The sequence below is a fragment of the Trachurus japonicus genome, chromosome 15 (genome assembly GCF_045865225.1).
Source record: "Trachurus japonicus isolate A0001 chromosome 15, Traja_1.0".
NCBI classification, from domain to species: Eukaryota; Metazoa; Chordata; class Actinopteri; order Carangiformes; family Carangidae; genus Trachurus; species Trachurus japonicus.
Genome location: NC_140921.1, coordinates 1,799,324 through 2,087,681, shown reverse-complemented (window position 1 = coordinate 2,087,681; position 288,358 = coordinate 1,799,324). Strand labels below are relative to the sequence as shown.

General features: G+C 42.0%; 4 protein-coding genes across 6 annotated transcripts; 3 read left to right on the top strand and 1 right to left on the bottom strand.

The window, feature by feature from the left end:
- Positions 1–25,613: 25,613 nt before the first annotated feature.
- Positions 25,614–49,576, bottom strand: pcgf5a (polycomb group ring finger 5a). 3 transcript variants are annotated; one of them, XM_085799199.1, is made up of 8 exons: positions 48,917–49,576; positions 47,040–47,136; positions 46,846–46,901; positions 40,040–40,099; positions 39,265–39,443; positions 39,005–39,103; positions 36,712–36,801; positions 25,614–25,996 (listed from the first exon to the last, which is right to left on the bottom strand). In XM_085799199.1, the coding sequence occupies exons 1-8, from the start codon at positions 49,035–49,037 to the stop codon at positions 25,949–25,951; spliced, it is 750 nt and encodes a 249-aa protein (XP_085655325.1). In that variant the 5' UTR covers positions 49,038–49,576; the 3' UTR covers positions 25,614–25,948. The 3 variants fall into 3 exon arrangements, with proteins under 3 accessions (XP_085655325.1, XP_085655326.1, XP_085655327.1); XM_085799200.1 differs by having other exon boundaries at positions 39,265–39,440; XM_085799201.1 differs by having other exon boundaries at positions 47,040–47,071; positions 48,917–49,025.
- Positions 49,577–93,326: 43,750 nt separating this feature from the next.
- Positions 93,327–100,980, top strand: ankrd1a (ankyrin repeat domain 1a (cardiac muscle)). The gene is made up of 9 exons (XM_085799197.1): positions 93,327–93,459; positions 95,146–95,292; positions 96,745–96,873; positions 97,282–97,389; positions 97,476–97,574; positions 98,441–98,539; positions 99,204–99,302; positions 99,932–100,030; positions 100,735–100,980. The coding sequence occupies exons 1-9, from the start codon at positions 93,433–93,435 to the stop codon at positions 100,825–100,827; spliced, it is 900 nt and encodes a 299-aa protein (XP_085655323.1). The 5' UTR covers positions 93,327–93,432; the 3' UTR covers positions 100,828–100,980.
- A 5,015-nt stretch (positions 100,981–105,995) lies between these two features.
- Positions 105,996–124,421, top strand: LOC146972983 (scavenger receptor cysteine-rich type 1 protein M130-like). Its single transcript, XM_085799116.1, has 12 exons — positions 105,996–106,091; positions 114,522–114,554; positions 117,934–118,224; positions 118,908–119,126; positions 119,215–119,325; positions 120,400–120,720; positions 120,809–121,096; positions 122,106–122,420; positions 122,509–122,796; positions 123,378–123,707; positions 124,013–124,098; positions 124,206–124,421. The coding sequence occupies exons 1-12, from the start codon at positions 106,019–106,021 to the stop codon at positions 124,419–124,421; spliced, it is 2,571 nt and encodes an 856-aa protein (XP_085655242.1). The 5' UTR covers positions 105,996–106,018.
- A 10,797-nt stretch (positions 124,422–135,218) lies between these two features.
- Positions 135,219–240,281, top strand: kif20ba (kinesin family member 20Ba). The gene is made up of 35 exons (XM_085799196.1): positions 135,219–135,361; positions 137,861–138,008; positions 138,973–139,062; positions 140,060–140,182; positions 140,926–141,064; positions 142,947–143,131; positions 143,979–144,246; positions 145,054–145,165; positions 145,599–145,670; positions 147,154–147,300; positions 149,512–149,677; positions 149,782–149,943; positions 153,028–153,150; positions 154,292–154,431; positions 155,482–155,599; positions 156,272–156,470; positions 157,548–157,684; positions 158,461–158,850; positions 165,464–165,925; positions 167,612–168,108; positions 169,692–169,830; positions 173,218–173,340; positions 173,440–173,500; positions 174,193–174,318; positions 175,549–175,679; positions 178,594–178,749; positions 179,655–179,843; positions 184,821–184,931; positions 187,681–187,791; positions 198,687–198,896; positions 224,340–224,381; positions 232,659–232,733; positions 235,236–235,353; positions 239,151–239,314; positions 240,017–240,281. Exons 2-35 carry the CDS (start codon positions 137,862–137,864, stop codon positions 240,095–240,097), a joined length of 5,514 nt encoding a protein of 1,837 aa, XP_085655322.1. The 5' UTR covers positions 135,219–135,361; position 137,861; the 3' UTR covers positions 240,098–240,281.
- The last annotated feature ends 48,077 nt before the right edge of the window (positions 240,282–288,358 follow it).

Genomic DNA, 288,358 nt, shown 5'->3' with positions numbered 1-288,358 from the left:
ATTAACAATCATTATTATGTATTACTTAGGAAACACATTCATTAATGTAGCCTAGTAAGCAGTTAATTAATGTTTACTACTCAAAGTTAGTTAATAAATTAAAAGTTTAATAATGTAATTAGTTATCATTATGTAGGCTATGCATTACTCAGTATTAATTAACATATTAGTTAATATATTAATGCTTCATAATGTACTAACTAACGTTAATTAAGGGACCTTTATTGTAAAGTGTTACCAAAAAACCCTCTTTATATCCTCATCTCTGTTTCTGTGATTTTGGGGGCTTTTGTTTTGACAGTCCAGACAGGAAGTGACGTCGTGCTGCGTGGCCCCGCCCACCTTGACCGAGCTGCAGACTCAGCGTCACCGCCACAATTTAACTTCTGTCCATAATTAGTGAGAAACAGGACCCGGGCTGGAGGCCAAGAGGCTCTGTGAACATAAAGAACATACAGAGGAGAGAGAGTGTGTGTGTGTGTGTGTGTGTGTGTGTGTGTGTGTGTGTGTGTGTGGTTTCTCGGTGCAGCTGAGATCATCTGGTTTCCTAAAAACAGCCTGAGTCCTGAAGCCTTGAAGACACTTTTAGATTTTTATTATTGGTTCAAGTTTGAAGCTGAAACTCAACAGGGTCAGTGAACGCATCACATAAGCTGTTAAAGGGATAGTTCAACATTTAGTCAAATTGGCCCATTGCCATAATCCCTATAGTCATAGCAGTAGGTTCGTTACCTTTAATTGTCGGTGCAAGCTATTTTTAGAACGGCGGAGCAGAGCCGTGAGCTGCTCAGAGCTACGCTACGGAGGCTCATTATGGGATTTCTTTGGTTTTCCTCATCAAACTCATCAAATACACAATCCAACAACTCCACAACTTCTTTTAGGGGTAAATTCATGCAAAACCGCTGATGCACGTTGCCTTCAGGGACAGTTTTTCATCAACAGTCTCTGCATTTCCCTCTAAAACAACTCTGTGTGGTAACGTTGTGTTATTATCTCATAGCGTGGTGAATGTGCAGCTCACAACTTGTCCACCAGAGCGTTGTGGAGTTGTTGGATTGTGTATTTGATGAGTTTGATGATGAGGGAAACCAAGAAATCCCATGAGCCAATTAAATGTAACGAACCTACTGCTATGACTATAGGGATTATGGCAATGGGCCAATTTGCCAAAATGTTGAACTATCCCTTTAAAGGTGACCTACAGTACAGAAGACTTTGAATCATATTTGATAGCCTATTTCTGATTCCAGATGCACAAACATCCTCAGGCTCAGCAGCCAATCAGAGCGAGCGAGCTCCTCACCAACATGGCCGCCGACTGAACCAGGTGGAAAATAGTTCTACAATGGTTGTAATGTAATTAAACTGTTGTCTTCTTGTTTCTTTCCCGTGAGTCCAGATCGTCCCGTTCTCTCCGGGTGTTGAAGGCGGCAGACTGAGCATGAGGCACCACCATGAGGCCCTGTTGCATTCTGGGAGTTGTTATGTAAGAGCAGATGGGCTGCGGTGACTCATGGATTTATGGGCTGTGGACTTCTTCTCCAAACACGTCCAGGATGCAGCTCCAGAGTCTGAAGGAGGAGGAGGATGAATAACAGAGCTGCTGAGCCAGTGAATGAATGAATGAATGAACCAACCAGTGTTTGACTCCTCACACACAGACGTGGAGGTGTGAAGCGTCTGGAAAACACTCAGTCAGCAGCCAATCAGAGCGCAGACGGCTACAAACCGACTTCTCCACCAGATGAAGGAAGTTTTCCACAAATAATGAAAAACCATCGACTAAATATTTACTGCAGAGCTAAAAATACCTCAACATCCACTTCCACTGTCTCAACATTCATTCAACCACAACACTGATGTTCACTGACTCCGCCCACTAGATTAAACATCAACCAATCACTGGTGCGTTTAAACACTCAACAACAAGGATGAATGGAACAATAATTAACAGCTAGAACATGTCTGGATAATAAACAGTGGTAGCTTACTGCATTTTACTGACTACAATACAAAAAAATCATGAAATAAATGCAGATTTACAGTTCAACAGTCCAAAACATTTACACTATAAAGAATAATTTCTAATTTCTACTGAAGAATCCACCAAGTTGTGCATTTTTATAACTCAATAGAGAAAAAGAAAGAGGAAGATTATTCATTTGTCTTGTTGAGCTTTTGTGAATTATTCACCAAATAAACAAAAAATGAACCAAACTATCCAATAGCCTACCTCTTACAATTGATTCATTGTGTACTTAATTTGTGCTGTTTCATTCATTTTTGTTCTATTCTGTTGTCAGTAAAGTCATGGAAACATGCCTGAATATGTCTGGCTCATAAACTGTGGCGCTGCATGTAATGTCCAAAAACCAGCAGCTAAAAAGCTAGCCTGTAAACTTCCATGTAGTTAAATCTGAATGACACCGTTAGCTTCATAAATCAGTTTCTAATCTGCATGTTTGAGTTTGCCATCAAATTAATTAGGACAAATTAAGGACAGGTAAACAGTATAATGTCAACTTCAGGCCTATAACTCTCAGCTAATGCTAGTAGCATAAGGCCCAACCTTTATAACTTTAGCAGCCGATGTTAGCAGTTACAATGTCCAATCTTTAGGCCTATAACCTCAGCTAATGCTAACAAAATAATGTCGACCTTTAGGCTACAACTTTAGCAGCCAATGTTAGCAGTTATGCCCAACCTTTATGCCTTTAGCAGCTAACGCTAGTCTTATGTCTCATAAGTCTTAATTGCACTGCCTTAGCTTCATGCTAGCCTTTTTTTCCATAACTTAGCAGCTGATGCTTTCATTTTATCTTTCCATAAAAACTTTACACGTTTCACTTTAACCACTAATGTTTCTGTGTAAAGTAGCTACCTAGCTCTGTGATGCTCAAAGGTTAGTAGCCAATGCTTGTTTAATGTCCAAACTTTAGGACTTAATAGTTAATCCTGATATCTGGAGGCACTGTGACAGGTTTGTTTGTGGTTAGCTTTGTGTTTTGCTGCTGTTAGCATAGATATTTCCTATTTTTGTCAAACATGAACACAGGTGAGTTTTGATTACAGTAATACCTTAGTTCAACCTGAACCTCCACACTCACCATGACCTCCAGAGCTGGTAAAGGAGGTGGCAGCCAAACACTTCCTTGTTTTATGCTCTTGCTGATGTCATCAGTGATGTCACAGGTTCCTGCACCGTGGGGAAAGTCAGGAGTTTATTCTTATGATACTTTTTCTCTCTCTCTGTCGCTCTCTTTATGTGATTCCTGCACTATTATGCATTTTATGCATTACCTCGAGCATTCCTTGTTTGTATTGACAGTTGCCTCCTACACTACTTTGTGTAAATAAAGTTTCTCCACCTGACCTGGAACAACCGTACAAAAATTCCTATGTGTGTATGCACAAATGGCAAATAAAGATTTTGACTTTGACTTGACTTTGACTAATAATACAAAAAAAAAAAAGTCAGGAGCCTCTATGCTATTAAGCTTTTTGCAGGCAACACATATAGTTACTGTCACTGTTTCATTTAGCATTTAGCAGCTAATAAATATGTGATATCTAACTAGATATTAAACTAAATGGAGGCTTTAACAGCTGACATCACTGACAGTTTGATTTCACATCAGTGTCAAATCTCAAATTACATCACTGTCACTTTATTTTGGTTTCCTTGACTTTTGTTCAGCAGCTGATGTGATTTGCACTATAACATGATGTTTAATGGATAAACTGAGTTTTTACAACAACGTCTCATTATTAGGTTGATTAACAGTTAATCTTAATGCTAATAAAGGATCTAGTTGTGGAGCGTTGTGTTTCTCTCCAGGTGGATGAGTCACAGGTTGGTGTGAGTCACTTAGACCAGCCACCGCAGCTGGAGGCTGATTGGTTGTTGGCTCAGCAGCCTTTTTCTTCCTTCTCCTTCTTTTCAATGTGAACACATCAGGTGAGTTTTGAAGACGGAGTAGATGTTGAGCAGATGAAGATGAAGCTGCTTCTTCATCGTCAGACTGAGACTGTGGGGTTTGAGCAGCAGCAGCAGCAGCAGCAGCAGCAGCAGACTGGCTTCAGTTGGCAAAGAGGAAACTGTCGTATTTTTAACCCACATAAGCATCAAAGCTGCTGAGCCACGCAACTTTTTAAAGTCTGGGCACTCCTGGAGAAAATTACCAAACACACACACACACACACAGAGAGAAGCAGCCTCCGGGTTTTCCAGCCGGGAGAAGATTTGATCCTCGTTACTGAGACGTTCGTTGGGAGCAGGAAACAGAGTTCTCTGCTCCAGTTAAAGTGTTGGACGAAGAAAGAAAGAAAGAAAAAGAAGAAGATCGTTCCCTTCTCAAAAGAGTCAAAGAAAAATGTTTTCAGTCATAATTCATCTGTTATTTAAACAAACTAGAATCTCCAGCGTCAACAACAAACATTCAACTGTTAAATATTGATGTAAATGAATGTAGCTACAGTTTATGGAAAAGAGGTTTTAGGATTAAAACAACCTGAACCAGATCTGGACCGAGGAAAACAGTTAAAGGAGCCTGTTGGGTTCTGTGATTTGATTTGATTCAGTTTTTATTCCAAACTCAGAGGAACAAAAATAAAAAAAAGTGCATGTGATGATGTGGAAGAAGATAATGTTCAGAAGTCTAAAACTAAAACTAGAATCACTGATGTAGGGCTGCATAAGTCACTCATGAAGTATTTACAGTTAAATAACAATAAAAATACATTTTATTTCACAGGTGCCGGTCTGTCACTCAATGATACATTAACAATGAATAGAAGAAAGTGCAAAATAAACAATAAAAACCATAAGAAGCAGTCTTTTTTATTGTGAATTATTCCAAACTATCCGACACCTCTCGCAATTTATTCATTTTTGTTTTATTAATACTGAAACTGTGTTGTTTGTTTCATTATTTTATGATTATCTGTTTCCATACATACAACATGGTGGAAAATATCACATCAATACAAAGTTGTGTGACTTTTTTCTATTTAAAAGAATATAGTACTGAGGAATGAAAACCAGTTTAATCAGCAGAAGTTCTCCTGAAGCTCCTCCCTCCCTCCGCTCATCACAGCTTCAGACCAAGGAGCTGCTGCTGTCTGTTGCATAACCGAGGATCTCTCTGGTCCACCTTAAAGGGATAGTTCAACATTTTGTCAAACTGGCCCATTGCCATAATCCCTATAGTCATAGCAGTAGGTTCATTACCTTTAATTGTCGGTGCAAGCTATTTTAAAATACAGAGACTGATGATGAAAAACTGTCCCTGAAGGCAACGTGCATCAGCGGTTTTGCATGAATTTCCCTCTAAAACAACTCTGTGTGGTAACGTTGTGTTATTATCTCATAGCGTGGTGAATGTGCAGCTCACAACTTGTCCACCAGAGCGTTGTGGAGTTGTTGGATTGTGTATTTGATGAGTTTGATGATGAGGGAAACCAAGAAATCCCATAATGAGCCTCCGTAGCGTAGCTCTGAGCAGCTCACGGCTCTGCTCCGCCGTTCTAAAAACAGCTTGCACCGACAATTAAAGGTAACAAACCTACTGCTATGACTATAGGGATTATGGCAATGGGCCAATTTGACAAAAATGTTGAACTATCCCTTTAATAGATTTAAGGGTTTGGATGGATATAGATATATATGTGCAGATAAATGTGTGTGTGAGGACAAGTGTGTGTTTGTTCTGATGTGAGAACAGAGGAGGAGGAGGAGGAGGAGGAGGAGAGGCATCTGTTGTCAGGAGGAATTATTGGTTTGAGTCATAGCAACGCCTCAAAGTGTGTGTGTGTGTGTGTGTGTGTGTGTGTGTGTGTGTGTGAGAGAGAGAGAGAGAGAGAGAGAGAGAGAGTGAGTCCTCTCTTTAAGACCTCTTGGCAGCGACACACACACACGCCTTTCCTCAAAAACCAGAGAGAAGAGAAGAGAAGAGAAGAGAGGAGAGGAGAGGAGAGGAGAGGTTACTCTAGTTCAACTCACATCCAGAGAGAGGGAGGGAGGGAGGGAGGGAGGGAGGGAGAGGGGGATGAAGAGGAGGATGAAGAGGAGGAGGAGGGAGGACTGGTGCACACGTTTCCTGCACATGAGGGTGTGTTTCTGTTTCCGGTCTCGAATATTTCGGTACACAAGAGTCTGAAGTTAACGGACAGAAGGGAGAGATGAAAGAAGAAGAGAGGGAAGAGGAGGGAAGAGAAGAAGGAAAACATTAAGTATGTGCATGAAAAGAAAAGGAAAAGAAAAAGAAAAAGAAAGAGAGAGTGTTCACAGTCAGAAGAGAAAAGAAACGAGACGACATGAGGACAAAATGTCTCCACAGCTGGACCAGACCAGCGTCCAACTCACCTTTTATTGCAACACGAAGCAGCTGCTGTTCCTGATCTGGACACAAGGGGGCGCCGCTTACCCAGAATTCACTGCTCTGAATTCTCTATAACTCAAATAACACAACATTTACATCAGTTTACAGTTTTTTACGATGGCTATGACCCGTTTTTCAACACTTTTCAGGGTTCCTACAGCTTAAGCCAAGTTAAATTTAAGACTTTTTAAGACTTTTTTAAAGCCACTTGAAATGAAATTTAAGACTGACTTCACATTAAACACAAATGCAGAAGAAAAAAAAAACCACCACATCAATTACATAGGGTTAGGGAGAATTTGACCCACTTTCCTATGTGATCCAAGGTAAAGTGACTGCTACATGAACATTGGATTGTGTCTCTTTCCAGCTGTCCTTTCAAAATAAATGCATAAAAAGTCCAGAAAAAAAAAAAAAACACTGACTCGGGAGCTGGAGGCGGTGAGAGATTTAGTGTTGACGGCCGCCACTAACTTCTGTTAACATTTTTAAGACTTTTGAAAAATTGATTTTAGACATTTTAATGCCAATTAAGGCCTTGTTTTTAGATGAATGAATTCAATGCCTTTTAAGACTTTTTAAGGATCCGTAAGAACCCTTCTTTTAACCCTTTTTCAAAACTCTTCACACAGTTACCACAACATCAGCCTGTGTGGGCTACACAATTAACACATTTCTTGTCCTTTTGACACAAATACAAACATTTAACACATTTAAAATTAGTTTTATCTTCTTTTACACACAAGCTCAACTAAGACAGAAACAGTAGATGTTAACTGGTACATTTTCAACTGCTTTCACACTGTCAAAACAGAAAACCTCATGTTCAAAGCTGAACCATACAGTAAAGGCCAAAGTGAGCAGCAGTTCACATTGTAGACAGAAACTAATTCATGACCTGTATTTGGTTTCATTGCTTTTGAAAAACAGTTGATTGAGCTGATGTAAATATCCATCATCACAGCTGATTCTTTCTCTTTTTACAATTTCTTCTGCTCCTTTTTATTTTTGTATGACAGCTACTGTGCTGTACAGCTTAGGCTACTCTAAGTCATTTTCATTTGCAAATACTGTAATACAGTTAAGTTTACTGCAAATCCTGTCAGTTACTGTCTTCTTCTTTCATAAACTTTACATTCTGCAAAGCTGCTCTGAGATGCGTCATTCACAAAAAAAGGAACAAAATTCATGGCCAACAAATGAAAAATGAAGAGGGGTTTGAAATAAACTACAGCACGAAGATCAATTTATGATCAATACAATAATCTGTCTATTATAAACCAGTAGATCTGACACATGTGAAGTGATTCAGGTTATTCAATCAGTTGTCAGTGTTTTTTATGACATTGTGTATTATTGTATTTTGTAAATGTGTGTCTGTGTTTAGTTACACCTGTGATTTTGAGTATGAAATTAACTGTTTTGGGAATTGTGTGTTTTAGGTGTGATGTGTGTGTAGAGTTTTGAAAAAGTGTGTTCATACTGTGGCTCTATTGTTATTATTATTATGTGCAGCAGCTGTTTGACTGATATTGATTCATTAACAATAAATCTTTAAGCTTTGACAGAGATAAGTGAGACATTTGATAATATGACTTTATCATATTTAGTATTAAATTAAAACAATAACGTTCATGATTCCTTCTGTACAAACTAGAAACTTTATCCTTACAGCACATTAACACACTGAGGTCTCAGACTGTGTCAGTTGAGCATCAATCACAGTCAGTCAACCTTCCATAATACAATCCTTAGCTCAACTAGTTCATAAATAGATTTAAAAGGTGCAGGTTGAAGCTATCCAGCTTATAAATGCCTACTACCCTTTAATTCATTATTTCAGTAAATCCATTAGAGCTCTTCATGGTTTCAGAGTCATAGAAAGTATCTAATATTTAACAAATGAAGCCAAAAAATAAAATAATGAAACACCCAATTAATCAATCCTGTTTATAGTTTTCTATCATACTATGTTTTATCTATTTCTAAATTGTGTTATGTGTTTGTATGGTTTGAGATCCTCTGTCAAGTTATTCCACAGTTTCAGAGAGATACACATGCTTTCTAATGTAGTATTTATTTATTCTTGGTTGTTTTAAGTGAAGTTTCCCTCTTAGCTCATATCTCTCCTCTCTTTCCATCCCATAAGAACAGTAAAGTAAGAAAACATAATAAAAACACGTTGCTAAATATCAACAACACAACTTTAACACAACAGGATATAAAATGTTTTTACAGTAAAATGCCAAACAAAGACAATGATAATTGGTCATGTGACCATGAGTATAGTGTTTATCACACCTGTGGTTGCTACGGCTACAGTACCTTAGCTTCAAAGTGTCTCCAGTGGATAGTTAATATAATACATCCAGGGCCGGCCCCTGGCATAAACCCTCTATGCGGTTGTTTAGGGCCACAGCCGTTAGGTGGGGGGCCACATGATCAGAAAGGTACCGGGGTTCATCAAGTCATTTAAACATCCTGAGGTCTGCACGTGCAGCTATGAGCTTTATATGTAATGTGAAGTCAATATTCAGCTTCTTTTATCTCACATTTGAGACATTTGGTGAAAATAGAACGGCAGAATGACAACATTTGTGCTCAAAAAGCAATCTTACTGTATTCATATCCTATTTCAAGCACCAAAACAGTTCATTCTCATGACTGAAGGTGTGTTTTGTTTTCACAAGGGATTTGATTTTTTTTCAAAAAGCAGACCTCACATTTCCAGCATTTGTCCTAAATTATTTCTTTCTACAGTGTTCTAGGACAAACTGGCCTCAGTGTGCTTACAGCGGAGGTTCTAATATTTAGACATAAAACACTTGAGTATCGTTACATCTGCAAGTATCTTAAAAAGATACATTTAAGAAAATATGTAAAAGTCTAGAAAATGGCCTCAAACCTCAGAGGGATAAACACGTCTGTATTCAGTTTTAACCAGTGATTTGGTGTTTGTGCTTAGAGTGCAGGGCCACAAACAAAAACCTTGTTTAGGGGGCCACCAAAATCCTAGGGCCGGCCCTGGATACATCCATGGATAGAAGCAGTGCAGCAGTGCATCATGGGAGAAGCCGACCTGCAGCCTGATGGTTAAAACAGAATGTGACATTAAAACTCTATCACTATATATAGTTATTAATTACAGACGGTAATAGACGGTTGTGACAGACAGCTGCTGCTGACTGATACAACACCACAGGATTATTTTTATATGAGTCACAGAAACATGATTTAATTATATTTATATAATAAATAAAACACAGTCTAAACGTTTATTTAACGACCAGAGGAGCAGAAGTAGAAACTCTGGAGCAGCAGCAGCTCCAGGGATCCAACAAGTGTCTTTACAGCTACACAAAGACCTGTGTGTGTGTGTGTGTGTGTGTGTGTGTGTGTGTGTGTGTGTGTGTGTGTGTGTGTGTGTGTGTGTGTGTGTGAGACATTTACTGCCTCACATTACCACCTATTTACAGCCTCCTGCTCCTGGAGAAACATGATCTCATTAATCACACACACATCAAACTGTTCACTCACTGTGTGTCCAAGTGTGTGTGTGTGTGTTTGTCCGTGTGCGTGTGTGTGTGTGTGTGTGTGTGTGTGTGTGTGTGTGTGTGTGTCCATGTGTGTGTGTGTGTGTGTGTGTGTGTGTGTGTGTGTGTGTGTGTGGCACCTGCTTGGCCATCTGTGGGATCAGGCTTTAAACACTGATCCCTGTTTGATTCAGACTGACACTAGCTGTGATTAGACACATATACATATTACCAATGTGTTTACATTATTAGCACATTATATGAATGTGTTAAAGGGATACCTCACCCAAAATCGATAATCCACCAATTATCTCCTCACCGTCCGGAAAGTACAGTAATGGCGGCGGATAGAGTTCACTTTTGAATGGTCCAAAACACACACTATGAAACATCCAGATACCTCCATACTGCTGGTCTGTACTGACCCAAGTGTCCTGAAGCCAAGACATGGAAAAGTTGTTGGGAAAAATTCATGAAATCTCTGTTTTTATTCTTGTTGTAGCAGCAGCTCCCTGTGGCACCTCAACAACAACATAGACTTGTAGTCAAGACCGCCTGAAACGAGACCAAGACACTACCAAGACCAGAGAGTATCAAAACCAAGACCAAGACAGACCAAGTCAAGACTAAGACCAGTTGAGCTCAAGACCGAGACCGAGAACGAGACCAAAAAAAACCAACTAGTTACACCATATTTTGCTCTTCTGCATGAGTAGAGGACGAGTGCCAACGCGTCTGTGTCACAAAATGCATGTGATTGGTCCCACTTGAAGGGGGCGAATAAATAATGATACCCAAAAAAAAAAAAGCATGCCTGCCTGGATGTTGCAGGCTACAAATCCCTTCGAGACCGTTCTGCCAGTCCGAGACATTGCGAGACCGAGAGACCCGAGACTGAGACAAGACCGAGACCAAACACTGTCGAGACCGAGACAAGACCAAGACCACAAAACAACAAGGCTAAAAACAGAGATCAACTTTTCCATGTTTGGGTTTCAGGACACTTGGATCAGTAGAGAGGAGCAGTATGGAGGTATCTGGATGTTTCATAGTGTGTGTTTTGGACCAATCAGAAGTGAACTCTATCCACCGCCATTATATGAAAACCCGTCACCAGTCGGACCCCCCCTGGATCTCCTAAAGAGTTTTGATTGATGACTCTGAAAGTTCTCCAAACCCTTCCTTGGCATGACGGTGAGGAGAAGATTGGTGAATTATTGATTTTGGGTGAAGTATCCCTTTCATATATAGGTTATACTTTATTCCAGTTCCTCACAGGCTCCATGTCTTGTTTTATTGTATTTCTTGTCATAAATAGAAACATGTGTAGGTCTATATGATAATATATAGGCTACTGTGTGACACGTGTGACTGAAGCTTCATGACATTTCCCTGTGTGTTTGACACTTTATTTATAGTTTGACATGAACAGTGTTTATGGACGTCTCATGTCTGAGTGTCATCCACATCCACATGTCTGTGTCCACATGTCTTCATCGTTAACGTCTAAAACGTTCACGTGTCAGAGATCAGACTGAACTGTAACTGAACCAAACACCAGAGATCAAACCTGCTCCACTGACTTTGAACTTTGGTTTTCGTCTCTTGATGAAATCTAACAATTGTGGCAGTGGTATTTAGTTTGTTTGAATGAAAAGTGAAGCTTCACACAGAGCAGCAGCAGCTTTGCCCCGGGGCTCTGTAGCCTACGTACAGAAATCACCACATTTGCATCAATAAATGCATGTTTTACAATGAACCGATACAATTTTGTTTTATTTTATGAAGTTATAACATGGTAACGGTACACGACAGAGCAGCATAGTATGCGGTTTCCAATACAGCCTGCATGTAGCCCACTGGGCCAGCCACCATTCTGGCTCTGTCCTCCCTGCGTCCAATCAATGCGCGCCTCATTACATATTAATACAATGAACATCCGCACCAGTCAAAACCTCGCGCCTACTCTCACGAGAGAAAGTTGCCATATGACAAAGTGTCAGAACAAGCTCTATGTTTGAATTTAAAAAAAAATGTTTCCAATAAGTTTTAAGAACTGATTCAAAGCAATTTAAGGGGGATTGGATACATAAAAAACCAGGTGATGACTCCTTTAAACATATATATTCGGTACTTTCTGGACTATAAGCCGCTACTTTTTCCCGCCCCGGTGTCTCAGCTCTCGTCTCTGCAGCACCGCAACACAAACACTCTCCGTAACCCGTAATCTTTTGTTCATGACGGTTAAAACTACACAAACACACACGCCGTAACATGGTATATGTCATGTAACGTTTTCCACCGCTCCATTTATTGACTTATCACCGGCTTTGTTGTAAACAGATGCACATGGAGGAGAGGAGCGTCACCAGAACAGACTGTCACAGTTCCTACTGTCTTTCTGTGGAAATATCTTATATGTTACAACATGAAAACCTGCAGCTTAGATTCAATTGCGGCCTAGATATGTATTTTCTTTCAAAATTTCGCTGGTGCGGCTTATACTCAGGTGCTCTATAGTCCGGAAAGTACGGTAAAAGTAAATTAAAAGAATAAACTCTGCAAAAACTCAATATTTTACCAAGAATATTTGTCTTATTTCTAGTCAAAACTAATCTCATTCTACTTAAAATAAGACTCATCACATTAAAAGTAGCTTGTTTTTAGACACTTTTTACTTCTTTCAAGCAGATTTTCACTTGAAATAAGTAGAAAAATCTGATAGTGGAGCAAGTTTTTCTTTCTTATTACAAACACAAAAAACTTGTTTCACTGGCAGATTTTTCTACTTATTTCAAGTGAAAATTAGTTTGAAACAAGTGAAAATGATCTAAAAACAAGTTAATTTTTAGGTGATGAGTCTTATTTTAAGTGGAAAGAGATTAGTTTTGACTAGAAATGAGACATTTTGACAAGAAATAAGACAAATATTCTTGGAAAGATTTTGAGTTTTTGCAGTGAAGAAAGTACAGGAAAAAAAGAATATATGATATATACATATATATAATAAAATAAAAACATAGAGCATAGAATATGAGTTTTCAGCATGAAATATTGATCTGTATTTAAAAAAAATTAAAAGGACTTACGGTGCAGATCCAAGATTATGATTTAAAGTTCTTTAAAAGAGCTCAGCTATAAACACATGGGAAGAGAAATGTGAGAAAAGTGCTTAGAGTTGGTTTGTTCCAGAAGATGTGATGAAATAATAATGAAACAGTGACAGAAATAAGAATGACACACACACACACACACACAATGGCATGCACTCAGACAAAGTTACATGGGCGTTGAAGTAACAGCATAGTTCACATATGTACTACAGGCTGTCACACACCTGCTGCCATAAAACACAGTCACACCCCTACACACACACACACACACACACACACATATATACAAACGCACACACACACACACACACACACTCCCTACACACACATACAGTATACTGACACACACACACACACGGAGACTTAAAGCATCCTATATAGACACATAAACACACACTTTGTAACCCGCCCTCTTCTCACGCTTTCCCATTATTCTCCCTCTCTCCTTCCTCAGTCACGATAAAGATAAATCTGTTATATTCACACTCACACACACACACACACACACACACACACACACACACGCTCCTCTGCTGTCATCACGCTGCCTGTCACAGCATTATGTCATCTTTCTATTCCAGAAAAGCACCTGTGGCTCAGCGAGACACACACACACACACACACACACACACACACACACATTCCACTGAATATTTTAGCATGCAACCTGTTATAGACTTTTATTTTGAAATGCCATGTTATTTATACCTATATATATATATATATGTGTGTGTGGCGGCTGCATCAGAGCGAGTGACAGACACACTGAGCTCATCGTTCATCTTCATCCTCCTCCTCCTCTTCGTCGCTTCAGAAAAGAAAAAGAAGCTGGATAAACAGAGAATGATAATTAGCTGGGATTAAAGGTGAAATCCGCCACGCTGCGTTGGTTTGTCCACTGCTGCATCACATCAGCAGGATTCACAGGCTGCAACTCATTTACATTTTGCAAGGACAGCTCCTTATTGGACCTGCCACAAGGTCCTTCATTCAGAGAGAAGGAGAGAGAGAAGGAGAGATGGAGGGAGAGAGAGCAGCTCTGTCGGTGTAAATCATCCTGCAGTCGCCTCCATTAACTTCAGCCTGAATATATTTTGCATAATTTATCTGTCGGCCTGACAGGAACTCCTCTGAGACTGTAAACACAACACAACACAACACAACTCTTTTCTCTTTACACAAACAGAGAGGGAGCAGCTCCACAGAGACACGGTTACATCATCATCATCATCATCATTATACAAAATATGTAACTTATGTACATATACATATTACAAAAGCCTCCTAATATCAATATTTTATATATTTAATGGTAATTTTTAGTATTGATTTAAGTATATACTCATGTTGAATTGTTTTAAAGGGATAGTTCATTTTGTCAAATTAACCAATTGCCATAACCCCTACAGTCATAGCAATAGGTTTGTTACCTTTAATTGTCGGTGCAAGCTGTTTTTAGAACGGCGGAGCAGAGCCGTGAGCTGCTCAGAAGGAAGGAAGGCAGGAAGGAAGGAAGGAAGGAAGGAAGGAAGGAAGGAAGGAAGGGAGGGAGGGAGGGAGGGAGGAAGGAAGGAAGGAAGGAAGGAAGGAAGGAAGGAAGGAAGGAAGGAAGGAAGGAAGGAAGGAAGGAAGGAAGGAAGGAAGGAAGGAAGGAAGGAAGGGAGGAGGGGGGGAAGGAAGGAAGGAAGGAAGGATGAAGGGAAAGAAGGAAGGATGAAGGGAAGGATCCTTCCTTCCCTTCAGGAGGGACAAAGGGAAAGATGGGGGGAAAGAAGGAAGGGGGAAAGGAAGGAAAGATAAATGGAGGGAGGAAACAGATTGGGTCAAAAAAGAAGGAAGAAGTAAGGAGGAAGGAAGAAAGGAAGGAAGGATGAAGGGAGGGAAGGAAGGACAAAGGGAATGATGGGAGGAAGGAAGGAAGGACAAAGGGAAAGATGGGGGAAAGAAGGAAGGGGGAAAGGAAGGAAAGATAAATGGAGGGAGGAAACAGATTGGGTCAAAAAAAAGGAAGAAGGAAGGATGAAGGGAAGGAAGGAAGGAAGGAAGGAAGGAAGGAAGGAAGGAAGGAAGGCAAAAAGGATTGTGGAAAGAAGGAAGGGAAAAGGGAAGGAAAGAAAGAAAGATGGAGGGAGAGATTCATTCAAGGAAGGAAGAAGGGAAAGAAAGATGGAAGGAGGGAACAGACCAGGTCAATTGGATCAAAAGAGGAAGGAAGAAGAAGGAAGGACGAAGGGAAGGAAGGAAGGAAAGAAGGATGGGGAAAAGGATTGTGGAAGGAGGAAGGATGGGGGAAGGGAACAGAAGAGCAACAGGAGGGTTGAGGGTAAAAATTTAGCAGACTTATTCTTTAAAAATAAAGTTGAAATAAGAATAAAGTCATTTCCTCTTCACTTTCTATTTCTTTTGTCTATTGGCTAATCAATAACCCTACTTACATATTTCCAACCAATCAGAGAGCTTGTTAGTTACCAAACTAAATGGTTTTGTCATAGAGAAGCGAAGGCGGTTTCTTATTGTGCTGATCATCGATGAACCTGTTTGGTCTCATTAGATGATCGAGTGTTTTCTATATTTATGATCGGTGGTGGTGACCTTTAACACGATCTTCCTGTCGCTATGGTTCCTCAGCTGTTTCCTCATCAATCTGATCGACCGGTTCATCTTAAATGGAGCGAGAAGGAGAGAAGAGACACGGTGAATAAATAAAGTATAAATAGTTTTTAATGGAGGAAAAGAAGAAGAGAAAAACGCTGAGTCATCATCAGATCGGCGACAGATCGTCTTTCAGCCTCCAATGCTGAGCCGTCAGCCACACGTCCAGACGCCATTCATCCTCCGTACTGACAGGCCGGGGTGTGTGTGTGTGTGTGTGTGTGTGTGTGTGTGTGTGTGTGTGTGTGTGTGTGTGTAGGTGTGTGTGTGTGTGTGTGTGTGTGATGACGGTGAACAGGTGCATCTCGTCCTCTGATCTCTGCTCCATCAGTCACTCTGTGGAGCTGCTGCTGGTTTATTACTGTAAATGTGATGATGATGGTGATGATGATGTCATACTCTAAGCCCCGCCCCCCCACCCCTCACACACTGTTAAAGGGAGAGTTCAACATTTTGTCAAACTGGCCCATTGCCATATTAATCCCTATAGTCATAGCAGTAGGTTCGTTACCTTTATTAATTGTCGGTGCAAGCTGTTTTTAGAACGGCGGAGCAGAGCCGTGAGCTGCTCAGAGCTACGCTACGGAGGCTCATTATGGGATTTCTCAGTTGGTTTCCCTCATCAAACTCATCAAATACACAATCCAACAACTCCACAACGCTCTGGTGGACAAGTTGTGAGCTGCACATTCACCACGCTATGAGATAATAACACAACGTTACCACACAGAGTTGTTTTAGAGGGAAATACAGACACTGTTGATGAAAAACTGTCCCTGAAGGCAACGCGCATCAGCTGGTTTTGCATGTATTTCCCTCTAAAACAACTCTGTGTGGTAACGTTGTGTTATTATCTCATAGCGTGGTGAATGTGCAGCTCACAACTTGGTGGAAAATATCACATCAATACAAAGTTGTGTGACTTTTTTTCTAATTAAAACAATATACTAAAGAATGAAAACCAGTTCTCCAAGTTCCAAGTTCTCCTGAAGCTTGTTTTAGAGGGAAATTCATGCAAAACCGCTGATGCGCGTTGCCTTCAGGGACAGTTTTTCATCATCAGTCTCTGTATTTCCCTCTAAAACAACTCTGTGTGGTAACGTTGTGTTATTATCTCATAGCGTGGTGAATGTGCAGGTCACAACTTGTCCACCAGAGCGTTGTGGAGTTGTTGGATTGTGTATTTGATGAGTTTGATGAGGGAAACCAATTAAGAAATCCCATAATGAGCCTCCGTAGCGTAGCTCTGAGCAGCTCACGGCTCTGCTCCGCCGTTCTAAAAATAGCTTGCACCGACAATTAAAGTTAACAAACCTACTGCTGTGTGACTGTAGGGATTATGGCAATGGGCCAGTTTGCCAAAAATATTGAACTATCCCTTTAAATAAATCTGAACGACCTCTTCACCCTCAGTCACTCACTCCTCTGGCATCTTCATTTGTCACCAGGTCTGAGTCCACAAATGGCCACTGACGCCGCCGCTGCTGCTGCTGCTGCTGCTGAGTCGACACCACGACGACGACGACGACATCATCGCTCCGGCGCTCCGGGAATGTCCCTGCATGCTTCCCGTACACAGGAAGAGACAGGATGAGATGATAGGAGGGGTTGAGTGATTGTGATTGACTGTTAACGGCAGATATCTCAGCTGCTGACCGGGACCAGTTTCTGGCAAAAGGAGGCGGAGCCAGATTTAGCTGCTGGTCGTATATTCAGATTAATTACAGCATCAGATGAATGAATGAGATGGTTCAGACCAAGTCCAAATGTGGACAAAGAACTGGACAAAAACATCTACCTTTATACTGTATGGAGCTTTAACACAAACATCTACCTTTATTTTGAAGGAGCTTTAACACAAACATCTACCTTTATTTTGAAGGAGCTTTAACACAAACATCTACCTTTATTCTGAAGGAGCTTTAACACAAACATCTACCTTTATACTGAAGGAGCTTTAACACAAACACCTACCTTTATTTTGAAGGAGCTTTAACACAAACACCTACCTTTATACTGAAGGAGCTTTAACACAAACACCTACCTTTATTTTGAAGGAGCTTTAATACAATCATATAACCTTTATTTTGAAGGAGCTTTAACACAAACATCTACCTTTATTTTGAAGGAGCTTTAACACAAACATCTACCTTTATTTTGAAGGAGCTTTAACACAAACATCTACCTTTATTCTGAAGGAGCTTTAATACAAACATCTACCTTTATTCTGAAGGAGCTTTAACACAAACATCTACCTTTATTTTGAAGGAGCGTTAACACAAACATCTACCTTTATTTTGAAGGAGCTTTAACACAAACATCTACCTTTATACTGAAGGAGTTTTAACACAAACATCTACCTTTATTTTGAAGGAGCTTTAACACAAACGTCTACCTTTATTTTGAAGGAGCTTTAACACAAACATCTACCTTTATTCTGAAGGAGCTTTAACACAAACATCTACCTTTATTTTGAAGGAGCTTTAACACAAACATCTACCTTTATTTTGAAGGAGCTTTAACACAAACATCTACCTTTATTTTGAAGGAGCTTTAACACAAACATCTACCTTTAGTTTTTGCCTTCTTAGGGCAGCAAAGAGCGACATGTGACCAAGAAGGAGGTGACGACATCTGCAGGTGGAGCTGCTGCTGTAAATATCACCACACACACACACACACACACACACACACACACACACACACACACACACACACACACACACACACACTCACACACACACACACATACACACACACACACACACACACACTGACACGTACATGTCTCACAGATAAAGTCACACACACACTGAGGAGGTGCAAAGTCAGATGCTATTATGCGCAAGTCACACACACTCATGCATTTTACACCAGCATGTCACACAGAATCATATGTGAACACACACACACACACACACACACACACACACACACACACACACACACACACACAAAGACACACACACATCATCTGCAATGTCACTTATAAAAATAACTGACATACTCCTCTTATAAATAACATATACATCACCTCTGCAGTGCGAGTGCGTGCATGTGTGTGTGTGTGTGTGTGTGTCTGTGTGTGTGTGTGTGTGCATTGTCAGAGTTGTAAAAAGTAGAAATATTCAGATATAAAAATACAACTTTTTAAAAGATCTATTGATCATTAAAGGTACATTGTGTAGGAATTCCTCCCATCTAGCGTTGTGGTTGTATATCACAGGGAACTCAATCGTATTTTTCATGCTGCATTCACCTGAAATTGGGCAGACAGCAGACGGACGACAGCCGCTGCACGTAACGGCATAAACAATATACGTGACGATATGTTGTCATGGCGATGTGGTATTGTTTTACTGTCTTTCTCTGGACTTCTGTGACTAAAACAACATCTGGTTTGTTAGCGACGGCCGTCTGCCCGACTGCAGGTGAATGCAGCATCAGTGTAACGCTCCATTCCTCCTCACTGCGTTACCGCGGTGACTTTTCTTACTGTACTTGAGTAAGAGTACAAATACTACTAGTCAAAATGTATTCCGTTACAAATAAAAGTATCTCAGTCGACATGTTACTCGAGTAAGAGTAAAAAAGTACTTGCTTTTAAAGGTACTTAACTATCCAAAAGTACATGCTTTTAAATGTACTTTAAGTAAAAGTAAGAGTCAGAGTAAATGTCTTATTGTTCACATCAATGAATGACTCTAATAGTTTGTAAATGAATGTAAGGAGCTTTTAACTCTTGTTAGTGAGAATGAACTCTTTGCTGCTCAGCTGCACTGATGTGCTGCTTTTAGGGGTTAGGGTTTCCTTCTCTGACTAACACAGCTTGTGTCCAATAGGATTTTAGAAAAAGACCTGAAAGTAACCAGTACTTTTCAGCCTTCCTACAAATTAACTCCAGTAAAAGTAAAAAATATTTGTCTTGGAAATGTATTCAAGTAAGAGTAATAAGTAGCAAAGAAATCTAATACTCAAGTAAAGTACAAATCCTCTGGATATGTAGGCTACTTAAGTACAGTACTCAAGTAAATTTACTCCATTACTGTCCACCACTGGAAATAATCGATTCTCATGAATAGTGAACAGGAGAAGTTACACAATGTCCCTTTAACATCTCATCAACTCTTTCTGTTTTACGTGGGGCCCTGAACGCAGCACTGATCCAACAAACACAGTGTGAACATGCACTTAAGATTCCTCCTCCTCCTCCTCCTCCTCCTCCTCCTCCTCCTCCTCCTCCTCCTCCTCCTCCCATCATGCAGTGGGGCATCCCTACCATCTGCTGTGTAACTCGTCTCGACCTTTGACCCCTGGTATCTGTGTGGGGTGCGGTTGGGTGGCGGCGTTGGGCCGGCGGCGTCGGGGCGAGGTCGTCGTCGTCGTCGGTCCGGCTGCATTCTGCTGATACGACAGAGTCACGTTTCTGATACAGTATGGGATGTATTTATAGAGACCAGCTGCAGCTTCAGCGCAGGGAGGAACGAGGCCTTGACCAGGTCCCTGAAGGCACCACGCCTCATCCTCAGGGCCCAGTTCAATCCTGGAAAAATCAAAAAGTTAACTTTATTTACTTATCACTGTTATGGTTTATAATAAATAAATATATATCATACACTACAGTGTAAATGTTGTGTTTTTGACCAGTTTGAATTTAATTTAAATCACATTTTGTTCCTGAATCCACCAAACTGCTGGGATCAGAATAATCCTGATGTTCTGGATCAAAGTTTTCCTGGATCTGAAACATCACCTGGCTGCTGCTTTTTCTGTATTCTGTATCTTTATCTTTATTCTATTCTATTTTATTATTTTTATATAAATGTGTGTGTTTTTTTTTTTTTGCACTAGAATATTTGGTAACCCTTTAATTTACAGGCCGCTAATTACGTGATAATGTTAAGAAACAGCCAAGAAATAATAAGTAATTGCATCATAATGTCTAGAAATACCCTAGAAATAACCATCAATTTCATAGTAATATCAACAAATATCGCCACGAAATAACGATTTATTGCATAGAAACAGCTCAGAAATTAATTTTCTTACTTCAGTTATTTCATTTAACAATGTCAGGTGCTGTATGCCCATTTTGTATGTAGGTTTTTTTTAATTTTTTGTAACAATAAATAAAAAAATTAACTAATTAATTAAAAAGTGAAAATAAAATATATATATATATAAAAAAAATAGCCCAGATATAATTGATTGTAATTGACAATTACAAGGACTTGGTAGGGAAAAAATTCTGGCCTTCCCCAAAAAATTCAAAGCATGAAAAGCATGAATCGACCGTTGTTTCTTGACATTATCATGTAATTAGCAGCCTGTAAATTAAAGGGTTACCAAATATTTTAATTCATTCTATTTTATATTATCTTATTTTATTAAAAATGTTTATTTTATCACTATGTTTTACTATTTTTTGTACCTTTGTGTTGCTCCTGACACCAGATCAAGTTCCTTGTGCTGTAAACTGACCTTTACTTTCTGCTCTGGGCAATTAAAACCTTTCTGTTCAACTAAAACCAGCAGAAAGCTTCAGCTTAACGTTTAGGGTTATGAAACCGTTAGCTTATCGTTAACATGAACCTCTGTGCTGCTCACTCCAGATGTGAGTCCAGATGTTTCAGAGGAGGATCATCTGAAGGTTAAAGGTTCAGTTCAGTTCTTCAACATGTTGTTGTTTCTGTTGTTTTCCTCTTTGATCCACCTTTAATCATCCGTCTCATCTCTGATCAGAGTTTTTACATATTTTATTTTATTGCAGACAGATGTTTTGGTGTCATGTCCACTCCAGATGTTTTTCTTCTGCATTCTTCTCATGCAAAGCTCTTAGAAACGTGTTGAATAAATACATTTCTGTTATAATCAAACAGTTTGTCACGTTTGTCCTGAGCTGGAACTTTGACCTTTTGACCTTTTTAAAGCAGCAAAAACTCCTGAGTCCGACTCAGTTCATCACTTTTATTCATTTATCTGTTTGAAACCAGAGTTTAAAACCTTAAAACGTCTAAACATGTGATGAGAGAAAAGTCTGTTACAGTTTGTCACGCGAGCTGAACCACAGGAAGTGACTGAAGCTCCGTCGTCTGCTGCTGAACCAACTAAACCTGCTGCTTTAACTGTCCTACACACACACACACACTGAGAAACTGAATTTAGACAAAATAATAAAAACCAAATAAAGAATTCATTTGATAAACTGAATAAATATTGGATTAAAACAGTTTCCAGCTCTGAGTCATTCAACTCGCGCGGTTTTAACCACAACTTCTGGTTTTCAATGTGCGACTAAGTGAAAGTAAAAATAGCAGAATGTATAGAGCTATAAGTATATCACACATGTTCTTTATCAGCTCTTCTTTAAAGTTTTATTTCGTGTTTTAAATATTATTGTAAAGATCTCTATCTCGTTTGTTCGTTTGTGTCGACGCTGACATTTTAAATAAAGATCTGATCGGTTGATCTGATCACAGGAAGCTGCGACCTACAAAACTCTGAGCTGGAAAAACAACGACAAGGCAAGGCAAGGCAAGGCAATTTTATTTGTATAGCCCGTTTTTACAAACAGTTTGTCTCAAAGGGCTTCACATGGCATCGTAACAACATCCTCTGTCCTTAGACCCTCACATCCACTGAGGAAAAACTCCATGGAAAACCCTTTTAACAGGGAAAAGTCGGAGAAACCTCAGGGTGAGCAACAGAGGAGGGATCCCTCACCCAGGACGGACAGACGTGCAATAGATGTTGTTACAGACAAGAAAACAGGGGCGAAGACGAGCAGCTGGAAGGACGAGAGAGTGTGTGTGTGTGTGTGTGTGTGTGTGTGTGTGTAGACATGTTGGCTGAGCGTTAGTGAGAGATGAAGCTGCAGTGCACCTGCTTCACCACAGTGTTGTCTATTTATAGGTTGTTATTAGGTGTGTGTGTCTTAAATATTTATCATAAACATATACAAATTTATTTTATATTTTACCATCTTTAGTTGAAAGTAGTTGTGTAATTGTTGCTGATGAGATCATTGTTTGTTACCTGGTTGCAGCTGCATCATCATCGCCTATATTGGCGATTTGCTTTCTTTTTATACTCCAATAAGAACGCTCAGGTCCTCCACTGCGTTGTCTTTTAACCGCTCCTACGGTGTCCAAGAAAACTGGCGAAGCAGCTTTCTGTTGTAACGGTCCCAGACTCTGAAACACTCTACTACTCGTTGGCCATTTTTAAAAAGAAACTGAAAACGTATCTTTTTCATTTGGCTTTTAATAGGGGTTGATTTTATTACTGCTTGGCTTTGTTTGTTGATGACGTGTTGTGTTTTAAACTGTTGTTGTTTATTATTGTTTCTGCTTTGTTCAAGCACTTTGGGCTGCTTCGATGCATGAAAAGTGCTCTATAAATAAAGATTATTATTATCATCATCATCATCAGAGCTGGTCCAGTGGTGTGTCCCAAATCGCACACTTCTGCACTTACACTTAAAGGGACAACGAGGAGTTTTGTTAAAGCGAAGTGTTTTCACTCTACATTTATGAGCCTCCGCACCGTGAAATTCTTTGACCGGTGCAAGACAGACTCATGTTTTCATTCATCAAGAATTAAAGTCAGAGGTTGGAAGACGATCACATACCGTCGTAGTTCCCACCATAAACGGAGATTCGGCGGCGTTATTCTCATGACTCGCCACGAAACCGAAAGTAAAGAAACGCTGGTCGGCTCGCCCAGCATTTCCACCACCACTAATAATAACAAAATAACCATAGAGACAAAACCATAGATTTATCTAAAATGGACCATTAACAAGTGGTAACGTAGATTCATCCACATTAATATGAGACTTTTTTATTGTCGCGGAATTTTTCGTTCTGCCGCTGGAGAAACTCCTCGTTGTCCCTTTAAAGTTTTGAGTACATAAGTGCGTTCACACTGAGCAGTGTGTGAAAATGTAGTGCGCTACACCAGCGTAAATGTCTTTAAAAAAAACACTCAAAACAGCACAACAACAATAATAACACAACACAATAAAACACAACTTAACAGCTCGTTTTAAACGGCAAAAAGCGCTGTCAAGTGTCGGCGATATAGAGCTCCAACAGACGGTTGCAATCAGCCTTTAAAAAGTAGAAGAAGCTGTGGAGTCATGTCCAGTCAGTGTGCAGCGGCAGTGTTTGATTTGAGACGGTAGCTAGTAGCTACACTGTTGATAAGTGCACTTCTTTATAGTGAACTGTAAAGAAGTGCACTAAGAGAAGTAAAGACCAGAGCGGCATCTGAGAATGACTGATGCATCCTGGGTAATTTAGGGGCAGCGCCCGGCATTTTTAAATTGCACTCAGTGGCTTTTTGTGTTTTGATGAAGCGTAGACTAACTAACAATCAATTTGAATGTTTTATTTTGTGTTTCTTTTGTAGCACTATGTCTCATAATTATTTTGACACCCTCTTTGAAACCCACCGTTCACGATCTTGAAAAATTACAATGAATGAATCTAGTGGTATGCTCCTTTAGCCTCCCACAGTGATCAATGACTCCACACAGTGGCCAGAAATGTCTGAATGAATCTACGGTATGCTCCTTTAGCCTCCCACAGTGATCAGTGACTCCACACAGTGGCCAGAAATGTCTGACCCAGACATCTACACGTATTTGGTGGAATCACCGGGAGGTTTTGGCTCAGTGTTGTCTGGAAACAGCCTGTTAATAGACAACTTTTTGTTAGTTAGTTTGTTAAGCCAGTTAGGCTGAACTTTTCAAGGGAGGGATGCCGGGCGCTGCCCCTAAATTACCCAGGATGCATCAGTCATTCTCAGATGCCGCTCTGGTCTATGCGATTCGAGACACACTACAGGTGTTTACCTGAAGAGGGGCGGAGCCTCACTGCTTCCTGTCTGGTCTCATTCAGCAGAGAAAACACAGGAGAAGCTCTGAAGGCTCAGTTCTCTCTGTTAGCGCTCTTTGACTGTTATCTCAGTTGTTCCTTTAGCTCTGTGAGCTCTGATGTAGAGGTGGGAAAATTCGATTCATGTCAGAATTTCCTCTGTGATTCTGGATGGAGCTCTGGCTCAGCTGATTGTTGCTCAGATGGAGGTCAGATCTTCACATTTTGAACTCTTTTATAGCCTGACCATCCAGACTATATCACTAAAATGTCTAGTCTGGCAACGAGCGGTAGACCTCGGCTCAATCCAGGGGGCGGATGAAGGCTGTCTTTCAAACTGCCTCTGCACCAATAGGGTAGCGCTACGACCAATCAGAGCAAAGAGCAGGATGACGTTAGCCTGACAAGCCAATTAAAATGTATGTCGTCATGGCGTTAAGCCGCCCAACGACTCTCTAAACAGATAGAGCGCTGTGATTGGTCAACACAAACGGTGTTCGAGACTCCAAAAGTTCCTATGGCTCGTTTCTAGACCTACGGAGCAAAGAGATTTGCTGCCGCTAGGGGGCAGAGAGATTTATAGGCTAGCTTTTTCTACAAAGTGCAGCCAAACAGCAGCTGAAGAGGCTCTCAGGCTCCTCTGACAGCTCGTCTGTGCAGCTGCAGGTCAACTGGCTGGAGAGTTTCCAACAGCACCGTTGTTACAGGTGATGCACATTTAACGAGCATCTGCATATGAGAATCGATTTGGAATCGAATCATGAGACACCCAAAGATTCACATCCCTCCTCTGATGGCTCCATAAACTCATGAGCTCACTTCAATTCAGGGCTCCAGACTTTTGCCCCTAAAATTTGAGACGGTGCAAACACATTTTTCATCAACCAGTTAATTTGCCGTTTGTGTTTTTTTTTTAACACTGGTGAAACGTGGAAGAGTCGACTCCAAGAATCTGGACTCTGTCATCACAGGTGTCAGGTGAATGTGTGTGAGGATCAGGAATAAAAGTTGATTTAGAGTGTAGGAATGTGACAAACACGACGAAGCTGCATCAACGGTAGAAAATCAACATTTAATCTACAGAGTTAAACAGGCAAAGTGAAGATATGGTCGTACTTCAGTTCTGATCGACAGGTTTTTAGGCACAGGGACGTACATTTAAAAATATCATATATTATAGCATATATTATTCTATAGCATAAAACCTCTTCACCATAACAACGTGTCACTTCATCATCGGCTGTACAAAAATACATTTAAATCTTTCTCTCTCTGCACATTGTGGGCATCTGATCTGATCTGTGTGTGTGTGTGTGTGTGTGTGTGTGTGTGAACGTGAAAATGTGTGTGTCAGTGTGTGTGTATGGTCCTCTTCTTATAGCCGTACTTCAGCCGAAGTCGATGCGTGGCCGGTACTCCAGAACCATGGGATACGTCTGAGAGAGAGAGAGACACAGAGAAAATTAAAGTTTGAAAATAGGACGACGACGCTGCTGCAAAGTTTTAAGGTTGTTACATCATCACACACACACACACACACACACACACACACACACACACACACACACACACACCGAGTGAAGCTGCTGCTGCTCTGCAAAAAATTAAAACGTCCAGGAAGTCGTAGCTGAACGACGACGTCACCGTCCAAAAGTTCAGTTTTTGTTCTCGTGAAGAGGAAAACTCAGGGAAATCTCACTAATTACTGATTAATTAAGATTAATGATTAATTACTGATAATGATTAATAATTAATGACTAATTAATTACTCACTTCAACCTTTCCCACATAATTACTGATTATGACAAACAGGAAGTTAAGTGGAACTAGAGTGAGCGGCGGAGGGATACGACCACGATTAAAACACACATCCAGTCAAGATTTTTTTTTTACTTTCTCTTTTTATTCTAAATTAGTTTTATTTATTATTATATTGACCTTTATGAACTATATTGTATTATTTCTAACTGGTCGGCTGAGCTGGTTTTTAAATGGGCTTTTTTATAATTAAACTGTGACTTGGCTCGACCTGTCGTCTCACAATTCACTTCAATTAGAGAAATGAAAAACTTGTTTCCTTTGGTGACAGTGGCAGTGGGACTAAAGCAGCAGATGAGCCAGTACAATAGATTATTATCTATTTATGTATTGATCGGTTGGTAGAGAATAAATAAAATAAAACGTCTCGGCCTCTGAGAGATATTTCTGGACCATAAAGCTCATTTAAAGGGGAAATATCATGGAAATATCACGTTCAAGTGCCGACAAACAAAAAGAGCAGCTTTTTCATCAGCTTCACATCTGACACGGCCCAGACATCAACAACATCTGGAACTTCAGTTTGTGTCTTTTCATTAGTGATGTCACTTTACAGTAGAAGAACACTGCAAAAACTCAAAATCTTTCCAAGAATATTTGTCTCATTTCTAGTCAAAACTAATCTCTTTCCCCTTAAAATAAGACTCATCACCTAAAAATGAACTTGTTTTTAGACCATTTTCACTTGTTCAAAACTAATTTTCATTTGAAATAAGTAGAAAAATCTGCCAGTGAAAGCAAAGTTTTTTGTGCTTGTAATAAGGAAGAAAAACTTGCTCCACTGTCAGATTTTTCTACTTATTTCAAGTGAAAATCTGCTCTAAAGAAGTAAAAAGTGTCTAAAAACAAGCTGCTTTTAATGTGATGAGTCTTATTTTAAGTAGAATGAGATTTGTTTTGACTAGAAATAAGACAAATATTCTTGGTGAGATATTTGAGTTTTTGCAGTGGAGAAGACGAGTGCGTCCTCTGAGGATGATGTCATCGTCCGTCCTGTGACATCATCACAGTGTGACGTTAGAGTCCAGACCAACAGAGACGTCAGTGGTTCCTTCAGCCTGTTAGAAGCTGTTTGGATCCGTCGTCGTCGCTGTTTTCATGCAAAATTCAGGAAGTGAGAGGTCGAGTGTGTGTGTGTGTGTGTGTGTGTGTGTGTGTGTGTGTGTGTGTGTGTGTGTGTGTGTGTGTGTGTGTGTGTCTGTGTGTGTGTGTGTGTGTGTGTGTGTGTGTGTGTGTGTGTGTGTGAGCAGCTGCAGCAGAGAAACAGCTGCTGTCGTCTCCTCCTGCTTTCTGCTGCATCACGGCTCAGAACAACAGAGTCCCATCTCACTCAGCACTTCTGTCTACACACTTTAATTATAATACACACACACACACACACACACACACACACACACACACACACCCTCTCTGTGCAGCTGCGTGAAGGGATTTAGATTTTGTTCTGGTGTCAAATAAACTGAAACGGAGAATCGTCTCAACGTGAAACATCATGAACTCTGGAAATTCTTCAGCTCGTTCGCTTCACGTTCACACAACAACAACACACACCGCTGGCAGAGCATCATGTTTCCATGACGACTGACATGCGGTAGGTCGTATTTGTTGCGTATTTGTTGTGCACTTTGATTCCGCACACAAAGTTTTTTTTCCTTCTTCATGCGTCGTGGTTCAGCTGAGCTGCTGAAGCATCAGATCTCCTTTGGACTCAGTTTGTTTCCTGGTTTCTGGTCGTTTCCATTGTTGATGTGAAATATTCGCGGCCCACGATCCCAGAATGCATTGCACTGCCCAAAAACAACTACAGGAGCCTTTTTAGCCCAAACTGGTGGCATAGCCGACACCAGGCAGTTGGTGCGGCCGCTTTCACACAACAAACGTTCGACTGAAGCTGCATCAAGACCGACCAGCAACCACCGGGCCGCAGAGACAGAATGAAAAAATCTCTAATTGTTTTGTCTAATTTACACTTCCAGTCGTTTTATTTTGTAAATTTTGCCACTTCCGTCTACTCTGCACCTCTTCCCAGCGGTGCTCAGCAGGCAGGTTCGCAAACGTTAAAGAGTAGAAAACATAAAGACTCAATGAGACGACAGAAGACCCGACGACCGCCAACAAGAAGAATGCTGCATTTAAAAGACAAACCAATAGTTCTGTTTAAACTACAGGTTGACTGCAGCAGGTGATTCACATGCTTTATTACACCTTGTGTAATAAACGTGTGGACTGACCGGCTCTCCACCTTCATCACTTCACAGGAAACTTCAATTTACATTCTGGATTAAAGCAGAAGATCCTGAACATTAGACGTTTTGTTTTAGAGGGAAATTCATGTAAAACCACTGATGCACGTTGCCTTCAGGGACAGTTTTTCATCATCAGTCTCTGTATTTCCCTCTAAAACAACTCTGTCTGGTAACGTTGTGTTATTATCTCATAGCGTGGTGAATGTGCAGCTCACAACTTGTCCACCAGAGCGTTGTGGAGTTGTTGGATTGTGTATTTGATGAGTTTGATAAGGGAAACCAAGAAATCCCATAATGAGTCTCCGTAGCGTAGCTCTGAGCAGCTCACGGCTCTGCTCCGCCGTTCTAAAAATAGCTTGCACCGACAATTAAAAAAAGGTAACAACCTACTGCTATGACTATAGGGATTATTATGGTGATGGGCCAATTTGACTAAATGTTGAACTGTCCCTTTAAGGTTCACATGCCCCCCCCCCCCCCCCTCCAGCTGTCTGTGCTGCTCTGTCGTCTCCTCGGTGGACCAGACCTTTCACCAGCTCATCCTTCATGTGAAGACGCACGTGCAGGAAAAACAGACCGACATTCAGCCGCCGAGCGCAGGAATGTGTTCACACACACACAGACACACACACACTCACACACACATACACACACACACAGACACACACACACACACACACACACACACACACACACACACTGTGGCCCACTGAACCACAGGAAGACGACCCCGACGCCTGAAGCCGTCGGTGGCGACACTTCAGACTAAACCAGGACAAGAACTCCTGCTGAGTGTGTTGTTGTTGTGTTTCCACGTGTGTGTGTGTGTGTGTGTGTGTGTGTGTGTGAGGTCCAGTTCATCTTTCACACATTTAGTCGAGTCCTGGTTTTTAACAGTTTGACCTGTTTCTGTTTTGATGAACATGAAATATTTATTAAAGGGATAGTATCATTTTTTTTAAAGTGTGGTTGTATGATCTACAAATAGCCCCTAAGTACTTTAATTGCAGTAGAAGACTCTCTGCACTCCTCCCGTTAGCAACGCCAGCCCATAATAGCCCTGCCCAGAGATTTACAACATACAGTGTTGTGAACAGACCCAAAGAAACGGCCTATTTTCACGGCCTAAAAGAGGTTTTACCTAAAAAAAAATACACAGTTCCATTGTTCACTATAATATAATTTTTTCCAGCCCTTCAAAGTGCAGGAAAAACACAGTTTTTATTTGGACCTAACCAACTCACGTATCCCTCCGCCCAGGGTTAGCGCCCGCCGATCAGCAGTTGGTTCGGTCCAAATAAAAACTGTGTTTTTCCTGCACTTTGAAGGGCTGGAAAAAATTATATTATAGTGAACAATGGAACTGTGTATTTTTTTTTCAGGTAAAACCTCTTTTAGGCCGTGAAAATAGGCCGTTTCTTTGGGTCTGTTCACAACACTGTAGCCTATGTTGTAAATCTCTGGGCAGGGCTATTATGGGCTGGCGTTGCTAACGGGAGGAGTGCAGAGAGTCTGCTACTGCAATTAAAGTACTTAGGGGGTATTTGTAGATCATACAACCCCACTTTAAAAAAATGATACTATCCCTTTAATTCTTTAGTAATCTAAATGATTGAAACTAAATATTTCTACATCTCTTTGTAAAGTTGTTCATTTCATTCTGTATAGATATATTTTTATATTTTAATGAATCGTGTTAATCGCAGCTGTATAGATTATATATATATATTTTTTTTACAATTCAAAGAATCATGTCCAACCCTGTAACTATGTAAATGTACTTCTTCTGTTATCTACCGGTCCTCCGTCTTTATGGACTTTTTATGTTAATTGTTGTATTGTTTTGGGGACTACGAATGTAATTTAGCATTAGTGCTAAATCCCGTGTATTTACTGTGGGTACTCTTGTTAGATTCTATAACAAATTATTTGTAAAGTACTGGTATGTTTAATTGTAACTAGGGATGTCACGATTACTCAATTACACAATTAATTGCGATATTAAGCGAGAAATAAAAGAAACCTTTAGGCCTACATGGAGTGTTCATGTGATTTTACACATTAACAGTGTTGTGAAATCAACAACGCGTAATAATCGTGATTATCGTAATATCGTGATAAATTCTCTGACAATAATCACACCAAGGAAATCTGTAATCGTGACATCCCTAATTGTAACTCATGTATTTGTCGTTGTATCTAGTGCGTATATTTATGAAAATGTTTCCTCAGATTGAAACCTTATGTAATTATTACAATTAGTATTTTTTTGTTGCTTTTTTCTATCTAATTATTTATTGTATTATCATTATTATTATCATAATGTCTGATTACTTTATTATGTTTTTCCTTGTCTGTCTGTTAATTAAAATAAAAAGATAATTAAAAAAGGAAAGAAATTCTGAACTGTAGTGGCTCAAAAACAAAACAAAAAACAAAAAGTAATCTGAATGATTAAAACTAAATATTTCTATATTTCTTTGTCAAGTTTTTCATTTCACTCTGAAGCAGGACAAAGAGTTTCATGTGTTTGTGTTGTTAGATTCTTATTCTTCAAACCTGAGTCTCATAGATTTTGTCTTTTATACGTGGACGATGGCTGAAATATAAAACCACTAATTTGTTTTACAATATCATTTAGTTGTAGTTTATAATCATTCTCTTGTATCTTATCAGTTCTGTTCTGGTCGAGTCAGGAGTTATTATTCATTTCATCAGTCAAACCATCTTCATCATCATCAGTCCTGATAATTATTCATGTCGGTTATGATTCAACGGGAACTTCATGTGAGTTGTTCAAAATCCCCCAAAAAACTTTTGTGCGACGGTTGAGAGGAAACGTGAAAAGTTTCAGACGAAATTCTGGAAAAAAAAAAAAACGAAGATGAAGCTGCAGATTCCTGTTAGAGGAGGAAGAGGAGGAGGTTCAGATCAAGGTTGTTATAGTTTTAAAATGTTCATCAGTTTCTATTTTTATTTAGTTTTTCAGTTTGCTTTTTTATTTCAGTTTAGTTTCAGTGAGTTCAACAAGTGATGAATCAGTTTTAGTTTAGTTTTTATTTTAGAGGAATTGACTAGTTTTTATTTAGTTTTTATTTAGTCTTAGTCTAAAGCCGGACATACACTGTGCGGTTTGCCACTCGTACGACTATTTTTTGGACCGGTGAGCTTCTTGTTTAAACTTGTTGAAACTTTTGTAGGAAAACAAAATAAAAATTCCAAGGCACTCTCTTAACTACCAGGGAGTCATTTGACTGATGAAGGCTAGACGCCGAAACGCGTCTGAGTTTTTAATTGTCATTTCGACCATGCCATAATTCAATAAAGGCATTTTATTGTTAAAGGGATAGTTCACCCTAGAATGATATTTCGCTCATTATCTATTCACCCTCATGTTGACTAAGGGCTGGAAGAAGTTTCAGAGTCCTCCGTCCCTTCTCTGAGTTACAGGGGGTCTTGGCGTAGCAGTGCATTTCAATGCCACGGTAGCAAAGGGACACCAGAGCTCTTCGTAAAAAAACACACACAAAAAAACATCCAAATACCTCCATGATGCTCGTATGTAATGTCCGTCTTGTGCTGAAGCCCCAAATTGCGTAATTGTCCCGAAAAAACTTAAATAAGTCCACATTCCAAGCATGTTTGTAGCATTAGCTCCTAGTGTCTGTTGTCCGGTCTTCCGCTGCCAGCGTGCATGCGCAAGGTTCTGGCTCGTACAAATACGGCTCAGCAAAGAAATGCAGCTCGTCCTCGACATCAAAATCTTCAGCCATGGCTAAAATATGTTTTAAGAGGCCAAAATTGCACGAAAAAGTGTTGTCCCGGTGCAAGGCAGGCTATTACGGACTGCTTCTACTCCTTCGCCGGGGTAAACAAGGAAGCGAGTCGGTCTCAGTGCGAACCTTGCGCATGCGCGCTGGCAGCGGAAGAGCGACAACAGACACTAGGAGCTAATGCTACAAACATGCTTGGAATGTGGACTTATTTAATTTTTTTCGGGACAATTACGCAATTTGGGGCTTCAGCACAAGACGGACATTACATACGAGCAGCATGGAGGTATTTGGATGTTTTTTTGTGTGTGTTTTTTTGCGAAGAGCTCTGGTGTCCCTTTGCAACCGTTGCATTGAAATGCACTGCTACGCCAAGACCCCCTGTAACTCAGAGAAGGGACGGAGGACTCTGAAACTTCTTCCAGCCCTTAGTCAACATCAGGGTGAGTAGATAATGAGCGAAATATCATTCTAGGGTGAACTATCCCTTTAAGAGAGTGCCTTGGAATTTTTCTTTTGTTTTCCTACATCCTCGATCCCTTTCCAAAGAGCACCTCTATTTTAAACAACGAGTCCACGAAGCGCTTCCTTTTTTTGAACATTTTTCGATTGTTGAAACTTTTGTTGAAACTTGTTTGAAATCCTGGTCGCTCCTTGTGAAGGTACCGCACAGTAGAAGCAGCGCCACGAGCCGATCTGCCACGGCTGTGCATTTGTTTTTATTGAGCATCTTCGGCGTGCTTCTTTCTGACGTTGCAGTTCCGGATACAAAAGTCCGACGTGTGGTTATATGGACGTACAGTGTGAGAACATGATTCATGGGCTGTGAACTTTTGAACTCAGAGATCTACTTGGTCGTGCAGTTAGAGATGGAGCTGAATCAAACGATTTAAAATATTGCACAGTGTATGCCCAGCTTTAGGGGCTATGACAAGTTTCCCAGAATGCATCTCGTGGCAACCGGCAGCTGTTTTATTTCCCGCTCTAGCACTGTTATTACGTCACTTTATTAAGTTTTAATATGTTTTCATGCGATAAAGTAGCTGTTTAGATCCCCAATGTGCGGTCGGTTTATCCACATGAGGCTGTTCAGACGTTTGCTCCGATGTTTTTGGGAGAAGTGAAGCTCCACCTGTCACAGAGACACCACCCGTCCAGAGAGCTGCTCGGCCGGCCAACCTCCGTCGTCATCCCGGGGGAAAAGACGATTGCTAATTAACTTACCTGCAGGTTTTTAGAGGTTTACCGCTGGGTAGTTACATTCTTTTTAGGAGATAAATGTTGGTCTCATTGATGAAATCTAACAATTGTGGCAGTCGCATTAGTTTGTTTGAATTAAAAGTGAAGCTTCATGTGTGTTTTGGACAGAGGAGCAGTGCTGCCTCGGGGCTCTATAGCCTAACGTTACATACATACATCAATAAATAAATGTTTTACAATACACCGGTCAGTCTGCATTACATTTTATTTTATTTTATTTTATTAAGTTAACATGGTTTTGAATGCAGCATTTGTGGCAAAAGCTCGTCACGTCTGCTTATTTGAAAGCCAGCAGAGACGACTGATGATGTAGCTCCGTTTCAAGGGGCGAGGGTTAAAGGGCTAGGTATGAAAATTACAATTGGAATTGGGCATTAGTCTTAGTTGTTCTCAGTTCTAGTTTTAGTTTTAGTGAACTATAATACTCCTGGTCCATATACAAACAGGTCTGAGGTAGGCTTGGGCGGTATCCAAATTTTGATACCGTCAAACTTCCTCCACATTTTACCACGGTATACGGTATTACCGTGACTAATTAAAAATGATGACGTAAGTGGCATTACCAAACATTGGCTTGTGTCTTCACCAATCAGAAACTGAATACTAGGGCTAAACATTAGCAGACCAAAATCTCATTGGTCGATTGGTCGCAGGAAAAAAACAAAACATTTGGAGCCCTGTCTTGTCAAAATCAATATGACCGAACTGTATATGTGACCCGATCCAATCAAAATGAGTCACAGTGACCCAAATTTCAAAGTTGAGATTTTGGTATCAATGGAAAGATTAGAAAATAAGCTTTAAAATGATTCCCTAGTCAAAGTCATACATTTGATGGTTTTCGAGATGTGGCCATTTGAATTACGATCTTTCACTCTCTTTATTCCGTTCTAAAACCTGAGAAAATTGCAGTTAAAGTTTTTGCCAGTGACTCTGGCATCTGTTCCTGTACCACGTGATTACACGCACCCTATACGGTCCCTTGTTGTCATAGATGCACCATTCGATGACCCTCGGAAAGCAGGGAATCTCACAATTCAGATGCTTTTTACAGCTCGTCTCTATCATAAACGGTTCAGAAGTTGTCATGTTTTGTTGACATTTTGTAAAACATGTGCAAGCGTGTACGTTCGGTTTAGCATCGATGCTACGCTCTGTTAGCGTCGATGCTATGCTCTGTTAGCGTCGATGCTATGCTCTGTTAGCGTCGATGCTACTCGGTTTAGCATCTGTTTCTGTATCCGTCCCTTCTCGTCATAGAGGCACCATTCAATGGCCGTCGGAAAGCGGAGAATCCCGCGATTCAGATGCAGTTTACAGCTCGTCTCTATCATGAACGGTTCAGGAGATATTTCATGTTTTGCACCGAAGCAACGCTCATTTTCAGAGGGTTTAAGTTGCAGGTCGACTTTAATCATCATTTTTGTGCCTTTTCTCAATTATCTGGACTGTGAAACTTTGGGAGATTGTTTTTGAATGTCATTGCTTTGAAATTAGGGTAAAAAAAATTTTTGATTTTCTATGGGTTTTCCATGTTATCAGCTGATTATCTAAAAATAGAACGTTGCGACTTCCGACTCATTTTGATGGAACGGGTCACATATGAAAGGCTATAGGGCTTTTATTTTGAAGGGCCAGCCCACCCGCAGCCTCAGCTCAGTCACTCACGCTCATCTACTGTGTTTATTGGTGATAAACAAGCATAACGGTAAAACCTGACTGACTTGTTGAAACTAATCAAGTTCATAAACTGTGTGCAGAGCGATCTGGCTGTGTGATGTGTGTGTGAGTGAGAGTGACTATGGTGGAACCAAGGGGGCAGTTGTCGGTCTGAGAAGTGAAGCTCACTTCCGCGTTCAAAAAACTGCAATCCCCTCTTCTTCCTCTGGGGGCTGGTGTCAGAAGGGAGCATTCCCCATAGACCCCCGTGTTAAAATCGCCGACTTTACATCCTCAGTAAACATGTTAAAAGCCTGGTGTCAGAACGTTTTTTCGTCTCAATCGATAGTTTCTACCCCCGCACACACTCTGAGGGGGGTGAATTTTTTTTTAACTCTACAGTTTTACTGTTATTAGGTTAAAACTCTGGCCAATTAGGGCGCGGAAACGTTGAGTGACAGGTCCGAGCAGCTCCGTGGACAGCTGCTTAGAGGCCAGTGGGCGGGTTCTCGGCCGGCCAATCCAACATGGCGCTGTCCAGGCCGCCATATTGGAGTCACAAAAACGACTCCCCAAAACCAATGGGTGACGTCACGGACGCTACGTCCATTCTTTTTACAGTCTATGGGTGGAACGTGTCCGACGGGGGAGCGGGGGGGGGGGTAAAAGTAGGCTAAAACATATTAAACTAACTGAAAATTCAACCACACATAAGTGCTACTGGACATATAATTAATTTTAGACATTAAATGACTTTTATTTAATATTTAATCCTTATCTCCTATATAAGTGCATTGCATTTTTTCATGACGGTATTGAAACTGATACCGTTGCTATTTTTAAACACCTGCAGTTTATGGCATTACCGTAATACCGCCCAAGCCTAGTCTGAGGTGAACAACAACAATAACAACACCTGAATAAAAACTCCCGAGGGAGAAGTTTCCTGTCAGAGTCTGACGTCTCGTTCTGCCTCGACTGAGTCATCAGGTTGAAGCTGAATAGAGAAGTCATTCACACACACACACACACACACACACACACACACACACACACACACACACACACACACACACACACACACACACACACACACACACACTAATCTAATTCTGGGAACATTTTGTTTATTTACTTTCATTCTCACTCTGATGTGTCATAGTGAAACTCCCCCGACCCCAAAATAAAAAAAGGTTTCAGCTCAGACGACGCGAGCGAACCCCCACACTGTGACTACACAACACACACACACACACACACACACACATGCATACACACACACACACACACACACATGCATATACACACACACATGCATATACACAGCAGCATAATTTCCTGTAGCAGCTGAATGCATGAATGCAGGCGTCAACAGGAAGTGAGTGTGTGTCTTACGTTCTCTCCGTGAAGCCGCCAGCGCGTCATGTAGATGAACTCCAGCGTGTGGTCCCGGCCCATGATCTCCCCGTTACACAGCACGTCCAGCTGCAGCACATATAACACCTCTATTACACCTCTATTACACCTCTATAACACAGTTACAACACCTCTATTACACCTTTATTATGTTGTTATAAATGTGACATTAACATTTATCATGTTTCATATCAGAGTCGTAACGAGGCTGTGATGCAGGAACATTAACAAGAAGAACTGAGTCCTGGTGTTTGATGTGATGTGAGAGGAAGTCATGTGAGGCTTTTTTTTTTTGCTTTTTTTACTTTTTTTAAAAGCAATTTTATCATTTTTTTCTAGATTTTTTTAAAAACTTTTTTTTGAGAAATTTTACCTTTTTTTTCTAGATTTTTTTAAGAGAAATTTTACCATTTTTTTCTAGATTTTTTTTTTTTTTTAACCTTTTTTGGAGAAATCTTGTAATTTTTTTCTAGATTTTTTTTGAGAAATTTTACCATTTTTTCTAGATTTTTTTTTTAAAAGAAATTTTATAAATCTTTTCAAAAAAAATTTTTTCCTTTTTTTGGAAAAATCTTATAATTTTTTTTTTTTTTGAAAAACTTTTTTGGAAAAATTTTACCATTTTTTTAAAACGTTTTTTTGAAAAGTTTGAACATTTTTTTTCTAGATTTTTTTTTTTTTTGTAACTTTTTTTATTTTGAGAAATTTCACTTTTAATTGTGTGTCCCGTTACATCTCCCCGTCACACAGCACATCCAGCTGCAGCACAGTAATAACACCTCTATTACACCTTTATCATGTTGTTATAATGTGACATTGACATTTATCATGTTTCATATCAGAGTCATAACGAGTCTGTGATGCAGGAACAAGAAGAAGAAGAAGAACTGAGTCCTGGTGTTTGATGTGAGAGGAAGTCGACAGTGAGTGGGTGTGAGGCTGCACTGAGCTGTGTGTGTGTGTGTGTGTGTGTGTGTGTGTGTGTGTGTTACAGCTTTACACTCTGATGAAGCTGCTGCTGATCAGCATCATTAAGAAACGATTATTAATGAGCTTCTGGTTTCACACACAGTTTTAACTTCCTCCTCTCTGTTTCATTTCAAGAATAAAAGTTATTTCAGTTCAAACTGTGAATCTGGACTTTGACCTGCGATCATTTACAGGACGTTGCTGCTCAGATCAGACAGACTCTGCTCACCAGTAATAAAGTCTCAGCACATTTTAAAGCTGCAGTTTCTTTGAAAGAGGTCAAATGTGTCAGAACTGATGGTGTGTTTTTAAAATATTACTTGTTGTTTTTCTAATTCTTGACACTTTCTGGAAGCGCAACGCTGAAAGTTTCTGTTTCTAGCGTCTTAAAACCTTTAAACTGATCCAAACTCAGAGCTACGTTGTTCTGCTAAATTCTGTTCAATTTCAGTTCAATTCAATTTATCATCACTTTCATGAAAAACCTTGTTTAACACGGGAGTGAGAAGCCATTCTCCCTGTTGTTGCTTGCTGGACAAATAAAAAAGAAGACGCATTTAAAACAAGACAATAATTCTTTAAAAAAAAAAGACTTATTTTTTCTAGATTTTTTGTTTTTTTTTTACTTGTTTTTTTTAAATAGATTTTTTAAAACTTTTTTTAAAAAGAAATTTTATCATTTTTTCTAGATTTTTTAAACTTTTTTTGAGAAATTTTATCATTTTTTTCTAGATTTATTTTTTTTACTTGTTTTTTAAAATAGATTTTTTTAAAGAAGTGTTATCATTTTTTCTAAATTTTTTAACCTTTTTTTGAGAAATTTTATTTTTTTCTAGATTTTTTGTTTTTTTAACTGTTTTTTTTTTTAATAGATTTTATTTTAAAGAAATTTTATCATTTTTTCTAGATTTTTTTAAACTATTTTTTGAGAAATTTTATCATTTTTTCTAGATTTTTTAAAAAACTTTTTTTGGAGAAATTTTACCTTTTTTTTTTTTTACTTTTCTTTATTTTGAGAAATGTTATAATTTTTTTCTAGAAATTTCTCTACAATATTTCAAAAAAATTCACACCATTGGCCCTAATTTGAACGACATTGACTAAAACAGTAACGTTCTTCAGTCTCAGAACAAATATTTGTGTATTTCTGGTGTTTGCTTCAAAATTTTGTCCAGTGGTCTAATTTGTGTCAATTTAGGGTCCTTGATGTAAAAAACTTTTGGACAAATGAGGATTTGCACCTGTAGACATGAGATTAGCCACATAACAGACAGAGGCCCTGTGGCGTGGATGAGCTCTTTACCTCGTAGGAGCTGGGCAGCTTCAGTTTAAGACTGAGAAACTTCTTAATTGTTCCCACGGTGACTCGACTGGAGCAGCGGATGAACCTCTTCATCAGATCCTGATTGGACCAGAGACAAACTCCATTAGAGGCTGATTTAAGCAGCGAGGCAGGAAAATGCATTTTTTTTCCAAGACGAGATAATCAACACAGAAAATAACTCTTATTTTAATTAATTATAATGATATTTATAACGTTAATAAGTTGATAAAGACCCAGACCGTGACCGTGCTCTCTCCTGACTGCCCCGTGTTGCGTAGACAGTCCAGACAGATGGCGATCTGAGGGTCGCTCCGGTGGTAGTCGTCATCGCCGCCGCCTTCGCCGTCGTCACCGCCGCCGTCACCGCCGTCGCCCCCGACGTCCGGCGGCCCGAACCTCTGACACCTCAGGCTTTCTGCTGCAAAGTTGGAGGAGAAAACGCCATTAAAACCTTAAAGGGATAGTATCATTTTTTTTTAAGTGGGGTTGTATGATCTACAAAGGGCTGGAAAAAATTATATTATAGTGAACAATGGAACTGTGTATTTTTTTTCAGGTAAAACCTCTTTTAGGCCGTGAAAATAGGCCGTTTCTTTGGGTCCATTCACAACAATGTATGTTGTAAATCTCTGGGCAGGGCTATTATGGGCTGGCGTTGCTAACGGGAGGAGTGCAGAGAGTCTGCTACTGCAATTAAAGTACTTAGGGGCTATTTGTAGATCATACAACCCCACTTTAAAAAAAATGCTACTATCCCTTTAAAGAGTTTATCAATGAATCAGATCTTAAACTGGGGTTCGGCTGGTTTTGACGTAAGAAGAGGAAATTCCCCAGATTTAGATGAATGAGCTCAAAATATGATGAATCATCAGAAACTCCCTGTCGCCTCTAAAAGTGAGAGTTCGACGGAAACTGTGAATCAGAAGCAAAACAAGAAAAAAACACAAAGAAAGAAAGAAAGAAAGAAAGAAATCTCAAAGCGGGGAGATTCCTCACAGACGGTCGGTACTCCACCTTGTCCGTTCTCTTTGGGCTGGTTCTTCTTCCAGAACTCCAGTTCCTGCTGTTCTTCTCCTGGTTCACAGAGAAAAGAAAAGAAAAGAAAATAAAAGAAAAGGAAAACATTCAGGAACAGCTCAGAGACACAAACACACTGAAATCTGTGACTGAAATCTCAGAAAACTAATTTCCTCTTTATTGAATTTTGTCCGAAACCTAAACGTCTTTGGAGAACAGACGGGGAATTTGATGCTAAATTGATAAATGGAAGCTGCTTCTTTTTTTTTCCTTCTCTTTTCCTCCAGGCGCCATGACGACAGAGACCTGAGACCTGTCAATCACACTGAACAGAACAGTGTGATTTTTTTTTTACATTTTACCACATTTCCACATTTGGCTGGATGTTAATGTCATATTACTTAGAAATATTATAACAACAAAAATGCCACATGTTTTTTTTTATATAGAAAATCATCTTTTAGTTCAGACATACATACTTACTCACTTTCTCAACGTACAGTAGCTATTATATAGAGCAATGAAGGAGCGTAAAGCCCTAACTACAAAGAAACATGGTTCGTTTTAAAATGAAACTAAGAGATTATTATTTGGATCATATAATTTTGACCATTAGCGTAAATCTGTAAATTGGGTCATGGCATCTTTGTGTGACAGGATAGATAGTAAATGTTGTGTAATGATTCAATGTATACTGTAATGTTTATGTTTGCTGTTGGTTTTGGATGTTTTGTTTGTATGTGTATGTATTAAGTCTGTGTCTTCTGTATGTATTTTTGTTGTGTCGTTTGCAGATGGTTTTTATTGTCACTTATGAAACTGAAAAGACCCCAGGGAGAATAGCTGCTGCCTTGCAAAAGCTAATGGGGATCTTAAAGGGATAGTAGCATTTTTTTTAAAGTGGGGTTGTATGATCTACAAATAGCCCCTAAGTACTTTAATTGATAAAATCTCTTTTAGGCCGTGAAAATAGGCCGTTTCTTTGGGTCTGTTCACAACACTGTATGTTGTAAATCTCTGGGCAGGGCTATTATGGGCTGGCGTTGCTAACGGGAGGAGTGCAGAGAGTCTTCTACTGCAATTAAAGTACTTAGGGGCTATTTGGAGATCATACAACCCCACTTTAAAAAAAAATGATACTATCCCTTTAATAAACCAAACCACGGCAACAACAGATAAAACACTTAAGTGTGAGGATGAGGATGATGCTTCGTCCCAGAAACTGTAGAAGTTCACTGTGTAGATGTTTTTTAATTGTACTTTTATCTATCTGTTCATATGTGTCCTCCTATCCTTCTCTGAATAATAACATCACATATCGTCTCCTAGTTACCATCCTTATCCAAACAAAGGAGGAAACTTCACCATTTGTTTCTGTGGATGGAAACTGTGCATGGACGTTTGTTAAATTAGAATAAAAAAAGTAAAAAACAAAACACTAATAGTCAGATGTCGTGTCGGCGCTGCTGAATCTGTAAAACCAGAATTCCTACACTGCAAAAACTCAAAATCTTACCAAGAATATTTGTCTTATTTCTAGTCAAAACAAATCTAATTCTACTTAAAATAAGACTCATCACATTAAAAAGTAGCTTGTTTTTAGACACTTTTTACTTCTTTCAAGCAGATTTTAACTTGAAATCATAGTAGATAGTGGAGCAAGTTTTTCTTCCTTATTACAAACACAAAAAATCTTGCTTTCACTGGCAGATTTTTCTACTTATTTCAAGTGAAAATTTGTTTGAAACAAGTGAAAATTGTCTAAAAACAAGTAAATTTTTAGGCGATGAGTCTTATTTTAAGTGGAAAGAGATTAGTTTTGACCAGAAATGAGACATTTTCACAAGAAATAAGACAAATATTCTTGGAAAGATTTTGAGTTTTTGCAGTGTATGACCCGGTTGAGCTGAGCTGAGCTGATCAGCCATAAATATCGGCTGTTTTGCCGGGCGTTGGGGCCGGAGCAGAGCGCTCTGTCAGCGCAGGTGAAGTTATGGAGCCATAAAGCGATAGCGGCATCACAGCTTTAGTTAGACGACGTGTTGACCCGGAGAAGGTCGTACATCTTCATCTCGTTTTAAAACCCACTCCTCTAAAAATAAAAATACCGCCACGCTGACAGACAGATACTCTCCGTCCACCTGACGACATGATCTGTTACGATGCTGCAGCTCAGCATACTACACGGCAGGAATTTTGTTTTGATCGCAAGAACTTCAATAGGGTGTCAGGGCAGGGGGGGGGCGGGGGGGGGTAGGGGAGTTGTTTTTCAGCCACGTGAAATGAAGATGAAGAGCACAGACACTAAAGCTGAGCTGACAGTTAGAACTTGGCCTGGATGTGTGTCACTGTTTGGACATGAAGCTGTCGTTCACTTTTATCTGTTGGGGGCCGAGCTGCTTCCAGCAAGAGCTAAAAAAAAGGACAAATATCAGCCGGAGTCATGAGGAAGATTCATAAACACTGGGGTGTCGCTCACCCTATAAAAGTGTAGTTTTTGTTGGTGTGTTCAAAAACACTGTACAACAGCTGCAGCTCACTTCTCCTCACTCATTCTGTTTTTTTTTCAGGATTTTTCCAAGATGTTCTCAGTCAAAACTAGGGTGTTTATCTTGTGGGTCAGAAAAACACTAGTCTGTCTGCTAGGGTGGCCATACGTCCGGATTTAGGCCGGACAGTCCGGAATTTAAATGCCAAGCCGGACGCTTATTTGTCCTCCTTTTTGGAGTTGCACCTAAATGCAACGCTGCATATCGTCCAGTGGTGTAAGACTTTTGGTTAAAAAAAAAAGATTGGTTAAGTTTAAAATGATTGGCTAAAAGCGGTGTCACTCAATTCTCTGATTTCTCAGATCAGATATTTGATTGTTTTTTGAGTGTTTGTTGTGGTAGAAAGAATTGCCCCCATGGGTTAGCGTTGTGGCTATCCCTAGCGCCGGGTAGCCATGGTAATTCCATATTTAGTTAGTTGTTTTTTTTTAATTTTAGTCGCGTTTTTTTGCTCCCTCCAACACTGTGTGACCATCAGGACAACGATTTAGGGGTCAAAAATGGCCGGAATTCTCCTTTAAGCCTGAGTGGTGTGGGCATGGAGTTGGTCCGTGTTCTTGTGTGTTGTTTGTGGGTTAAACACGCCTTAGTTTGTTTGTGTTTTTATACAACAGCTGAAAACAAAACCCTGGGGTCACGTTGCACTGAGCCTGGTTTCCAGGGTGTTGCCATGGAGGTGAGATGCTGTTGTTGGTGAGAACTATGGTGTTCTGCTCAGTGGTGGTTAACTACACCCCAGTTTATCTGTGTTTTTACCAACATCACACAGACTGAGCTCACCTCTTAATGAACCTGTTGTTAATAAGATGTTTTGATGTTCTTGGTGACCACTGGGGTGTCGCTCAGTGGTTAGCAACACCCTGAAAGTAGGACTACAGTGTTTTTGTTGGTGTGTTTAAAAACACTGTAGGCTACAACAGCTACAAACAAAACCCTCAACTCTACTCAGCTCTACTTGGAAATAGGTATGGGCCGGTATGAGATTCTGACGGTATGATAACCTTGAGCAAAAATATCACGGTTTCACGGTATTACGGTATTGCAGTTCCAGCTCTAGAAATGTTTTGTTTTGAAATGAAAGAAAAAGTTTTAACTGAACTTTTATTTTATTTTATTTTTTACAACAAATTGAACATTTGGATCATTAGTAAATGTGTATAAAGTTCAAATAAATAATAAAATATTTATTCTCAATAAAATTAAAATGCAGTCATTCTAACCCTTATACAGTCCTGAGGCATTTTTTTTTAAAAAACAGGCCTCAAAACGTATTGTAGTGTTCTGGTTATAATGTTGAAGAGTTCTGTGATTTATGACATTTAGTACTGATGACATGCAAAGATATATCAAATAGCCTATGTAGAAAGGTTGCTCCTTTCCTGCTGCGTGTTTCTTGCTATAGTGCTAATAATTACTTTTTGCCATTGGGTATCAGAATATATTCCAATATGTTCAATAATGTCATGTTATCAGAGGCTGTGTAAGATTGCCTAACTTAATTTGTGTATAACATTTTTTTTTTTTAAGTACATCTTATTGAACATTATTTTTCAAACCAAAATATTATAGTAGACCAGCTTTCTCAAGCAGTTTGTGGTGCATTTTCATTATTAAGATAGGAATGTCTTTGGCAAAATTCAAATCTAGCATTTTAATCTAGATTAACTACAGGCAGTGCTTAATTTGTCCATGTGTAGGTCCCGGAACACTGAGAGGGTGCTGTTCCGGGGGGGGGGGGGGGGGGGGGGAGGGGGGGAGGGGAGGAGCGCACAGGAGGCGAGACGTGCGGCGTGCGTAACGGCGCTTAAATGACTTTTAACACACCTGAAAAATGACCCCGATGCGGTGAAATTCAGAGGTATAAGAGCTCACGTCGCTATGGCTTTTATCTGAGTTCATCATCTTCCTCATGCTGTTCCCCTGGCTGCGCTGTCCAACCTGGGTCTCTGTGTCCGTTGCGCCATAGCGCTTCAGCACCATTCAAGTCATCCCGAACGGGTTCCGGACACGGAGACCCAGATCCGACAGTGCAATTTGTCCCACCGGCAGGCAGAGGATGAGGTCGGCTTCACTCCCGTCAGTCTTCACAGACAGTCCACAAAGTTGGAAGAGTTTTGTTTGTTTGTTTGTTTGTTTTGACCCGGCCGGCTTTTAATTGTTCGTATAGATAACTGAATACCGGCTATTAGGCTATTTAAGGAAAAATAACTTATTTTTTGAAGAAGTTGAAATGAGCAACCATGTTTTTGTTAAAATGCATTTAATCTTCAGTGTGAACTATTGAATAAAACAAAAAGACAATAGACTAAAAAGGCAATACTGTGCTTATATAAAGACAAAAGGCAATAGACCCTCCTTCTGACCTACATTGAACAAAGATTATAAAAATGCAATAAACTGTTGCTTATATAGAATAAAGACGTGAACAAAGATTATAAAAATGCAAGGTAACACTTTATTTTAAGGGGTCCTTGTTCCTGTGTATCTACCTAATTAATTATTACCTATGTAACCGTATGTAATAACATGTACTTACATTGTAAATACATAGTGTATTTTGGTGTACTTACAGGTCCTTGTTACACTTGTAATAAGAAATGCCAAAGTGGCCTCTCTCTTTGCACACTAATCGCTCCTAATTAATAATACGGCAGGAAATATCAATAACAACGTAGCTTACCTTTGAAAACGGCCCGCAAACTATCAATAGACCCTCGTTTTCCTTCTCCCAGTATTATTCCTTTTCTCTTAGTGTTTGTTTTTTCCTGCTTTCCTCCTGACGTGCGCCCAGTTGCGTAACCTGATGATTGACGTCTGTCAATCACTTTCCTCCTCTTTTCTTTTTTTCCTCGGGGTTAAAATGCCTCCAAGGCGATCTATGAGTACGTCCTAACTTAACAGAGAAATAAAACACAGCGAGAGCACAACTAAAATGTGATATTATTGGCAGCTTATTTACAGATTGTAATAATGGAGGAGACAGCTGTCTGTCTGCTGCTCCAGCACCGCAGCACCGACAGGATCAGCACCTGTAGACGTCTGTCTGTCCGCATGTCTCGTCCTTTCCTTGTCCGTGGTGCTGAAATAACGCGGAGCACTTTGCTCTCATTACTTTTGTTGCCAATTTAAATTCAGAATATTGTTAAAGCCTGTAGTTTGTCTGAAAATGTAGGCTACATAATGATTTTGCTTTTTGATGAAAACCAACTTCAGTCCTCGTTTTTTCTGCTAAGTCCTGGTTTCTTGCCCTGATAGTGATTTTAACACTTAATGTGTTGTGCGTACCTGGGATGCATGGATAGTGCGTTTACTGCGTCCTTTCAGGGTTTAAAGCATCAGCGACACATGGGCACATAGCTGGCAAATAATTTTATGTTTAACAGGGCAGGGCCTCATATGAAATATTGAAACGGGCCCCCAGATGTCTAAGGCCGCCACTGCACGTATTTGACAGAGGAGGTCCCGGATCCACTCGGCGAGGTGCCGGATCTTGTTCCGGCAGGATCCGGCACAAATTAAGCCCTGACTACAGGATTGCAGTGAGATGAAAAAAAAATTACCAACATCACACAACCTGAGCCTGGGTTGTGTTGTCAAAGAGATCTTATGATGTTTTTGGTGAAAAATAGGGTGTTGCTCAGTGGTTAGCAACATGCTAATTGTGCTGCCGTTGTACAACAGCTGCAAACAAAACAAACATCAGCTCACTAATCCTCACTCAGTCTGGTTTGTTCAGGGTTTTTCCAAGAAGATGTTCTGATGTTCTTGGGTGTAGTTTGTGGGTCAGCAAAACACTAGTCAGTCTGTGTTTTCAGAAATATTATACAACAGCTAACGGCTAAACCCCCAAGCTAACTTCTACCCACTAAGCCTGAACTGTGCTGCCAAGAAGCTGGTCCATGGTCTTGGGTGTTGCTTAGTTTGTGAGTTAACCACGCCTTAGTTTGTTTGTGTTTTTATTCAACAGATGAAAACAACAACCTGAGGTCACGTTGGACTGGTTTTCAGGGTGTTGGTGAGGAGGTGAGATGCTGTTGTTGGAGAAAACTAGGGTGTAGCTCAGTGGTTAGCATCGCCCTAGCAGTCCAGATGTTTTTATAATCATTACACAAGAGCTAAAGAATAGAAATATGCCACAGTGATCCATTATTTGGATGTTGTTTGGGTAATGTTGTGATTTGATTTTCACATATGATTTGTCACATGGAAACTGAAGAAACAGATGAACGCGGCCGTCCATCTGGCAAAACTCACTTTCTCTGAGTCCCGGCACGAGCTTGAAAATGATCTCCTCCAGGGTGTTGTCCAACCTGTAAAAGAGCAGGAGGAGGATGTGAGAAGAGAAAGAGAAAGGCGATAAAGAGGTTAAGAGGAAGTTAAACGGAGGATAGAAAAACAACCAAAGAAGGCAGCAGGTCATGACGGAGGAAGCAGGAAGTAGATCCTACCTGAGCATCTCCAGTGGGTTGGTCTCGTGGACCTGAATCCCACATTTGGGACAGTCATTACTCTCCTCAAAGTGCTGCACGATGCAGCTCTTACAGACTGCAAAGGAACAACAGCAACACGTTAAATCAGTCTCTAATGCTACAGCGGCAGATCACAAAGTAAAAGAGCTTCCTAGTTCCCTCAGAAAGGTTAGCTCCCTTTAGCACGTTAGCTTCCTCTGTATGTAATGGTGCGTTCCAGGCAGGCCTTTTAACCCGTAAGTCACGACTTCAAGTCACCAGTTACGAGTTTGTAGCGTTCCAGGCAAGTTACGAGTTACGAACTGGGAACTGGGAGCAGATCGATCTAGTACGAGTTCACAGGTGGGAAGTTACGAGTTTGACTGTACGTTCTAACGGGTAACCATAGGAACAGGTCGGAAAAATACGAGTTACGGGTTGCCTGGAACGCACCATAAGCTCCCTTTAGCATGTTAGCTTCCTCTGTATGTAAGCTCCTTTTAGCACGTTAGCTGCCTTCCTCTGTATGTTAGCTCCCTTTAACACGTTAGCTTCCTCTGTATGTAAGCTCCTTTAGCATGTTAGCTTCCTCTGTATGTTAGCTCCCTTTAGCACGTTAGCTTCCTCTATGTTAGCTCCCTTTAGCACGTTAGCTTCCTCTGTATATTAGATCCCTTCTTTAGCACGTTAGCTTCCTCTGTATGTTAGCTGTTAGTTGTCTGATGTGTGTTGTACTGATTATCTATTTATTGTCTATTTATTGTGGGCCATGTAGGCCATACAAACCATGACAACCTGCTGCTCAAAATTTCCCCTTGTGGGATTAATAAAGTTGTTTTGAATTTGAATTGAATTTGAATTAGCTCCCTTTAGCAGCTTCCTCTGTATGTTAGCTCCCTTTAGCACGTTAGCTTCCTTCTCTGTATGTTATCTCCCTTTAGCACGTTAGCTTCCTCTAGCTCCATGGATGTATTATATCATCGGTTAGCTCCCTTTAGCACGATAGCTTCCTCTGTATGTTAGCTCCCTTTAGCACGTAGCTTCCTCTTTATGTTAGCTCCCTTTATCACGTTAGCTTCCTCTGTATGTTAGCTCCTTTTAGCACATTAGCTGCCTTCCTCTGTATGTTAGCTCCCTTTAGCACGTTAGCTTCCTCTGTATGTTAGCTCCCTTCAGCACGTTAGCTGCCTTCCTCTGTATGTTAGCTCCCTTTAGCACGTTAGCTTCCTCTGTATGTTAGCTCCGTTTAGTACGTTAGCTGCCTTCCTCGGTGTGTTAGCTCCCTTTATCACGTTAGCTTCCTCTGTATGTTAGCTCCTCGTGGCAGAGTTAGTTCACTGAAGTTAACTCCCTTTAGCATGTTAGCTTCCTCTGTATGTTAGCTCCACATGGCAGAGTTAGTTCACTGAAGTTAGTTAACTCCCTTTAGCATGTTAGCTTCCTCTGTATGTTAAGCTCCTCGTAGAGTTAGTTCACTTAAGTTTGTTAACTCCCTTCAGGGCTGCTAGCCACTAGCTGTCTCTGATGCTAACAAGTGCTAGCACGTCTCTCTCTCTCTCTCAGCAGCAGTCAGAACCGCAAAGAAAAAGAAATACAGTCTGAGTGAAGCGCTGGAGCCGCGGATCGATTCCTGACCGTCACTGACAACTAAAGCTTCAACTGGTAACAAGCATGAGGACCGTTGTAGGGAGCTAGCTCGAGGCTGCTAACACCGTCTTCCCAGCTCACCACAACGGCATAACAACATAACAGTTTTAATGTTTTTGCAACAACGAACAAAACTCCAGACTCTACCTTTAAAGTCAAAACATTTGGTGAAACAGAACAGGACATGTGTGTGTGTGTGTGTGTGTTTGAGTGTGTGTTGTTTGACTCACAGGTGTGCAGGCACTCGGTGACCGTGGTCGGTTTAATCAGGTAACCTCGACACAGGTAACAGGTGATGAAATGGTTAAAGTCTCTCACCAGGTGCTTCCTTCCTGTAGCTGTGGCGGCCATGTTTGGAGTCTTTTTGTTTTTGTTTTTTTTAGCTACGCTGCAGCAGGAAACTGACCTGGAGTCAGAGTTACAGTTTGACACAGTCCATCCACAGCAGCGCGTGGAGGAAGGAAGGGGTTAATGAAGGTCCAGTCGGAGCGGTTGGTCCTACTGTGTGAAATCCTGCTCCATCGTCCACGCAAACGCTGTTCTCTGATCAGTTTCTAGTGGAGGAGCATCTCTCTCTTCCTCTCTCTCCTCACTCCATCCTCACGCCTCCATCTTTGTCCCATTGACGTGAAACAAACACACAATCACACGCACACCAGACCGGTCCAGTCTGACTCAACCACACACGTTCCTTAAATTCCCAGAATTCCCGGAGAGTGAGGCGTCTGACTTCCCTCCCCGTCTCTGCCCGAGTGCCATGTTAAATCCATGAAGGGTTGAAGGTCGGCTGATGACTCGTGTCGTCACCACGGAGACGTCCAGGTGGTCCCGGTGGTCTTCATGGTCCCGCTGCAGCTCGGCCTCGGCCTTCACACTCACTGAGGACAAACCTGAGGAAGAGAAACACACTTAGTTTAGTGTTTAGTGTTTAGTCCGGTTGAACCGACCAACCAACCGCTCTCAGGTCTCGGTCAGATATCAAGAGAACTCTAGAGCGGTTTATTTCTGCACCGATAACAGGAAGCCTTTTACACATCATTTCATTCGTTCACTAAAGTAGATGCATGGACTCTGCTGTTATGATGAGACAACTACTTTATTTTTACATGTTTGCGATTGTGAACTTAATAATTAATTAAAGCAGAAGTAAGCGATCCGGTGGTTGTGGCTAACTTCCTGTCAGCAGATGGAGTTAGCAGTCCCCGCCCTCGTCCCTACGTCACTACATTCACGCGCATCCCTTGGCTGCACACACAGAGAGGACTGCCCCTTTATGCCGTTCTCTCTCCTCATTGGATAAAACTTGTAGGATACAAGGAAAGTTTTCTCCTGGGCTCAGAGCAGAGCAGAGTGACTGACAGACCCGTGTTTCAGACCAAACACTCTATAGAAGTGATTGCTGTCGGGAGATACAACTATTTAAGACTTAGATTAACACAAACATTCACCTTACTTCTGCTTTAATTAATTTGCTCGTATGGCAAAAGAAAAAAAAAAGTTGTGTTAGGCTCATTACTGCCTGTCGTCTTCTGTGATATGACCAACCTTATTAGGTATTATTAAATCAGCCGTTCATATGCGCGGTGCATTAAAGTCTGCTGATGTAGCTACGGTCTGGATCGGCAACATAAAAACAAGCCAGGACGTCGTCTACTCACCTAAACTGTCTGACCAATAACCCAAAGACATGTGACGTTTATTTACAGTTTTTGGACGTTTGAGTTCGGCCTTTGTGAACGCAAACGGGACCAATCGAAAAATTGCAACAGTCAGTACGTTTACATGACACTTGAAAAAACAAATTATTGCCTCAATCCGACTATAACTGGACAACTGAAGTTCATGTAGCCTAACTTAGGCTACAAGAACTCTTAGGCTGCCTAAGAGTTCTCCAACTCCGATTAAAACACCCAGATGATGCGATTGGAAATACATTTTCTTCTGCACGTATTCGCCTTAATCGGACTGAAACTGGACGATGCATGTGCTCAGACGGCACAAAGTGGAGCAGAGAAGCGAACCCGGCAAAGTAAAGAATAAAAAAATAAATGCTTCAGCACCGATTCGGTGCATTTCACACAGTACGACCAGCGAGAGGTTGTGTTTTATTAAACAAAAAAAAGAGGGAAAGGAAGCCTGAACCCAGCTCAGACCGGCGTCTGGTCGGGGACTGTAGTTGAGAATTTATTAAGTTTATGAAGTTGTTTATATTCAGTTTTTTACTCAGGGACAGAAAAGTCAACAGGACAGGACAGGGGGCCGCATATCACCACCTGAGGAGGAGGACGACGTCTGTTATTCCATTTTCTCTGTTGCATGTAAACAGACGTCCGATTAGACGCCAAAATCTAATTCTGAGCCTAGCTGGATTAAATTGCGTTCAACAAAATGTCCAGTAGAACGTCTGATATCCAGAAGGTTTGAGGCAACTTCACTGGGACTTTTTTACACACTTTTTACCTCTCTCTCCATGGACTTCACTCTCTCTGTGGCTGAAGCTTTTATCGTTTTAGCTCCTTCAACCTCCAGACAAAACCAGAATCTGGTGTCCTGTGCTCTGGTCCGATCCAGTCGATCAATAATCTGATCAGAGTCTCTGTCGTCTGAGTCGTCTCAGTCTCAGTGATGTAAAGACTGGTTTTCTGTGTCTTCAAACTCTGCATATGAACTACAACTACAACTGAGAAACTGATACAAAGTGTTTCTCAGTGAGATGAATTGATTCCTCCTCCCTGATATCGGCCCCAAACATCCCATAATACTCAGTCACAGTCAGTGATGTGGAGAAGAGGATGATTCCTAGACAGTTTTCTGATCTGTTGTCGTCTGTTTGTTAAGAATCTGCTGATGTTTACAGACAAATACAGCTGCTGCAGAGACTAAAACATCTGGATCTCAGAAATAAAGTTTGTGTGGTGACAGAGAAGGAGGCTTCACTCCATCCTGACACCTCCTCCTCCTCTTCTTCCTCTGCTTCTTCCTCCTCTTCTTCCCCTTTTTCCTCCTCATCCTCCTTCCTAAACCTGCTCCTCAACTTCCATTTCCTCCTCTACCTCCCCTTTTTCCTCCTGCTCCTCCTCTTCCTTCACCTCCTCCTCTTCCTCCTCCTTCTTCCTTCTCCTCTTCTTCCTCCACCTGCTCCTCTTCCTCAATCTCCCCTTTTTCCTCCTCTTCATCCTTCCTCCTACTCCTCCTTCCTCCTCTTTTTTCTCTCTTCCTCCTCCTCCTCTTCCTTCACCTCCTCCTCTACCTCTTCCTCCTCCTCTACCTCCTCCTCCCCTCTTCCTCCTCCTCCTTCACCTCCACCTCTCCTTTTTCCTCTTCATCCTTCCTCCTCTTCCTTCACCTAATCCTCCTCTACCTCCTCCTCCCTTCTTTCTCCTCCTCCTCTTCATCTTCTTTACCTCCTCCATCATCTTTTTCCTCTTCCTCCTCCTCTATCTTCTCCTCCTCCTCCTCCTCTCAGCTCCAGGTTATAAAAGTAACTTATAACCCTATGTGTGATCTCCTCCTCTACTTCCTCCTCTTCCTCCTCTTTTTCCTCCTCCTCATGCTCCTCTTCCTCTACCTCCCCTTTTTTCTCCTCTTCCTCTTCTTCTCCTCCTCCTCCTCCTCCTCCTTTCTTCCTCCTCTATCTTCTCCTCCTTCTCTTCTCAGCTCCAGGTTGTAACAGTAACTTATATCCCTATGTGTGATCTCCTCCTCCTCCTCCTCCTCCTCCTCCTCCTCCTCTTCCTCCTCCTCCCTCCTCCTCCTCCTCCTCCTCCTCCTCCTCCCAGTGAGCGTGGTGAACCAGCAGTGACTCCTCTAGCTCTGGTCCAGCAGGTCTGACCTACATGCATCTGTCTCTGGATTTTACCGTTTTCTATGAATAGCTGTGAAACTCTCTCAGTCCCACTCGTCCCCATTCAATCCCCCCAGTGATGGATCTGAACCACTGCTGCTGCTGCTTCCCCGGCATCGAACTCACGATCAGACAGGAGGCCGGGAACCTCTGCTCTGCTGCTACAACTCTGAAACATCTACAGTACTGACTGGAGGAGAGATGATCTACTTTATTAAGTTTTAATATGTTTTCATGTGAGAAAGTAGCTGTTTAGATCCCAAATATACGGCCAGTTTATCCAAACGACGGCTGTTTAGACGTTTGCTCCGATGTTTTTCAGAGAAGTGAAGTTCCGCAGCGACTGGGACATCACAGAGGCAGCAGCCGGTCTGCAGAGCTGCTCGGCCGGCCAACCTCCGTCGTCATCCCGGGGGGAGAAAACCATCGCTAATTAACTTACCCGCAGGTTTTTAGAGGTTTACCACCGGCTGGTTAAATTATTTTTAGGAGATAAATGTTGGTCTCAGTGATGAAATCTAACAGCTGTATCAGTAGCATTAGTTAGTTTGAATGTAAAGCAGGGGTGTCAAAGTCATTATAGTTCAGGGGCCGCATTCGGCCTAATTTGATCTCAAGAGGGCCGGAACAGTAAAATGATCGCATTTGCATATTAACCTGTAAATAACAAGAACTCCACATTTTTCCCTTTGTACTTTGTGCAAAGTACATTATTAAGATGTGTACAGTTTATGAGCTATCCTTTTTACAAAAAAATATGAACATTCTGAAATTTAGGGCTGGGCAATATGAACCAAAAGTAATATTGTAATATTTTTTTTAACTGAATGGCAATATAGGATATACAATAGCCTATTTATACTATTTCCATGATGTAATTATGAGTTTCCACCAATTAGCAGCCAGTAGTGGCTTAATATTTTTGTCAGAGGCAAATCCTTAAAAAGGCTGTCAGTTCTAGGTCAAAACCACATGTGGCAAATGACACAGACAATTGTAGGTATTGGGCTGATATTAAATTGTAGCTATAGGAAAAATACATCTCCCTCTCTCTCTCTCGCTCTCTCTCTCTCTCACACACACACGCACGCACGCACGCACACACACACACACACACACACACACCTGTAGCTGCGCTGTCCCTCTCCTCTCTCTCTGTTCCCCTCCTCTGTTGCTTTGAGCTCCCAGCTGTGCGTGGATACGTAACTACAGGTTATATCTGGCTTATCACCGGGCCAGTTCTGCCCCCAGGCCGGTTCTGCCCCACCAACCCGACCGGACACGCCGGTTCGGATCGAGAATTTGCGCTAATGAGTCCGGCCACGTCGCGCCGGGGCTTCATCAGCAGGTCGGACCGTGTTGGGTTTTAACTTTCAGGCCCAGTGAGAACTCGAGCCGAGCTGGACCAAGAGCAGGACTTTAGCGGTGAATGTCGGTGCTGTCCTTACACTACGCAACGAGCCGCTGTTGTTGTGTTGTAGTAGTCAATACGTGAGAGTCGGCGGCTCTGTGTCTCTGTTGTCCGCTGCAATTTGAGGGAGGGAGGGAGGGGCGGGGGGGAGAGGAGAAGTGGCGCTCACTCAATCTGTGAGGGAGGGGCGGGGGAGTGAGCTCAGCAGACTGCTGAGAGAGGGCCGAAAGAAACGGAACTCCAACATTTGTCCCGCGGGCCGGATTGGACCGCCTGGCGGGCCGGTCCCGGCCCGCGGGCCTTGACTTTGACACCTATGATGTAAAGTGAAGCTTCCTGTGTGTATTGGACAGAGGAGCAGCGCTGCCTCGGGGCTCTGGAGCCTACGGACACAAACCACCACATTTACATCAAGAAATAAATGTTTTACAATCAGTCTGCATTAATTATTTTTACTAAGCTACTGTATATAACATGGTTACGGTTTCCTGCTCATTCTCCTTCCTGCTTTCCTGCTCATCTTAAGTGACTCGCCCACTGATGATTTCACAGTTCGCAAGGAAAAACCAACTATTTTTTGGTTCCGCTGCAAACCGACTTTTCAGGTTCTGAACAAATTATTTTTTCAGTCTGAACGTGCCGGCCGGTTCACAGTTGCGTTCGGGAACCAGAACCGTGCCGGAGCCCTGCCAGTGTGAAACCGCTATGAGAGAAACCAAATCCTGCAAAGTTGTTGTTGGATGGTGGGTCCAGGTGGTGAGGGGGCGGGGCTTAGTTGTGACATCACAAAGTGACAGGAAGTCCTGACGGCTGGTTTTAAGGCTCAGTTTCTGAATACAGGCTGTGTGCATTTCTCTGTGGACTGAGGCTTTGATACTTTCACAGTATTAATATAGAACCTAGAGCTGCTTTATAATCACACTACACATGGACATCTACCTTTATACTGTATGGAGCTTTAATACAAACATCTACCTTTATACTGTATGGAGCTTTAACACAAACATCTACCTTTATACTGTATGGAGCTTTAACACAAACATCTACCTTTATACTGTATGGAGCTTTAATACAAACATCTACCTTTATACTGTATGGAGCTTTAATACAAACATCTACCTTTATACTGTATGGAGCTTTAATACAAACATCTACCTTTATACTGTATGGAGCTTTAACACAAACATCTACCTTTATACTGTATGGAGCTTTAATACAAACATCTACCTTTATACCGTATGGAGCTTTAATACAAACATCTACCTTTATACTGTATGGAGCTTTAACACAAACATGTGAATATAAACTAAAGCCACAACAGCTGTGACACAGTAACTATAGCTACAGTTACTGAGCTACAGAGTAAAACATCCTGTGTATTATTCATAATGGAAACAGGCTAATTATGACACACTGTTTCAGAATCAGTTCTTAACTTGTATTGATTATTGATCAGCTCCTGACCTACATCCGGGCTACACTAGGATCATACACCTGTCTGTTTTTCCTTTTCCTTCTTTTCCTGCACTTTCCTCTCCCTCATTTCCTGATGACGTCACACATGCCCCGGGTGCGTGCACTACTAGGCTACGTTACGTCAGACTCAGGTGTGTGGACGGTGGTTGAACGCATGCATAGTCTGTGTTGTGTATAGCCTATGTGTTGTGTAGTGTGTCTGTGTGTGTGGTTGTTTTTACTCACTGCATAAAAACAAACTGGTGTTGAGCGGAGATCCTCCAAAACATGTCGCAGCTCAGAAATCCCAGAGTCACACACACACACACACAGAGAGACACACACACAGGCGTGTTATTTACCCACACAGCCTATGTGCTTATCTCATCGTTAAGGCGCGTCACGGCTACGTCACCAGTGTCAAAACAACATCAATGGACGACGACGTGCGCGCACATTATTACACCGACACACGGCGACATAAGACGTGTTCAAAACGCGATACTATACTATAGCCTACACACACACACACACACACACACACACTGTACACACACACATACACACGTATACGCACATGCACGTATCGACAGTAAAAGTTGCACAGCTTTACGTCACGGAGCGGAGAGAGAGAGGAGGTCCAGGCGGCGGCGTCAAAGTTTGGCTGAAACGTAAAAACGCGGCGACGTCGGCGGCGGATGAATCTTCCTCCGCAGAAATAACAGCCTAAGAAATACAAAAAATAAAAAATAAAATAAAAAACACACATTCCTCCTCCTCACCTCCTCCTCTCTTCTCTCCTCGACCTCCCCCGGGACTTATTATGGACGCCGCGGCCGGGGAGGAAGGTCCACCATGACACCGCTGGTTCGGTTTGGTTCCTCCTTCCTCCTTCGGTCTGAGTCTCAGTCTGAGTCTGAGTCGCTGCTCCGCGCACTAGTCTGGTCTCTGGAACACGGAACTGGTCTGATCGGATCTAGATCTGCCCCAGTCAGTCAGTCAGTCAGCCAGTCAGTCAGTCCCTCAGTCCGCCCAGCAGCAGCAGCAGCAGCAGCAGCAGCAGCGGTGGGAGGGGATCGAGCCACCAGGCAGCAGAGCAGCAGCAGCAGCCAGGCTCAGGCTCAGGCTGCTGGGCGAGGAGGAAAACTGAAAGCAGTTGTGTAACTGAGTGACTATTGGCCTCTACAACACACACACACACACAGAGTCAGACAGAGCGCAGTGTCTGTTGTGTGTGTGTGGTGATGTGATGACACAGCAGCAGACATCTACACACATCACATGTATCCTGCCCTACAAAAAAAAGGCAAAGTGCAGTAAAAAAAAAAAAATTCCAGAGTTATTGGGCTTTTTATTTTGGTGTTCATCCAAGGAAAAAAAAGCACAGTGAAACCAAGGCAAAGTGCAGTCTATCTGCATTCTTTCAATTCTTTTTTTTTGACCAATCAAAAGTGTGGCATATTCTCTTCAATCTGGTAAGGCAAGGCAAGGCAATTTTATTAGTAGGCTATAGCCCGTTTTTACCACCAGTTTGTCTCAAAGGGCTTTACATCCCATCATAACAACATCCTCTGTCCTTAGACCCTCACATCCACTGAGGAAAAACTCCATGGAAAACCCTTTCAACAGGGAAAACCAGGAGAAAGCTCAGGGTGAGCAGCAGAGGAGGGATCATCACCCAGGACGGACAGACGGGACAGAGATGTTGTTATAGACAAGAAAACTGTTTATACAGTAGTTTATGACACAGAATGTGGGAAACATGGAAATGTTAACAAGAGTTGATGAAGGCAGGTAGAATTTGATATTGGTACTGCTAAAATTTCCAGAGTTATTGGGCTTTTTATTTTGCTGTTCATCCAAAAAAAAAAGCACTGTGAAACCATGGCAAAGTGCAGTCTCTGCATTCTTTCTTTCTTTTTTTTTGGACCAATCAAAAGTGTGGCATATTCTGGTAGAATTTGATATTGGTACTGCTACTTTCCAGAGTTATTGGGCTTTTTATTTTGCTGTTCATCCAAAAAAAAAAGCACTGTGAAACCAAGGCAAAGTGCAGTCTATCTGCATTTTTTCTTTTTTTTTTGAACAATCAAAAGTGTGGCATATTCTCTTCAATCTGGTAGAATTTGATATTGATAGGTCTACTGCTAAAATTTCCAGAGTTATTGGGCTTTTTATTTTACTGTCCATCCAAAAAAGCACTGTGAAACCAAGGCAAAGTGCAGTCTATCTGCATTTTTTCATTTTTTTCAATTTTTTTTTTTTTGATTTCAAAGCGCTGGCTTTTATTATCCCAGGAAGATAGACTCAACCACAGAACAATGTTGCCTTTCTTTGGTTATTAAAGTTAAACCAACCTTGAAAAAGTTTCCATTTAGAAGTAGCAACCAACTGCAATAACAGAGTGTTTCATTTTCTGCATTATGTAGACATGTTTACAACAAAACATCCAATAATTAATTACTGACCCAAACATCTGCTCTCATTCAGAGTGCTGCATTATAAAAAATATAATGCAAGGCTGAGTTTGGGCTTTTCCAAATTTTTTTTTTGACCAATCAAAAGTGTGGCATATTCTCTTCAATCTGGTAGAATTTGATATTGGTAGCTACTGCTAAAATTTCCAGAGTTATTGGGCTTTTTATTTTGCTGTTCATCCAAAAAAGCACTGTGAAACCAAGGCAAAGTGCAGTATCTGCAAAGAGTAACTGTACTCCCTACATTATGCCACCCATTTCATACATCCTCCATCTTCTACATTTACTCTTCAGATATTGTTTCATCTATATTAGTAAGGGTTCAAAAATATTTTCAAACTGTCAGTTTTAAATATATTAATATACTTTCAATTTCTTCATACTAATCTTCAACAATTCAAGTAATTTCCAACCATTTCATACAGTTTCAAGATTGCTTCAGCAATTTCTTCACTTAATTCACCATTGTTTCAACAATTTATTCAGATCATTCAGCTTCCAGCTTTCAGCATTCACCCGTAATGCATTCTCTAGTTTACTCTATGATTCCATTGGAGTAAAACCAAGGCAAAGTGCCGTATCTGCAGCTAATACCAACCCAAAGTGCAGTATCTGCACCAAAACCAAGGCAAAGTGCAGTATCTGCCATAAAACTGTCAAAACTGGTCACAAAATATGCCATACAACGGTCAAAATTGGTCAGAAAGACAAACTACAAAATACATTTAATTCAGTTCACCTTTATCTAATCCAGTGTTTTTCAACCTTGGGGTCGGGACCCCACGTGGGGTTGCCTGGAATTCAAATAGGGTTGCCTGAAATGTCTAGTAATTGATAAAAAAAATTTACTGATAAAAATATTCTGTTAACTAATTATTAGTCTTTGTAAATTTATGATTAAAAACACCACACACAATCTTAAACCACTGTATTCTATACTTTAACTTTCTCAACATTAAATCAAGTTGAAAATAAAATGCAGCATATAAAACTAGAAAATTTCCTCTGGGAAATTTTGAGAGGGCCACGGGAGCTACGGCCGGGTCTTACCATCTCTGTCAACATGGGAATCAAACCCACGATCTTAAGGTCAAGACAGAGCTGATCAGACACATGATCATCTTTCACTGAGCACTGATATGGAGGAGCTGTAACCACCTTAAGTGACTTGTGTGTTTATAAACATGTTAACGAGCTCCAAGTGGATTGTTTATGAACCTTAACAAGCTCTGGCCTGAGGCTCAGAGGTTACCACGGCAACTTGAGGTGGTTGCCAATGACGATAGGGGCCCTCCAGGCTGAGGCAGACAGAAACGTGGAGAAAAGGAGCGATTTTCTGCCTCTGCACTGGTCTCACATTTGGACTTGTTCTGACAAAACGGTAACTCCTATCAGAAAAAAACACAGACCATCATCACTGTAAGGACTTCCTGAACGATTTGGTGTGATTTTGGTGTTTCTACAGTAAATATTTTGGAGACATTTGCGAGTTTAAAACGTTCTGCTTCTCTCAGAAAATCTTTGTATTGTAGTCAATGAGGAGCAGAGACAGACGTGGCCGCACTTAGAGGCTGATAATTCAAATTCTGTAAGTCTGTCTGATATTTTGAGCGCATTGTGAGAGACAGAACAAGTTTGTCTACAAATGTGGAAAAAAATCATGTGTGTAGAGTGTAAATTGTGTCCAGGAGGAGCGTGGAAAGAGAAAAAATCTGGAATTTTTCTGGGCTTTCTCCCACTCTAACCGATGATGTTACACGCTCTGACACGAACATTCCGTGCAATACACACCCATTATAATCTCATAATTTCTCCAAAAATGATCATGGTCATTGATCAGGGATTGATCAAAAACTATATGACCTATCAAAACGTGGAGTAATACAACAAAACACAAGACTTGTGTCTACTGTTTCAAGTTAAAATGGGGTCTCTAGGTGAAAGTATGCCTGGGCAGTAGACAGTACGACCTCCTCCAATGGGAGCGCTGCATGTTCCTCTGGCACAATATTCAGTTGTGTCTCATTCTCCAGCTGTGAGACAGAAACTATTTCAAGACACTGAATCATATTCATGATCAGCTTCTTCCCATGACTCAGTAACACACACACACACACACACACACACACACACACACACAGATCTGATGCATATTTGTGTTTATTTGTCAGGTTGCTGGTTCTTCTGTTGGAAGACTTTTAGTGTTTTTAAACATATTTTTTATTAGTTTTTTTCTGTTTAGTTTACTTGTGATTATTTATTACAGAGTCAGGTTTAGTTTATTCTTCTCACACTTTACTCAGTAAATTACAAATGTTTATGTCTGACTTAGTGGTTAAACAGAGGGATGTCTCACTCCTCTGCAGCTCTAGGACACACCTGTCGCTGTGGGCGGGCTTTCAGCCCACAATCACTCTGGCATCCAGGTCCAGATACTGTTTGAAATATATATATATTGTTTTAGGTATATTTTTGGGGCTTTTTCTGCCTTTAATCGATTGTATAGCCGAGAGAGACAGGACATGGGGAGGCATAGAGAGGGGGAATGTTTGAAATATTTTAATATATATTAATTATTAATTTGTAGTGTAGTTCTGTCGTTGCACTACACATTATAATCAGAAGATTCTGGTTTAAGAAATGAGGCCTAATGTATCAGGACATATTAACATCTGTGATCAATAGCTACAGTATGTAACCTCAGTCAAAATGTTTCAGTGGTGCAAGAATTCAGTAATATCAGAGAGATGGAGCCTGATGTGTCTGAGGTCTGTTGACCTGCTCCTGGGAAACTTTTAGGGTCGAATAAAATGAAACAAATAAAAACATTTTAATCTCAGTGTCATATCTTTTTTTATTATTATTATTCATTTCATTTTATATTATTGTCTGTGTCAGACCTGTAGCTCCGGCACTGACTCTGGTCCGGGGCCGGTCGAGGGAGGACAGAGTCTTTGTGACCTCACCCTGTGGGATACGACCTCTTGTTTTGGGAAGTGGAATGCATTACCATGGCAACGACTTTCCCAGTCTTTCTCTCTCTCACACACACACACACAATTGAGAGTGAAAACTCCAGAAATGAGGATTTTTGTCCTGCAACAGTTGAATGGAGTTGAAGTTGTCGTCCCCAGAGGTCAAATGTCATCTCCTGACTGTTTTTACTACTGTAGATGACATCATAGAAACACAGTGATGTGTATTTTGATGCTCCGTAAACACAAAGAAACAAACAACAGGAGGTCAATCTATAAAGGAGGGGAAGATGAATGTGGAAAAGAAATAAAATCAAAACATAACAACAAATATTGACTTATAAAATGAAGAAAAAAATGAAGGAGTAAAACATGTTTTTCTTCCTTAGCAAATAATAATATAAGAGATAAACACAACATACAAAAAGATGAGTTTGAGAGAACAGTGATTTAATCCACTAAATCACTGTTTAGTTTCTGAAAATGTTCAGATTTAATGACGGGTCGTTTTATGGCTCTCATTAGACCAATTAGTGAAGAGGAGGAGGATTAGTGTCACTCTGGATTCAGATGAGAGAGGGTCGAGAGACCAGACTTTAACACAGAGAGAGAGAGAAGAAACTGTCTCAGTGTTTCTGAAACTGAAGCAACAACAAGAAGATTTATGTTCAAATCCTAAATGTAACCTGGTTCTTCATTCAACTCATGATCTTTATGATGAACCAGTCACTGGAACTGGTTGGTAACTGGCTGGTTGGTTGGTTGGTTGGTTGGTTGGTTGGTTGGTTTGTTGGTTGGTTGGTTGGTTGGTTGGTTGGTTGGTTGGTTGGTTGGTTGGTTGGTTGGTTGGTTGGTTGGTTGGTTGGTTGGTTGGTTGGTTGGTTGGTTGGTGGGTTGGTTGGTTGGTTGGTTGGTTGGTTGGTTGTGGTTGGTTGGTTGGTTGGTTGGTTGGTTGGTTGGTTGGTTGGTTGGTTGGTTGGTTGGTTGGTTGGTGACTGGTTGGTTGGTTGGTTGATAACTGGTTGGTTGGTTGGTTAGGTGGTTGGTTGGTTGGTGACTGGTTGGTTGGTTGGTTGGTGACTGGTTGGTTGGTTGGTTGGTGACTGGTTGGTTGGTTGGTTGGTTGGTTGGTTGGTTGGTTGGTTGGTTGGTTGGTTGGTTGGAGGCTGGTTAATGACTGATTGGTTGATGATTGACTAGTAACTGAGGGCTGCAACAAGTGGCATATTTTACATTTTTTCTGAATGTTTTGGCTCACTACTCGACACTAGTACTCGTTTGTCGACGGGGTGGGATGGAGGGTTGGTGGACAGACTGGTACTTGCTGTTTTTCTGTCTGTCAGTGTATTTTCAAACCCAAGTGGTGAAATGGCATCGGATGCCGCCCAAGCCGAGCAAGCGAGTAATATATAACTGACTGGTTGGTGACCGGTTGGAGCTTGTCTCCATCGGGTGAAGCCTGAACAGCAGATGATACCAAAAAAGAAGAACAAGGAGAGGGGGGGGGGTCATTTATCACAGCAACAGTTTCATCTCTTTTTATTTTTGTCTGTTTATTTCAGTCTCTGTTGTTGTGACCCAGAAACAGCAGCTAAATGTGTGTAACTGTGACACTGTGTGTGTGTGTGTTTCTCTGTGTTTTTTGATTATTGTGTATTATTTGGATTCATCTTTAAAAGTTTAATATCTAACTAATAATCAACAGTCAATTAGCAGTCAAAACAAAGTACTCTGAGGACACGATAAATGATAAAAAAAAACCATTCTAAACATGTACATGGACGTCCATGTTTCATGAAGCTCTGTACGACACATGGTCAGACAAATATATTTGTGTGGAACATGATCACACACAGAAGTAACGCACAAGAAAAGTTAAAAAATGAAAATAAAGACACAATAAAACCAGACGATGACACTGACCAACAACAGTAAAAGACCATCTGTCCTGATGAGGAGTTTTAGAGTGAGGACAACTGAAGAAAACGTGGTTGCACTTGAACACAACACTGATGTCAACATGTGAACAGACGTTCACCACAGCTTCATGTCCTCACTCTGCAGGAATGTGGATCCACATCTGAACCCAACAATTACCCACCACCGCTCCATCCCTCCCTCCCTCCCTCTTTCTCTCCTCCTCCTCCTCCTCCTCTCTGCTGTCATCTGTTCCTCTGCTTTTTCGTTCTTCATCATCATCATTATTTCTCATCTCGCTGCTTTTCAACTCTGAACCTCTGATTAGACCAGTTTCTATCTCTCTTTCTCTGTCTCTTCATCCTCCACTCGTCTTCCTCTCATCTTCACTTCCTGTCTCTCGGCAGCTTCTCAAGTGACTCATCATTTCTCCTCCAGTGACTCATCAGTTCCTGCTTCATTCACACTTTACAAGCTGCAGCACAGATAAACCTTGAAAACGCATTCACATTTCACTGTAGAGAAATAAACACAAGCATCAGATTGAATAACTGTGATCATTGGAAGTAGAAGTAGAGCCCCGGCCCAGTGCATGCTGGGATTGATTCTTCCTCCTATGGACAGGATCAGCTAAAATACATTTATTGATAATTATCTGTTGGTAAATATTCTCTTAGCTCGGAAAATACCTGTTTTGATGACATCATGAAAGAGTGTAGAGAGTGGGATCATGGGAATTGTAGTTTTCATCATCACATCCGATGAAAATCGATCCAACATGTTCAAAGTTTATTCCCATTAAAGGTCCAGTGTGTAATAATTGTCAAGGTTTATTGTTAAAATCTGAATCTACTACCCATGAATATATTAGTATCAGTGTATAATCACTATAAAATAAAATGTGGGTAACACTTTACAATAAGGGTCCCTTAATTAATGTTAGTTAGTACATTATTAAGCATTAATTAAATGTTTACAGATATATTAACAATCATTATTGTGTATTACTTAGGATTAGGAAACACATTAATTAATGTACAGTAGCCTATTAGTAAGCAGTTAATTAATGTTTACTACTCAAAGTTAGTTAATGAATTATTAAGTAATAATTAAAGTTGAATAAACATTATGTATGCATTACTCAGCATTAATTAACACATTAGTTTATATATTAATGCTTAATAATGTACTAACTAAAGGGACCCTTGTTGTAAAGTGTTACCAAAATGTGTTTGGTTTCCATAACCTTATAATTATTCTTATATATATACACTGGACCTTTAAGTTTTGCCCCAAATTTCACCAGATGAAGTTTTAATGAAAGAGCGGTTTGTAATATTAGTTTGACTCATCTGTCATTAAACTCATTTTCTGAGCTTCTACAAAACAAACCAACGTCTCCAAACAAACAGTTTTCAGTCTCTAAATGAAACTCCTCTCTGACCTTGAAGTGGCTCCTCCTCCCTCCTTCTAGGCCACGCCCCCCCACGTTTTTAAAAAAAAATTTAAGAACCTTATTCTTGTCTTCGGTGTCGACCGCCAAATGTTTCAGGGCCGAGCCTCAGACCGGAGCGAGTGGCAGCTGAACGGCAGCTGAGTCGAAAAATGAAATACCAGAGCAGGATAGTGTTCAGGGTGTGATGGAGGTTCTGCATCTCTGCAGCTTCACCGGGGTGGGGGTCAGAGGGCCGTCTGGAGGAAAAACAAGATTCTTTATCTCATTTTTCTGTTTTTATACAGTGAAAAAGAATTTAAAATCATATAGAAACACACAGCAGTTAAATGGGTTTTTAGAGACTAAGGGCTTGAGACTAGGGATGTCACCATTACTTGTTTTCATAATTAATCGTGGTATTAAACACCACAATTATTCCTAAATTCAAAAAAGATGATGTTAGAACCATATTGGCAGATGTGCGCCAAAATAAAGCTATGTAACATTGAATTGGTAGGAATTTAAATGTTAGCTTGTCATTTGTAATTAAAAATAATAATAAAACTAAACTAAAAGCGATTAAAATAAATGTAAACATTTGGTATAAATAACAATTTATGACCTGAATATTTCAAATACTTCCCCTGGGGGAATTAATAATTGGTCATATATTATATGACATAATAAATACTTGAAATATTTTGTATAAACAATGAGTAATGTAATTATATTTTGACTGTATTTGATTTTACACATTCATAGTGTTGAATGTGAAATTAATAAATGCATAATAATCGTGACACTGTGATTATTTCTCTGACAATATTCGCACCAAGAAAATCTATATTTATTTATTTATTTAAAAAGGACAGTGTGCAGTGACATTAATTAATTGAGACAATAAAAAGAGGGCTGCACCAGATTTAGCGGAGCCGCTAATTTCCATCTGGAGTCCTGTAATCGTGGCATCTGTACTTGAGACAATTCAGTTTGTGTTTTAAGGAGAAAACTTTTGATTTTGAAGGAAACTTTTAGGGAAATCTTAACTTAAAGGTTTTTTGTGCAGAGTTAAGTGGAAATAAATCAGAATAATGATCCTTCATCTCCTGCTGGGCCGTGTTGCTTCATTATTCTGGTCACTTTAACCCACACACACACACACACACACACACACACACACCTCCTCTTTAACCTTGAACCGGGGGATCAGCTCTGATCCATGTGAAGCTGCTGTTTGTTGCTGTGAAGCTGCTCCACCTGTTCATGGTGAGAGGCTGGCATTCTGCACACACCACATCCGTGAAAACACACACATTCCACACACACACGCACACAAACACACACACACACATGCACACACACAGAGGATTGTTGTATGTGTATGTGTGTGTGTTTGTGTGAATGTCATTCAGCGTTTGGCATCAGAAAACGATTTAGACCCACATTGTTATCAGGTCTTTGAACACAACACCTCGGGTCCCTGAAGGCAGCATGTCAGTGTGTGGTTTCCGTGACGACCTCCTGTAAAACCTGACCCTCAGGTCGGTCGACATCGTCATGTGACCCAGCGGCTCGTTTCCTGTTTCACACCCGATCGTCAATCATCAATAACCTCGATCAGCAGCTGATCAGGTTTTAGTTTTAACCCTTCAACCTTCACTCAGCCTGTCCACGCTGCAGCTGATTGGACGGCTCAGCGGTCAGCGGGGGGGAGGGGGAGGGGCTTCCTGCAGAGGACAGAGGACAGAGGACAGAGGACAGAGGACAGAGGACAGAGGACAGAGGACAGAGGACAGAGGACAGAGGACAGAGGACAGAGTCCTTCAGCTCCATGAAGACCCGACATGTCCAACGTGTCTGCAAACATCTGAGTTGGTGTCTGACCCAAGATGCACTGCAAAAACTCAAAATCTGTCTGTATTTGTCTTATTTCTTGTCAAAACGTCTAATTTCTCTTTCCACTTACACAACATTTCATTTCATTTCATTTTGATTTATTCCATTCATGGTTTACATTCTCACATAGTTGCACATATTTACATAATGTACACATTGGCACCATGAATGAAAAGGAGCAGGATGAAGAAAACTTATACCTGTCCCTCTCTGTTGTTACATTGGCTTCTAAATAGCAGTGGACACCACTCATCTATCTATCTTTTCTTTTTCCCCCTCTTTTTTCTCTTTCTCATTCTTCTTTTTTGTAGATGCTTATCTTTTCTTTTTTAAACATTTTCTTAAACTGAGACATACTTGTACAAGTTTTCAATTCCTTGCCTTGTGAATGCCATACTTTTACACCTGCAACAGAAATACACATTTGTTTGAAGCTTAGCCTTGCAAATGTTTAAAATCAAGCTTCAGTCTGTTGTAAAATAAGACTCATCACCTAAAAATTAACTTGTTTTTAGATCATTTTCATTTGTTTCAAACTAATTTTCACTTGAAATAAATAGAAAAATCTGCCAGTGAAAGCAAGTTTTTTGTGTTTGTAATAAGAAAGAAAAACTTGCTCCACTGTCAGATTTTTCTACTTATTTCAAGTGAAAATCTGCTTGAAAGAAGTAAAAAGTGTCTAAAAACAAGCTGCTTTTTAATTATTATAGGTAGGCTATAATGAGATTTGTTTTGAGTAGTAATGAATGATTTTGACTAGAAATAAGACAAATGTTCTTGTTAAAATATTTGAGTTTTTGCAGTGTGGTTGTGAGAAACACCATCCCAGAGTTTTCATGTAAACGCCTCAGATGAAACTTTAGAGAAACGATGAGGTCACGGCCTCGACTCTCTGACCTGTAACCTGAACACACCGCCAGACGACAACAACAACAACAACAACAACAACAACAGACTTCTGTCAGCTCCATCAGATTCTGCAGATTCATCATCGATCGTCTTGTTTGTTCTGACTCATTTAGTCATAAAGTTTTGCAGTTTGAATCCAGCTGCAGCTTCCACCTCTTTTTCTTCTGTATTGTTGTTGTTGTTAGTGTGTTTGTGTGTTTTAGTCGACGTTGCAGCTGCACACAACCTGACACCTGAGGGGTTCTGACCTGAACTTTCTCAACCGTGGTGGTTGCACGCTCTTGCATCTTTTCTCTGCTCTCTTATTTTTTCTGCATCAACTAAAAGAAGACCAGTTAATGTCGACCAATCAGATGACCCCAGCTTAGAGCCTCACAAACAGGCGGGCACTCTTTAAACCGGCCCTCCAGACCAGGACTCTATTAAATGTGGTTCCCTTGTGAAAATATCAGTTTATTAAAACATGACATCTGCACCAGCAGCAACATAACTGAGTGCAGCAGTGTGAGCACCAGCAGAGCAGATTTAAGAGCAGGGCAGAGTTTTAAGAGACTATTGCTACAACATTTGAATGTGAAATCAATAAATAACCCTCGCAAATCGATGTTATACACTCTTGAATTCAGATTTTAAAGAAACCCAGGTGACTGTTTCCATTCTGATGAATCTTATGTCCCCCTACCTGCACTGCAAAAACGCAAAATCTTACCAAGAGTATTTGTCTTATTTCTAATCAAAACAGATCTCATTCTACTTAAAATAAGACTCATCACATTAAAAGTAGCTTGTTTTTAGACACTTTTTACTTCTTTCAAGCAGATTTTCACTTAAAATAAGTAAAAAAAAATCTGATAGTGGAGCAAGTTTTTCTTTCTTATTACAAACACAAAAAAACTTGCTTTCACTGGCAGATTTTTCTACTTATTTCAAGTGAAAATTTGTTTGAAACAAGTGAAAATGATCTAAAAACAAGTTCATTTTTAGGTGATGAGTCTTATTTTAAGTGGAAAGAGATTAGTTTTGACTAGAAATGAGACATTTTGACAAGAAATACGACAAATATTAATTGACAGATTTTGAGTTTTTGCAATGTGTGGAATGTGTTTGTCAATATGTTCTTCATTGTCATAGTTGCCTTTTTGTCTTTTTGTGTTGTGTAATGTTGTGTACTATCATAGAACTGTTTTTATGTTTATGGAACTCCGGATGGAAAATAGCATCTTGCTATAATCCAGAAAATTTACATGTTTTGTCCATTAATGTCACTGTCCCATTCAAATCAACTAATAAAGTAAAGTAGAAACAATCAGAGTCTTGTTTTTGTGTGTGTTTGTGTCACGTAGCAGTCAACAGTTACTCCTGCGTGTGTGTGTGTGTGTGTGTGTGTGTGTGTGTGTGTGTGTGTGTGTGTGTGTGTGTGTGTGTGTGTGTGTGTGTGTGTGTGTGTGTGTGTTGCTTCCTTCCTGTCGTTGTTGCACAGTTGTCTGAGGTGTGAAGTGGATCAGAGTTTGTTCATCATCAGAGGTGTGAGACAGGAAGAAGAACTCTGTGTGTGTGTGTGTGTGTGTGTGTGTGTGTGTGTGTGTGTGTGTGTGTGTGTGTGTGTGTGTGTGTCTGTGTGTGTGTGTGTGTGTGTGTGTGTGGTTGCAGCAGGTGTCGGTTCGCTGCACTTGACCTCTGACCTGTGTTTTATGATGATGATCACATGAGCTCCTGTTGCTCTGTGACCTTGAGCCGTCAATCTCTCAGTCAGGAACCTCATGTATGTCTGTATGCTGATGTACGCATGTGTGTGTGTTTCTGTGTGTGTCTGTGTGTGATTCTGTGTATGTATGCATGTGTGTGTGTTTCTGTGTGTGCATGAACGTGTGTGTGTTGCACCTGTGGTTAATCTCTCTGTGTCTTCTACAGCCTCATTATTGTCATTAAGCTCTTTGTGTCTATTAATACTCAGCAGGACGTTCGACTCTTAAGCTCCGTCTGAACCTGAACCAGGCCTCGAGGCCTCACACTGTGTTGATATGAGCTGGGGGGTAAGAGGGGTAAGATGGGGGGTAAAGGAGGGGGATAAGAGGGGTGGGGGGGCAGTAGCTGGTGTCCCATCACCCTCGTGCCACAACATCCAGAGTGACCTCATTCTCACAGAGTCAGAAAGAGTCACACTGACACAGAGGAGGATTCACAGGGTAGAGGAGATATATATATACGGTATAATATACTGTGTAATATATAGTATACAGTATATATACAGTATTATATATATATACAGTATAATATACAGTAATATACAGTATACAGTATAATATAGAGTATACAGTACAGATAGAGATTAGTAGAGTTAGTAGGGAAATGTAAAGACCAAACCTGAGACACACGGGCTGAAATAATATCATTCATTATTAATGTGATTTATGGAGAAAACAGAATAAAGTTTAGTTTAGTTTAGTTTAGTTTGGTTTAGTGTAGTTTAGTTTAGTGTGTTTGGTTTAGTTTAGTGTGTTTGGTTTAGTTTGGCTTAGTTTAGTTTAGTTTAGTTTGTTTGGTTTAGTTTAGTTTAGTTTAGTTTAGTTTAGTTTAGTTTAGTTTAGTTTAGTTTAGTTTGTTTGGTTTAGTTTAGTCTAGTTTAGTTTGTCTAGTTTAGTTTAGTTTGTTTAGTTTTGTTTAGTTTGTTTGGTTTAGTTTAGTCTAGTTTAGTTTGTCTAGTTTAGTTTAGTTTATTCTAGTTTAGTTTGTCTAGTTTAGTTTATTCTAGGTTAGTTTAGTTTATTCTAGTTTAGTTTGTCTAGTTTAGTTTAGTTTAGTTTAGTTTATTCTAGTTTAGTTTGTCTAGTTTAGTTTAGTTTAGTTTGTTTAGTTTGTCTAGTTTAGTTTAGTTTATTCTAGTTTAGTTTGTCTAGTTTAGTTTAGTTTAGTTTAGTTTATTCTTGGTTAGTTTAGTTTATTCTAGTTTAGTTTAGTTTAGTCTAGTTTAGTTTAGTTTAGTCTAGTCTAGTCTAGTTTAGTTTGTCTAGTTTAGTTTAGTCTAGTTTAGTCTAGTCTAGTTTAGTTTAGTTTAGTTTGTTTAGTTTAGTTTGGTTCAGTTTAGTTGGGTTCAGTTTAGTTTAGTCTAGTTCAGTTTAGTTTGTCTAGTGTGGTTTGGTTTGGTTTGGTTTGGTTTGGTTGAGTTGAGTTGAGTTGGGTTGGGTTGATTTGGGTTGGGTTGGGTTTAGTTTATGTAACCCTGGTTAGAATTACAACACTCAGAAATACCAGTTTCCCTGAATGCATCATAGGTTTCCTGTATTGTAGTTGTTTTTCGTCAGATAGTAGAATTTCCGAGCTTACCTGAACGCATCACCTGCAGGCCTCGGTGTGTGAGAGAAGGTGAGGGACAGAGAAAAAGAGAAAAAAAGAAAGGAGAAACCTCATGCAGCCGCAGAGCAAAGTGTCCCCGTTCGGCGGCCAAACATGATGATATTTCGTGGAAGTTGTGATAAAACTGTCGTTAGAAAGTGAGTGTGAAAAGAAACTTACCTGGTGGAAGTGAAACCGATCTCGGGAGCGACTCGGACGAGTGTTTCCACGGACTTTTCTGAACTATTTTGGTGAGTTAGCTGCACCGATAGCTCGTTAGCTCAATTAGCAGTATCATTCTGGTTTAGTACACAAAGAAAGAAAGCCAGTCAGAATAGTCAAATGTTTAATGGTACTGAGAAATGTTTTTTTGTGATGCTGTGACGATATGTTGTTATTGTGTGTTACCGTGACGAACGTGTAGCAATTTACCGAGCTGTTAGCTCAGCTGCGGCCTGTTAACGAGGCCGAGCACGGCTCCACAGCCGTCGCCGTAGCTCAGATGCTAAAATGATGCAGCATTTAATGTATTTCATATTTCCTGTAGTTGAGTTGCTTATATTTCATTTAATGAAGCTGTATTGTGTAATGTGCACTGAGAAAAAGTAAACAGACAGTAAATTAAGCTGATGAATAATTACGCTGCATGTTATGCAGGCTGGTTTTTTTTGAGGGACGAGTTCTTCTGTTCAACTGTGATCCACACCACCGCCGTTGCCGCGCGGAGGCTCTTGGTTCAACTGCAACCTGTATCACCGCCATGCTGCATGGAGACTCTTGGTTCATCGGGACCAGTGTGGCACCAGTGTGGTAGGACAGGACTCAGTCCTGAAGAGTAACACATTTTATTTGCACTTTCTTTTCTGAGATCTCAGTATTTTTGACTTTTTCCTATTTTTTACATTTTTTTGCTAAAAACAAACTAACAAAGGAACTTAAAGAACTGTTTTCTCCTTGGAGGACCCTGAAAGACAATAAATAAACTGAAACAAACAGTGGAAAACAGGGAATAAAAAGGACAATTCAACCCATTAAAGGGGAAAGAGACATTTTATTTTATTTTATCTTTATTATTTTCTATACCGGTACTTACCTGGTCAGCTAATTTTATTTCATTCTGTGAATTTAATTTATGTGAAAGAGAACTGCATTTCATTTAATGTGTGCAAAGCTGAACAATTTAAGTTGAGAAACAAAACTGAATACTTGAACATAAACATTCATACCATATTTTGTGTTGTGTGTTATGTGGGTTGGAGATCAATTGCTCTCATGCTTCAGTGCTACTGCCAGTCTCCTTATCCGAACCTAGTTGATCAGACAGAACCCGAGAAGACTAAGAAGAAGGTTACATAAAAGTGGCGAGCCAGCCAGGAGATTGGTCAAATAGTAGCTTTTTGATCTTCCACCCCACAATACGCACCTTTGACATTTGAGTTCACTGAGTCAGATATGGATATTTGCAACCGTTTTGAGGTTAATGGTCAGAACTCCCTATATGTAACAGGTATAGGATCAGGATACACAAATGAAGAAATAAATACTGTGTTCAGAGTTAATGGAGACATTTCTAAAATAGTCAGGATCCCTGATGAATCAGAACAACCAGAGGGTAGAGCCCTGATCCAGTATTTATTTTTATTTTATTTTAATGTTTATTTAACAGGGACGATACATACAACATTGCCACAAAGAATGAAAAATGCGATGCATACAAGACGTCTAGCTTCAGCTAATTTGCAGTCTTTGTCCCTGGTCAGGCTAAAGAAGGATAAAAGATACTGAATACCGTTACAATAAGTGCAATAATACAAATACAGTGAATAATACAGTGAATAGTTATCATGAATAAATAAACACAGCTACAAAATTTACATTAAGAAATTGCACAAATTAAATACATTAAACATTAGTAGAATGCTGTATTGACAGTGACTTGAGAGAAGTTAATGTTCACATTTCTGCTGCTGCTTAAGCCAATGTTTAGCTTTAGCACTAAACATCTTTAATTCTGTTTGGGATTTGATATCTGGTGGTAAAGAATTCCATAGGTGTGTACCCAGCACTGAAAGGGATGATTGACCGAATGTTGTCCTGCATCTTCGAATTTTACAGTTTTGCTTGCTCATGCTCCTTGTCGTTGTCCCACAGTTGTCTGACTTAGTAAAAATCTGTGACATCGCTTGTGGGGCTAGTCCACTGACACACTTAAAAACAACTTTCAGAAAAGAGAATTTTATAAAATTTGAAAAAGATAACAAATTATACTTCTCAATGATTTTACAATGGTGCCACTTTTGTGGCTTCTGATCTAAAATTTTTAAAGCTTGTTTGTGGAGTGAGAATAAAGGTCTAGTTGCTGTGTCAGTGGCTTGGCCCCAAGCAGTGATGCAGTAGGACAAATGTGAAAGGACCATAGCATGCAGGTATAAATGAGCTGCCCTGAAAGAGAGACAGGACCTGATGAGTCTGAAACAATTCAGACTAGTTTTTACAGTTTTAGACAGCTTCTTTATATGTGCTTCAAACTTAAGTTGAGGATCTAGAGTTACACCTAAATATTTAAACTCATTTACCACTTCAATTTCTTTATTATCAATAGTGATGTGAAATTTCTCTAAGGCTTTCTTTCTTATTGAGAAGCACATTGATACAGTTTTTTTGTGATTAAGTGTTAAGTGATTCCTTTGTAGCCATTCTGAAACAGTAACCATCTGTCTGTTTAAGATATCTGAGGCTTGACAGGGATTCTTTGCTGAGACATAAAACACTGTGTCATCAGCATACATCTGACATTCAGTGTCTGTGCAAATGGTAGGTAAATCATTTATGTATAAGCAAAAAAGAATAGGACCTAAAACTGATCCCTGTGGCAGACCAGTCTTACTGTTCAGAGGAGATGTTTTCACATTCTGTAAACGAACACACTGTTGTCGATAAGTCAAATATGAGCTAAGCCAACTAACAGCAAGAGCAGAAAAGTTAAATTCATGTCTTAATTTACTGATAAGTATCTCATGACTTACAGTGTCAAAGGCTTTCTTTAAGTCCAAAAACACTGCTCCAACCACATTTCCATTGTCAAGGGAACATTTTATTCTCTCACTGAAATGGCACAATGCCATCTCAGTTGAACATTTTTTGCGAAATCCAAACTGTTTAGAATGGTAAAACCGATTGTTTTCAAGATAGGTCATTAATTGATTACCGATAACCTTTTCAAGTACTTTTGACATTGCTGGAAGAATTGATATCGGTCTATAATTGCTGGCCTCAGTTAATGCACCAGATTTATAAATTGGGGTAATAATAGCCATTTTAAAACTTTGTGGAAATTTCCCTTCTTTAATGGACAAATTTATCAAATGGAGTAATGGGTTTATCAAAATAGCACTATGTTTTTTCAAAAATAACACATCGATCCCAAATGTATCTTTTGCCTTTGAGTTGTTTAGTTGCATTATAATTTTTTGAATTTTGGTACGGTCAGTTTCTTCGATGTTAAAGCAAGAAGCCCGACCATTGTTGTTAAAAATTTGAAATTGTTGAGAATTTAAGTTAAGTTCATCTCTGTTGGGAGTTTTTTGAAAATTCGATGTAAGTTCATCTACAGATTGTATGAAGTATGTATTTAATTCATTAGCTATTTCCTTGATATTAGTGGAAATCGTTCCTTTAATACTAAGTTCCTTTATTTCTCTATGATGCTTTGGTTTATGGTTTAGGAGTGTATTAATATGTCTCCAAAGATATGAGCTATTCCCACCCGAGTCATTTATTAGTTGCATGAAATAATTCGTTTTTGCCTTACGCATCTGACAGGTCTATCTATAGAATCGACCCCATTACCTTGGGTACCTTACCAAGTCCAAAGGACCCTGCTGTGTCGTGGTTTGCGAGAACCATTAGAGATGTTTGTCAGGAAGAGATGGGGAGGGAGATAGCTCGCAGATACCTGGATGAGCTAGAGTCTGTTGCAGGTAGTGGCAGGGCAGGTTTCTTGAGTGTGCTTCAGGAGGAGCTGCAGGGAAACCAGAGCACATCACAGAATGTACACAGTAGTGCTACACCGCCACATGCAACTCAAAATGATAACACGCCTGATAATGATCAAAATGAACCTGCAGAGCCCACACATGTTCATAGTGCACCTGCTAGTGTACCAATGAGCCCAGCCCACGTCAATGAGAATGTTTTTAACCCCCCCCAGATCCAGAAAATGATTGTGGAGCATGTCATCCGAAGTGAGTCCACCACTTCATCATCCCCACAAATAAGGATGCGCACCTTCTCTGGACGAATGCCAAGACCAAATGGTGAGGTGGATTATGAAACGTGGCGCACCCAAGCTGATCTTCTCCTTAACGATTCTTCTTTGAACGATGCTCACAAGGTGAGAAGGATTCTTGAGAGCTTGCTGAGTCCAGCAGCTGATGTTGTGAAGCCTCTTGGCATCTCTTCACCACCAAGCGTTTATGTCACTCAACTTGATTCTGCTTTTGGTGTCGTGGAGGATGGAGAGGAGTTATTCGCTGCATTTCTCAGCTCTAACCAAAATAATGGAGAGAAGCCATCAGCATACTTGAACAGGCTCCATAGCCTCCTCACAAGGGCAATTTCTAGAGGGGGAGTCTCAGCTGAAAATTCCAACGACCACTTGCTCAGACAATTCTGTAGGGGCTGTTGGGATCAGAGCATCATCATAGGCCTACAGTTAGAGTGCAAAAGGAGCAATCCGCCAACATTCCCCGAATTCCTCTTGATGTTGAGAACTGAGGAAGACCGTCGTTCAGCAAAGTTAGATAGGATGAAAAAACATTTAGGTGCTTCAAAAGCTAACATGTATGCCCACCATGTTTTTGATATGCCCTCTTATGACTGTGAACCTGTCCCATTGCCTAACACAAAACAAAATGAGGCATCAAAGCTTGAAAAGAAAGTGAATGAGCTAACTAAACAGCTAGAAAAGCTAAGCAAAAAGCCACAGAACCTCACTCATGATAGTAACCCTCCCCCCGTGGTAAAACCAAAGCAAGATGAAACCTCTAGCATTGAGAACAAGATAGCTGAACTGACAAAACAAGTTGAAAAACTAGCACAAAATCAGAGAGAGAGTGAGGGTACTCAAAGGAAAGACTGCTTCGCAATCAGTAGTAATAACATGAGGAGACCCTTTAAGGTGCCTGGGATGCCCAGGCCGTGGTTTTGTTTTAAGTGTGGGGAAGACAACCACATTGCTGCTCATTGCTCAAACGAACCCAACCCCACACTAGTTCGCAAGAAAAATGCAGAACTTAGGGAGAGGCAGGATAAGTTTTTAGCTCAGCAGGCTGCTTCCCCATTTGCTTTAAACTAGCAGCAGCTTCTGCCAAGGGACATCCAGGAGCTGTAGTTGAGGATAACCCCTGTCCCGACAGATCAGTTAATGGTGCTGAAACACAAAAGAAAGTTATAACACACACAATGACTGAAACCTACCGTGGCACAGAGCGATCCATACCCCCAGGACTTATAGGTCCTCGTTGTGTAGCTTCTGTCTTCCTTGAGGGTGTACCGTGTGAGTCCATCATGGACACCGGGTCACAAGTTACAACAGTGTCCGAGTGTTTTCATAAGAACCATCTATCTCACTTACCTGTACATCCAATTCATGCTCTTCTTGAAATCGAGGGAGCTGGTGGACAGCAGGTCCCCTACCTTGGCTACATAGAAGCTTGTGTCACTTTCCCTCTGTCTGTTCCTGGCAGGGAAGAGGAACTAGTTGTGTTAGCACTTGTGGTACCAGAGTGTCAGTTCAACAGCAGGACGCCCCTGTTGATTGGTACTAATGTGTTATTACGACTCTATGAACAAGTACTTGAACGAGATGGTCCAGAGTTCATTCGCAAACTCACCTCTGGAGACCTTGCAGTGATCTTCCAGCACATTGCCCGGATCCATGACCTCGACAACCATGCACATCCTGTCAGGTTGCATGGTGGAAATCCCATCACCATCCCAGCAAAACAAAAGTGCTGCGTCACAGGTGATGTCAGGCTGAAAAAGAACAGTCAAACTACATTTGTGCTTGAACCCAACGAACGTCATGGGTTGCCAGGTGGCATGTTCCTTGAAGCTGCGCTAATGGACATTCCCTTTAAGTCCAGCAGCAAGGTCCCTGTCGTCCTGCATAACCTTAGTGACCACGATGTTACGCTGCAGCCGAAATGCATCATTGCTCAAATATGTGCAACTCAGCAGATCACACCGCTTGGACCAGAGCAAGGTGACTCTCGTCACAACAAACCTGACATTGACAACCTCAAGTTCAATCTCGATGATTCGCCAATATCTGAACAGTGGAAAGACCGTATCGCCACCAAGCTTAGATCCATTTCAGAAGTCTTTGCTGTGGATGACCTGTCACATGGTCACACCACTGCTGTGAGACATCACATCAGGCTTCATGACGACACTCCTTTTAAGGAGAGGCCAAGGCCTATTCATCCCAGCGACAGGGAAGCGGTCAAGCAACATCTCAAAGAACTGCTTGACGCAGGAATCATTAAAGAGTCACAGAGCCCTTTCGCGTCGCCAGTGGTCTTAGTGCAAAAAAAGAATGGCTCAATCAGACTATGCATCGACTACAGGAAGCTAAATGCTCGAACCATCAGAGACGCATATGCTCTTCCGAACATTGAGGAGACCTTTGCGGCCCTAAGCGGCGCTAAATGGTTCTCAGTCATGGACCTTAAATCTGGTTATTACCAGGTTGAGATGGCTGAAGAAGATAAGCCTAAAACCGCTTTCACTTGTCCCCTCGGCTTCTTCGAATTCAATCGCATGCCGCAGGGTGTCACAAACGCGCCAAGCACCTTTCAGCGCCTTATGGAGAGGTGTGTCGGCGACTTGCACCTCAATGAGGTATTGGTGTTTCTGGACGACTTGATTGTCTTTTCGGACACATTGGAAGAACACGAAGCACGGCTCATGAAGGTGCTGAACCGTCTTAAGGACTACGGTCTAAAGCTTTCTCCAGAAAAATGTCACTTCTTTAAGACGTCAGTCAAGTATCTTGGCCATGTGGTCGATGCGCGGGGAGTTCATACAGACCCTGACAAGGTATCCGCCCTGAGAGATTGGCCTCGTCCTTTAAACAGGAAAGAGCTAAAATGTTTTTTAGGCTTCGCTGGTTACTATCGGCGGTTCGTCGATGGGTATTCCCAGATAGCCAAACCTCTTAATAGCCTGACAGCGGGCTACTACCCACCGAAGAAGAGAGGCAAGGTGTACAAGAGGGAGCGCACCGCGCCTCTTGTGAGCCCTAATGCACCACTTGGTGAGGAGTGGACTCCCGAGTGTGAGAATGCATTCAGAACTCTGATCGAGAAATTGACGTCTGCGCCCATCCTTGCCTTTGCAAATCCACAACTGCCGTATGTTGTACATACTGACGCTTGTTGCGACGGATTGGGCGCTGCGCTCTACCAAGAGCAGGAGGGGAAGCTCAGAGTTGTCGCGTACGCCAGTCGAGGTCTTTCCAAGAGCGAGAGAAACTATCCCACTCACAAGCTCGAATTCTTGGCCTTAAAGTGGGCGGTTTGTGAGAAGTTCAATGATTACCTTTATGGATCAAGTTTCACTATACTTACCGACAACAACCCCCTCACATACATATTGACATCTGCAAAGTTAGACGCTGCTGGACACCGCTGGTTAGCCGCTCTTTCTACTTACCAGTTCACCATCAAGTACAGAGCAGGGCAGGCCAACCGTGATGCAGACGGGTTGTCCCGGCGACCTCAAGGTCCGCCTTTTGAGGATGAAGCTTTCACTAAAGAAAGAGAGAGAATAGATGACATGAAAAAACGGCTCATGGAGACAAGAGATGACATGGGTCATGAAGTGTTCTCTGCATTATGTCAACGTCATCTTGTGACATTTAGAGGTGAACACCACCATCATTCAGAGCAACCAGTCGTTGCAGAGTCTCTTGTTGTTGATCCTTCTATTGTGCCTGATGTTTTTGGCGAGGACACTTTACCATCCATGACTAACTCTGACTGGTGTAATGCTCAAAATAATGATCCATCTATCTCACGTGTCATCACCTTTGTGAGGAGAGCTGTAAAACCCAGTTTCAGAGAGACAAACCTTGAACATCCTGATGTCAAACTCCTTCTCAGGGAATGGAAAAAACTCGAACTCAGGGACGATGTCCTGTACAGGAAGTGGTCTGAGCGAGGCGATCTTGTCTACCAGTTGGTCTTACCTGAGCAGTTCAGAGAGAGAGCACTGCAGGGAGTGCATAATGATGTTGGCCATCTTGGTTCTGAGCGCGCACTCCATCTTGCTCGTGCCAGGTTCTACTGGCCAAAGATGGCCAGAGACATTGAGGAAAAATGCAAAAAGTGCGAACGCTGTTTCAGGAGGAAGGCTGTGCCTCAAAAGGCTGCGCCTTTGGAGAACATTTCCGCTACTTACCCGCTCGAGCTTCTTTGTATGGATTATTTATCCCTTGAGCCGGATAACAGAGACACAAGAAACATTTTAGTCATCACTGACCACTTTACAAAATTCGCTGTGGCAGTGCCGACTAGAGATCAGAAAGCCAAAACTGTCGCAAAGGCTTTATGGGAAAACTTTATTGTTCACTACGGGTTCCCCAGTCGTCTGCTCAGCGACCAAGGCAGAGACTTTGAATCTAAAACAATCAGAGAACTCTGCACACTGATAGGAGCAGACAAAGTCCGTACCACCCCGTACCATCCCCGGGGAAACCCGGTAGAACGGTTTAACCGAACTCTCCTTGGTATGCTAGGGACCCTGGAAGAGAGAGACAAATACCATTGGAGAGATTTTGTCAAACCATTAGTCCACGCATACAATTGCACGAGAAACGATACAACAGGCTTTTCGCCTTATGAACTAATGTTTGGTAGGCAGCCCAGACTGCCAATTGATCTAGTCCTGGGAATCCACCCTGATATGGGGAACCACAAGACCCACTCAGAGTATGTCAAGGGCCTTCGTCAGCGCTTACAAGAGAGCTACTCTTTAGCTGCTAAAAACTTCCAGAAGATGGGAGGGAAGAACAAGGCTAGATTTGACAAGAAGGTCAGGGCAGCTGAACTCTTAGAGGGGGACAGGGTCTTAGTGAGAAACGTGAATATCAGGGGAAAACACAAACTAGCCGATCGGTGGGAACAGAAAATCCATGTTGTTGTCAGACGGATTAGAGACAGTCCTGTTTATGTAGTCAAACCTGAAACAGGGGAGGGTCCGCACCGCACGTTGCATAGAGATCTTCTTCTGCCATGCGGGTTCCTACCTGTGACAGAGATCAGAGAGCACAGTTATCCCACCGACACGCCAAAGAAAATGAGACTGCGGGACAAAACAACAAAAGACGCACAAGAGGATGTCGACTGTCAGGAGGACGAGTCGTACAGTGATGAGGATGAACTGTATCCTAGCCCATGGGTGCCAGAAATCATCACTAGGGGTCCTTTCCAACAGAGGGAAGGTGGCTTCAGTGAGCCTCAACCAGCTTCCAGGGTATTAAACCCTGACACCCCTTCCTTTGTGCCCCAAAGCTCCACACACTTACCTGAGAGACCTACTCACGAGCTTCAACCAGAAACTCCTCTTGTTAGCTCTGAGAGTAGTAGTTCAGTTACACATCCTACTTCACACTGTAGGCCCCCAGACCATGTTGTTATTGACATTCCAGAACCTGATATGACACACATCTCACCTGTTAGAGAGGACACAGATCTCATCACCACAGACCCTGTAGTTGCAGACACTGACAATGTAACATCTGAGAGTCTAGAGTCTGAGAACACAAGTGTCAGGCGTTCTGTTAGGGAGAGACGTCCGCCTCGGAAACTCACTTATGATGAGCTGGGGGAGCCTTTAACTTTGGCCATCAGTTCGTTCTTTCAGGCTTTAGGAACTGCCATTTCACACGTATCTGTACCTGTCGGGGCAGGTATGCATGCAGGGACTCATGCAGTCTAGAGGGGGAGAGTGTAACCCTGGTTAGAATTACAACACTCAGAAATACCAGTTTCCCTGAATGCATCATAGGTTTCCTGTATTGTAGTTGTTTTTCGTCAGATAGTAGAATTTCCGAGCTTACCTGAACGCATCACCTGCAGGCCTCGGTGTGTGTGAGAAGGTGAGGGACAGAGAAAAAAGGAAAAAAGAAAGGAGAAACCTCATGCAGCCGCAGAGCAAAGTGTCCCCGTTCGGCGGCCAAACATGATGATATTTCGTGGAAGTTGTGATAAAACTGTCGTTAGAAAGTGAGTGTGAAAAGAAACTTACCTGGTGGAAGTGAAACCGATCTCGGGAGCGACTCGGACGAGTGTTTCCACGGACTTTTCTGAACTATTTTGGTGAGTTAGCTGCACCGATAGCTCGTTAGCTCAATTAGCAGTATCATTCTGGTTTAGTACACAAAGAAAGAAAGCCAGTCAGAATAGTCAAATGTTTAATGGTACTGAGAAATGTTTTTTTGTGATGCTGTGACGATATGTTGTTATTGTGTGTTACCGTGACGAACGTGTAGCAATTTACCGAGCTGTTAGCTCAGCTGCGGCCTGTTAACGAGGCCGAGCACGGCTCCACAGCCGTCGCCGTAGCTCAGATGCTAAAATGATGCAGCATTTAATGTATTTCATATTTCCTGTAGTTGAGTTGCTTATATTTCATTTAATGAAGCTGTATTGTGTAATGTGCACTGAGAAAAAGTAAACAGACAGTAAATTAAGCTGATGAATAATTACGCTGCATGTTATGCAGGCTGGTTTTTTTGAGGGACGAGTTCTTCTGTTCAACTGTGATCCACACCACCGCCGTTGCCGCGCGGAGGCTCTTGGTTCAACTGCAACCTGTATCACCGCCATGCTGCATGGAGACTCTTGGTTCATCGGGACCAGTGTGGCACCAGTGTGGTAGGACAGGACTCAGTCCTGAAGAGTAACACATTTTATTTGCACTTTCTTTTCTGAGATCTCAGTATTTTTGACTTTTTCCTATTTTTTACATTTTTTTGCTAAAAACAAACTAACAAAGGAACTTAAAGAACTGTTTTCTCCTTGGAGGACCCTGAAAGACAATAAATAAACTGAAACAAACAGTGGAAAACAGGGAATAAAAAGGACAATTCAACCCATTAAAGGGGAAAGAGACATTTTATTTTATTTTATCTTTATTATTTTCTATACCGGTACTTACCTGGTCAGCTAATTTTATTTCATTCTGTGAATTTAATTTATGTGAAAGAGAACTGCATTTCATTTAATGTGTGCAAAGCTGAACAATTTAAGTTGAGAAACAAAACTGAATACTTGAACATAAACATTCATACCATATTTTGTGTTGTGTGTTATGTGGGTTGGAGATCAATTGCTCTCATGCTTCAGTGCTACTGCCAGTCTCCTTATCCGAACCTAGTTGATCAGACAGAACCCGAGAAGACTAAGAAGAAGGTTACATTTAGTTTAGTTTAGTTTAGCTCAGTTTGTCTAGTTTAGTTTAGTTTAGTTTAGTTTAGTCTAGTTTAGTCTAGTTTAGTTTAGTTTAGTTTAGTTTAGTTCAGCTCAGTTTGTCTAGTCTAGTCTGGTTTGGTTTGGTTTAGTTTAGTTTAGTCTAGTTTAGTTTAGTCTAGTTTAGTTTAGTTTAGTCTAGTTTAGTTTAGTCTAGTTTAGTTTAGTCTAGTTTAGTTTAGTCTAGTTTAGTTTAGTTTGGTCGTTGGTTTGACACAGCACGTTACTGTGCAACAGAAATTTCAACTCACAATATAAATACAACATCAGGTCCAAGAAAAGATGACAAAACTAAAACAAGCAAATGAAAGTAAAGAAATAAACAGTGCAATATTTCATTTTACAGTAAACAGAGTGTTTCTACTTCAGGCTGCAGCGTCAGCACCGTGATGTCATCACTTGTTTCAGCTGCTGATTGGCTCCTTCTGGCTGTGACACCTCCACCTTCGTTAAGATCTAACGAGTTCCTCCTCATCATCATCATTATCATCATCCTCTTCACCTCTCTCCTCTCTGCAGCTCGGTCTCTGATGAACGTGTTAATGAGTCCCAGTGTTTCTTAGCTCGGCCAATGAGAGGCGGTTGCCTGGCAACAAATGAGTTATTTTCCCCACTAAACCAGGTTTGGGCCATCGCTGCTTAGCAACAAACTCCATTTTCCATCATTACTTATCTCCAGGAGTAAAAACACCTGAGCTGACGGAGGATTCACAGCCTCTAAAGGACAATTCCGGGCAAATTCAACTCTGGGCTGTATGTTCCTAACATTTTAGGTCTAAAAGAAGGAATCTGAAGGTTTTCAGATTTTTCTCCTGTTTTGCGGTAGTTGTGTCTGTCCCCGCATCGCCACGGCAGCGATGAATGGGAGCGGATTGAAGTTCAAAAACACCTAATTACTGGGAAAAAAGAAGATTAAAAAGAACGAGACTGTCTTTTGCATGCAGAGGGCCGCAGATCTGGAACGAGCTAGATGAGAGCTTGAAGGTGGAGACGTCCATCTCCATTTTCAAGAAAAAGCTAAAAATTAAATTACTTAGTTTATATATATAAGCTGCAACCATTGAACATCTGAACTATAGTAAATTGAATGTAAATTTTATAATCATCTGCTTTTTTATCTACATGCTATGAAAAGCTTCTGTTGGTACTCTGGGCTTGGGGTCCACGTTGTCTAATGTCTGTTAATGTTTCATGTACAGTAGCCTACTGTATTGTTAGTTTTGTACGTGCTTTATTGTCGTGTGTGTGTGTGTGTGTGTATTCATACTGTTAATGTTTCGTGTGTATTGCAGTCTTGTATATGCTGTATTGTTTTGTGTTATATGTATCCAGGGTCCCGCAATAAGCTTTTGGTAGCTTCAATTCACACAAAATGTGTGTTGTGTGTGTGTGTGTGTGTGAATAAACCAAACCAATGAGAAAAAAGTTCTGCTGTTTAGACTGTTTCCATCCCTCAAAGCCACAGACAGCGTCAGATGGAGACTCAAACATGCAGCCAGAAGTTTATTTACTTCAACAAGCCGACATGTTTATAAAACTAGATCTAATTCAAAGTCTGGCGGAGTCGAGACCCAAGTTGAGGCTCGGTGTGTTCAGGTGCAGTGGGAAGCTCCCGTTTGTGTCATAAACACAGGAATATCAACTCTGGACTTGACTTGAAGTAAATAAACTTCTGGCTGCATGTTTGAGTCTCCATCTGACGCTGTCTGTGGCTTTGAGGGATGGAAACAGCCTAAGCAGCAGAACTTCAATCCGCTCCCATTCATCGCTGCCGTGGCGACGTGGGGACCGACACAACTAGGGATGTCACGATTACTTGTTTTCACGATTATTCGCGGTATTAAACGCCACAATTAATTGATCGTAAAGATTCCTAAATACTGTCACTTTCCGAAAAAGATTATGTTGGAACCATATCGACAGGTTTGCGCCAAAGTAAAGGTAAATGCAAAGATACTGGTCCATTTATCTTTGTCATTTAAATGTAAAAAAAATCTTGACTATATTTGATTTTACACATTCATAGTGTTGTGAAATGTATTGATGCATAATAATCGTGATAATAGTAGTACCGTGATTATTTCTCTGACAATAATCGTACCAAGAAAATCTATTATCGTGACATCCATAGACACAACTACCGCAAAACAAGAGAAATTAAACTGAACATCTTCAGATTCCTTCTTTTAGACCTAAAATGTTAGGAACATACAGCCCTGAGTTGAATTTGCCCGGAATTGTCCTTTAACTTCCCTCCCTGTCATGGTTATAGCTCTGTCAGATGGCGGTAGCGGCGGCGGTAGCGGCAGCGGTAGCGGCAGCGAGGAGCTGCTGGCTGGCGCTCCGTCAGGCAGCAAACGGCGGTGAGTTACGAGCGGACGGTTTGTCTCTGTGACTGAAGGATTATCTTCATACGATGACACAGTCGTAAACAGTGTGGAGGAGATGCAATCGATCTCACACACACACACATACACACACACGCACACATGCACGCGCACACACACACACGCACACACACACACGCTCCGCTCCAACGAGGATGGCGGGTGAGCGGAGGATTTACGCTGCTAATAATAGAGTAAAGTAGATGTATTTCCAGAGAAGGAATTCTGCACGGAGACTATTTATACTGACTGATCCTGTGATGTGTCCCACAGGGTTAACACACACACACACACACACACACGCACACACACACACACACACACGCACACACACATACACATGCACACACACACATGCACAGGAGCTGAACACACACACACACTGATAAAGATAGTGTCATCTTCACACCTTCCCCCTTTAGGCTGATGACAGATGTGAGAGAAGGAATGACTGTGTGTGTGTGTGTGTGTGTGTGTGTGTGTGTGTGTGTGTGTGTGTGTGTGTGTGTGTGTGTGTGTGTGTGTGTGTGTGTGTGTGTGTGTGTGTGTGGACTTTATTTTGGGTGAGCTACACCTTTATATTTGTCCTGCATGCGGCTCGGTGCCGGTGTGTGTGACCAACATCTTCCTGGTTGTCAGTGAGTCGACCACACACACTTCATCACCGCTCTGAAATAACTGATGAAAACACGTGTGTGTGTGTGTGTGTGTGTGTGTGTGTAGGTGTGTGTGTGTGTGTGACTTCAGGTCAGTGACACAGTGAACAGGACGTGAAGAGATCATGATGATGATGATGATGATGAAACTCACTTGTTTACATCAAGGAAGGAAGGAAGGACGAAGGGAAAGAAGGAAGGGAAGAAGGAAGGGAATATAGATGGAGAGAGGGAACAGATTTGGTCAAAAAGGAAGGAAGGAAGCAAGGGAGGGAGGGAGGGAGCGAGAGAGAGAAAAAGGATTGTGAAAAGAAGGAAGGAAAGAAAGATGGAGGGAGGGAACAGATTTGTTCAAGGAAGGAAGAAGGAAGAAGGGAGGAAAGAAGTAAGGGAAAAGGGAAGGAAAGAAAGATGGAGGGTCAATTGGATCAAGAGGAAGGAAGAAGAGGAAAGGAAGGAAGGGGAAAGGGATTGTGGAAAGAAGGAAGGTAGAAAGGAAGGAAGGAATGAGGGAAGGAAGGAAGGAAGGAAGGAAGGAAGGAAGGAAGGAAGGAAGGAAGGAAGGAAGGAAGGAAGGAAGGGAAAAGGATTGTGGAAAGAAGGAAGGGAAAAGGGAAGGAAAGAAAGATGGAGGGTCAACTGGATCAAGAGGAAGGAAGAAGAGGAAAGGAAGGAAGGGGAAAGGGATTGTGGAAAGAAGGAAGGTAGGAAGGAAGGAAGGAAGGAAGGAAGGAAGGAAGGAAGGAAGGAAGGAAGGAAGGAAGGAAGGGAACAGATTCGTTCAAGGAAGGAAGGAAGGAAGGGAAAAAGGATTGTGGAAAGAAGGAAGGGTAAAAGGAAGGAAAGAAAGTTGGAGGGAGGGAACAGATTCGTTCAAGGAAGGAAGAAGGGAAAGAAGGGAGGGAAAAGGGATTGTGGAAAGAAGGAAGGGAGAAAGGAAGGAAGGAAAGAAGGAAGGATGGAGGAAGGGAACAGATTGGGTCAACTGACCCAGAAGGACGACAGGAGGTTTGAACACTACAGGTGTGCTCTTTATTCATGGTTTTAATGTTCATATTTATCTATGTTAAATATTGCTTCCATTGAACTGTAGTTACACTGCAAAAACTCAAAGTCTTTCCAAGAATATTTGTCTTATTTCTTGTCAAAATGTCTGAATTTTAGTCAAAACTAATCTCTTTCCACTTAAAATAAGACTCATCACCTAAAAATTAACTTGTTTTTAGATATTTTTTACTTGTTTCAAACTAATTTTCACTTGAAATAAGTAGAAAAATCTGCCAGTGAAAGCAGTTTTTTGTGCTTGTAATAAGAAAGAAAAACTTGATCCACTATCAGATTTTTCTACTTATTTCAAGTGAAAATCTGCTTGAAAAAAGTCAAAAGTGTCTAAAAACAAGCTGCTTTTTAATGTGATGAGTCTTATTTTAAGTAGAATCAGATTTGTTTTGACTAGAAATGAGACATTTTGACTAGAAATAAGACAAATATTCTTGCTAAGATTTTGAGTTTTTGCAGTGTATGCATATTATTTTCATTCCCTTAGTGTTTTTATTTCTTTTTAACTTTTGATCTTTTATTATATGTAGGCTACATAACCTTCTCTGAACAAAGAGTTCAGGATCGTTCCCTGACAAACCAGAAAATAAAAGTTGTGAGACTGTTTGGATTTTATTTTCCAGGACTGTGATTGGTTCACATGGAAGAAGACGCAGGAAGAACTGATGATGTTCAGACTCTGAGTTGTCACCTTGGTTCTATAGAGACAGTTCAGGTTCATCTCTTCTGAAAGAATAAACATTATTACATTATTAAACTCCAACCACCTGTGACTCCTTCTTCTAATTCTTCAAGTTTGCTCCACCATGAAGAAAAGGACGGTCTATAGGTTTTATGGTAAGTTGATTTTAACAGAGACAGAGACAGAATATCAACAAAACATCCAGAATAATATCAATATCAATATATATTATCATCATATCATCATATAAAAGTAATACATTGATCAAGCAAAAAATCAGCAGGGGATCAAACACTATAGTTGCACTGGCTGCTGTTTTCCTATCTTTATATTTATTGGCTGCTATCTCTCTATCTTTTTATGAATATTTATTGTTATCTTTCTTTTACACTGTTTTTATGCACTTTATGCACCGTGTGAGATATGAAAATGGATTTCCTACAGGATCAATAAAGTATTTATGTATCTGTCTGTCTATCTACTTATTTTTCCAACGGTACATTGCACAATAATTGTTTTAAATTGTCCTTTCACCCATAAACCTCCTCCTCCTCCTCCTCCTCCTCCTCCTCCTCCTCTTCACTCTGCACCGACTCTCCATTCAAAACACTTTCTGTCTTTTAGCTTCTATTTCAGTCACAAGGTTGCTTTCAAAAATAACTCGGACTGAGCCATGAATTCATTGAGGAAGAGGACGACTGGACGTTTCCACCTTCACCTCTTCACACCTTCACTCTGACCTCGACGCTTCGTGACAGGAAGTCGTGTCGTCGTCGCCGTCCTCGGCCTCTTCAATGAGTTATTAATGAAACACCGATAAATAAATAAACACAGTGGATGGAGAGTGTGTGAAATGAGAAGAGGAAATGTTCTTGTTGCTGAGTTGGACTATAATACACTTAAAGCAACATTTCAAATTAAAACTTTATGAGTTTTTTGGTCTTTATGAGCTTCACACAGAGGAAGTCGTTGGTCTTCCTCAGATCTAGAAACCACAAATTAAAAAGCAATGACTAAAATCACACAAAGCTAACACAAAATGAAACTTCACTGAAATTACAGACAGTGAGTTTTTCTTATTATGTTTAAGAGTAGGCCTAAGTATTATGAACTAAAAGTGAAAATCATGATATTGAATTTAAAAAAAATTAGATTATTGAATGAAAATCTGCTCTTGTAGCCTATAAACTATTTTATTCCATAGGCTACAGCATTTCACATGAATAACATGTGATGTGTGAGAAGAAATTAAAGTATAAGTAAAATAAAAGTAAATTGACTGACTGTCAGAGAAACACAGACTGAGACTGACGGTTTAAAAGTTTTAAAAGTTGAAACGAGAGGTGTCAAACTCTTTTAAGTTCAGGGGTCTTAGCATACAGTTAGCTGTTAGCCGACTGTTAGTTAGCTACTTTTAGTTATTAGCTTGTTAGCTTTGGTCCAGACAACGTCTTGGTGAACTTGACTTTTTCCTCCAACTCCTCCTTAAACTACACAACTGTGATAAATTAGTGAAACTTCATCAACAACAGATGTTTTACTGCTGATTCAAAATGTTAGCATGCTAACACTGAGATAGACAACTCTAGATGCACCACGCCAGAATAACCAAAAACATGGCGGACTGTGCAACAAACTTTGCGTTCAAAGTGTTTCACGTAGCTACAACATTACAAAGGACACAAAAACATTGTTAAGAACCATTTTTAAACAGATCATTTAAAATTAAAGAGAATTTACTGTGTTCCACAACATCAGTCTAAGTAAATAGCCCATTGTATATTTCATAACGTTTTCAATGTATTTTGTCATTAAAAACACATTTTAATCGATGCAGATTGTTGTGTGACGTCAGACAACTGATTCTGGGTAGCTTTTTTTCTCCATCTTTCACAACTGGGCGGAGCTCCGACATGAGGTGGCGTTCAATTGCACTTTTTCAAGTAGGAAGTCAGAAAAACCCAAGTTCTGAGTTGTCTCAACTCGAACGCAACATAAATACTCATGACACTGATAATGAAACAAAAAAAGGCGGGAAATGTTTCCTGAGGAACTAAGGCCTAGACCACACAAACGCAGGTATTTTTGAATGTGTTTCTCTGCACGGTTTGTTCTTTCATCCACACGTAACCGCTGTCATGGGCTCCTGAAAGCGGAGTTTTTTGTAACCGGAGTCCAGGGTGAACTTTTTAGAAAAGTCCAGTTTCGGCTTCATGTGTGGACGGGAAATAAAACGGGAATTTCTTGACGACATTGTTTGACGTCACACTGTGCGAGGGTACACAGTAAGTTGTATCCATGGAGACTTGTGGAGCTCTAGACGTGACCAGCTGACAGAGCTGCTGTTACTGGTGCTATTTAGCATTTAGCATAGCCATTGTTGTTTTTGGGTCCATGGCACTGGTCCGACCTCCCATTAGTCCGAACTCCCATTGGTCCGACAATCGGAGTAATGAGAGTTGGAACTAATGGGAGGTCCTCATTAGTTCGAACTGGACTAGTTATTAGTCAAACTCTCCATTCTTACCGTTCACTATGCATTTATATCATTATTCATATAGGCTCCACCTGTCAATAAGACACAAGTGGAAGAAGAGGTGCAGTTTATTGTGTTTCACCAACGAGGAGCTGTCATTACGCACGACTTTTACGCACTGCTGCGCGCTCATTAGTGTCCGTAATTAAACCTTGACACTCATATCAAATCAAACTTACATTACAGACAGGTGGATTGGGTTCTCTGTCTCTCTCTCCCACTCCGAACAGACAGACGGACGCAATCAGAAAGGAAACAGAGGCTGCGCATTGATCCTTTTTTCCTTTCTGGGATCAAACGGATCATGTGCATAATTAACTGCAAAACAAGCACTTCATATTAATAACATATAACGCTCATTATGCTTCCAGCCTGTCTAGCCTCTACCTGCTGTTTTTACTAAACTTAACCAACTCCTTTCTTCATTGCCTGAACCTAACCAAAGCCAACTTTACTTTTTTCCCTCTCTCTCTCAGTCTGCTGTCAGCAGCAGCGGCGGCTGCAGCAGCCTCGCGCCCGTGAAGTGAGCTCAAGCCGGCCAGGTTCAGCCGTGCTCGAGCGGAGGGGGGGGGGAAGTGTATTTCTTTGATTATCAGTTTACACATCTTGATCAGCATTTATGATGGTTGTGCGCGATCTGACATGATCTGGCTCTCTGACTGAATGTGGTTCTGGGCCGCGCGTGTATGTGTGTGATGTGCGTAGAGAGAGAGAGAGAGAGAAAGCTGCATGCTCCTATCAATGGAAGAGCTTGTCACAAAGTAGCGATGACAGTTCGAACTAACGGGACCACCCGTTGGTTCGACCTCCTATTGGTCCGACTTGTGGTTGATTTTGTCGGAGTAACGGGAGGTCGAACCAATGGGAGGTCGGACCAATGGGCAGTTCCCGTTGTTTTTCCGGTATGATTTTTCCCAGCCTTGTGATTGTGGCCTTCCTGTTAGGAGTGCTGTCGCCACCTACTGCTTTGGCATGTGCATGACATTGTTTGAGGCGGATTTTGCGGTTTCATGTGGACGGAGATATTTTTTATCACACCGGTCGTGTGGACGCAAAAAAATTTTTAACCGGGGGCCATAAAAGTTTGGTTTCAAAAATACCCGTGTTCGTGTGGACTAGGCCTAAAAGAAAAGTCACATTTTGTGAAGGTTGCTAGGCAAAATGCGCATAATACATTAGGGCTCTATGCACTTTTGCCCAAGACAAATTTCCTCTTTTGGGGACAATAAAGTTTATCTAATAAAAGTTTTCTAAAGACTTGTAGCTAGTTAGCATGAGCTAAAGTTTTTTTTTTTTCCCTCCTCCACCTGTCATGTTCACTCTCTGGCTTCTGATTGGTCGACAGTGAGCTCATGGCATGCAGCAGCGTGTGATGTCATTTACCATCAGGTGTGGTGGCCGTTAGAGCATGTACGGAACGACAAGCAGCTCTGACATCACGTCACCGCCAGCTGCCAATCACAGCAGCGTCAGGCATCTGGCCGACCTTTGACCTCCATCTGTGACTGGTACTATTTATTCCTGAGTGAACCTGGCTGCTCACTCGCTCGCGCTGATATCACTGCATGTCTGTGGCCACATGCCCGCCGCCATGACGACACGCTGCCTGCCAGAGACCGTCTGTGACCGACAGGATGAGTCACTCTGTGGGAAACCGGCCGACCGGCATCCCAGAATAGAACAGGACGTTTCCTCCGGTATCACACATAAACATTTATGTGACTTCTCATCAATCATTCACTTGACTCAGCGTTTACTAGAAATAAGAACATGTTTCACAAGATCACATGATCTAATTACTGACTATAGTTAAAACTAAACAAACAACTAGACATTAGGTTTGTCCTTTAATGTCTGAAATTTTTAATATTTGATCTCATTACACTGCAAAAACTCAAAATCTTACCAAGAATATTTGTCTTATTTCTAGTCAAAATGTCATTTCTAGTCAAAACAATATCTAAAATAAGACTCATCACATTAAAAAGCAGCTTGTTTTTAGACACTTTTTACTTCTTTCAAGCAGATTTTCACTTGAAATAAGTAGAAAAATCTGATAGTGGAGCAATCATTCACTTGACTCAGCGTTTACTAGAAATAAGAACACGTTTCAATTACTCACTACAAACTAGACATTCGGTTTGTCCTTTAATGTCTGAATTTTTCTATTCATTAAATTCTCATTCATTAAAGTTTCTTATCTGAGCCCTTCAGATCAACACTTTTTTTGTATCTTTATTTGCTCTTTGCAGGTGAAACAGGAGAAACATAACGTCAGTGTTGTGTTCATGCTCCACACAATGCTGTAGGAAAACACAGTTTATTCAACAATTATTCATGAGAGGATTTTTCTTTCTTTTTTTACCTGTTACTGATTCACATTGATTTGAATCAGAGTTGACTGCAGAGCTGCACTGAAGACATGATCAATAACCACCGTTATTGATTGTTAAACAGTAGAAAGAAGTCTTTTTTCTTTACTCTTCTGTTGTTGCTGCTTCTGCTGCATCAGCCTGATCAGTGGAAACTGATAAATAACAACTGTGGTTTGCCTGATACACACTGAAGAAGGGTTTCTCCAAATAAATCCTTTAAATTGAAATTCTGTCCTCTACTTTTTGTACATTTCCTATGTGGACTTTTGCTTTGAGGATTCAGCACCAATTTATACTTTTGGAGGGTTGAGTGTGTTGTTTTTGGATTTTTTGGAAACGTTGAAGCTCTGATACAGATTAGTCACAACTAGTGTTTAAAACCATATTTGCAGGATCAATGGTAGGATTGAAAAAAATCTTTGGTAACCCTTTAATTTACATGGGCTGTTAATTACGTCATAATGTCTAAATAACCTAGAAATAACGGTCAGTTTCATAGTAATGTTGAGAAATATAGCCAAGAAATAAGGATTGATTGCGTAGAAATAGTCCAGATATATCAGTAAGTAAAAGGACTTGGTGGAGAAAGCATGAAAAGCATGTGTAATCTTTTACCTTTATGAAAAACATGACATTAGCCTACTATGATATTAAACCTTATTTCTAGGCTATTTTTTGACATTTTTCGGAAAGGCCAGAATTTTTCTCCACCAAGTCCTTGCAACTGACCGTTATTGAGCCGTGTTTTAAATCAGCTGTAAAACACACTAAAACTATTATTTATCATCCCATTTGTTTCTCATCTCTTGGTTACATTGTTAGACTTCCTTATCCATGAAAAAGTTGGTTTTGCACTTTATTATTCTTATCGTTATAACCGGGTCAAAATTGACCCTATCACCACAAATGTCATAATTTTGACCATAGCATTTTAGAATTTAGTGGGATTTTTTTGTTTTTTTTTGTGTAAGTTTTGTTTTTTTGTTTAAATAGTGGAAGTCAAAAAGCCTTGATGCTATAGGCAAGGCAAGGCAAGGCATCTTTATTTATATAGCGCATTTCATACCAAGGCAACTCAATGTGCTTTACATAAAGACAAAACATTAAAAAAAAAGGCAAGGCAAGGCAATTTTATTTGTATAGCCCGTTTTTACAAACAGTTTGTCTCAAAGGGCTTTACATGGCATCGTAACAACATCCTCTGTCCTTAGACCCTCACATCCACTGAGGAAAAAAGAAGCATAAGACAGAATAAAAACAAACAAAACACTAAAAACAGAGTTAAAAGCAAGAGCAAATAAAAGTAAAATAAAATAAAATAGATAGAGTTTTAAGTTCTCAGCTATAAGCACGGGAAAAGAGAAATGTTTTTAACCTGGATTTAAAAGTGCTGACAGTTGGGGCTGATAATATATGATATGATATGATATGATATAAACAAATGTATGTGGTACTTTTATGCATTTAAAACCTGAAAACGGGTCAGTGGTGACCCAAACACAAGAGAAAGGTTAACGTACCAGAAATCTTTCAGCAGTGACGCCTCTCAACCTCACGTCAATCTTTGTACAGTGACACACTGAGATCCCAGCAAAGGGCCAAACTGGGCAGCAGCAGCAGCTTGTTGGCACTGAAGGAGCCAAATGAGCACATGAGGACAGTAATGTGATCTGATCTGAGTTGACTGACAGTCGCTGCTCTCCCCCCTCTGCAGAGGTTTGACAGGACTATAAAAGAGGAGGAGGCTCCGGCTGCAGCCAGAAGAGACGGACAGAGACACCGAGGACAGACGACCAGGACGTTGGACTAACTCTATCTACTTCCTGTCTTTTATCAACTCACTTCCACTCAACACAGACTGAAGGATGGGACTGCACAGCGTCGAGGAGCTGGTGAGAACCACACTGATGATGATGATGAGGATGATGCACTGCAAAAACTCTATATCTTACCAAGAATATTTGTCTTATTTCTAGTTAAAATGTCATTTCTAGTCAAAACAAATCAAATTATACTAAAAATAAGACTCAACACATAAAAAGCAGCTTGTTTTTAGACACTTTTTACTTCTTTCAAGCAGATTTTCACTTGAAATAAGTAGAAAAAATCTGATAGTGGAGCAAGTTTTTCTTTCTTATTACAAGCACAAAAATCTTGCTTTCACTGGAACATTTTTCTACTTATTTCAAGTGAAAATTAGTTTGAAACAAGTGAAAATGATCTAAAAACAAGTTAATTTTTAGGTGATGAGTCTAAGTCTAAGTGGAAAGAGATTAGTTTTGACTAGAAATGAGACATTTTGACAAGAAACAAGACAAATATTCTTGGAAAGATTTTGAGTTTTACAGTGTGATGCAGCTGTAGGATCAGACAGAGCAGCATGTGGTTCAGTGGGACAGTGGGACAGTGGGTCGTCCAGCCGTGGTTCGATTCCCCGGCTCCTTCAGCTCAGTTCAAAAGTGTCTGAACCCAGAAAACTGATCCTGATGCTGCAGTGAGTCTGTGAACGGAGGGAAAAGTTCATGAATGTATTTGGTTTCTACTTTAAATACGCAGCAGATGATCTGAACTGAGGGAGATTTTACATATTTACTTCACAAGAAGCTGAAGATTTAATCTAAAATGTAAAAATCTCATTCATATTTTTCTCATTTTGATTAGAAAAAGATTTTGTCAGTAGGACAAACAAACCAGACACACCAGGTTCTGTTTGTAGCCTACCTTTATGTCGCCTTCAGGCCACCGTCTTGTGTTGGCTGCAGCTTGAGTCTGATTTATGCTCATTTAATAATGTGAATCATTTAGATTAATATGAACATAAAAACAGAAAGTCAGCCTAAGATATTAAACATTTACACTAGAAAAAAAGATTTATTTCAGCCTACCTATAGGGAGATTCATACCACAGTATAGAAGCAGAGCAGGAAAAATAATAATTCATTCATAAAAAATAAGAACAAACAAAGAAATATACAAAACTAATTATCTCTTAATAGATTAATCCTCCTTCACTCTGCCTGACGACGGTTTGAAGTAACTTTATTAAACGTATCAATATGCTCGTGTGTCGTTTCTCTGGTTTTTGTTGTTGCAGCTCATTTCATTGTTTTTATTTGACCCCTTCCTCCTGGTTAAAATGATTCACTCACTTTAATCAAAGAAACACTTGTGACTCATTGCACAGTTGGAGTGTGTGTGGTGTGTTTAAGTTCCTCCGTAAACGGCAGCACTCGCCTTTCTTTCCTGCACAGAATAATAAAATGAAGATAATAATAGGCAAGGCAAGGCAAGGCATCTTTATTTATATAGCGCATTTCATACCAAGGCAACTCATTGTGCTTTACATAAAGACAAAACATTAAAAAAAAGAAGACAGAATAAAAACAGACAAAACACTAAAAACAGAGTTACAGTAAAAGCAAGAGCAAATAAAAGAAAATAGATAAAGTTTTAAGTTCTCAGCTATAAGCATGTGAAAAGAGAAATGTTTTTAACCTGGATTTAAAAGTGCTTAATAATAATGATGATGATGAACAATAATAATAAAAAGTTTCTGTGTTTCCCGTTCCCTCCTCCAGGTGACCGGCAAGAGGCCAGAGGGAAAAGAGTCGGAGGACTTCAAAGGGGGCGTGTACGAGGCGGCCGTCAGTCAGGAGAAGCGCGATGACATCACGGGAGTGGGCGGAGCTCTGGTGGAGGAGGAAGTCAGCGTGGCCGCGCTCAACGTAAGAGATTAAAACCAACCGTTTACTTTTCACAATACACTGCAAAAACTCAAAATCTTCCCAAGAATATTTGTCTTATTTCTTGTAAAAATGTCTCATTTCTATTCAAACTAATCTCTTTCCACTTAAAATCAGACTCACCACCTAAAAATGAACTTGTTTTTAGATCATTTTCATTTGTTTCAAACACATTTTCACTTGAAATAAGTAGAAAAATCTGCCAGTAAAAGCAAGTTTTTTGTGCTTGTAATAAGGAAGAAAAACTTGCTCCACTATCAGATTTTTCTACTTATTTCAAGTGAAAATCTGCTTGAAAGAAGTAAAAAGTGTCTAAAAACAAGCTACTTTTAATGTGATGAGTCTGATTTTAAGTAGAATTAGATTTGTTTTGACTAGAAATAAGACAAATATTCTTGGTAAGATAATGAGTTTTTGCAGTGTAAAAGCTGCTCGGTGCTTCATGAGGAAATAAAAACGAAACATTTAATAAGAAGCTTTAAAGTTGAGAAGAACTAACACAGATAGAGCAGAGACCTCGGTGTGTTAGCGCCCCCTGGTGGCCGGAGGGGGGGGGGAGGGGGCTGCAAGACGCTCCACAGAGCATCTGTAGTTCAGTTTAGGTGATGAGATGAAGATATAAATATATCGTGCACAATAAAAAACTGTGAGATTAAAATAGAGATCAGGTTGATAAAAGGAAGAAGATGATGAAACAGATCATGATGAAATAGATAAAAACAAGATGCAGTAAGAATGTTTAATTTGTCCTCCACTGGACTAAACTCAGAAACTAAAGTCTGACACAGTTTAAAATCACATGAATTAGCAATTAATTATTCATTGTATTGTATTTGTAACAATATAATGTAGGCTACTCATCAGTGTGAGTGCATGTTAATAAATCACATCTGTGTAGGATCAAAAAGGAGAGCAGGTTAACAAAGGGAAGAATACAAATTTGATTCAAGAAAACAGCAAAATTACGAAAATATAATTAAAAAAATGAAAAAAGATGCAGAAAGAATGAATAATTTGCTGTTATGGGGTCAGATTCAGGTTAGAACAGGTTGGAACCACCGGGATTTACTCAAAAACTAGAATTAGAGACTTAGACTCAGAGATACTTTATTGATCCCAAAGGAAATTCAAGTTTCCAGTACTGAGCATAATATAATATAATACATTATAATATAATATAATATAATATAATATAATATAATATAATATAATACATTATAATATAATAAAGTCCATAATATGTAGCTGTAGTTCTCATCACTGACAGTAAAACGTCAGTAGATGAACCGGTAGCACTGATTGGTCCACGCTGCCACCTGGAGGCGATGAGGAGAACTACACCTGTCAGAGTCTCTGCTCTTATTATTATTATTTATTCAGAATGTTTTGTTATTATTATTATTATATTATTATTATTATTATTATTGTTTCCAGACTGATAAGAGCGGGCGGCTGAAGCTGGAGACGGTCGACGACCTGTTCAACATCCTGCAGCTGAAGAAGAGGAGGAGAGAGAGGAAGAGTCCCGTCCACAAGAAGCAGCAGCAGCAGCCGGAGCCCCTGGTCAGAATACACACACACACACACTACACACTCTACACACTCTACACACACTACACACACTCTACACACACACACTCGCACACATACACACACACACACACACACTCTATACACACACACACACACTCTACACACACTACACACACTCTACACACACCGGACACACACTATACACACTCTACACACACATTTACATCCTGAACGCCTCACAAACAGCTGATTCTTCCCATCATGCACCAGAAACTTCAGCTGTGACAGAAGAATAAGTTGGAAAAACACACAGTACAGTGATAGTGGAGCAGCATTACCCAGCATGCACTGCTGCTGCTGCCTCACCTACAGTACAGTACATCTCATGTGTGTGTGTGTGTGTGTGTGTGTGTGTGTGTGTGTGTGTGTTTGCTGCAGCCGGAGACGGTGGACGAGCAGTCGTTCCTGACGGCCGCCATGGAGAACAAACTCCCCGTGGTGGAGAAATACCTGAGAGACGGAGGGAAGGCCGACACGGCCGATCACGTAAGAGACACAGAGAGAGGATTGTAAAACAAAAGAAAAAACAGTTTTTGATGCATGAAATCTGAAGCGTAGTTGCTCCTCTCCAGTTCCAGAGAACAGCTCTGCACAAAGCCTCGTTCAGAGGTCACCTGGAGGTCATGAGGAGGCTGCTAGAGGCCGGGGCCGCCATCGACAAGAAGGACAAGGTGAGGAACGCACACACACACATACACACACACACAGTTTAGTTTTAGTGAGTTCAACAAGTGATGAATCAGTTTTAATTCAGTTTTTATTTCAAAGGAATTGACTAGTTTTTATTTAGAAGCACTTCTTACATTAGACCGGTCATTATTTGAACCATCTGACCCACTGCAACATCATCTGGAGTGACACAGTTCCCAGTTATCTGGGGAAGTTGCTGATTCTGCAAAAGAAAATTATACGTATTATATCTTGGTCCTAATTCGATGCCTCCTCTGATCCACTCTTTCATCGCTCTGGCCTTCTAAAAGTTACTGAACTCAACAGTTTTCATAATGTCTGCACCATGTATTCTGTTGTCAATCTGCTTAACCACAGACTTTGTGACCTTATTCCAATCTCCTCTCCATCCCATCACATGCCTATCAGACTAGGAAAAAGCATCATATTAAGGGAAAAAAGCGGAAACTCAAATGTACCAGTTTCAGTATAGTTTCCTATGTCTTCAGCTGCTCTTGTTTTTAAAAAGAAATTTAAGAGGCAGCTGCTGCTGAAATACTACTGCTATGCTTTATGTGCTGCAACTTTTTCATGTTTACAACTTTGACTTGTGACTGTTGCTGATGACCAGAATCACTCTTATCTCCCTGTGGGTCGTACTCCAAGTCGTTTTCTTCCTGCAGCTTCAGACATCGACCAGAAAACTACAACTAAGCTGCTGATGAAACTTTACTTTACTGCAGTTTAGCATCGCTCACTTTTTAGTTTTATTCCAGTTTACTAGATTATTTTTTCACTTCTAGTTGTTAGTTTTAGTGAACTATACTAACCCTGCTGTGTGTGTGTGTGTGTGTGTGTGTGTGTGCAGCTGGAGGCCACAGCGGTGCACTGGGCCTGTAGAGGAGGAAGTCTGCCGGCGCTGCAGCTGCTGCTGGACCAGGGAGCCAAGTTCACCTCCAGAGACAAGGTGAGAGTCTCACTGTCTCAGTGTCTGTCCACCTGTAGCTGTAGCTGTCCACCTGTAGCTGTCCTAGGTTTAGCGAACTAAGTCAATATTGCACTAAAAATGTACATTTACAGTGGTAAAATGAAAAGTACACTAAAGCAATATTGCACTAAAATGTAAATCCAACAACAAAGTTACAATATGCATGTCTTAAATGTTGCACAAAAGTGACAATGGTAATGTTGATGTGTTTTTGATATGTCAAAGAGCCACACTAACATGTGATAAAGCACACAAGCATCTGTTATGTATGCTGGCACTGGTAACAGTATAAAAAAGTTTTAAAAAGTTCTGTAGTTAAAATTGGGCTGGAATATAAGAAATTTGATAGCTATGATGGATATGTAAAATTACTATCCATATTATCCCACCGGTCACAATTGTGGCCGACTATAAAACTCACCTTTTTCCCTATTTTTCCATGAAAATGTAAAAAAGTAATGATTGATTATTTCAAAGCGTTGCTACTGGCACATGATTTGGATATTTTCAAGTTTATGGGTTAACTCAAAGACTAAAATCTGACAAAGTTAGAGACTTTTCGACTCAGAGAGACTTTATTGATCCCAGAGGAAAGTGAGTGTCTCCCCCTGGTGGTGACGTCTGTCTCTGTCTCCCCCTGCAGCTGCTCAGCTCTCCGCTGCACGTGGCCGTCAGGACGGGACACTGTGAATGTGCCGAACACCTGATCCACTGTGGAGCCGACGTCAACGCCAAAGACAGAGTGAGAGCTCACACACACATTACGCACTCTTTACACACACATTACACACACTTTACACACTCGTTACACTGCAAAAACTCAAATATCTTACCAAGAATATTTATCTCATTTCTAGTCAAAACAATCTCATTCTACTTAAAATAAGACTCATCACATAAAAAGCAGCTTGTTTTTAGACACTTTTTACTTCTTTCAAGCAGATTTCACTTGAAATAAGTAGAAAAATCTGATAGTGGAGCAAGTTTTTCTTTCTTATTACAAGCACAGAAAAACTTGCTTTCACTGGCAGATTTTTCTACTTATTTCAAGTGAAAATTAGTTTGAAACAAGTGAAAATGATCTAAAAACAAGTTCATTTTTAGGGGATGAGTCTTATTTTAAGTGGAAAGAGATTAGTTTTGACTAGAAATGAGACATTTTGACAAGAAACAGGACAGATATTTTGAGTTTTTGCAGTGTATAAAGTCATTAGCTGTAATGTAACACAGTTTCAGCTCAGATTAAAGCCGTGGCTCCGTAGCAGCGAGAATCTGACCGGTTTAATTTTTTTGTTTATGTCATAATGCTGCTTTGGAGAAAAACTTTATAATACATCTTCCTCCTCCTCCTCCTCCTCCTCTCTCCTGCAGGACGGAGACACGCCCATGCACGACGCCGTCAGAATAAACAGATTCAAGATGATCAAGCTGCTGATGATGTACGGAGCCAGTCTGACCACCAAGAACTCTGTGAGTCCAAGTCCACATCCACTCAGATCAGAGAGAGATAAGAGAATATTCAATAACCTATGTCACCATTTGTATCAAATTTCATACATGAAAATACAGAGTTTTTCAGACCTCTACTTTTTTTTTTTTCCTGAAAAACCTAATGTATAGAATCAGATACATGCAATGATCAGATAATCCACCAGGGTGCAGTTAGTTATTGATGCACCAGCAGCCTTCACTTGGGACATCCAATATGGCCGCTGTCAGTCAGGGACCCAAATGTGTTTTCACATCGATATTTTTGCCACTTTTGAAAAAGATAACGTAAGAAAAACTTAATTTTTTTTTACTGAAACTTCAATAGGAATAATTACTGCATTGATGCAAAGTAAAACTACTTAATATTTCATAACTTATTTTATAGTAGAACCGTGTTGAAAATGTGTGTATCAAATTAGATACAGCAGGTATGTAAGGTCATTTTCTATGCAAATCTCCTATTTAAAAAAAAAACATTTTATGTCAGAAGGTCCAATAAAGGGTCGAATGTCAAAAAAAATTTGAATTTTTATTATTATTATTATTTCATTGTTCAGGCTTTACAGGGAAAATATCAGATATTGTAGTGACAGTTTCTTTCAACAACCGACCAACCAGAACCAACATGTTGCTTCATGTTATTTATAATGTTGTAACAATGTGTTTCTGTTTCTGATCCTCAGGATGGAAAAACTCCTCTGGAGACTCTGAACTCGTGGCAGAACGGAGCCAAGAGCCTCCTGTGCAACTTCAGCGAGGAGAAGACCAACCAGTAGAGACCAGTATAGACCAGTTTAGACCAGTTTAGACCAGTATAGACCAGTATAGACCAGTAGAGTCTAATATAGACCAGTAGATACCAGTATAGACCAGTAGAGTCCAATTTAGACCAGTAGAGACCAGTAGAGACCAGTTTAGACCAGTATAGACCAGTATAGAGACCAGCAGAGTCCAGTAGAGTCCGGTAGAAGCTCCTCTAGACGCCAGAGAAGTGAAGGAGCCTTCGATCAACAATGTGAAATCTGATCATTGATAATTAATGTGATTATTGCCACCGATAGATAGATTGATTGATCGTCAAATATTGCTGGACAATGTCTCGTGATGAAGATGTTTCTGTTCTTAATTTTTAACTTTAAGCTGAGTTCAAGTCAGCAAAGATGATCTATTTATTGATTATTGATTAACCACTGGAAACGTGCCAGAGTTGCATTTATTGGGTTTGATTGATTGATTGATTGATTGGTTTCAACACTGATCGTCTGTAGTTCTACCAGTGAGTTCTGTCCTTGAGGAGCTGGTAGACGACGTGTGTTGAAGCTTAAACATTCAGACCAGTTGAACCAAAGTGTTTTGGTCTCATGAGTTTTCAGATCGATGAAGGACGAAGGAAGTTTTTCTGATCAGATCGATTGATTCTCTCACAAACTGATTCCTCAGACGAGGTTTTTTGATTTCTTTTCCTTTTAATGTTTGATTTTCCTCCAGACTCAGATTCTGTTTCTGCTTCAGCTTCAGGCTACACACACACACACACACACACACACAAACACACACATAGATAAGTGTGAGAGAGAAGGATGTAAAAAGTCGCTGTTGGTTCAGAGAACGTTTGAAAAGTGTTTATATGGATTAAAGTCGTGATGATGATCTGATTTATTTTTTATTGTGACAGATGTTTGTATATTTTCTGCTTGTGTTGTATTTATGGACTGATTCAATAAAATAAAGCATTTTGAATTTATCTGTTTCTTATTGACTTTTCTTCATATATCTTGCATTTAAATTATTACAAGTTTAATAATACAAATGTTATTTCACTGGAACAAAAATGTGAAAAAGGGAAAAGGTTTTAAACAGCTACATTTTTTCTTTGAAGAGTTTTTTTCTTCTTCCTTTTTTTCCCTTTCAAAATAAAAGACTGAACATTGATTATCGAACTGATTTTGCGGTGGACTTGATTATTGAATTGCTGCATTGCAAAGATTGTTTTTGTTGTTTATGTTGATCAAGTGCTGCATGGTTTTTGGTTGATTAATTGAGCTGTACACTAGGGGTGTGACGATACACTCATCTCACGAGACGAGACACGAGATTGGGTTCACGAGAACGAGACGAGAAGAGATTTTAAGAAAACTACAATGACAAAATATATGACTGGACCAACAGACTTTTATTTAACCGAGTTGCACAAGCATTTTGAAATGTTTTATTGTAACTATTTCCATGCATGATGTAAGCATGAGCTTTAAATAAATTTCTTCTTCCACAAATTGAAACTAAAACTAAAATTTATAAAAGTTAAAATAAATTAAATTAAAAATTAAATATTTATTTCTTTTTTTCAAGTGCAAACACTATTATGTGCAGTGTTTCCTCTAGGATTTTTTAAAGAAGTGGCAGCTGCTGGTGAGCAACTGATAAAAGAAAAGAAACATTTCCGTGTAAAGTTGTTTTTCAGCAGCAGATGTTATCAGGTTGTCACGGTGACAGAAACCACAGGGATCTGATGTCGGGGCAGCAGCTCAACCTCTGAGAGGAGGAGGGGGGGGAGAGAAAGAGAAGACTGTCACTGTGCTTTTTCGTCCCTACTACGCTCACACTAACTCTTTAATTAACAGAGTGGGAGTGCAAATACCTCTACAAAGTAATCCTACACTTTTAGTAACACAAATGCTAAATTAAACAACACATAACAGACTAAAAGTTGAAAAGAAAGTGACTGTTTAGGCAAGGCAACGTTTTTCCACGTATTTCCAACCTACTCGGGATGCTTGGATCCTTCCCGAATTCCAATCCAATTCCAACGGCCGTTCTTGGCTCAGCAGCAGGTAAAAGGTAAAGGTTTTAGTGGATCAGGTGAAAGTGGTTTCTGCAGCAATCAGCCCCAGACTTTAAGATAAAAGACCCATCACATCCAGGAAACCACCACTTCACACTCTTGCCATCTAGTCTAGTACGAAGAGGGGGGTATCATGCACCCCCCGGAAATATACTTCTAACCAGTGTTTCTAGATTGGAAAAAATGTGTAGAAAATGATGAGCTATGTTAAAAAGTTGTCAGAATGTCCCATGTATCATTTTTATGCAAATTAGTGCCGCCATTATCGAAAAAACCTAATTTCACTATATCTCAGCCAATACTGCAGATGCCTGAAGAGTCGCACATCAAGACTCCAGAACAGTTTTTTTTTATCCCTGTGCCATTAAAGAGCTGAATAGCAGCCTAAAGAACACATAGGCAACAATGGGTTGTGCAATCTCCAGCGGGCAATATGCAATATCCTGTTTGTAGACTAATGTTTTTATATGCTTTTATACTTATTTTTTATGTGATGTTTCTATAGGTCTTATGTTTTGTATTGATTCTGTCTTGTGTGTTGTGTGGTACCACAGCGGAGAAGCAACATGAATTTTGTTGAATTCTTTTTCAATGACAATAAAGGCAATCTAATCTAAAGGCAATCTAAACTTTGGCTCAGCAGCAGGTAGATCCAGGTGTGTGTGTGTGTGTGTGTGTGTGTGTGTGTGTGTACCTGCTGTAAAAGATAGGCTAATTCTATAATCATAGAAGGCTGAAAATCTCAGGACATGTCTGCTCCAACTATTCAGCAGTGTAAAGCTAAAGCATGTGTGGGCCTTCTGTCATATAGATATCTGACAGTAGCTGCAGCATCAAGATAGAGATGAGAACAGGGCAGAAGTGGTGGAAGAAGACAGTGTGGCCTGAAAGAGGAACATGGTGCAGCAGAGGAAAGGCTCATCACTGGCCGGACCAGGCAAAAGATTTATAAAATGAGTTTTGTTTTTGCTCTCCAGCCACAGCTCCACACTAGACCAGTTCTGAGTTCGGTTTCATACACTTGAGTAAGTGAATGGGGGGGGGTTCCACAATAATCCATATTAATGGGGATTCATAATAATAAACTAAACTAAACTACATTAGACAGTAAATACCGTATTGACCCGAATATAAGACGACCCTGAATATAAGACGACCCCCCTTTTTTCAAGACCTGTCTTTGGAAAAATACCTTTTTCAGACAAAATCAAAGAAAAAATGTATCTTTTTAAAATCATGTTTTCAGTATCTGTGAAATAACATTCTGATAGATTGTAGCGCCCACTGATCTCTGAATGTGTGTAGGTGTGTGTCCATCTCTCTTGCGCTCTGTTTACACAAAAAGGCACACGCATCAATTGCGGTGTTTTATTTTGAAAATTGTTTTGATTTTGAAAGTTGAGCGGATTCTCTCGTGTTTCTTTGTTTGACCTGCCCGGCTTGACGCCATCGCTCGCAGCTCGCGCACAAAATAGACCAGACACCGAAACGATCACTGCAGGACGTCTGGTGTGAACGACACAATCGTTTAACATGAGCCCCGAAAGGAAACTGGCTCAGCTTCTCGGCGCTTCGCAGGTCACTGGTGTGTGTGAGTGTGAGAGGAAGAAAAGCCCTGACTTGCTTGGACAGACGTTGTTTGATGTCACCCGCTGATTTGCATATAAATATCTAGACCCCGAATATAAGACGACCCGTCTTTTTCAGACTTTTTTTGACGGAAAAAATATCGTCTTATATTCGGGTCAATACGGTAGTTTGAAAAAGTGCGCCCCCCTGAAAAAATGTAATGCCCCCCCTTGAATTTGTTTCTGCAGCTGGGTCTGATCAGGGCCACCGTGGAAAAAAAAGTGAGTTCTGACTTAAAAAAAAAAAAATCTCCATAGCTCCAAGGCACCGTCTGTACCCGCAACGGCACCGGTAACATCACCGGTTCCAGCAGCGGTGACGGACGGCACCGGTAACATCACGTCACGGTTCCCGGTACCGGCAGTGACGTGGCCGTCCAGCGCTCGTCTGCGGAGCTCGCTGCAGCTCTCCGTGGGTAAGATGAGCAGGGACACTCGGCTTGAGCTCGGTCTGACTTTAAACTCAGAATTCTGGGTTTCGAGTCAGAACTCCCTTTGTTCTTTGTTCCTAGATTCTCTAAAGAGGGTGGTAAAAGGTCATTCCAATATAAAGCCCCATTTGATTGGAATAATCTCCCTCCTTCTTTGCGTTCTAGTACCTCTTTTCATTGTTTCAGGAGGTCACTATATTTACATCTTAAAACAAATTGCTCATGTTTTTAGTTAATTACTTAATTGATTCTTCCATTGTTATTCTTTCTTTCTCCATTTTGTTATTTCGTTATTCCTACTATGTTATTTAATATTTCAATTCTGTTAAATTCATGGGGGTAGGGGTGGTATGTGGGAGTGTGTGAGCAAGATGTCTGTATTTGTTGTATTGTCATGTTATGTCTACAATGTAATGTAGTGTATTGTTGATGTTGTGTGTTCTATTGTATATGCTTGTTCAGGGACCCCCTTGAAAATGAGATGCTACATCTCAAGGGGCTATCCTTTAATAAATTCAAATTCAAATTCATAGTGGTGCTAATACTCTTCCACAAAGAAACTCCAACAGCAGCAGCTCCATGTTTTCCCCCCAACAAACCAGCAGCAGGTTGTGTGGAAGTCTCTTTGATTTGATTTGATTTTTTATTTGTCTCAAACAAGCACATCAAAAGACAAACTGTATATGTAGAAAGAAACAAAACAATAATGATACTGTGCAAGTTTGAGAAGGGGCTGAAGGAAGCAAAGCTTATCAAGTTCAGCCCCCCCTTACTGTATTGTCTCTCTGGGTTTTTACTTCCATTTACATTTGGATTTCTTTGAGTCTAAATCCTCATTAAAGGGTCTGATCTGTGACTCAATATGCAGCAGGGGAACTATATGCGTGGATTGAGTTGAGTTGATGTCCTGATAAAGCAGCCGATGTGTTTCTGTGAAACCGTCTTTCAGGAAATAACAAGTCATGCCATGTTAAATAAGATGTAGTGACATGAGATGGTGAGGAGATAAAAGCTGAGGTTAACAGAGCAGCGGAGGACGAGTCCAGCAGTCAGAGAGGAGACAGAGATGAAGACAGACGTCTACATGGACATGGATCACCTGCTGCTGCTGCTGCTGCTGCTGCTGCTGTGGAGCTCAGGTAGGACTGAGGGACAGTGTTGAATTACAGGGGAGTTAAGGGCAGGGCAAGGGAAGGCATCTTTATTTATATAGCGCATTTCATACCAAGGCAACTCAATGTGCTTTACATAAAGACAAAACATTAAAAAAAAAAAGAACAGCATATAACAGCATAAACAAAAGAAAACACTTGGTTACGCAATGATGCAACAAGTGAGTTTTTGATTAAAATATTGAAAAAGAGTGTTTCATGTTTAACTTGGGGAGCATACATCAGTCCGACTGCCCAAAAGTCCGACGGCTCATTTCTCCGACTACCCATTCTACAGTGTTAAGGTTATAGGCCAGGAGCCAGGTCCACCCCTCAGGATGTTTTTTGCTACCTTTTTTTCACTATTATTTCTTGTTATCCCATACATTGGGCCATCACAAGTTGATAACCTCCACCCCCAGCAAGGGGCCGTTTGGCCCCAGGGGCCAAAAAACCCCCTTTTTGGGAAAAGCTTCTGGCGAAATTATGTAATGCCATATATTAGGGTACAGCAACTGCATACATGGTCAGATAACTCTGAAATTTTGCATAGTGTATCCTGACACATAGGGGAAACTATCAGAATAATATTCTGGGGCTTACTGCCTTTCTATTTTCAAATATCACCCTCAGTTTATCCCAAAAGACAAAAAAATGTGTTTCCGCCTGACAAATTGTCATCAAATGTGATCATTTTCAAGCATTTTATTACACATATCACTGCCTTAGATGGATATGAAAAACTTCCCACATTTGTAAGCCTCAATTTAAGCCCAAGATGACCTTTCTATCTCGAAGATTACACCTGCTATGACCAAAGTCTTCCAGTGTCCTACCTCAAATCAGAGAAAACGGAACTTTCAGCATTACCATTCCAAATGGGATTAAGCATGATTTCTTGCACATAAACTGTATCTTAAACAAGATTGGAGACTTAAGTTGTAGGCTACTACTATGCCATCTGAAGTTAATTACATGAAAAGTGAATAATGTTACACCCCCAGGTGGAACAGGGTATCAGGGTACAATATAAAAGTAAATGCTAACCGATTTACACACACCAACACACTAACCAACCGACACACTTTAACCAACCAACTAGTCTATGGGCCAGACCAGATTTTGGTACCACTCAGGGTGGCAAAATCTAGTAACATTTTTTGAAAAGGTACATGTCCATAGATTATATTTTGGTATGATAACCCATCCTAAGTGGTAGCTTTATGACAGTTATCAGCTCATAAAGTTATCAACCCCCTGCAATAAATAGGACTCTGAACGCAGGGGGCATATCTTGTTTTGTGCTCATTTTCAGACCGTTACTCATGTGTTATGAGGGCATGTTTGGTAGCATTTTAAGGTGTACAATCCTAGCTTTCATTTAGACCACGTTTTGGGCCTATCTAAAAAAAAAAATAAGGTTCACATGGTCAAAGGTCAATCTATCTCAACAACTATTTTTCCACTATTTTCGCCTAAACAGTCTTTTTTATAGCACTGTGAAATGTAGGAACAGCACTGACACAAATAACAAAAACTGAAATACTCACAGGACTGTAACAATTCAGGAAATGTATAATCTTCCCATAATTTCCTACTATGAGGGATGATTATGGGTCTTAAAGTGGAACATGGGCCCAGGCGAGAATTGTCAATAACTGCTTATTCCTCTGTATTTCTCAAAGAGTTTTTAAGTTTTCTATATATCTTTGCCCTAATTATCATCGTCATCATGATTATAGTCCAGAGTTAAGGCAACTTCTTCATCCTCCTCCATCCTCTGATTTGTGCATGTTTGCAGTTTGCACATTTTTGTGCACTCTCTTTACATCTTTACCCTAATCATCATCATCATCATCAGTCCAAAGTATGTAGCTTTGTAGGTTTGAGCATCCTAGCTCTTTAAATAATAATTGATAAATGAGTTATAAATAGCCTTTTCTAGACATAGGCTATATCTGTTTTCAATACATATTGGGATTGTCTCCATCAGATACAGTATAATGTAATTTATTTGCTTAGCTAATTTTGTTCATTCCTTCTAGGTGGCTCAATTAACCTTATAGTGGGACAACATAGCTTGACAATTGTTGTTATTATGTTATTTCTGTCAATTATTTCACATACAGCTGGTGTTGTATTTTATATTGGGATGACAGTGGCTAAGGAGGTAGAGTGGGTCGTCCAATAACCAGAGGTTCGAATTCCGCCCCGTCCCAGTCGCTGTTGTAGACGTAGATATCTTATCCACCTTGCCTTGTGTGATGTGTATGCATGTTTGGTGGTGGTCAGGGGGGCTGTTTGGTGCACATTGGCAGCCACACATCTGTCAGTCTGCCCCAGGACAGCTGTGGCTACAATTGTAGCTTACAGTGTACCGCCACCGTTACTGTGTAAAAGTGCTTTGAGTGCCAAAAAGCGATAAATAAATCTAAGCAATTATTGTTGGAAAGTCTGATAAGTCACCTTTATGACAAGGTTGGACTGGGATTGAGCATTACAGCTAAATAATAATAATACATTTTATTTTAAAGCGCTTCAAAGACTTTGATAAGGGTCTTAAAGGTGGACAGGTTGGTGCAGTTGCAGATGGATTTGGGGAGAGAGTTCCAGTTCATGGGGCGTAGTACAGGAGGTTGGCATCGAAGGAGTGGAGGCAGCGGTTAGGAGAGTGGGGGTCGAGGAGCGGAGGTCAGTGATGTAGGAGGAAGTCAGGCTATGGAGTGCTTTAAAGGTGTACAGAAAAGAAAATTGAATTTGAGCCCACTCTGGGTCATAAAATTGGTGTAATAACTCATCTATCAGACGATGTAGGCCAAACTTTGTGCAAAATTCTATTTTTGAGTAAATCCGTGATGAAAGTGTGTATTTTAGTGTAGTTTTTTTTTTCGTATTGGATAATGCAGGCGCACGGATTATACGTCAGCCTGTACACGATTCACTAGCCACTGATATTGGATCCGTAATCCGTCATTCAAACGTCTGAGACACGCACACACACACGGAGCTCGGGCTCGCCCCAAACTTTGAATATCCCGCCCGCTCGATAACGACCAATCAAATTCATTTTCCTTACTCGGGTAAACTCGTGTTGCAGCTCGTGACAACTCGGCGCGACAAACGGGACAAACGGCCATTTCTGTACACCTTTAAATGTGAGAAGAAGGATTTTAAACTGTATACGGTAAGAAACAGGAAGCCAGTGAAGGTTTTGGAGGACGGGGGTGATGTGGTCATGGGGACAAGTATGAGTGAGCAGGTAGGCAGCAGAATTCTGGATATACTGGAGTTTATTGAGGGTTCTGGATGAGAGGCCATAAAAGAGGCTGTTGCAGTAATCAAGTCTGGTGGTGACAGGTTTCAGCAGCAGAGACGGTTAGGACGAAGGGAGGGATGAAATCAGGCAATGTTTTTTAAGTGAAAGAAGGCAGTCCGGGCTATCTGGGTGATGTAACGATCATAGGAGAGGGTGCTGTCAAAGGAAATTCCAACGTTGGACAACAATGGATGTGGGAGGAAGGGAGTTAGGGAGATGTTGTCAATGGAAAGGGTGAAGTTGTCCGTAGATTTAGTGAGAGATTTGGGATCAATGAAGAATATCTGATTTGTCATAGTTAAGTTTCAGAAAGTAGTGTTGCATCCATGATTTAATATTGTTGAGGCAGGAGATGAGAGTGGTGTGGCTGGTAGTAGTGATGGATTTTGTAGAAATGTAAAGCTGGATGTCATTGGCGCAACAGTGAAACTAGAGACCTTGACGATGGATGATGCTAGCAAGTACAGGATGAAGAGGAGGGGACCAAACCCTGAACTCTGGGGGACACCTTGGGACACCTGTAGAGGAGGAGATATGACTGAATTCAAGAGAGTGCAGTTCCAGTGATGTTTAGGGTGGAGGAAAGATTGGAGAGGAGGATGGAGTGACTGTCGAAGGCTGCGGTGAGGTCGAGAAGGATGAGGATGGTGAGTTGGTCGGAGTCTGAGGCGAGGAGGATGTCATTGGTGATTTTAAAGAGCTGCCTGTATGTTGTCTATGGAATCCAAATTGAAATGGTTCAAATAGGTTGTTAGCTGAGATGGGCTTTCAGTTGGGCATAAATGACACGTTCAAGTATTTTAGAGAAAAATGGAAGGTTTGAGATTGAAATTGTTCATGATGTTGGGACTGAGGCCAGGTTTCATCAGGATGGGGGTGACAACAGCTTCATTGAGGGAGGGACAAAGCCTGAGGTGAGGGAGGTGTTGATAATTGAAGTGATGAGAGGAGTGATGATAAAGAGACAGTTATTCATGAAGCTAGATGGGATGGGATCAAGCACGCAGGTTGAGGTTAATTCTTTAAGAAGAGTTGGGATGTCAGGATGAGTGGGTAGCGCCCCCCAAAAACGCCAAAATCCACTGCAATATCCTCCTGTGGGTATTCACTCTTGTACTGAGCTCCAAGTGCTGCCATGTGTGTTTCAGTCACAGGTGTATGACTGGTACCTGATTGGCGTCCAGACCTCAACCCAATTGAACTCTTGTGGGATCAGCTTGGGAGTTGCTGTACATGCTACAGTGACCAACACAACCACACTGGTTGACCTTCAACAACTCCTGGTTGATAGATAGATAGATAGATAGATACTGTAGATATACTTTACTGTCCCCTGGGGGTAAATTTGGCCTGGACTCAGCGCCATCAGACCCTTCAACCACATACAACGACCTGTAGGCTTCCAGACTTCTCCTGCCTCACCCAGGGGCGGGTCTGCCATGGTGGCATGGAGGGGCACCTGTCCCCCCACAAAATCTGATTGGCCACCCTGTGTGCCCCCCCAGTGGTCAATGACTTGTGGTCAGTCACTTTGAAAAGCTCTTAACCACTCTTATGTTCAGTGTACAGAGCTACTGTATAAGCACTAACTTCTGACTATGGGCCGGATCTACTAAAGGTTTGTGTGTATTAAAACGTGTTTGTGCGTGCAAACTTGATTGCACGCGCAAACAGATGCTGAAGCTGATCTACTAACCGGGCGCACTGAGGATTGCATCTCTCAAACGGTCAAAATTGCACGTGCAATCCATTTAGCGTGTTTGCCTTAATGAATATGCAAATATGGGCGTTTCTGCCAGAACGTGCAAAATATTGGGAGGAGTAGATGCAGAAATATGCAAACATGCACAAATCAGAGGGTGGAGGAGGATAAAGAGTTGCCTTTAAGCAGAAGTGAGCAATCCGGTCGCTTTGGCTAACTTCTTGTCAGCCGATGGAGTTAGCAGCCCCCGCCCTCGTCATGGATCTATTGGTCCTCGTCCCTACGTCACCACATTCACGCGCATCCTTTGGCTGCACACACAGCCCTTCATGCCGTTCTCTCTCCTCATTGGATAAAGGTTGTAGGATACAGGGAAGTATACAAGAAGTTTTCTCCTCGGCTTACAGCAGAGCAGAGTGACTGACAGACCCGTGTTTCAGACCAAACACTCTATATAAGTGATTCCCGTCGGAAGATATAACAATTTAAGACTTATATTAACACAAATATTCCGCTTACTTCTGCTTTAACTCTGGACTATAATCATGATGACGATGATAATTAGGGCAAAGATATATAGAAAACTTAAAAACTCTTTGAGAAATACAGAGGAATAAGCAGTTATTGACAATTCTCGCCTGGGCCCATGTTCCACTTTAAGACCCATAATCATCCCTCATAGTAGGAAATTATGGGAAGATTATACATTTCCTGAATTGTTACAGTCCTGTGAGTATTTCAGTTTTTGTTATTTGTGTCAGTGCTGTTCCTACATTTCACAGTGCTATAAAAAAGACTGTTTAGGCGAAAATAGTGGAAAAATAGTTGTTGAGATAGATTGACCTTTGACCATGTGAACCTTATTTTTTTTTTAGATAGGCCCAAAACGTGGTCTAAATGAAAGCTAGGATTGTACACCTTAAAATGCTACCAAACATGCCCTCATAACACATGAGTAACGGTCTGAAAATGAGCACAAAACAAGATATGCCCCCTGCGTTCAGAGTCCTATTTATTGCAGGGGGTTGATAACTTTATGAGCTGATAACTGTCATAAAGCTACCACTTAGGATGGGTTATCATACCAAAATATAATCTATGGACATGTACCTTTTCAAAAAATGTTACTAGATTTTGCCACCCTGAGTGGTACCAAAATCTGGTCTGGCCCATAGACTAGTTGGTTGGTTAAAGTGTGTCGGTTGGTTAGTGTGTTGGTGTGTGTAAATCGGTTAGCATTTACTTTTATATTGTACCCTGATACCCTGTTCCACCTGGGGGTGTAACATTATTCACTTTTCATGTAATTAACTTCAGATGGCATAGTAGTAGCCTACAACTTAAGTCTCCAATCTTGTTTAAGATACAGTTTATGTGCAAGAAATCATGCTTAATCCCATTTGGAATGGTAATGCTGAAAGTTCCGTTTTCTCTGATTTGAGGTAGGACACTGGAAGACTTTGGTCATAGCAGGTGTAATCTTCGAGATAGAAAGGTCATCTTGGGCTTAAATTGAGGCTTACAAATGTGGGAAGTTTTTCATATCCATCTAAGGCAGTGATATGTGTAATAAAATGCTTGAAAATGATCACATTTGATGACAATTTGTCAGGCGGAAACACATTTTTTTGTCTTTTGGGATAAACTGAGGGTGATATTTGAAAATAGAAAGGCAGTAAGCCCCAGAATATTATTCTGATAGTTTCCCCTATGTGTCAGGATACACTATGCAAAATTTCAGAGTTATCTGACCATGTATGCAGTTGCTGTACCCTAATATATGGCATTACATAATTTCGCCAGAAGCTTTTCCCAAAAAGGGGGTTTTTTGGCCCCTGGGGCCAAACGGCCCCTTGCTGGGGGTGGAGGTTATCAACTTGTGATGGCCCAATGTATGGGATAACAAGAAATAATAGTGAAAAAAAGGTAGCAAAAAACATCCTGAGGGGTGGACCTGGCTCCCGGCCTATTAGGTTTAGGGTAAGGTTAAGGGTTAGGGCTTATGGACGCAAAATAAAGGACGCAAAATAAAGAAATGTATGGTCGGAGAAATGGGTAGTCGGACAGATGTCATGCGCCCGTTTAACTTTATGTCTTTTGGAAATCATGAACTGTTTAACACATTAACAGACATTTTGGTCAGGAGAGCACAAACTTTTGCATGCACAATTGAGAGCTGATACTTGTGCAAAATAATTGATTATTATGTTTTCTTCTGTTCTAAATGTGTATAATGGTATATAATTTGAATTAGAACAATTTTCTTATCATTTATAATGTTTTTTAAGAATTATTTTAATGATTTTATGAGCATTAACACTACTAAAGGAGCTATAGGCTATGTAAGAATTAAGCCACCCAATACTATGTCACCAGAGACCATGCACATGCACACATAGGGCCCAATGTCTCATATTGAAAAGTGGCCTTTTTATGTGTTTTTAATAAATAAATAAATTCCTGTTGTGCATGGGGATGTAAAAATCCCCATGCTAAATCAGTCTGGCCGCGATCCGACGGCTTTAGGACCCGGGGGGGGGGGGCCTGTACGAGCACACAACCCCACGTTGGCCTGCACATGGATTCTGCTGATTCTGATTGGCTCATGGCTGGCTTATGGCTGCCAGTGCGGCCAATCACATCAACGTGGGCCTAGCTTCATTCTTTTGGCTCTAACGGTTCGAATGAGCCGTCAATCACTCAAATCGACCAATCCGCTGCAGAGATAAAGGCTGATAGCCAAACCCACCCAAATAAGCTGCTCTCAGTGCAGCTTTACGCAGACAGACACAGGAATTCAATTCTTATTTAGTCCTGGTTGATTCATTTTCAGTTAGTTTATGCAAATTGTGTGAAAATAAGATGAAACAATGCTTTATAGTGGCAGGTGGTTCCAAGCTGGGCCAAAAATGGACATTTTGGAAAGTTCGCCTGAATATTTTGTAGTAAAATCTCAATAATTTTGTCCTGCTTCACTTTATCAGAATCAATAAAATATATATTGTATATATATAAAATGAATATATATATATATAAAAATATGATTTTTTTTAGGTGAATATTAATTTTATTAATTTTTTTCTGTGTGTCATCTTCATTTACTCTTCACCAGTAACAGATATACTGAAATTTACACATCTCAGCAATTCCTCAATTTTTTCCCTTTACTATGACACCAAAAGTATTCAAATAGACCTTGTGGTTGCAGAGATATACTCATTTTATTATGGATATGCAATTTTCGAGAAAAGGCCTAAATAATAGGCTTGGTTTTTTAAAAGGGAACAACTTCAGAATGACTTGTTCCTGACCTGTGTGATGGTGCGACTGTTTCTGCTTCTTAGTGACGTGGCTGTCTTCACAGACCTCACTGATGTTTCCTTTCTGGTTTTCTCCTCAGGACTCTGGGCTGAAGGAAGCCACAGCTCCACAGGTAAACAGAGAGGATGAGGACACATGAAGGTGCTGGTGGATGGATGAGTGTGGTGTCTACGTCTCAACACTGAAATGATTTCACTGTCAACACTGATCACCAGCTGACAGTCCTTCACCTTCCTGGTCACAGATCGTCTCCTTTACATTTAAAATGAGTTCCTAGAGTGAAAAAGTAAAGAAGTAGATGTATTTCAATAAGGATAGTTTACAAGGGTTACTGACGGTCCTGATATAGAGTGAATACCAGAGTAGGATCATCTCAACCAACTTACTGACTTACTGAGCCTCCAGATCATCTGAGTCTGTCACAGAGGTTTAAGTCGCTCCACTGTCACGTCTCATCTACGTATGTGCGGCACACAGAGTTATCGATGAGGTTGTACTTCTCTCTCTCTCTCTCTGGACGTGCATGTGAGGGAGCGCGCACCGCGAGGCTGCTTCCCAATCAGCTCAGTGTCAGAGGTTGTGACTTAAATGTACATTGTAATAGCAACTCTCTTGTTGTCTTCCTACTGTGCCTCTTGTTGTCATTGTTTTATATCAGTGTCGTTCTTCATGCTACCACAAGATAGAGCCAAAGTAATGAATCTGATGCTGATAGACTCAGATCTGACCTTCAACAGCCATATCATATCAGTCACCAAATCAGCCTTTTATCAACTTAAGAACATATCCAGAATTAAGGGTTTTATGTCCCAAACTGATCAGGAGAAGCTGATTCATGCTTTTATCTCCAGTAGACTAGACTACTGTAACGGTCTTCTGACTGGTCTCAAACAGCTGCAGCTCATTCAGAACGCTGCAGCTCCAGTTTTAACCAGAACAAAGAGATCAGATCACATCACCCCGGTTCTTAAGACCTTACACTGGCTCCCAGTCAGCTACAGAATAGATTTTAAAGTTCTGCTACTGGTTTACAAATCACTGAATGGTTTAGGTCCAGAATACATGAATGGCATGTTAGTAGATTATAAACCCAGTAGAGCTCTGAGATCTACTGACTCAGGTCAGATAGTGGAGCTCAGAGTTCAGACCAGACATGGTGAAGCAGCATTTAGCTGTGATGCTGCTCACAACTGGAACAAACTACCAGCAGAACTGAGATCAGCCCCAACTGTCAGCACCTTTAAATCCAGGTTAAAAACATTTCTCTTTTCACGTGCTTATAGCTGAGAACTTAAAACTTTATCTATTTTCTTTTCTTTTACTTTTATTTGCTCTTGCTTTTAACTCTGTTTTTAGTGTTTTGTTTGTTTTTATTCTGTCTTATGCTTCTTTTTTTAATGTTTTGTCTTTATGTAAAGCACATTGAGTTGCCTTGGTATGAAATGCGCTATATAAATAAAGATGCCTTGCCTTGCCTCGCCTCGCCTCGCCCCGCCTCGCCTTCACCTGCTCAGGTACAAGTGGAGCTACAGTTTGGATTTGCTTCATTTCTCTTTGAATCAAACTCACTTCTTTTCCTCTTCACTCTCTTCTCTGTGTTCAGAGCCTGTCAGGTTGGTGGGAGGAGCCAGTCGCTGTGCAGGTGAACTGCAGCTGAAACAAGGAGAGTGGAGACCAGTGGACAACATGTACCCCTCCTGGAACCTGAAGGCATCATCTGTAGTCTGTAGAGATCTGGACTGTGGCTCTGCTGTTTTAATGACAAGAAGAAGAGAGGAGTCCTCAGAGAGGCCTGTGTGGGAGATCGACACTGACTGTGTTCAGTCTGGATTTACCCTGAAGGAGTGTTCATTATCAGGTTACTCTGCCTTCACCGTGGAGATCACCTGTTCAGGTGAGTCCATCAGTGACATCATCAGTGACAGTGAGGTTCAGTGTCTGCCTTCCTTTGTTGTGGAGGCAGAAATGTTCAGTAACTTGTTCTTTTTGTATTTAAGTGAGTGAAGGTCTGATAACAAGACATTTAATATCTCAACATGTTACATCATCGTCTTTAGTCAAGAAGTCAACTTCCACTTTCCACTTACATTTAGACAGTTTGGAGATGTAGGAAAACATTTTCAACAAATCAACTTTCATAAAATCTTCAAACAAAGGAGCGCTTTGTGGACTCGTTGTTTAAAAAGAGGTGCTCTTTGGAAAGGGATCAATGATGTGAGAAAACAAAAGAAAAATTCCAAGGCACTCTCTTACCTATAAAATGCCTTTATTAAATTATGGCATGGTCAACATGACAATTAAAAACTCTGACGCGTTTCGGCGTCTAGCCTTCATCAGGGAGTCATGTTGACCATGCCATAATTTAATAAAGGCATTTTATAGGTAAGAGAGTGCCTTGGAATTTTTCTTTTGTTTTCTCAAATCAACTTTCATACTTTGATGCAGTTCAGCTGATCTAAAAGTACTATAAAGCCCCCTCCCCCCATGGGCTTCCTGCATGTACAGGTGTAGGCAGCCCTCTGGTCAGTGCTGGAGAGGAACAGACCTCATGTATAGCAAATAATGAAGAAAGCTCTATGTCCTATAGGAAGCCTTCACTGTAGTGAGTCGTCTTCCTCTCATTCCTCTGCATCATTATTTTCTTTAACATCAACAGTTTTAACTCTTCAGTCTCTTTGAGCTCATCATCTCTGACAGATCTCATTCTTCAGAGTTTGACAGATTTCTCTCTGGTTTATTTCTGCTGTAAAGACGTCAGAGACGCTGTGAATCCTTTTCACTCCTCGTGAATTTATTTAATCTGTGGCAGCAAATCACATCACATGACTCTTCAGAAACTCCTGTAGGTTAAAGTGGACTAACGAGGTGGTTGACTGATGATGGTAAAGTTGTTTCTGTGAAGATGTTGAAGTCCAGACCGTTGGTTGACTTGAGTCTTTGACTCATGAGCTGGACTGTGAGTTTCTTTAATGGTTGTGTTGGGGACAGAAGGAACTCATTTCTGGACACATGCTGATGACTTTAAAGTTGATATGACAGTAAATAAAGGTCAGGATCAAAGTTTAAATGTTGTGTCTCTCTCTGCAGACTCTGTCAGGCTGGTGAATGGGACCAGTGTGTGTTCAGGTAGACTGGAGGTCAAGTCCAACCAGTCTGACCAGTGGTGGTCCTCAGTGTGTGAAGATGACTTTGACCAGCAGGATGCAGAGGTGGTCTGTAGGGAGCTTGGCTGTGGGGCTCCTTCAGTCCTCCAGGGGGCGCTCTATGGAGCAGTGGAGGCTCCAATGTGGACCAAAGAGTTCCAGTGTGGAGGCAACGAGTCAGCTCTCCTGGACTGTAGAAGCTCAGGCTCAACTAGAACCAGCTGCTCACCTGGCAAAGCTGTTGGACTCACCTGCTCAGGTACAAGTGGAGCTACAGTTTGGATTTGTTTCGTTTCTGTTTTAATTAAACTCACTTCTTTTACTCTTCACTCTCTTCTCTGTGTTCAGAGCCTGTCAGGTTGGTGGGAGGAGCCAGTCGCTGTGCAGGTCAACTGCAGATGAAACTAGGAGAGTGGAGACCAGTGGACAACATCTACCCCTCCTGGGACCTGAAGGCATCATCTGTAGTCTGTAGAGATCTGGACTGTGGCTCTGCTGTTTCAACAAGAAGAGGAAGAGATGAGTCCTCACGGAGGTCTGTGTGGTTGATGGACCCTGACTGTGTTCAGTCTGGATCTACCCTGAGGGAGTGTTCATCACCAGGTTCCTCTGCCTTCACCGTAGAGATCACCTGTTCAGGTGAGTCCATCAGTGACATCATCAGTGACAGTCAGGTTCAGTGTCTTCCTTCCTTTGTTGTGGAGACAGAAATGTTCCGTAACTTGTTCTTTTTGTATTTAAGTGAGTGAAGGTCTGATAACAAGACATTTAATATCTCAACATGTTACATCATCGTCTTTAGTCAAGAAGTCAACTTCCACTTTCCACTTACATTTAGACAGTTTGGAGATGTAGGAAAACATTTTCAACAAATCAACTTTCATACTTTGATGCATTCAGCTGATCTAAAAGTACTATAAAGCCCCCCCCATGGGCTTCCTGCATGTACAGGTGTAGGCAGCCCTCTGGTCAGTGCTGGAGAGGAACAGACCTCATGTATGGTAAATAATGAAGAAAGCTCTATGTCCTATAGAAGCCTTCACTGTAGTGAGTCGTCTTCCTCTCATTCCTCTGCTTTGACTCATGAGCTGGACTGTGAGTTTCTTTAATGGTTGTGTTGGGGACAGAAGGAACTCATTTCTGGACACATGCTGATGACTTTAAAGTTGATATGACAGTAAATAAAGGTCAGGATCAAAGTTTAAATGTTGTGTCTCTCTCTGCAGACTCTGTCAGGCTGGTGAATGGGACCAGTGTGTGTTCAGGCAGACTGGAGGTCAAGTCCAACCAGTCTGACCAGTGGTGGTGCTCAGTGTGTGAAGATGACTTTGACCAGCAGGATGCAGAGGTGGTCTGTAGGGAGCTTAGCTGTGGGGCTCCTTCAGTCCTCCAGGGGGCGCTCTATGGAGCAGTGGAGGCTCCAATGTGGACCAAAGAGTTCCAGTGTGGAGGCCATGAGTCAGTTCTCCTGGACTGTAGAAGCTCAGGCTCAACTAGAACCAGCTGCTCACCTGGCAAAGCTGTTGGACTCACCTGCTCAGGTACAAGTGGAGCTACAGGTTGGATTTGTTCATTTCTGTTTGAATCAAACTCACTTCTTTTACTCTTCACTCTCTTCTCTGTGTTCAGAGCCTGTCAGGTTGGTGGGAGGAGCCAGTCGCTGTGCAGGTGACCTGCAGGTGAAACTAGGAGAGTGGAGACCAGTGGAGAGCAGGCACAGCAACTGGAACCTGAAGGCAGCATCTGTAGCCTGTAGAGATCTGGACTGTGGCTCTGCTGTTTCAACAAGAGAAAGAGAGGAGTCCTCATGGAGCGATGTGTGGGAGATCAACACTGACTGTGTTCAGTCTGGATCTACCCTGAAGGAGTGTTCATCATCAGGTTACTCTGACTCCACCGTGGAGATCACCTGTTCAGGTGAGTCCATCAGTGACATCATCAGTGACAGTCAGGTTCAGTGTCTTCCTTCCTTTGTTGTGGAGACAGAAATGTTCAGTAACTTGTTCTTTTTGTATTTAAGTGAGTGAAGGTCTGATAACAAGACATTTAATATCTCAACATGTTACATCATCGTCTTTAGTCAAGAAGTCAACTTCCACTTTCCACTTCCATTTAGACAGTTTGGAGATGTAGGAAAACATCTTCAACAAATCAACTTTCATACTTTGATGCATTCAGCTGATCTAAAAGTACTATAAACCCCCCCCCCCCCCCCCCCATGGGCTTCCTGCATGTACAGGTGTAGGCAGCCCTCTGGTCAGTGCTGGAGAGGAACAGACCTCACGTATGGTAAATGAAGAAAGCTTTATGTCCTATAGGAAGCCTTCACTGTAGTGAGTCGTCTTCCTCTCATTCCTCTGCATCATTATTTTCTTTAACATCAACAGTTTTAACCCTTCAGTCTCTTTGAGCTCATCATCTCTGACAGATCTCATTCTTCAGAGTTTGACAGATTTCTCTCTGGTTTATTTCTGCTGTAAAGACGTCAGAGACGCTGTGAATCCTTTTCACTCCTCGTGAATTCATTTCATCGGTGGCAGCAAATCACATCACATGACTCTTCAGAAACTCCTGTAGGTTAAAGTGGACTAACGAGGTGGTTGACTGTTGATGGTAAAGTTGTTTCTGTGAAGATGTTGAAGTCCAGACCGTTAGTTGACTTGAGTCTTTGACTCATGAGCTGGACTGTGAGTTTCTTTAATGGTTGTGTTGAGGACAGAGAAGGAACTCATTTCTGGACACATGCTGATGACTTTAAAGTTGATATGACAGTAAATAAAGGTCAGGATCAAAGTTTAAATGTTGTGTCTCTCTCTGCAGACTCTGTCAGGCTGGTGAATGGGACCAGTCTGTGTTCAGGCAGACTGGAGGTCAAGTCCAACCAGTCTGACCAGTGGTGGTCCTCAGTGTGTGAAGATGACTTTGACCAGCAGGATGCAGAGGTGGTCTGTAGGGAGCTTAGCTGTGGGGCTCCTTCAGTCCTCCAGGGGGCGCTCTATGGAGCAGTGGAGGCTCCAATGTGGACCAAAGAGTTCCAGTGTGGAGGCCATGAGTCAGCTCTCCTGGACTGTAGAAGCTCAGGCTCAACTAGAACCAGCTGCTCACCTGGCAAAGCTGTTGGACTCACCTGCTCAGGTACAAGTGGAGCTACAGTTTGGATTTGTTCATTTCTGTTTGAATCAAACTCACTTCTTTTACTCTTCACTCTCTTCTCTGTGTTCAGAGCCTGTCAGGTTGGTGGGAGGAGCCAGTCGCTGTGCAGGTGACCTGCAGCTGAAACTAGGAGAGTGGAGACCAGTGGACAGCAGGTACAGCAACTGGAACCTGAAGGCATCATCTGTATTCTGTAGAGATCTGGACTGTGGCTCTGCTGTTTCAACAAGAAGAAGAGAGGAGTCCTCATCGAGGTCTGTGTGGAGGATCAACACTGACTGTGTTCAGTCTGGATCTACCCTGAAGGAGTGTTCGTCATCAGTTTACTCTCCCTGCACTCTGGAGATCACCTGTTCAGGTGAGTCCATCAGTGACATCATCAGTGACAGTCAGGTTCAGTGTCTTCCTTCCTTTGTTGTGGAGGCAGAAATGTTCAGTAACTTGTTCTTTTTGTATTTAAGTGAGTGAAGGTCTGATAACAAGACATTTAATATCTCGACATGTTACATCATCGTCTTTAGTCAAGAAGTCAACTTCCACTTTCCACTTACATTTAGACAGTTTGGAGATGTAGGAAACATTTTCAACAAATCAACTTTCATACTTTGATGCAGTTCAGCTGATCTAAAAGTACTATAAAGCAGCCCCCCCCCCATGGGCTTCCTGCATGTACAGGTGTAGGCAGCCCTCTGGTCAGTGCTGGAGAGGAACAGACCTCACGTATGGTAAATGAAGAAAGCTCTATGTCCTATAGAAGCCTTCACTGTAGTGAGTCGTCTTCCTCTCATTCCTCTGTATCATTATTTTCTTTAACATCAACAGTTTTAACTCTTCAGTCTCTTTGAGCTCATCATCTCTGACAGATCTCATTCTTTAGAGTTTGACAGATTTCTCTCTGGTTTATTTCTGCTGTGAAGACGTCAGAGACCAGGGCCGCTGCTGGCCAAATTGGGGCCCTAAGCAAAATTTTATTTGGAGGCCCTCCACTGGGCAACGTCAACAGTTAAAAAATGACTGTATAAGGATATGCCATTTAATTTGACAACATTTATTACTAAGAACAAACCAAATAAATAATAGCTTCAAACCAAATTCAATCAATAAATCCGAGTCACCAATGTTTATCAATTTGAAAAAAATGTTGTTTTGTAATCCATTATTATTATTATCATCATTATGTTGAAGTCCAGACTGTTGGTTGGTTGACTTGAGTCTTTGACTCATGAGCTGGACTGTGAGTTTCTTTAATGGTTGTGTTGGGGACAGAGAAGGAACTCATTTCTGGACACATGCTGATGACTTTAAAGTTGATATGACAGTAAATAAAGGTCAGGATCAAAGTTTAAATGTTGTGTCTCTCTCTGCAGACTCTGTCAGGCTGGTGAATGGGACCAGTCTGTGTTCAGGCAGACTGGAGGTCAAGTCCAACCAGTCTGACCAATGGTGGTCCTCAGTGTGTGAAGATGACTTTGACCAGCAGGATGCAGAGGTGGTCTGTAGGGAGCTTAGCTGTGGGGCTCCTTCAGTCCTCCAGGGGGCGCTCTATGGAGCAGTGGAGGCTCCAATGTGGACCAAAGAGTTCCAGTGTGGAGGCCATGAGTCAGCTCTCCTGGACTGTAGAAGCTCAGGCTCAACTAGAACCAGCTGCTCACCTGGCAAAGCTGTTGAACTCACCTGCTCAGGTACAAGTGGAGCTACAGGTTGGATTTGTTCATTTCTGTTTGAATCAAACTCACTTCTTTTACTCTTCACTCTCTTCTCTGTGTTCAGAGCCTGTCAGGTTGGTGGGAGGAGCCAGTCGCTGTGCAGGTGACCTGCAGGTGAAACTAGGAGAGTGGAGACCAGTGGACAACATCTACCCCTCCTGGGACCTGAAGGCATCATCTGTAGCCTGTAGAGAGCTGGACTGTGGCTCTGCTGTTTCAACAAGAGGAAAACAGGAGTCCTCAGAGAGGTCTGTGTGGGAGATCGACACTGACTGTGTTCAGTCTGGATCTACCCTGAAGGAGTGTTCATCATCATATTCCTCTCCCTCCACCGTGGAGATCACCTGTTCAGGTGAGTCCATCAGTGACATCATCAGTGACAGTCAGGTTCAGTGTCTTCCTTCCTTTGTTGTGGAGACAGAAATGTTCCGTAACTTGTTCTTTTTGTATTTAAGTGAGTGAAGGTCTGATAACAAGACATTTAATATCTCAACATGTTACATCATCGTCTTTAGTCAAGAAGTCAACTTCCACTTTCCACTTACATTTAGACAGTTTGGAGATGTAGGAAAACATTTTCAACAAATCAACTTTCATACTTTGATGCATTCAGCTGATCTAAAAGTACTATAAAGCCCCCCCCATGGGCTTCCTGCATGTACAGGTGTAGGCAGCCCTCTGGTCAGTGCTGGAGAGGAACAGAACTCATGTATGGTAAATAATGAAGACAGTTTGGAGATGTAGGAAAACATTTTCAACAAATCAACTTTCATACTTAGATGCAGTTCAGCTGATCTAAAAGTACTATAAAGCAGCCCCCCAGACACACACACACACACAGACCATGATCTAGGATTTAACCCTAACCCTAAACAATGAAGAAAGCTCTATGTCTGACTGTTAACATTCAGCCAATCATCTCTCTGTTTACAGACCTGCTGGTCCAGCCAATCATCTCTGTGTCCTCCATGTACGGGGTCTCCCAGGCCCAGCAGCAGGGTTATTCAGGAGTGTGGATGGGCTCCAACTTCACCATCAGCTGCTCCATCCAGCCACAGTACCCAGGAGGCTCCTTCCACCTCACCTTCACCTCCTCCAACACAACGGACAACTACACCCAGCCAGCTGTCAATCACTCCGCCTCCTTCCTGTTTCCTGCTGCAGAGCCCGCCCACCAAGGAAACTACAGCTGTGTTTATCACCTCTACGTTTTCTCTCATAACTTCTCCTCTGAGAGCCGTCAACTGTCCCTCACCGTCTCAGGTGAGTTGAAGCACATTTCACCTGTCTGTGCTCAGGGGCCCATTGTCTCTTCATCCGTCCATGTTGCTGTAGTGAAAAGTCCACGACAGGAAAAGTTCCAGTGAAGGTACATGAGCACCATGATGGTGAGAAACTGGGCCTAGAACATTGGCCTAGACCCCATTCACCTCATAATAGGTCACTCAACCATCACAGTGTCTCTGACCCACCACAATTACAGCCCAAATCCTGCATAGTTCTGCTTTAATGAAGCTGTTGTACTCATGTCATGTGATCTAACGTGATGACTGAATGTGTCTCATCAGATCCAACAGGTCGTATCATCAGACTGGTCATCCTGCCACTCAGTCTGCTGATGATGCTGATCGCTGTCATCTGTCTCATCCTTAAGGTACCAGACTCTCCTCTGTTGACCTGAGCTCTGTCTGACATGAAGCTCTCAGCTCCTCTATGTTGAACTGAAGTCTCATGTCTGTGTATGCTGCCACATCTCTCCAGGCCACCAGGGGGCAGAGTCCAGTCCAACAGGAGGCCATAGAGCTGCAGTCTTTCAACCTGGGTGTTTCCACAGCAGAGGGAGGGCCAGCTGAAGAAGAAGGAGTCCAGGCTGCTGCAGAGGAGGAACTCGTCTTACATCCAGAGTCGTCAGCTGCCACACACCTGTCCATCAGCTCAGTCAACGATCCTGCACCGTCCCTCGGATGTTCCCTTTAGAGTTTCACTGAGATCCAGCATCGTCCCTTGGATGTTCCTTTAGAGTTTCACTGAGATCCTGCATCGTCCCTCGGATGTTCCCTTTAGAGTTTCACTGAGATCCTGCATCGTCCCTCGGATGTTCCCTTTAGAGTTTCACTGAGATCCTGCATCGTCCCTCGGATGTTCCCTTTAGAGTTTCACTGAGATCCTGCATCGTCCCTCGGATGTTCCCTTAGGAGTTTCACTGAGATCCAGCATCGTCCATCGTCCCTCGGATGTTCCCTTTAGAGTTTCACTGAGATCCTGCATCGTCCCTCGGATGTTCCCTTTAGAGTTTCACTGAGATCCTGCATCGTCCCTCGGATGCTCCCTTTAGAGTTTCACTGAGATCCTGCAGGAGGAAATCATCTGTGGTTTCATCTCTCCTCTCAGTCTCATGTGATCAACAGGTTTTTGCAGCACAGAATCTCACAGATTTATTGGAGGGACGATGTTCAAAAAAAGTGGTCTTGTGACCATAGGAGTGGGGTAAATTGATCAATCCCCCCTTCTTTCCTTCCATCCATCTCCTACCTCCCCCTTTACTTAATATTTCATCTGTCCAGGCTACAGGTGAACACAAACTGCAGGGACTTCCTGCTGAGCCACCAACTCTCTGAGATTTGGGGAGTTTTACAATTACGTGGCATCTTGGGAAGAATCCCAGATATTTTTCTTTGAAAATAAAGTTTGGCACACTATAAACAACTTTTCCTGTTTATAGGAACATACTTACTGTAATCACAAACATACAGAATCTTGATTTAATCATTTGGACACATACAGCCAAAATACATTCATTAAGTGTATAGGATAGGTGGCTCAACTTACCCCTGGCCAAAATTCCAAGGCTACGGATGTGGGGGGAGGGCGTCAGGGAAGTGTTGTCGATAGAGAGTGTGAAGTTGTTGGCAGATTTGGTGAGGGATTTGGGACCAATGATGATGATATCTGTTTTGTCTTTCAGTTCAGTTTCAGAAAGTTGAGATGCATCCATGATTTGATGTCATTGAGGCAGGAGGTGAGGGTGGCGTGGGTGGTAGAAGTGATGGATTTGGTGGAGATGTAAAGCTGGATGTCGTCGGCGTAGCAATGGAAGTGGAGACCATGTCGGCGGACGATGTTACCGAGGGGAAGCAGGTACAGGATGAAGAGGAGGGGACCAAGCACCGAACCCTGGGGGACACCCTGGGAGAGGGGGGGGCAGTGAAGGAGGAGCAGTGGTTGGTGTGTATGAATTGACCTATGGATAAGCCCCGCCCCCTACACTCACTCGGACAAACAGTCAACATTCGGTGACAGTTGCTTTGGCAACAGCTGTCACAGTAGGAGACATTTCACAGGAGGCAATTGATGATTTTTGGAGACAGAAAGATTAAATATCATCTCCAAGTCAGCAAAACTTAACTTAACTTTACTTCTATGGCTGCCGTTTGCTGCGAAACGCCGATAGCAACGGGCTAACTTCTGTTAGCCTGTCTATGGAGTTTTGCATTATACGTTAGCATTAAGCTAGCGGACTTTATGCTTAGTTGTGATGCTGGCTAACATCCAAACATCTCTCACAATATGTTGCCTCAAATACGTTGTTGACTTAACTTAGAACAGATGTAGACATCCTTGTTCATTTTATCCAGGTTTAGTTGGTGTTGTGGTCTACCGCATAACTTTATCCAGAGCAGACACTTCTCTCGGTTGAGATGTGGCTTGGGAAAGGGTTAAAAAAATCCACCCCGTGGCCCAGCCTCTCGGGATACCTAGTGTCGGAGTTGCATGTACCCCATGCACACCGTTTGACCATTTTAAACTTAAAATGTCAAGAGAAAACATATAAAAACGAATGAAAACTGACCAACTGCAATGCATTTCAATGGACGTGGAAGCAGAGAATGTCCCAGTGTATGGGCTAGCTATGCGCACTGTGATTGGCTCATCGCGCTGGGGGCGTGGCTTAGCCATAGGTCAATTGACGACGGTTGATGAGATATGACTGTGTCCATGAGAGTGCAGTTCCGGTGATGTTGAGGGTGGAGGAAAGGCGGGAGAGGAGGACGGAGTGTCTGATGGTGTCAAAGGCTGCAGTGAGGTCAAGAAGATGAGGATGGAGAGGTGGTCGGAGTCTGAGGCAAGGAGAAGGTCATTGGTGATCTTAAGAAGGGCTGTTTCGGTGCGACGTTGAGTACAGAATCCAGATTGAAATGGTTCAAACAAGTTGTTGGAGTTGAGATGAGCTTTGAGTTGAGCAGCAACGACACGTTCAAGTATTTTGGAGAGAAATGGAAGGTTGGACATTGGCCAGAAATTGCTCAATGATGTCGGGATTGAGACCAGGGGCCGTATTCCTAAAGATTCTTAGTGCAAAGAGTTGCTCCTAGTGGCCAAATTCTAAGAAAATTCTTAGAATCATGATGTTTTCTTAGAATCTCCCCTAAAAGTTAAGAGTAGATCCTAGTAAAGATAAAAGCTATTCCTAAAGAATCCTAGCTCTTAAGAGAGCTCCTAAGGTGGGATCTGTTAAGAGCAGGGAAGAGGACTTTTAAGTGGCTTAGGAGTTCCCTAAGCAGAAGACAATATGGTGGACAGAAGAGGCAGGAGAGATATTCTCGATGACAGTGAATTAATGAAACGCTACAGATTGTTCCTGTTCCTCTGTCCAGTTGGGTTTCCTTGTTCTTTCAAAGCCAACCAACACTGCTTCTTATAGGCCAGTCAGCAACAGGGCTGGACTGGGACAAAAATTCAGCCCGGGCATTTTCTGTCCAGACCAGCCCACTACATTATCACACAGCGTAGAAGTGTGAAGTCCACAATTCTTGCGGAGAGAGACAGGGAGATGAGGACAAACAGGGACAATAGTAACAAAATATCATGACAAATAATCTAAATAGAAACATATTACAGACAGTAGCAGCATGAGAGATGGAACTTATTAAAAGGTGACTAGGTCATTATGAAACCATAGAGAATTGGGGGAAAAAAGTCTAAGAATTACAGGTCTGAATAGATATGCATTCTCATATGTGTATGTGCACAAGTATGTATTGCCCTACTTCCTCGTCCGCAGCCAGCCAGCTCCACTCTCACCAAATTTGTGACCTGCAAGAAACAGCAAACAGAACTTGTACTCAGTATTTGTGTACTGACAAGTATATGTAGCCAAGTAGCCTTTTTGTGACATGGTGACACCTAGTGAACAAATTTATCTGTCATGAAGGATGACTTAAAAGTCTCAAAAGAGGCCTAAAGCGGCGTTCACACCGGACGCGATAGACGCGAATATAATCGCGCCAGACGCTTCCATCGCGCCGCTTGGTCATTGTGGATCATTCGCGTCCATCGCGTCATTCGCGCTAGACGCTCCGCCCGTTCATTTGAAAACCGGTGATCTCAACCTGCTCTCTTTCCACGTCGATCGTGGCTCATATCACCACCGTTGCTACATTGTACTACTGCTGTACAAGTCTCAGAAACACCGGAAAACCACCCGCCGTCATGTCTGGGTTCACTGTGTGTGTGTGTGTTGTTGTTTTTTTTGTCCACTCTGTGTAGAAGACGGCAGCGGTGCCCACACACAGCTCAAATACAATCAGCTTCTCCTTCATGTTGTTCTGAGTGTAAACAACCGTACAGAGAAGGCCTGAAAAGTTCAATATTTTCAACTTTATTCGCGCCGCTTCAGACGCGCCGCTTCATTCGCGCCGCGTCTCATCGCTCCAGACGCTCCATTCGCGCCGCCTCCGCCTGAATCGCGTGTCATCGCGCCATTTACATTGATTTTCAATGTAGAGTTGCCGCTCCATTCGCGTCTATCGCTTCCGGTGTGAACGCCCCTTAAGGCCTACTGTATTCCTGTTAATTGAACTTAAAAGATATGCAGATGTTTGAATTTAAAATCATCATCAATGCTTCAACAAGGATATACCGGTAATCATAATCAAACCTTTTTTTCTTAGACAAAACAAGTTGCCTAAACTCACAAAGTCAAGATGAAGGTCTCAGATATGATGGATGACTCACGGCCCTTCAACTAATGGGCTAATATGTTGTCACATGTTAGAAAAATAACTGCTTCAATCCCTGTGGAGCTACGTTAGCATTAGCGGCAGCTGCATTCACCAGTATGCAGTTAGTTATCACATTCAATGTAAAAACGTTTTTTGCTTTGTTTTGGACAGGTCTCAAAAGTGTAGCCTAGCCAGCCCCAGGCTAATGTTACTTGCCTCCACTCAGGGGCGGAGCTAGAGGGGAGGCCGGGGTAGCACTGGACCCCCCTGAAATCTGATTGGACCCCCCAGGTGCCACCCCAGATGACTGACATGTCGCAGCACCGCAGGACGTAATGTTAAAAGGAGCAATTGCATTTTGAAATGGGTGAAGCCTATTGACTGCTGTCCCTCCTGTACAGTAGTTGGCGCTATATACCACAATGACTTGTAATCCACCTAAATAGTAGAAGAAGAAGAATTGCCACAGTATAAAATTTGAACTGGGGGGCGGGAGGGCTGCTGAGTTGACTCGAACCCAGGGTCGCTGCAGCGTGCGTGCTCTCTACCAGCTGAGATACGCCGCTCATGGTTTTAATCAGAGATTAAATCAACAATACACTGAATGCTGAGAACTTACCGCAGCTGCACCTCATAAACATGCTGTGGGTTTTTAAAAAGAAAAGCCCCTGGGGAAGATAACAGGACACAAAATAACACTGGATCTGAAACAAGAAGAACCGGTAGGTAGCCTAGGCTACTAATTCAACCTCGGAGTCAATGGTAAGTTATATAAATCACATTGTTAATAATATAGGCAGGGTGCGATTTGCCGGGGGGGATGGATCCCCCCCCCCTCTCTGGTCATATTATCCCCGGTGGGGATACGTGTTGTCCCCCCCTCTGGTCAGTAATATCCTACTTTAGATCAGGTCTACATCATTTGAACCGCGAGCCTTCTCATCCCCCCTACAGTAGCGCACAGCGTCTCCCAGACCGTCATTATGTAGCCCAGGCTACTGTCAATTCTCAAAAAAAAAAGAAAAGAAAAGAAAAAAAGGCGAGTCTCGAGATGCCGGTTGCACTGGGTCGGGTCTGTCTCCAGGTTTCAGCAAATAAAAGCCGGTCTCAAGCCGGGTCTGTTCTACTACTTAAAGCCGGGTCTGTTCTACTACTTAAAGGGATAGTTCACCCTAGAATGATATTTCGCTCATTATCTACTCACCCTCATGTTGACTAAGGGCTGGAAGAAGTTTCAGATTCCTCCGTGGCTTCTCTGAGTTACAGGGGGTCTCGGCATAGCAGTGCATGTCCATATAACGGTTGCAAAGGGACACCGGAGCTCTTCGTAAAAAAACACACACAAAAAAACATCCAAATACCTCCATGCTGCTCGTATGTAATGTCCGTCTTGTGCTGAAGCCCCAAATTGCGTAATTGTCCCGAAAAAAATTAAATAAGTCTATATTTTAAGCTTGTTTGTAGCGGAAGCTTCTCGAAGCTCCTCTTCCTGGTCCGTCCAAATCTCGCGTGATTTGCGCCGGCGTCAGCATGCGTCAGTGCGGTTACTGCGAATCACGCGAGATTTGGACGGACCAGGAAGAGGAGCTTCGAGAAGCTTCCGCTACAAACAAGCTTAAAATATAGACTTATTTAATTTTTTTCGGGACAATTACGCAATTTGGGGCTTCAGCACAAGACGGACATTACATACGAGCATCATGGAGGTATTTGGATGTTTTTTTGTGTGTGTTTTTTTACGAAGAGCTCCGGTGTCCCTTTGCAACCGTTATATGGACATGCACTGCTATGCCGAGACCCCCTGTAACTCAGAGAAGCCACGGAGGAATCTGAAACTTCTTCCAGCCCTTAGTCAACATGAGGGTGAGTAGATAATGAGCGAAATATCATTCTAGGGTGAACTATCCCTTTAATGTTTGGGTGCAACAAAGTCACTGTTATAACAAAATCAGCATCAAATCTGTCCCTTCAAAATAAAGTTAGTGACGTGTCTGTTTGGAGCAGCTGCCGACAGATGCGCAGCTGCAGTGACAGTTTCCTCATCACTAAACCTGGGCCACCATCCGATCCTCCCTCGGGACAAAGTCTCTTGGACATATATTGTAGCCTATATTCTGTGTTTTTCTTCTCTTTAACCGTCTCATTTCAGTTTTTGTCGGTTGGCAATCATCTGGTGCACCCGCTGTTTCTCTCGCGCTCGCTCACTCACTCACTCTCGATGCGCCTAAATGTTATAAAACAAAATAAAAAGGAAAAAAAACACAGATGCGCAAATTGAAATGACCTATAGGCTACTGTAGCCTATTCAATGACCACAGCTGATCACAGCTTGTTGTGACACACCTGTCACGTCTCTATGAATGAACACAACTAGGCTACAGGCTTTCTTTTATTTATTTATTTTTGCCGCGGTCCGACCGCATCGGGTCCAGGGTCAACACTGGTCAGACCTGGTCTGGTCTCTGCTCATTTATTTGCTCAAACTTGGAGCCAGGTCGGTCTGGTTGAGAACGGTAGTTTGTCAGGTGCGGAGGTACGGTGCGGCGAGGGGGGGGGGGGGGGGTTCCTATAGTCACTTTTGTCGCGTTATATTTAATATAATGCCTAACCCTATAACCTAACTGTGTAAGTAACTGTGTTGAGGGAGTAAATGTGTAAGTAACTGTGTTCAGTGAGTAACTGTGTGAGTAACTGTATGATTGTGAGTAACTGTGTGTTCAGCAAGTAACTGTGTGATTGTGAGTAGGCTGTGTGAGTAATACAGTATGTACTTAAATGTATTTCAACATTTAGAGACTCTGATTACAATTGATTGTTCGAGAAACAAATTCATCGACATAGTCTGTGGACCCCCTGAAATAGCTTTGGCCACCCCCTGGCCACCCCAAGGATAAAAGTCTAGCTCCGCCACTGCCTCCACTCGCTCATCATCGCCGGGTCCTCTTCGCTCGTCTCCCGGCGCAGCAGCACCTGTGGCTGCTGGGGGGTGGGGGGGCGGTGGTGATCCCCGGCACAGACAAATGATCAAGAGGGAGGGGAGGGGCGGGCCAACGAGAGCTGAGAGATTTCATTGGACTAGCCCAATGTCCTTCAAGAAAATCAACCAATGGGCCACGTTTAGTGGCTCAGATACTGTTGCGGTCGATAAAAAACTATATCCTTTTTTTTTTTTTAAATTATGACAGTACTGGGCCGGCCCAAATATGTGCATCGGCCCACCGGGCATTGCCCGGTATGCCAGATGGCCAGTCCAGCCCTGGTCAGCAATCACAGACACTGATGAAAGCTGAGCCATTTTACCCTTGTTAATACCAAATTGAGTTGAAATGTTGAAAGTTGAAAGTGCAAAAATTACCAGCATGGTAATTAATATAAGCAAGTTTCACTATGTGAATACTGTGCAAGTTTTCACACATTTTGTAGGATAATTTTAAAGTATAGTTTACTATTCATTTAACAGATATTTTGTTTTATGTGAAATATTTTTTTACAATTACACAGTCTTTATAAGATTGGATTCTATGGTTAAATGTATCAATTTGAGGGTCCATCCTTTGCCCATTATCACCAAAAGTATATTTCTTATCTAGCTTTTTTTTAAGTATATTTTTTGGGCTTTTTGGCCTTTAATTGACAGAACAATTGAGAGAGAGAGAGGAAGCAGAAAGAGGGGGACAGTTGTTAATGAAGCTAGGTGGGATAGGGTCGAGTTCGCAGGTTGAGGTTGTCTGTCGTTCCTTTGAGAAGGGTTGGGATGTCGTGCTGGATGATGGGGGGAAAATGGGAGAAGACCCGGGCAGTTATAGGAGGGCAAGACAAGGCAATTTTATTCGTGTAGCCCATTTTTACAAACAGCTTGTCTCAAAGGGCTTTACATCCCATCATAACAACATCCTCTGTCCTTAGACCCTCACATCAAATGAGGAAAACCTCCATGGAAAACCCTTTTAACAGGGAAAAATTGGAGAAAATTGGAGGAGAGGAGAAGAGGAGAGGAGAGGAGAGGAGAGGGGTAGAAGGAGTGGGAAGGGAGCTGTAAATTGTGTCAATTTTGGATTGAAAATATGAGAGGAAGGAGTTACTATTTTTTTAAATCATTATTATCGCTATTATTATCAAGTGTGAAGCACCATGTATGTGAATATGTTTGCTATGTATAATCTATGCAACTATAAGGTTCTTGTCATACTGTTGTTGTTGTGTCTTTTTTAGTTTTTTTTTCTGCAGTAGTCTATAATTAACGTTACCCTCAGGACAAGTGTGGGGGTGGGGGCTTTGGGTTGGGAGAGTAGCAGCCGTAAGGTGAGGTCACGGCTTTGGTTGAATGCAATAGTCAATGGTTGCTGATATTTTGTACATAAGATGAAAATTGTCTGCACTGTTGTGTTTCAACTATGCTGATGTCCTTCTGCAAACGAAATAAAATGAAATAAAATAATCTCATCCAACGTGAATAAAGAGCAAACACCTGGATTTGTACAAAATGCTAATAAAGTGATGACATATGAGGGTAAATATGACTGCTGCCTATTATTTGTCCAGTCAAAGTCATGAGGCTGCAGCAGATGGCCAAGCTCAATAAAGTAATAAAACACATCAACCCTTACATACTGTTCATTTCATGCCTTCATAGTACGATAACAATTCCCTCTGATGTTTGAACTACAGATCTAATTACAATGTATAAATGTGATGTTAATAAATGGGTGATGTAGCTGTGAGAGAGCAGGGAGAGGGGATTGAGGTTTTACACCACTCATTATCTATCTAACTATCTATTTAGTAGGGCCGGGACTGTAACGCGTTAATTACGATTAATTAATTATACAAAAATTAAGGCATTAAAAGAATTAACGCATTTTAACAGTGGTTATAAAATCTAATTATGAATAAATAAAATATACTTATTTAGATTCAAGATTCAAGAGCTTTATTGTCATTGTGACATTTTAAAAAGCAAAGTTGCTGTAAGGTGCACTCAAAGGCAATAAATACGAAATTCCTATATTTAAAAATTAAATGTATGAATAAATTGCATATCATTTATTATAACTAGATGATCATAAGATTATGATTTAATGTTTAATTGACCCTTTGTTGGCCTTCTGATTGGTTGCTGATCCACCAATCAGAGCGCTTCTCCCCATGTCACATGTTGCACAACATTCTAAGGTTGGACAACCCTGGAATGAAACCCTATGAAACAAGATAGGTAGACAGCAAGTTTTTCGGCAAAAACTACTTTATAATTTTTCAATATAGTTAAAATATGCCTGGGGTTCCTGCAGTAGCAACTCATGATATCTGGAACGTATTCATGGAGTCATTTTTATCCCATTCCCCAAACCTAAGACATCAATAAACATGTAGGCTACTGTATTACTTTAACCTACTGTTATGTATTTAGTTCATAGACTGTAAAAAGAATGGACGTAGCGTCCGTGACGTCACCCATTGGTTTTGGGGAGTCGTTTTTGTGACTCAAATATGGCGGCCTGAACAGCGCCATGTTGGATTGGCCGGCCGAGAACCCGCCCACTGGCCTCGAAGCAGCTGTCCACGGAGCTGCTCAGACCTGTCACTCAACGTTTCCGCGCCCTGATTGGCCAGAATTTTAACCTAATAACAGTAAAACTGTAGAGTTAAAAAAAAATTCACCCCCCTCAGAGTGTGTGCGGGGGTAGAAACTATCGATTGAGACGAAAAAACGTTCTGACACCAGGCTTTTAACATGTTTACTGAGGATGTAAAGTCGGCGATTTTAACATGGGGGTCTATGGGGAATGCTCCCTTCTGACACCAGCCCCCAGAGGAATTCGAGGGGATTGCAGTTTTTTGAACGCGGAAGTGAGCTTCACTTCTCAGACCGACAACTGCCCCCTTGATTTAGTTGAGCTTAATAATAGGGTTTGGGGGTGGTCCACTAGGGGGAGCTCTAGGCATAGGTCAAAACTGCAAAGTTTTGTTTGTTGTTGTTGTTGTGTGCAGTCCTCATGAGAAGTGAGCCTGTTTTTCCCTGGCTGTATTACTGAAGTGCTATTGAAGCTCATTCATTCTCCAGTCCACTCTCTGGTCGTGTTCATAAACAGAGAAGATCTAATACCTTCAAAGTTATCTAGCAAACGTAACATTACCGCTGCTAATGTCTTTTGAACTTTGTGAAGTTTTACGAGGAAAAACGGGAGATCGGCGGAGATGAGCTTGTAGCTAACGTTAGCTAGCGCCGTTAGCTACTAGCTAGTGAGTGACCAAAACAATGATTTTACCCCATTTTTCGGAAAAGTCAGGTAATGCCCGTTCAATCGCTATTGAGCCACGTCTGTCCTCTATCATGGGCACTATTTTTCTGATGTATAAGTTAATTCAAATTTTCCTTACAAGCAATTTAAATCTGCCTAATTTTCAATGGTTTCCAATGGGAGTTAACCCTTCCGTGACCATTGTTTGTCCAACCTAGCAACAGTAACCGTGGGGGGCGGGGCCTTGACAAAGGGTCAATTGTGTGGAGTTAGGGAAAGAAAGAAGTTACCACCGTGGTAGTTGGATAATAAAATAGCCTATTAGATAACCTACATTTAAAAAATCGATCTGCGATCATGGGTTTAGTTTTGTCCGACTCATTCATGAACATCACAACAGTAATAGTTTCGTTCCGTAAACACACCATCGCCATTGGATCCTATCGGTGAAAGCACAGATTTCCGACCACAACATCAACCAGTGAACGCATCATATGACGTGCGCATGCGCAGTTTCTGCTCGAACCCGATTGGTCCGTTTCAAACTGAGACCGCGGCGGCTCAGTGTTGTTGTGTTTTAGCTCCACAACAACTAAACGTCAAGTTAGCGGCTCACAAAAAGAAGATTAAACTACTCTACCGTGTCTGAACCAGATGCCACGCGCTCAGCGGACAGGTGAGTTCACCTGCGGACCAACAACCGGGTCACAGAGGCAGCTGGAGACGTCTTTTATTCAGAAAGAGAGCGGGGGTTTGTCAAACTGTAGAAGTGTCGGTTAGCAGTTAGCAGCTAGCGCAGTTAGCATTTAGCTTAGCCGCTGAACGTGAACAGAAAACGTTTTTGTTTTTATATTTTTATATTAACGGACCGGATATTAACAGTTCGGATAAACAGAGAGGGAAAGAGGTTCGGTGAACAGAACCGGACCTACCGGAGCTTCTGTCTCCTTCTGAACCAACTGCTGCTGCTTTTATTCAACAACCGTCATTTAACGTTAACTTTTTTTTTTTTTTTTTTTTTTAAGGCAAACTTTATTGACAATTCAGGTATTACATTTAGTAAAACATACAAAACAAAGAACAATACAATGCCAGGGGTGTCGCAGTATTCAAAATAGTATACAAAACATTGCTATTAATCCAATAAAATATTAGCCTATATAAAATGCGTAACTCAGTGGTTTTAATAGCTTTTTTGTTTGATGAATATTGTTTGAGATCCTTCTCAAAAACAATGGATTGTGAATAGCGAATTTGGATTTGTGTATGTGGTATTTTGCAAGTAGAACAAGCAGGTTGATGATATGTTAACGTTACACCTGCTCCCTGTGAGTTATATAACACCTGGGCAAGGCTGTATTTATATTATCAAGTTTCTTCTTTCTTCTTTGCTCCTAACAACAACAACAACACTAGAGTCGACTAAAGAGTGAAACAATAATAATTCTTCACTGAAAGCTGCATTTCAAAGTTAGTTATGAAGCGTCTTCCTCACACTTTTAGTGAAGAGTAGGACTGAATCTGAAGCTGAGCTATCACAGTAAGTGAGCTATCATGTAAACTGAATTTTAGATGATGTCACTTCTTAAATTTAAAGTTTTGACCAATCACTGAAAGTAATCCTTATCTAAGTAATAAATATATATATATATATAAATATGTTGGAAATATCTCAGTGAATAGTTGAAATGGTCATGGGAGTGTATATTCAACCGCATTTTGACAATAATCTAGAAAAGAATACTTAATATACATAAGGTTTGCTAAACTTTCCAGTTCATGTTGTTGGTGAGATGACGTCTCTTATTAAATCAGAGACAGGTATGATTCCATACGATGCGAAACGATTTGATGAGGGCTGCTGCAACTAATGATTATTTTCACTATTGATTAATCTATTAGTTGTTTGGTCAATAAAATGTTGCAAAAATATCAATCAGTGTTTCTCAAACCACCAGACGACGTCCTCAAATGTCTTGTTTTGTCCACAAACCAAAGAGAGACTCAGTTTATTGTCATAAAGGAACAAAGAAACCAGAAATATTCACATTTAAGAAGCTAAAATAAGAGAATTTTGACTTTTTTTTTCTTAAAATACTACTCAAACCGATTATTAGATGATCAAAATAGTTGAGGATTCAGCTTCTCGTCATCAAACAAAGACAGAACGTCCTTCTGCTCAGTCTCATCTCCTCCTGTCAGCTCCTCACTGAGGAACATCTGGAGGCTCTGAAACATCTGGAGGAGGAAGACGGATTCTTACACTGGAGGAAAATCAGAAATAGGTTTTAAAATTGAAAAATATGAGAGATGCGGTTGATGTAGCTGACACTATTATGGAATTATGTTTGGGATTTTGTGCAAAACGATATGATTTTCTGTTTGACAGGGTATCCGCGGGGTCTTGAAAAGTATTAAAAGGTGATAAATCAATTTTGGGAAAATTAAGACCCTTAAAAAGTATTAAAAAGTCTTTTCACGACTTTATAAAGTCTTAAATATTGAAGGTATTTTTTCTGAATTAGCTGTCCAAGAATTTGAGTTGTAAAAAACATTGCGGAAGTGTGTGAATTCATTTGTTTTATTAAAAAACAAAGATGAACCGGTTCATGAAAAAGAAAAGAAGATTGTTGTTTTTGTTTTTTTGAGAGTTGAGCAATGTTTTTTTTGATAAACTTTGCCTTTTATTTATTATCCCAGCCTTTTTTGAATTCTGTTGTATCATAGTGGTCTATATAGTCTTTATCACAAAAACGTAAACTGTTCAGTTAATGTAAATGGTTACAGCTTGAAGTGGCGGTGAGGTTAGGTATTAAAAAATGTTGAGAAGGTCTTGAAAAAGTCTTAAAAAGGTATTGAAATTAACTTCAAGATTCCTGTATAAACCCTGTTTGATGTTTTGAGTGATGTGATCTGAATAAGTTGATCATGTAAGAAGGGTAGGCGAAAATAAGCGATAGCTTCAGCCTATGCCTTTTCAGTTTGGCTTTTTTCTAGTTGAACTGATGTTTTCTGTTGGACTTTCCATTTTGAATGACCTGACCGAAATAAACACATTTTCATTCATTCATTCATTCATTCATTCATTAAAACGCCACTTTAAGACGCTGGATAAACACGGTCGTCTGTCCTTTAACCTCCTTCCTGACCTGTGTGCTTCTCTCTGTCGCTGCAGGATGATGATGATGGACTCATGTCTGACCCACGGGGCCGACCGAGGGGAACAGGTGGAGCAGGACGAGCTGCACAGACCCCTCCACCACCGCCCCCCACCCCCACCCCCACCACCACCACCAGGTGTCTGCAGCTCCACAGACTCACAGGTGAAACTGACCCGACCCGTCCACAGTGATACCTGCAAACACACTATTATGCACTATTATGTGAAAATGTTGTTATATAATCTCCAACAGATGCAATAACCCCCCACATATCTGTTTCTAGTGACAAATGTTTACTTACTCCTATTTCAATATACTTTTTCTCTTCTTGGAATGTTGTTTAAGCACTTTTTATTACCGACTATGTGCCTTTCTCTGTGTTTTAAAGGGACAGTTCAACATTTAGTCAGATCCTCCTCTCACCATAATCCCTATAGTCACAGCAGTAGGTTCATTACCTTTAATTATCGGTGCATGTTGTTTTGAGATGGGCGGGGCGGAGACGTGAGCTGCTCAGTGAACGGTACAGGTCCCCTGTCCCTCATCAAACTCATCAAATACACAATCCAACAACTCCACCACGCTATGAGATAATAACAGAACGTTACCAGACAGAGTTGTTTTAGAGGGAAATGCAGCCGGAACTACATTCCAGACACAGCTGCTGGGCGGAGGGATTTCAGAAGAGAAAGTAGTTCAAAGTATTTGCTTCATGAGTCGTAATGTTACATAATGTTACATGATTATCTCATAGCGTGGTGAATGCAGGTCACAAGTTGTCCACCAGAGCGTTGTGGAGTTGTTGGATTGTGTGTTTGATGAGGGACAGGGGACCTGTACCGTTCACCTCCATTGTGTTCACTGAGCAGCTCACGTCTCTGCCCCGCCCATCTCAAAACAACATGCACCGATAATTAAAGGTAATGAACCTACTCTGCTATGACTATAGGGATTATGGTGAGAGGAGGATCTGACTAAATGTTGAACTGTCCCTTTAACGTGTTACTAGACAGAGCCTTGCACAATAATTCCTATGTGTTTGGACTTTTGGTTTGTGCACAAATGGCAAATCTACCTACCTATCTGAGGCTGATAAATGTTGACTGTGACTTTCTTTCCTCCCCAGAGCTCCGGTGTGGAGGCCAGAGAACACCTGCAGGTTTACCTGAGGATTCGACCCTTCAGCTCAGCAGAGAGCAGCAGTGGAGAGTCACAGGTCAGACTCAGTTGAATTAAATAAATAATGTGTTACATAAACATTTTTAATTTCGCTCCCCAATTTCTTTTTGTGCCTCCAAATAGTTTACCTTATGCGAGCTCCTTGGGAAAAATGTTATAGTAGAGCCCTCGCTACCGCAAATGCTCAATAAAATGCTTCTGCGACACTTCATTGTGCTTTATTGAATGTATTTTCAGGGTATCCGCGGGGTCTTGAAAAGTATTAAAAGGTGTTAAATCAATTTTGGGAAAATTAAGACCCTTAAAAAGTATTAAAAAGTCTTTTTCACGACTTTATAAAGTCTTAAATATTGAAGGTATTTTTTCTGAATTAGCTGTCCAAGAGTTTGAGTCCTAAAAAACATTGCGAAAGCGTGTGAATATATGCATTTTATTAAAAAACAAAGATGAACCAGTACATAAAAAAGAAAAGAAGATTGTTGTTTTTGTTTTTTGAGAGTGGAGCAATGTTTTTTTATTTTATTTTATATAAACTTTGCCTTTTATTTATTATCCCTGCCTATTTTGAATTCTGTAGCATCATAGTGGTCTATAGTCTTTATCACAAATTAAAACTGCATGTTACGTTAAAAGTGTCACTGATGTAAATGGTTACAGCTTGAAGTGGCGGTGAGGTATTGAAAAATATTGAGAAGGTCTTGAAAAAGTCTTAAAAGGTATTAAAATTAACTTCAAGATTCCTGTATATACCCTGGGTAGAGCCCTCGCTACAGCAAATGCTCAATAAAATGCTCCTGCGACACTTCATTGTGCTTTATTGAATGTATTTTCAACTACAAACAAGCCTAACACGCAACTTAAATATTGCAATCAATTTCTAATTTTGTGATTTCTTTTATACGTTTTTTTATTTGTCATGATAGGTCTTAAATTTCATCCATAATGGTCTTAAAAAGGTCTTAAAAATCTTAAATTTGAGCTGGTGAAACCTGCAGAGACCCTGCTATACATAAACTCCTGTCTGGTACCACCAGGACTGCGTTTCCATGGAGACGCCCGACACGGTGCTGCTGAAGCCTCCCAGTCTGTCTCTGTCGGCGAGGCTCAGCGCCGACCGCTCGCTGCCTCAGACCGGACAGCGCTTCACCTTCTCCCAGGTCTGTAATCATCGTCAATAATCATCATCATCTGGTTTTATTCCTGCCTGAACTAATGATTATTTTCATTATCGATTAATCTGTCAGTTAATTAAACGATTAATCGATTAGTTGTTTGGTCAATAAAACATCAATCGTTGTTTCTCAAACCACCAGATGTCGTCCTCAAATGTCTTGTTTTGTCCACAAACCAAAGAGAGACTCAGTTTATTGTCATAAAGGAACAAAGAAACCAGAAATATTCACATTTAAGAAGCTAAAATATGAGAATTTTGACTTTTTTTTTCTTTAAAAACGACTCAAACCAATTATTAGATTATCAAAATAGTTGATGATTAATTTAATAATCGATTATTGTTTGATTAATCGACTAACTGTTGCAGCTCTACACTCAACAGCTAATTATGAGCTACAGTTTTATTAACTTTGAACTAGTTTTAAACTTTTTATGCAGTATATTTATGATGATGTTTACTTATTGCTGTGCTGTGTGTGTCTGTACCTGCACTTTACAAACAATGGATAAATAAAGTGATTTTGATTTTGATTTGAATCCCTGTGGATCATCTCATGCATTCACATTTGATTATTGCATTTTAATCACTTATATATTAACTTTTGAACCCATAAAAAGTGTCAGAAGAGTCTGATAACATCTCAGTGCAGAAGAACAAGTGTTTCTTTATGTTTAACGACCTTTTCCTCTCATTAATAACGACTGTTCTCTCTCCCGCCCTGACCAGGTGTACGGACCCGACACCTCCCAGAAGGAGCTGTTTGCAGGAACGGTGAAGGATCTGGTGAAGGACGTTCTGGAAGGAGAAAACTCTCTGGTGTTCACCTACGGAGTCACCAACGCCGGGAAGACCTTCACCTTCTTAGGTCTGAGTCTCTGAGTGAACAACAATCTGAGTTTAACGCGTGAAACTGCATCTTTCTCCTCATTGGTCAGAGTGGGAGAGAGCCCCCAAAAAATTCCAGATTTTTTCTCTTTCCACACTTCTCCCGGACACAATTTACACTCTACACTCATGATTTTTTTCAAATTTGTAGACAAACTTGTTCTGTCTCTCACAATGAGCTCAAAATATCAGAGAGACTTACAGAATTTGAATTATCAGCCTCAAAGTGCGGCCACGTCTGTCTCTGCTCCTCATTGACTCCAATATAAAGATTTTCTGAGAGAAGCAGAACGGACCGATGTTTTAAACTCGCAAGTGTCTCCAAAATATTTTCTGGCCGCCGGTGAGAGCTTAGGGGGGCGGCGGCGGGGCTCATGGCGGCTCGGCAGCTCGTTGAAACTCCGTGCAGCTCCGTGATACAAAGCACAAACGTTAGTAACACCAACCCCGTTGATCTGGAAATCACTCAGATAGCAGCTTGAAAATCCCGCGATCTAGTGTGGATGAGGAGCGGACGGCGCCGGCGAACGTGACGAGAGCTAAAGGTGGTGGGAGTGTCTGTTGTGAGCCTCGACTGTCTGTGGTTGGGAGTTCAGGGGGCACGTCAGCCAGAACTGTCGGCTGTGTGTGTGTGTAGATCACAGTCTATGGTGTAGATGTGTGTGTGAGACAGAGAGAGTGAGTGAGACCGCTGCCTGCTGACCAGAGGAAGCTGGATCTGATCTAAAGTGCCGTGTTTCGGCTACAAAAACCTGTCGAACTGTCCGAACACAGACACACAGGCACGCACACGCGCACACGCGCACACACGCACACGTACATGCACACACACACACTAAAAAAAAGGAAAGAAAAAGTTGTAACTCAAAGAAAAGAAAGAAAAAAGGCTGCAGTAGTGTGTGTCAGTAGCTAAATGTTTTGTCTTTTGTCATCAAAAGTCATTTGTCAGTGTTGATTTAGTTGTTGTTTACAAGAGAACAACTGTACAGATGTTGAGGCATCACTAAAGCAAAATATAAAGGAGCCAATTGTACTGGTTCACCTGAAAATGACAGCCGACACAAAAACCTCTCTTTCTCAAGATTTTGGTGCCAAAATGGCATTTTGGGCTAAACTAACCTATATTCAACCGCCAATTTCACAAGACTGGAACAAGACAACAAAACAAACAGGTTTTTTTGCTGGAAACTAGAGACCCTCATCTTTCCTGTGATGGGTTGAATGTGTATGTAGTAACAGTACATAATATATGGTGGGTCTACGGAAATCAGTCAAAAAGCTGGAAAATGCCTGGCAAGCTGGAGGAAGCTGCTGTGAGAATGGCTGGCAGTCAAAGAGTTAAAGCCTCCTACAGTATTTGTGTGCAGATAAATGTTAAAAATGCTAAAACTAAAAATCGAGAGAATCGGCAATATCGTAGAATCGCAATTTAAATCGAATCGCCATCCAAAAAATCGTAGAAGAATCGAATCGGGAGAAAAGCATATCGTCCCAGCCCTACTCTTTTTCTCGACGTTTCTGTTTGCCTCAGCCTGGGGGGCCCCTATCGTCATTGGCAACCACCTCAAGTTGCCGTGGTAACCTCTGAGCCTCAGGCCAGAGCTCGTTAACTTCATAAACAATCCACTTGGAGCTCGTTAACATGTTTATAAACACACACACACTCAACGTGGTTACAGCTCCTCAGTATCAGTGCTTATAGAAAGATGATCATGTGTCTGATCAGCTCTGTCTTGACCATAGGATCGTGGGTTTGATTCCCATGTTGACAGAGATGGCCACCCCGGCTGTAGCTCCCATGGCTCTATAATGATTCTTCTCATTCTGACTCAGACCGTGTGCCTCCGTCCATCTCCCTGCAGGTCCAGATGCGGACGCCGGCATCCTGCCCCGGTCTCTGGCCGTCATCTTCAACACCATCGAGGAGCAGGTGTTTCCGGGGACGAGCATCAAGCCTCAGCGCTGCAGAGAGTTCGTGCGGCTGAGCAGAGAGCAGCAGGCCGAGGAGCTGCTGTTCAAGAGGAGTCTGCTCAAGCAGCTCAAAGAGGTGAACAGGAGCTGACGCAGCTGTGTTTGTGTTGAACGTGTTGTAACGATGGAGGAGGAAAGCTCAGACTCATGTTTGTAGTTTGAGCTAAACTGGCTCTGGATCAGATTCAGACTCTGGTTCGGGTTCTTCACGGCTGAAAGCATCAGTGTGTGTGTGTGAATGTCAAATATTTTAGATCATATCTCTTCCTTTCGTTTTATAAAGTTGATGGATGTTAAGTCGTCACGTGACAGCTCAGAGAAGAGGGAAAAAAAGATGACAAGTTCCATGTTTATAGTATATAGTATGGCAGGCGTTTTAGATTTAGTCTTCAAGATTTAGTCTTTTGGACTAAAATGCTTATTAGTTATAGTCAATTTTAGTAATTTCACAAGTTGTGAGCTGCACATTCACCACGCTATGAGATAATAACACAACGTTACAGAGTTGTTTTAGAGGGAAATTCATGCAAAACCGCTGATGCGCGTTGCCTTCAGGGACAGTTTTTCATCAACAGTCTCTGTATTTCCCTCTAAAACAACTCTGTGTGGTAACGTTGTGTTATTATCTCATAGCGTGGTGAATGTGCAGCTCACAACTTGTCCACCAGAGCGTTGTGGAGTTGTTGGATTGTGTATTTGATGAGTTTGATGATGAGGGAAACCAAGAAATCCCATAATGAGCCTCCGTAGCGTAGCTCTGAGCAGCTCACGGCTCTGCTCCGCCGTTCTAAAAAATAGCTTGCACCGACAATTAAAGGTAACGAACCTACTGCTGCTATGACTATAGGGATTATGACAATGGGCCAAAATGCCAAAATGTTGAACTATCCCTTTGAACACCTATTCTTTGTGTCTCTGCTCAGACGGAGAGGATCAACAGCAGCTTGTTGAACTGCACCAACAGAACTCTGCTGGAAGGTCCGTCCGTCCTCGAGTCGTCCACGGCGACAGCAGCAGAGGACCGACTGGACTTGAACCTGGACCCTCACACCAAGTTCTCCGTCTGGGTTTCCTTCTGTGAAATCTACAACGAGAACATCCACGACCTCCTGGAGGCGACGCCCAGCTCGGCGCCGAGACGCACGGTGCTGCGGCTGTCGCAGGACGTCAAGGGCAACGCCTTCGTCAAGGGTGAGAAACTGCTGAGTCATGTTTGTGGACGTAATTTTAGATTATTAATCACTTTTTATTTTTATTTTTTTATTGCTTTCTCTTGCTTTGAATTCCTTTTTTATTGTTTATTAGCTATTTAGTGACAATTTTACCAATTTATTCCCTCTTTATTCATTTATATATTTATTTATTCGTCATTATTTTAACCCTCCTGTTCTCCTGGGTCAAGGAAGAAAGGAAGGAAAGAAGGAAGGACAAAGGGAAAGATGGGAGGAAAGAAGGAAGGAAAGATAGAAGGAGAGAGGGAACAGATTCGGTCAATTGGGTCAAAAAGGAAGGAAGAAGTAAGGACGAAGGGAAGGAAAGAAGGGAGGGAAAAAGGATTGTGGAAAGAAGAAAGGTAAAAGGGAAGTAAAGAAAGATGGAGGTATAGGGAACAGATCAGGTGAATTGGATCAACAGAGGAAGGAAGAAGAAGTAAGGATGAAGGGAAAAAGGATTGTGTAAAGAAGGAAGGATGGAGGAAGGAAACAGATTGGGTCAATTTGACCCAGAAGGACGACAGGAGGGTTTTAAGACCTGAACGGTTCTCTACTTATTTCTTTCTCCTTTTATTTTTTATCTACTCTCTGATGTTTCCTCAGTGTTTTTATCCTGCATGTTTGTGTGAGTGTCTTTGTGGGAGAAAGGTGGATATCTCCTCTATCTTATGTTTTATATGAAGCATTTTGCGCTGCTTCTTCATGCATGAAAAATGCTTTATAGATAAATAAAGTTTTAGGTTTTATTTTACTAAATTCTGACCGTGTGTGTGTGTGTGTGTAGACTTGCGCTGGGTCCAGGTGACCAGTGCAGAAGAAGCCTACAAGGTGATGAAGCTGGGGAAGAAGAACCAGAGCTTCTCCTCCACCAGACTCAACCAGGTCTCCAGTCGGAGGTGAGGACGACGACACCGTCAACGTCTCAGCTGCTTCTGGAGCTTTTTAAATCACTTTTAAAGACTCACCTCTTTTCTCTGGCTTTCAACTCACCTTGACACCCTGACCCCCTGACCTTTTATGTTTATCTTTTAGTATAGCTTTTAATTGTTTTATCTTATCTTAGTAACTGTTTTTACTGCCCTATTTTACTGTTAATCTATGTTTGATGATTTTGTTGTTTTATTTATACTGCTAGCACTTGTACGTTGTGCAGCACTTTGGGCAACTAAGGTTGTTTTTAAATGTGCTATAGAAATAAACTTTGAGTTGAGTTGAGTTGCTTCATGAGGCTTCTTGCCCCTTGAATCTGAGACGGTGCAAGTTAAACTTTCATCGACTTTCTTGCGTCTGTGCAGTTCCTGATGTGAGTGTTTCTCTGTCTCTCTGCAGTCACAGTATTTTCTCCATCCGTATCCTGAGGATCGAGGACGTCGGGACTCCCAGAGTTCACACCGTCAGCGAGTGAGTGGAGCTTCAACACGTTTAAAGGACAATTCTGGGCAAATTCAACTCAGGGCTGTATGTTCCTAACATTTTAGGTCTAAAAGAAGGAATCTGAAGATTTTCAGTGTAATATCTCCTGTTTTGCGGTAGTTGTGTCTGTCCCCGCATCGCCACGGCAACGATGAATGCAGGGTATCCGCGGGTTCTTAAAAAGTTAAAAAATGTTGGGAAAATTAAGACCCTTAAAAAGTATTAAAATGTCTTTTCACGACTTTATAAAGTCTTAAAATTTCAAGGTATTTTTTCTGAATTAGCTTCTGAAAGAGTTTGAGTCCTAAAAAACATTGTGAAAGTGTGTGAATTTATTCATTTTATCAAAAAACAAAGATGAACCGGTACATAAAAAAGAAAAGAAGATTTTGTTTTTTGAGTGGAGCAATGTTTTTTTGTTTTGTTTTTTGATAAACTTTGCCTTTGATTTATTATCCCAGCCTATTTTAAAGGGATAGTTCAACATTTTGGCAAATTGGCCCATTGCCATAATCGCTATAGTCATAGCAGTAGGTTCATTACCTTTAATTGTAGGTGTAAGCTATTTTCAGTACGGCGGAGCGCAGCAGCTGGCTGCTCAGAGCTACGCTATGGAGGCTAAGGGAATTTCTTGGTTTCCCTCATTAAACTCATCAAATTCAACATCCCAAAACTCCACAGCGCTTTTGTAGACAAGTTGTGACCAGCACAACCACCACGCTATGAGATAATGACGGAACGATACGAAACGGAGCCGTTTTCGAGGTAAATACAGGGTAAATACGGAGACTGCTTGCTGAAAAACTGTCCCTGAACGCAACGCGCATCAGCGGTTTTGTATGAATTTACCTCGAAAACGGCTCCGTTTCGTATCGTTCCGTCATTATCTCATAGCGTGGTGGTTGTGCAGCTCACAACTTGTCTACAAAAGCGCTGTGGAGTTTTGGGATTTTGTATTTGATGAGTTTAATGAGGGAAACCAAGAAATTCCCTTAGCCTCCATAGCGTAGCTCTGAGCAGCCTGCTGCTGCGCTCCGCTGTACTAAAAATAGCTTACACCTACAATTAAAGGTAACGAACCTACTGCTATGACTATAGCAATTATGGCAATGGGCCAATTTGCCAAAATGTTGAACTATCCCTTTAAATTCTGTTGTATCATGGTCCAGTCTTTATCACAAACTAAAACTGTTGCGTTAAAAGTGTCACTGATGTAAATGGTTACAGCTTGAAGTGGCGGTGAGGTGTTAAAAAATATTGAGATGGTCTTGAAAAAGTCTTAAAAAGGTTTTAGAATTAGCTTTAAGATTCCTGTATAAACCCTGTAAACTGAAAATCTTCAGATTCCTTCTTTTAGACCTAAAATGTTAGGAACATACAGCCGCGAGGTGAATTTGCCCGGAATTGTCCTTTAACTTCACTATAATAATAATATTCTGACCTGGTCTGATCCGGTCTTCTCCTCCCTCAGGCTGTGTCTGTGCGACCTGGCCGGCTCCGAGCGCTGCGCCAAGACCCAGAACCAGGGAGAGCGTCTGAAGGAGGCGGGAAACATCAACACGTCGCTGCTCATCCTGGGGAAGTGCCTCAACGCTCTGAGACACAACCAGCAGGCAAAGTGAGACCAAGTCCTCTGAACGTCTAACACACACAGTTCTGTCACGATTTAACCTCAGCAGACGGAGAGGAAGGAAGAAGTTAATCCCCTTGTGCTCAGTCTGTTCATAGAATTAATTCATTTGAATCCAAATGTCTCTGGACACTTTCAGAGACTTTAGAAGGCGTTTTGTGACTCAGAGCAGAGAGAAAGACTGGTATTATAGATAACTACAGTTACATTAATGTCAGAGATGTAGCTGTAGTGTTGTCCCAGTCATGTGATTATTGCTGACGGAGGCGGAGGGTGTTTTCACACCTGTCTTGTAGAGTTCGCTTGTACCAAACTCAAATTCGATTCGACCTCGATCAGCTGCAAAAAGCTCCTCCTCGCTGTGGGATTATTAGGGCCCTATAAAATCTGTTTAATTTTTTCCCCAAATTCCTTCTTAAGTTTTGAGAAAACTGTTTTTTTTAAACCTTTTTATCTTATTTTCCGACCAAAAACAGTGTGTTTTTAATGTTAATGACTAAAATGTAGACAAATTAAATAGAAATTACTTTAAATTTATTGAGGTAACAAACAACACTTTTCCTAGGCTCCAGACCTTAAGAACAAATACTGCATAACTCCATCTAGCCACAACCATTTTATACCGCGGAAAGCCGCGTCGCTCACATTGGCCCTCATTTATTAAACTTGCGCAGGATCTGGTGTAGATTCTGGTGTAAATATCAGTGTACGGCAAGTGTCACGTGTGATTTACTAAAAGTGTGTACGCTGCTGATTTCGGCGTAGAACCGGCGTGGTGGTGATAAATCCGGCGGCTGAAAACGAGCGTAATTTAAATGTCAAGCCCCGATATATTCCTGCTTTAGAGGCGTCGCCCTGCCCCTTTTACGACATGGAGACACGGAAGACGGCCAAGAAGAGGGACTTTACTGGCGTTACCGCGTTGAACAGGGAGAGGGCGGCAACATTAAATATCTGGACATTGATAGAGTGATAGTTTTTGTGATTGATAAGCGTCATCCCGGTGGATGGAGGCTGCAGACGCACGTGTCACCGACCACGTCAGGAAACAGCGACCTCATGAAATGCTCCTGCAGTTTACTAAACACAAGTGACTGAGGAGAAATCATAGGCATATTACTGCTGCGAACGCGACTTTATGACCATCAGCACCGCTGGCATGGTTCGGCTGATGGAGGGATGTGAAACACCGGCCCGATGTCCCGCTGACAGGTCCCGGTGACTGGGGAAAAAAAAAAAACACTCCGCCGCGGAGATCAGCTGGACCTGGACAGGTAGTGCCCCCCCCCCCCCCTGCCGGCTCCGGTGTCCGGCAGAGAGAGAGACTGAGGAGCCGTCCGGTCATGCTCTGGTGCAGGAGATGTTGGAAGTTTGTGTGTGTGATCTACAATAACAGGTCTGTCTGTCATTGACTGTTTCTGTTGACACAGCTGATTAACGAGCATCTGTCACGTCGTGGTTTTTAATTCATCTCAGTTGCTCAAAATAAAAGCCCAGTTACATTTTCAACACGGACTTGGTTGTAGCGTTTCTCTTTTTTGTCTACTTTTTAACTTTTTATCAATATAAACAACAACAACATGTGGTCCACATCGCTGCGTTATTAGACTATGGTTTAATAATCATTCTGACACAGCAGCACTCGTTCCTGCATGTTCTACGCTGGTTCCAAATGTGCGTACACCTGGTCAGAGCTGGCGTGAGATTTGTGCGTACCGTACGCTCACGCTCAGATTAATAAATGCCGATCCTTGCGGTGAATTTGGTGTACACCCATTTTTTTGGTGTACGCAAGTTTCATAAATGAGGGCCACTGAGATTACAGTGATCCGCACAGTTCAATGTGAACATGAACCGCACCAAACAGAAACAATAAAACACTGCATTTAGTCCAGACTGAAGTTAGTGAACTGACGGACTTGGATTAATCTGGACAAGTTTCCTGATAATGACGTGATACGATACGATACGATAAACTTTATTGTCCCGTTCAGGGAAATTAGTCTTGGACACTGTAGCTGCGCCATAAATGCCTTAATGGCCACAATGACAAAAACAAAACAAAAAAACAATACACCTAAGCCATATCAATCCAGCACACAAGACATAACAGCATTGCACACATGATGATCCAGTTGTTGATGAATCTTTTCTGATAATGAATCTTTCTGCTCCGTCTGTCTCCGTCTCCTCCGTCAGGCTGCTGCAGCACGTCCCCTTCAGGGAGAGCAAACTGACCCACTACCTGCAGAGCTTCTTCTGCGGGCGGGGGGGCCGAGCCTGCATGATCGTCAACATCAACCAGTGCGCCTCCATGTACGACGAGACGCTCAACGTGCTCAAGTTCTCCGCCCTGGCTCAGAAGGTGCACACACTTTGTCTTTTGTCTTTGTTTCACTGTCGATGATCTGGTTTGGTTTTTCACTCACTCAGCGACAGGAAGTGACTGGTTGTGTGTCTACTCTGCAGGTGGTGGTTCTGTCTCGACCTCCTCCCCCCTCCCTCCTCCCCCCGAGGTCGACCAGCGACGCCTCCTCCTCCTTCCTCACCAGAGGGAGCAGCAGCAGCAGCAGCAGCAGGAGGAGGAGGAGCTCGCTGAACGGCTGGGAGAGCAGCTTGGAGGACGTACAGGTGAGAAGCAGCCGCCATCATAGGCTGTCTTTACTCTGCAGGCCTTGATGCCCAATTCCGATTTGTTGCCTATATCTGATTTCAAACAAGCACATCAAAAGACAAACAATCTATGTAACAAGAAACAAAACAATAATGATACTGTGCAAGTTTGAGAAGGGGCTGAAGGAAGCAAAGCTTATCAAGTTCAGCCCCCCCTTACACTGTGATTCATGTCATACATCTGTAGTTCCATACAATTCACAAGATTAAAAACATATTGCTTTAATATGAAATAAGACCATGATTATAAATAAAAAGAGTAAAATTAGCTGTCAAGTTCTTTATAGCTGACCAAGAGTGTATGTTTGTACTTACTTTTAAATTGTTTTAAGTTATTGCACATTTTTATATCCTCATCTAGTCTATTCCACATTTTAACACCACAAAAATAGATGCTAAAACTTTTCATGGTAGAATGGATGGTAGATTGTTTAAAGTTACAGTTCCCTCTTAAATCATATATGCTTTCTCTGACCATAAACATTTTTTGGATGTTTATTGGTAGCAACCTATTTCAGGCTTTAAACAAAATCTGACCTGTTTTGAATTTGACTAGGTCCTCAAATCTTAAAATATCCAATTTAAAATAATTAAATTGTTTATTTACATGTTCTATCAGAAGTGACCCATATCTGATAATCTGCATTTACACCTGCTGTGCTTGCATGAAACAACCCGCTGGAAATAAACTAGTGATTTTTTATTTTTTTTTTAAATACGGGAGGTTGCATAACATTTTTAAACAAAGGTGAGTCTGGTGTTCAGAGTTTATATTCAACACGTCACTTACAAAGTGAACGTCTGTCCTTACAAAATAACGTTACTGAAGTGGCTGCGTGGAGCGGAGCTGCTGTGAGATGAGCAGTTGACAGTGACGGTGACAGTTGTGCCACCGTAGTGAGGACGGGACAAAGCCTCTTGGACACATTTGTGTACATTGTTTGTTTTTCCTCTCTTGATTTCTTATCGGCTCGGTTCAGTTTTTGCTGGTAGGAAAACGTGAAATCTGGTGTTTATCTCGCGCGCTCTCTTTTTTTCACACTCCTTCGCTTGCCCTCGTATCGATCCGCAGAGAAATTAATGTTACAGTAGGCCTATATGAAAACAACAACTAGTGAGGGGGGAAAAAACAGACGCGTGGACACCACAAAAATGAAACACTGTAACGCCTGTGACACTAGTTGCGTTTCCATCCACCTTTTTTTATTCGCATTTTCAAAAATTGCGAATAAATACTTGACTGGAAACGCCAGAAATTCGAATAAAGGCAGTAAATGCGCATAAAAGTTTATACGCTTGGAGGGGGTGGATTTGTCAGCGGATCAATTAAAGGAAATGCGACTTTTTGTTATGGAAACGCGCTCCGTAACCCATAATCTTTTGTTTATGACGGTTAAGACTACACAAACACACGCCGTAACATCGTTATGTAACTTATTGATTTTTCACCGGCTTCGTATGTAAACAGATGCACATGGAGGAGAGGAGCATAACCAAAACAGCGGAAAAGCGAGCGGACTGTCACAGTTCCCGACTGTCTTTCTGTGTAAATATCTCATGTTACAACATGAAAACCTGCAGCTTATATTCAAGTGCGGCCTATATATGTATTTTCTTTTAAAATGTAGCTGGTGCAGCTTATACAGGTGCGTCTATAGTCCGGAAAGTACGTAAATTGTCCATGATGTTGAGTGTCAGCTGAGTGTCGACTGTTGGATACATTCACGCTCTCTTATGACGTAATCTCACGGCGCACCACTCCTCCTCTCCCAATAATCGCAAAACAATAATGAATGGAAACGGTCATAAATTCGCATTTGCTTTTTGCGCATTTTCACAAAATCCGCTTTTAAATTCGATACGACTTGGATGGAAACCCAGCTAGTGGCTACAGCTGGCCACGGTAGCCCAGCTCAGCCCCACGAGTCAATCACGAGCTACAGAGGTTCAGCGAGACGTGTGAGCACTTGAATTAATATTATCATTGATGACGTATGACACGCATTACCAGGAAAGATCCGATCTGTCTGTTTAGACTGCAGACGCATTGGCAGATATCCGGTTTGTATCCGATTTATTTCCACATATAACGGAGCTGAATCTGATCTGACAACATCCGATTCCATGCGCATTTGTCCCGTTTACACATTCATGTTACAGATCCGATCTGAGCCACTTGAGAGGAAAAAATTGGAATTGGGCCACTTGAACCATGCAGTGTAAAGACAGCCATAATGATAACTTATTAAATAATAACTTTATTTATACAAAACATGAGTTTACAAAAACCTATAAAGGTCCAAGCCAAACGGGCAACAAACTGAGAGCAGGAGGAAGCACAATAAGATGTAAAGATGCATTTAAAATGAGATATAAATAATAAAATATAGAAGATAAAGAGAGACGAGAGGAGCAAGTGAAGACATAAAAAGTAAAGGTGTTAAGAAGAGATAAGAGCAGCTGAATGAGACTGTGAGATAAAATAAGACAAAGTGCAGAGGAAATAAAAGGATAAGGACAAATAAAACATTTATAAGATACATACAGCTCTGGAAAAACATGAAGAGCCCTACTTCAAAAGGATCAGTTTCTCTGGTTTTTTACTATTTATAGGTGGGTGTTTGAGTAAAATGAACATTTTTGATTGATTCTATAAACTACTGACAACATTTCTTCCAAATTTGATATAAAAATATTGTCATTTAGAGCGTTCCAGTGTTTTCAGACCTCGAATATTAATAATAATAGTAATGTAAAGAAATAAAGATCATATTCATTTTTAAACAACACAGCACTATTTTTTTAAACTTAAGAAGAGTTCAGAAATCAACATTGGTGGAATAATCCCAGTTGTAATGGCAGTAGTGGTTTTTACAACCTTTAACAAAAACCTGGGGAACTCAGTTAATAAATAAAGTGAGAGTTCATGAAGAGGAGGAATAAAAGACGATAGAAAACAATAAAAAGAAGTTTTTTGTTGTTGTTTTATATGAAGTGAAATGGTGTTGTTCTTACTGGTGGTGTTATTAATCTGTGGTGCAGGAGGACGTGGACGATGACGACAGCAGCCTGATGGACGTCACCGTGGATCGGACGTGTGACGAGGAAGAAGAGGACGGAGAGGAAGACGAGGATAAAATCGTCATCAGTAAAAAGACGCAGCAGGTCGGTCTCATAATGAAAACTGTCTCTGGACTTTTAACAACTGTTTCCTCCTTTATATTTGACTTCCACTCTGAACAGGAGGGAAAGCTGTCAAAGAAAATATATGAAATAATCTCTGACATGCTTAGAAATTAAGACAAATTTATCATAGAACAACGAAAAAACATGTTGCTTTTGTTTTAAACCAGATCTAAAACTGTTCTCTGTCACTCAGCAACAAGTCCAGCATTGGAAACACTCAGCAACTCAAAGTTTTCTTAGGAATAAGTCAAACAGAGCTCTGGGATCTGATGTCACCATGTGATAAATCATTTTCCAGGACAACTCTGCTCTCATTTTCCATGTGTTTTCCATGACTGGAAAATTGGTCAACCATTTACCAGGTTTTCCAGGATGTGTGGGGACCCTGGTCACTGCTGCTTACGACTTGAATCTGTGTCTTGCATGTATTATGTGTATTGTTCTACTGTTGTTGCAGTGGTATCTGGCTCTTTTAGCCCACAACTAATTTGCTTCGGGACAATTTAATATATCGAATCTAATTTCATAGGAACAAACAATGATTATAAACATGATATATAATGTGAAGTTAAAGAGCCACAGACTGCACATCTTTAAATCAGACTTCTGGGGCTGAGAGAGGAAGAAACATAGAAACAAACTGGTTAAATGTACAAAATAAGGTACAACTGTCGAAAAGAACACTTCTCCACAGTCTGACTAGGACGGGGGATGTGTTAGTGTTTGGTGAAATAACAACACGTCTGTCAGACTGTAGCAGCTGGAAAAGAGTGGGAACCCTGAGTAAAGAGGCAGAAGGTGAACAGTTACAAAAGGCCGAGGTAATTCAATACAAAATACAGTTTCAAATAACAAAAGAGGGAGAAAGTGCCACAGGTTTACAGCATCAAGGTAAGTTAAGTGTAAGTGCACATGAAGGGCAGAGTGTGCACAATGTCCACTACTGCTCAACATTAATGGATTAAAACCTGGACAGTAAGAACAAGATGAAGCGAGTGCATCGGAGCGGTGTCAGTTCTTGTTTAGCAGAGTTATAAAGGCTGTTACCTTCACTACAGTCTGACTCCATCATGTATATTATTAACACTCTGCCTTGCTGTGTGTGTTTCCCTGTGCTCAGAGGCAGGTGGCGCTGTCGAAGCAGCTGCAGCTGCAGCTGAAGAAGGAGCGGGCCGAGAACCTGCTGATGGAGGCGCGAGTCCGGGAGGAGATCAGCCGCGAGTTCTCTGAGCTTTTCTCCGAGATGCAGAACGACTACAAGTGAGACGCACTTCATTTATTCTCTTTATTCATGTCTGACTGCAGCTATACAGGTTCCAGGGCTCCTCCACTTCTACAGCCTCATGACATATAGTTGCCACGTTTTCACAATAAAAGCACAAGGCATATCTTCTAATTAATTTAAGTTTTTTTTTTATTATTTGGAACTTATTTGTTTCTTTTTACAAACAAACTCATAACAACATAAACAGGATAATTATAATTAAACAGAGATGTTTACAGTATTACTGTTGGAACAACACAATCATCTCAGTCAGTTTAACACCTGATTATTATGTAACATAACTTCACCTTTGGTTTTAAATAGTTTCCAATTTACCATGGGCCAAACACTGCAAAAACTTTTACCATCTTATTTCTAGTCAAAACAAATCTCATTATACCTAAAATAAGTATATTTATACATATACATAGTTATTCATAAAAAAGTAGCTTGTTTTTAGACACTTTTTACTTCTTTCAAGCAGATTTTCACTTGAAATAAGTAGAAAAATCTGATAGTGGAGCAAGTTCTTCTACTTATTTCAAGTGAGAATTAGTTTGAAACAAGTGAAAATTATATAAAATTAAGTTAAATTTTAGATGATGAGTCTTATTTTAAGTGGAAAGAGTTTAGTTTTGACTAGAAATGAGACATTTTGACAAGAGATTAGACAAATATTCTTGTAAAGATTTTGAGTTTTTGCAGTGAAGGATTTAATTTTTTCTTTTATTTGGAAGGGTAATTTTTTGACGTTTCCTCCTTGTTTGATGTATGAAATTATTTTTTATCTGTACAGCACCTTTATTCAGAAAGTTGCTATATAAATAAAGGTAATTATCATGATTAGAGCAACATCCACGATTCCCAGAACCCCTCATGGCAACGATTATATTAATCTGTTTTATTTCTAGACTCTTTTCAACGCTCTGCAACACACAGGATGAGATAAACACAAGAAAACACATCAAATACAAAGTAAACATTGGTAAAAGTGTGTGTACAAACATTTATTGTGTGTGTGTGTGTGTGTGTGTGTGTGTGTGCAGTGAGCGTCTGTCGAGGGAGAGGGAGATCCTGGAGGAACGAGCAGAACGGAGGCTGGAGATCTTCAAGAACCTGATCGACAACATGTCCAAGACTGGAACTGACGCACAACAAGTCATGGTAACACAGCAACATCATCACGCATCGTGACAAGCTTAACTAGTTTCACTCTGGGCTCCACATTGTCCCATGGTCATTAAGTCACGACCCACTTTTATAGAATTCAAACCAAGATTTTTTTTTTAAGCCTTTAAAAACTCATTTTGCTCTTTATTGAGCAAAGTGCATTTCAGAGCACATGAATGAAACTGAGGAGTTACCATGACAACTGCATGTACGGAAGTGAATAGAAAAATATCAAACTGCACAAAATGGAGACCAACAAAACGATATATTTGACTTCTAATGCATCTCTGCATTCAGAGCATGTTCACAAAAGTGAATAAATAACAAATTGCACAAAATAAAGACCCAGAAAACAAAACCAGATTCACTGCATTCAGGCCACATTAATAAGAAACTGAGGAGAAGCATTACAACATGTGTTCACGTGTCTCGTGCCTTTCAATAGAAGTTATTTTTCTAAATAAAAGACATGTCCAACATCAGATGTGCATTAAATATTATTTACTTTTCTGACCAGCTGTCCGCGACCCATCCAGAACGGGTCTAGACCCACTTTTGGGTCCCGACCCACCAGTTGAGAACCACTGATTTACACGACACACTCCTGGTTTAATCCGCCTTTAATCAGTCTTCCTCCTCCTCCTCTTCCTCTTCTTCCTCCTGCAGAATAAATCTCTGGACTCTGACCTGGCAGGAGTAAAGGAGGCCGCTGACCTGGCAGGAGTAAAAGAGGTCACCGAGGTCATTCACAGTCGCCTGCGCTCCGGTCGAACCAGGCGTCGCTCTGACGTGAGTGAAGTCGTGGACGAGTTGGAGAGAAAAGTGTTGGAGCTGAACGAGCAGCAGACGGCTGGAAAACACAGAGGTAAAAAAAAACACAGACTGACCCTTTTCTGGCCCTGTTCTGGCTCTGTTTTGGCCTTATTCTGGCTCTATTCTGGCCCTGTTCTGGCTCTATTCTGGCCCTGTTCTGGCCCTGTTCTGGCTCTGTTTTGGCCCTGTTCTGGCTCTATTCTGGCTCTATTCTGGCCTTGTTCTGGTTCTATTCTGGCTCTATTCTGGCCCTGTTCTGGCTCTATTCTGGCCCTGTTCTGGCCCTGTTCTGGCTCTGTTTTGGCCCTGTTCTGGCTCTATTCTGGCTCTGTTTTGGCCTTGTTCTGGTTCTATTCTGGCTCTATTCTGGCCCTGTTCTGGCTCTATTCTGGCTCTGTTTTGGCCTTATTCTGGCTCTATTCTGGCCCTGTTCTGGCTCTATTCTGGCTCTGTTTTGGCCCTCTTCTGGCTCTATTCTGGCTCTGTTCTGGGCCTGTTCAGGCTCTGTTTTGGCCCTGTTCTGGCTCTATTCTGGCTCTGTTCTGGCCCTGTTCTGGCTCTGTTTTGGCCCTCTTCTGGCTCTATTCTGGCTCTGTTTTGGCCTTATTCTGGCTCTATTCTGGCCCTGTTCTGGCTCTATTCTGGCTCTGTTTTGGCCCTCTTCTGGCTCTATTCTGGCTCTGTTTTGGCCTTGTTCTGGCTCTATTCTGGCTCTGTTTTGGCCCTCTTCTGGCTCTATTCTGGCTCTGTTTTGGCCTTGTTCTGGCTCTATTCTGGCTCTGTTTTGGCCTTATTCTGGCTCTGTTTTGGCCCTCTTCTGGCTCTATTCTGGCTCTGTTTTGGCCTTATTCTGGCTCTGTTTTGGCCCTCTTCTGGCTCTGTTTTGGCCCTGTTCTGGCTCTGTTTTGGCCTTATTCTGGCTCTGTTTTGGGGCAGTTCCAGCTCTATTCTGCCCCTGTTCTGGTTCTATTCTGGCTCTGATGAGGTGATTTAATATTAGACATTTAAAAATAAACGTGAATAATAACGAACAACATGCATATTAATATTACATTAGTATGACCGGCCTTCTGTCGCCTCCTGCCGTCTCCTCACATCCTGTTTTGTTCTGTTTCCTCCGTCTCTGAAGATGAACCCAGTGGAGAGGAGGACGAGGAGAAGAGGAGGCTCCTCCTCCAGCTGCAGGAGAAGTCGTCGCTCGTTCTCCAGCTGCAGAAACGAGTGGAGGAGCTGCAGAAGGGGGCGGAGCCAGGACCACAGCTGCAGGTGAGACCTCGGGTTCAGAGCAGCTGCAGTGAAGTCGACCAATCACCTGCAGCTCAGCACAAACATGAACAGTTTAGTCACAGAGGTCAGAAAGTAGAATTAATGACTCAGAGAAAATCACAGAATAAGGTCGTTTCAACGTGTTTTAAAGGGATAGTTCAACATTTTGTCAAATTGGCCCATTGCCAATCCCTATAGTCATAGCAGTAGGTTCGTTACCTTTAATTGTCGGTGCAAGCTGTTTTTAGAACGGCGGAGCAGAGCCGTGAGCTGCTCAGAGCTACGCTACGGAGGCTCATTATGGGATTTCTTGGTTTCCCTCATCATCAAACTCATCAAATACACAATCCAACAACTCCACAACGCTCTGGTGGACAAGTTGTGACCTGCACATTCACCACGCTATGAGATAATAACACAACGTTACCAGACAGAGTTGTTTTAGAGGGAAATTCATGCAAAACCACTGATGCACGTTGCCTTCATGGACAGTTTTTCATCAACAGTCTCTGTATTTCCCTCTAAAACAACTCTGTCTGGTAACGTTGTGTTATTATCTCATAGCGTGGTGAATGTGCAGCTCACAACTTGTCCACAAAAGCGTTTTGGAGTTTTTGTATTTTGTATTTGATGAGTTTGATGAGGGAAACCAAGAAATTCCTTTAGCCTCCGTAGCGTAGCTCTGAGCAGCTCACGGCTCTGCTCCGCCGTTCTAAAAATGATGTTGTTTAAACCTTGAGATGATAACGAACCGGTTCTAATCTCCTGACCCGCAGGAGGCGCTGACCGCCCTGCAGAAGGAGAAGAAAGCCAGAGAAGACGCCCTCACCGCTCTGGAGTACCAGACGATGGGCAAAGAGGAGGCGCTGGCTGCTCTGGAGGAGGAGAAGAGGAGCAGAGAGGAGGCGCAGGCTGCTCTGGAGGAGGAGAGGAGGAGCAGAGAGGTGGAGGCGTCGCTGGAGGAGCAGAGGAGAGACAAAGAGAGCGCCAAGGCTGCTCTGGAGGAGGAGAGGAGGAGCAGAGAGGAGGCGCTGGCTTCTCTGAAGGAGGCTCGCTCCTCTCTGCAGACGGAGAAGGAGCAGAGAGGAAAGGAGGAGAGAAAGGCTGAAACACTACAACAGGAAGTCACGGAGCTGACCGCCAAAATAAAAGCTGCAGAGCGTCAGGTGAGTCCAACACAAGAAGTTCAGTTTTCCTGTAAATGAAGCTTCTAGTGCTGAGGATGTTCAGGTGCATCTCAATTAAAGCAGAAGTAAGTGGTCCGGTCGTTTTCGCTAATGCTGCGTTCCAGGCAGGCTTTTGAAATCGTAAATTACAGCTTCAAGTCACAACTTACGACTTAGTAGCGTTCCAGGCAACCCACTCGTGTTTCTCCGACCTGTTTTACCGGTGAAAGTCACTATAACGGCCACTCGTAACTTCCGACCGGTGAACTCGTACCAGATCGAACTGGTACCACTTCACGGTCGGAAAAATACGAGTTTCCTTGAACGAACCATAACAGTCCTCGTCCCTACGTCGCCACATTCACGGCGTTCCTTGGCTGCACACACAGCCCTGCATGCCGTTCTCTCTCCTCATTGGATAAAAACTGTAGGATACGATAAATGTTTTCTCCTCGGCTCAGAGCAGAGCAGAGTGACTGACAGACCCGTGTTTCAGACCAAACACTCTATGTAAGTGATTGCTGTCGGAAGATATAACTATTTAAGACTTATATTAACACAAATATATCACTTACTTCTGCTTTAATTAGAATATCATGGAAAAGTTTATTTATATCAGTAATTCAATTCAAAGTGAAACTAATTCTTTATATAGACCAGGGCTGCACAAATTCTTCTCAGTGAAGGGTCAAAACTAAACATTCATGTTGCAGTGCATTTAATTAAATATGCCTATAAAATAAGGTTAAATGTGCCTAATAAATAAATGAATAATTATAGTTATATTATTGTGTTTCACTGTTAAAGCAAAGCAAAGTTGCAGGCTGCAGCGGCGGCACGATTCATCCTGTTCAACTGTTTTTCTTCCACTTAAATGAGTTGAGGGACATTACTTTTAGGTTGAGAAACTGCATAATGTTGCTGCTCTAAGTGCATGAAATGACTGAACATCCATATGGATCTTTTTAAAGTAGGTAGTGGGAACATAATAATTTTAAATATTTAAGATTCGAGCCTGGGCAGCGGTCCAAAAATAATCTGCCCACAGGCCCCAAATTGAGCAGCGCTGATATAGACCCATTACACACAGAATGAATTATTTATTTAATTTCTTTTATAGCTTACATTTGATGAAAAGCTAGAATTATATTGTATCTCCAAAAGTTTGAATATTACAAAAGACTAATTTAAAAAAGCAGTTTTAATAAGGAAATGTTTGGCCGTCTGAAAGGTTTGTTGATCTACTTTATTGAAAGCCACCTGTAATATCACTGTTTGTGCTCAGTGTGCTGAGAGAAATATGAGTTCTTTAAACGTAAAACTAACAGACAGCAGTGTTTTTTTGGTTAACGATGACGAAATATTTTCGTTGACGCCCCTTTTTTTCATGACGATAACGAGACGGTGACGAGACAAACATGGCTCTCTGATGACGAAAACATGACGAGACGTGTGTGAGTTTTCGTTGACGAGACGAGAACGGACGTAAATGTTAGTGGTCGGGCTGCGATCGCCTCTAAATTTCATATTTTGGATTGTCATTATTACTCTAAGCTTCACGTACGATTTAGCAACGGCTCCGTCAAAAACAGAACGATGTGCTAAGACGATCTGTGGTGCGCCCGCCGCCCGGTGCTTGTGATTGGAGCGTAGGGTTGCCACCTTTGAGTTGTGAAAATAAGGGACACTCAACCAAATGTCGACGGGGGGGGGGGTGACACGGGTCAAAACGCATCACTTTTCATGTAGGCCTATGTATTTTGTACACGTTCAATTTCTTGTATTAACACATATTTTAGACTGGAATGGGGGCAGGTACAGTGCACCTTATTGAGGTTATCACTTGACGTAGCTAAGGCCAGGACGGGCTAGCCTACTTGTTTGATCCAAAACATAAAGTTGCAATATCCCACTTAAATATAATAGTCATACATATTAATGCCTATAGCCTATGTGAAGAGGCTGTCACATGTTACACATGGAATGATTCCTCACAACAGCCTAATAGGCTTTATGCACAGCTCCACTACTTCCTGAACATTTAAACAAGTTCCTTTATTTCCTGTATGTATTATTGGACAAACTGATTAATCCAGGTGTGTCTGACCTCAATAGTCAGAGAGCTGGCCATCTTAATGGGAGGACTGGGTGGTTTAAGTTCAGGAAGTAGTGGAGCTGTGCATAAAGCCTATTATTAACAGTGATTTACCATGGTTTGAAACGTATGCAAATCAAATAAAAATGCATCTGCACAAAATGATCAGAAATAACACTGTGCTAATGTTCAGACCAGTTCAAGACCAGCTGCATAGGCTACCAGCAACAGCAGGTCAGACGAATAAACAGCACCCACTGAGTTAGTTTGCTTTTGTTTATGTAATAATAATAATATAAAATAGGGCTGTCCCAAATGATTATTTTTCTCCCGATTAATCTATCGACTATTTTTTCGATTAGTCGATTAGTCTAGCGATTATTTTTTTGACTAATCTAACGATTAATTTTTGGTTGACGATTAGTCATTTACAAAAAAAACACTTCTCTTATTTAAATTCTTCAGATACTCTTTCTGGTGTGCATTTCTCAAAGCCCCCCCCCCCTTGCTTTTGTCAAAGACAAGCCTTTTTATTCTATTTTGTGCCATCCTTATTTTGTCTTTATGTCAATTTTCCTTTGTTGTGTCATAATTGTTATCACGTCCCTATAAGCAGGTAGGTTGTACGTAGGTTTTTGTTCCTATTGATTTTGATGATTTTGATTATCCAATTGGATGTGTTATTGGAATTTTAAAATATCAATATGCACAAATCTAATTTTGATAACCTCACAACCTCAGAACAGACAAAGCTCTGTGGACCCCCTGACATCTCTGACGCCCCCCTGAGGGGGGCCCGGACCCAAGGTTGGGAACCAATGCTCTAAATAATCTTTTTTTTTTTGGAAGGGAAAAACTATGCCACATCAGTTTGCTTTAACCTGGAAAATAGACAGATGAGTGCACACTGAAATATTAGCACAGTGATTTTGAATAGGCACATTTATTTAGTATAGTCATGGAGCAGAGCAGTGTTTCCTCTAGGATTTTTTTTTTAAGCCGGGGGTGCAGGACATCACCCTCACTTACGATCTGCTGCTGTGCTGCGTCCGGGTGCAGAGAGCAGCAGCGGAGTGGATTTTTAAAAAAAACAACAACAACAAAAGACAACACGAGGACGTGTTTACATCTATGGATACATAAAGCAAGGAGACTGTGGCGGGTGGTCCGATTGTCCGACGAGGGAGGGGGGCGCGGGGGGTCCGCGTTCGGACCGTATGAGTTCGCTTTTACCGCGCACTGATGTCATGCATGCACCCTTCGCTGTGTGTGTGTGTGTGTGTGTGTGTGAGAGAGAGAGAGAGAGAGAGAGCGTCAATAACGGTGAAAGAGCGATGGATAGAAAGTGTCCTACAGAGAGATCTCTGCTTTGTTGTAGTTCTGACTAAATGCTGGATCTTTACAGAACACGTGCGAAGTGATGCAGCATTCATGACAACTCGGAAATACGGGACAAAGCCCGTCCCGTATGCAATATTTTTTTTCGTAGGATGAGTCCGGGAAAGTCCCGCCTTCCCCGCCTCTGATTGGCTGGATGAATTCTCCTTCGATTGACGTCATCTCACAACAGTACTGTAGTAAACTAAAATACACACAACTGAAATATGAAATGTAATCAGATGCCATGGCGTAGCGGTTTGCGTTTTCACCTGCGGTGTGGTGAATCCGAGTTCGATCCCCGCTGGTTTCACATTTTAAAAAAAATTAGTTTTTAAATTAATATTCCAAGTTTACATTTTGAGTTTGAGAGAAGTGTAATTGTGCCATTGGTTGGGTTTAGACAATGAAGAAAGGAGTTGGTTAAGTTTAGTAAAAAGACCAGGTAGAGGCTAGACAGGCCAGTAGAGAGAGTCCAAATTTACATTTTGAGTTTGAGTGAGAAGTGTAATTGTGCCACTGGTTAGGTTTAGGCAATGAAGAAAGGAGTTGGTTAAGTTTAGTAAAAACACCAGGTAGAGTGTAGACAGGCCAGATAAGTAGAGAGAGTCCAAGTAGATCCAGGCACTTATCACGCTTTGCCGACAGCCTGCGTTTCACAGCCGTTACACAGCCGTTTCACAACCAAAACAAACAACCAATCAGGCGAGAGCCCTTCTAGCCAATCAGAGTCGAAAATGGAGCCCATCTAGCCAATCAGAGGCGGGAACGGCGGGAAAGGCGGGACTTTCCCGGACTCATCCTACGAAAAAAAATATCGCGTCCCGCATTGATTCAAAACGGGACGCACTATTTTATTTCAAAATACGGAACGATTCCGTATTTTAAGGGACGGGTGGCAACCCTATGAGCGGCAGAAAGCAGCAGGTAGTGATCAGCTCCGGTGACGGGTGGGTGGTCAGACGTTCAAAATGCACAACATTTCTGCTTATTGTGCGTGTAATCTGTCAATTGACCTTTCGCAAAACCCCACCCCCGAACGGTCATTGTCCAATCAGACATCATAGCAACCGTTACTATGTAAACAAGGTCCGTCAAGCTTCGGACCTCCGACAAGCAAAGTGTATTGTCGGACAGTAGTTACCCGAAGAGTTTGGCTGGGGGAGTTGTGTCCTTTCCCTTCCCAAAGCTGAAAACACAACAGGAGAGGTGCCTACAATGGGTCAAACCGTGTGGAAGCCCCCCCCCCCCCCCACCCCGCAGCCGGACCCTTCTCCCCCTCCCAGCTAAATGTCATGAAAATAAACAAGCATACAGCCTATATCTGCTCCAAGGTAAGCTAGCAGGACTAGGGCTGTATCCCAAATCACTCACTACCACGGTGTTTCCTCTAGGATTTTTTTTAAGGAGGGGGGGGGGGGGGCGATCGGACCTTACAACTTTCACCAAGCACTGCTGCAGCATGCGCGCTTCTCTCTCTCTCGCTCTGTGTGTGTGTGTGTAAATGTCAATAACAAACAGCGCTATGAGGAGATGAATGAACGGAGATTAACGCAGATTGAATCCTCTCGGTGGGGAGAAAAAAAGAAAAGAAGAAGCTCTGGTCTCGGTCCGCGACACAAACACCACGTCCTGTTACCCGTATTCTCTTGCAGATGCGCTACATGATGCAATTTATGAATCGATAAAAGCCGTATTTTGATCATCATTATGTTTACATTGTGACCACGCAATTTTGTCGTGGTGTCAGAATGTTTAGTGATTATTAATATTCATAAATATAGCGCTCATATGCCTCTGAGACTCTGATGCCTCAAGACGCTCAATATAAAAACACTGTTTACACTCGGGCAAAGTCGAGAAGCTTGTCGGGCTAGCAACGGTAACTAAGGGGGGCGGAGCTTTTGCGAAAGGTCAATTAAAATCAACAAGTATCTGCAACGCTGCTGCATCCCATCCTCCACCTGACATGCAGCGCACATTCTGCTCAACACACCTGCCGTCACTCCACCAGAAGATATATGGACATATTTTAAATATAATCCAACAGAAAAAAAACTGAATGCACCAGGCTACTGTTACCACTTTATCTGTTTGTAGGCTGATGTGTAATCCTTAGACCATAAAGTATTTGCCATTGGGTGGAAACATTATGTGTAAAACCATTCCTTTATTGAATTAATTTGTTAAAAGACTTTTTTAATATTTTTTTTTACTAAAACTAGACAAATTTTCGTCGACTAAAACTATCACATATTGAAATGACTAAAATTGACTAAAACTAATAAGTATTTTCGTCAAAAAGACTAAGGTCGCTTTCACACCTGAAAGTCCGGACCACGGTCCGGACCAGAGGGAAGAAATGATACATTGTTGCAATTAAGTTTTGGTCCGGTCTGTGTTCACACTGTCCCTTGTCAAAACGCACCTTTTTTGTAAACAAATGACACGTGGTCTACAGGTCGTTCAGCTATTGGTCAGAAAATTTGTGAGGGAAAATCACTTTCATCATGTCATTTTTTTCCTATTCATCAACAATGGGGAGCAGCAGCTTTGACAGTTCTCCTTTGCAAGGAGACTGTGGCAGGCTTTCACCGCGCCCTGCTGTCCTGCAAGCACACACACTCTCTCTCTCTCTCTCTCTCTCTCTCTCTCTCTGTGTACGGCAATAACGGAGAAAGAGTGCTATGCGGACATGAATGAATGAAACTATATTGCGTTGGTCGAGCCAAAAGCCGAAAAATCTATTCGTGGTTGACGCAATTTATTATGGGAAACACTGCTGTTTTGGTTTGCTTCCTGTATTTGGTCCTATTAAAAGTCTGATTACGTTCTCACCTGAAGTGAACCGGACCATGGTTCACTTCGAACCGGACCGAGTCCTGACTTTTTTGGGGGACCATGGTCCGCTTGTTTGGTCCGACAAAAGTCCGGACCGTGGTCCGGGGGAGTGTTCACACCTGAAATTTTGGTTCGGACCAAACTGAAAAGTCCTAAAGTCCGGACCAAACGAGGCTAGTGTGAAAGCGACCTAAGACTAAATCTAAAATGCCTGCCAAAAACAACACTGCACTGTGCTCAGTGTGCTGAGAGAAATATGAGTTCTTTAAACGTAAAACTAACAGACAGTGATGTTTACAGGTGAGCGGTGAGACGGAGAGAGCCGAAGAAGCTCTGGTCCAGCTGCAGGCGGCTCAGAAACATCTGGATCAACAGGCGAAGGAGATCCAGGAGAAGACGGCTCAGGTCCAGACTCTAACTCTGGAGGCTGAAGCTCTGAAACTGAAACCACCAGCAGCAGCAGCAGCAGCAGCAGCAGTGTCTGATGACGGCCTTGTTGGCAACGAGGAGCTGAGAGGAGAAGTGTCGGAGCTCAGGAAGAAGCTGTCGGAGGAGAAGCAGCAGAGCGCGGAGAGCGACCGCAGCCGGATGCTGCAGCTGGAGCGAGAGCTGCAACAGGCCAGAGAGCAGCAGGAGGAGCTGAGCATGAAGCTGCAGCAGCAACAGGAAGCTTCTCTACGGGAAAACGAGGAGCTGAGGAAGAAGCTTCAGCAGCAGCAGGAGGACGAGGAGCTCAGATCCAAACCGGACGATCAGGAGGAAGTAGGGGTGGGTGATATGTAGGGATGTAACGATTCACTCAACTCACGATTCGATTCGATTCACGATTTTTTGTTCATGATACGATTTTCTCACAATTCTTTTTAGATCAAAAATGAGCTACAGGCAAATTATGACCTAATAAAATGATCTTTTATTCATAAGTGTATTATTACAGATACACTGCACATCATCATTTATCACCTTTTATCACAAGTAAAACTGGTCTTATTTAGAAATAGTCATTCAATTAAAAAAGAAAATCTAATAGTTCATGAACCAATTTCATTGGTCGATTGGTCTGAGAAAAAAACAAACAAAATAAACATTTGGAGCCAAGGCTTGTCAAAATTAAATCAAAAATGGTTGGGGTTGGGGGGGTAGCACCGAGGGACAAGAGAGATAGAGAGAGAAAAGAGAGTGAATTGGTATGTGTGCGTGGCGGCAGCGTCTGGTGTCGAACAAATGAATCAACCAGTGGCTTTTGAGATAATGTAAGCTACTTCTCACCAGAGACTTTGTTCTCACGCATCGCGATTTTTTTTTTATTTTCACCGATGTGATTTTTAATCGACTCACGATGCATCGTTACATCCCTAGTGATATGACAATATTAGATCGTGAAGGATTAGAACGTGTAGACGATCTGCCAAAGTGCAGAGATCGTAGGATCGTCTGGGGCACATTCTGTAAATTGCAGATAGTCCGACCAGATAACGACCCCCCTAACCCCCCTCCTAAATAAAAGCTACCTTTTATGTTGCAAGAGTGCATTTTATAAGAGTATGTGTTTACTTGCACATGTTGGCAAAACTGCAGCTATTTAAATTGGCTCTATTATATGCACAGCTCCACTACTTCCTGAATTTCTGAAAGGCAGCTCCCAAACTGATGAATCCAGGTGTGTCTGATCATTGTGACTCCTCAGGCACACCTGGATTATTTAGTTTGTCCAATAATGTAAAACAGGAAATAAAGGAGCTGCCTTAACTCATTGAGTGCCATTGATGTCTATGGACATCAATCAAAATCCAACGCTTGAGTGCCAATGACGTCCATAGACGTCAAATGCACTTTTCTGCAATGAAAAAACATGTTAAATTAAATTTTCAGATGTCTTACATGTTTTTGAAGCCAAAATTAAAACGGATAAATCACTATTTTTCTTGAGAGACTCTCTTTCACAAAAATGCATTTTTCTCAGCTTTCTAGAAAAAAAGTGGTCTTTTTGGTGCAACCAGGCTCTATTCAACTTAAGATAAATCAAGAATGGAACAAGGTACAAACAAATGGTTTTTTCCCTAGTTAAATAGAGAGTCTCCTCTTTCCTTTGAGCTGTTTGGTGTTTTCAGAGTCATAGTACAAAATATTCTCTGGGTCTTGACATATTACTCAAAATGCCCCAAAACGCTGGCACATGGCACTGACCATTTTATAAAAGGTCTGGCACTCAATGAGTTAAGTTCAGGAAGTAGTGGAGCTGTGCATAGAGCCTATTAAAATCTGTTTAGAAAGGCTCTTAGACCTCAATTGTCTGTTTTTCAATTTTTTTATTTAAGACCGTGATAAAATCGAGATCGTTATTTTATTTTTTACAAATTGTTATATGATTGTGATTTTTGCCATATCGCCCCCCCCTAGGAGGAGGAAGTCGAGCGGCTGAGAGTGAAACTGGAGGAGCGGACGCAGACCTCGGAGAAACATCTGGAGCAGCTGCAGGATGAGAAGCTGAGGTCAGAGCAGCTGCAGCTCAGACTGACGGAGCAGAAGGAAACATCCGACAAACTCCTGGAGGATCTGAAGCAGAAGTTCAGCGAGAAGGAGCAACGTGCCGAGCAGCTCAGGACTGAACTGGAGGAGGCCAAAGAGTCGAGCTGCAGGAAGGAGGAGGAGCTGAAGGAGAAGATGGCTGCTCTGACGGCCACGCTCTCCAAGGAGGAGAAGGAGGAGGAGAAGGAGGAGGTGCAGCTGCAGAGGAAGCGGCTGCACGAGGCCGAGGCTCAGGTGAAGTCGCTGCAGAAGAAGCTGCGGGAGGCGGAGGAGCGTCGGGAGGAGGAGGAGAGCCGGGCGGTGCAGGAGGCGCGGCGCAGGGAGGCGGAGCGGCGCCGCGAGCTGCTCGCCGTCGCCCACGAGGCCATCGCTCAGAAAGACGAGGAGCTGGAGACGAGAGCGCAGGAGATCAGCAGGTAAACAGGAAGTAGTTTTGGTTTAGTTTAGTTGAAGTTTATTTCGGACTAGGGACGTAATAGATTTTTTTGGTACGATTATTGTCAGAGAAATAATCACGGTACTACGATTATCACGATTATTATGCATTAAGGAATTTCACAACACTATTAATGTGTAAAATCAAATATAGTTAAAATATACATTAGTAATTATAAAATATTTTAAATATCTATTAATATATAACCAATTATTAATCCGCCAGGTAAAGTGTCATTAAGTGTGTGTCAAGTCATTAATTGTCATCCATACCAAATGTTTAAGTTAATTTAAATCTTTTTTTTTTAATTACAAATGACACTCTAGCATTTAAATTCCTACCAATTCAATGCTACGTTAGATAAATGGATCAGAATCTGTGCATTGACCTTTACTTTGGAGCACATCTGCCGACACGGTTCAGACATAATCTTTTTTTGGAAAGTGACCGTATTTAGGAATCTTTATCTCTCTATATAGTCATATACATATAAAAACATATACAAACACATTCATACATACAAAGACAAACTGAAAGTAACACGAACAGAGCAACAAATAAACTAAGTCGGTAAATAATACCCAAATAAATAATAATAAGCAGCTTGCGGTTGTCAGACACCCTCATTTCTGTACATACTGAAAATAATTTCTTTGTATTTCTCTTTTTCCATAGTTTAGTTCCACAGATAGGAACACAAAAGCTCCTTCTTGTTGTGCGTATATTCTGGATTTTGAAATTAAATTTTCCCCTTATATTAAGTTATAACCCCCTTCCCTTTCAATGAATAATTTTTGAATATTTCCAGGCAGTCGTCGATACTGAGGAGAAAAACATTCAACAACTTAAATCTAAATGAGTTTTTAATGTGTTTTTCTTCTTATTTTCTAAGGATTAAATGAAGGGTGAAATATTTTCTGAGAGAGCAGCAGTTTAATTACAATATATTATATAATTATTTTGTTATTAAAGTCTCTTGTTGAACTCACAGATTAAATTTCAAAACAGTTTTAGGAGATTTAATTGCAGGCTCTGTCACGTATGATTCATTATGTGTGGATCAAATTATAATGGCAAAAAGATAATAACATTTTGAGTTTATATTCTTATATTTTATATTCCTATAGTCCTTTATATTTTTTACTTATTTAGAATAATTTGCTGACAGTAAATGAAGACTATAATGGACCTGAGTCCGTAATAAAGACTATCTATCTATCTATCTATCTATCTATCTATCTATCTATCTATCTATCTATCTATCTATCTATCTATCTATCTAGCTATAGATCTATCTATCTAGCTATAGATCTATCTAGCTATAGATCCTTCTATCTATCCTTCTATCTATCTATCTATCTATCTATCTATCTATCTATCTATCTATAGTTACAGATGTTATTCAGATATGAATGAAACATGTTTCTCACGGTCTTTGTTGGAAACAAATGCACATGGAGGAGAGGAGGGTTAGAGACACCAGACCTGGGATCAGCTGTTGTTCTTTTCTGCAGCAGCTTCTCACTCTGTTTCTGTTTCATTTCTTCTTCCTTCTTCCTCCAGACTGAAGGAAACCTCCCAACAGGACGCAGAGAAGGTGAAGAGCCTCGCCGTCGACCTGCAGAGGAAAGACGACGACACCTCGGACCTCAGGGAGAAACTGGCCGACTACAAGAAGCAGATCCAGCAGGTCCAGAAGGAGGTATATTTTGAGATTTTGGGGCTATTTTGCTTCCTTATCACGTCTTCTTTCAGAATAGTGGAAAGAAATGTTAGAAAATCCACTTCAAGGTTTTTATTTAACTTCATTTCGTCTGTAGATTTCTCCTAAACTCACCAGGAGTTAGTCTGAGCCATGTCATGTCAGGTGTCGTTGTAAAGCTCTCTCTCTCCTGAACAATGATGTCATTTCCTTTGTATCATAGCAACAAATCCTAAAAGTAGGATTGACAATAACAATCTCTGTAATTTTACAGTCCAAGCCTTTAAAGGCCGTTTTCTCAGAAAGAGTTTTTCAGACTCAGGCCTAGTCCACACGAGCCCGGGTATTTTTGAAACCGTGAACATATGTTCCCGGTTGTATGTCCTGTCCACATGCAACCGCGCTTTTGGAACCCTGAAACCGTAGTTTTTTGAAACCAGAGTCCAGGGTGGGGTTTTCGGCCGGGGTTGGTTTCACCGGGTGCGTGTGGACACTGCAACCGTGATTGTTTTACTCGTTTACGTCATAGCTGCACACGTGCTGATGTAAACACTGCCAGCTGCAGAGGTTGTTTGCAGCGGTTTGCAGGTGAGCTCGCAAAAATGGAGGTGACAAAGTGGATTTTTATCACTTTTTTTTCTTTTTTTTTACATCATCTAAATGCTATTTGTATAGTTTTTCGATGAGAAAAATATAAGGAAACGGTCGTCAGGGCGATCCTCTTGTCAGCTCCAAACTCACCCTCAATCACAGACCACAGCTGGTTTTCCACACAGCATCATTTACAGTAACAAGTGACGCTACAGATCAGCTGTTTTTAAAATGACAGAACTTCTACAGTAGCGCCGCAGTTTCTTATTCCCCACCTTGTTTGATTGAGAGCTTTTCGGGATGATTTTCATGAATGAACAGGCAATAGCCTACTGTATGTCCCGGGTACGACGGGAGGGGGGGTCGCGCTGCTGTCAGGCAGTGATAAAAAGAGCCTATGCGGAGATGAGGAACGAGCCAAAAGCCGAAAATGTATCCGTGACTTCCGCGGTCGATATAAAGTGGATATGTTTCATTCATCCATGTTTTGACAGACAACACAACAGCCAGAGTTGCGCCGCACCGACAGACAGTCATGTGGCTCAGCAGCCAGGTGACGCACACAGCACAACAACACAGCTCACAACAACACACAGCACAAGAGTCAAGACACAGCGCAGCAACATGTGCAGGCTGCTGCAGCACTGCACGTCAAACTAAAGGGACACCACCGAAAATAAAATAAATAGGCTACACATTTTTATTAAATTAATTAATATTTAATTGTTGGACTTGGAGTCTGTGAAATAAAGCTATAATAACACGTAGTTTTGAAATGGTTTTTGCGCATGTTTTCATCCATAAAATGACCAAAAATGAACACTATAAGCGGATTACTTGATGACGAATTATTTAAACAGCATTTGTATAGAAATGATTCCGTCCCAAGCCTTTTGATCCAAGCGGTTTCCACTGTATTTTGATTGGTTAAAACAGCCTTCCACACGTGCATTGCGTCACTTGGTAGCGGATTTCACGGTTGCGTGTGTACGGAGTGTTTTTATTACACCACTGGTGTGGACGCGAAGCAAAACTCCGGTTTCAAAAATACCCGGGCTCGTGTGGACTAGGCCTCAGACTCCTCTCTAGAAATCTCCACTTCAGCAGCACTTACAGACACCAAACCTTCCACTTTGATCCCTTTCTATTAGGGCTGGGTAAAAATATCGATTCAGCAATGCATTGCAATTCTTTTCTCTGCAATTCAATATCGATTCAGCAATCTTCTGAATCGATTCAAGCCCCTGGCCAGTGGGGGCGCTGCGAGCAACACCCTCGTGTGATTCGCGCTGTACGGACGGGGGCCGCACTAGACCAAACCATAACAATATGGGAGTGAGTAGCAGCAGCAGCGGGGATCGATCGTCGGGGGAGGGACGCACCGCGCCGAATATCGCTACTTTTTTATTTTTTTAAGACGTTAGTTTAGGCGGCAGCTCTTTGTTGTTAAGGCGGCCGCCTTAACAGGAAAGCGCTGCGGGAAACCCTGAACTTATCTGACAGCTGCTCTCACTTCTTCCTCTGCTCCTCCTCACTCACTCACCTACACACAGACAGGACTCTGTCTTCCTCACACTCACCCCAGCCCCTCAGTTTCTCATCCCACCTGCCCGTACCATACACATTGACAGTCAGTCAGAAATCACAGAACTTAAACATCATAACAAGAACATTACTGCGGGGTCGCTACAATACTTTCAGTTGTGCAGTCAACTATTATTAATAATATTGTTTTGTATTGTTTTATTACTCAAAATGTTATGAGTTATTTTCCAAGAGGAAAGTATCACATAGCCTAATTTAAATTTAGCTGCACTGTAGTTCAGTGTTAAAGCAGTGTCATATTTTGTTATGCTATGAGTTATACTATGGCTGTTCATAAGGCATGAAACTAAACAAATAATTATTAAAAAAAAAAAATCTGGTACTCTTATTTGTGTATTTCTGCTTGATACTGAATCGATATCGAAGCATTTCAATCAATATCGAATCGAATCGATATCGAATCGAATCGTGACCTAATGAATCGAAATCGAATCGAATCGTGAGATTCTCAACAATACCCAGCCCTACTTTCTATATCCTGAAGGTTTTTACAGAGGGGATTGTTGATATATCATTCACAGCCTCATTTATGGGAACATTTTATTACAAAAAACATGGAGACATTAGATTTTATTTTTAGGGCTGGTGACAGTATTTTCTCATTTACAGAGTGATAAAAAGAGATATCCAAAATCCTCTCTGTATAAACTTCTGACTCAAATGTGTCAACAAAATAAAACAAAGTGGCTTCATCCATTGTTCAGATTTCAGTTCGGGAAATATATGCAAATTAGTGCATATTTAATTAGATATTGCCTCATTTACATGTTTAAACATAAACACGTTGACAAAACTTGTAATACAAAAGATATTTGTCTTAATGTGAGTGATAAATTTGGGAAGTTTCGTGGTGAAATCTCTTAGTTTACATGTTTTACCCTATTCACCTGTAGTGTCTCAGCTTAACTGACTAGAAGGAGAGTGAGTCATGCAGCTACAGTACGGTTTAGGATGAAGTTAATTCATAAAAATAAAGATTGTTCATGATGAAGCATCTTCACTTTCACACAGTCCTGAACAAGATCAACCTGAGGAAATAAAAACCACCTGATGCAGTCACGATCAGCCTGATTCATAATTTTAATCAAGTTCCTCTTTTAAAACGAACGACAGAAGAACAAGAAGAACTTTATTCTCATCATATGAACCGAGGCTCAACGTTAACATCACTTACTGTCGTGTTTCCTGCAGATTTCCACCATGAGAGACGAGGAGAAGGTTTTGAAGCAGAAGCTGTCGGACGTGGAGAAAACCAAGAAGCAGCTTCAGTCTGACGTTTCCTCCAGAGACAGAACCATCCAGCAGCTCAGACTGGTACGACACACCTCCTCCTCCTCCTCCTCCTGTTGTTAATGTGTCTGTGTGTGTGTTGTCTACTTGTTGTCTTACTCTGCTCCTCCTCTTCTCCTGTAGGAACAATCATCTGAGGCCAAGTCCGACCCGAGTCTGCAGCTCCAGCAGAAGTCCTCTAAAGGTGAAGTGTTGAGTTGTGTTTGAGTCAGAGACTTTATATTGTTATAAAATTCACAGGAGAGCCCCTTTAATCCTGATTCACCACGCTATGAGATAATAACACAACGTTACCACACAGAGTTGTTTTAGAGGGAAATTCATGCAAAACCACTGATGCACGTTGCCTTCAGGGACAGTTTTTCATCATCAGTCTCTGTATTTCCCTCTAAAACAACTCTGTCTGGTAACGTTGTGTTATTATCTCATAGCGTGGTGAATGTGCAGCTCACAACTTGTCCACCAGAGCATTGTGGAGTTGTTGGATTGTGTATTTGATGAGTTTGATGAGGGAAACCAAGAAATCCCATAATGAGCCTCCGTAGCGTAGCTCTGAGCAGCTCACGGCTCTGCTCCGCCGTTCTAAAAATAGCTTGCACCGACAATTAAAGGTAACGAACCTACTGCTATGACTATAGGGATTATGGCAATGGGCCAATTTGTTCAACAAAATGTTGAAATATTGCTTTAAGAAAGGCTCAGATGTAGTGTGAGTAAAGATGAATTTAACATTAAAGCTCTGCATCACTGCTGTTGTAATCACAACAGAAACAACAACAGTTATGACTCTTCAAAGATCAACATTTATTTATTGTTTCAAATCAACCAAATAAAGGAGCTAAATCGTGTGTGTGTGTGTGTGTTTTTGACTCGTAGACCTGGAGGCGAAGCAGCGTCTGATCGACGACATGCGTCTGGCTCTGACGGAGCAGGAGGAGACACAGGAGGAGATGGAGAAAGTCCTGGAGGAGAAACTGGACCTGATCCAGGAGCTGTCGAGCGGTGAGACGGAGGAGGAGGAGGAGGAGGAGGAGGAGGAAGAACGAGGGTTTCATTGTTGAGTGTTGGTGGTTCGGCTCAGTTTTTTTAATCCCCTTATCGCTGCAGACCGACCCGATCCAGTTCACGCTCCCTCTCAACAGTAAAAAAACATTGTAATTGGAAACCAGAGTCGGGTCATTGTGTCGGCGTGTCGAGGCCGGAGCGATGCGCGTGATAGGAGGAAGCGCCGTAAAACACAGAGATAACTGAACTGAACCGGGCCTTTTTATTCCTGCTGATAACACAGCAGAGCGGGGAAATGCAGCGTAGAGTCACAGCTCTGATAACACCGAGCTGAGCACTGAGGAGTTCTGCTCCATATAAAAACTCTCTGCAGGGATTTAAATATGTGACCCGATCCATCAAAATGAGTCACAGTGGCCCAAATTTCAAAGTTGAGATTTTGGTATCAATGGAAAGATTAGAAAATAAGCTTTAAAATGATTCCCTAGTCAAAGTCATACATTTGATGGTTTTCTAGATGTGGCCATTTGAATTATGATCTTTCACTCTCTCATTCCGTTCTAAAACCTGAGAAAATTGCAGTTCAATTTTTTGCCAGTGACTCTGGCATCTGTTCCTGTACCACGTGATTACACGCATCCTATACGGCCCCTTGTTGTCATAGAGACACCATTCAATGACCGTAGGAAAGCAGAGAATCTCACAATTCAGATGCTTTTTACAGCTCGTCTCTATCATAAACGGTTCAGAAGTTGTCATGTTTTGTTGACGTTTTGTTAAACATGTGCAAGCGTTGTGTCGATTGCTACGTTCGGTTTAGCATCGATGCTACGCTCTGTTAGCGTCGATGCTACTCGGTTTAGCATCTGTTTCTGTACCCGTCCCTTCTCGTCATAGAGGCGACATTCAATGACCATCGGAAAGCGGAGAATCCCGTGATTCAGATGCAGTTTACAGCTCGTCTCTATCATGAACGGTTCAGAAGATATTTCATGTTTTGCACCAATGCACAGTCATTTTCAGAGGGTTTAAGTTGCAAGTCAACTTTAATCATCATTTTCGTGCCTTTTCTCAATTATCTGGACTGTGAAACTTTGGGAGATTGTTTTTGAATGTCATTGCTTTGAAATTAGGGTAAAAAAATCAGCTGATTATCTAAAAATAGAACGTTGCGACATCCGACTCATTTTGATAACGGGTCACATATTGTTATCTACTGTGTTTCAGAGGTGGACAAACTGAAGGCGCTGCTGCTGCTGCAGGACCGAGGACACAACGCCACCGGCACCGTCGACAGCCAATCGGACGACCTCAAACTGGCCAAACAGGAAGCTGCCCGCGCTCAGGACAGTCTGAAGGTGACGACGCGACCAGAACCGGTTTTTATTCTGGTCTACAGTGTCATTTAAACTGTCTGTTAATGTGAACAGTTCAGCAATGAAAATGAACTCCAATAGACATAAAGTTACAGACGACACGTTCCCTTTACATCCAGGAAAAAGTAACGTTATTGTTTTAAAATGCTGAACAGAGCACAAAATATAAATATGTTTTAAAATAATACTTGACATGTTTTAATCGTTTAAAGGGATAGTTCACCCTAGAATGATATTTCGCTCATTATCTACTCACCCTCATATTGACTAAGGGCTGGAAGAAGTTTCAGAGTCCACCGTCCCTTCTCTGAGTTACAGGGGGTCTCGGCGTAGCAGTGCATGTCCATATAACGGTTGCAAAGGGACACCAGAGCTCTTCGTAAAAAAACACACACAAAAAACCATCCAAATACCTCCATGATGCTCGTATGTAATGTCCGTCTTGTGCTGAAGCCCCAAATTGCGTAATTGTCCCGAAAAAAATTAAATAAGTCTATATTTTAAGCTTGTTTGTAGCGGAAGCTTCTCGAAGCTCCTCTTCCTGGTCCGTCCAAATCTCGCGTGATTTGCGCCGGCGTCAGTGCGGTTACTGCGAATCACGCGAGATTTGGACGGACCAGGAAGAGAAGCTTCGAGAAGCTTCCGCTACAAACAAGCTTAAAATATAGACTTATTTAATTTTTTTCGGGACAATTACGCAATTTGGGGCTTCAGCACAAGACGGACATTACATACGAGCATCATGGAGGTATTTGGATGTTTTTTGGTGTGTGTTTTTTTACGAAGAGCTCTGGTGTCCCTTTGCAACCGTTATATGGACATGCACTGCTACGCCAAGACCCCCTGTAACTCAGAGAAGGGACGGTGGACTCTGAAACTTCTTCCAGCCCTTAGTCAACATGAGGGTGAGTAGATAATGAGCGAAATATCATTCTAGGGTGAACTATCCCTTTAAACTCCTAAAACAAAAGAAATTCTTACCACTTTTTTTCTAGAATTTTTTCTTTTTGGGAGAAATTTTACCAATTTTTCTAGAATTTTTTTTAAACTTTTTTGAGAAATTTTTACCAATTTTTGTAGAACATTTTTAACTTTTTTTTTTTTAAAGAAATCTTACCACATTTTTCTAGAATTTTTTTATTTTTTGAGAAATTTTACCAATTTTTCTACAATGTTTTTAAAACTTATTTTGAGAAACTTTTACCACTTTTTTCTAGACAATTTTTAACCTTTTTTTTAAAAAAAAGAAATCTTACCACTTTTTTTCTAGAAATTTTATTTTAACTTTTTTTTTCTTTCTTTTTTTGAGAAATGTTACCAATTTTTCTTGATTTTTTTAAAAAACTTTTTTTGAGAAACTTTTACCACTTTTTTTCTAGAAAATGTACTTTACTTTTTTTTTTAAAGAAATTTTACCACTTTTTTTCTATAAATAATACACCGATATTGATTAAAATATTGAAAAAAAAAGAAGAGTTTTTCATGTTTAACTTTATGTCTTTTGGAGATCATTTCATCTTCCACTTGATGAACTGTTAAACACATGAACAGACATTTTAACCTGTTACCATTCCAACGGCCCGCCCGCGGGCCCCCGGGGGGGTTTTAAACAGGGAGGTGTCATAGAGGATGTCACCAGTCACTTGAAATAGTCATGCCACATATCGTTGGAAAGCTAAAACTCTTGTGATTAAATATATGCCGACCATTCCTAAATATAATCATCACAGCAACACTCGAATCAGACTATAAACATGCTAACAAAGTTCGTAAAAAGCCGATATAACTCACGATTTGTGTCAGGGCAGGCTCAGGATCACAGGGTTTCCCCACAAACTTGGTGTCGTTACATTCAGAAAAGTCCAGTAAATCCAATCCAGTAAAGTATTTAGTCCAAAACACACGGTTGTACCGGTAGATAGCCTCATCCCGCTGCTGCATCTTATGAAATTACGCATTGTATATCCAGTAAATCCGTTTATTTCTCCTCATAAGTCCGGCGTTTACATGAAAACAATGTTTATTTCACTTCACAAAATGGCGCTGCACTCTGAGCTTTCGATTGACAGCTCACTCGACCAATCACAAGCTCCCTGTCCCCGGCTGCTGCCTGCAATAGCGAATGAGTGGCTGTGTCTGTATGAGGAACATCCCCTCCGACAGCGCTGAATGGCTTCAGCCAATAGAAACCGATCCCGATGGCAACTGATGCATTGAATAGCCAATGAAATTCCGAAAAAAACGATGTGCTGCATTCACGGTCCCTGGGAAAAGGCAGCACTGCCTTTTTAATGCGTAACTGTGCAAAAGCTGCACTTTGGCGCATGTATTGTTTCTCAATGGCAATTTTAGGAAAACGCCTAGATATACACTTAGAAAAACATGTGTAAAATACTAATTTTTAGCAGGATTGTTATCAAATTTGAACTGGGGCCAGGTAAGGCTTCATGCTGTAGTCCCATTGTGTTTTCCAGCTAAAATTCTCAGCTACACTCATCTTCAGGCATCTGATTGCAACAAAAAAATTCAGGCGAGAATAAAAACATTCTAATTCAGTGTGTTCCAACTTAGATTACTCAATGATAATAGCACTTATAGTGATTATTTCAGTTTGGGGAAAAACTTCAGAGTGTTACCTTTCAAAAGAGACGAAGCCCATCCATATTCTCCAAACAGTTCAAGAACAGCATTCAATTTACTTTGGGTACGCCTTGGATAGGCGAATATTACAGAATCTATAGGTGTGTTTTAAACCAGGGGGGACAAACTTTTGCACGATGCCACTGTTTATTAGAGAATTAGTCCATTCATGAAACATCAACAGACAGTTTATTTTAATGTAAATGCAGAGGAGTAATTGTGTGTGTGTGTGTGTGTGTGTGTGTGTGTTGAACAGCTGTGCACAGACAAGCACCAGGCGGAGCGTAAGAAGTGGCTGGAGGAGAAGCTGTCTCTGATTGGTCAGGCCAAGGAGGCCGAGGACAAGAGGAACCAGGACATGAGGAAGTTTGCAGACGACCGAGAGCGTTACAACCGGCAGCAGAGTCAGCTGGTGAGTCGACACGTGGAGGAGTCGGAAACTCCTTTAGTCCCTTTTCTCTCTTTATTTGGAGGGAGATGTTTTCTTTTTATTTGAAAGAAGCATCACATGTAATAAACACAACACTTCAACACTTTGTTTAGTCCACAGCGAGGACTTTATCCCTCGTTTTTACCCTGCAGCTTCCATCTAATACAAAACAATAAATCTTTATCAGCTCACCGTGAATAAAAAGTATAATGTGAATAGAAAATATACATTTCATCAGGCACAAGAACATAATTAAAAACACAATTAGACAAATAAAATGAAATAAATAAGAAGTCAAAAACAAAGTTGAGAGCAGTTCATCGTTACTTTGTTGAGTTGAGGAGGCAAAGTAAATATTAAAGTATATTTCTATTCATTTTCTTTTTTAATTTACTCGTGCAAATATGTGATCGGGTCTCAATGTGGATAATATGTATTAATGCCAGTGTCTTTGTCCACTTTGCTTTTTCTGAGATTTTCTTTAAAGGAGTAGTTCACCAAAAAATGAAATTCAGTCATTGTTGGGTGAGTCAACAATGACTGAATTTCATTTTTTGGTGAACTATTCCTTTAAGTTATGAACATGAGGCTGATGGTGTCACACAAACTGCAAATACAATCAAATCAAATCAGATTTAACAGGTTTTACATACAGTACTCGGTCCATTTGGTCCAGATCGAATTCAATTTTTCTTTTTCAGCTCTGAGGGAAAATGTCGATTTCACTTTCCCTCAGAGTTGAAAAAGAAATAATATGACAAATCTCTTTTCCAACGTTAATCCGTCTGTCGGTGGTGGATAAAACCTTTTCATGCATGTTTACGTTGTGTTTTCACATGATGATAACATTCTTTAACGTACGTCTCTCTCCTCTCCGTCCTGCTCAGGAGTCTCTGACGTCTCAGCTGGCGGAGAAGGACGAGACGATGGAGCGGTGGAGGACGGACAGAGACACTCTGGTGGCGGCGCTGGAGGTGCAGCTGCAGAAGCTTCTGTCCAGCCACGTGGAGAAAGACAAACTGATCCAGGAGCTGCAGCTGCAACAGAGCAGCAACACACAGACGCCACCAGCAGAGGTCAGTGTGACAGAGGAGGAGATGGAGGAGAGGAGAGGAGGAGGAAGACGGTCTGAAGATGTTGGTAGATGATGATCTGTTAGAAAAGAGCAGGAAGAGGGAAATCGATGCAGAGTGAGTTATTTTAAGCAGCAGAGTGTCGGGTTGTCGGTGAACGTCTCTCCTGGGTGTCGGTCAGGTGTTTATGTCCTCCAGCTGCTGGACCGACTCACTTCACTTCAGTTTTATTTAACGTCCCAAAGGGCAGTGAGGGTTAAAGCTCATAGGATCACATTAAAGGGACAACGAGGGTTTTTGGAAAAGCGAAGTGTTTTCCAACTACATTTATGAGCCTCCGCGCACCGTGAAATTCTTTGATTCATCAAGAATTAAAGTCAGAGGTTGGAAGACGATCACATACCGTCGTAGTTCCCACCATAAACGGAGATTCGGCGGCGTTATTCTCATGACTCGCCACGAAACCGAAAGTAAAGAAACGCTGGTCGGCTCGCCCAGCATTTCCACCACCACGAATAATAACAAAATAACCATAGAGACAAAACCATAGATTTATAGAAAATGGACCATTAACAAGTGGTAACGTAGATTCATCCACATTAATATGAGACTTTTTTATAACCAAATAGAAACTCCTCGTTGTCCCTTTAAAAACGTAGCTGGTGTGGCTTATACTCAGGTGCGCTCAATAATCTGAAAATTGCGGTAATCGATTAGTTGTTTGGTCAATAAAATGTTGAAAAACATCAATCAGTGTTTCTCAAACCACCAGACATCGTCCTCAAATGTCTTGTTTCGTCCACAAACCGAAGAGAGACTCAGTTTATTGTCAGAAAGGAACAAAGAAACCAGAAATATTCACATTTAAAGCAGAAGTAAGGTGAATGTTTGTGTTAATCTAAGTCTTAAATAGTTGTATCTTCCGACAGCAATCACTTCTATAGAGTGTTTGGTCTGAAACACGGGTCTGTCAGTCACTCTGCTCTGCTCTGAGCCCAGGAGAAAACTTTCCTTGTATCCTACAACCTTTATCCAATGAGGAGAGAGAACGGCATAAAGGGGCAGTCCTCTCTGTGTGTGCAGCCAAGGGATGCGCGTGAATGTGGTGACGTAGGGACGAGGACCAATAGATCCATGACGCGGGCGGGGACTGCTAACTCCATCCGCTGACAGGAAGTTAGACAAAACCACCAGATCACTTACTTCTGCTTTAAACAATAAAAGATAAAACATATAATGACATAGAAACACACATCAGTATAAATAGAGAACGATCATGTTGTAAATATAAGAAATAAGGCACTGTGTATAAGATTTTTAAAAAATCCAGGATGTAGGGCTGCAACTAACGATTATTTTCATTGTCGATTATTCAAATGATTTCTGGACTATAAGCCGCTACTTTCCTCCCCGCCCCGGTGTCCCAGCTCTCGTCTCTGCACCGCAACACAAACACGCTCTGTAACCCGTAATATTATGTTAATGACGGTTAAGACTACACAAACACACACTGTAACATCGTATATGTTATGTAACGTTTTCCACCGCTCCATTGATTGATTTTTCGCCGGCTTCGTTGTAAACAAATGCACATGGAGGAGAGGAGCGTAACCAGAACAGACTGTCACAGTTCCCTACTGTCTTTCTGTGGAAATATCTCATGTTACAACATGAAAACCTGCAGCTTATATTCAAGTGCAGCCTATATATATGTACAAAATGTATTTTCTTTTAAAAACTTAGCTGGTGCGGCTTATACTCAGGTGCTCTATAGTCCGAAAATTGCGGTAATCGATTAGTAGTTTGGTCAAAAAAATTTCTAAAATCAATCAGTGTTTCTCAAACCACCAGACGACATCGTCCTCAAATGTCTTGTTTTGTCCACAAACCAAAGAGAGACTCAGTTTATTGTCATAAAGGAACAAAGAAACCAGAAATATTCACATTTAAGAAGCTGGAATCAGAGAATTTGGACTAGTCAAACCGATTATTAGATTATCAAAATAGTTGACGATTCATTTAACAATCTATTATCGTTGCGGCTCTCAAAGTAAAGTGCTGCATCACAAGGAGCAGAATGAAGTGATGGATTATTCAGGTAAACGCTCCTCAATCTGAAACGTCCCGCTTTGTTTCGCCGCCTATCGATGTGGCGTCGGCTGCTTCCTGTCGTCTGTCAGAGGGAAACACCTGCTGTTGCTTCATCGATCCGAAGAGGTGAAACTCCAGGGGAAGTTTTTCTTTTTTTTTTCCGGGGGCCTGAGGAGTCGGAACGGTTTTTCTGCTCCGTTTCATTCAGAGCAGATTTTTTTTTCTTTTTTTTCTTTCCCTTTACTGCAGCTCCGGGGATCAATATGAATTCCTCTGTGTGTTTTTCTGTAGCAGCATCACAGCAGAGGGACGAGACTCCACGAGGCTCCACATCATCGTTGTTACATTTCAGCGCTTTTTGCACTTTGATCCCTCACATTTTCGTCCTCGCTGAGCTTTTTTATTTTTAAATAGAACAATTTTCTGTCCCTGTGACCAGACACAGACCCTTTAGATAAGAGAATAGCAGAGCGGAGCAGAGCAGACAGCGGAGGGGAGGGGAGGGGAGGGGAGGGGAGGGGAGGGGAGGGCAGGGCCGCCGTGATTCACCGGATCAAAGCGAGGCCGAGCGAGCGCCGTGTCGGTCACAGCTCTGTTGGTTTAATGAGTCGCATCAGGAATCACAGACAATGTTACATAACAGAAAAAACACACAACACACGAGTGATATGAAGAAGAGAGCAGAGGAAACATCCAAACTACAGAGTTATCAGTATAAATACTATCAACAAATAACATCCAACCAGGCTGCGATTAAAAGAAACATTCTATCACATCCCATAATAATTTATTAAGTAGTTAATAGTTGATCTATGAGAAGATGTAAAAACCATCTCAGTGTAGTTTTCCATCTCCTCTCTCTCTCAGCTTCTCTCTGGAGCTCTAGTAACAACAACAGGTCGGTATCGGCCAATCAGAAGAGAGGAAGAGGAGGAAGCTCTGAGTCTCTCCTCTGATTGGCTGACTGTTTTCTAAAGTGATCCAATAAAAATAGAGAAGGGATTTCAGAATAAAACACTCAGAGAAACCAAATCCTGCAAAGTTGTTGTTGGGTGGATGGTGGGTCCAGGTGGTGAGGGGGCGGGGCTTAGTTGTGACATCACAAAGTGACAGGAAGTCTATATCCCTCCTTCCCTCTATTTCTTTCTTTCTTTCTTTCTTCCTCCCCCCTCTTTTCCTTCCCCTCTTTCTTCTTCTGCCTTTTCCTTCCTTCCTTCCTTCCTTCCTTCCTTCAACACAAACATCTACCTTTATACTGTATGGAGCTTTAACACAAACATCTACCTTTATTTTGAAGGAACTTTAATACAAACATCTACCTTTATACTGTATGGAGCTTTAACACAAACAGAAGCTGCAGCAGCTTTGTTTAGATGATGTTCAGTCTCTTGTCTCTTGTCCACCTCAGTGTGAGGACAATGTCAGTGTTCACCCAGCGGTGTGATGCAGTCGTCCTCTCCTCATCTTCCTCCTCCTCCTCCTCCTCCTCCTCCTCCTCCTCCTCCTCCTCTTCCTCCTCCTCCTCCTCCTCCTCCTCCTCCTCTTCTCCTCCTCCTCCTCCTCCTCCTCTTCCTCCTCCTCCTCCTCCTCCTCCTCCTCCTCCTCCTCCTCCTGTTGTTTCCAGTCGGCTCAGACACGTCCGTCCCTAACGCCACGTTTAGCTGCAGGACCGAGCTGCTCTCTGTCACATCCGATGCATTTCACGTTTACAGAGTGAGAGCTCACTTCACTGCAGGAAACTCCATCATGTGTTTCATTTCCACTGTGACTGTGTCTCCTCCTCTACCTGCTGCAGACTTCTCTCTGTGTTGGACAGGACAGGCTGGTTTCATTCACACTCATCAACACACGTTAACATGTGTTGATGAGTAGCCAGCGCTGTGTCCTTATGTCTGAAACACTTGCATAGACTGTCAATCAATTACTGGTAATGAGTTTCTATCGTTAATTGTGACAAATCGCACATTAAGAGCTCGTGTTTTATTTGTTCTAAGTGTGAACCATTTTCAATTTCATCCTACATCCATAGCACCTTTAAATAACCTCGGTTTAGTCGACTTCTGTAGCTGCAGCTGGATTGTTTTGTTCAGTCTGCACAGTCAGAGTCAGAATCACAGCAGCTTCCACTGCCAACTAGTTATTACACCTACACTTGGCGATAATTAGAAAGAAAAGGGAACAGAAGAACCTGTAGTTAAAAGAAACATGTGCATATAAATCTGCAGTAAATACAGATGTGTGCACCTAGACACAACTGCAATGTGTTGTTGCTCCATCAGAGTGCAAACTGTAGCTACCACCTGATTCAAAGTAACACAGTTGTGTTATCATCACTTTAGTTTATTTTTTATCTGTTTCATTCATTGAAAAAAGAAAAAGAAACAGTTTAATATAAGAAAGTAATGACATGTGGGCAGAAAGATGCAAACTTATGTTGTCAAACCCTTTTTATTAAGATTTTTTTTTACAATTAAATAATGTGTGTAAAAATATTAAAGAAATAGAATAAAATAAGTTCCAAAAAAATTGGCAGCAGACCATCTGCTCATCATCCGAGTGAAGTCCTAGGTCTGAAAACATGTGTCGCCATGCAACATTTCTTTTTATATCATATGAACTTTTGTTTTTTCAAATATACATACTTATCCACATTTATACATATGCAGACATACATTACATACAGTATATACATAACTATAGACACACACATATATTCATATACACACATACTCATGTTTTCACAACCTGAAAAACACTTTCAGATTCAGATAAAACCTGAGGAAAGTGAAGTTTGAGCTTGTGAGATAAAAATCCGACTGAAACAGCTGCAGCTGAACCTTCAAAGTAAAAGTCCTGAGTGTGTGTGTGTGTGTGAACTTCCTGTTTCAGGGCGGCGGCGAGGCGGTTGTCGTGGTGACGGAGCTGAGAGCGGCGCTGCAGGAGCGCGAGCTGCAGATCCAGAGACTGAAGGAGGAGCTCAAGGCTGCGGCGGAGGCTCAGGTCAGTGTCTCATCATCGCTCTGCTGCTTCGGCTCCGCGGCCACGCAGCAAGTTTTCATTATGTAATAACACCGTTTTTTGTTTTTTTTAAGTTTAGTTGTAATTTTCCAATAATAATATAAAACAATCTTATTCTCTGTTTTACAAACACCTATAGAAAAACAGTCCTGACAATAAACACAGACAGTTCAAACCCAAAATCAACGTGACAAACTAGTCGTAGACAACAGAAAGGCAAAGACAAGAGGAAAAAAAACAAAAAGAAAACAATTTTGTAACAATCTGCCACATTTTGTAATAAAATTGTTGAACGCAGTGTGTAAGAACTTTGCCAGATTTTGTAATAAGTTGTTACATAATGCACCGAATTATTACGTTTTCTTCATCAAAAAAATGCAACACCTGCATTTGGTAATAATTTTATGTATTACGTAACAACTTATTACAAAATGCACCCAAATTATTACACATTATGTTCAAGAATTTTATTACGAAATGCAGCGTTATTACATCATGAGGTGAAAATGTATTAAATTATTACATAATGTGGCGCTATAAGGACAAAAATCAACAGTTTAAATCATTGCACAATGTTTGTGCTGTGGTTTTTCTTTTAAAAATGCTGCTTATTTTGGGGCTTTCTCTTGACATCACTGAGTATATTGTTTTACTAAACCTTTATTTAACCAGGTAAACCGACCGATTGAGATCAAGAGCTCAGCAACACACGTCAAGATAAATTATTACAGAACAAAAACACTAAATTAAAACAGACAATGGCTTACAACTGGCAAACAATCAGTAACAATTAAAAACACAGGCAGCTCCATGTACTCTCATTTTCTATTATTTTAAATGAACCAAATGAATGAAGGGAAATGAGCTCTGGTAGTTTCATTTCAGTTTGGAGAGGATTTCATGCAGATGATGAGGAAAAACTGAAACTAATCAGCACCGAGTGAACCTGAAGCCCCACCTGGGAGGTTTTCAGGGGGGCAGCTCTGCGTTATCTGCCCCCGAGGCCGGAGCTGGTTTAGCCCCAGGAAACGCTTCGGGGACGGATCGTGTGTCTCTAAGAATAGATCAAATGGATCAAACCGGTGCAGCTTTAAAAGAGTCTGAACATCCAAAATATATCAGAGAGCTGGTTTCTTCTCTATTTTAAGTTCACTTGGAGCCTAAAAACATCTGCATCTCCATCAAAACACACTTTACTGACTGATGTTCCAGAAACTGTCAAAAAGAAGTATTTTTAGTTTATTTGAAGTTTTATTTATTAGCATTAAGTACCAGCGTCTGTGTTTCTCTGGGAATAAACAGCAGCAGCAGTGTTTTTATATTTAATCTTTCTTTATCTTTGGTGTTTGTTTGGTTTTTAATCGGTGTCGAGGTCGGGGCGATCGGGTCGGAGATAAGAGCTCGAGGAGGGAAGGAGGTGTTTCTGTTTTCAGGAATCCTGTCTGAGTTTGATCTGATGACACAGTGAGGGAGTGAAAGCAGACGGAGACTCATATTTATTCATAGACTCTTCACGGAGGAGACAAAAACGCCTCAACACAGAGACCTGGGTCTGGGTCTTTGAATCTTAAAGGGATACACCAACTTTTTTTTTTTTCGTGTCTTGCCTCACTCCCGAGTCCATGACCAGCAGATAGACACCATCCTTTCGACTGTGCGTGCAGTAACAAGGGAGATAGAGCCGTATCGCCCGTAATTAGCTTAGCTCAAACGCTGGAAGTGTATAGGTAGTGTTAGCCTGCCTCCTACCTGAGCTGAAACCAGCAGTCAGAAGCTGATTTCATTTTAGCTCTAAACTCTGTAAATATATCACTTTATCAACATTTCAAACATGTTTAGGTGCGAAAGTAGCCGTTTAGATCAGCAGTGTGTCGTTAATTTGTCTAAATACCAGCTGTTTACAATTTTGTTGGGACGAATTTGGCGCTACTCAAGCTAGCCGTTGTGACCAACGCACTTCCGGTTACTTTCGCAAAATAAAACACCCGTTGCCCTTTACATACAGAAAACCATGACGATAGAATTTGTGCTTTTACTTTGAAATAGGAAGCTAACCTACCCTCGATGTAGCTAGCTTGAACCAAAATAAACCGTCTTAGCTTGAACCCTCCGTTTTGACTGATCTCGTCCCGTTAGCGGCATTTGACCGCTCAAGATGCCTTACCGGAGAGTTTTGTCAGCTCTGAGACGAAGATCGGCCCGCCGGTTTCCCTTTAGAGTTGCTGAAGAGTTTCTCTGATGACTTTAGGTGGAGGCAGGCTAACACTACCCATACACTTCCAGTGTTTGAGCTAAGCTAATTAGCGACTTTAGGTGGAGGCAGGCTAACACTACCTATACACTTCCAGTGTTTGAGCTAAGCTAATTACGGCGATACGGCTCTATCTCCCTTGTTACTGCACGCACAGTCGAAAGGATGGTGTCTATCTGCTGGTCATGGACTCGGGAGTGAGGCAAGACACAAAAAAAAAAATGTTGGCGTATCCCTTTAACAACCTGATTTTCTAGTCTGAAGTTTGTTGTTGCTGTGAATCAAACAGAGACTCTGAGCTGCAGCAGCAGGAGGAACATTGACATGCATAGGACCTGGTTTCTGTCGGCTCTATATATATTTATATGTGGTGTCATAAATAAACCGAGGAGACACTTACCTACATGTTTTTATGCATGTTTCACCTCCTCATGTTGATTTCTTGTTGTGTTTCTTTCCGTCGTTGTCTCACGCTGACAGGTGAGAGGCAGCGAGAGCCCTGATGCAGAGGGAGGGAAACCCCAGAGCGAAACCCTGAGCAGGAAGTCTGCTGGCCGGAGGGACACCACTAGGGCGTCGGTCAGCAGCCAGGTGAGTCCAGCTCCTCAGGTGTCCTCATTAGGACAGCAGCTGTCTTTATTATTATTCTTACTTACACATAACACACATACATTTATACATAATAAAACAAAAGCAAAACAACAACGGCTCCCTTAGCAATACAACAAAACACAGACGGAAATCTAATGGCCTTCTTTTGACAGACATCACAGACTTACAAAATCCCTGAACTCATTCTCTGCACTCAGATTTCAATCCATACTTCAGTACTACCTTAAATAATGTGATTTTAATACATAAAAAAATCACATTTATAAACACTTATTGTCGGAAACGACCTTATCCTTGTGTTTTGACCATTTGTACACACATTCATTCCAACAAGGGTTTATACTAACTAAGGCAACAATGGGTTGTGCAATCCCTTTGCCCTCAATGTGCAATATCCTTTCATGTGCTTCATGTTTTATATTTATCTTGTCTTAGGGCAGCAACGTAAATTTCACAATTCTTTCAATGACAAAAAAGGCTATCTACTAATCTACTGAGGATGGGATGATTCAGGATATTATTGTCAATTGCGATAAAAGACACCCACGATTATTTAATTGTGGGGAATTTTGAATATTTAGATAATCGCCATAATCCTGAATTTCCTGATAGATGATAGATGATGAGTTTTATTCAGTCTATCAACGTCAAATGAAAACTCAGAGAGACACAGAAACATGTAAAAGTTGTGTTAGTGTTGTTTTATTCTTTACGGTTTCTTTCACACTGACCAAACTAGGGCTGCAACTAACGATTATTTTCATTATCGATTAATCTGTCGATTATTTAAATGATTAATCGATTAGTTGTTTGGCCAATAAAATGTAAAAAAAATGTTGAAAAATGTCAATCAGTGTTTCCCAAACCACAAGATGACGTCCTCAAATGTCTTGTTGTGTCCACAAACCAAAGAGAGACTCAGTTTATTGTCATAAAGGAACAAAAAAAAAACAGAAATATTCACATTTAAGAAGCTGAAATCAGAAAATTTTGACTTTTTTTTCTTTAAAAAAACTACTCAAACCGATTATTCGATTATCAAAATAGTTGACGATTAATTTAGTAATCGATTATTGTTCGATTAATCGATTAATTGTTGCAGCTCTAGACTAAACGTCTGTAGAGAAAAGCCAGAGTTGAGGTTTTTATTTCCAGTTTTTACCTTCGAGTAAAGAAGCTTTACTACAAACTGTTGGTCTGGTGGTTTGGTGGTTTGTCGTTGATGGATGTGCAGCTGCAGCTCGGTGACGGTCTCACAGCTGTGGACACGTCTGCTGTGTTGTCGACCTGCTGACCCGGGAGCAGCAGACACACCGGCCACCAGCGACGACCTCAACTTCTAGATTTATTTATGTGTCATTGTGCCTTTACAAAGAAAACGCCTGAGAAAAGAAAAGAGAGAAGCAGAAAACAACAGCTCAGTGAAGTTACAGAGATAATGTAAAGTGCTTCGACCGTTACACAACACAAGTATATGAGTCAGTGACAAATAAGGGTTGGAAAGATGAGCAATTGAGAAATATATTTAGAAATTGTTTTACAAGCATGCATCAGATTTTTTCAAATATATCATTTATGTTATCATTATGTTATTTGAATTTTGAACCTTTTTTTTTTTTTACCAAACTAAGACTGAATGCCCCTGAAAATGTCAAATGGTGTAACCACAGAAGAATGGTAAATATTATTATATTATATTATATTATATTATATTATATTATATATAGTGGATTTAAAGCAGATATCAGTGGAATGTTTTTGTTAATATAAGTCCTAAATAGTCCTATTTTCCGTCAGCAATCACTTACATGAAGTATTTCAGCCTAAACACGAGTCTCTCCGTCACTCTGCTGGAACACGAGCTACGGGTTACCTGGAACGCTACCAAGTCGTAGTTGTGACTTGAAGCTGTAACTTACGGTTTCAAAAGCCTGCCTTGAACACAGCATTAGCCGAAACGGCCGTGCCGATGATATCTGCTTTAAGCGTACTTATAGAAAATATACTTTTCTATATTCAAATTTTAATGCATTTTGGCAACACTGAGCAAGCAGGACCTATTCTAAAAACACTGCCTTTCTACTAAACATTGTGAAAAAGAATGTAAAATTTGTCAAGAAACATAGTGTTGCGTTGCAAAAATGAATTACATTTATTCCACATTTGAGTCCAGATTTAGTTTCCTGCAGCTATATAGTATGATTTTTATTTTTTATTTATTCAGGGTATCCGCAGGGTCTTGAAAAGTATTAAAAGGTGATAAATCAATTTTGGGAAAATTAAGACCCTTAAAAAGTATTAAAAAGTCTTTTCACGACTTTATAAAGTCTTAAAAACAAAATCAAATGAGCTGAGGCACATGTCATGACTGTCTGTACAGACTGTAGTGTTTGTTTTTGGAGAGTTGAGCAATATTTCTTTTTTGATAAACTTTTCCTTTGATTTATTATCCCAGCCTATTTTGAATTTTGTTGTAAGTGGTCTACAGTCTTAGGGGCCGTGTCCACCAGGCGCGCTTTCAGCGCTCTGGGCGTCTACTTTCCATTCAAACCCTATTGAGTTGGGTGCTCACAGCCACGAGCCCGGAAACTGCTTTTCCACTTGCCCTAGTCCCTGGTACCAGGTACTGAAATAGTACCAGGTACCATTTTTAGTACTGAGCCGCGCCGCGCCATGCAGAGCCTCGAAGTGCCGGGCCGTGCCACGCCATGCGGAGCCTAGCAGTGCCGCGCCGTGCCACGCCATGCAGAGCCGAGCAGTGCCGCGCCATGCGGAGCAGTGACGAGCCGTGCCGCGCCATCTAGTGCCGAGCAGTGCCGAGCCGTGCCGCACCATGCAGAGCCGAGCTGTGCCGAGCCGTGCCGCGTCATGCAGAGCCGAGCTGTGCCGAGCCGTACCGCGCCATGCAGAGCCGAGCTGTGCCGAGCCGCGCCGCGCCATGTGGAGCCGTGCCGCGCCATGCAGAGCCGAGCAGTGCCGAGCCACGCCGCGCCATGCAGAGCCTTTGTGCCATGTAGTGCCGAGCAGTGCCGCGCCATGCCGAGCCGCGCTATACAGTGCCGAGCCGCGCCATGTAGTGCCAAGCTGTGCCGCACCATGCAGTGCCGAGCAGTGCCGAGCCACGCCGCGCCATCTAGTCCCGAGCAGTGCCGAGCCATGCCGCGCCATGCAGTGCCGCGCCGCGCCATGTAGAGCTAAGCAGTGCCGTTAAAGTGTAGTGGAAAAGCGCCACTAGTGTCGTCACTCTGAGAGTTTCTCCTCAGAGTGACAACACTAGTGGCGCTGTGAAGATAAAAGTTAGTGACAGATGATCTGAGACAGACTGCCCAGCTGGTCAGAGTTCCAGAGGAGGAAACCACAGACAGACAGCCCCTCATCAGACTCCACCTCCCTCACACAGACTCAGAACGAGGACACACTGCCTTCTCCTTCTACGCCCCACACCGATGGAATAAATTACAAAACTCACTGAAAATCGATAGACTTATCTCACTTGAGGCTTTCAAAAACCTACTTCTCACCACAGCATTGGGGGCTCAGACTCAGACGTGCACTCGCTTCAGTTAGTGATTTTACTACTCTTGTTTTCAGAACTGTATTTGATTGTGCTGTTTTGATGTTTGATCTTCTGTGATCTCTGTGTGCTACAGGGCATCCTTGAAAAAGAGAGCTCGCTCTCAATGGATCTACCCTGTTAAAATAAAGGTTAAATAAGAGAAACATCCTCCAGACTCTGGATGACAGAGGTTTAACTAGACTGTAGGGCTGAACCCCCAAAAATCGAAGCTTCGTTCGTTGCCATGGTAATCGATCATGAAGTCCGTGATCGATTGTTTTTGTTGACACCGGTTCTCATCGGCAACTGTTACATTAAATTGAGTCGGCTACTTGGCATCCTGGAAACCTGCCTGACTTTGGAGACATGTGTTTGTTTGTCATAATTCATTATTTACGCTATGATTATCAAAATATGGTAATCGGGTCAGCCCTACTAGACTCTGGAGGAGGATGTTCATGGTCGACCTCCACCTGTTAAAGCTGTACAGAAAAGAAAATTGAATTTGAGCCCACTCTGGGTCTGGCTCTGTGCAAAATTCTATTTTTGAGTAAATCCGGTATGAAAGGAGCGACGTGGGCCCGCCTTCCAGTAGGCCCACCACCCGCAGGAAGGACCATGAGGGGTCGGTGCCGTGTGTTTTGGGTGGCAGCCGTGGGCGGGGGCCCCGGCGACCCAATCCCCGGACAACGACTCTGGCTTTAGGGACATGGAATGTCACCTCGCTGGGGGGGAAAGAGCCTGAGCTCGTGCGGGAGGTTGAGAGGTACCGGCTAGAGATAGTCGGGCTCACCTCCACGCACAGCCTGGGCTCTGGAACCCAACTCCTTGAGAGAGGCTGGACTCTCTTCCACTCTGGAGTTGCTCACGGTGAGAGGCGGCGAGCTGGTGTGGGCTTGCTCATAGCCCCCCAGCTCAGCCGCCATGTGTTGGAGTTCTCCCCACTGAACGAGAGGGTCGTTTCCCTGCGCCTTCGGGTCGGGGATAGGTCTCTCACTGTTGTCTCGGCCTACGGGCCGAACGGCAGTGCAGAGTACCCGGCCTTCCTGGAGGCCCTGGGAGGGGTGCTGGAAAGTGCTCCAACCGGGGACTCCATCGTTCTGCTGGGGGACTTCAATGCCCACGTGGGCAGCGACAGTGTTACCTGGAGAGGTGTGATTGGGAGGAACGGCCTCCCCGATCTGAACCCGAGCGGTGTTTTGTTATTGGACTTCTGTGCTAGCCACAGTTTGTCCATAACAAACACCATGTTCGAGCATAAGGGTGTCCATCAGTGCACGTGGCACCAGGACACCCTAGGCCGGAGGTCAATGATCGAATTTGTAGTCGTGTCATCTGATCTCCGGCCGTATGTCTTGGACACTCGGGTGAAGAGAGGGGCTGAGCTGTCAACTGATCACCACCTGGTGGTGAGTTGGATCCGCTGGCAGGGGAAGAAGCTGGTCAGACTTGGCAGACCCAAGCGTATCGTGAGGGTCTGCTGGGAACGTCTGGCAGAATCCCCTGTCAGGGAGGTCTTCAACTCCCACCTCCGGGAGAGCTTTTTTTTTATTTTTTATTTTTTTATATATTTTTAGGGGCTTTTCCGCCTTTAATGTAGGACAGTTGAGAGAGACAGGAAATGGGAGGCATAGAGAGGGGGAATGACACGCAGGATAGGACCGCTCGGCGCGGGACTCGAACCGGGGTCGCCTGCAGAGGACTGTAGCCTCAACACATGGGGCGGGTGCTCTACCAACTGAGCTAAACACCGCCACCCTCCGGGAGAGCTTTGACCAGATTCCGAGGGAATGGACCATGTTCTCCACTTCCATTGTTGACGCGGCCGTCCGGAGCTGTGGCCGTAAGGTCTCCGGCGCTTGTCGCGGCGGTAATCCCCGAACCCGGTGGTGGACCCCGGAAGTAAGGGATGCTGTCAAGCTGAAGAAGGAGTCCTACCGAGCCTGGCTAGCTCGGGGGACTCCCAAGGCAGCTGACGGGTACCGGCAGGCCAAGCGGACGGCAGCCCGGGCAGTCACGGAAGCAAAAACTCGGGTCTGGGAAAAGTTCGGGGAGGCCATGGAGGAGGACTACCGGTCGGCCTCGGGGAAATTCTGGCAAACCATCCGATGCCTCAGGAAGGGGAAGCAGTGCTCCGCCAACACTGTTTACAGTGGAGGAGGGGAGCTGTTGACCTCGACTGGGGATATCGTCGGACGGTGGAAGGAATACTTCGAGGATCTCCTCAATCCCACTGGCACGCCTTCCGTCGAGGACGCAGAGGCTGAGGATTCAGAGGTTGATTCATTCATCACCCAAGCTGAAGTCACTGAGGTAGTCCGGAAGCTCCTCAGTGGCAAGGCACCGGGGGTGGATGAGATCCGCCCTGAGTACCTCAAGTCTCTGGATGTTGCGGGGCTGTCGTGGCTGACACGCCTCTGCAGCATCGCGTGGCAGTCGGGGACAGTGCCTCTGGACTGGCAGACCGGGGTGGTGGTCCCTCTCTTCAAAAAGGGGGACCGGAGGGTGTGCTCCAACTACCGGGGGATCACACTCCTCAGCCTCCCGGGGGAAGGCTATTCCAGGGTGCTGGAGAGGAGAATTCGGCCGATAGTCGAACCTCGGATTCAGGAGGAACAATGCGGTTTTCGTCCTGGCTGTGGAACACAGGACCAGCTCTACACCCTCCGCAGGGTGCTCGAGGGTGCATGGGAGTTTGCCCAACCAGTCCACATGTGTTTTGTGGACTTGGAGAAGGCTTTCGACCGTGTCCCACGTGGCATCCTGTGGGAGGAGCTCCGGGAGTATGGGGTCGGAGGCCCTCTGCTGTACGGTCCCTGTATGACCGGAGCAGGAGCTTGGTTCGCATGGCGGCAGTAAGTCAGACCTGTTCCCGGTGCGTGTTGACTCCGGCAGGGCTGCCCTTTGTCACCGGTTCTGTTCATTATTTTTATGGACAGAATTTCTAGGCGCAGCCAAGTGCCGGAGGGGGTACGGTTCGGGAGCCACTTGATTTCATCTCTGCTTTTTGCGGATGATGTGGTCTTGTTGGCTCCCTCGAGCCATGACCTTCAGCATGCACTGGGGCGGTTTGCAGCCGAGTGTGAAGCAGCTGGGATGAGAATCAGCACCTCTAAGTCCGAGGCCATGGTTCTCGACCGGGAAAAGGTGGCTTGCACCCTCCAGGTCGGGGGAGAGTTCCTGCCTCAGGTGGAGGAGTTTAAGTATCTCGGGGTCTTGTTCACGAGTGAGGGGAGAACGGAGCGTGAGATTGACAGGCGGATCGGTGCGGCGGCCGCAGTAATGCGGTCATTGTATCGGTCCGTCGTGGTGAAGAAGGAGCTGAGCCGAAAGGCAAAGCTCTCGATTTACCGGTCGATCTACGTTCCCACCCTCACCTGTGGTCATGAACTCTGGGTCATGACCGAAAGAACGGGATCCCGGATACAAGCGGCCAAAATGAGTTTCCTCCGCAGGGTGGCGGGGCGCTCCCTTAGAGATAGGGTGAGGAGCTCTGTCACCCGAGAGGAGCTCGGAGTAGAGCCGCTGCTCCTCCACATCGAGAGGAGCCAGCTGAGGTGGCTCGGGCACCTGTATAGGATGCCCCCTGGACGCCTCCCTCGTGAGGTGTTCCGGGCATGTCCCACCGGGAGGAGGCCCCGAGGAAGACCCAGGACACGCTGGAGTGACTACGTCACTCGGCTGGCCTGGGAACGCCTTGGGGTCCCCCCAGAAGAGCTGGAAGAAGTGTCTGGGGAGAGGGAAGTCTGGGGATCCCTGCTCCGACTGCTGCCCCTGCGACCCGACTCCGGATAAGCGGATGAAAATGGATGGATGGATGGATGAAAGTGTGGTGTTTTTTTTTTCGCATTGGATAATGCGCACAGATTATACGTCATCCTGTACACGATTCACCAGCCACTGATATTGGATCCATAATCCGTCATTCAAACATCTGAGATACACACACGGAGCTCGGTCTCGCCCCAAGCTTTGAATATCCCGCCCGCTCGATAACGACCAATCAAATTCGTTTTCCTTACTCAGGTAAACTCGTGTTGCAGCTCGTGACAACTCGGCGCGACAAACAGGACAAACGGCCGTTTCTGTACAGCTTTAAACAGCCTGCTAGGCGGTAGAGCGGGTCGTCCAGTAACCAGAGGGTTGGCAGTTCGAATCCCGCTCTGTCCCAGTCTCTGTCGTAGTGTCCTTGGGCAAGACACCTTACCCACCTTTCCTCGTGTGGATGTGTATGAATGATGGTGGTGGTTTGGTGCACATTGGCAGCTGTGGCTACACCTAGTTTACCATCACTGGTGTGAATGTGGTATGAATGAATAATGGTTGCTGTAAAGCACTTTGGGTGTTGGGTGAAAAGCACTATATAAATGTAATCTATTACTACCAGGAGAATGAAGGAGATGCTGTTTGATCTACTATGTTACATGCAGCAGCTTCTTACATCCTGGTTCTGTAGAGCTGCTTGTTCATTGACAACACACATCGTTGTGTATGATGGGACCAGCATGACGACTACACATAATTAATAACTATCTAATAACCATCAGCAGGTCTGATACTGCAAAAAAAAAGCAACATACGGTATTTGGTGGAATGAGTGAAAAGCAAGGCCGAATATATAAAAAAAAAAATTAAATACACGTGAAATGTCTAGTAGGCTAATTGAAAAAAAAAACAAAAAAAAAACTGACCAACAAAGGTTAGGAACCACTATTTTAAAAGACACTTGGGTTTTTTTGGAATGTACTTGTAGATCTTTCAGCACTCACTATTAGGGCTGTCAGAACGAACTTCGCTATTCGAATACAATTCGAATGTTAGTCAAAATGAGAACATTCGATGGTGGAAACTGACGTTCGAATGTTTTTAATGAGGCAAATTAACGTGGTGCGTTGCGACGTTCAGAGTAGTACACATGTTGATAAAACAACATGCAGTTATTGTTGTGCACAAAGTAAAGCTGCAGCTTCAAATATACAAGCAGAGTTTTTTTTAAATTGCCCGTTCATTCGGCTGCCACGGTGCGCGTATGCGTCCCCACTCTACACACACACCTTTTTTTTTTTTTTAATTGATCGATCCGCGGACCACTTGTGTGCTGATCACGGATCAGCTGTGATCTGTTGCACCACAAGTTACTCTGTGCCCTAACCCCGCCTGTGAAGCCGGGTTTCCACCGAATCAACGATCCTTCTTTTTTTTTTTTTTTACCGCAACATATGCAGGGTTTCCGCGGGGTTGTAAAAGGTATTAAAATGTAGTAAATGAAATTAGCAAAAATTAAGGCCATTAAAAAGTATTAAAAAGTAATAAATGTCATCTGACGAGGTATTATATTTTCGAAGCACTATCCAACTAAGAGTTTGTTCCCTTTTAAGTGCAGGCCTAAAAATCCCGTGAATTTATTTAGCCTATATTTTATAAATTCTATGTGCAAGTAGGACCAGAGCGATATCAATGATGGGACGTCGGTCAGTGTGCGTTCGCGGTAAAACTATTTGCGCTTCAGTCTAAAACCGTGCCGCCTGGGTGATTTTGGCTGCTGCCTTGGTTAAAACGTGTGTGCATGGGGGACCGTTCAGATGTATTGTCATTACTTTCAATATAGATGCGCATCATGCGCGATCACAATGTGTCAGTGTTGGGTCAGACCAAGATTCTCCCTCGGTGTCTCTCCTACTGTTTCCCACGGAGCTCTCCCCTGTTTGAAAGGTGAAGGAAGCCCATGTGAAAAGACGTCAGGTCAGTAAAATGTTGAACAGGCTGATAATCACGTGAAAGTGAAGCAACCTCATTCATAGTTCGCTCTACAATATCCAATGTAGACGCATGACATGCACGCTCACAACCGAAAGCAGCACCGTAGCTGCGCGCATTCGATGCGACGGCGACGCGCTTGTTTTTTCATGCATCAGTATCGAGTATCAGCTGTGCGCTGCAGACGTGCACGGTTCCCTATGTTGCTGTGTCAGGCAGGTGTTTCCCACAGAGCTCTGCCCAATTTAAATAAACACAAAGGTTTCCAAAGTGCTGTACAGACAAACGTAATCACAGAAGGGTTAAAATGAAGTAAAGGCGAGCTGTCAAGATGTATGCAGTAATTCATTATTTCATGTACTGTACCTATCACTCCTATTATTTCCAATTCACAGGTGCATTAGAATATCATGGTTAAGTTTATCAAGGCATATGTCAGTATTTCAATTCAAAAAGTGAAACTAACACAAAGAATGAAACATTTCATGTCTTTATTTATTCTATTTATTTTAATTGTACTAATTATGACTAACGTTAAATGAAGACTTATAATTCAGTATCCCCAAAAATCTAAATATTACAAAGGACCAATTAAAAAAACAACAAAAAAAAAACATTTTTAATAGGCTACAGAAATGTTGGCTTTACTTCTGGAAATGGACTTTGCCATGATATTATAATGTATTGAGATGCACCTGTATATAATTTGTTAATGGTGAGTGTCACCGCCCTAAGCACACACCCCTAACAGGTAACAGGTACTTGATTTAAATTGTAAGCATTTGCCTACTACACTTAGTCACTCAGAAAGTTAAGTAAGAAAATGACAGTAATCTGTTACTTTTTAATTAGTTACCCCCAACACTGAAGTTCGAAAAGTTGCCACTACAGTTGCAGCTCGAAGTCGTGTTGGTATTAAAAAATATTGTGACGGTATTAAAAAAGGTATTAAAAGGTATTAAATTCAACTTAAGAATTTCTGTATAAACCCTGTTATTTAAATACTGGTTACTAGGGATGTCACGATTACTTGTTTTCACAATTAATCGCGGTATTAAACGCCACAATTAATTGATCGTAAAGATTCCTAAATACGTCACTTTCCGAAAAAGATTATGTTGGAAACATATCGGCAGATGTGCGCCATAGTAAAGGTGAATGCAAAGATGCTGGTCCATTTATCTAAAGTAACACTGAATTGGTGGGAAGTTAAATGTCAGCGTGTCATTTGAATTGTAAAGAAATGAATAAAATAAACTCAAACATTTTGTATCGATGACAATTAATGACTTAAATATTTCAAACACTTCCCCTGGGAGATTAATAACTGGTCCTATATTAAGAGATTAGTAATGTCATTATATTTTGACTATATTTGATTTTACACATTCATAGTGTTGTGAAATGTATTGATGCATAATAATCGTGATAATCGAAACACGGTGATTATTTCTCTGACAATAATCGTACCAAGAAAATCTATCGTGACATCCCTACTGGTGACATCCTGTCATTGACCCGTATACACGTGCTAACAGACGTGTCCTGTGTGTCCCTGCAGGGATCGAGCGGCGGCCCCTCGCTGCTCGACTCCTCTCAGATCTCCACGGAGAACGGCCGGACGAGCCGCTTCCCGCGGCCCGAGCTGGAGATCTCCTTCAGCCCGCTGCAGCCCAACCGCATGGCGCTGCGTCGCCAGGGAGACGAGACCGCCGTCACCGTCAAGATCACACGCTCGGCGCGCAAGAGGAAGAGCGGCGAGATGGAGAAGGTAGGAACCAATCAGACCAAGGCAGCGGTTGATAAACAACGGGCCGATGTTTTGCACTTTATGTGATTTGTGAGATCGGCCGTAAGGTCTTAATTTGTTTTTAATTTATGGTTGTTTTATCTGTCTCATCTACTGTGAAGCAGAACAGTCAGAACGAACTTCACTATTCAAACAGAATTTAAATTATTTAAAAAATGAGATCATTCGAAGGTGGAAACTTCCAACGTGTTCCTTCCACAACGACACAAATGAACGCTGTGCATCGAGACGTGAACATGTTGATAAAACAAACTGTTGTTAGTAGAGCTGCAGCTTCAAATATACAAGCTGAGGTTTTTTAATTGTACTTATTTACTGTAAATACTTGCTGCTTCCTCACGTGATCGGATTGTGATTGGTTATTGGATTATTATGGTATTTTGGTTATTTGAGATTTCCTGGTGTTAAAGTCGTCAGTCAGTGGTGACGAGTGACGAGTCCATGTTTCACCTCGGGCTGCAGCTGATATCCGAGAGAGACTCAGACTCGTTTATTAACGGGAAACACTGAATGCACCGGTTGATACGTTTCATTTTTAAAGTTTTGAAATTTCAAACGTGTAGGAACTAGTGCTGCATGGTTTGATAAAAATGTGCGATTGTGATATTGTAAATCAATGCTGTAATGAGTCTATTTGCTGGCTTGACTCTGTCGCCTGTCAGCATGCGTCCACGCTCCCGTCACATGTGAAGTAGAATGAGGGTCAAGTAGCTATCCCATTAAGAAAAAGTGGATTTGTTTTATTTAAAATATTTTATTTCATTAGGGGAAAAGTGGCACTCTCTGCTGTTTATTTGAATAGGAAATATTGAAAGACAAAATGCAATTTACACATGGAAATCCCACAAGCCCCGCCCCCTCAACATGTCGACACTCTATTTTTTTTGTCGAGGGGAGCATGTGTCGAATGTCGGTCATCGACAAAAAGTCCCATCCCTACTGTTTACAGGTTCACACAGTCACACATTTATTTACATTAAAGCAGAAGTAAGTGATATATTTGTGTTAATATAAGTCTTAAATAGTTGTATCTTCCGACAGCAATCACTTCTATAGAGTGTTTGGACTGAAACACGGGTCTGTCAGTCACTCTGCTCTGCTCTGAGCCCAGGAGAAAACTTTCCTTGTATCCTACAAATTTTATCCAATGAGGAGAGAGAACGGCATAAAGGGGCAGTCCTCTCTGTGTGTGCAGCCAAGGGATGCGCCGTGAATGTGGCGACGTAGGGACGAGGACTGTTATGGTGCGTTCAAGGAAACTCGTAGACTCGTGTTTTTCCGTCCTGTGAAGTGGTACCAGTTCGATCTGGTACGAGTTCACGGGTCAGAAGTTACGAGTGTCCGTTATAGTGACTTTCACAGGTAAAACAGGTCGGAGAAACACGAGTGGGTTGCCTGGAACGCTACAAAGTCGTAAGTCGTGACTTGAAGCTGTAATTTACGGTTTCAAAAGCCTGCCTGGAACGCAGCATTAGCCAAAACGACCGGATCGCTTACTTCTGCTTTAAATCGCAAATCGCAGACTTTCGTGCATTTGTGTAATTGCATAGTGTGACATCGCGATTACGATTCGATTAATCCTGCAGCACCAGTAGGAACTCTGCTCTTATATTTATTCGCCGACCAGCAGAGAAACCGTTTCCTTATTGCTGTCACGAACCTCCACCAGCTCTGTGGAGTGTGTGTGTTCAGTGTGTGTGTGTGTGTGTGTGTGTGTGTGTGTGTGTTCTCTCAGTAGGATGAGTGTTGTTAGTAGCAGTGAGCAGGTCAACGAGCTGCTGCCTCCTCTCTGACCAGACGTTCAGTCCAACTGATTCAAACTCTGAGGACCGAGGTCAAAGGTCAGAGGTCAAAACTACTCGGTCTCCCTGCAGCTCACAGGAGCAGAGGAGCTGCACTCAGGGTTTCTCTCTCTCTCTCTGTGTGTGTGTGTTTGTGTTTGGATGTGAGAGAGGAAGTAGGTTAACTCCTCGGTTACACTCTGCTCCCCGAGGTGTGTGACACACGACAACACACACACACACACACAAGCACGTGTTTGTACCACAACAAGCAGTTCACCATAGGAAGCTAATGTGAGAGAGGAAGGAAACACGTGTACTCTACTGTAAAACACAGTTAATTAAATAGACGACATGTAACGACCGTATCAACCTAATGACTCATTCATTCATTCATTCATTTCTGTCAAACACTCTGAGGTTAAAAGACTCGTCACATTAAAATAAACTTTAATTAATATGTTCATCGCATCCCAGAGCTTCACACATCCAACAAAACCTGTTCAGTATTGATAAAACTACACAACAATTAAAACCTGGAGAGTAAATGAAGTCGTTCTCGTGACGTAATTCACTCATTAAAGGGATAGTTCAATATTTTTGGCAAATTGGCCCATTGCCATAATCCCTATAGTCATAGCAGTAGCAGGTTCGTTACCTTTAATTGTCGGTGCAAGCTGTTTTTAGAACGGCGGAGCAGAGCCGTGAGCTGCTCAGAGCTACGCTACAAACGGAGGCTCATTATGGGATTTCTCAGTTGGTTTCCCTCATCAAACTCATCAAATACACAATCCAACAACTCCACAACGCTCTGGTGGACAAGTTGTGAGCTGCACATTCACCACGCTATGAGATAATAACACAACGTTACCACACAGAGTTGTTTTAGAGGGAAATACAGAGACTGTTGATGAAAAACTGTCCCTGAAGGCAACGTGCATCAGAGGTTTTGCATGAATTTCCCTCTAAAACAACTCTGTGTGGTAACGTTGTGTTATTATCTCATAGCGTGGTGAATGTGCAGCTCACAACTTGTCCACCAGAGCGTTGTGGAGTTGTTGGATTGTGTATTTGATGAGTTTGATGATGAGGGAAACCAACTGAGAAATCCCATAATGAGCCTCCGTAGCGTAGCTCTGAGCAGCTCACGGCTCTGCTCCGCCGTTCTAAAAATAGCTTGCACCGACAATTAAAGGTAACGAACCTACTGCTATGACTATAGGGATTATGGCAATGGGCCAATTTGCCAAAAATGTTGAGCTATCCCTTTAAACATTGAAAGCTTCATTAGTTAGTGTTAGTGTAGCTCTGAGCCTTCAGGGCCACCGTAGCTCCACCGTAGCTCCACCGTAGCTCCACCACCTCAGCAGGTAGAAGCTCCTTCTACTGAGTAAACACGACACGAGACGTTTCTGTCTCATTCTGTAAACAAGTTCAGACAACAAACAACCAGAATAAACACACACACACACACACTGAGCGAAGACACACTCATTAATCATAAAAAGGAGAAACCTACACACACACACACACACACACACACACACACACACAGACTCACACTCCCCAGAGATCCATTAAACATCGTCTCTCACAGCAACAGGAGGTCGACTACAGTTCATCTGTCGCTTCACTGCAGCGCTGAAAAGGTTAACATGCTGCTGCTCTTCCTCCTTCTCCTCTTCCTCTCTCTTCTTTTCTTCCTCTTCTTCCTCCCTCCTCTTCCTCTTCCTCCTCATCATCATCCTCTCTCCTCCTCCTCTCTCTTTCTCTTCTTCCTCCTCCTCTCTTTTCCTCCTCCTCTCTCTTTCTCTTCTTCCTCTTCCCTCCTCTTTTTCTCTCTTCCTTTTCTTCCTCCTCCTCTTTCTTCCTCTTCTCCCCCCTCTTTTCTCTCTATTCCTAATCCCTCTTGCTCTTCTTCCTCCTCTTCCTCTCTCTTTTCTTCCTCTTCCTCCCCTTCTTCTTCCTCCTCTTCTTTTCTTCTTCTTTCTTCCTCTCTTCTTTTCCTCCTCATCCTCCTCCTCCTCTTCTTCTTTCTTCCTCTCTTCTTTTCTTCCTCTTCCTTCTCTTCTTCCTCCTCCTCCTCTGTCTTCCTCCTCTTTCTCTCTCTTCCTCTTCTTCCTCCTTCTTTTCCTCTTCCTCCTCCCCTCCTCCTCCTCGTCTTCTTCCTCCTCTTTCTCTCTCTTCCTCTTCTTCCTCATCCCTCCTCTTTCTCCTCTTCCTCCTTCGCCTCTCTCCTCATCTTCTTCTTTCTCCTCTTCCTCTCTCCTCCTTTCTCATCTTCTTCCTCTTCCTCCTCTCTCTTGCTCTTCTTCCTCCTCCTTCCTCTTCTTCTTCCTCCTCACTCCTCTTCTTCCCCCTCCTCTCTCCTCTTCATCATCCTCCTCTTTCTTCCTCCTCCTCTCTCTTCCTCTTCCTCTCTCTTCCTCTTTCTCTCTCCTCCCCCTCCTCCTCTCTCCTTCTCCTCTCTTCCTCCTCTCTCCTCTCTTTCCAGTGTCTGAGCAGCGCCTCGTGATGATGATGATGATGATGATGTAGTAGACATGAGGTCATAGGGACTTTACTCTCTGTGATCGTCATGGTTACGAGCATGAAAAAGCAGCAATTAGCAGCTTAATAATGAAACTGTGTTAAATGTCACTGCAGCTTCTCTCCTAAAACAAACCACAGCTACGAAGGTTTCTCTCTCTCTTCATACGTCTAAAGTAAATAAAGAAAATAATTAGTTAGTTTTTACACAAACACACGGAATTAATGTAAAATTAATTAATATAAACAAAGACTTATCATCAGTTTTAAACTTCCCGCTCTGAACTGGAGCTCAATCAAACTTTACTCTTGATGTCCAAATGCAGTTTAAAGAGCCAAAAAACACACCAAATAAATCAAATGGTTACTCATTAGAGCACTGAAATAATAAAGATAGTTAAATAAACTGTCATTTGGCCTTTAAACATCCTGCAATACTGAACCACCTCACAAAGAAAATGACTGTATTGACTCAGATTTGGATTTAAGGTATTAAAACAAACCACAGAAAACAATCAATATTCTGAAATTATTGGATTAAATCAATTAATTCACTAACATTATATGTGACCCGTTCCATCAAAATGAGTCGGAAGTCGCAACGTTCTATTTTTAGATAATCAGCTGATAACATGGAAAACCCATAGAAAATCCCAAAAAAAATTTTTACCCTAATTTCAAAGCAATAGGCCTATTTCACGAGATTCGGAAGTGACGTCACACAGGGTAAATCAACATCCGGTCCGGTCAGCTGCGGCTAGAGCGATTGACAGAGTGGCGACACTTTTCATTCAAACAAACTAATACGACCGCCACAAAAGATTTCATCAGTGAGACTAACATTAATCTCCTGAAAAAAGTTTAACCAGTCAGCGGTAAACCTCTAAAAACCTGTGGATAAAGTTACCTGGATGTAGCCTACGAGCATCTGCCTACTAGCCCCCGGTCGCTGCTCCCTCTGCATTTCTCCCACAACAAGCACATTTCCTAACAGGCAATATCTGACAACAGGCTGCGGATTTAACAGCGATGTTCTCGCATTAAAGAATATTAAAAGTTTTAGCAGCTTTACTGCTACTGCTGCTGAACGGCGATAGCGATGCTAATTTGTTAGCCCGTCGTTAGCATTAAGCTAGCGGACGTTATGCTCAGTTAGCATTAAGCTAGCGGACGTTATGCTCAGTTAGCATTAAGCTAGCGGACTTTATGCTGCTTAGTAGTGGTACTGGCTGTGTGTGGTTTGAAGGTTGTTTCAAATAATGTGGGTTTGAGTGAACATCTTTGATGATTAAATACATATTGCCGCTTAATATGTTTTATGTATGGCATTATTACAGTAGGCTAATGATTATAGCCACTAATCTTCCATTTGGACAGAGACAAATAAAACCTTGAAGCAAGAAGATTTTGTTGGAGAACTGACATTGATATACAGTAATTCAGTAACGGTTGTAAACCAGTGTACGGTTTAGTTTTAATATTTTGCCGTTCAAAAGCAAGCTAAACAAAATCTTTTCCATCATCTCTTCGTATAGCCTACCCTGCTAGAAAAACCAGCATGGAAATGCTGCTGGTCTATGCTGTTTTTTTTTTTTTTAGCAGTAGCCAAAACCCACTTCTTTCTCAGGTCTTTCTTTCAGAAACTCGTGGAATTGCAAGTACGGCTGTTTTTGTCTAGAATTTGTACACTGAGGTACGCACATGGATGTATTATATTACGCAGCAGAAGCTTTCATTTTTGAATTCAGCCATTGTGCTTCCGCGACCGGAAGTAGTTTTACCCTGTAACGGAAACCGGAAGTACCTAAACCCGGAAGTCGTGAAATAGGCCTATGACGTTCAAAAACAATCTCCCAAAGTTTCACAGTCCAGATCATTGAGAAAAGGCACGAACATGATGATTAAAGTTGACCTGCAACTTAAACCCTCTAAAAATGAGTGCTGCTTCGGTGCAAAACATGAAATATCTTCTGAACCGTTCATGATAGAGACGAGCTGTAAACTCATCTGAATCGCGGGATTCTCCGCTTTCCGACGGTCATTGAATGTTGCCTCTATGACGAGAAGGGACGGGTACAGAAACAGATGCTAAACCGAACGTAGCATCGATGCTAAACCGAACTTACACGCTTGCACATGTTTTACAAAATGTCAACAAAACATGACAACTTCTGAACCGTTTATGATAGAAACGAGCTGTAAAAAGCATCTGAATTGTGAGATTCTCTGCTTTCCGAGGGTCATTGAATGGTGTCTCTATGACAACAAGGGACCGTATAGGGTGCTGTGTAATCACGTGGTACAGGAACAGATGCAGAGTCACTGGCAAAATCTTTAACTCATGGATGCAAACAGCGCGCCGAAAAGCGAAACTCGCTTTTTTCATGACCATTTAGGTGACTTGTGTGAATCGTTCAGATCCGAAGAGTTTTTGTTTTGGGGTGGGGGGGGGGTCTCAGCGTCTCAGCGTCTCAGCTGGGGTCAGTAAAATGTTTTTCTAACAGGCTGACAGTGACAATCACGTGAAACTGAGGCGAACTCATTCATGGTTGTCTCTGATTATACTGATAACAGCCGACCTCCAATGTTGACGCGACATGCGCGCTCATTAAAGGGGCGCGTATCCGCGTGCAGTCGGTGCGACGGCGACGCCGTTTTTTTCCCCCCGTGCATGTGGAGCTGTGCGCCGCGGACGTGCACGGTTCCCTACGTTGCTGTATCAGGCAGGTGTCTCCCACGGAGCTCTGCCCCGTTTCAGAGGTGAAGGAAGCCCTGAGTGGAAAGACGTCGCCTCCGCGATGTAGAATGTGTTCAATTAAAGTGAAACTAACACATTATATATATATATATATATATATATATATATATATTAGGGTTGTTCGGTATACCGGTACTAGAGTGGTACCGGGGTACTGACGCATTTAAAACGGTACCATACTGCACTTAGATGGGACCGGTACTTTCATTTTGCGCCGCCGGCAGCGGTGACGTCGCCGCGTGAAGTCGCCGCATTGTAATTTGAGCCGCGGCGAGTGAGTGAGCCACAAACGAAGCAAGGTTTTGTTTTTATTACCGTTACAGCGCCGCCTGTCCACGTGCCCGTGTTTGTGTCAGTGTGTGTGCGCCAGCGCGCGCGAGAGAGAGAAGGGCCGCCACAGACTCGTTAATTAATGCAAACAGTGCTGGTTGTTTCGTTTTTACCGCGGATCACCACTGGCATGCTCTCTCTCTCTCTCTCTGTCTGTCTGTCTCTGTCTCTGTCTCTCTCTCTCTGTCTGTCTGTCTCTGTCTCTCTCTCTGTCTCTCTCTCTCTCTCTGTGAGTGAGTGAACACAGCGAAGCAGCGCTACGCGGAGATGAATTAACTCATTGAGTGCCGCGCTCCTTTCCAAAGTTTTAGTCAAGTGTACCGGCAAATTAGACCATATTTGACTTTTTATTTTAGAGCCATAGTGTATTCTATATTATTGCCACCAACACATACTGTAGCTCATTTGAAAGGTTTAACTTTATCCTTCAAATGGCCACAAACCGTTTGTTTCTACGTGCCTCCGTTCCTGAGAAAAGTCAAGCTAAACATGGCTGGGTTTCACCAAAATCCCTCCTTTTTTTCTAGAAAAGGAGATCCAGCGTCTTTTATGAAAGCTGCGCTGTTTGTGTCTGTCGCTCTTCTGACACTCGCATTTCTGGATCAAAGGGCTCGTATAAGATAAATATATACAACAATTGTTGTTCTATTCACAAAACCACCATCGGGGGCGGGGGGGGGCGCCACTAAACAACAATAACACAGACGCACCGTGCCGTGTCACAGCCTCTCGCCGCGGAACGTGAGGCTCTGCCGGCCACAGCGGCTCGCGAACACCGGTCCCGCCGGTGGTCGCGGTCCGTCTGTGGTACGGGTCGGTGGTGCCGGTCTGCTTTGGTCCAGAGACCATCAGATTTTACCGCGGGAGGACCTTGGGGAGGACACGGTGTTGCTCCAGATGAAGACCGGGCGGGACAGTGGGCTGAGAGCTTCCTGGTTCAGCTCCCAGCTGCTGCAGCCTCGCGGGTGAGAGCGGAGCAGCAGCGGAGCAGCAGCGGAGCAGCAGCTGCATCCACATGCAGAACTCCGTTTGCAGAAGCTGAGTTATGATAAAAAACTTCCAGATCATGAGCTGTCATGTGACTTTGATCGTCATCTATTTCAGTTCTCCTCGTCGTAGAGTCCCCAAATTTACATATAATGTGTATTAAAGTGTCTATTTTCATAATTTAAAAAAAAAGCAAAAAACGAAAAATTTCGTTTTTGGCACTCAACGCATGGGAACGAAAAACGAGAAATTACGTGGTTGGCACTCAATGAGTTAACGGAACGATATTGCGTTGATGGTGTTACTCAAACACATAGATAAACACATTCTATAAACTACTGATAACAATTTCTCCCAAATATTACAACTGGTCAAAATAACAAAAAAGATGCAGTGTTTTCAGACCTCAAATAATGCAAAGATGATATTCATTTTTAAACAGACCACTAATGTTTTAATTTAGGAAGAGTTCAGATTAATATAGATGGAAATTTAATCCTGCAGCAGCAGTAACTGTTTACTGATTTACTGTTTACTGATGCATATTTTAGAGTTCTAAGATTTTCTATTAAAATAAAGCCAATAATGACATTTTTTGTGTTCTCTTTTTATTTGGAAAAGTACCGAAAAGTATCGAAAAGTATCGAAAAACATGTTGGTACCGATACCGGTACCAACATGTTGGTATCGTGACAACACTAATATATATATATATGTCCATTACACACTAAATGAAACATCCCATGTCTTTATTTATTCAGTTTATTTTAATAGTAATAATTATGACTAACATTCAGTGAAGACCTAAAATTCAGTATCTCCAAAATGGAAATATTGCTAAGGATTTTTTTTTAAAAGCATTTTTAATATAGAAATGTTGGCCTTCTGAAAACTATGTCCATCTATAATCAATCAATACTTGGTTGGGGTTGAACTACTGGAAATTTACTTTTCCGTGATTTGTTAATGGTGAGCACACCCCCCCCCCCCGGGAAATTCCTCTCTTTTTTGGTCCTGACCCGTTTGCATCCCTGTTAACTGCTATTGTCTCAGGTTTTAGAACAGAATAAGAGAGTAGGAGATCGTAATTCAAATGGCCACATCTCGAAAACCATCAAATGTATGACTCTGACTAAGGTATCATTTTAAAGCTTATTTTCTAATCTTTCCATTGATACCAAAATCTCAACTTTGAAATTTGGGTCACTGTGACTCATTTTGATGGATCGGGTCACATATAAACATATAAAGTTTCCAGTATTTGACCGTGATCCTGTCGTCATAGAGATTTCGTACATTCGGCTCTGCAGCTGTTTTTATCCCCAGATGTTGATGCAGGTTGGCAGATGTGCATCAGTGTGTGACGGCGCTGCTGCTCACACACTTCACACCTCCAGTGACTCGAATAACCGACGCTCAGGGAGGAACACGAACAAACAAACGCCACACATTAGTTTTTCTGGTCGCTGAGCCGCTCGGACCTTTAACCCTCCGTTAAACACAGACGTCGTTCAGGGAGGAGGTGAAGTTTGTTTCACCTGTGGGGAGTCGAGGTCGCGGTCAGAGCTGCTGCTTCTTCCTCTCTGCAGCTCGGAGAGAAAACACTTGAACAACAACACTTGAGGTTGAGAGCAGAGAGCTGAGAAGAGACTGTGAAACTGTGAAGTCCAGATTCCCCAGCTGCTGCATCCGAGCGCTGCAGACGCCGGTGAAAGTGAACCGGGCTGAATTAATTAAAGATGAAGACGTTCATGCAGCTTCAAACGCTCCAATGTTGTTTCTGTGATCAGCAGTTAGAAGTAAAGAAGTTGAACTCTGCAGCACGAACACTTGGTGCTGAGATAAAACAACATCTGGAATCCAAAACCTAACGTTTAAACACTTAGTTTTATGCCCAATTCCAATTCTCATTTTCATCCCTAGCCCTTAACCCTCGCCCCTTGAAATGGAGCTACAAGGGGTAGAGGTTGAAAGTCAACCCCTACGAATTGGGACACCACTAAAGCAATCACATACGTCATCAGTCGTCTCTGTTGGCTTTCACATAAGCAGACGTGACGAGCTTTTGCCACAAATCCTGTATTCAAAACCACGTTAACTTAATGTAAATGTGGTGATTTATGTACGTATAGGCTCCAGAGCCCCGAGGCAGCGCTGCTCCTCTGTCCAAAACACATACGAACCTTCACTTTTAATTCAAACAAACTAATGCGACTGCCACAATTGTTACATTTCATCAATGAGACCAACATTTATCTCCTAAAAAGAATGTAACCAGCCGGCGGTAAACCTTTAAAAACCTGCGGGTAAGTTAATTAGCGATGGTCTTTTCCCCCGGGATGACGACGGAAGTTGGCCGGCTGACCAGCTCTCTGGACGGGTGGTGTCTCCATGACGAGCCGTTGATCTGCTCCAAAGGTGGAGCTTCACTTCTCCCCAAAACATCGGAGCAAACGTCTAAACAGCCTCATGTGGATAAACCGACCTCACTAGGGCTGCAGCTATCGATTCTTTTTGTAATCGATTAATCTAGCACTTTATCGATCGATTAATCGGATAATTTTTTTTTGCGTTTTTAAACAACCAAAACAACAAAAATGATGTGGCTTCGAATGATCAAGATGCATTCTGGGAAACTTGTCATAGCCCTCGGTTTGTAGTGTGCCTCTGAAAAATCTCCGTTCGAAGGTCCAGATAGCCAGACCACTTCCCCCTAACCCTCGTCTGAACCAGAACCAGGACAACACCACTTCACGTGAACGCACAAAACGAAGGGTTAGGGCCACGGGCTATAGGGCTGAGGGGGGAAGTGGAATTCACCTTTAATCTGCAGAGGTTAAAGCGTCAGGAGCAGGTGATGAGGACAGGTGAGGTTTAATGACTCAGTCACACAGAGTTCAGACGTTTTTTTTATCGTCTCTGTGTTTTAAAGATTGAAACACTGAGTTCATCTCATCATTAATGTAGATCGCTGTCACTTTTACTGCGTCACAGAGAGAAAAAAAAGAAAAAGTCCAGTGATTAAAACACTTCTTCAAACCTCAGGAGCTGTGACAGCTGCTCAGACGTCTCAGGGCCGAGAGGAAGCGGAGGAAGGAGGAAGAGGAGGAGGAGGAGGAGGAAGCTGCACAGCCTCAATAATTTAAACCTGTCAGTCGTTGAGCTGCGACGCTGCGTTAGCGCCGCGCCCCGATGCTCTGATGATGATGATGAAAGCTCGTTAGCCGCCGCACATTAACCCATGTTCATGGAACAAGGGTCTTGACTCGGCCGCCGCCGCCAAGACGACGCCTCCTCCTCCTCCTCCTCCCACTTTTGGTACAGGGTGAGAGGGATTCTACTAATGACTGAGCTGCGTTCAAGACCGAGATCTGGAGCAGACGCTGAGAGAAGAGGAGGAGATGAAAAGCCAACAAAGAGGAGGAGGAGGAGGTGGGAAGAGGAAGGAAGAGGAGGTTGAAGTGATGTGACGTTGCATCAGGTTTTATTCTGGGGATCTGGCACAGTTCAGTCAACGTTAATGTCCATGAACGCACCTCTGGAAAAGACAAAAAAAAACACTAAGGAACTTTTCAACCTTCATATAATATTTTCATAACTTTTGTGATGATACATCAACTTACAACAGGTTGAATGACACCTCTGTCATGGCCGGAGGGGGTCTGTATCATTATGGTCTGTATCGCCTTCACTGGCACTAAGCAGCTTTGAGGAGCATGGTAGGAACCCGGCTCTCACTTAAGTTTCACTTTCACTTTTGCGAGTCACGACGAGGAGGGAGCAGCAATGATTGTGTCTGTGTGTTTACTGTGAAATGATCCACTGGAAACAGAAACTTAGTTTGGACGTCTTCTGTTAATTTCCATGCACCAGGAGATCAGGATGTTTACGGCGCTACGCGCTAGTGCTCATGGGAAATGGAGTCTTCCTTCAGGCAAAACACTACCGCTTTGGTCCACTGGCGCCGCCAAACTCAACCAAAATTGAAAGTTCTTAAGTACTGCTTTAAAAGGCTGCAGAACGAGACGGGACGCTGGAGAAGCCCCTGACGAGTGGAGACGTCACATTACAGAAGATGAAGATAAAAGTGTTGAACATGTGAAAGAGCGGCGGCCATGTTGTTCAGATTCAACACAAACCTTCACTTGGACTCAGAAATGACCTCATTAGATTTAGTCCTCGTCCACAAGGAAACAGAGCTTCACCCAAATCGTTCATTTTGAAAAAGCTTCTCGTAAACACGACATCGTTTCAAGTAGGGCTGCTCCCAAAGAGTCAACCAAAATTTCATTGGTCGATTGGTCGTAGGAAAAACAAACAAACATTTGGAGCTGTGTCTTGTAAAAATTAAGTCAAAATCAACATGACGAACTGTATATGAAAGGCTATAGGGCTTTTAATTTGAAGGGCCAGATACAGGAAGTCATGACACTCATTCGCTGTCAGTTTTTTTTTTTATGTAAACAGCACAGCAGGTCTCTTTGTTTTGTGTTTTGTCAAAAGCAACTTTTTTCGATTTTGTTACAGTCGTTTCTGGTTTGGAGACTCCGAGCTGTGTGTGGCGCCATAACGCTGCAGTACCTCCACTAAGCCTGTGTGTGGCGCCATAACGCTGCAGTACCTCCACTAAGCCTGTGTGTGGCGCCATAACGCTGCAGTACCTCCACTAAGCCTGTGTGTGGCGCTGTGTTGTTGTTGTTGTTCGGTCCATAGACTGTAACGTCTAGATGTGTGGCTCAAAAATACAATTTTCACCCGCGAAAACACAGTTTCCTTCTGGATGAAACGATAAAAAACTTATGTGGATTTCCATAATCTTATATCCGAGTGGACGGGCTCTCTTAAAGGTGATTGAAGGGGAAACAAATGGTTCAAATGTTCATGGAGACTCGAGGACGAACAGATGAGACTCTGTTGGTGGAAGGTCAGAGCTCTTTGACTTGATGTCCTGGATTGAATTTTCCTGATGCGATACAGGACTGTTGAGGCTGTAAAAATGTCCTAAATGAGGTAGTTTCCAGTAAACTCTGGACTATCTCCCTTCAGGACACTTGGATTGCAGTGGACGAGCAGTGTGGAGGAATATTAAATGGTTGTTGTGCAGTTTTATGGACGTTTTTGTGTCGGGCCCTATTATTACTCTCATATAAAGTTTTGGTTGGACTAGGAACCGGCCTCCCGGGTCTCCAGATGACCTTTGAGGAATAAAAAACTACTCTGGAGTATTCATCAGCATGAGGGTGAATTTAATTTTTTGGTGAACTATTTAACCTTTAACCTTGACCACATTGAGATTTTGAAAACCGTGCCATCTCTAGTTGATCTCTACCATGTCTGACCTGGGACTAGTGTTGGCGGCGGAGGAATACGACCACACAGAGGAGGAGGAGGAGGTTGTGTTGTTGGTCTTTGAACACTTTGTTCTCTAATGAATGCGTCTGAACGCTGCTGCTGCGGCTGCAACGACCCAGTTTCCACCTGGAAAACACACGAGTCGACCTTCACTCAACATGCAGCAGCAGCAGCAGGAGGAGGAGGAGGAGAGAGAGAAAAAAAAATACAAAAACACCAAGACAAGACGACGATGGGGTCTCAAATTATGTGTGAGGCCCCCGGGGGTCAACACATCAACGACCCCGTCAGCTGCAAAGTGCCGTGTGATGATGATGAGCAGCAGAGAAAACAACACGACGGGTGGAGGAGGTGAGAGGCAAACCGGAGGAGAAATAAAGTGACGGAGGAGCAAAGACAGGATGAACTGAGAGAGATGGGAGGGAGGAGGGAGAGAGATGGGGCTGGGACGATACGCTTTTCTCCCGAGTCAATTCTTCTACGATTTTTTGGGATGATTTGAGTGATTAAAGGGATAGTAGCATTTTTTTAAAGTGTGGTTGTATGATCTACAAATAGCCCCTAAGTACTTTAATTGCAGTAGAAGACTCTCTGCACTCCTCCCGTTAGCAACGCCAGCCCATAATAGCCCTGCCCAGAGATTTACAATACAGTGTTGTGAATGGACCCAAAGAAACCTATTTTCACGGCCTAAAAAAGGTTTTACCTGAAAAAAAAATACACAGTTCCATTGTTCGCTATATAATGTAATTTTTTCCAGCCCTTCAAAGTGCAGGAAAAACACAGTTTAAACCTCTTTTAGGCCGTGAAAATCGGCCGTTTCTTTGGGTCCGTTCACAACACTGTATGTTGTAAATCTCTGGGCAGGGCTATTATGGGCTGGTGTTGCTAACGGGAGGAGTGCAGAGAGTCTTCTACTGCAATTAAAGTACTTAGGGGCTATTTGTAGATCATACAACCCCACTTTAAAAAAAATGCTACTATCCCTTTAAAACAAAGGAATATTCAAATTTACCATTACAACGTCACTGGATGCGGTCGAGAAACTTTGACAGAATAAAAAAAACCAAAACCGTCAGAAAACCCAACGTTGCCGCCGCCACAGAAACTCTGGACGTCGTCGATCATCAGAGTTTTAACTTTGTGATTCTTGTGGAAATGAAGAGCGGTGGAGAGGAAAAGCTGCGTTCAATAAATCTAAAGGCCACTGGTGCATCATGGGTATTAACGGTCTGTGGCGCACGCACCAGAAAGAATGAATCGTCCAAAAGAGAGACCGCCGAGTTTCCTCCATGATTTATTATCCAAACAAAGACTGTCAAAGCAGTCTACGTGCTGCACATCAACAAGCTCAGAGCATCACACATACATTAAAGCAGAAGTAAGCAGAATGTTTGTGTTAATATAAGTCTTAAATAGTTATACTGTATGAGAGAGATGGGAGGGAGATGGAGCTGGGACGATATGCTTTTTCTCCCGATTCAAATCTTCTACGATATTTTGGATGCAGATTCGATTGCGGTTCTACGATATTGCCGATTTTCTGGATTTTTAGCCTGCATTTTTAACACCAGTGAAACAGTTGAATGATTATGATTGTCTACAGACTATTCCAGGAAACATATTTCCCCCCAAAAAATACACATCACATGTAAGTCCGTTTTTAAAGGGATAGTTCAACATTTTGGCAAATTGGCCCATTGCCATAATCGCTATAGTCATAGCAGTAGGTTCATTACCTTTAATTGTAGGTGTAAGCTATTTTCAGTACGGCGGAGCGCAGCAGCTGGCTGCTCAGAGCTACGCTATGGAGGCTAAGGGAATTTCTTGGTTTCCCTCATTAAACTCATCAAATTCAACATCCCAAAACTCCACAGCGCTTTTGTAGACAAGTTGTGACCTGCACAACCACCACGCTATGAGATAATGACGGAACGATACGAAACGGAGCCGTTTTCGAGGTAAATACAGGGTAAATACGGAGACTGCTTGCTGAAAAACTGTCCCTGAACGCAACGCGCATCAGCGGTTTTGTATAAATTTACCTCGAAAACGGCTCCGTTTCGTATCGTTCCGTCATTATCTCATAGCGTGGTGGTTGTGCAGCTCACAACTTGTCTACAAAAGCGCTGTGGAGTTTGGGGATTTTGTATTTGATGAGTTTAATGAGGGAAACCAAGAAATTCCCTTAGCCTCCATAGCGTAGCTCTGAGCAGCCAGCTGCTGCGCTCCACTGTACTAAAAATAGCTTACACCTACAATTAAAGGTAACGAACCTACTGCTATGACTATAGCAATTATGGCAATGGGCCAATTTGCCAAAATGTTGAACTATCCCTTTAAGATTTATTCAGCAGCAATATATACAGCTCTGGAAAAAAATGAAGAGACCACTCCCAAAATGATCAGTTCCTCTGGTTTTACTATTTATAGGTATGTGTTTGAGTAAAATTACATTACATTTTTTATTCTATCAACTAACTACAACATTTCTCCAAAAATTGAAATAAAAATATTGTCATTCAGAGCTTTTATTGGCTGAAAATGACTAAACTAGTCTAAATAACAAAAATATCAAGTCTCTTCAGACCTGAATAATAATAATAATGCAAAGAAGACATGTTCATATTTATTCCTAAACAACACAACAGGAATATTGTAACTTTTATAAATCAGTTTTTGTGGGATAATGTCGATGTTTAATCCCAGCAGTGGTTTTTATTTATAATCTTCCTATAAAACCAGATGTGGTTCAGGTGATGACCTCATCAGTGTCTCATTAAGGAGAAGGAGTTGTGTTTGTGTTGGTGTTAAAAAAGAAAAGAGAAGAATGACTGTCATACATGTAGAGATGCTTTTAAGAAACATTTGTGAAAGTTGTCTCTTATTTTTTTCCAGAGCTGTATATGTTTACTCTCTTTTCAAAAGCCTGGACTGTCACTGCATAAAAGAGGCAAAAATAAAATAGTATAGAAAAAACATTCTTCTGAAACCTTTCTGACAAAATAAATGAGATATAGACGGAGGTAAACTGCTGCATTTTAACATTTATCTGTACACAAATACTATAGGAGCCTATAAATTAACATTAAACTCCATTATAAAGTGAACTTAAACCCTTTTCAAAACCTGGACTCTCTGGATGTAAAAAAAAGCCCCTAAAAATCGTCAAAAAAAAAATATTGCCATACTTATATGAATTGATTTTTTCTCCCATCCCTAAAGATGGAGAGGAAGAGGATATGGAGGAGGAGGGAGAAGGAGAAAGTGAGATGGAAATAAGGGAGATAAAAGTGGCAGAGTTAAAGCAGAGATGTGGGGGGGAGGTGAGAGGGGGAGGGAGGGGGAGAGGGGGTGGTGAGATGAAAGAGGAGGATTGTGGGTAGGCCGGTCGGATCAGAGCAAGAGAATAAAAAAATGGAGAAAAAAAATCAATGGAGGAGGAGAAGAGGCGACGGAGTCGAGACGTGACGGCACAAGGCTGTACTTACTGTACACACACATTAGCATCACACACACACACACTGTGGTGGAGTGGAAGTGTGTGTGTGTGTGTGTGTGTGTGTGTGTGTGTGTGTGTGTGTGTGTGTGTGTGTGTGTGTGTGTGTGTGTGTGTGTGTGTGTGTGTGTGTGTGTGTGTGTGTGTGTGTGTGTGTGTGTGTGTGTGTGTGTGTGTGTGTGTTCAGCGTCACCGTGGAAACTCAGAGACTCATCTTTTTGTCAGAAACGTTCTATCCTGTAATTATCAGAGAAGGAGGAGAAAGAGGAGGAGAAACTCACGCACCAACTAACATGTAAACACAAACCAACACTTTAACTTCTCTGACAAAGGGAAGGAAGGAAGGAAAGAGGGAAGGAAAAAAGGAAAGAAGGACGATGGAAAGGAAGGAAGGCAGGAAGGACGAAGGGAAAAAAGGAATGAAGGAAAGATGGACGAAGTGAAGGAAGGAAGGACAAAGGGAAGGAAGGAAGGACAAGGGAAGGAAGGAAGGAAGGATGAAGGGAAGGAAGGCAGGAAGTACAAAGGGAAGGAAGGAAGGATGAAGGGAAAAAAGAAAGGAAGGAAGGAAAGAAGGATGAAGGGAAGAAAGAAAGGGCAAAGGGAGGGAAGGAAGGAAAGAACGACGAAGGGGAGGAAGGAAAGGAAGAGGGAAGGAAAAAAGGAAAGAAGGACGATGGAAAGGAAGGAAGGCAGGAAGGACGAAGGGAAAAAAGGAATGAAGGAAAGATGGACGAAGTGAAGGAAGGAAGGACAAAGGAAAGGAAGGAAGGACAAGGGAAGGAAGGAAGGATGAAGGGAAGGAAGGCAGGAAGTACAAAGGGAAGGAAGGAAGGATGAAGGGAAAAAAGGAAGGACGAAGGGAAAAAAGAAAGGAAGGAAGGAAAGAAGGATGAAGGGAAGAAAGAAAGGGCAAAGGGAGGGAAGGAAGGACGAAGGGAAAAGGGAAGGAAGGCAGGCAGGAAGGATGAAGGGAAGGAAGGAAGGAAAGAAGGACGAAGGGGAGGAAGGAAGGACGAAGGGAAAAAAGGAAAGAAAGAAGGAAGGAAGGAAGGACAAAGGGAAAGAAGGAAGGAAGGACGAAGGGAAAAAAAGGAAGGAAAGAAAGAAGGATGAAGGGAAGAAAGAAAGGACAAAGGGAAAGAAGGAAGGAAGGACAAGGGAAAAAAGGAAGGAAGGACGAAGGGAAGGAAGAAAGGAAGGACCAAGGGAAAAAGGAAGGAAGGAAAGAAGGCAGGAAGGACGAAGTGAGAGTTGGGAGGGAAAAAGGAAGGTACGATAGATGGAAGGAGGGAACAGATTGGGTCAAAAAGGAAGAAAGAAGAAGTAAGGATGAAGGGAACAAAGGAAGGAAGGACTGAAGGAAGGGAAAAAGAAAGGAAAGAAAAATGGAGGGAAGGAACAGATTAGGTCAAGGAAGGAAGAAAGGGAAAAAGGATTGTGGAAAGAAGGAAGGCGAGAAAGGAAAGAAGGAAGGAAAGATGGAGGAAAGGAACAGATTGGGTCAACTAACGTCTCTGACACACATCGTATGTGCGTCACTCCACGCACACACACACACAAACCCCCAGTGTGACCGTCACCGAGGCGATCGGACAAACAACAGTTAAATATAAACTGTGTGGCTGAGCCGGAGGGGGGGGCTTTTATTGTGGCGGGTTAAGGATTTGGAAACTTCCTGTACGTCACTGGATGCGGTCGAGAAAAAACCAAAACCGTCAGAAAACCCAACACGGCCGCCGCCGCCACAGAAACTCTGGACGTCGTCGATCATCAGAGTTTTAACTTTGTGATTCTTGTGGAAATGAAGAGCAGTGGAGAGGAAAAGCTGCGTTCAATGGGTCTCATTCATGAAACGTGAGTAAATCTGTGTGTAGATTTGCACATAAAAACTCACGTTACTAAAACTCTACTCCGGATTCATGAACGGTGCGGGAAACTCAGATTTGATCGGAAACACGTGTGTAAGATGATGAATCCCAACCCATCGTAAACTAACAACACACCCCCGGTGATCAGCAATTAGCATAGATCTCCATACATGAATAGCCATATAAGGAGATCCTGACCACCATATTAGGAGGTAGGTGCATCCTGCTCACCTGCGGCCATGACGCAAACGAGGAAAGAGGGAGAGAGAGAAAAAAAGAGAGAGATCACGGATCGAAGTCATTTTGGGTGAAGTGGAGTCCAGAAAAAATATTTAATTCTCTTCTGTTAGCCTAGTAGTGATGTGACTGGGACAGGTCAAAGGCTGGAGGGAAGAAACAGATGTAGTGAATTAAGTAGGCCTATCCTTGGTTGATTAAAGAACCGTTTAAGAAGTAAAGCCAGAATAGTTCGATATGAAACATGAAAAAAAATAAAAATAAAAATACACACAACTACAGAGCTACAGCAGCGACGGGAGGAGGAGGCTCTTCACAGCCTCAGCTGTAGAGGAGCATGGTTGTATCAACACATGAAGTTATATAGGCAGGTTATATTGTTACAGAAGCACCAGCCGTCTGTCACAGCTCCATCCAAACCGGTGCCGACTGCGCTGCTGCGCAGGGTGAAGTGTGTGTCCACCAAGCGTGTAGCCTACTGTAGCAACACAAAAAAGTTTTTTCCGGTTTTATATCAGATTATTATCATCATTAGATGGAGCCTTGACGTGTTTGTGCGTGTCCGATCTCTAAAACGTCTCTCTCTCCAAATATTTCTAATTGTTTGTCATGTTCAAATTACGTGTTTCAAAGGCGTCGGCGTATTTTGAACATGAGAGAGAGTAATACGGATTAAAATTGTAATTTTCAACAGTGACAAGCAGTATTTATTTGCATTCCTACATTTACACAAGCGCTACACACAGTCCGGAGCAGGTGTAGATTTTGTGAGTAGCTACGAAAAAATCAGCACTACTAAAAGATTGATGAATGCGGAAATCCACGTAAATTTGCGCTGCTCAGGGTTTACACAAAAATCCGTGCTGCTCACGTTTCATGAATGAGACCCAATAAGTCTAAAGGCCACTGGTGCATCATGGGTATTAACGCACCAGAAAGAATGAATCGTCCAAACCAGCGACCGCCGAGTTCCCTCCATGATTTATTATCCAAACAGAGACTGCTGTGGTGGTGTGAACGCAGTCTGCCCCGGTGCATGCTGGTCCTAAACCAGTCTACGTAGCTGTACATCATCACGATCAGAGCATCACACATACATTAATAAAATATCAACAAACTGAACTAATTAACATAAATTCTCCAATAGAAGTCTGGATTTTCATTAGCTTCAGCTGCAGAACTGGAGACAGGTTTTAATTCATCTCACACAAATCTGCTGCTCAGTGAAGATGGAAAATACAAAAATACTAAATACTGATGACTGTTTTAAAGGCTCATGCTGTGCACTTTTCTCTGGGTTTATTTCCCTAACAAGACGTATCATTGGTTTTGAGTACCTGTGATCTGCTTAATATTGTTTCTACTGCCCCTTTCTGTTGCCTCTTTCCGGAGCTCTAGCAGCCACAGGTCATTTGGCCAATCAGAAGAGAGAATGAGAACCTCTCCTCTGATTGGCTCACTGTTTTTGAGTGGCGTGTGGTCGGGCCAATCACAGGCAAGTAACTGAAACCTAAGCTGCATTCATAAAAATTGAAAAAAACCAACTGGTCACGGTGGGCGGAGTTACCTTGTGTGTGACATCACAGAAAGGAGGAAGTGCTATCCGCTCGTCTTAAAGAGACAGTTCCTACAAATGGGCGGTGTGTGTTTCTCTGTTTATGACCAGTTTGATGCATGGGGCAGTATATACGTGGCCCAGAGACCTCCCCAAGCACCAAAAAATAACCAAAATCACATTTTTCATGCCATGGGGCCTTTAAAGCAGCAGCCTCCGACTTGTTTTACTTCAACGTTCACACCGGACGGCAGGCAAATCTTTTGCGTGACATGATTACATACAAAGGCAACGCAAAGACACGAATACATGCAAATTTGTGCCAACGGCGCGAATGACAGGTTTGATAGGACTGATTGTAAAGGGTAACCTTTATAAAGAGCAACAATTAAATAAAATACCACATGGAAAAGGACACATCCTATACACATTAATAAATACACATTAGGAAGACAATAACACACATTCGTGATGACACGCAGCGACGCAGCCTATCAGCGTTGAGATTCTCCTCAGCCAGGACGTCAGTGACTTGCTAGATACAGTCAATATTGTTTGTAATAAATCATAAATTCAGAAATGTATTGATTTTCTCACCAAAAACTGCCGCTCACAGGCTGATGGACGGGCGCTCTGCATTTTGACTATATTTGATTTTACACATTCATAGTGTTGTGAATTTAATTAATGCATAAAAATCATGATAATCGCAATCCGTACCGTGTTTATTTCTCTGACAGTAATCATACCAAGAAAATCTATGATCGTGACATCCCTATTCTAAATAACTGGTAATAAAATTGAACTGGAGGGCAATATGTCTGTTTTTTGTTGTTTTTGGTCAGTTAATGATAGATAATGACCACTGTTAGTAACTTAATACCTCTGTGGTTTTTATTTAACGACTCCTCACGTCCTTAAAAACGACCAGGTTGCATTTTCTTATGCTAAAAGTAAAACTATACATTGTCATCATCATCATGTATTATTCCTGCGTCCCGGTGTGAGTTAGTGAAGGTGAACGGTACGAACCAATAGGAAGTGACTCGTTTTACGGCTTCAAGGTGACAGACGAGCCGTTGGTTTGACGGAGGAGGTTTTACATCATGTGGACGGAGCGGCTCTGTCCACCGGCTGGGCCTCACCTCTCCTTGATCCGGGTCGGAGCGGCTTCACCGCTGATTAATGGACCAAACATCAGGGGTCAGGGAGCGAGCGAGCATCACACACACACACACAGAGAGAGAGAGAGATTAGCATTTTTGAGGTCGGTCAGATGAAAACAGTCGGAGTCGATCCATCTCAGTGTCGCTCCTCATCAGCTGTGGCTTCATGTAGAGCCCAGAGACATGAAGTTAAAAACTTCATCTATTTTCTCCTTTTAAAGAGGAACTCTGCAGGATTCCCACCTTAAAGGAGCAGTGCCGTTTTTTACAACCTGGACCTGGTTTCTGTCATAAAATCCTGTGGTTTAGAATAGAATAGAGAAGAATAGAGAATACTTTATTCATCCCTAGCAGGGAAATTCAAGTTAGTCCAGTAGCTCACACAACAATGACACAAAAAAGATGAACACAAAAAAAAAAATACATTTTAACAAGTGTTATATAAAACGATTGCAGCAGGAACAAATGATCTCTTAAATCTTTCAGTTCTGCAGGTCAGGGAGATGAGCCTTTTACTGCGGCTGCTCCTCTGACCTGAGAGGGTTTTGTGTAGAGGGTGTTGGGGGTCACCCAGGATGGTCTTCAACTTAACTCACCCATGTAATGTTGGTGTCATTAGGATCCTTCAGATTATATTTAGATCCATCCAGAGCTGCGTATATCCATATAGTGGCAGTGATGGGGGCACCGACATGCAGCTTCTAATGGTGCTTTTCCACTACGCAGTCACGGCTCGGTTTAGGTGCTCTTCTTCTCTGCTCCATAGCTCCTCCACAGCGGGGGCGAGGTCGTCATATCATTGCAGTAGTCGCTGTGTTGTCTCTCTTTGATCGGCTGACATCACGTTTAGTATCGCTTTGGCTCGCTTGGAACCAGGGCCGAGGCGTTACCAAGAAAGTGCCAGGTAGCAGGTACTAGTGGAAAAGCGCCATAAATAACACATTATCTGCTGCAAAACTGGTTTATTTCACCAATATTTCGTTATGATTCACTAGTGCTGCTCCACAATAACACCGCCAGTTTATTATTCACTATCTATTAGTGGACGACGTGCAGCGGTTTGTTGTTCTCTGGCCAGATGTCCTTCTGTCTGCCTCGACATCCTCCTTTCAAAGATCTGCTCCTCTGTTGACTCTAAACGGTGAGGACGTCCGTCATGTTCAGAGTCATCCTCCACAAACTCAAAGTCTGACAAATATTCAGCCACGTTGCACAAAATCAGCAGCAGTAGATTCCGCCTCTGGAGTGGATCTAAAAATCCTAATGACACCAAAGTTATATGGGTGAATAAACGACCGGATTTTATGACCCCAGATATTTAAAAAACGGCACTTCTCCTTTAAGGTGGAGAATGAGAATGAAGAGAGAAAAGGAAGGAAACTCAGAGTCCATGGAGTTTCTCTGCAGAGCTTTGACTTCATGGCTGAGCTGAACAGTCTTTAGGTTTGTTTGTTTGTTTGTTATTCAGCTGCAGCTTCACAGCTTGTTGACTCGGACCAGTCGGGTCCTGATCCTGCTGAGCTCAGACGCTCTGAGGATGAGACGTCACGGCGTCACAGACAGCAGAGACCAGAGGAGGCTTAGGAAGTACAAACCTGCTGCTCAGACCGGTTCTGACTGGTTCTGCTGCTCGGCTCAGTTACAGTTCATCAACAGTTTCCATCATGAAAACTAAACAGTCAAAGTCGTTGTTTGGTAGGGCTGGGACGATACGCTTTTCTCCCGATTCGATTCTTCTGCGATTTTTTGGATGGCGATTCGATTTAAATTGTGATTCTACGATATTGGCGATTCTCTCGATTTTTAGTCTTTAGCATTTTTAACATTTATCTGCACACAAATACTGTAGGAGCCTATAAATTAACATACTCCATTATAAAGTGAACTTAAACCCTTTTCAAAACCTGGACTCTCTGTATGTAAAAAAGGCGAACAAATGCACATTGCACAATATAAAAAATAAAATAAATAAAAAAATCGATTTAAAAATCGTCAAAGATATCGCGATATACGTGTGAATCGATTTTTTCTCCCACCCCTATTGTTTGGTGAAGGGAAGAAGAAATAAACCGTTTCCTTAATTTCATATCTGAACAGAGATTAAAATGAGTCTTTGTATTTATTTCTAAAAGGAGGATTAATCCGTCAGTGAACTAAAGGATCTAAAGGACTTGGTGGTTTTTAATGCTGTCGTAGCCTTGAGTCATATTATATTTTTTATTTATTTATATTATTATATAAGTGTTGACCAAAACGCTATAAAGCAGAATGAACAGCTGATCATCAGTGGATCCACAGTGTGAATGATTCACTGCTGCTTGTTCTCTTTTCATTTATTTATTTATTCATTTATTTCTCTCAGTTTGTTGATTTCAGCGCCGGTTGCACTGAGAAGCAGCAGGACGCGACGCACACGTGCACGTTAAACACACACACACACACACACACACACACACACACACACACACACACACACACACACTGACCAACAGGGATGTAAACAGATATTTTACAGCAGTGTGAGGACACGTGACCGAGTCTGGAGGGTTGAACATTAAACATGAAGCAGCTTCAGCTCCATGAAGATTTAATGTTCCCTCTGTCAAACCAGATGAAACATTCACACATTTTACATACTTACTTAAACATGTAAATATATATATACACATATATACATACTTTATATATACATCTGTACAACTTCTGTCTGAGTTATATATAAATATTTGAGTTAAGAAGCTGTAACACGTGGAATATTTATGGTTTAAAGTTGTTCAGTGGACTTTTATTTTGAAAACTTCAGATTGCATCTTATTTTGCGCTGAGGTTGACATTTTATTTTGGAAACTCCTGTTTCTTGTCGAAAACTGCGCTTAAGTTTTATTTTGAAAGTTCTGGGGTTGTGTTTTATTTTGGAAAACTACATTTGGTGTTTTATTTTGAAACTTGGCGTTGTGTTTTGTTTTGAAAGCTCTGGGGTTGACATTTTATTTTGAAACTCCGGTTCTGTTTTGTGTTGTAATCTGCGCTCAAGTTTTATTTTGAAAGCTCTAGGGTTGTGTTTTATTTTGAAAACCCCGGGTTGCGTTGTATGGGCAGACACATGCCGAGATGTTTGGAGATAACGATGTCGTTGCTCATGGAGGCTTCTGATTGGCTCTGATCATGCCATGATGATGTCACAGTGTCACTGACTTTTTGTATTTTCTGGACCAATCAGAGACCAATCATTTCCCCTTGTTGTAAAATGTAGTGACACAAAGTAATCAGATTACTAATCAGATTACCACTGAGCTGTGAAATCCTCTAAAATACTTTTCTGTTTCTTTTTTTCTGAAGTCTCACATTTTCAGGAGGAGTAAACGACGAACACAACACCAGGTACAGACTTTTATACTTGACATTGAACACATCACATCCTCATCATCTAGTCGCTACAGAACTCATCGCATTCATCACATCACTCATCAATTAGCTCATCAAACTCATCACATCGACCATCACACTCAGTGTTTCCCCTAGAATGTTTTCAGGCCCGGTGGTATAAAAACCACTAAACAAAACTTGGCGAAGAAACTAAGAAACCCAACATAATCCCGACAACACAGAGCTGAGCAGTAAGCAGTGTTTTGTAAATTCTGCAACAGCCCGTTGACTGGAAGAGTAAAAAATACATGAAGACCACCTGCTTTCTAAAAGCCATGTGGAAAACAGGGACATTATTTTTTAAACTAATATACTTTATATTACTGGAAATAGTTTAAAGCTCATAAGCATCAATATTTAGTTGATACTTGATATTTAATTTGTCTACATTTTAGTCATTAACATTAAAAACACACTCTTTTTGGTCATAAAATAAGAGGAAAAGGTAAAAAAAAAACAGAATTTGGGAAAAAATAAAACAGATTTCATAGAGCCCTACGTGCTGCTACGACGTCGCTTTGGGTTGTGAGTGCTCATGACGTGCGTCTACACTGAAAGTAATGTGCAAAAGACGCTGTTCACACGCTTTAATCAATCACAATATCTTTTCTTTTTTTTCCACAGCACCATATAATAGTTCGCTCGCTACAAACCTTCAACATCCTATAATATGCTCACACTCTCTGCAGTGATACTCGCATCGTTACTAGGCGACGAAGCAGGTTGACAGAGGCTCAATGATTATTGATTTCTGAATGAACGGATAGATTTATCTGATCCCGTTTCCTTCTTACAGTTTCTTCTATTTACGCTTTTAATTTTTAACGGTTGTCGGGGAAACACTGCACCACATGACATCACTGATGACATCACTCATGACATCACTCATGACATCAGTCCAGTCGTCACTCGTCCTGGTCATGTGACTCCGTCTCAGTGGTGACGTGTGCAGATGAAGAAGATCAACAGTGACACGTTATAATAATTAACTCCACTGTTTCTCATCAGTTAACGATTAAAAATAAAGTTCTTCATCGTTTTTCCTTCATTGACTCTAATTAATGTGATTTAATTACCAGACTAATTAGAGTTAATGAAGGAGGGAAGATTTATTAATTAAACTAATTAAACTATTGATTAACAGTGTGTAGTTGTTATAGATGTGATACTGTGTGTGTGTGTGTGTGTGTGTGTGTGTGTGTGTGTGTGTGTGTGTGTGTGTGTGTGTGTGTGTGTGTGTGTGTGTGTGTGGTTGCCGGGTGTGAGAGCGTTTCCGCGGTGACGGCGCTGCGGTTCAGAACCTGTCTGACTCCATCAGCGATGATGTCGTAGTGATGTCACAGGGTCGCAGGGCGGCGGTTGGTGGAAACATCAGACAGGACCCGGTGGTCGTCATGACGACTTAACTCTGAGGACGAGCTGCAGTGTCCTCTTCCTCTTCCTCCTCTTCCTCTCTATTCCTCCTCTTCTTCCTCTCCTTCTTCTCTTTCTCTCTATTCTTCCACGTCCTCCTTCCCTTCCTCCTCCTCTTCCTCTTTCTCTCTAGTCTTCCACCTCCTCCTTGTCCTCTCAATTCCTCCTCCTCTTTCTCTCTATTCCTCCTCCTCTTCTTCCTCTTACTCTCTATTCCTCCTCTTCTTCTTCTTCTTCCTCCTCTTTCTCTCTATTCCTCCTGCTCTTCTTCCTCCTCTTACTCTCTATTCCTCCTCTTCTTCTTCTTCTTCCTCCTCTTCTCTCTATTCCTCCTCTTCTTCTTCTTCTTCCTCCTCTTTCTCTCTATTCCTCCTCTTCTTCTTCCTCCTCCTCCTCTTCTTCCTCCTCTTTCTCTCTATTCCTCCTCTTCTTCTTCCTCCTCTTTCTCTCTATTCCTCCTCTTCCTCTTCCTCCCCCTCCTCTTCTCTTTCTCTCTATTCCTCCTCTTCTTCTTCTTCCTCCTCCTCCTCTTCTTCCTCCTCTTCTTCTCTATTCCTCATCCTCCTCCTCTCTATTCCTCCTCTTCTTCTTCTTCTTCCTCCTCTTTCTCTCTATTCCTCCTCCTCTTCCTTTCTCCTCCTCTTCCTCTGTATTCCTCTTCGTCCTCTTTCTCTCTATTCCTCCTCCTCTTCCTCTCTATTCTTCCTCCTCCTCTTTCCTCCTCTTCTTTCTCTTTTTCTTTCTCCTCCTTCTCTTCCTCCTTCTCCTCTTTCTCTCTATTCTTCCTCCTCTTTCTCCATTTCTTCTCTCCACCTCCTCCTCTTCCTCTGTTCTTCTCCTCCTCCTTTTATTTTACCTCCTCTCTCCTCATCCTCCTCCACCTCCCTCCTTCTCTTCCTTCTCCTCTTCCTCCCCCAACTCCTCCATTGCTCCCTTCCTTCTTCCTCCCCCTCTCCTTGCTCCTTCTCTTCTTCTTGCTCCTCTTCCTCCTCCTCCTTCTCTTCTTCCTTCTCCTCCTCCTCAACCTCTCTGGCCCGTGCAGCTGTAACATCTGTACCATCATCTGAGAGGATAAACACAGTGTTATTATTATTATTATTATTATTATTATAGTATAGAAACAACAGATGAATAAATGTCCTTCAGTGTTTCAGGTTTCATAACTCTGGTGTTTTCATGTTTTCATAATGAACGTATTAATGGACTGAAGTCTGAGGAGGAAGTTTCTGTTTCATCGGTTCTTTAACTCTGTCGTTTGTCTGGTTGAACTCAGTCAGAGAGTTTGTGTTTGATCAGGATGAACTTCTGAAGCTCTTTACATTAACATCCCAGAATATTCTCTGTGACTGGAGGAAGAGAAGAGAGGAACTTCAGACTGAACGAAGCCACAGAGGAGTCGAACTGAACCACAAACAGCTTCAGATAGTAATAATAAAATCATCAAGTTGTAGTTTTTACTGTCAGATATTATAACTTCAGAAATATAAATAATATGGTAATATAATATAAAAGTTATTTTTGTTTGATTATAAACATTCACACTGAACAATACAGACATAGACATGAAACAATACACTGACAATGTTACATATATTTTAAATAACTACAATTAAAATGAACAAGGCGACGGCTCCCACTGAGTTTTTATAATATAATAATACCCATATATTAATAATTGACTAGAATATATAATAACCCATATCTTTACATCAAGGACAACATCTTAATTAGTGAAAGTTCTTCTTTAAATAATGTTCCTTTAGAGCCTTTTTTTTAAAGCACATATATTTAGTTGTTTAATATAGTTTGGTACTGAGTTTCTAGTTGATGTAGTTTAATGTTTGTGTGAAGTAAAACAACCGTCAGCTGCCTGTCTGGTTAAATAATTGTGTGTTATTACTAAAAGAAAGTTTTTCATAGATATATGGACACTTTACGGAAGCATATTGCATTCACGTGGGGAAAAAAACTGTTTTTTCTGAGTAATTTATTTTTTGGTTTGTTTTTTTGAATATTTTTTTCAGTTTTTCTAACAGATTTTTTTAGATTTTATTTTAATTTCCAAAATGGATTCAATTGCATGATTTGCGCGGTGATGTAGATTTTCAAAGGAAAAACCCACTCATGTTTCTTATTGTGACTCTGTTCCCTGTAAATTCAGATCGATATTAAAAGGAGAAGACCTGTTATTACAGAACTTCACCTCACCCCTTGGACGCACTGCGCGCGGCTTCTCGGGCGCTTGGGTGGTCGCACTGGGAGCTACTTCTCCTCCTCTCTCCGCGCCGGTCAGACATCGACTGCAGTCGTTCATACTCGTATTCACTCGGTTTTCCACACACACGTCATTTTAAACATGTGTCTGTGTGCCCCATGTGCAGACGCAACGGTCAAATATGTATAGATGGACAAGCAACAACTTAATTATCCATCCATCCATCCATTGTCCACCGCTTATCCGAGTCCGGGTCGCGGGGGCAGCAGTCGGAGCAGGGAACCCCAGACTTCCCTCTCCCCTGACACTTCCTCCAGCTCTTCCGGGGGGACCCCAAGGCGTTCCCAGGCCAGCCGAGTGACGTAGTCACTCCAGCGTGTCCTGGGTCTTCCTCGGGGCCTCCTCCCGGTGGGACATGCCCGGAACACCTCACGAGGGAGGCGTCCAGGGGGCATCCTATACAGGTGCCCGAGCCACCTCAGCTGGCTCCTCTCGATGTGGAGGAGCAGCGGCTCTACTCCGAGCTCCTCCCGGGTGACAGAGCTCCTCACCCTATCTCTAAGGGAGCGCCCCGCCACCCTGCGGAGGAAACTCATTTCGGCCGCTTGTATTCGGGATCCAGTTCTTTCGGTCATGACCCAGAGTTCATGACCATAGGTGAGGGTGGGAACGTAGATCGACCGGTAAATCGAGAGCTTTGCCTTTCGGCTCAGCTCCTTCTTCACCACGACGGACCGATACAATGACCGCATTACTGCGGCCGCCGCACCGATCCGCCTGTCGATCTCGCGCTCCGTTCTCCCCTCACTCGTGAACAAGACCCCAAGATACTTAAACTCCTCCACCTGAGGCAGGAACTCTCCCCCGACCTGGAGGGTGCAAGCCACCTTTTTCCGGTCGAGAACCATGGCCTCGGACTTAGAGGTGCTGATTCTCATCCCAGCTGCTTCACACTCGGCTGCAAACCGCCCCAGTGCATGCTGAAGGTCCTGGCTCGAGGGAGCCAACAAGACCACATCATCCGCAAAAAGCAGAGATGAAATCAAGTGGCTCCCGAACCGTACCCCCTCCGGCACTTGGCTGCGCCTAGAAATTCTGTCCATAAAAATAATGAACAGAACCGGTGACAAAGGGCAGCCCTGCCGGAGTCCAACACGCACCGGGAACAGGTCTGACTTACTGCCGGCAATGCGAACCAAGCTCCTGCTCCGGTCATACAGGGACCGTACAGCCCTCAGCAGAGGGCCACCGACCCCATACTCTCGGAGCACCTCCCACAGGATGCCACGTGGGACACGGTCGAAAGCCTTCTCCAAGTCCACAAAACACATGTGGACTGGTTGGGCAAACTCCCATGCGCCCTCGAGCACCCTGCGGAGGGTGTAGAGCTGGTCCAGCGTTCCACGGCCAGGGCGAAAACCGCATTGTTCCTCCTGAATCCGAGGTTCGACTATCGGCCGAATTCTCCTCTCCAGCACCCTGGAATAGACTTTCCCCGGGAGGCTGAGGAGTGTGATCCCCCGGTAGTTGGAACACACCCTCCGGTCCCCCTTTTTGAAGAGAGGGACCACCACCCCGGTCTGCCAGTCCAGAGGCACTGTCCCTGACTGCCACGCGATGCTGCAGAGGCGTGTCAGCCACGACAGCCCCGCAACATCCAGAGACTTGAGGTACTCAGGGCGGATCTCATCCACCCCCGGTGCCTTGCCACTGAGGAGCTTCCGGACTACCTCAGTGACTTCAGCTTGGGTGATGAATGAATCAACCTCTGAATCCTCAGCCTCTGCTTCCTTGACGGAAGGCGTGTCAGTGGGATTGAGGAGATCCTCGAAGTATTCCTTCCACCGCCCGACGATATCCCCAGTCGAGGTCAACAGCTCCCCTCCTCCACTGTAAACAGTGTTGGCGGAGCACTGCTTCCCCCTCCTGAGGCGCCGAATGGTTTGCCAGAATTTCCTCGAGGCTGACCGGTAGTCCTCCTCCATGGCCTCCCCGAACTTTTCCCAGACCCGAGTTTTTGCTTCCGTAACCGCCCGGGCTGCCGTCCGCTTGGCCTGCCGGTACCCGTCAGCTGCCTCGGGGGTCCCCCGAGCTAGCCAGGCTCGGTAGGACTCCTTCTTCAGCTTGACAGCATCCCTTACTTCCGGTGTCCACCACCGGGTTCGGGGATTGCCGCCGCGACAGGCGCCGGAGACCTTACGGCCACAGCTCCGGACGGCCGCGTCAACAATGGAAGTGGAGAACATGGTCCATTCAGACTCAATGTCTCCGGCCTCCCTCGGAATCCGGTCAAAGCTCTCCCGGAGGTGGGAGTTGAAGACCTCCCTGACAGGGGATTCTGCCAGACGTTCCCAGCAGACCCTCACGATACGCTTGGGTCTTCCAGGTCTGACCAGCTTCCTCCCCTGCCAGCGGATCCAACTCACCACCAGGTGGTGATCAGTTGACAGCTCAGCCCCTCTCTTCACCCGAGTGTCCAAGACATACGGCCGGAGGTCAGATGACACGACTACAAAGTCGATCATTGACCTCCGTCCTAGGGTGTCCTGGTGCCACGTGCACTGATGGACACCCTTATGCTCGAACATGGTGTTCGTTATGGACAGACTGTGGCTAGCACAGAAGTCCAATAACAAAACACCGCTCGGGTTCAGATCGGGGAGGCCGTTCCTCCCAATCACACCTCTCCAGGTAACACTGTCGCTGCCCACGTGAGCGTTGAAGTCCCCCAACAGAACGATGGAGTCCCCAGTTGGGGCACTTTCCAGCACCCCTCCCAGGGCCTCCAGGAAGGCCGGGTACTCTGCACTGCCGTTCGGCCCGTAGGCCGAAACGACAGTGAGAGACCTATCCCCGACCCGAAGGCGCAGGGAAACGACCCTCTCGTTAAGTGGGGAGAACTCCAACACATGGCGGCTGAGCTGGGGAGCTATGAGCAAGCCCACACCAGCTCGCCGCCTCTCACCATGGGCAACTCCAGAGTGGAAGAGAGTCCAACCTCTCTCAAGGAGTTGGGTTCCAGAGCCCAGGCTGTGCGTGGAGGTGAGCCCGACTATCTCTAGTCGATACCTCTCAGCCTCCCGCACGAGCTCAGGCTCTTTCCCCCCCAGCGAGGTGACATTCCATGTCCCTAAAGCCAGAGTCGTCGTCCGGGGATTGGGTCGCCGGGGCCCCCGCCCACGGCTGCCACCCAAATCACACGGCACCTGCCCCTTATGAACCCTCCCGCGGGTGGTGGGCCTACGGGAGGGCGGGCCCACGTCGCTCGTTCGGGCTGCGCCCGGCCGGGTCCCGTGGGCCAAGACCCGGCCACCAGACGCTCGCCTGCGAGCCCCGACCCCAGGCCTGGCTCCAGGGTGGGGCCCCGGTAACGCCAGTCCGGGCGACGTACACTTCCTCGATGTTTTCATTTTCATAGGGGCTTGGAACCGCTCTTAGTCTGACCCATCACCTAGGACCTGTTTGCCTTGGGAGACCCTACCAGGGGCATTAAGCCCCGGACAACATAGCTCCTGGGATCATTCGGGTGCTCAAACCCCTCCACCACGGTAAGGTGGCGGTTCAAGGAGGGGCAACAACTTAATTAATCATCATTTAATTATTTTATTTTGAAAATTGACCGGATTCTCTCGCCTTTTCTGTGCCCGACTTCCTGTCTGGTACGACCACGTCTGTCCAGCTTGACAGACGGCGCTCTCGGCGCGCGCGGCTCGCGTGAAAAATAGAAATGAACCGAACTGAAGCGCTCCAGGCGCGCGCACTGCGCTCCACAGCGCGAGATGTGCGGCCAGGCAGACCGGTTAACATGTGCGCCGATCTGAAACTGCCTCCGCTCCAGGGCGCTGCGCTTCGGTTCTGCGTCTAGTGCGTCCAAGCTGTCAGAGAGAGTCGCCTTTATTTTGAAATCAGTCTTTACGTTACCTGCCGGTGGGAGCTCCTTGCAGCCGGATTTTGAAATCTCGTTAAGCCAGAAAAAACAATTACTCAGAAAAACAGGAAAAAATCATTCAAAAAAAAAAATAATAATCAGAAAAACAAACCAAAAAATAAATTAAATACTTTTTCCAAGTGAATGCAATACGTTTCCATGACTCTTTGTGGTTCTTAATAAAATCATTAAGGAGAACAAAAGTCTGTTTCTCACATCAAACCAAGAACGAGAGTCGTGGATTCTTGTGATGTTGCTTCTGAAACCAGAAGATAAAGTTTCACGCTGTTTTGATCTGAAGCTGCTGCACTTCAACTTCTCTAACGTTCCCTAAAGACGAACAAATCATCCACCTGAGTTCAAACCAACACTTTGATGACTTGTTTTAAAATTTGTTGTGTTAAATTCAACAAAATAGTTTGTAATTCACTCTGTTTCCACTTGGCTGCAGTTTGTTTTCTACATCATCACCATCATCATCGTCGTCCCAGACTCTCAGCTTTAATGTGTTTGTGAGAAACGGACGATTTTGAGTTTGATCGTCCTGAAGTGGAGTCGTTTTCTCTCCACATGACACGACCTCATCACTCTGTTGTTGTTGCCGCTGGATACCAACCCTGTGTGTGTGTGTGTGTGTGTGTGTGTGTGTGTTTGTGTTTGTTTTTGTGTGTTTTAGGAGGAGGTGGAGGCGGAGAACAGGAGGAACACCAGGACCAAAGTGACTCCGAAGCTGACCCCACACCAAGAGGAGGTGATATACACACACACACACACACACACACTAAAAACTAAATGTTTGTGTTAAAGCTCCTTCAGAATAAAGGTAGATGTTTGTGTTAAAGCTCCTTCAGAATAAAGGTAGATGTTTGTGTTAAAGCTCCTTCAGAATAAAGGTAGATGTTTGTGTTAAAGCTCCTTCAGAATAAAGGTAGATGTTTGTGTTAAAGCTCCTTCAGAATAAAAGGAGACGTTTGTGTTAAAGCTCCTTCAGAATAAAGGTAGATGTTTGTATTAAAGCTCCTTCAGAATAAAAGTAGATGTTTGTGTTAAAGCTCCTTCAGAATAAAGGTAGATGTTTGTGTTAAAGCTCCTTCAGAATAAAAGGAGACGTTTGTGTTAAAGCTCCTTCAAAATAAAGGTAGATGTTTGTGTTAAAGCTCCTTCAGAATAAAAGTAGATGTTTGTGTTAAAGCTCCTTCAGAATAAAGGTAGATGTTTGTGTTAAAGCTCCTTCAGAATAAAAGGAGACGTTTGTGTTAAAGCTCCTTCAAAATAAAGGTAGATGTTTGTGTTAAAGCTCCTTCAGAATAAAGGTAGATGTTTGTGTTAAAGCTCCTTCAGAATAAAAGTAGATGTTTGTGTTAAAGCTCCTTCAGAATAAAAGGAGACGTTTGTGTTAAAGCTCCTTCAAAATAAAGGTAGATGTTTGTGTTAAAGCTCCTTCAGAATAAAAGTAGATGATTGTGTTAAAGCTCCTTCAGAATAAAGGTAGATGTTTGTGTTAAAGCTCCTTCAGAATAAAAGTAGATGTTTGTGTTAAAGCTCCTTCAGAATAAAGGTAGATGTTTGTGTTAAAGGTCCTTCAAAATAAAGGTAGATGTTTGTATTGAAGCTCCTTCAGAATAAAGGTAGATGTTTGTGTTAAAGGTCCTTCAAAATAAAGGTAGATGTTTGTGTTAAAGCTCCTTCAAAATAAAGGTAGATGTTTGTGTTGAAGCTCCTTCAGAATAAAGGTAGATGTTTGTGTTAAAGCTCCTTCAGAATAAAAGTAGATGTTTGTGTTAAAGCTCCTTCAGAATAAAGGTAGATGTTTGTATTAAAGCTCCTTCAGAATAAAAGTAGATGTTTGTGTTAAAGCTCCTTCAGAATAAAGGTAGATGTTTGTGTTAAAGCTCCTTCAGAATAAAAGTAGATGTTTGTGTTAAAGCTCCTTCAGAATAAAGGTAGATGTTTGTATTAAAGCTCCTTCAGAATAAAAGTAGATGTTTGTATTAAAGCTCCTTCAGAATAAAGGTAGATGTTTGTGTTAAAGCTCCTTCAGAATAAAAGTAGATGTTTGTGTTAAAGCTCCTTCAGAATAAAGGTAGATGTTTGCGTTAAAGCTCCTTCAGAATAAAGGTAGATGTTTGTGTTAAAGCTCCTTCAGAATAAAAGTAGATGTTTGTGTTAAAGCTCCTTCAGAATAAAGGTAGATGTTTGCGTTAAAGCTCCTTCAGAATAAAGGTAGATGTTTGTGTTAAAGCTCCTTCAGAATAAAAGTAGATGTTTGTGTTAAAGCTCCTTCAAAATAAAGGTACTGTAGATGTTTGTGTTAAAGCTCCTTCAAAATAAAGGTACTGTAGATGTTTGTGTTAAAGCTCCTTCAAAATAAAGGTAGATGTTTGCGTTAAAGCTCCTTCAGAATAAAGGTAGATGTTTGCGTTAAAGCTCCTTCAGAATAAAGGTAGATGTTTGCGTTAAAGCTCCTTCAGAATAAAGGTAGATGTTTGTGTTAAAGCTTCTTCAGAATAAAGGTAGATGTTTGTGTTAAAGCAGATATCATCGGCACGGCCGTTTCGGCTAATGCTGTGTTCAAGGCAGGCTTTTGAAACCGTAAGTTACAGCTTCAAGTCACAACTACGACTTGGTAGCGTTCCAGGTAACCCGTAGCTCGTGTTTTTACCGTCCTGTTGTCTGTGAAAGTTCCCTATAACGGCCACTCGTAACTTCCGACCCGTGAACTCGTACCAGATCGAACTGGTATGACTTCACAGGAAGGAAAAACACAAAGTACGAGTTTCCTTGAACGCACCATGAGTTAGCAGCCCCCGCCCTTGTCAGGCATCAATTGGTCCTCGTGCTACGTCACCACATTCACGCGCATCCCTTGGCTGCACACACAGCCCTTCATGCCGTTCTCTCCCCTCATTGGATAACACTTGTATCCCACAAGGAAAATTTTCTCCTCGGGTTACAGCAGAGCAGAGTGACGGAGAGACTCGTGTTTAGGCTGAAATACTTCATGTAAGTGATTGCTGACGGAAAATAGGACTATTTAGGACTTATATTAACAAAAACATTCCACTGATATCTGCTTTAAAGCTCCTTCAGAATAAAGGTAGATGTTTCTGTTAAAGCTCCTTCAGAATAAAGGTAGATGTTTGTGTTAAAGCTCCTTCAGAGTAAAAGTAGATGTTTGTATTGAAGCTCCTTCAGAATAAAGGTAGATGTTGTAAACACCCTGACTGACCTGGGGTCTGTTCTCCGTGACCAGAGCTCCTCCCCCGCCGGTCGCCATGACTCCCCCAGCAGCGTCCGCAGCAGGAAGGAGGGGACGCTGCAGAAGATCGGAGACTTCCTGCAGAGCTCGCCCACGCTGCTCGGCTCTAAAGGTCAGTGTGATGGTGACGACCCGTTACCTCGGTTACCTCAGTTACCTCAGTTACCTCAGCAGGAAGAGGAGGAGCTGAGGTTTAATACTCAGCTCCTTATTACAAACCAACAGATCAATATTAGATCTTCACTCAGATGATTCTTATAGATTAATGTGAGAAAATCACTGAGATAACGAAATTAATTAACAAAGTCCAGTTCATCTGCTGCACTAAACCGCCCAACTCTGGACCGTGGTGCAGTGAATTCTGGGTAAACTGCAGAACAATGGCCGACAGACAGAGGAACCAGCTCCGCTCACCCTGTTGGTTTGACGGTTACAGGACTTTTATTTTGAAAGACTCAGTAAAGAAGAGGAAATGTGAATTTAAACACCCAGTCCACAGCTCCGTGGATGACGTCATTGACGAGGAACTGAGTCTGGAGTTAAATTAAAGGACAATTCTGGGCAAATTCAACTCGGGGCTGCATGTTCCTAACATTTTAGGTCTAAAAGAAGGAATCTGAAGGTTTTCAGTTTAGTTGCTCCTGTTTTGCGGTAGTTATGGTCTGTCCCCGCGTCGCCACGGCAGCGATGAATGGGAGCGGATTGAAGTTCTGCTGCTTAGGCTGTTTCCATCCCTCAAAGCCACTGACAGCGTCAGATGGAGACTCAAACATGCAGCCAGAAGTTTATCTACTTCAACAAGCCGACATGTTTGTAAAACTAGATCTAATTCAAAGTCTGGCGGAGTCGAGACCCAAGTTGACGCTCGGTGTGTTCAGGTGCAGTGGGAAGCTCCCGTTTGTGTCATAAACACAGGAATATCAACTCTGGACTTGCTTCAAGTAAATAAACTTCTGGCTGCATGTTTGAGTCTCCATCTGACGCTGTCTGTGGCTTTGAGGGATGGAAACAGCCTAAGCAGCAGAACTTCAATCCGCTCCCATTCATCGTTGCCGTGGCGATGCGGGGACAGACCATAACTACCGCAAAACAAGAGACATTAAACTGAAAACCTTCAGATTCCTTCTGTTAGACCTAAAATGTTAGGAACATACAGCCCAGAGTTGAATTTGCCCGGAATTGTCCTTTAAGACCCAAACACAACAACAGAGAACAGAGCAGGCCGAGGCGTTTCACTGGTCACGTGACCTCAGGAGCCAATCAGGAAGCTTCGGGACAGGAGCCAATCAGGAGCCTCAGGTTGACGTTGTTGAGTTTCACAGTTTAAATGAGACACAGAGGACGAAGCTGTGACTTCCTGTCTGAGCTGTTGGGATGAAGGACGACAGAGTGACCGTGGAGGGAGGAGGAGGAGGGGACGGGCGGACATGTTGGACTGAACCGGTCTGGTCTGGTTCGTCCTCAGGAGAGTCTCAGTTAATTGTGGCCTCAGGGTTCGATGCTGCTGCTCGTCCTCCTCCTCTTCTTCCTCCTCTCTCACCTTCACTCCTCTGGTTTTCTCATTATTTCAGATAGAGCAACAAAAACAAAGCAAAACTCTGGAGAGGAGACGAAATCTACCGCTGACGACACCAGCAACTTAAAGAGGAACTAAGCAGAGTTTCTCCCGTGGCTCTGCTACATTTTTACCTTCGTTAAAAAGCTCCAGAGTAATTGTGATCATTAACTACACACACACGGTAACATCGTATGTGTTATGCAACGTTATCCGGTCGCTCCATTTATTGATTTATCGCCGACTTGCACACGGCCAGAAGGAGGGTTGTAGCAAAACAGCAGAAAAGCGAGCGGACTTGCATAGTTGCATAGACTTGTCTTATGTATTTTAGGTAATTTTATTGTCTATGGCAGCTTTTACCATGCACTCGAGTCCACAACAAATTTCCCCTGTGGGACAATTAAGCAATATTACCCGAGAGGGTGTGCTTTAACGTCATTTGAGCACGACGGTGATGCGGTCAGGACCGAGGCGCTTGCGCCGAGGTCCGCAAGCATCACCGAAGTGCTCAAATTACGTTTAAGCACACCCTCGAGGGTAATATTGCGATTATACAACAATTACCAACAAAATAAAGCGTATAATTAAATAAATATTCATGTTGATGGACGTTTTGCTCTCAAAATGTAAAGTTTTTTGCGAGTGTGCTTCCCGTTTCCATGGAAATAAATGGGGTCTGACTAATAACTGAAACACAATCAGTCACGTCAGTAGACTCCTATGTGTAATGGAACCTAGTTCACCTCTACAGCAAATAGTCCGAACCTTAGTAACGACCTAGCAACAGAAATGATTTTCTAGTCCCAGATGAGTGAACTCTGAGCTGACGTTCATGTTTTAACGCGGTCTCGGACTTTCCCGAACTAAATCAACACCGCACAAACTCGCACAAGTTATGACAAAGATGCCGTTTTTTTCCTTTCACAGATGTAGCTTCTACAACCGCAAACTCTGCATGTAAATGAAGTTATAGCGCCGTGTCGCCGACACAGCTGATAGAGAAAGCCAAACGATTACTCCAGATTATTTAAAAGCCCAAAAGGCGCAAGCAAGAGAGAGGGAGAGAGAGAAACATACAGGTAATCACCTCCGTTTTATCCAATGAAAATATTCAGCTCCAGGCCATATTTTAAAAAACATATTCACCGCGATCACAACTCGTGTCTCTCCGACTTTGTAACGTTACACACATGGGAGGGAGACAATCCTCTCGGCTGTAACGGGGAAGTTTACAATATATTAACAAAAAATAAAATAACATAATTGTTCTATAAATGTGACTTTGGCAGCTGTCAGGAACAACCTACAGGAGGTCAATGTAGTTTGTGATTTATTTTCACGAGTAATAAATTACGAAAAATCCATGTTGCCATGGAGATGTGTAAACAACATGACATGGCGAAGTAATATTTTCAGTGATGAGTCAGCCGTGCTGTAATGCTGATTTGAGCACGTTCTAAATGTCTTATTGACCAATCAGATTGCTTGGTCGGAACTACTTGTTGTATAATAAAGTTTATCCAGGGAGTTCTTTTGTTTAGTTAAATTTCAGACAGTGTGTGTGGCAGCGCACTAATGTTAAATGTCAGTAGGGTTGCAAAAGGGTGGAAAATTTCCAGTAAATTTCCGGAATATTTCCAGAAACTTTCCATGGGAAGTTAAACTGGGGAATTTTAGAAATATTCCAAATTGGAAACTTTCCTTGGGAATTATGGGAATTTATGGGAATTAACTGGAAATTGGGGGTAATTTAAACAAACTGTATCATATCCAAACATAAATGCAAATATTTTGTTTTGTCATAAGCAGACATCCATGCAAAATAATACAATTAAAAAACATTTCAACTGATTTATTTGTGAGTAGAACTTTATCAACTTTTAATTCTTGTATGAATGATCAATTCTTTTACTGAATAACAAAAACAAAAACATGATGAATGTTGAGTAAAATATTACTACTACTACCATATATTCCCATAAATTCCCATGGAAAGTTTCCAACTTTGAAAATTCACGGAATTTTGCAACCCTAAATGTCAGTAGGCTAAATGACAAAGTTGTTAAATTAGTGTTTGTACTGCACTGAAACTTGTGGCAGTCACTATGTACAAGAAACACACACTGAGGAATGTTGTTCAGATAACAGACCATATCTGTGGGGAAAAACATGAATTCAAAGTAACTTTATGTGTAATGGCGTCAGTACTCGGTGTCGGTATCAGTGAGTACTCAAATACAAGTACTACTTATACACTACTGGTTTTGGAATAAAGTGGTATCGGTGCTTCCATAATAAAAATAGAAACACGTTTAAAAACTCGTCTGATCAGATGTTTCTCTCATCTGCAGCCAAGAAGATGATGAGTCTGGTGAGTGGACGAGGAGAAGTGGAGTCGGCCGCCGCCTCTTCCTCCTTCTCCTCCTCTTCCTCCCTGAGCCTCAGAGCCAAGAAGAACAAGAAGAAACTCTACAGACCTGAGATCAGCTCGCCCATGGACCTGCCCTCCCACCCCGTCAGTACACACACACACTAACACACACAAAGATCATTGCATTGAAGTCAATGGGACGGGCGAAAAAGAACAATCATTGGAGTTTAACAAAAGTCTACTGCTCAGGCAGAAGTCTTGTGTATTGTCGTATTACTCCACGTTTTGATAGGTCATATAGTTTTTGATCAATCCCTGATAAATGACCATGATCATTTTTGGAGAAATTGTGAGATTATAATGGGTGTGTATTGCACGGAATGTTCGTGTCAGAGTGGGTGACATCATCGGTTAGAGTGGGAGAAAGCCCAGAAAAACTCTTTCCACACTCGGCCCGGCCACAATTTACACTCTACACACATAATTTTTTCCAAATTTGTAGACAAACTTGTTCTGTCACTCATCATCTGCTCAAAATGTCAGAGAGACTTACAGAATTTGAATTATCAGCCTCAAAGTGCGGCCACGTCTGTCTCTGCTCCTCATTGAGTCCAATACAAAGATTTTCTGAGAGAAGCAGAACGGACCGATGTTTTAAACTCACAAGTGTCTCCAAAATATTTACTGTAGAAACACCAAAAGCACACCAAATCGTTCAGGAAGTCCTTACAACACCGTTGATCTGTGTTTCTTTCTGATAGGAGTTACCGTTTTGTCAGAATAAGTCCAAATGTGAGACCAGTGCAGAGGCAGAAAATCACTCTTTTTCTCCACGTTTCTGATCAGATCATCAGCAGAGAGCCGGAGGAGAAAGACTCGGACCATCAGATCATCAAGAGACGACTTCGCTCCAGGCTGATCAAATAACAACCCACCTGCACCATGTACTCTACTGTAATCTATTACACTACACTGTACTCTACTCTACTACACTCTGTTGTACTCTAATATAGCCTGTTGTACTAATATAATCCAGTCTACCGTACTGTGTGAGTGTGACGGGACCAATCAGCTGCTACGAGCTCAGTCTCCTCGGGACCAACACGATGACATCATCGCCTGTCAATGGAGGCCGATCAATGATCAATATTAACTGTTTTGTATAAACACGTTGGTTAGAAAGCTAGAGAAAGACACTGACTGATGAGCGACGGTTCTTATTTAACAATGTTTCATATATTTTATTTAATCTTTTCTACTCGTTCTGATTTTCTTTATATTTAAAAGTGCAATTTTTTCTTTTTTCCGAGCACCGCTGTGTGTTCGGTGTTGTTGCTTAAAGTGAAGAGGACTGCACTTTATCTGTGAGCAGGTTGAACAACAAACGGAGACACTACCGGGGTCAGACTGGTCCAGGATCAGATCTAGTGGCTCCAACATGAAGGACGATGTGTTACAGCTACAACAACAGTTTGTTTATATTTTCTGCACTTTTCTGTTTGAGCATCATGTTTATTCTCCTCATCGTTCTGTAGCCGAATCATTTACAGATTAAACAAAATACAAAATGTTTCCTGTTTCAGTTTCATGTTTCACATCAAAGTCGACGCATGTTTTGATAATTAGACAAAGTCACACAGCCTGTTAAAACCAGCCGTTAGGACTTCCTGTCACTTTGTGATGTCACAACTAAGCCCCGCCCCCTCACCACCTGGACCCACCATCCAACAACTTTGCAGGATTTGGTTTCTCTGAGGCTGTATTCAAAACCGCAAAGCAAAATCTGCAGCATGCGAAAAATTCCCGGATGTCGTACTGATTCGGATAATATCTACAGCATCTGACCAGTCTACATTGTGTACTTTGGCGTACTGTCTCCCACAATGCAATGCGCCCCTGACGTCTAACCGTAACCAAAGATGGTAGTGAAGTATCTTTGCCATGTAGCGTAACTATGTTATATAGTTTAATAAAATAAAACTTAATGCAGACTGATGTGTTGATTGTAAAACATTTATTTCTTGATGTAAATGTGGTGGTTTGTGTCCGTAGGCTCCAGAGCCCCGAGGCAGCGCTGCTCTTCTGTCCAATACACACAGGAAGCTTCACTTTACATTCAGACTAACTAATGCTACTGATACAGCTGTTAGATTTATATCAATGAGACCAACATTTATCTCCTAAAAATAATTTAACCAGCCGGTGGTAAACCTCTAAAAACCTGCGGGTAAGTTAAAGGGACAACGAGGAGTTTTGGAAAAGCGAAGCGTTTTCACACTACCTTTATGAGCCTCCGCGCGCACCGTAAAATTCTTTTGACCGGCGCAAGACAGACTCATGTTTTCATTCATCAAGAATTAAAGTCAGAGGTTCAAAGAGGTTCAGATACCACCGTAGTTCCGACCATAAACGGCAATTCAGCTACGTTATTCTCATGACTCGTTGCGAAACTGAAAGTAAAGAAACGCTGGTCGGCTCAACCAGCATCTCCGCCACCACTAATAATAACAAAATAACGATAGAGACAGAATGATATATTTATCGAAAATGAGCCCATTAACAAGTGTGGGTAGCGGAGATTCATCCACATTAACGTGAGACTTTTTTATAACCGATTAGAAACTCCTCGTTGTCCCTTTAATTAGCGATGGTTTTCTTCCCCCGGGATGACGACGGAGGTTGGCCGGCCGAGCAGCTCTGCAGAGTGACTACTGTCTCAAACTTCTAAACAGCCGTCGTTTGGATAAACTGGTCGTATATTTGGGATCTAAACAGCTACTTTCTCACATGAAAACATATTAAAACTTAATAAAGTTACATAATAACAGCACTAGAGCGGGAAATAAAACAGCTTTTAGCCTGTTTTACAGCTACCGGTTGCCACGAAATGCATTCTGGGAAACTTGTATACTGCATACTGCAGTGTGAACGGACTGAATGTGTGTTTTATTCTGAAATCTCTTCTCTATTTTTATTGGATCACTTTAGAAAACAGTCAGCCAATCAGAAGAGAGACTCAGAGCCTCCTCCTCTCTTCTGATTGGCCGACACCGACCTGTTGTTACTAGAGCTCCAGAGAGAAGCTGAGAGAGAGAGGAGATGGAAAACTACACTGAGTGAAGCAGCTGCAGGAAGCGACAGATCGACTTCATCACTGAATCTGTGAAAGAGCAGGAAGGAAGAAAGGAGAGAATATTCAACTTCTCTGTTTCTCTCTCTCCTCCCTCTTTCTTTCCTTCTCTCAATTTTCAATTCAATTCAAACATCTTTATTGGCCGGACATACTGTACACTGTACATGTTGCCAAAGCAAGCATGGCAGTAAGTACTTTCAATAAGCTCTGTCTCGTGTGTGTGTGTGTGTCTTCATCCTCTCACTTTGTTCTTGACGACGAATAATTAACGAACACAAAGAAGTGAAGAAATGAAAAACATCAGAGAGTTTATTTAAAGGGATAGTTCACCCAAAATTGAAATTTCACTCATTATCTACTCTACTCCCCCTCATGTGGACTAATAAGGGCTGGGAGAAGTTTCAGAGTCCTCCGTGGCTTCTCTGAGTTACAGGGGGTCTCGGCGTAGCAGTGCATGTCCATATGACGGTTGCAAATGGATACCAACTGTCTTCGTAACAAAAAGACACACCAAAAAACATCCAAATACCTCCATGCTGCTCGTATGTAATGTCCCTCTGGTATTAATAAGTACACTGGACTTTGCTCTCTGTCCATTGGACCATTCTGTGACTTTGTGACATGTCAAGCTACAAGATGAGACTGTTGTTCACTCATGACGGACAAATATGGACACATGTGCAAACACACACGTAATCTGTATGTACTGTCTAGAGCTAGACTTCAGCTCTGTGTACTACCTACTGCTGTAACATGTTATGTCAAAATGTCAAAAGAATGTTATATCAAAATGTAAAAAAGAAAAAACAAACGAAAATATTATGATATGATCTGCATACTACCTACTGCTGTAACATGTTATGTCAAATGTCATAAGTAAAAGAATGTTATATCAAAATGTAAAAAAGAAAAAAAACAAAAGAAAAAGATTATGATAAGATCTGATTATGAAAAAGATTTTATTCTGTGGGTAATGGGGGCGGGACTAGATCAGCTTTTGCTTCTCCCGCTTTCCCTTTCGGCCATGTGTATTGTATTATTTGAACTAAGATGAAGTGTGATGATGATTATTTAAATTGACATGCCCGAAATAAACAAATTGATTGATTGATTGATTGATTGATTGAAGCCCCGAAATGTGAAATTGTTACGAAAATTTTTTAATAATTCTATATTTCAAGCTTGTTTTTGGGTGAACTATCCCTTTAACCTCCGTCTGATCATCTAGATGTTTCCACATCAGGGGCAACATCTTCAGCTGCTCTGTCTGTGTGTGTGTGTGTGTGTGTTTAGTTTGAACCAGTGGGAGGTGAAAACTCACTGAGGCTGAAAATCCAAAGGAAACAGACGTCACGTGTCGCCCACACAGACCAGACTTCTTCATCTTCATCTTCATCATCATCATCATCATCAGCTGCTGCTTCTTCTTCTTATGTGGTAAAAAAAAAAAAACACACAAAACACATCCCATAATGACACTGGACTGAGTGAGTCATGTTTGTGTTTGACGCCTCCGGCTTCGTTCTGCTGCTGCTGCTGCTGCTGCTGCTCGGCTCAGGTCCAGGTCACAAACACACTGAGGTTCAAGTCTTTCTGGAGAGGAGGAGGAGGACAAAGAAGATTTTTATTAAACCTTTATTTAACCAGGTAAAGTTTATTGAGATGTAGAATCTCTTTTTCAAAAGCGACCTGGCCAAGAGGCAGCAAAATGACAAGTACAAGCAGTGATACAGATAAATAACAATAGTTAAAGGGATAGTTCAACATTTTGGCAAATTGGCCCATTGCCATAATCGCTATAGTCATAGCAGTAGGTTCGTTACCTTTAATTGTAGGTGTAAGCTATTTTCAGTACGGCGGAGCGCAGCAGCAGGCTGCTCAGAGCTACGCTATGGAGGCTAAGGGAATTTCTTGGTTTCCCTCATTAAACTCATCAAATTCAACATCCCAAAACTCCACAGCGCTTTTGTAGACAAGTTGTGACCTGCGCAACCACCACGCTATAAGATAATGACGGAACGATACGAAACGGAGCCGTTTTTGAGGTAAATACAGGGTAAATACGGAGACTGCTTGCTGAAAAACTGTCCCTGAACGCAACGCGCATCAGCGGTTTTGTATGAATTTACCTCGAAAACGGCTCCGTTTCGTATCGTTCCGTCATTATCTCATAGCGTGGTGGTTGTGCAGGTCACAACTTGTCTACAAAAGCGCTGTGGAGTTTTGGGATGTTGAATTTGATGAGTTTAATGAGGGAAACCAAGAAATTCCGTTAGCCTCCATAGCGTAGCTCTGAGCAGCCTGCTGCTGCGCTCCGCCGTACTGAAAATAGCTTACACCGACAATTAAAGGTAACGAACCTACTGCTATGACTATAGCAATTATGGCAATGGGCCAATTTGCCAAAATGTTGAACTATCCCTTTAAAGCAGAAGTAAGTGATATTTCTGTGTTAATCTAAGTCTTAAATAGTTGTATCTTCCGACAGCAATCACTTCTATAGAGTGTTTGGTCTGAAACACGGGTCTGTCAGTCACTCTGCTCTGCTCTGAGCCCAGGAGAAAACTTTCCTTGTATCCTACAAGTTTTATCCAATGAGGAGAGAGAACGGCATAAAGGGGCAGTCCTCTCTGTGTGTGCAGCCAAGGGATGCGCCTGAATGTGGTGACGTAGGGACGAGGACCAATAGATCCATGACGAGGGCGGGGGCTGCTAACTCCATCTGCTGACAAGACGTTATGGTGCGTTCAAGGCAACTCGTAACTCGTGTTTTTCCGACCTGTGAAGTCGTACCAGTTCGATCTGGTACGAGTTCACGGGTCAGAAGTTACGAGTGGCCGTTATAGTGACTTTCACAGGTAAAACAGGTCGGAGAAACACGAGTGGGTTGCCTGGAACGCTACAAAGTCGTAAGTTGTGACTTGAAGCTGTAACTTACGGTTTCAAAAGCCTGCCTGGAACGCAGCATTAGCCAAAACCACCGGATCGCTTACTTCTGCTTTAAATAAATAAAAATGAAATTATCAGGGATAGACTGAAGGAAGTGCAACATCTGATTTAAAAACAGCGACAGAGCCCAATGCTTTCCAGTTCCTTAGTAACCTTAGTGTTAAAGCACCAGTAGCCTATGTCAGTGGTTCCCAAACGGTGTGCCGCGGCACACTGGTGTGCTGTGAGGCAAGTCCAGGTGTGCCGTGGATTTTTGTGACAACCATACATTATTATTGCAATATACAACTACACAAAAAATAATTATTTTTAATTTACTATCAGTACTTTGTATGCGCTCATTTCATAATACAGAGGCAAACTCTATACAATTCTTAAAGGGATAGTTCAACATTTTGGCAAATTGGCCCATTGCCATAATCGCTATAGTCATAGCAGTAGGTTCATTACCTTTAATTGTAGGTGTAAGCTATTTTCAGTACGGCGGAGCACAGCAGCTGGCTGCTCAGAGCTACGCTATGGAGGCTAACGGAATTTCTTGGTTTCCCTCATTAAACTCATCAAATACAAAATCCCAAAACTCCACAGCGCTTTTGTAGACAAGTTGTGACCTGCACAACCACCACGCTATGAGATAATGACGGAACGATACGAAACGGAGCCGTTTTCGAGGTAAATTCATACAAAACCGCTGATGCGCGTTGCGTTCAGGGACAGTTTTTCAGCAAGCAGTCTCTGTATTTACCCTGTATTTACCTCGAAAACGGCTCCGTTTCGTATCGTTCCGTCATTATCTCATAGCGTGGTGGTTGTGCAGCTCACAACTTGTCTACAAAAGCGCTGTGGAGTTTTTGGATATTGAATTTGATGAGTTTAATGAGGGAAACCAAGAAATTCCGTTAGCCTCCATAGCGTAGCTCTGAGCAGCCAGCTGCTGCGCTCCGCTGTACTGAAAATAGCTTACACCTACAATTAAAGGTAACGAACCTACTGCTATGACTATAGCGATTATGGCAATGGGCCAATTTGCCAAAATGTTGAACTATCCCTTTAAAAAAAAAATCCTCAAAGAAAACCCATATTTCACACAACAGGTTTCAATGCTGATCAATCTGTAGGACCATGGACGGTTATTGTGACCTGTATGGTTTAAATGGTTGTATTGCTGCTTTGATGAAGCCTAATTTGATAAAGTTTCAAATTAATCTTTGAAATATTTCGTTAATAAATATGATTTTGTGAGTAATGTAGCCTAGTTTTCTTTGTCACTTTTTATTTGGTATTATTAAATAATTATGCACATTTACAGATATTTTACATGATATAAGTGATAACACGTGTTATGAAGGCTATTTTGAACAATAGGTGTGCCTTGAGATTTTTACTTGTCCTTTGGTGTGCCTTGGCCACAAAAGGTTTGGGAACCACTGGCCTATGTAACTTCTTTGTCTTTTTATGATCAAAAATCAAACATGTCTTTCATAAATCCGTATTTGACTGAAGGTGAATCACAGCTGCATCCAATTGAAAGCTTTCTGGTTCCTTAGAATGAGTTGTTACAAGTCGTTACAAATACATAAGTGGGTGATGCACCGAACCGAGGCGGCCATGTTGCATCGTGACCGTAGGTAACCACGGAAACTCAGCGGAGTTTGTTGATCTGAGTTGATGCAGCTAGTTAGCCTAGCTTAGCTTAGCATGAAGCTCCTCCTCCTTCTGAGTCATATATAGGCTAAATATAATGTAATATAATATAAATATCTCCATCTCTTCAGCAGCTCGTTAACTAGACCTCGTTAATCTGAGTCACACAGACTTTTATCAGTTCATCACTTTCTCTGTCACGCGGCTTCATCGGTTTTATTTTGAAAATCCTGAGGTTGGGTTTTATTTTGAAAACGTTTAGTAATCCATCTGCCACCGATCCCTAGAAACACTTCCTGTTGTGTTGTGTTGCGAGTTTGTGTGTCTGTGTTTTGTGAAGCTGACCAGAGTACAGGGATGAACACGCTGCCTGTGAACGCACCGTGTGTGTGTGTGTGTGTGTGTGTGTGTGTGTGTGTGTGTGTGGGCGGTGGCCGACCGTCCAATCATCTGTGACATTTCTGAACAACCCAGTGGATGGTTTGACCTTTGACCTCCACGTTTCCAGCTGTCAGTCACCATGGAGCTGCTCTTCTTCTGTGGTGCTTCACTCCCCCACACCTACACACACACACACTCACACACACACACACACACACACACCTACACACACACACACACAGACACACAGACACACACACACACACACACACACACACACACACACACACACCTACACACACACACAGCCTCCATTATTACAGTAGGAGCCGTTTGTCCGAACAAAGAAAAGTTTCCAATCCAACTTCAGACCATAGAAACCAGAGGGAGGAGCTGCTGCTGCTGAAACACAACGTCCAATAAAACCTCCAGTTTTAAAGGGACAACCAGGAGTTTCTATTTGGTTATAAAAAAGTCTGATATTAATGTGGATGAATCTACGTTACCACTTGTTAATGGTCCATTTTAGATAAATCTATGGTTTTGTCTCTATGGTTATTTTGTTATTATTAGTGGTGGTGGAAATGCTGGGCGAGCCGACCAGCGTTTCTTTACTTTCGGTTTCGTGGCGAGTCATGAGAATAACACCGCCGTATGAATCTCCGTTTATGGTGGGAACTACGACGGTATGTGATCGTCTTCCAACCTCTGACTTTAATTCTTGATGAATGAAAACATGAGTCTGTCTTGCGCCGGTCAAAGAATTTCACGGTGCGGAGGCTCATAAATGTAGTGTGGAAACACTTCACTTTAACAAAACTCTTTGTTGTCCCTTTAATAAAAAACAGAAATCCAGCAGGAAAAGAAGGAAGACAGTCTTCTGTCCGGAAGTCAGTTTTGTATTTCCGGTGGAATTTTTTGTTTACGTTTCCATGGTTTTCAGTCGTTGTCATAGTTGCGGTAAACACATGGATCTATTAACGCTGGCTTTTAACACGGATGTCAGTCTGTGTGATATCCACTGTTAAAAGCTGCTGTGATGATCCATGCGTTTTACAGATTTTCATTGAAAAAACCCCCCCCAAAAAATCCATGCATTTACCGCGACTACTGAAGCTGTCCTATCCACCTTTTTCCGAACGGTATGTTTCTTGTTTTTTTTTAGTTTTTTTTTTTTATGTAGGCTATATCATACATGCATACACCAAAAAAAAACCTCTCATGTGTACATATACTAGATAAGACTACTGTACAATCCTCACAAGAATAATAAATGATGTCACTAATGATAAAATGAATAATGACAGTAACAATGACATGATGCAGATATCAAGACAGTTATGGAACAAAAGGGAAAATAAATAAATGAATACAGTTAAAATTAAAATAAAACAACAACAAAAATATCAATTAGAAAATTATTAAAAGGGAAAAAAAGGAAAAGAAAAACACACACACACAGAAAAAGTACATAATACAGAGTTCCTTTGAAGGTATACTAGGCTATAATTATATATATATGCAGCTCTGGACTCTGAACCTTCGTCCTCCATCATCGTCCTCACTGACGTTTCTACTCTGACTCGTTCTCCTCCGGCCTCACACACACACACACACACTCACACACACACACACACACACACACACACACACACACACACACACACACACACACACACACACACACACACACACACACACACAGCCTCTGACCTTCAGGTTCCAGTGCATTAGCACTTCACACACTCTGAGGTGTCACATCCATAGGGAACTCTCAACTCATCTATATGATCATTTCTCTCCTCCTGCTGGTGGCGGCTGTAGGCGGTTGCCGTGGCGGCTGCTGGGTGTTGGCGGTTGCCGTGGCGGCGGCGGCTGCTGTTGGCGGCGTAGCAGCCATCTGCTCGGTGGCGTGCAGCCCTGAACGTCATGTGATGGTGGAGGAGGAAATGTTAATGGAAATATGGAAATATGAATGTGAATACTGGCCTCTTACCATCCCATATTAACTCTAGTATCTTTTAACGCAAGTCTCTATCATACACGTTCAAAGGACCGGCTCACTCTGCAGGTTTCCTCTGTTAACACTTGATTTGGAAAGTCCAGTTTCTCTTACTGTTGCACCTGTAACCTGGAACAATCTGCAAAACCATCTGAAACTCACCACACATTTATCATTAGGACAATTTAAATCCATAACTGCATCTTATTTTACCTCCAACTGCTCCTGTTTTTAACCAGACTTTCTGTTTTCAATTTATCTTTGTCACTTTTACTTTTTGGTATTTGTTGCGGCTTCCAAACACAAACCTTTAAAGCCGCTGAGAGTATGAGGTTGGGTCCTCAGGTACGTAGATTTGTGACGCGCTATAGTAGATTATTCTAACAGATACGCTGAGATCCAAATATGCTTTGGTGCATTTATTGTGAAACAAAACAGCACAGAGCTATCACAGCGCAGCAAGGATGGATGAATGGAAATATGAGACCAGCGAATTAAACAGGAAAAAAGGGTGATTAATGAATGAATGAGTAGAGGTCAACAAAAATTACGGCTACCCCCAACCCTGACTCTCTCTCTCTCTCTCTCTCTCTCATCTGTGTCACCGGTGAGTGCCCACCTTTACGCACACACACTTCCGCACGCACACACGCCCACTCCCAGGTGAACAACCCCCTCTGCAACACACACACACTCAAACACACCGTGCTGCTCATCTTCAGCCTGTATGTCTCTTACAGTATTTCTGATTTCGGATATGCTTGTATGCTTCAAATGTTTTGTGTTATGTCATGTCCTCTAATGTTTTGTGTTTTGTCTCAGCTTTATTGTAAATGAGGCTCCTCAATATATTTCTGAGTTTAAATAAAGGTTTAAATAAATAAAATAAAAACATTGGTTCAAGTGCGTTTCCATCTCAGATCTTTAAATCCAATAAAAACCCGTGTGTAATGACGTCATCTGCTGTTACGATCATATTGCTGTATCAAGTTGTTTTCTTGTAATTTAAGACGTTTCCATTAATTTTTGTACTATATAATAAAACAGAAGAACGTCCATCCTTCATCTGTAACTGACTATCTGAGGTCGAGCTGCTGGAGTCGATGCTTGGAAACCACTGAGCCACACGTACGCCGGCCAGGTGTAACAGCTGGAACACGTAGAGGAATCAACATAAAACATGATCACAACTCACTTTTATCAGACAAACAACTGTTTCCTTCAGAATCTGTCACATTAACTTTGTATCGATCAAGAGAAAATCTGCTGAGATTGACCGTATTATTAACTTTTTATCCATATTTATGATATTTAATTGAATTTTTTTATTTCGATATTGCTTAAAGTGAATAAAAACATGTGGACTGAAACATGGTTTATGTGTGTGTGATGAATTATTCAGCAGGATGTGGTTTTATATCTGTTTTATCAAGGGGAGAGGAAAAAGAAACCGGCTGAATAAAAGTGAAGTTCCCAACGTCCTGGTTTTTCTGGGATTTCCTCTTTTTTCTGAGCGACCGTCCTGAAAAATTAATGTTCTTCTCTCCCTAATTTAGATTCATGGTTTCAACCGTCTCAGTCCTGTCAGAAGACGTTACTCTCACTTCCTGGTTGATAACCCCGGACCAGGCCTTAAACTCCGCCCACTTCCTCCTCCTTCTCTCACCTGCTGCAGGTGAAAAGCTTCTTCATATTAACAGTTCAGTCACAATGAGCATCTGTTAGAGCGGTTACAACAGTTAACTTCCTTTTAGAGCCATAAGTAACATCTTTATAGAAGAGTAACGCTGTGTTCAAGACCAATCAAAGCGCTAAGTTTTGATTCGACCTTCTACTTGTAAAAGTGCAATCAAACGCCGCCTCATGCCGGAGTTCCTTTCACTTGGGAAAGTCGGGAAAAAAAATCTACCCCAACTTCTCTTGAGAATCAGTCGTCACCGTCGATGGAAAAACATCGATTAAAATACATTGTCCAGATCCTTCCATAAAAATGCAGAGTTTTTTTGTGATTGTTGCAGCAAAAATCCTTCATTATGCAGCACGTTTTCTTAAAAAATGCGATGGAATATGCGGCATATTTATGCAATGAAATTGTGGGAATTTGCAAAAACTGCGGTTTGATGAATAAGGGGGAAACAGATAGATAGATAGATAGATAGATAGATAGATAGATAGATAGATAGATAGATAGATAGATAGATAGATAGATAGATAGATAGATAGATAGATAGATAGATAGATAGATAGATAGATAGATAGATAGATAGATAGATTTCCCATTTCATTTCATTTTTCATTTCTTGGATCTCCATTAGCATCAGCACATTAGCATAGAGTCCAAACATTAAGTAGGAATTGTCTATTATATTATATTCTTCCAAGTCCATCAAGGAAAAAGCAGAACAAAAACAACTAATACAGTCACAACACATGTACAAACACAATCATACAGTAGACGCAGACACATGTATAACACAAGACACAATACACCACTTGTAGCTACAATTAACACTGTGTTCTCACTAGGCTGCTACTTTAATGTAAAGAGTTATTTCTAATGACTTCCTATGATAATCAAGCATAGCTACTATTACTAAGTTCTCATCTTGTTTTATTTCAGACCTTAATAAATGTACAAAACGTTGATGAGTCAAACCAGTTCCGTAGCTTTACAACACGAATACACTACAACTTCTGTAAAAAATTAATAAATTAAACAATAAAATTACATGTGTGCTTCCTGTTTCATACAACACAGACATCCAATGTTATAATAAGATGCTAAAATCTGTGTTTATGAGGCTGTGATTGGTTCAAAGTGTAAATGTCTTGGTCCTAATAAAAACATCTTGTGGACATTAATGAGGTGAGACACCGGAGTTTCTCTTCTCCTCCTCGATTAAAAAGATTTAAATGTTTGTCGCTGCACACACAGATGAATGTTCTTCACCTTTTCCTTCAGTTCTGCCTCGAATCTGAATCTGAATCCGACTCGACTTCCTGCAGCTGCACCAACTCCTTTCACCCGGCGCCGTTGTCCTGTGAATGCAAATGAACATAATATAATATCACACTATCAGCCGTTTGGCAGCTGCTTTCAAACCAGGAGCCTCCATTGATGCAGCAGAGTCATTTTTATCATTGGAGCTGCTGTGTGAATCCACTGGGAGGAGGGATGGGGGGGGGAGGAGAGGGGGGGGGGGGGGGGGGAGGGGAGAGGCTTTGTAACCATGAAAAGTGCAGAAAATCAAGCAGCAGCTTCCAGAGATAAAATGTGACTCGGGCGAAGCTGAAAGTGATCGAAGCTTTAAATTATTTGAACTCCTCAGATTCTGCGTCTCCTTGAGGTGGAGGAAACAACACGAGTCTGGAGGTTTAGAGCTGTAAACTGTAAATCCTGCTGTGACCTTACAGGTAGTTTAATCTGTGGACTGTATTTCATCTGGGGGGGGGGGTCGGTGTCTTGCTCAAGGACTCATCAGCAGATAGAGATGAGTCAGTCTGGGTGAAGGTGTGAAGGTCTGAGTCTCACTGACAGAAACAGATCGACACCTGACACCGGCCTCAGTGACCCAAAACACCTGAAAACAAAACCAGTTAAAAGACAGCATCACATCAAACTAAACAACTAATTTAATGTGTTCTAACATTAATTATTGTGTAGGCTATGACATTTTATATTGAAATTAAACCAGAAATTAAAGGGCATGCTACCAGATAGCTTCTTAGCTAAAGAGTGATTTCAAGATAAAGTAAAAACTAGCCAAAGTTTAACTTAAATGTCGTAAGTTAATGTTAGAAATCAGCTAAACTTAAAAGGCTAAAGTTCAAAACTTGAGCAAACTGTAGCTTTGCTGTTATTTAGGACTTACTTTGGAAACCACACCAATGTTAGTTAAACTGTCACTTAAGGCTAAAATGTGAAAATAGCTAACTTTCTTAACTGTAATTTAGCTATAAGACCAAAAATTAAAGTTTAACTTAAGGGTAAAGTTAAAAACTAGCCGACATCAGCTAAACTTCAGAAAATTGTTAGCTTCATGGTTTTTTAGGACTTAAGTTGTTCAAACCAGTTAACCAATTTTAGCAAAGTTGTCACTAAGGCTAAAATTTTAAATAGCCTAATTTTCTACGGTAAAAACTAAAACTAAAATTAAGGTTTAACTTTAGGGGAAAGTTCAAAAGTAGTGAACCTTAGCTAAGTTAGACACTAGCAAACAGCTAAAAGCTAAACTGTAATTTCAGAGTCAAGTCAAAATCTAGCGATGCTTAGTGTATTAAACAGGCTAGCTAGTTAGCAACTGCTGCTATTCCACATTGCATCACATTGGAAAACACACAAAGACATTAATATTAGTCTGTTTATATGATATTTAATAAATCTGCAGCGCTACGTTAACGTTAACTTTTCTTCAAGGTCACAAACCACGAAGGATTTACACAAAGACGTGAGATAAAGACGCTCACGTGAGCTCTCACTCCGTCTAAATCCTGATTCCTGAGGCCTCTGGGACTGACAGACTGAAAACCTGTAATATATATATATATATATAGCCTATATATATACACGGAGCTGGAGAGAGTTTGTGTGGATTAGACAAGATGGAGCTGCTTGAAAATATCAATAGAACAGATTAGTCTCTGTCAAACGGCCCGAGGGGAAACAGAGCAGCAGCAGGTAGAGACTCAGGAGGAGGAGGAGGGAAAGACTGTAGTTAGATATTCAATAAAAATCTGTGTGTGTGTGTGTGTGTGTGTGTGTGTGTAGCTACACATGTGTTATCAGTCCGATCAGGCTTCAGTCTGCAGCTTTACCTCTCACATGTTTTAGACACGCATGTAGAATCATGTTGGTAACATAACAAACATTTCCATATATAAAGCGTGATATTGACCCATATAGCTACCATATAGGCTACTGCTGTAAGACATCAGACTGTTTATTCATCTATAATCCTACACATGGGACATTTAATTTGATTGTTACAGCAGCATTGTCACATACAAGGTCAAATAACTTAATACAAATTAGAAAAATATGCAAATATAGAAATAAAACGATAAACAAACGTATAAAAATATGAAAAGCAAAGAGACAGAGAGACACTCTGTATAGTTATGTGCCAAATTACAGTTTAATTACAAGAATAGAATAAAATTATAAATACACACATACATGCATCCTGTTTATAACATGTGCATCTATCCAATTAGATTAATGAATAATAGATTTTTATATGGTATAAGATTTTATATATATAGCCTATATTTTAGTTTTTTTAAAACATCATATAGGCTAAATATAAATTCAGTTTGCTTCTTTATGTTTTCCTTTGATGTAATTTTGATGATGTGGATGTTCACAGTCCCCGTCCTGCCGGTGGGTCAGTGAAGGCATCACGAGGAGGACGTGTGAAGCACCGACCATCAGAGAGGAGAGAGCTCTCACTCTGTCCTCTGACTGAATGTCAGGAGCCACCGGGCGTCCCTGAACGCCTCATCACCGCTGCTGCTCAGGAGACGAGAGCCCTTCACTGACCGTGGGACAACGACCTCACCGCCTCAACAACACACCACCCACAGGAGGCTGCACAACTACACACAACTACACAACAACCTAAACAACCTAAATGACTTGCTGCTGTTGTGCTTTTTATTTTTTGTAAATGTTTTTATTGCCTTACTGTGTTTTATATGTAAAGTGATCTATCTATCTATCTATCTATCTATCTATCTATCTATCTATCTATCTATCTATCTATCTATCTATCTATCTATCTATATCTATCTATCTATCTATCTATCTAATCCCTCTCTCTCTCCCTAGCTCTTTTGTTTACCTTTACAGAAAAAACACATGAACTTCACATATGATTCAAATTTTGCACATGTAAATCATGTTATTTTGGCCCAATTTTATGTGAATTCCCATGTGAACCCATTTTCCACATGTGGTAACATGTTTTACACATGTGCTCTACATGGTTACACATGTGGTAACATGTGGTCACGTGTGGAAAATTGGTTCACATGTGATTCACATAAAATTGGACCAAAACCACATTATTCACATGTGCAAGATTTTGCACATGTGAATCACATGTGAAGTTCATGTGCTTTTTCTTTCTTTCTTTCTTTCTTTCTTTCTTTCTTTCTTTCTTTCTTTCTTTCTTTCTTTCTTTCTTCTTCTCTGTCTCTCTCTCTCCCTCCCTCCCTCTCTTTCTTTCTTTTTCTCCACAAACAAAACACAACAACAACACACAACTACACACACAACAAAGCATAACAACACAACACTCCTCTGTTGCTCACCCTGAGCTTTCTCCTGGTTTTCCCTGTTAAAAGGGTTTTCCATGGAGTTTTTCCTCAGTGGATGTGAGGGTCTAAGGACAGAGGATGTTGTTATGATGGGATGTAAAGCCCTTTGAGATGAACTGGTGGTAAAAACGGGCTATACAAATAAATTGCCTTGCCTTGCCTTCTTTTATGTTCAATTATTTTATAATTGTCCTCACTACAGGAGGAGAGAGAGCTCATACATGAACATGTGATCTCTCTCTGTGTGTGTGTGTGTGTGTGTGTTTGTGCAGCAGTTATTGACTCTGAACATGTTTATCTCTGTGTGTACGTTCATTAACGGCTCTAATTTATCACTGCAGCTCTTCACAAGATCAAAGACAATAATGAGTCACACACACACACACACACACACACACACACACACACACACACACACACACACACACACACTGCTGCTACAGATTGATTCACTGATCCAGGGTGGATTTACGTAAACCCCACTGGTCTGATGGACAGTGAACGCAGCAGCAGAGAGAAGTCTTTTATCAGATCTCTCCTCAGCTGTGTGTTGCCTTCACTGACGGGTTTCATCCACACGTAACCGCAGTCGTTGGCTCCTGAAAAACCGAGGAAAACCACAGTTAATCTCTTGTTGCTCTTGTTTGACGTCACAGTGTGCGACGGTAAACAGTGAGGCGTATCCATGGAGCTTGTAAATCGCCGTACTTGGACTAACACGACTCCTAATCCACATTTTGCTGAATTTTGTTGACTTTATATTCATGTGTGACAGTGAGCAGTAGGCTAACTCCATTTTGTTGAAGAAGAATTTTCGGAAATTACCAGAAAGAGTTTTTCCGGTATGAATTTTTCCAGCATAGATGAGAGCAGCAAGTGAGGCCACGCCCCCATTCCGGTGAAAACAAACTGCTGGTTTTGACTGGCGGTAAATACAAATCCCGCCGTAGTCCGTCTTGATTTCTCCTATCTAACGTTAACCGGCCTGGAAACCTTCTGCAATGGCTAACGTTTGTCAGGCAGACAGCTATATCACCTCGTTTTACCGAAAAAAATAAAGATTTAGGGAATATATGTCCATAAATCCTACCGGAGAATGAACCCACTCTCTTAAGGGGAGGAGGGAAAATCTTATATTATGGTGCCTTCATGTGCTATGGTAATTATGGTAAATACCAAAAGACGACGTGAAAAGTGCACATGAACACCCTCTCATGTGGTATTTTCCACTGGGCAACTGAGCTGCCGAGATGAGAATAACGTTTGACCTTTTCAACATGGCGGCGAGCAATTAATGCAAGATTCGTTAATCGTGAGCAAGCCAAGCCTTTAGAAAACAGTTAGCAGCTCTTCACTTTATGTATGCGTGCATGTAGAGTAAAAAACACTTTTAAAAAGCTAGCCAAACAGCCAGAGCTAAATCTCCATGAATATTAACATTTACAGTTTGAGTTTTGATAATTCATCTTCTTGCTGTAAGAGATGAACTAGGCAATCCAAGATGGTTTTACCCCATAGATAGGCTATATAAACGTAGATGCAGCACGTGTCATATATCTATGATTCTACCCAAGTAACAAGTCTGAATCTGTGTGTCCACCATCTTTATTTTCTGTACAACAACAAAAGCACATGAACACAACGCACTGGTAAATACCAGGTCACAAGTGGAAAATACCATCTGTACCACAGCACCTGAAGGCAGCATTAGGTTCTTTTAAGTTGTTCAACCAACAATATACCACACAACAACTCTTTGGCATTGTGGTTTTTTGTATTAGCGCCTATGGAACACACTGAGGACTTCTCCTTTGTTTTCACCGGCGAGGGGGCGTGGCCTTTTACGTGACGTAGGGTTACTGTCTTCTGTTGTGATTGACTAAATCGCCACCTACTGCTTTGGCAGGTGCATGACGTTGCTTGAGGCAGATTTTGCAGTTTCATGTGGACAGAGATATATATTTTTATCACCGTTGGAGTGGACGGGGATTTTTTTTTTTTAACCGGAGGCCAAAAAAGTTTGGTTTCAAAAATACCCGTGTTCGTTGGTCGTCACCTGAGGCCTCTGGCTGCTTCTAACCCCCCCCCCCTCTGCCTCTATAACCCAGAGGCAGCGTCTCCTCTCTGACCTCCTGAGGCTACAGACTCTCTGTGGTTTCACCACGTGTGTGTTTGGTCTCTGAGTGTCTGACTCGTGTCGTCTGTGCTCGGTGAAGAGTGTGAGTTCATGTGTTTGTTCTGAGCTCAGGAAACAAACCACACAGTGACGTTAGCTGCTGCTACAACTCTAAACAACAACAGTGTCTCTGTCGTCTGACAAGACAATGATGGAGGAAGAAGAAGAGACCAAGACAAAGATCCTCTATTACTATCAAGATGTCTCACTACAAGCTGCTCCAATGATATGAAACGTTACAGCTTCACTTCCTGTCTCCTAAAGTGGGCGTGGTCACCGTCCCTCCGCCTCTTGTTGTGAATGTGTGTGTTGATTTATAAAAGTTGTCGGTAGAAGAAAGTGAGATATTTATATTTTCTTATGATAACATTAAATATTTACACAGTTAACAGTCATATTTAACATTACGAACATTAGTTTGCGTGGGCGTTAGTGAACATTAGTTGACGTTACCAGATCTAGTGAGAGTGTGTTGTTGAGACAGAGACAGGTCAGGAACAAAGTTCATTTTCTCCTGATTTGTCTGAAATTTGTCAATTTTCTTGTCAAAACATTCAGAATAATGATGATAAAATGAGTCCAATATTTACTTCAGTGACTCTGGAGCCAAAGAATCGACCATAACCTGAGCTCATGTTCACTTCTCCCATTGGAGTCAATAGACTCAAGACCTGCTGCTGCTGCTGGACTCCTAAAGGGGGCGGAGTCACGGTCTGCTGGTCTCCTAAAGGGGGCGGAGTCACGGTCTGCTTGTTTCCTAAAGGGGGCGGAGTCACGGTCTGCTGGTCTCCTAAAGGGGGCGGAGTCACGGTCTGCTGCTCTCCTAAAGGGGGCGGAGTCACGGTCTGCTGCTCTCCTAAAGGGGGCGGAGTCACGGTCTGCTGGTCTCCTAAAGGGGGCGGAGTCACGGTCTGCTGGTCTCCTAAAGGGGGCGGAGTCACGGTCTGCTTGTTTCCTAAAGGGGGCGGAGTCACGGTCTGCTGCTCTCCTAAAGGGGGCGGAGTCACGGTCTGCTGCTCTCCTAAAGGGGGCGGAGTCATGGAGTCAAGAAGAAATAGAGGGAAGAGCTGAGCCAGAGTAAATCCTGGACTGGATTTTACAGAGAAAAGACAGGAGGAGGACTGAAGACACAGAAACAAGCAATAAAGATAGAAAATCAAAATTAAAGAAAAACAATGAATATAAAACCATCTCACGTTCAGTTTCCTCATGTGAAGGAAACTCCAGGTTGGATTCATCACGGCCTCCAAGTCTCCATGGGGCCCTAAGCAAAATCTTTATTTTGGTGCCCTCTATTACTGCCAATAATAGGCTACTATTTCATTTTTTACTCTGTCATCTATGGTTTTTATTCTGAAATGGCACCAGATTCAGCTAAAAGTAGCAGCAGCCTGGGGTTGATTTATATTTAATCTTCAAATTGCTATAGTACTGGGACACTGAATGTCACCTATAGGTCGACTAAAAGTAACAAAATAAACCAACAGACAATGCATTTACTGTAAACACATCATCTGCTTTATAAAAAATGTTGGTTTTAAATATATACTGCAACGGAAAAGTAACAACAACAATTTGAAATGCAACAATAATTTAATACGTTTTTTGTAATTACGCAGTGTTTCTCTGAGGATCGACAAAAGTTACGCACTACAATTTAAAAAACTCACTGGAAAGGTCGACGACATCACTCTGACTGTATCTGAGCCTCAGATCTGATCAGCAGAGACTCATTAATCAGCATCAGCACAGACAAGCTTATCACACACACACACACACACACACACACACACTGAGATGATGCTGTAATGTTAGCATGAAGCTAATTTAAATTCCACACACACACTCACATGTAAACGTCCTTGTTAACGAGGCGACGGGGGTTTGCTCTCCTTCCCTCAGCTCTTTGTTTACTTCACGTAGCTTCTAATTAATCACGTTTCTGATCGTTAATCATCGGTCGAGCAGCTTCCACCAGTTCTGGGCTTTTAATTTGAAAAGTTTAGTGTTGAACAGAGAAGAAACAAAGAGCTTTTAATTTAACCAGACTCTCGTGATGAGATGTGACTAATTAGAGAGGCAATTATTAGCAATTAGCAGCAGCATTACAAGCTTTACTAGCTCCTGGGTAAAAGCACAGAGGAATTATGGGTAATGTCGCTCACTGTCGTTGTTTAATGTGCTCTATTTAATCATGTATTATTTAGACGACATGTTGGTTTAATGTAACGTCACATTAATTGCAGGTAATTAAAAGCATCACAGTGATCAATTAACAATAATAAAGGTTATGAAATAAACATGTTATTACGTGAATAGTCAATCAAATCAAAGTGTAATTACATCACACCAGGATGTTGTTGTTCCATTCCTCTAAAACTTAAAGGGATACATCCCAAAATCAATAATTCACCAATCATGTGCACATAAATCAACAGAGCCACATACGATACAATACTTTCCTATTTCAGAAAGGAGCAGGGAAAAAATACATATGTAGCCTACATTTATCAAAAATACCTACAGTGCCGTGAAAAAAACACACTTTCCAGACTGATAATTGTCAATGATTTAGTTTTTTCATCTCTTTTTGAATTTCCTTCAGATGTCGTCTGTCAGATGCTGCTGGTTGAGATCAGAGATCAACCTCCTTCACTTCACTCAAACAGCTTCTATTGAAGTGGTTTCTTCATTCAACAGGTTTATCACAGTTAGTTCATCATTTAACAAGGGGAGCAATTACGTTTTCACACAGGGCCAGGTAGGTTTGGAGCTTTTTACCCTTAAAGGGACAGTGAGGAGTTTGTATTTGGTTCTAAAAGTCTCATATTAATGTGGATGAATCTACGTTACCACTTGTTAATGGCTCCATTGTAGATAAATATATCGTTTTGTCTGTATAGTTATTTTGATATTATTATTTAGTGGTCGACTCGTCTAGCATTTCCTACTTTAGGTTTCCTGGACGCTGCCAGGCGGGTCATGGGAATAACGCCACCGGATCGCTAGTTGGTATCATTTATGGTTGGAACTATACGGCGATACATTATCTGATCGTCTTCCAACCTCCGACTTTCATTCTTGATCAATGAAAACATTTTTGGCAAATGTTTTCACTTTGGTCCGTCTTGCGCCGGTCCAAGAATTTCACCATGCGCACTGAGGCTCATGTGAAAACACTTTGCTTTCCAAAACTCCTTGTTGTCCCTTTAAAAAAGTTAAATCATAATTTTAAAACTGCATTTTATGTTTACTTGGGTTATCTTTGTCTAATATCCAAATGTGTTTGATGATCTTTAAAATGTTGGTGAATATGTGTTATGTATAAAGTAATTTGCCTTCCTGCATCTTTACCTATTTTTTTCAAAGTTACTTTGAGTTGAACTCTCATTATCATGCACATTTTACAAGAAGAAAGAATTATTTACACATTCCTTTCTGTAGGACCTCTGTTGCTAAATTCTCATTTATCTATTAAGGTGCAGTGCTGTGGAATGATATAAAACATTTTTTAGAATCATGTTTTTCTTTAAATACATTTAAAACCAAGCTCAAACAAGACTTACAGACCTAGTCACATAGCCTATATATACAGTACTAATGTTAAATGTTGTATTTATATATCTGTGTATGAGATGAAGATATGCACTTGTGTGCTTGCGCATGTGTGATTGGGGCTTTATGATCTTTCCTGCACATTTTGTTTTTAACTGTCTTCTACTGATCTTTCTAATGATTGTATGTCTGTCAGTGCAAACAATAAAAGAAAAAAAAAAAGTAATTGTCACAAATGCAATGCAAAATGCAAAAAAAGTAAGAAATCCAGAAGGGGGCAAATACTTTCTCATGGCACTCAGGCACTGCATATGTATTATCGTATATATCAATGCGTTGTCAACCTTCACATTAACATATACATGTCATAAAAGCTTTCTGATGTCATTTTTCATGTTTTTTGCACACACAGGAAAATCCAGTATATATGCACATTTAATATATGTGTGTGGAGCTGCAGTTCTTCTGGCTGAGACCACAGAGTGACAAATTAGGACGCAGCCTGAAACCTTCATTGTGATTCAGCTCACAGACCCCCCCCCCCCCCTCGGGGCTGCAGTGCAACCGGAGCTGATCCATCAGGAACCTGTAGAGCTCCGTGTCCTGGAGGTTTTTATCATGGAGCGGTGAGTCTCTGTGGTTTTACAGAAGCAGCAGCTCGTGATGTGAATGTGGTCTGCTGTCGTTGATCTTCCTCAGACGGGTCAAACGAGGCGACGCTGCTAATTGGAGGCGTCTCGGTTCAGGAGCTGTGATTGGCCCGAGGAGCGGCGGAGGGTTAGCCAATCACGTCGCCTGCAACAAAAACTTCTAAATTAAAACCAGAAGAATCTCATTCAGTCTCTGTCCATTAAACTTTAATGTGGATGAATTTCAGCTCGTTATGACGCAGCTGTTCACACACAGACTAAACTTTACCTCTTCTCCCTCAACTCCAGGTGGAATTAACATGTTGTCATGGTTACCAGGTGACAGGAGACAGCTGACTCTGTCACACACCAGTCAGTGTAGACACAGCTGCTGCTTCTTAGTGAAGTAGCCCAGTCTGAAATAAGTCATTTCAGACAAAAACATATCAATAAATAGAGATTTAAAGCAGAAGTAAGGTGAATGTTTGTGTTAATATAAGTCTTAAATAGTTGTATCTTCCGACAGCAATCACTTCTATAGAGTGTTTGGTCTGAAACACGGGTCTGTCAGTCACTCTGCTCTGCTCTGAGAAAACTTTCCTTGTATCCTACAACCTTTATCCAATGAGTAGAGAGAACGGCATAAAGGGGCAGTCCTCTCTGTGTGTGCAGCCAAGGGATGCGCGTGAATGTGGTGACGTAGGGACGAGCACCAATAGATCCATGACGAGGGCGGGGACTGCTAACTCCATCTGCTGACAGGAAGTTAGACAAAACCACCGGATCGCTTTACTTCTGCTTTAATAAACATTGTTTTTAAAACGTTTCATTAAAATCTGCTAAAGATTAATGTTTAATAAAGTTCATGTAGCCTAAATTCAAAAGCATTTACCATTTTGTTGATGAAGTTATATCAGAGACGTTCTATCTATAAAGTTAATTGAAATTCAACAGTTTTTTTTAATGCTTTATAGAGTGCGTTGCCAGGTCTGAAGTTTCTCACGGTGCTGGGTCCAGGAAAAGAAAGTGATCAGCTCTGTGACTAAAACACAAGTTTATGATACTTACAAGTCAGTGAGATAATCTTTATTCTTTACATAGGCGGCGAAATCTTGCACAAAGGTGTCCTGATATGCAGCGTGACCATTTTGTTCATTCTAGATAGATTCTAGATGCTAGATAACAATTAAACGTTACAGTCTTGTTCAGTGACACTTGTGATGACCCCTCCCGGCTCCTCCTGTTGTGTCTCACTCTGCTCCTTTTCAGGTCTCTGGAGAGTTGGTGGGTGGAGTCAGAGTTACCTGGCCAATGGGGTGTGGCCTCCAACAGGTATAAAAGGCCCGGCCCTCAGTCTGAGGAAGGGTCTGCGAGCCCGAAACGTTACTCCTTTTCTTTTATTATTTTTAATAAATTTTTAGTGCTTTGGAGCTCCTTGTTGGTGTGCAGATTTTTCCTTTTTTCATTATTGACTTTTTTGTCCAGCACCCAGCGTCAGTTTTTTGGATGTGCGTGCTTTGTTTATACTTTCAATAAAAGGCCCGCCTGCCTGGCTGCTGTTTACACTACTGATCCCTCTCTTACCTCCACACCACATACATTCACCCGTATGTCAGTCATTTTTGTTAAATAAATGGTCAGGTCGGGGCCTGAAGTTGTGTGTTGCCTCCCTTCATGTTGTCTGCCTTGAGCCAGGTCGTAACACACTAAACTCTCCGGGCGTCCACCCAGTAAAAACATCCCCATGACAACACAGCTCAACACGACTCAGCAGGAGAAGTGATGAGGAAAGTGACTGGTAATAAAAACATCATATTCACTCATTAGACCGAGGGGACAGTGAAGTATCCTTGGATGTTGCTGTTGAACTCCCGCCGCTGGCTTCACTCCTCGGTCTCAGTCTTCATCCATCAGCCCTGGCTGCTCCATCCCATAATCTGTGAGTAACCACAACCAATGATGCGCCTGCTGTTTTTTTTTTTAGTTAGAATAGATAAATGATGTGAATAAATGCAGCTAAAAGAAGACAAATCTGGCCAAAAGAAGCTAATGTAGCAAGTAAATGTACCTGCTTTTATGTAGCTATAGTAAAGGACAATTCCTGTCAAATTCAACCTGGGGCTAGTTTCCTAATATCTTAGGTCTGAATAATGTCTTATTGTCCGAATAAAGAACAGTCAGATTAACTTCAAGCTTCAAATGAGCTGTAAACATCTCAGTGAGACTTTGTATTACAGCCCCAGGTTGAATTTGACAGGAATTGGCCTTTAGACTTCACAACTCCCTGAGTGGGAGGAGGAGGAGGCGGGGGGAGGATGAAGAGTAGACAGGTTCTACCTCTTGTTATTACAGTATTTATTATTTTTAGCTATTTATAATCTGTTTTTATTGCCGTGCTGTGTGTGACTGGTTCTATGTGAGCAGTTCACCACATTTCAATTTCCCTCGGGATTAATAAAGTACATCTATCTATCTATCTATCTATCTATCTATCTATCTATCTATCTATCTATCTATCTATCTATCTATCTATCTATCTATCTATCTATCTATCTATCTATTGTCCTTTAACTTTGCCATCGTCAGTGAAAATGATGCTACATGATATTGATATAGTTTTGCATGTTTTGCTATATTGCTTTCCCCTTGTATATAGGCTATTTACAGATTTTTAATTGTATTGTAGCTACAAGTGGTGTATTGTGTCTTGTGTTATACGTGTGTCTGCGTCTACTGTATGATTATGTTTGTGTGTTGTGTGACTGTATTAGTTGTTTTTGTTCTGCTTTTTCCTTGATGGACTTGGAAGAATATAATATAATAGTCAATTCCTACTTAATGTTTGGACTCTATGCTAATGTGCTAATGCTAATGGAGATCCAATAAATGAAAAATAAAATGAAATGGGAACTGACAGACCTATTATACGTCTGTATTACAGTAGATCGATCTATCTATCTATCTATCTATCTATCTATCTATCTATCTATCTATCTATCTATCTATCTATCTATCTATCTATCTATCTATCTATCTATCTATCTATCTATCTATCTATCTATCTATCTATCTATCTCCCTCTCTTTTGCTAACCTTTACAGAAAAAACACATGAACTTCACATGTGATTCAAATTTTGCACAACATAACATGATTCACATGTGCATAATTTGGAACATGTGAAAAATTACATGTGAATCACATGTGAAGTTCATGTGCTCTTTCTTTCTTTCTTTTTCTCCCTCTCTCTCTCCCTCTCTTTTGCTTACCTTTACAGAAAAAACACATGAACTTCACATGTGATTCAAATTTTGCACATGTGAATCACGTTATTTTGGCCTAATTTTATGTGAATCACATTTACACATGTGCTCTACATGGGTTCACATGTGATTCACATAAAATTGGACCAAAACCACATTATTCACATGTGCAGGATTCTGCACATGCGAATCAAATGTGAAGTTTCTTTCTTTCTTTCTTTCTTTCTTTCTTTCTTTCTTTCTTTCTTTCTTTCTTTCTTTCTTTCTTTCTCCCCTTCTCTGTCTCTCTCTCTCCCTCCCTCTCTTTCTTTTTCTCCCTCTCTCCTCTCTGTTGCTTACTTTCTTTCTTTCTTTCTTTCTTTCTTTCTTTCTTTCTTTCTTTCTTTCTTTCTTTCTCTCTCTCTTTCTTTCTTTTTCTCTCCCTGTAATGTATTATTGATGATGGTTTTATGGGCAATACGGGAGTGTAATTAATTAAAGTTGGATGAAAAGTATTTTTCTCCTTCTCTCTCTCTCTTCTTTTCTGTCTCTCTCGTTCCTTCTTTCTTTCTTTCTTTCTTTCTTTCTTTCTTTCTTTCTTTCTTTCTATCTCCCTCTCTTTTCTGTCTCTCTCCCCTTCTCTGTCTCTCTCTCTCTCCCCCTCCCTCTCTTTCTTTCCATCTATCTATTGTCCTTTAACTTTGCCATCGTCAGTGAAAATCCTTTGACGCCTCTGTGGTTGTGGTGCAACAAAGTCCAACTACCACCGCCACCGATCAAGTGCAAATGACCAATCAATCACCTGCTGAGGCTCTTTAACCACCCAGTCCATTACAGTCTGCTTTAATAACAGCTTCTATCACTCTATAGGCTATCTGTATTTTAATAACAGCTTCTATCACTCTATATCTGTATTTTAAATATTCCATTTGAACCTTTTCCAACATCTCACTTCTTTGAATGTTTTGTATTGATTTTGTTTTTTCTTAAAACCGTAATTACTTGTTATCTGGTTTGGACTCGTCTGGGTCGATATTCACCCTGATGCATAAGAGATGAAATATAACAAACAAACAAACAAACAAACAATGTTGTGATTCAGAAGAAGAAAATCAACCCTGACTGTTCGTGTCCAAGGTCTGGAACAGATAGAAGGAGGGAGGGAACAGATTGGGTCAATTGGGTCAAAAAGGAAGGAAGGAGTATAAGGATGAAGGGAAGGAAGGAAGGAAGGAAGGAAGGAAGGAAGGAAGGAAGGAAGGAAGGAAGGAAGGAAGGAAGAAGTAAGGATGAAGGGAAGGAAGGAAGGAAGGAAGGAAGGAAGGAAGGAAGGAAGGAAGGAAGGAAGGAAGGAAGGAAAGGAAGGAAAGATAGAAGGAGGGAGGGAACAGATTGGGTTAATTGGGTCAAAAAGGAAGGAAGGAAGGAAGGAAGGAAGGAAGGAAGGAAGGAAGGAAGGAAGAAGAAGGAAGGATAGGGGGGAAAGAAGGAAGGGAAAAACAAAGGAAAGATAGAAGGAGGGAGGGAACAGATTGGGTTAATTGGGTCAAAAAGGAAGGAAGGAAGGAAGGAAGGAAGGAAGGAAGGAAGGAAGGAAGGAAGGAAGGAAGGAAGGAAGGAAGGAAGGAAGGAAGGAAGGAAGGAAGGAAGAAAGAAGGAAGGGAAAAGGAAGGAAAGATAGAAGGAGGGAGGGAACAGATTGGGTTAATTGGGTCAAAAAGGAAGGAAGGAGTAAGGATGAAGGGAAGGAAGGAAGGAAGGAAGGAAGGAAAGAATGAAAGATAGAAGGAGGGACGGAACAGATTGGGTTAATTGGGTCATAAAGGAAGGAAGGAAGGGAACAGATTTGTTCAAGGAAGGAAGAAGAAGGAAGAATGAAGGAAGGAAGGGAAGGGAAAAGGATTGTGGAAAGAAAGATTTGTTCAAGGAAGGAAGAAGAAGGAAGGAAGAAGGGAAAGAAGGGAGGAAAGAAGGAAGGGAAAAGGGAAGGAAAGAAAGATGGAGGGAGGGAACAGATCAGGTCAATTGGATCAAAAGAGGAAGGAAGGAAGGAAGGAAGGAAGGAAGGAAGGAAGGAAGGAAGGAAGGAAGGAAGGAAGGAAGGAGGGAGGGAGGGAGGGAGGGAACAGATTGGGTCAATTTGACCCAGAAGGACAACAGGAGGGTTAAATAGTATATTTTGGCAGCTTTATCTGTGTTTTATTCTTAAATGTTATTCATTGATGTTTTCTTTATCTGTTTTACCTTGACCTAAGCTCTGTTCGCACGGGATTAGTATTACCTGGGGACGTCTGGTGATTTGTAAATTACCCCCCCACGTCTGTGTTTCTTGCGGTGCATTCGCACGGGATAAGTGAAGTCTGTATTTTACTCGAATCTACTGACATTAAGGCTCCGATATGACGTCAAAGCTGCACGTCATAACATCCGCTGCTGTCACATCCATGTGCAAAGCAAATGGAAATAAAATGTCAAAGCAGCAACGTGACTTCGCAACAGTGCAGTTGTTGTCGCAATAACGGGCCGTAACGGCATTTGTATTAAACCTGTTGAAAGCCGCCGTCATCCATCTCAATATCCTCCTAAACTTCGCTCTTTTTATGGATCTGAGCTGTTTATTTAAATGAGTCTCCAGCACCGATACCAGCCCGTGTTTGCACCTCAAACGCCTTCGAAAATGCCGCAGCCTCCATGTTTCAACCCGTAGCCTACAGTATGGTTTCAACCGGGGAAGAAGTAGAAAAGGCGCGCAATAAAAACAACAAAAACAAAAAATGCCCCTCAATTACTGAGATGCAGATTCACACGGGACTAGTTTTACCACGGGACTTCGGTCTTTGGTGAAATATAGTCGGTCATTTGCGGGGGAATTTTTACTTTACAAATTACTGACATGGCGCATTCGCACGGGATTAAGATCACAGACGTCCTCCGCATTTATTACAAATTACCAGAGGTCCCCAGGTAAAACTGATCCCGTGCGAATAGGGCTTTATCTTTTAATATTTCTTTTGTTTTATTTTGTAATCACGCCCCTTTTATGTGTTTCCTTTCAGCTCTACTTCCTGTCTGTGTCCTGATTCCTTTAGCTCCGCCCCCTTTTTGCGTCTCACCTGTCCCCAGTTGCTCCGCCTCTTTCGGTCTGTTTATTCTCTGTTTGTTTCCTCTCTGACTTTGTTTCTTTAGTTTATGGATTTATGACTTTGCGTCTGGCTCATTAGTTCATTAGGTTTCATATTTTTCTCTTCTCCTTGTTAAACACCTTTTTTTTTTTTTTTTTTTTTACTTTTTCCCCCCCCATTTCCCTCTTGTATATGTCAGCGTTCTGGCTCTTCTGACACAACAGCTCACAGTTTGGGGGAAGAAGTGATGAATCCCAGCTCAGCTCACACAGTAGTTAATTAATGCAGTGACATTTATCTGGTGTAGTAAAACAAACACAGACACTGTTGTGAATGTGATGATGCATTATGGGAGTTAAATGGGACTTTAATGTTCAGCTGAAGTCTGAGGACGGGGTTTCAATTTGTCCTGTGATTAAACACCAGTTTCATCTCTCAGGCTGATACAACAGGAAATGGACGACAGGAGCTCATTAGAGACTATGTGTGTGTGTGTGTGTGTGTGAGAGAGACTCTGATTGATGCTCGGTGGTTTGTAGTTGGTATATGCCATATGATATAGTTGATATAGTTTTGCATGTTTTGCTATATTACTTTCCCCTTGTATGTATATATTTACAGATTTTTAATTGTATTGTAGCTACGAGTGGTGTATTGTGTCTTGTGTTATACGTGTGTCTGCGTCTACTGTATGGTTGTGTTTGTGTGTTCATGTTGTGACTGTATTAGTTGTTTTTGTTCTGCTTTTTCCTTGATGGACTTGGAAGAATATAATATAATAGTCAATTCCCACTTAATGTTTGGATTCTATGCTAATGTGCTGATGCTAATGGGGATCCAATAAATGAAAAATGAAATGAAATGGGAACTGACAGACTATCTATCTATCTATCTATCTATCTATCTATCTATCTATCTATCTATCTATCTATCTATCTATCTATCTATCTATCTATCTATCTATCTATCTATCTATCTATCTATCTATCTATCTCTCTCTCCCTCTCTTTTGCTTACCTTTACAGAAAAAACACATGAACTTCACATGTGATTCAAATTTTGTACATGTGAATCATGTTATTTTGGCCCAATTTTATGTGAATCACATGTGAATTCCCATGTGAACCCGCATTTTCCACATATGGTAACATGTTTTACACATGTGCTCTACATGGGTTCACATGTGATTCACATAAAATTGGACCAAAACCACATTATTCACATGTGCAAAATTTTGCACATGTGAAGTTCATGTGCTTTTTCTTTCTTTCTTTCTATCTCCCTCTCTTTTCTGTCTCTCTCCCCTTCTCTGTCTCTCTCTCTCCCTCCCTCTCTTTCTTTCTATTTCTCCCTTTCTCCTCTCTGTTGCTTAGCTACTTTCTTTCTTTTCCTCTCTCTTTCTTTCTTTCTCTCTTTCTTTCTTTTTCTCCTTCTCTCTCTCTTCTTTTCTGTCTCTCTCGTTCCTTCTTTCTTTCTATCTCTCTCTCTTTTCTGTCTCTCTTCCCTTCTCTGTCTCCCTCCCTCCCTCTCTTTCTTTCTTTTTCTCCCTCTCTCCTCTCTGTTGCTTAGCTACTTTCTTTCTTTCTTTCTCTCTTTCTTTTTCTCCTTCTCTCTCTCTCTTCTTTTCTCTCTCTCTCGTTCCTTCCTTCCTTTCTCTCTCTCTCTCTCTTGTTCTGCTGCTGAGAACATGTTGTTATCAGTGTTATGTCTGGCTGGACTCCCACAGTTTGACCTGGACCAGACCGAGGTCGAGGTCCTGCTGAGTCCAGACCTCTCTCCCTCCTTTTCTCTCATCCTCTCCCTCCTCCCTCCCTCCCTCCCTCCCTCCACCTCCCTCCCTCCCTCCCTCCTCCTTCCCTCCCTCCCCCTCTCCCTCTGTACCCAGCAGGTTGGTGGTTACAACATTGGATCACGTTGGTTCTGACCCGGCTGACCCTCAGACATCGGCCACAGATGCTGCAGCCTGTGTGTGTGTGTGTGTGTGTGTGTGTGTGTGTGTGTGTGTGTGTGTGTGGACTTCACTGAGCTCAGCTGTGACCTGCGTGATGCAGAGAGGCTGAGCTCACTCACTCTTTCATTTTACTGTCTGATGTCACATCATCTCAACATCCCATCGTGTGTTTTTATGTTCCTGCCTCGTCTCCATTACTGTAACCCAGGTGTATTGATGAGTCTGATGATGATGGTGGAGTTGATATCATACATACTGAGGGGGTGGGCCATTATTATTATTATTGTAGAATTATCTTATTTGATCTTCATTTTATGTAGATTTAGATTTAGATTTAAATTTTGATTTATTTATTTAAAAAAATGGGGCAGTAGGTCTAGGCTACATATTCATGAACATTAAAATCCTAAATAGCCTATGTGAGATTACATTTCTTTTCTTTTTTTTCAGAGGCTTTGTAGCAAAAGCATTTCCCTCCAGTGATCAAAATATAGTGACTCTGATTCGGATCCAGTTCAATGGGTCTTTTTTGTTTTTTTACTGAAAATTTCTTGTTACAGTAATTTGTGAGGAAACAAAGTTTAAAGTGTGTTCATAACTGTGTAATTTGAAGTTGCTCCAGATTATCTAATCATCTGGAGCTGACCGACTGTGGAGGATTGTTTCTTGGCACAGCTCTGCTACCACTTCTATAGACCTTTTCAGAGAGTATAAACAAATACAGGTGTTACCAAGGATACTAATTAAGGCTCCATTCCATTTAGTGTACCAGAGCGTTTTCTAATGAGCCACATCTGTCTTTGTTTATACTCTCTGAAAAGGTCTATTAGGCTACTACTAGTCTACTACTATAGTAGCAGACTAGTAGTAATAGAAGTGGTTTATTAGCCTACTGCTACTGCTATATGTGACAAACAGAAGAGTGCTAAGACGAGTCCCAGTGACAGAGCAGGTGTGGTAGCTAACTAACAAACCTCCTGCACAGATGCAGCAGATGTGTGCTGATGCTGTTTGTTCCAGCTTCATATTGACAGATCAGATGATAAACACGGAGATGATGTTTCACAGTGAACGTGGAGATTTGATAATGAACTGGCTCAGAAAAACAACAACTTTGAGCTGGAAACTGAGCTAATGGAAGAAATCCCAGACCAGGATCCTCGGGCCAAATGAAAACCAGCCAGAGCCGTTTGGTTCCTCACATCGGTAACTGTCTGTTCTGGCACACACACTCACACACACACACACACACACACACACACACACACACACACACACACACACACAGTAACAAACACACACTCGAGTCGTACTGTTCCTGTCAGCGAGAGCCAAGCTGAATGAACTCCAGCACAATCACAGGGGGAGGTGTTCGTCTGCTACTGTTACTGCAGTGTGTGTGTTAGTAGGCTATGTGTGTGTGTGTGTGTGTGTGTGTGTGTGTGTGTGTGTGTATAACAGCTGAACTGTCTGATATCTCCACTCCCTCCCTACAACACGTCTCTGCTCTTCAGACTGAACAGAGTCTGAACTTGTGTCAGTTTATGAATCACTTCCTGTCCATGAACTCAACGACTTTAGCTACACCAGCAGCAGCTTCTTCACACAGCACTCACTTACCTCCAGCTCACAGATGCATTTAGCTTTAACTGTAGCTAGTCTGTTTTAAAAAACACACATAACAGCTTTAAAAACCAAGCCTATTTTTTAGGCCTTTTCTCGAAAATTGCATATCCATAATAAAATGAGTATATCTCTGCAACCACAAGGTCTATTTGAATACTTTTGGTGTCATAGTAAAGGGAAAAAATTGAGGAATTGCTGAGATGTGTAAATTTCAGTATATCCAGGGTTCTTACGGATCCTTAAAAAGTCTTAAATCAATTTTTCAAACGTCTTAAAAATGTTAACACTTGGTAAGTGGTATTTTATGATTATAATTAGTCTCAAATCTCAAAATAATTGGTAACATTCTGACATAGAGAAGTTAGTGGCGGCCATCAACGCTAAATCTCTCACCGCCACCAGCTCCAGAGTCAGTTTTTTTTTTTTTTCAGACTTTTTATGCATTTATTTTGAAAGGACAGCTGCGGAAAACTCACGCAAGTTTGTAGTTTTCACCAAAGTCCGTACTTTTAATGGAAACACACAGACCTTAAATTTCTTTTAATGCGTATTTCCCAGTTATTTGAATCACTTTGGATGGAAACAAACAGTACCGACGAGCAAACGTGTCCTTTTTAGTTTATCATCTCCTCTCCACAACTACACAGCTGTTAAATGATGTCACCCCCCCCCCCCTCCAATTATTCATGTAGCAGTCACTTTACCTTGGACCACATAGGAAAGTGGGTAAAATTGTCCCTATAACCCTATGTATGTGGTGACGTTTTTTGTTTTTTTGTTTTTTTGCATTTGTGTTTAATGTGAAGTCGGTCTTAAATTTAATTTCAAGTGGCATTAAAAACGTCTTAAAAAGTCTTAAATTAAACTTGGCTTAAGCTGTAGGAACCCTGATATCTGTTACTGGTGAAGAGTAAATGAAGATGACACACAGAAAAAAATTAATAAAATTAATATTCGCCTAAAAAAAATCATATTTTTGATGAGTGCCCTTTAGAATAATGCTGATGAAGCTCAAACTCTCTATAAAATCATTGTACAACATATGAACATTGTCTCTGCAGTGGTTGATTCTGATTAATTGAAGCAGGACAAAATTATTGAGATTTTACCACAAAATATTCAGGCGAACTTTCCAAAATGTCCATTTTTGGCAAAGCTTGGAACCACCTGCCACTATAAACCATTGTTTCATCTTTAGTTTCACACAATTTGCATAAACAAACTGAAAATGAATCAACCAGGACTAAATAAGAATTGCATTCCTAACCCTCTGTGTCTGTCTGCGTAAAGCTGCACAGAGCAGCTTATTTGGGTGGGTTTGGCTATCAGCCTCTATCTCTGCAGCGGATTGGTCGATTCGAGTGATTGACGGCTCATTCGAACCATTAGAGAGCATAGTATGAAGCTAGACCCACTTTGATGTGATTGGCCGCACTGGCAGCCATGAGCCAGCCATGAGCCAGCCATGTGCCAGCCATGAGCCAACAGTGCTCTGAGCAGATCCATCCACGTGCAGGCCAACGTGGGGTTGTGTGCGCCGTCGGATTTCGGCCAGACTGATTTAGATGTAAACACTAGGCAGACTTCAACTGGAAATATTGTGGATTTACCCATAAAACAACCTTTTCACGGCAAAACAGCAAAGGTAAGAGGAAATGTACGACCATGTTTTGGCCACGCAGCGTCTGTTTTTGCTCGACTTTGCTCGTTGTTGTCTTCTCCCTCTGCCGCGCTGCTGCTAGCAGCTGTGTTAGCCGCGGTTGCTATGTAACGTCCATAGTCTGTAACGTTCTAGCATTCTAGCCAGCGGCTAACTGGTAGCGTTAGCGGCTAACAGTTAACTGGTAGCGTTAGCGGCTAACTGGTAGCGTTAGCCACCGGTGTAGGCACCAGATGTGGGGGCTCCGGGCTGCCAAAACCGTTTTGACTAAATCTGATGTTTGTTAAGTCTATAAAACAAATTATTGAACAAACATTACTATTTCTGTGTGCACGTTTTTGTAATTAGTCATGGTTATCGTAGTTGTTAGCTTTGCTGCTGCTGACAGCTAACAGCAGCAGCAAACTAACATCAGGACGTCAGCTGTTAAAACCTTTACAGTCTATGGTTAAAACCCTCCCGTTGTCGGACACGACATGAAACTACTCCAGTTAGCTCAGTCATGTTGTAACTAGGATATCCGCTGGAAAAACATTTTTTTCATGAGCCGTTTATTGAGTTATTTAAGACACTGCTAACGGCTAACAGCTAACGGTTAGCCCAGCTAATCTTTCCGGTGGAATCGAGTGTCATGGCGACACCCAGCGTCATTCTCCGGAAAGTGGTGGATACGAGCCAGAAATGTGGCGACTGGGTCCACACAGAGCTGCTTCATGAAGTTTGATGTTGTTTGTTTGAGTAGTGTTTGGGTCATATAAACATGGTTTTTACACGTTGTAGCCCAGCTTCTACTGTTTAATTTGACATATGACTATATTCTTTCATAATTGTTTGTGCAGTGGTGGCTCTGTGATTGTTCTGCATGTCTTAAAGTCCCCCAATTGGGGGACTCTGGATTTTATAACTGCCACATTTTTGGTCATTTTAGCTTCATTTAACCACATTCAGCCTCTGTCTTAGTCACATTGAGCACATTTTTAGCTTCATTTAGCCACATCCAGCTAGTTTTAGCTCCATTTAGCTAATTGTTAGCTATATTTTGCCACATGCAGGCGCTAATAGCCACATTTAGACCATTTATTAGCCACATTCAGCCGCAGTTAGCTAATTTAAGCGTAATTTAGCCACAATAAGCCACTTTATTAGCCACATTTTGCTAATTTTAGCTTTATTTAGCCACATTGCCGCTGTCTAGCCACATGGTCTGTAGCCTATCTTTCATTCCCTTTTTGAGTTTCTCTTTTATTCTGAAGTTCAGTGTCTTCCTGTGCACCCTGCTGTGATTACCTCATGTGTCTCACCTGTGTCTGACTGCAACACCTGTGCCTCGTTTCCTTCCTACTAAACCTCAGTCTTCTCCCTTTGTTGGATCGTCTGTTGTCTGTTCCTCCTGTGAGTTTTTAGTCTCTGGCTTTGATATGATATTTCTGTTGTAGCCTAGTGTTGTTGTGCATCACTTTGAGTTCAATTTTATTAAGCCTAGCTTCATTCAGCTGCTTTACTAGGCTATGGCCACATTTTGCCAGTTTAACTATTTAGCCACATTTAGCATTTGTACTTTTTACTTAGCTATATCTGCTTTTTGCCTCATTTAGGCACTTTATCTCCTGTCTTACAGTTGTTAGCATTTATTTTCACTTCTTGGCCACATTAGCTGCTTTTAGTTTCACCCCATGAAACAGCATTGACCATTAGGATAACATCCTCCTTTTTCTCTTACTTTTATTATTACCTGCTGCTACCTGTGCATTATAAATGAAAATATAACCATAGCCTATAACCATTTTCTTTCTTTTTTAGTTTGAAAAGATGAAGACTTTGACAGAAAGATAAAAAACTGTCCTTGTATTTAAATGAAACGTGTATCATGAGATTGAAAGGTACGAGCGTCCTCATCCAGCTGTGACCACTGAGCCTTTTCTTTCTTTTCTTTGAATAACAGACTTTTTAGTTTAGAGACACATAAAGCTCTCACAGCAGAGACGCAGGCGGCTCGGCATAAAAACACATTTACTGAAAAAACATTGAATAGTTTTAATCTGATCACAAGGAAACGTCTCTGAAAGACAGAGCGGAGTTTGATTTAAAAGAACATATTTAATGACTAAACTTCAACCTGTGTTTGTTGTTCACTGTGTTGAAGTGGCTCCTGAAAGCAGCAGCTCTGATGTGTCTTTGTGTTTGTGTCCATGCAGAGATGCAACGTTCACAGAGGAGGACAAAGAAGACGGAGATCACCCGGGCAACAGACGCAGGGTCACAAGGTCAGCTTCACTTCTTTTGGTTTTTACAAATGTAACGTCGGCTTAGCTACCTCTAGTAGTTTTCACTTTGACATAGGGCTGGGCGATATGAGAAAAAATCCTATCACGATAATTTTTTCCATATCAGTCGATATCGATATATATCACGATAGGACTCAAGTCACTGTTTTTGTCAAGCCTAAATGTTCCATCATACTCACAAGTGAGATTTGAAGATATCAGAAGGTTATTTCTGATTTAAATATTTATTTTTCGTCAAAAATTGAACATTTCAGATGTAATGATTAACATATAAAAGCAATGAGTAGCCTAATAACAGTTTCAGATAAATAAAACTGGTATTATATACAGATAGTTTCAACCAAATAATTTGATTGGACAAGAGACATACATGAGTGCTGATATAGGCTACAGTACAACAGCACTGGGTCTTTTTACAGACATTATCACTCCGCTGTTCAGGCGTTCTTTAACATTACATCAGACAGGAGTTAGGTCAGACTAGAGCCAGGCTCCCCATACAGGAGCTGCTCCATCTCTCTGCTGCTGCTACAGTTAGAAACGGACCTGAACATTAAAACCCGGACCTCACGTGGCCCGTCTAATTAGCGATCATTCTCAGCCTGAACCCGGCTGAAAAAGAAATAGGAAGAGAAATCGCCGCGGTTAGCGTTTGCTTCGCAAGTGGCCAGTGTTTAGGTCGGCACAGCTGAACAGTGTCGCTCTGGTGTGAGGAGCAGCAGCAGCAGCAGCAGCAGCAGTAGCAGCAGCAGCGGCAGCAGAGCGGCCACGCCGTGACTGCGCTCCCTTTGATGTGTGACGGCGAGCCGCTCCGACTGCCTGCTGTCTCCGTGGTTAAAGTTTAGCGTTGTTTACACCTACTGTATTAGAGTTCAATCAATCTGGGTTAATGTAAACATGACGTACCACGTCTTTTCGCGGTCACTCGTTCTCCTCCATTTTTTCTTTCGAGGCAACACTCCTCTCTCTCTCTCTTTTTACTGGCGATGCCCCGCTGCTGACGCCAGGCGGCAGCAGCCCAAACATTACCACGTGTTGTTGTGCTGTGTACAGTCTTCCTGTGCTGTGTCAATCTAACCTGGTTGGCTCAGCCAGTGGTTCAGCGCGGCGCAACTCTCGTTTTCATTGGCTGTTTCAAAACATGAATGAATGAAACCTATCGACTTTCTATCGACCACGTTTCATATTGCTATTGAGTAAAGTTATATCGCGATATATATATATCGTTATCATTTTATCGCCCAGCCCTACTTTGACAATCACAACAACAGTCTGCCTTATAGGGAGCGGCCCACGTTACAGTAGCTCTGACGTCAGATCAAATGAAATTTAGAAGTTTATTCTCATCGGTAAAAACAATTTGGCAGCACTCTACCAAGGAATACCAAAGAAATGGGTGTATGTACGCCAAATCTACCGCAAGGATCGGCGTTTATCAATCTGAACGTGAGTGTAGGGTAGCTAGGCTACTACGCAAAAACCTCATGCCAGTGTGACCGGGTGAGTCATCCCCCTCCTGGTCACTGCATGGCGCTGTGCCAGCTTTGCGCATATGGCAAGCGGATTTAACATTTAAAAGCTAAGTTTGACTATCCGGAATTAACATTGTAGATATCAACAACGTCTTTCTGACTGGTCGTAATTACATTTTGAATAGTTGGATTTTTTATTCAAGATATCTGTAATTCAGTTTTGCCTCTTGTCAAAAAGAACATTTCAGATCCACAACTACGTTCTTCCTATAGGACAAATGATGTCACTGTAACCATTCATGTGTATGGGGTTTGTCATTACAGATATCTACAATTCAGTTGCAGATATCCACTGTGAGAATTACAGATATCTGTAACTGAATTACGACTAGTACGAATTCCAGTTTGAGATATCTACAATGTCATTCTGACTAGTCATAGTTCCAGTTACAGATATCTACAACGTCATTTCGCCTAGTCAAAACTTATTTAAGATATCCGAAAAGGGACAGATATCTTTAATTGAGGTGAATTAAAGATATCTTGATATCCTAATGTCTGTCTTGTATTGAAGCCCCGAAATGCAAAATTGTCCCCAAAAAATTAATTAAGTCTATATTTCAGGAGCTTCCGCTACAAACAAGCTTGAAATATAGACTTATTTAATTTTTTGGGGACAATTTTGCATTTCGGGGCTTCAATACAAGAGGGACATTACATACGAGCAGCATGGAGGTATTTGGATGTTTTTTGGTGTGTCTTTTTGTTACAAAGACAGTTGGTATCCATTTGCAACTGTCATATGGACATGCAGTGCTGCACGGAGCCCCGCTGTAACTCAGAAGCCACAGAGGACTCTGAAACTTCTCCCAGCCCTTAGTCCACATGAGGGGGAGGAGATAATGAGTGAAATTTCAATTTTGGGTGAACTATCCCTTTTTAATTTGTTAGCCACAGAAATTTGTTTTGTTGTAATTACTTTGGCGATTTCCACCTACAGGAAGGTTACAGCTCCACTCAGCCTCCATGTGTTGGCGTTCTCCCCGCTGAACGAGAGCGTCGCCGTCGCCTCCCTGTGCCTTCGGGTCGGGGGAGGGGAGGGAAGTCTGGCTGCCCCTGCTCACACTGTTGCCCCCCCATCCCCTTCAGGCAAGTAAGCAAAACTTTATTTATATAGGACGAATCTCCTTGTTGTTTACAACTACTTCCGGGTAGAAAACCAGCATGAGAACAATAGTGACGGACGAGCGTTTCGCATATCTACTTTTTCATGTTACTATATCACCGTTTAGACTAATCTGATGTTTGTAAAGTTTATAAAACCAATGATTGGACAAACATTACTATAGCCGTTTTCCCACTAAAATTAGCGGTTCAACTCAAGGCTGTATTTTCCTAACATTTTAGGTCTAAAAGAAGGAATCTGATTTTGCGGTAGTTGTGTCTGTCCCCGCATCGCCACGGCAGCAATGAATGGGAGTGGATGTAAGTTCTGCTGTTTAGGCTGTTTCCATCCCTCAAAGCCACAGACAGCGTCAGATGGAGACTCAAACATGCAGCCAGAAGTTTATTTACTTCAACAAGCCGACATGTTTGTAAAACTAGATCTAATTCAAAGTCTGGAGGAGTCGAGACCCAAGTTGCCGCTCGGTGTGTTCAGGAGCAGTGGGAAGCTCCCGTTGGTGTCATAAACACAGGAATATCAACTCTTTACTTGCTTCAAGTGTACATTTTTTTTCTACAGACAGCGTCAGGTGGCTACTCAAACATGCGCCGAGAAGTTTTTTTTACTTGAAGCAAGTAAAGAGTTGATATTCCTGTGTTTATGACACTTTTCCCACTGCACCTGAACACACCGCGCACGGCAACTGGGTCTCGCGCGAGACTCCGCCAGACTTTGAATTAGATCTAGTTTTACAAACATGTCGACTTGCTGGAAGTAAATAAACTTCTTGGTGCATGTTTGAGTCTCCATCTGACGCTGTCTGTGGCTTTGAGGGATGGAAACAGCCTAAACAGCGGAACTTACATCCACTCCCATTCATCGTTGCCGTGGCGATGCGGGGACAGACGCAACTACCGCAAAACAGGAGACATTAAACTGAAAATCTTCAGATTCCTTCTTTTAGACCTAAAATGATATGAAAATACAGCCCCGAGTTGAATTTGCCTGGAATTGTCCTTTAACAGACACCCGGCTCTTCTCCTCTCCGTAGAGCCAGATGACGCGAGGCTACAGTAGGATGGTGGTCTGGTTTCTGCCCACGGGACCCGGCCAGGCGCCGCCACAGCTCCACTCAGCCTCCATGTGTTGGCGTTCTCCCCGCTGAACGAGAGCGTCGCCGTCGCCTCCCTGTGCCTTCGGGTCGGGGAGGGGGGGAGGGAAGTCTGGCTGCCCCTGCTCACACTGTTGCCCCCCCATCCCCTTCAAGCAAGTGAGCAAAACTTTATTTATATAGGACGAATCTCCTTGTTTACAACTACTTTCGGGTTTTTCATGTCACTATATCACCGTTTAGACTAATCTGATGTTTGTAAAGTTTATAAAACCAATGATTGGACAAACATTACTATAGCCGTTTTCCCACTAAAATCAGCGGGTCGGCGCGGGTTTTTTAAACACGGTCGACCCGCTAACAATCGGCATTTGGCCCCTTTCCCATTGACCAAAATGAGCCGAGTCTGCCCCCCCGCTGAGGGATCAGACAGAGCATACCGTAGATGACCAAATAATCGCCCGCGTGCAAATACGCGCCTGTGCTCTAATAGCCGCCGGGGTCCGACCTCATTTGGCTATAAGATAAGTGCGCTAATGTACAGTGTTGAAATTACCGCGATCGACCCCCCCTTCCGTTATCGTTCATAACACTGCTCTGATCAGCTCCCTGTGTCGCGGTAACACAGACTAAAAACTGTCTTTTTATTTATTGTCTGATGTCAATAAAGATGCGTCGGGGAAAAAAGTAGTTTTATTCCAGTGGTGCTATGGTGAGCTCCTTGTTCTCTGCATGATGGTCTGGTGCTGCTCATTGCAAAAATAAATTGTAGCCTGTTGCAAATACGCGCCTGGTTCTTATAAACGCCCGGGGTCCAGGTCGATTTAGCATATTAATGATGGGTCGTTGGTCCGACGGGGGGAGGGGGGCGATATAGCGCCGCAGCTGAGCAATTAGCGCAATATAGCGCATTTAGCGTGCGCCCGTGTCTGTGTATCTATGTGCAGGCAGAGATCAGAGATGGTGTTTTAAATAACCATGCTAGCGTTTCACCAGCTCTCATCTCTGCCAGTCAGCCTCTCAAACTGCCGCCTCTCTCGCGTGCGGGCGCACCGCACGTAGACACACGTGAGGAAAAAAAAAAAGCCCCGACCCCGGTTGCCCCGAAACAGCTAACGCTACACACACTACTCCGCCAGCGGACACCGGGCCACCACCACCTGCGATGCTAGCTGGGGAGCTAGCGTCGCTGGCCACCGGCCCCGGCCCTCCACCAGCGGCGGCGGCTGAACCAGCGGACACCGGGCCACCACCACCTGCGATGCTAGCTGGGGAGCTAGCGTCGCTGGCCACCGGCCCCGGCTAGCTGGGGAGCATCGTATAGACCAACTATCAGGCAAGCAGCAACACAAAAGTGGACCCGTACAGCTCTACACTAACAACCACACTAGCACAATCTCCACATCAGGAATCCAGGACACACAAAAAGACCGCTTAGCAGTGGCAAACATTTTTAATGATTATTTTATTGATTCTGTCCTAGCTCTTAGTCGTCCCTTTACTGAAGTACAGCCGGTAATGATTCCCATGAATGAAAAGCTCTCTCTAAATTTCACACATACTTGTAAAGTCAAGGTAGCCAAAATGTTATCGTCCTTTTCCAACTCCAGAGCTAAGGACTCGTGGGGCCTTGACCAAGCATTAGTAAAAAAAACACAAAGATACATTAGCCTTTCCAATTACGTGTGTAATAAATAGATCACTCGATGAGAATATATTTCCCTCTTCCCTCAAGACAGCCATTGTAACACCCATTTTTAAATCTGGCGATCACCACGAAACTTGCAATTACAGACCCATCAGCATACTGCCGGTCATATCTAAAATGATTGAGAAAGTTGTTGCTGAACAGTTATCCGCACACCTGAACAAGCTGAGTCTGTTACATCCTAGGCAATTCGGCTTTAGAGCTAACCATTCTACGGAAACCGCTTGCTGTCTCTTTCTCGAGACCATCAAGGCTAGTCTTGATAAGGGAGGAGTGGTGGGGGCTGTCTTTTTAGATTCACGCAGGGCCTTTGACACTGTAAACCACTCTGCTACTGTCCAAACTATCCCAGTTTTATCTATCACCCAGTGTTCTTTCTTGGCTAAAATCCTATCTCTGTAGTCGTACCCAATGTGTGAGGATTAAAGACAAAATATCCCCTCAGAGAACCTGCACACTGGGGGTACCGCAAGGATCAGTCCTAGGACCACTACTCTTCAGTCTGTACATCAATGACCTTCCCTCTGTCTGTGAGGATATGGAGACCTTGATGTATGCTGATGATGCAGTAATTTTTACACATGAGAAAGACGCTGACACAGTAGCAGCCAAACTATCAGCAGCCATGGGGAAAATCACAGAGTGGCTCAGTGACTCATGCCTTACGCTTAACACGGAAAAAACGGTAACCATGTATTTTTCCAATAAACGAAACCCAAGTGAACGGCCAAATATTGTTGTAAATGACCAAACCATAAAAAATGTCGAAGAATTTAAATATCTGGGTGTCACCCTGGACTCCAACTTAACGTTTAAAAAACATATTAAAAAAATGTGCCACACACTTAAAGGGATAGTTCAACATTTTGGCAAATTGGCCCATTGCCATAATCGCTATAGTCATAGCAGTAGGTTTGTTACCTTTAACTCATTGAGTGCCGCGCTCCTTTCCAAAGTTTTAGTCAAGTGTACCGGCAATTTAGACCATTTTTGACTTTTTATTTTAGAGCCATAGTGTATTCTATATTATTGCCACCAACACATACTGTAGCTCAATTGAAAGGTTTAACTTTATGCTTCAAGTGACCACAAACCGTTTGTTTCTACGTGCCTCCGTTCCTGAGAAAAGTCAAGCTAAACATGGCTGGGTTTCACCAAAATCCCTCCTTTTTTTCTAGAAAAGGAGATAGAGCGTCTTTTATGAAAGGTGCGCTGTTTGTGTCTGTCGCTCTTCTGACACTCGCATTTCTGGATCAAAGGGCTCGTATAAGATAAATATACACAACAATTGTTGTTCTATTCACAAAACCACCATCGGGGGCGGGGGGGGCGCCACTAAACAACAATAACACAGACGCACCGTGCCGTGTCACAGCCTCTCGCCGCGGAACGTGAGGCTCTGCCGGCCACAGCGGCTCGCGAACACCGGTCCCGCCGGTGGTCGCGGTCCGTCTGTGGTACGGGTCGGTGACGGCGGTCTGCTTTGGTCCAGAGACCATCAGATTTTACCGCGGGAGGACTTTGGGGAGGACACGGTGTTGCTCCAGATGAAGACCGGGCGGACTGTGGGCTGAGAGCTTCCTGTTTCTGCTCTGAGCTGCTGGAGCAGCTGGAGCAGGAGCGCAGGTGAGGGCGGAGCAGCAGCGGAGCAGCTGCGCTGCATCTGCGCTGCATCCACATGCAGAACTCGTTTGCAGAAGCTGAGTTATGATAAAAACTTCCAGATCATGAGCTGTCATGTGACTTTGATCGTCATCTATTTCAGTTCTCCTCGTCGTAGAGTCCCCAAATTTACATATAATGTGTATTAAAGTGTCTATTTTCATAATTTAAAAAAAAAGCAAAAAACGAAAAATTCCGTTTTTGGCACTCAACGCATGGGAACGAAAAACGAGAAATTACGTGGTTGGCACTCAATGAGTTAATTGTCGGTGTAAGCTGTTTTTAGAACGGAGGTGCGGAGCGGCAGGCTGCTCAGGGCTACGCTATGGAGGCTAAGGGAATTTCTTGGTTTCCCTCATCAAACTCATCAAATACACAACCCAACAACTCCAAAAGGCTGTCGTGGACAAGTTGTGACCTGCACATTCACCACGCTATGAGATAATAATGGAACGTTACGAGACGGAGCTGTTTTCAAGGTAAATTCATGCAAAACCGCTGATGCGCGTTGCGTTCAGGGACAGTTTTTCAGCAAGCAGTCTCTGTATTTACCCTGTATTTACCTTGAATACGGCTCCGTTTCGTAACGTTCCGTTATTATCTCATAGCGTGGTGATTGTGCAGGTCACAACTTGTCCACGAAAGCATTTTGGAGTTTTGGGGTTGTGTATTTGATGAGTTTGATGAGGGAAACCAAGAAATTCCTTTAGTCTCCATAGCGTAGCTCTGAGCAGCCTGACGCTCCGCTCCTCCGTTCTAAAAACAGCTTACACCGACAAATAAAGGTAACGAACCTACTGCTATGACTATAGCGATTATGGCAATGGGCCAATTTGCCAAAATGTTGAACTATCCCTTTAAATACAATATTGCAAACTTTCGCTACATTCGTAATGCACTGTCACTTGAGGCTGCTAAATCCTACCTGAATGCCATGATTCTGTCACATACACTGTATTGTACATCTTCCTGGTCCCAGGCCAGCATGACAGCTGTGAATCCAGTAAGATCCCTTTACAACCAGTCTCTGAAAATACTTGACAAGAAACCTCGAAAACACCATCACTGTGATATACTTTCCAAATACAAAATGTTGAGCTTTGACAATTTAATCATGTTTTCAAATATTCGCCTAATGCATAAAATAATTAACAACGCAGCACCTCCCCCCCGAAGAACTTTGTGCAGCTTCGCTCCGAAGCGCTCGGTAGAAGCCTAAGATCGGCATCCCAGGGGGACTGCAGTGTTCCAAAAAGAAAAACTGCCTTCTCCCAATCAGCATTTTCCTGTAAAACCATCAGAGAATGGAATAAACTCCCCGAGCACCTTAAAAACACCACAGATTACCTTTGTTTCACTCATAAGGTTAGAAACTGGATCCAGAGCCAGCAGTCATGCCAGCATTGAGTCAGGGACCTTTGTGCATAGGATACCAGTAGGTACCTGTAGGGATGAGACTACCCTTGTGGGTAGCTATGTAAAACTCTTGTATTTGATAAATTTTTATTTGCACTCTTAACACTTTATTCCTTTAACCACCTCTTAGCGCATTTCAGGTAGGCTTTTAAAACCGTCATGTTGTTATGTATGTATGTTATGTTACAGGACTACAGATGGAAATTAGCGGCTCCGCTAAATCTGGTGCAGCCATCTTTTTATTGTTTTCAATAACTAATGTCACTGCACACTGTCCTTTTTAAATAAATAAATGAAATGAATATGGAAACACCATAGATATATCCACCTTTTTCCGAACGTCAAAAACGTAGCCCGTTTTGCTCTTCCGGTGGAATTTTATGTTTACGTTTCCATGGTTTCGGTAGTCGCGGTAAATGCATGGATTTCTTTTTTTTTTTTTCCCAATGAAAATCTGTAAAGCGCATGGATCATCACAGCAGCTTTTAACAGCGGATATCACACAATTCCACCAAACCGGCAAAACCGGTTTTGACCATAGATGACGTTCGGAAACTTGTGGATATAGATAGAGAGCCTAAGCGGAAGCAGGAAGTAACGGTCGCCATGGGACCTCAACTCGGAAAAAGTCTCCATGTAATTGACCCTTTGTTGGCCTTCTGATTGGTCTGCTGTTCCACCAATCAGAGCGCTTCTCCCCATGTCACGTGTTGCGCAGCGTTCTAAGGTTGGACAACCCTGGAATGAAACCCTATGAAACTAGATAGGTAGACAACAAGTTTTTCGGCAAAAACTACTTTATAATTTTTCAGTATGGTTAAAAAATGTGTCTGGGGTTCCTGCAATAGCGACTCAAGATATCTGGAACGTATTCCCAGAGTCATTTTTATCCCATTCCCCAAACCCAAGACATCAATAAACATACTTAGCCTATGTAGGCTACTGTATACATATTACTTTAAAGGGACAACGAGGAGTTTCTATTCGGTTATAAAAAAGTCTCACGTTAATGTGGATGAATCTCCGCTACCCACACTTGTTAATGGGCCCATTTTAGATAAATCTATGGTTTTGTCTCTATCGTTATTTTGTTATTATTAGTGGTGGCGGAGATGCTGGGCGAGCCGACCAGCGTTTTTTACTTTCGGTTTCGCAACGAGTCATGAGAATAACGAAGCTGAATCGCCGTTTATGGTCAGAACTACGATGGTATGTGAACCTCTTTGAACCTCTGACTTTAATTATTGATGAATGAAAACATGAGTCCGTCTTGCGCCGGTCAAAAGAATTTTACGGTGCGCGCGGAGGCTCATAAATGTAGTGTGAAAACGCTTCGCTTTTCCAAAACTCCTCGTTGTCCCTTTAACCTTCTGTTATGTATTTAGTTGAGCTTAATAATAGGGTTAGGGGGTGGTCCACTAGGGGGAGCTCTAGGCATAGGTCAGGGGTTAATTGCATGGTTTTGTTTGTTGTGCAGTCCTCATCCCGTTTTTCCCTGGCTGTATTACTGAAGTGCTAAGCTCATTCATTCTCCAGTCCACTCTCTGGTCGTGTTCAAAGATCTAATACCTTCAAAGTTATCTAGCAAACGTAACATTACCGCCACTAATGTCTTTTGAACTTTGTGAAGTTTTACGAGGAGAAACGGGAGATCGGCGGAGATTAGCTTGTAGCTAACGTTAGCTAGCGCCGTTAGCTACTAGCTAGTGAGTGACCAAAACAATGATTTTACCCCATTTTTCGGAAAAGTTGGGTAATGCCCGTTCAATCACTATTGAGCCACGTCTGTCCTCTATCATGGACACTATTTTTCTGATGTATAAGTTCATTCAAATTTTCCTTACAAGCAATTTAAATCTGCCTAATTTTCAATGGTTTCCAATGGGAGTTAACCCTTCCGTGACCATTGTTTGTCCAACCTAGCAACAGTAACCGTGGGAGGCGGGGCCTTGACAAAGGGTCTATTGATAGCTTTCATGTGACGTCACGGCCCGTGTGGAACGCCCCCCTGGCGGTCAAAACAATCCACTTCCCCGCTGTCTGCGGCTTAGGACAAGGCAGAAAAACACACACTGCTCCCTGCTGCTTCAAAAATACCGGTGTTATGGCCCAACTGGTGTCTGATTTAACTGGTTACCGTACCGAACAACAGCTGTGCTGCACTTCCGTCCGCAGATTTGTCACAAATTCACAAATCAAGCCGCAGTTCACATGTTACTGCAGCCATATGCTTCTGTGAGTGAACCTGTTCAGGCAATCTACAGTCAGTCAGCGCCACACTACTCTCACTCTGCACAACACTGCACAGTATGACAAAGCCTGTCATGTTAAAGTTACGAACTAATGGAAAACACTCTGAAAATACAATAACAACATCCTCCTCGCCGCGCCGCGGTCGGTCCCGACCCCGGTTACCGTGTCGCTGCCGCCGCGGGCGGTGCTGTTGCCGTGTCCGGTGGCGGGCGGTCCCGCCGGGTTACCATCGCCGCCGCCGCCGGTCCCGCTGCTATCGGACCGCCGTCATCGTTGCCGTCGGTAGCGGTGCGTAGCAAAGCTCCGGGGGGAGGGGGGGCAGCTGGTCACCGTGCAGCCCAGCTAAGGGCTCTGGTTTGTGGGTGAGAGGAGCAGGGAGCCTGGGCTCAGTGGGCTGGAGCTCAGACTGTGGAGCTCAGCGGAGCTGCGGTACCAGGACGGTGTTCCCACACAGGAAAGTTACAGGTACATTTCTACCACTTCAATGAGTTCAGAAACATTAGGTATTTTAAGATTAAAAAACTACAAAATGGGGCTTTTAATCAGACACCAGTTGAGCCATAACACCGGAGGTATTGGTTACAAGCGGTGGAGGATGATGGATTCTCCACCAGGTAAATGTAAACATCGCCCAACTCGAGCTTCGGCAGGGAACTGGTCATCTTAAACAGCTCGTATACAGCAGCTGGTGTTGAATATGGGTCACAAGTGCCCAAAACTTCAAAGCTGTTTTTATATCTTTCTTTCTCGGCTGCTGGCAGATGATTTAAGTCATTACTCGGTTGTTTGTCCATAGAAAGTCCATTGCGGGGCCACTTTGGAATGTTGCTTTTGACCGCCAAGGTCCCTGGGAAGTGACGTCACTGAAAGCTATCAATTGAACGGAGTCAAAGTTTTATTTTGTGATCCGATTGAATTGCACCATGAGAAAAAAAATATGACCTCTACCTGTTTAAAACATCACGTTTCATGAAGAGAAATCAGCAGTTTGTTGTAAAATAATCCGTAACCAGAAAGTCTCTCCGCTCTCGCTCTCTCTCTCCAGTGGACGAGGGATCGGCGCTGATGGAAGGCAGAGGGCCAACCAATGAGACAGATACCAGGTACCTGGGGAAATGATCCATCGTTTCCTGTGTGTTAAAGCAGAAGTAAGCGATCCGGTGGTTTTGGCTAATGCTGCGTTCCAGGCAGGCTTTTGAAACCGTAAATTACAGCTTCAAGTCACAACTTACGACTTTGTAGCGTTCCAGGCAACACACTCGTGTTTCTCCGACCTGTTTTACCTGTGAAAGTCACTATAACGGCCACTCGTAACTTCTGACCCGTGAAGTCGTACCAGATCGAACTGGTACGACTTCACAGGTCGGAAAAACACGAGTTACGAGTTGCCTTGAACGCACCATAACGTCTTGTCAGCCGATGGAGTTAGCAGCCCCCGCCCTCGTCATGGATCTATTGGTCCTCGTCCCTACGTCACCACATTCAGGCGCATCCCTTGGCTGCACACACAGAGAGGACTGCCCCTTTATGCCGTTCTCTCTCCTCATTGGATAAAAATTGTAGGATACAAGGAAAGTTTTCTCCTGGGCTCAGAGCAGAGTGACTGACAGACCCGTGTTTCAGACCAAACACTCTATAGAAGTGATTGCTGTCGGAAGATACAACTATTTAAGACTTATATTAACACAAAAATATCGCTTACTTCTGCTTTAAGTATGAACTAAATTAA

Coding starts and splice junctions, on each gene's coding strand:
- pcgf5a (XM_085799199.1), bottom strand. CDS start 49,037: ATGGCCGCCACAGCTACAGGAAGGAAGCACCTGGTGAGAGACTTTAAC. Junction 46,902..47,039: donor AACCCACTGGAGATGCTCAG/GTAGGATCTACT, acceptor GCTCTTTTACAG/GTTGGACAACACCCTGGAGG. Junction 40,100..46,845: donor CGTGCCGGGACTCAGAGAAA/GTGAGTTTTGCC, acceptor TCTGTGAACCAG/GAGAAGAACAGCAGGAACTG.
- ankrd1a (XM_085799197.1), top strand. CDS start 93,433: ATGGGACTGCACAGCGTCGAGGAGCTG. Junction 96,874..97,281: donor AGCAGCAGCCGGAGCCCCTG/GTCAGAATACAC, acceptor TGTTTGCTGCAG/CCGGAGACGGTGGACGAGCA. Junction 100,031..100,734: donor GTCTGACCACCAAGAACTCT/GTGAGTCCAAGT, acceptor TCTGATCCTCAG/GATGGAAAAACTCCTCTGGA.
- LOC146972983 (XM_085799116.1), top strand. CDS start 106,019: ATGAAGACAGACGTCTACATGGACATGGATCACCTGCTGCTGCTGCTG. Junction 122,421..122,508: donor TGTTGAACTCACCTGCTCAG/GTACAAGTGGAG, acceptor CTCTGTGTTCAG/AGCCTGTCAGGTTGGTGGGA. Junction 122,797..123,377: donor CGTGGAGATCACCTGTTCAG/GTGAGTCCATCA, acceptor CTCTGTTTACAG/ACCTGCTGGTCCAGCCAATC.
- kif20ba (XM_085799196.1), top strand. CDS start 137,862: ATGATGATGATGGACTCATGTCTGACCCACGGGGCCGACCGAGGGGAA. Junction 149,944..153,027: donor GCAGCTTGGAGGACGTACAG/GTGAGAAGCAGC, acceptor TCTGTGGTGCAG/GAGGACGTGGACGATGACGA. Junction 158,851..165,463: donor TAAAAGCTGCAGAGCGTCAG/GTGAGTCCAACA, acceptor TGATGTTTACAG/GTGAGCGGTGAGACGGAGAG.